A 239,042-nucleotide genomic window follows, 5' to 3' on the forward strand; every position below is an offset into this window, starting at 1 on the left:
CTCAATTAAACACTGGCTGTAATGTGACAGAGCCCGTCTCAATGTGTTGATTCAATACGAGTGAGTGTGTGTGTGTGTGTGGGTACAGTGTTTGTGTGTGTGTGTGTGTGTGTGCACTGTGTACATGCAGGCTTGTCTCTCTGACCACTTCCTGTCAGAAATGAGTCATCACAGGCTCACCGCAGAGAGCACAATGAATAAAGTCAATGTGGGAGTCTACTCTCATCTTCTTAGCCTAAAAACATCAAAAGGTCACGTTATTATCACATTCTGTTGAATTCTTTTCTTTTTTTCCCCTTTTTCTGGTAACAATAAGTGGTTTTGGTTAGACACACAAACAGTATGTCACTATTTTAGTCTGTTAGTTGACTTCTATCTAAATAGTGTGTCCTCTTTGAGTAACAGATACATGAGTGTGAATGTTTACCAGACACCTAAACACTGCGTTTCATTAATAATACTACCACAGTGTTACAACTCTGTAGAGTCACCATAGTAACGATCATCATCCTCCATTAAAACAGTTGCAGATTAACAGTAGATTAAACTGCACTGAGCCACCACATCAGCCTCATTGAAATGAATGAGGAGCTGCAGTGTGAACGTGGCTTTACAACAGCATGAATTCAGCCTGTAAAGGATTCTATGAGACGATAAAGCAGCCAGGTCAGATGTTCTTCAACAGGTTTTAGGCCAAGAAAACACTTGACACACTATCACACTGCTGCTATCAGTCTATACACAGTAAAGATCCAAGCTCCATCTAATCATGTGATTTAAGCATCATGTAAAATATTCAGATGTCCAGTTTTAAGCTCCTGTGCTAAATTAAGACACAAAAGCAGCCAAAAAATCTTTAACAACTCTGATGATCTACTGATTTTCTACATAGCGCCACCAGCAGGTCAAAGCTTTCATTTGTGAAATATGTCAACATTTATTAGATGTGCTGGCACAAGATAGTTTTTTTAGACAAGGATGGATCCCAGAAGATGATTCCTGTTAACTTTGGTGATTTAAGATCAAATCCATGTAAAGTTAATGACATTACTCTGCTGTATGTGCTCGATCAACTTTTATCCACCTTGTAGTTTCTTTTTGTGAAGCATTAAACTTCACAGAGCTGCTCACTAAATTCAGCTAATTCCAATACAGTAGTGCATTAAACACCTGCTGCTTTCAATTGTTCATTAAATGTTATTTAACTCTTATCCACACTTTCTTTTCATACACACATTTTATTTTTATTTTTGCTCTGTAATATATGTGTGTGTGTGTGTGTGTGTGTATGTGTATGTGTATGTGTGTGTGTGTGTGTGTATGTGTGTGTGTGTGTGTGTGTGTGTGTGTGTGTGTGTGTGTGTGTGTGTGAAGCCTGATACAACAGCTGTTCACACATCCAGTCAGCCAGGTCACGCTCCAACGCCTCTGCTGCTTATGCTCACACACACACACACACACACACACACACACTTAACTCAACAGAACAATATAAATGTGTTGTGATGTGTTTCATAGAAATATCACATCAGAAGAGATACCAAAAAAAAGGCTTTAATTAAACCTCACATCCTTACATAGGCTCAGATTTAAAAGCATAAATGACATTCATAAGACCTGAAATTTGATAGAATATTCCTTTATTAGTCCAACAGTGGGCCCACAATTTTTTTTTAAATGGAAATATATTCAAGATGATTTATTTTTGTGCAGCTGATTGATGGTTTTAATGGTTATAATGAAAGCTGCCATTCAAATGTTCCTAATTCCTTCACTTTCAATAAAACTCATAGGAGTAATTAAGGCCGTAATGTTCTCTTGTATTAGATAACATGACATCATAATATAGTGATTCTCAATATATTCCCTCTATAAACCTTTCTCTGCTCTCTGAAACATTAATAAAGGATCAATCCCCTATTTATTCCTGACTGATAAGAGATCTATGAATGCATTCAGTATGTAAGGGTTAATGATTTAATATGTGTTTTAAATAACCTTCCCTCAGTCATATTGATGGATAGTGTGATGATAGAGATTCACCACACATTCACACATGTCAATGTATTTGCTGATTCTCTGATGTGCATATTCTCTGCACAATTCCAGAACTCCCAAAAGCTATTATTTATGATCTAGTTTTGCTTCAGATAATAACCCTGCATGCACAAGAACACAATATTATCTCACATCTCTTCCACATAAGATCATAAATGATTATCTCCTGCTGACATAAGACATTAGATCATATCTGACTCATGCAAGACTTTTTTTTAATATCTGCTGTTCTAGCTTATATCTTCTTTACTTATAAGATATTAGGTCATATCTATTCACACACATTTGCACAAGTAATCATGTGGTGTGAAGGAGACATTGGATCTTGTGAGCAGAAGATATTATACAGAGATATGATGGGTGCAAACTTATGTGAGTGAGATTATCATCTGACATTTGGCTCATACAAGATAATCACTTTTGCACACACTGGCAGAAGTTCTTCCTTTGTGCAAACAAGATCCACAAGTTAATAGAGCAGTTATTAAATCATATCTCATTGTTAATAATAATTTGTGCATTTGTCGATATTCTTTTCTGAGCACAGGTGTATTATTGTATTATCTTGTGCTCATAAAGATATCATATAACCTGTGAACAGAAGCTCTTTCTCAAACAAGATATTAGTTCATATCCTGCACACACCACAGGATAACTTGTGCATTCATGTTTATATTTTGTTCCCACAAAATCATTTGTGCACACTGGGGTTTTTTAATCTTGTTTGATCAAGATTTGAGATATCGTCTGAGCGTGAGTTTGCACAACGTATCTGGTTCTCATAAAGATATTAATGATAAGTTGTGAGGAGGAGTTCTTGCATGAATAAGACGTCAGATCATCTGTACGCATGAGATAAGAAGTGGTGCTATCAAGTTATTATCTCAAAATGATTGTGCACATTTTTATGCTTTTAACAACCCCAAAAAGAAAAGAATTGAACTAGCTGGATAACTAGTAGATGAATCGTGGGATGTGTAATGTGTGTGTGTGTGTGTGTGTGTGTGTGTGTGTGTGTGTGTGTGTGTGTGTGTGTGTTGAAAGCTGAATGAAATCATGAAGACGTCTACAGGCGGGAGGTGGATGAGTCAGTCAGTCAGCTGGTGAAGGGTCTTGAAATGATCATCGACTTCAGAACAAAACAATCAATGAAAGCACCTGTCCTCATCGACAGCCCGACCAATTACAATAAGTGAGTGCTTCAGCTTCCAGAGGCGAACACATCAGTAATAACCTGAAATCCTAACCGTCAAATGTAAACTCCACTTCCTGAGAACACTCAAAAAAAGAGTGAGGAGAGGTCTACAAGTCCAATTTTATACAACTATAATCCACAACATCCTGTTATTATTGATTTGTGTCTGCTACAGAGACACATGGAAGCACACAGTAAAGGAAAAGGACAGAAACTCCACAGTGTACCATCTCATGAGCTATCAAGATCTTGGAGGAGAATTTGAAGCCCCTCTCTCCAGATTGACGTAGGTGAACGAAATTTGGTATGCATATATATCATGACCAGATGCATAAAAAAGTCTCTTGGAGGCAAACTCTAAGTCCAACAGGAAGTCAGCAATTTAGATTCAAATTTGCGATTTTGGCGCCATTTTTTGCTATTTCTACGCCTCCTGCTTTACCAAACTCCTCCTGCAGATTTAATCCTACCGACTTCAAACTTGCTGAGCATCATCTTAAGACCTCAACAATGTCAAACTATCAAACTCTTGACTGCTCATTATACGTGGTGGGCGTGGCGTTGCAGTGAATTTCCATGTGCTAGCCATTCAACTGAGCTGCGGTGGAACGTGCTAGCAGGTGCCAGGGCCCGTTCAATGCTGCTTCCTGCTTTTATTCTATTTATTTGATGTTTTAAATGTTAATTCTAGTTTATTTTATGTTGTTTTATTATCATTACTATCATTCCACATTTTTATCTTCTTATACATTTTATTCACATCTTTCTTTTTGTCTTTCTTTCTACTTTTGTCCTTTTAATCGACTTTAATCCAGTTTTTACTAAACTATTTTTTTTTTTTAAATGTTGTTTTATTTTGTTCATTTATTTTAGATGCAGGATATTATAGATCCTAATTTCTTTCTTTTTAAAAATGTTTTACATTTTTTTATCATTCTTATTTTCTCTCATTTGCATTGGTCTCAAATTGTTCTTAGTTTGTGTTCCTTTTCTTTATGTCTATATTGGTTCTAATTATCAGCTTGTCAATCAACTGTGAAGCACTTTGAACTACATGAACCTGTATGAAAGCTGCTATATAGAGTCAGTTATGACTGATTGATTGATTGATTGATTGATTGATCAGCTACAGGTAAACAGCAGACAGGACAGAGCTTCTTCCCTACAGCTTTACATTGTCTGCTGTGTGGATCTTTATACTTACACATGTACTGTAAGTGATGTGTTGTCACAGCTCTTCCAGCAGCCTGGCTGTGTTGTAATAAAGGAAACTTGTGGACGGGCCTCTGTGTACATGGCTTTGTGAGCGGGAGGCCACGCTTTGCTGTGGTTTTTAGTCCCTGACTGTGTTGCAAAACCAGCAAAGTGGAGCAACAGTGACAGAGTTAATTACGGTTGACACATCAGAAGCAGAGAGGGGAGAGAGAAGGAGAGGGGTAGAGAAGAAAGGGGGGGGCGGGGGGGGGGGGGGTAGCAGCTCTTGTCCTCTTTCCCTTCGCCCTCCTCCCTTCCTCCTTCACACGCTGCGGGAGGAAGAGTCTCGACAGAAAAGGAGTCGCTGATGCACGGATGATAATAATGTAACATTTGCAGTGAGAGGTAAGTGATCAATAGGAGTGAAAAGGCCAGAGTTTGTCTGTGGATAAATGAGAGCCTGCTGTGCATTATGATGCATATTATAATGCAGATGTAATAACAATAACACCCACACCAGACAGGAAGTGATAGAATGGAGACAGCCTTTGTTTGCAGTTAGTATAAACATAATCTTATTCCTGCTGGTAAAATGCCATACAGGTTATAATGTCAAACAACATATAAACGCACAGTGTGTAGCAAACAGCCAAACAGCATGCACCTACAGGCTCATTTTATATACTCTATAATAACATTTTTATTTTTCATATTTACTGTTGCTTATAAATCAGCTCCACATCAGCTTTTAAATGTATTTTTGCACCACATGTGGATTTTGATTTCATCATAACGCCTGACTGTGTGGAAAAACTGTGAACTGGTCCTTTAAATATGTCACCTCTGTGGGGAAGTGGCAAGATTACACAGTGTTTCTCACACATTCTCTCACATCAAGAAATGAAAGTAACATTCAACTCTGGTCAAGTTCCGAAATGTCTCTCATGGAGAAGCTGAGCGTGACTCCCTAGAGAGTTCAGATCAAATTCTATATATATATATAAGTCAGCTCTTCATCGTTATGCTCCACTCACAGCAGCCGCTTTAAAGTTTTAATGTTTATTTAAACCCTGCGACACATTTCACATGTCAGGAGGTTTTATCGAGAGGTGTAACAGCCTTTTAAAAGTGTCACTCAACTCTTTGCTGGCTGTGTTTTAGTGGTGGGTAGTAACTCAAGCTAATGGCTTAACTGTAGCCTCCTTTTATGACCTCCATGCAATGAGAAGCTTTAGTTAGAACTAACACAAGAGACACGAGTGACATCATGACACACCTTACAGAAAAAGGAATGGGTGATAGCTGATAAATGGAGTGTAATTCTATAATATATGAGGATAACAGACAGTCCAAAGAGGTAAAAAAAAAAGTGAATACACACTTTGTGGTAAAAGCATGCAACATTTTTTTGAATGAAATTGTTGTTTTAATGCAATTGTGCTTTAATGTTATATTGTTATAGTGTGCAGATGTGTGGGATAGGTGTTGTTTTAACAGCTGTGGGGCCTGAACAATACCATTTTATTACTGAAATCCAACACAGAATAATATTAAAAACTTTCCTTATTCATCACAAGAAGACTATTAAATGTCATACACAAAGCTGCAGGGACCCCGAGGCACTGAAGTTAATGGCCCCCAAACAACTTTTATTTTATTCTCATTGGATGATTGACACAGAAGTACAGTGGAAAAAAATAGCAGTGTATGGGTGAAAGTGATCAATAAAAATAAAATAAAATACTACATACAATAAACAAACTGTGTAAAATAAATCTTCAATGTATAAATGTGCCATGCAGAAATTCCTGAGATTATATATATATGTGCAATGTTCCTGAGATTAAACAGTAAGGACAGTCTCAGTCTTATTAGTGGGAGTGGGAGGTACTGGGAGCTGTGGTGTTGTACAGGCTGGTGGCTGATGGTATGAAAGAGCCCCCCTCCCAAGTGCTTTGAGGCAAGTGGGTGTATGTGTGCATACTAGATTTCTGACAGTGACCAAAATGATCAACATCAAGAGAACGGGTCAAGCCTTATATTGTATTTCTGTAGAGCCTGACAAAAAGGAGAACGAAAAAAAAGCACCCACCTCCCGTTGCTGCACCAACAGTGTATGAATGAGAATGATTGGTTAGTTTCCTCCTGTGTGGTAGTTCCTGTCATCAGTGTATGAATGTGTGTGAATGGGTGAATGTGACATGTAGTGTAAAAGCACTTTGAGTGGTCATAACGACTAGAAAAGTACTATATAAGTACAGTCCATTTACCATTGACCATTGAGGGCCCCTTTCTGCTCAAGGGCCCTTAAGCACTTGCCCAAACTGGCTATATGGTAGATCCAGCCATGGTCATACATTAACCAAAAAATGGCCCAATCACTTACACAAGGAGGGGCATCCATGGGCGGATCTACCATATAGGCAATCTGGGCACCAGTGGGCCCTCGAGCAGAAAGGGGCCCTCAATCAAGTGGGGGCCCCATCATTTTCTTTTTGTCCAGCTCTACAGAAAAAGGGCATAAGACGTGACCCATTCTCTTGATGTTGATCATTATAGTCACTGTCAGAAACCTGGTAGGCTCCAAAACAACATATGGAGTTACGAGTTTTCCACCTGACAGCAGTGTTATCCAATCAGATTACAATAAAAGCTGTTTGGGGGAGTGTTTGAAACATTGCTTGTATTTAAGAGTTCTAGCCAATTATATGAGGATGAGGAGTTTCCACCAGTTAACATGAAGCTGTTAATTAATAAGAAGTAAATGAAGTATGAGCCACACTTCAGAGAGGTCAGTAAGTTAGCCATTCATTCATTTCATTGATTGATTTGGAGTAATGGAGTCATTCATTGGACATCACTGAGCTCTTCTCTCTGTTGTTTCATCACACATCTGTCAATCTCTGACGTCACTCTGTCACAGTGACGCTATGACTTGATAAAGTGATGAATATAGATGTTAGGATGTCTGTCTGCTGCTGGACCAACACTTCCGGCGAGAAGAGGCACGCGTCCAGCGGCAGCGTCAAGCTCACGTGAGTCGTTTACTAGGATACCGGATGGTAAAGTGTTTAACCCTACAAAATAAAAGCGTGGTTAAATCTCAACGTTGATTATAAATGATGAACCATGAGAGATTGAAGCAGGGCTGGATTACCAACCAGACAAAGTGAATCCCTTAAGGTTTTAACAAGGGGCCCTACATCCAAATCTAGCTTTAAGACATTCGTTGTTTTAATTTATATTGAGCTCATATGTGGTAAAGTTGTGTTTTTATCAGACTGTGCACAGAAAAACTGAAGGCAGGTTGTATTATTTCACCACAGGAACACAACTGTTTTTATGATCAATAGTTCTGACTGTTATTTTCTTTGATGACTGATTGATTGATTAGTATTCATTATTCCCTGAAGCCCAAGTTAACTGTTGTGTCTTAACCAACAGTCACAAACTCAACGATAATGAGTATCTCATTATGGGAAACTGGAAAATGACCAAATATTCACATTGGACAAGTTGGTACCAGTACAAGTTAAGCATATTTTGCTTTTTTAATGACTTGAACAATATATCAGTTGTCAAAATGGATAGTAGTACTTTTCTGTCAATCAACTAATCAATGAATCAACAAATCATTCTAACTTTAAAGTGCTATCATGTGATGTGGAGGTCAACAGTGGCCAAACCACAAACCTTTCCCGTCAGGCCCCACAGCAGGTTAATCAGGTCCTGGATCAGAGCTGTGGTTCTCTATCTCTTTATCATGCTGATATTCAAACCTGCAGTGACTGCACTGATTGTAGGTTTTTATGGCCTGCAGCATGGTTTGTAAAGAGGAGATTTACAATTACAATGTATTTTTCGTAATCTTTGCAGGGTACAAAAACGTCTTGAGCAACATTTATATTATATTGTTATTATATTATTTAACAATTAATAATAATCTTACTATTAATATTGATAATACTAATAATACTACTAATAATAATAACAATAATAACAATAGCAATGAACACAGCATCTGATTACAACATTGACTAAAAAATAAAATAAAATAAAATGCTCATTTTATTTCCGTTCAATCAACAGCCTGATCATATCAGACGTGAACGATAATCAATGGATCAATAAACAAACTTTCAAAATAAATTAAAAAAGTAGGAAATAAATGTTTACGTTTTCAGTTTTTTATGAGACCGTTTAATCCTCTGCGCTTTTATTTTTAAAAATGTTGACCGGAAGTGTTTTTCCTCCTTAGTGTGGCTGTCTTGACACGGTGCGTCCTGGCGGCTGAGGCACACACACACAGGCTGTGCACACACACAAAGAAAGGTAGAAATCCTCTATATTTGTGTTCCAGCGCGTGCTGTTGTGTCGGCGCGTGTGGTGTGTGTGTAGTGTGTGTGTTGTGGAGGATGCTGGGACAGTGTGTGTGTGTCTGTGTGACGGTCAGAGAGGAGCTGAGGAGTCGGTCCATCCTGTGACTGAGATCAGCTGCATGTCGACGGATACAGCTTTAAAAAAAAAGAAAAGAAAAGAAACGCGAGCAGGAGCTTTAAGTGGACCCAGTGTGGTGTTGGTGCTGAATGGCGGCGCGAGGTACGGCGTGACAGCGCTGCGGCACGCGCTGACTTGTTCGGGGGAAAGTTTGATTGGGCCTGCTGATTGTTGCTTAGTGTCGGAGGACCTCTCTGCCCGACTGCAGCGACAGCGCCCCGTCGATGTTCCATTGCTTTTCCATTTCGACCTGAGCTCTGGTGTGTGTGTGTGTGTGTGTGTGTGATATGTGTGTCTTATGTGTGTGTCAGGCAGAGGCCTTCACACGAACTATTTCACCAAATGATTTCCTTTGTCGCAGCCCGACCAAGCTGAAGAATATGAGCAGAGCTGTGAGCCTGAGCAGAGGTCAGAAGTGAGCGTTATGAAAGAGGAGGAAAAAAACCCTCCTCAACAACATCCACACAGCCGTCATTCTTCTGCTGCTGCTGGATCCAGTTAGTCCGGGCCTGCTAGTTAAAATGACGGAAACGTGTATGGAGTCTGGTTGCACCGTGGGATTCATGGATGTGGTTAACATCGTCTATATGCAAATGCGCGGAGGTGTAAACGACTCGCAAGATTGCGTTGAAAAAACAGACGATTTAAAGTTCGCACACGTATCGCGCCGCGTTTCTATTCGATACAACATGATGTGAGACCTTTAAAGGAATTTGGAGGGTCTTCTGATCAATTCGGCGTACATGTGGACCACCAGAGAGTTGCACATGTGAATAAAATCAACACTTAAATTGGTTCACACACAACTCACTGCCACCCACGGGCATGTTTGGTGGAAAAAGACAGTTGGGAGTATATTACAGTGTATTGGATGCATGCCGAATTTAAGAGTGCAACCTGAAGATTTATCTTAAGTGTCAAATGTTGCAGCTGCTCTTCTCATTTGCCCTACAGCAAGACTCTGCACTTAAATGTCAGATTTCTTTTGAGTTATTTAGCTGTGGAGTTGAGATGTATAAGAGTTTATGTGCAAAACAAAAAAAAACAAATCTAAAATAAAATCTCACTACCTTTTTGTTCCCCAGGCTCGGTATGTCGGATGAAGATTCCCGTGCCAGCACCAGCTCTTCCTCCTCTTCATCCTCAACTCATCATCATCATCAGCAGCAGCAGGAGCCGAACTCCCAGAAGAAACGAGAAAGCAAAGCCAGCATGAGCAAGACGTCCAAACTCCTCTCTACGAGTGCGAAAAGGTGAGACCCCCCCCCCCCCCCCCCATGTGATGGAGGGGAAAGGTCAGTGATGTCCACGACTCAAGGATGTAGTTATCCCTCCTTTTTTCATTTTTTATTTAACGCTGACTACAGTGAGTGGTTTAAAGGCTTAGCTGAGGTATGCTGCCGTTTATTCCCAGGCCTGCTGTTCAGTCTCTTTAGGGAGAATTTATCACCCCAACAGCTGAAAACAAGTCAGGAGTTGATCCAATGTATTGGCAGCGAGTCCAGCTGAAGACAGAACGAATTGAAGAAAACAGACACAAGATCATCTAACCAAACCCGGACTAGTCTCGGTTTTGTAGTTCTTTAAAGTTACATTCATGTCAACAAAAGCTGGTCCTGACTTTGAGGTTTTTAGTTTATAACAGAAGAATTTGCAAAGCAGCTTTTTCTCATTTCCATCAGGCGTCCTGCTTTCCATCCAGGCTTTGAGTTTGGATTTGCAGTATTTGATCAGAGCTTAGCTTGTTGATGCGTGGCTTCTGTTTGCTCCTGCAGAATTCAGAAGGAGCTGGCTGACATTACGTTGGATCCGCCACCAAACTGCAGGTAAGCAAACGAGTGCATGGCATCTTTATAAAGACCATTTTCATTGTGTTATGGATATGTGTGTGTGTGTGTGTGTGTGTGTTTCAGCTGCCTGTTTTGTAGTCTGTTGTGAGAATCTCCTCTAAATAATCCTTTATACATGCTCATGTACTGTAGGTATATTTTTTTCCCAAAGTTAAAAAGCCCCTCTTTGTCTATTTGCCAGATTGGAAAAAGATGCTTTTGCTTCACTGCCTTGAATGTCGAGTCAATCAAAAGCCTCAAACATATCAAAGCAATGAGAGATGGATACTCTTCTCTTCCTCCTCTTTAGACTCAGTAAATGACAGAAGCGGTAGATGCTGTACTGTGCGCTGCTTATTTATAGAAACCTGACTTAAGGTTACCTCTTTGTTAAATATTGCTCTTTTCACATAGCGGTGGAATATTATTATTATTATCATGAAAGCTGAGGACTGAATCTCACTGGAACGTATCCTTGATACCAGTCATTGAAAGCTGGTATCGTGTGTGTGTGTGTGTGTGTGTGTGTGTGTGTGTGTGTGTGTGTGTGTGTGTGTGTGTGTGTGTGTGTGTGTGTGTGTAGTTAGAAAGAAGAGCGCTTACCTGCATAACACTCCACAATCTGTGCAATCGAGTGAGTCAAGTTGCACTGTGGGTAATGTAGGCAGCATGTTTTGACAAATAAAAAAGACAATGTCCTCTAATTGTCTTAGAAAACTAGTCCAGTATACTTGAGTGGACTTTTCTCTGACTGACTGGCTTGAACCTCAATAACTTCACCACTGAATCAGATAGTTTCCATAAATGAAGAAGCCACAAACACACATATCCAGAGTACATGCAGTAATACCTCAAATCTATTTTATTTTATTCATGTAGCACCAAATCACATCAACAGTTATTTCAAGGCACTTTCCACATAGAGCAGGTCTAGACTGTAGTCTTTAATTTAATTTACAGAGACCCAACATTCCCCCGTGAACGAGCACTTGGCAACAACGGCAAGGAAAAACTCCCCTTCAAGAAGAACCGGGCTCTAGGTGGGCGTCATCTGCCTAGACCGGTTGGGGTTGAGAGAGAGAGACAGAGACAGAGAGAAAGAGAGAGTGAGAGAGGGAGGCACAGTAACAACGTTGCTAGTAGTAAGTGAAGTATGACTAATATGTGAAGCAGGTGTTCAGGGTCTTTATCTGTACAGGACAGCCCTCTACAAGACCCTGTAGTAAAAAGAGGAAAAGACAAGTCATTATAGTTAGTTACCAGTTCTAACTACTGTCGAGGTCTAAGGTCTGCACCTTTGCCTGACCCCAAAGGAACCTGATGGTATTGATACATCCAGGTCCAGGTTAGCATGTGTAGTACAAGCTCAGATCTAATCCAGTCCCTGCCTATGAACCCATGAAACTGCATTTTTTTTGTTTGCCAAATTGAGTGTGTTTAACCTGTCCTTCAAACAAGCCAGGCAGGTTTAGACACGCATCACGAAAATGGATTTGTACCATGTGGTGGAGCTACTGTCAGTCTCCTGCTAATACTGAACACACTGTGTACTGTGAAGATGTCTTACATAACATGATCCTGGTCACTATTCTTAAACCTTTTTTATTATTATTATTATTATTATTATTTTATTTTATTTTGTTGTGAGAGTATAACAAAGAGCTTTATTAATCCAGAAGGAAACTCTCAATGCAACAGAAACACAGGCTAGAAAAACATCCTTCAGTCAAATCTAGATACTTTGTACCATGAATAAAAGTAACAAGACAAAAGGATGAAGTCAAAATAGAATAAAATATTTACACAGTGCAGCCACAGACATGGATAGTGGATGGATAGTGCAAAATAGAACAATGTAGTTGTCAGTGGCGGGTTGAAAGTGACAATTCATATTAATATTGAATGATAGAATGATGGCCACAGTACTGATAGCAGAAGCAGAACCAGATGGGGTGAAGACACTGCTGCCTCCACAGATACTGCGCTCGATGTAATACGATGTAATGCAATAAATTACTTAGTGCACACATTGGATTTAAGCCTGTAGAGTGTTAGATGACGAAATGTTGTGTTGTTGTCTTTACTGAAAGAGTATGTAGGTGTTAATTAGAGTCTGATGGCCTTCAGTTGACAGGATCTACAGTTCAGTCTTGCACTGGTGGCGACATGTCTCCTACTGTTCTGAAAGTCCTTCTACAGAGGCATGCAAGGGTTGAGAGGGGTTGTCCATGATTTTGAGAAGTTTCTACAACATCCTACTTACGGACATATCTGCCAGAGTCTTTAGTTTGATTCCAAGAACAGAACGAATCTTCTTAATGAGCACATCTGCGTAGAAGATGTTCTACCATTGAGTCTGTCTCTTCTAGAACAGTCCAGTTTATTGTCAAGGTATACTCCCAGGTTTTTTGTAGTCATCAATCACCTCAACGTCAGTTCAACTGCTTGTGGCAGGGGTCGGGGGTCGTCCTCCACCGCCTTGAAGTCCACGACAAGCCCTTTAGTCTTTGTGATGTGAAGCAGTAGGGGGCTGAGCTCACAGTACTCCACAAAGCTATCCACCACTTCCACCCAAAGGGCCCACAATAGCCGAGGTATCCGAGAATGTCTGCAGGTGATGACTTTGATCTATACCTGAAGTCAGAGGTACAGAGGCCGCAGACAGAACCCTGCTGCGCTCTAGTGCTGCCCACTAATGTGTCAGATGAGAACATACTGTGGTCAAGCGTGAGGTAGTTGGATATCCAGGCAACGAGTGGTATGTCCACCCACATGTCAATTAGCTTATCCCTCCCCGGTAATGATGGTGTGACGGTGTTCAAAGCACAGGAGATTTCAACCCTCACAGTGTTTCCAACAGTGTCTAGGTGGAAATAGACCTGTTGCAGTAGGTATATGATGGCAATATAGCCCTGATAAGCAAATGCCTTCAGTGTACATTATTACACATACCTGTTTTAAATGTATTGCATTGTGCCACTGAGGTGAAGCTGTTGCAATCAAATGCTTGTCACACCTTTTTTACTACAGAGCTACAGAGAAGTGTCAGAAAGACGTGATGTCTCTCTCGAAGCAACAGTTTAGGTATCTTGAGATGATGACAGGTCTCTTTGCTGGCAGTAAAGCCTGTGTGGTGTGTGCGTGTGTGATGAAGGCAGGTGGGAGCTGCAGGTCACAATGTCTAGACCTGATTGCACGGCATCGAGCTTAAAAAAAACCCACGAGTTACGCACAGCCCAGACCCAAAACAAGTATTTAGAAGCTGAACCCTGACCACAGAGGAGCTTTTAGGCTTCACCAGGAGCTGTTTTCACCCAACACTCCTCGACTTCAGCGTGTGCGAGTGTGTCAGAGTCATAAATCCCCAACTTTAGGAGAGTGCACGCAGTAGCTGAATCCCCCAGACCTCCCCCCCGCGGCGTCAAGGATTACCTCCTCACACCAGGGCTGCCTAGAACCTGCGACGGCTTAGAGAGAAGGAGATTTGATGAATGCAGGATTGTTGACATGAGATTTAGTTTTGAGGCGACGTTCAGCTCTTTCTGTGGCAGCGAAACGGTTTCACTTGATGATCAGATTCAGATTTATGTTGAAACACTTTCACTTTCGAGGCTGTTAATAGTGTTTTTCACATGGCTGAGTTTCAGGTCAGTTAAGTCCAAGTCAAGTTGTGAGTCAGCTGAAACAACTTCAAATGACCAATATTTCACCACAATCCAGCCTACAAATCAAACAGTCAGACAACATGAAGACACAAAGACTCACTGGACGGTGAACCAAACACTGGTGTTGAGTAAAGTTTTAATGAAAAGCAGCAATTTTTTCTTTGGCCAAGGTTAGGTAGGGTTTTTTTTTGTTTCAGTTTCAGCAGGTTGATGACAAGTGTCTGTTTGCATTCCTATCGTATTTACACTGTAAATCACACAATGTGAAATACCTCAAATCCTCCAATCATCCACACCAACATACTGCAAACAAGATACTATTAGACTGGGCACACGCTAGTCTACAACTAACAATTCTCTTCTTTATCGATTAAAGTGACGATTTTCTTTAATTTGTTGGATTCATCATTAATAGTCAATTCCTCACATTGCAATTTTCTAAAGCTCAAAGTGATTTCATTTATAAACAGCTTGTTTTGTCGAATCAATAGTCCAAAACCCAAAGAGAGTTTAATATCACAAAGTAAATACAATTAGTAACGACTCACAATTGAGAAAATCTGACTGTTTGGCATTTTTGCCTGCAAAAATTACTTTGAATGATTATTAGATTATGAAAATAGCTGCCTATTAACTTCAGCTTTACATCTCACACAGTGTCGCCTGCAACCAACCTGCAAGAAGACAGCTTTTACTGTACAGTGAGGGTCTCCAGGCTTTATTGGAGGAGGTCAGATATATTAGATTGGAGATGTTTGACACTGATGCATCACTCAGATAAATCACCCCGAGTGATTTATCTATCTAATTTGAGGAACACATGAAGAGTAAATGTAATTTCAGAAATGCCTGGCAGATATCAACATCTGTCATTTTGCATTTTTAGATTGCTTTTTGCTAATTGGCGCAATTCCCGAGAGAGCTGTGCTGTAGTTTCTTAAATATCAGTGTTTATTTTTTGATTTCCCGCTATTAGAGGAGAGCATAAGACCACCACAGACTCAGCTGATTCGGAGGTGCATTCTTGGACGTTCTGTTCAGCGACGCCCGCGTTCAGGAGACGTATTCTCACCTTTTTCTAAATGAAATAAGGGAGGATATGCTTGAGAGCTGAGATAAAAACAAACCGGCGTGGTGCGACCACACCCTGAGTGATTTATCTTTCTCTGTCACCACCAGCATGAAGAAAGGCCTCATCTCTTCATATTGTTTAGTTCCACTCTGTAGAAAACCCTCTATTCAGCACCACGTGCAGAGAGGGGATTTTTTTTTTTTGGTCCTTTCTGCTTCATTTAACACAGAATCTGCTCATTAGAGTATGAATGGAGCCGGCCAGCTCGGCCCTGCAGATGCTGTTTAATGGATTACACATCGATGAGTCAGTCGCTCGTCGTCTCATTTCTCTCAAGGTTGTTTCGCCTCTTTCTTTTTTTTTCCTGACTAGTTTCCATTATTATCATCAGCAGCGCGTCTCTAGTTGCAAACTTTGTCTTCCGAGCTCTCCACGGAGGAGTCTTTCATCTGTCATTTATCAAAATCTAATTATACTCCACACAGGGAATGCCACGCAGGGCCTCTTTTTATTTTTATTTTTTTATAGCCTCGTTGCCACTGAAGTGCAAACTGCCGACATCACAGGCCTGCTGCAACCCCCCACCCCCCCACTCTCCCTCCCTCCCACTCGTCCTGTGTTGCTTTTCATTCAACATGTTTTATTCCTTTTTCCTCTCCACCAGCTATTTTATTTATTGCCGGCTTCCTGACGCTCCTGCTTTATCCTCTCTTGTCTTTCTCCCTGCCTCTTGTCCTCCATATCTCCTCTTAAGATGTTTCCCCCCGGGTGTCAGATTCCTGACATTCTCGGGTCGGGGCTCATGACGGCTAAAGAAAGACATGTACACTGAGGTAATTGGTGTTAAGTGAGGTGGATACATGTGGTGTAAGTGTTATTTTTAGCTTGAAAATTTTGGAAATTGGATGATTTCTTTTGTATATTTTGTACTTGTTTTGGATCGTATATAACAAAAGAAGTGGCCTGTGTGTGTGTGTGTGTGTGTGTGTGTGTGTGTGTGTGTTGAGCAAGAGGCCTGCATGTGATTCCTCCTCTTGGTGTCTCTCCGCACACACACACCTCTGCAGCAGCGTTACCGTCTTGCGTGTTTTGCGACTGCTGAGGTTTTTTTGTCTCAACAGCTTCTTCACATCTATAAAAAGCCTCCTCCCTGGAGAGGAAGTGGCTGGCCTGTACGCCGCTTGTTACTTGCCCTGAAAGCTGCGCCGAGCCCTGAGCTGCTGCACAGATGGAAGTTTTAAGAAGTTTCCCTTCTGCATGCCAGGCTTTAGTTGGGCAGCGAGAGGGAGGGGGGGGTTTCATTTTATCTCCCGACAGCGTCAGGCAGGTAGAGCGCTGAATGTCTGTACTGTGTCGGTGCAGACTGAAATATTTCCATTACACTTGGCAGTCTTGAAAGCTGGCAGTAAATGTCAGGACATAATCTTATTGACTGGTTTTTTGATCAGATACTTCCAAATTTTGCAGGCGTCACATTTTTTATGTAGGTACAATTTTGTGTAGCTGCGTGTGTTATAAACTTTCTTCTTTTCTTAACGAGGTATGGGTGACTGCTTATTGTATGCCTCTGTCATTTCCTTTTTAGTTTCCAGGACCCAAACAGCTTACCACAAGTTACAGGCAAAACTGACGGTGTTCAGTTGGTACACTTTAAACTCATTAATTACAATGAATTGCTACATTTGAGTATAACACAAATCAAGAATAAAGTTTTCAACTAGGGCCCAAGTGATACTAGATTTTTTTGGGGCTGATGCCAACACCGATATTAGGGATTAAAAAATTCTGATTGATATCTTGGCCAAAAAATCTACATACATTTTATATATATATATATACACACATTTCCCCCCCCCAAATGTGGTTACTAAACACTTGGGACAAAGATATATAATGGAGGTTGTGATACTTAACCGTTTAGGATTAAATAAGAATTTAATAAAATGACATCAGTGCACTGAAACAGTAAACTTCACTGGGAGTTTAATATGTATGTAGTAGACTTGAATTAGGAAATTAAATGTACATAAAATACTGCCTATATATATCAGACACATATGGGACAGTATAAACTCCCAATCCATCTGTGATAGGCCAATATCAGTTGGGCTGTATTTTCAACAGTAAGTGAATGATGAATACGTTTGAATGGAGTGGTTCTTTTTATACTCTCACCACAACTAAACTAATTAATTAAACAGTATTGTAAAATAGTATAGAAAAGAATGAGGAACTGACAAAGCTCTAATATAAAACCTGTCTGAGTTTTGCATACCACACTTATGTTTCTTAAAGTAAGCTAATATAGAAGTATCACGTGAGTATTGTATCAGCACTAGTAGTGACAGCAGCCTGACAATGGCACTGTTTGTCTGCTCTTGTTTTTTTGTTTTTTTCTCCTCTGTATAACTCCTGACCTCTCCGCCAGCTCCACCACCAGGCCGCAGTTTCCAGCTGTACACTATCACGCTATAAACGGGGAAATTATTGTGACATTTGGTGTGTGCATATGTGGCTCCGAAGGGATAAAGCATGTGATTTAATGACCTCATGACGTTTTGCTCTTGCGCCACCCCCAGGACAAAATTCCCAATAGAATCTCATCATTGTGAAAAGCTCCTAAAAATAGATTTTAAAAAATCAGTGTGGTGTTCCTTCAGCCTGCACTGTTTTAAAGGCTGGTGTATACTTTACATAATCTTCATATTTAAACAATATTGCTGATGTGGCGCTTACCAAAAATTGTGAACACATCACATTTCTACTGAAGTCGACATTCTTTGTTCTTTACAGTCTCCAGCTGCTTCTAAATCAGCTGTAAAATAATCAATTCATGGTCATTTTGTGAGTTTGGCTGGTCCATAAAATTAATACCATCATTAATCAACTGGCAGTAGAATCATACAGTAATTACTGTGATCATACTGTCATACAAAGGAATGATTCCAGGCCAAAGAGCGATTTGTAGTAGTTATATTTGTGTGAATTGTCTGATGTAATTCAGTGGAACACATTTTAATTGTGGTGATATCAGATTTATTGTTATATTTGGGATTGCGTGTCAAGGAATATGTTTCTTATCGGTATCATTGATTTCACTCATTGTAATAACAACAACAACCTACTTTGAGAGAGGACTCATCAGTCTGCGATGTGACACTTTTGTTCCAGAGGAGCATTATGAACGCTAACATGTGAAACTCACCCTGCACTGTCCTCATGAAGCACTGAGGAAAATTTACAGGCTGATTGCCATTGTATTAAATTGGCGGGGAAGGAAGGGGCGGGTGTGTGCGGGTAGCGCCACTTTTGCTGCTTCTGCTGCTGCTGCATGGAGTCTTCTCTGCATTCAAGTGAAGTAGAGTCATTATATTGTCTCAGTCAGGCAGCTTATTACAGTGTTTCTCCTTGTCATCACAATACCATTGCAGGCAGATAGCGGTGATTGAAAATGAGCCCAGTGTGTGCTGATGGCAGCGTGGATATTAAAGGTCTACAGAGACGAGACTCGCACAGCAGTGGTTTGAGCGAGAAAGCCTCACGGAACAAAACAAACTGCGGAGATGGAGAAAAATAGCTTCATTTAAACATGAGCGATAACAAGAGAAGAATATGAAGAGAGAACAGACTGTCTCATTATCATTTGTAAGGCTTGTACGCTAAAAGTCAAACAGAAATTAAAACTAGATTTTGCTCAGAAATGAAAATAAATCTTGATGTATATATATTTTTTTTTACGTGTTTACAAATTCAATCAGAATTTTGATTATGAAAAAGAAGAATGGCAATTTTTATTCTCTAGCAGGGCTGTCGCTTTTTCTACGAGGTCAATTTTGAAACAATTCAATCACGTAACTCACGTAGCATAATACTAGGCCTGCATTGGATTAATATTGTTTTGTTCATTTTCTCTGCCTCCTTTCAGTCTTAGCTGACCTTACTGAGAGGCGCATGTACTGTCGTCACCTTTAGCCGCAAATTTTCCATCTATGTATTGTATCGAATCCCAAATGCGCGCGGTTTGCTGTCAGGATTATTAGTTCAGCGCTGCTCTCTGGTTTACCTCATTTTGCGTTAGCAAGAAGAGCAATAGCTTCACTTACTGAGGTCAGCAGGGCATGTGTGGGTGTATTTTTAAGATTGGCTCAGGCTGGAGAACAAGGCACAGTCTGCTGTACTGATACACTGAGATTTAAATTGGAGCAGATGGTTACAGAGCAAACTTTTCTTTTCTTTTTCTTTTTGGTTACCTGTTGTTTCGTCCCAGCCGTGATGGCAGCTCTTGCTACATTATTGCGCGTCATGATTTGAGTCACATACTGTAAAGGGGTTACTGTTACAGGACCACCAGTTTTAGGTTTGCCAATGACTCAGCAGGTGGTGAAATAACAGGCATGAAAAGTAACATTGAGGGTGGAATCTGTAGTGATGTTAGCAAGCGAGGCCAAGTAGCTTCCACTTTACAATGTGGAATAAAAACCCAATAAGACAGTGATTCTCCCACATTTAAATGTTGTAAAGGGAAAGATAGCTTTAAATTGCTAAAAGTTATTTGCTAACATTATGTGTGTTTGAAAAGTAGCCTCCACTTTACTGCCCAGAAATAGTGGAAGTGGAATTAAAATCAAACTATATAGTGATTCTCCCACATTTTAAATGTTGTAAAGCGAAAGATAGCTTTAAAATAGCTTTTTAATCTTCTGGAACTCACTGTTGTCATTTAACCCATGCTATTGAAAACAGTAAATATATACATTATATTAAAATGTTTTATCCCCTTTTGATAACTGGATATTAATTTAAAGAGATTTTAAGTTTCAGTTTGAATTTAAATATTACAGTACTTTTTTCCTCAGCTCAGTTATTAAGTCAGCATGAATTCATACAGCTTTTTTTTTAATTGAATACCAGTGTTAAACATTATTTAGTAAAGTGAAAACATGGTGTATGTATGTGTCAGAGCTCATTGTAGTAGTGGGAGATGATTCCTTTCAGATAACATGTTCTGCTTCTGAGTCAGTTTTGGGTAAACTACCATGTGTCTGTTTGAAAGGTTAAAGGCTTAAAAAAAAAAACAGTCGAAATGTCAGCACTCTTCTTTCCAGCGTGTGTGTGTGTGTGTGTGTGTGTGTGTACACAGAGGTCGCACAAGAGGCTCCCCTGATATCGAAATGAATGACAACAGTGATAGCATGGCATATTACCGGCTCACACAAAAGCACTGGGTGGCCTTTGTGTGAGTCGGGGGCAGGCAGGGAGGAAGCCCAGGCTCTTTCTGCGGCTCGCCTCTGAATGTGAGACGCCTCTGTTGTCAGGCATAAGAAACCTCAGTCTGGTTGATTCAGTGGGAAATGATACAATATCTATTCTTGGCACAGCGGCGGGTCCTGGCTGAGGTCTTGTGGTGTGACCAGTAACATGTATATTAGCAGTCCTGTCGTAAGTCGGGGCCTCGCTGCAGGAGAGCCGCTAACACACTGTTCACGAGCTGCATTCCTCGAGGGGACATGTGGTATTTTTTCATACCACAGGGGGGCTTTCTCCTGTTGTTTTCACATCTGGATAGCACACTGTGGTTGTTAAGTTAAATCTGAATATTTCAATCTTGTTTTGTTCTCCGTGTTTTTGGGCGCTATTTAAAGAATTATACCACAACACAAGACATCATCCATGTGTCACTGCTCCATCATTGACTTCATGCTGACACTTAAGTAGACTCACACACTATTAGTCACATATTCACACACTCACAGTGGTCCAAATGATTTTCTTCTGTAATTAGCATTTTTCAGTTTGACAGATTGAGTCAGTGGTCTGTTTCTGCAGTAAAGATGTCACAAGATGTTTTGGTCTCGTTCTCACTCATGAATCTATTTCCTTCATAGCAGGAAACCAACTTCTCAAGGTTAAACTGAGCTAATCACACACTTTTAGTGCTGACTGATTTTAAGACATTCACTGTAAATAGAAGAAACTGGCTAGCCTAGCAACATTAAGGCTACAAACAACCCTTAATACAACACTATGTATAGACTTGGTCCATTCAAGAAAGATAAACGTGTAATTATCTATTCCTTGAATATACCCCCCCCCCCCCACACACACACACACTTTTTCTGGTGTGACTGTCAGAATAAAATATTATATTTGGGCAAAAGCATTATCAGCTTTATTAAGATAAAGCTGGAAAAATACACTTTTGCTACACATCTTTTATTTTTGTATGTCCCAGTTAGTTTTTTGTAAAACCATTAATGCAATATAATTAAACAGACTGTGACAGGGGTAAAAACAATAGACTTTTCTTAGCTATAAGGTTGGAACCAGGTGGTGTATTTGATCTGCCAGATTTATTTTTGGAAAAGTTTCAGATCTTTCATCCACCAGGTTCACTTCCTGTGACAAAGAACAATGTGGTCTGTTTGTACAAAAATGGCACTTGGCCTCACAATTGCTCCAAGTTCTAAATGATGTAAATATCATTTCAGATTGACAAGTCAATTCTTTTTCTTTTTATGTCTTGGCACCAGTGACCACTGTGGGCAGAGGCATTATGTAAGAAACACCTTGAGGGATGTTCTTCAGATTTGGCACAAATGTCCACTTGGACTGAAGGATGAACTGATAAGATTTTGGTGGTCAAAGGTCAGCTTCACTGTGACCTCGTAATGTTCTGCAAACAGATTGTTCTGACCATAACTCAGTGACAGAAGGTCGGAATGTGACCATTTTTCACATTTGGTCAGATAATGAATTGGTGACATTGATCTAGGTGTCCACTTTGTAACTATGGTGATTGTTTAGATGTTCTGTGCTGCTGGGGTCCAATGAAAATACATTTAATACCTTCTTATTAAATGAATTCTCGTCTTCACTACGTATGTAACATAGTCTAGACAGATGTGGATGTAAACTGCAACTTGACAGGTTGGTGGAGGCATAGAACTATTTAGTGGTATTTCTAGTTGTGATTATGCAAAGTTGTACTCACTCACTTTCTACTCATGTGTTTGCATGGAGCATGAGCTTACACTAGAGCTGCATTATATGTTGATAACATGCAACATGTGTTACATTTGTTCAAGTCTGGTACAGCATAGACTGTGAAAATGAAAAACATGTGTAGGGTGTCATGAAATTATTCAATGAATCTCATAATATTCTACATTATGTATTTAATGTTTATGTATTTAGTATTACTATTCTAATTCACCAAACACACACAAATGTACAAATCTACTACTAAACCGACTTTTATCAAGCAATGATCACTTTACATAAAGCCTTCTTTCACCAGGCTGAATTACCATCTGCACCTGGGCCCCCTAACTGTCAAGGGGCCTCCGAATGCTCCTCCTGTTCACTGTGCTGCAATTTGTCTAATTGGAATTTGGTGTAGTAAAGCACAGCATAAAGTGAAATGAGGTGTGATGGCTACATTATTACTTTGTTTCAAGGCCACCTGTTGTAGAGAGGCCTATATTAAAATCTCATTTTAAAGCCTTTATTATTTTACTTTATATTGTGCTTACACGATGCATATTTCCAAGTTACCACAAACTAACTTCTAAGTAATGCAAACACTGTGCACAGAGATGTGGAGAAACAAGGGCCCACAGTTTTAGCCTGCATGGAGCCCCATATTGTATTATCTGAAGGAATCAGGAGTGAATAGAAATGTTGGTGGTAGCTGCAGCTCATTTAGATACTTTATTATCGTTATCAGGAAATTACTTATTAATCATTGACATGCACAGTCAAAACAACCACACAACATAAAACACATCTGTATCTATTCACAGGACCTAATAATAAAACTATATGTAATAAATAATAATAAAGTGTGGAAGTGTTCTGCAGTTTCTAAAAATATCTAACATATAAAGACACCATACAAAATATTTCATTGAATTGTATAAATGTACATGTTTCTGTTTCATAACCATACATGAGCAGATTCCAAAACTATAGCAATATGGTCTGTATGGAAAGTCCAAATTAACCACTGAACACTTATGTGACTTTACTATGACTTTATTTTGAGCAAACAGTGGTTTCGTCTACAGCTTCCTCAGGTTCACTCAGCAAAATTGCACAATATCAATATCATTTGACGGCAACACTAAAAATTCAGCTATAGATGTTGGTGATTTTTGCCTGTTGAAGCTATAAGAAGAATCTATAAAACTGCAGTGTGCACAGTGTTCTGTCAGTCACTAGTATGAGGGTCAGGATCCTGGCTGGTATTTCCATCATGTCCTGATAAAGAGCAGCAGAGTGGAGCGTCTGCTTCAGAAAGTGAGATTACTGTCTGACATTTACCTCTCCTGTCGTCGCTCAGAACAGGCAGCGAAACAGGAGCTACTTATTCCACAAGCACCGTGCCGAGTAACTACGCTCGACAGCACATTTATTTACTGAATCATACTCGCGCTGAATAATGGATCATTTTGTCAGCCTGTTTATTATAAGGATTATCTCCTCCTTCCCTGTAGTGTGTAGTGTGCATGTACAGTTCTCTCACTGAAAACAAGTCTTTAGATTTTTATTCCACAAACACGCTTTAAGAGCCCCTACTTATCATTTAAAAATGGCAAAGTGTATTCCGGAGCACGTCATCAAGCAGTCAATTATGTGAAAACATCTCCCGACATTAAAAACACCAACAGAAGCTGCTGTTGACTTTACTGCGTCGCCGCCGTTGAATCAAGGCTCTGCTGGAGCGGCAGCTAGTCGTCAGCCCCGCTCCTCTTCAAGCTTTATCTCCACAGGCAAATGAAGTTGTGTTGATCTTTCTCTTTTTATCGCTTCCCACTCTGTTGGCACGGAGACTGGCGCGGGGCGATTGTGCTCGATTTTGTTTTAATGAATTACCAATAAGATGACACAGAATGGATGTTTGGGAGGTTTTTTCTGGCAGCGCAACGTTCGGAGAAAGATGGTAATTATACAGACGTGGTAGGCATTTAGCAGATGTTGAGGGAGAGAGAGAGAGTTAGAATAAACCTCATTACAAAGAAGATGAAGAGTCAAAGAAAAGCAGAATACAGATGTTTAAGGGAAGTCAAAGGCAAGGGTTGCAGTCTGAGACAAAAGAATAGATCCGGAGTTGACAATAAAGGAGCTGATTTTCATTATCAATTACTCTACTAATTACTTTTTTGATTTATCAATTCATTGTTTGGTTCATACGTGTCCGATAATGTTGATCACTGTCTTTCAAAGCTGTTACAATTCAATATATTCAGTTTACTGTCGTAGAGGACTAAAGAAGCCAGAAAATATTCACATTTGAGAAGCTGGAATCAGAGAATTTTGACTTTATGACATTTTTTTCCCTTTTTTAAGAAAGGACTCAAAATAGTTGTCAATGAAACAGTTGGCAACTAAACCATTAAATTGATTAATCATTGTAGATTTATAATAAAGAGTAATAAAGTAATAAAAAGTAAGATACAGCTGTAAATCAGTAGAATATGTTGGCACAATTGTCACTCTGTACAATAAAATATAATTACTCTCTTTTATTATTTTATGAATAAGATAAATAACTAACTGACAGCCTGAGCCTTACTTTAGTGTGTGTAAATTATTCTTACAGTTTCTTCTAGTGTAGAGTTGTAGTTATATTTATATTTAGATATCTTGCTCAGATCAGAACCATAACTCTCACTACAGAGCGTATCCAGTTAGGAGGTATAAAGTGCACCAAGCTGTAGAAATCACTTCCTGACATAGACCACAAGAGGGACACCATAAACACACACATACACATACACACACACACACACACACACACACACACACACACACACACACACACACACACACACGCTGTAGCTATAAGCATTTAAACATGAGTCCTCCTTGTGTACCAACAGCGCCGGGCCTAAAGGAGACAACATCTATGAGTGGAGGTCGACCATCCTGGGCCCTCCAGGCTCCGTGTATGAGGGAGGAGTGTTTTTCCTGGACATCGCCTTCACACCAGACTACCCCTTCAAACCACCCAAGGTGAAATTCTTCTGTGAATAGTTTCTCACCAGGCGGTAAAAGCCTGTGTTTCTGCACCGACGGCTTCAGTTAGGAGTTTGGTGTCATTCTCATATCTTCCACTAGACGGCAGCGTTGCACTTTGGAATGCAGCTAAATGAAATCAGCAGCTCATGCTTCTCATCCTCATTCCCAGGCCTTTGATATATGGGATCACTCAGTCCTAATTCTATCCTTTTAAGGAGGAGCTGGTTTACCCAAACTGCTTTTGAAATATGACCTGAGAAAATGTTGTGAATCATCAGGCTGTCTGTCTATCAACTAGCAGGTTTAAAGCTGGTGATGTTTGCCTAATTGAAGTGATGATACTGATATTCAGATAGTGTGAAAAGATACTGTATATATCTGTTGATAAGAGTCAATATAAAATTATTAGTTTTTTCTATGGACTTTGGCACAGAGAAAGAAAATGTTTTAAAGCTGTAGGTTACACACTCATCTTGTTAATCGCGTGGGTGTGTGCAGGTGACGTTCCGTACGAGGATCTACCACTGTAACATCAACAGTCAGGGAGTGATCTGTCTGGACATCCTGAAGGACAACTGGAGTCCTGCCCTCACCATCTCCAAGGTCCTACTGTCCATCTGCTCCCTGCTCACTGACTGCAACCCTGGTGAGAACTGCAGCACACACACACACACACACACACACACACACATATCTAATCATGGTCATACTTGGGGGAAGTTAGATTATTAGACTTACCCTTACCTTAACCAATAACCTAAACTACTGACCCAAAAATCAGCTTTTTTCCAATGAAGGATACAGCTTCTGTCCCCATTTGAACAAGCCATTCACAATTAACTGGTCCTGACATGTCCCCAAAAGTAGTTTATGACAGACCACACGCACACACACATAAGGTCAGAAAAACACTTGGTCACCTGGTTAAACCTGTCCAATCTGCTGACATACTTTGATATTTTAAAATATGTTTTCAAATCAAAGTCTATTTTCGATGGCGATATTTCTCATCCCTTTTTATTTTCTTTGCTTTTGAGAGGTATTCACGGTAACTCAATATTCCTGCTTAAAACACAAAGGCATTATCAGCAGCCTTTGATATTGGATGTTTAGAGGCAAGATCATAAAACTCCTTATTCGGGGGACACTTACTCGCTTTAAAGGATTTTTTAAGGTTTAAATGCATTACCTTTCAATCTCCTCTCTGACTCCAGCTCACATTACAGAGCCTTAAAGCCCCTTTTCTTAGATCTCTATTAAGTTAAAGTAGTTTTTTATTGTTTTTGAAGATTTACCACAGACTTATGACTCTCTGCGTGTAAGCAGCATACTGTAGTTTTTATGTTTACGAGCGAGCTTTACCTCAACTCTAAAAGTAACAGCACATGTCATCCTTTGATTTTTAGTCGATGCTACCTTTCATGTTGTATCACTTCTTCGCTTGAATATAAATGCTGTGTGCTTGTGTAGTTATGGATATAGACCTTTTTGATAGATCAAACCATAATGAGCCCTGTGAGGTAATACACAGTGAATCAAGAGATGCTACCATACTGTTTATACCATGTAGCTTGTTTGGGTTGCAAATGAAGAAGGCTGTTTAATTTGCGGGATGGTTTTTACTATAAAAATGGGTCAACATAGTTTATTGTTATTGTGATGTAAAACAGGACATTATCCATATCTCCTGCCTTTACAGAGAGGAATTTGTGTTGCAGCAGCAGATAATAATGACAAAAGCCTTAATATAACATTCACATTAGAATATTAACTGTATATCATAATTAGGATTATTACTGTGTATATGGGAGACAGTAGAGTATCTGCACTTCTGGTGTCCATATGAGCTGTCTCATCTTAAAACTCATATTTCATCAGTTATTTGCAGATTGGTAACACATGTACAGAATGTGTACACGTGTGTGTGAACATTATTAGATGCTCATACTGGTAAAACTACAAAATGGTATGAAAACACATGTGAATCAGGAGGTCAGTTTGCAAATTAGAATAAAATCTGTGTAGTAGAGAACCTTCATTTTGCAAAACTTGTGTTGTGCCTTGACCCCATTGGACACTAAAATTTGTATCTAAAATGAGTCCTTGGGGGCTTCGTTATGGTTGTCACCTGTGGAGCAGTTGCCTCTGAAGCCCACCCGTCAGTAGATGCTTCAGCTGGGTTTAAAATAACTCCTTGAACACTGACGTTAACTTAACATGGCCCTTTTTTCGTCAATAAAAGCAGATTATCCGAAGAAAATCCCAGTTTTCTTGGAAAGTGTGTAAAAATAGTAACCATGAGTACATGGGGGAGGGGTCATGCTAGTAGCCCCTCTGTCATTGATATCCACCATTTCAGGGTTATCCAAAGAATTCAGAAAATAAAATAGTGAGCTTTAGAGGTGCTAATAAGCTTTTTTTTACTCAGCTTTGAACAGTCAGTGCTAGCAGTTTCCTCATTATCAGCCTCTATGCTAAGCTAACGGACTGCTGGCTCCATTTTTAAGCTTCAAATTGTTCAGACAGACATGAGAATAATGCTGATTTTGTCATATTTTCGGCATGGGGGCAAATAAGTTTATTTCTGCAAATGTTAATCTATTTCTTTGCACATAGTACCAGTGAAAAGTTGATGAAACTGGTGGATATTTAGTGATTTGTACAGTCAAAAGACGTCCACATTTTGTGACTGCTACTGCATACATTTTTTGCAGATGGTACTATATATATTCATGTCATGTTGTATTTGTGTGTTTTTACAGCTGACCCGCTGGTTGGAAGCATCGCCACACAGTACACAACAAACAGACCAGAACACGACAGGATAGCCAAACAGTGGACCAAACGCTACGCCACATAATCATCAGGAGGAGCTGCTGGCTGATTGGACGACTTGGGGATATGTGGGGGCGTCGGCTCTGTGGGGCGGGGGAGGGTATGTGTGCGTGGCTCCCAGTTAGAGGAGCGAGGCAGGACAGGTAGAGAGGCGAATTTTTATCAGAATTGAAGTCTTTAACTCCTGACATTTTGTTGTTTTATTGTGTTTTTTCTTCTTCTTTTTTTTTAAGTTATCTCCGGCCCAACTCTAATCAAATCTGGCAATAACGTATCCTGTGTTTCTCTTTTCAATTTTTTTTTTAGTTCATGCTTGAAGATGGAAATTAAAACTGCTAGATAAAATGTGTCACAGCATGAATCCCTGTCGATCTGTAAATTCTCACGTTAAAAAAAAAAAAAGAAAAAAAAAACTCCAGTTGGTGTTTGCTTCCCCCCTCTTTGAAAAGCTGTTTTACACATGTAGACATGTTTAGCCATGGATGGACAATGGTTGTGATTTGTGTTCTGTACTGATAAAAAGCTGTTTTGTTTCTCCCTTAAAGAATTAAACATGACCAACTGAAGCATTGTGGTTTGTCCGATCATTTTCAAGAAGGGTCTTTTTAATATGAAGAAGCTACATTTTATTCAGTGGATCTTAAGACAAGAGTTACAGAGCAGAAAATACTTAAAGGTTAGCATGATTCCTCTGTTCTATTAGCAGCACATTAAACATTTATTACTCTTGAAATATAAGGACAGAAACCTTCGAATCGTCAATCCTCCTTCTTCACATTGTTCTACCATTTTCAAAAGTCAAGGAATGTGTGGCTCATTAAAGTGACGAAAATAAATTAGTTTAAAAAATAAATATTTCCTCTCGACACTGACGTTTCTACTGTTAAAAAGGCATACACACACACACACGCTGCTTCAACTAGTAGCCCTATTTGGATTATATACAGGCTGGACGACACACACAGGAGTGCAACTAATGTCAAGACAGACATCATGAAATCATACATCACAAGTAAAGGCAGTACCATGAACGTTATTGCTGCCAGGCCATACTTGATATATGAGATGGACCGGACAAAAGGCTAGCCGAATCCTGCCACAGGACAAAGAAGAAATGCTGCATTCACGTCAGCTGGGAAATAAATGCAGGGCTTTAAAAGCTATCAGAAAATACTGTGAGTGAAGTCAAAGGTTTTAGGAATGAAGTGAAAAGCGTGAGTGAATGTAGATCTGCGCGTGGGTAGTCTCAAATCTTTGGTACTAAAGCTCTCGGCCATGCTACACGCTAAACAGCATTAAGAAAACATTTTCATTGGCTAGCTAGAGACTGAAGTTTTGCTTTGTTTGCTGCGACAAAATAACAATGTATTTTTGTTAAACAGGAAAATGTCAGATTAGCATTTTTTGGTTTGCGGATGACACTGTAGTGTTAAGCTAATACAAGCATCCTTAGTGGAGTAGTTCAACATTTTGGGTATTCCTCTTAGAAATCCTAAAATGAGCATCATCAATATGTTGGTGTTAAGAACAGTTGGAGTCAGGATGTGGTTAGCCTAGCTTAGCATAAAGACATGCTAGCATGGCTCTGTACAAAATGAACAAATACGAATAACAAACACCTCTCAAGCTTGTTGAGTAACACCCTGTATCTAATTTCTTTAACTTTCACAAACAAATGTAAAAATGTGTAGTTTTAGAGGCAGTTATGTGTTGGAACTATTTTATGACTTACAACACTTACTCCGCCCACCATTTGTTTGTGGCTAAAGCACATGTTGTCAGATATGGTTCGTGTAAAGGTAAGCTGGTACCAAACTTGGCAATATCACTATGACAACAGGCTTTGAGTGGCTGTGTACATTCACTTCTGCTGGATGTTTTTCACCAATAAAAAGTTACAACTTGTAACTCCCTCAAGGGCAATACATTTTCATTCCCAACCAAACTACAACGAGAGCAACTTTCTGAGATCTTATCTTATCATCAGCTGGAGACTGTATACACTGCATTCAACTCCCCCCATAACCACACATTTTCACATTCCTATGTATACTGGTTAAACATTGGACATACAATGTGTTAAGTTAGCTTTAGAGGTGTTGGTAGGTGCAGTTTTGAACTTTGGACGGAGCCAAACAAGCTGTTACCCTTTGCTTCGAGTCTTTATGCTAAGCTAAGATAAGCTAAGATAACCACATCCTGACTCCAGCTGTGTACTAAACACACAGCTGGAGTGTTGGTATCAATATCATCTTGCTGAAAGAAAACAAATAAAGGATCATTTTCCCCAATGGTGAACTAACCTTTAAAATGAAGTAAACACTGGGAATGATGTAAGTGTTGTGGTAATAATCTACATAGAAACAACCAAACTGTGGATAATGGACGGTTGTAAACCTAAAGTCTAGGTCTCAACTGTCCTGCTGGTTATTCCCACATGAGGTGAATGCAGACTTATTGTTAAGAGGAGCGGGAGGTGAGTGAGTGTATCTTCAGGAGTTTCACATGTCGTTGGACGGGGTGCCTTTGCTCTTGCGTCCCGGGAGGGGGAAGGAAGACTTGCTCTGAGGCTGCGTGAGGCGGCTGGTCAGCTGGGTGAAGGGTTCGATGAGGGTGTTGCGCTCGGACACGCTCACCTCCCACAGCTTCACCTTCTCGCCTCGCGCCCACTGCTGCGCCACCTCCTGGTCTACCTGACGCCGCTCCCGCAAGTCCGTCTTGTTCCCCAGGACTATGACGGTCACCTGTTGATACCACAGACACATCTGAGCTCATATATACATGTAAAGTGTCACTCATGTATGAGAGATATGACACAGAAACACAACATGCATTCAACGTTTTGATTAAATGTCTTGATCTTCTATATCTGAAAACTTGTTCTTCTAGGATTAAGCACATTTATAGAGCTGGAGCCAAATGCGATGAATACTTTAATTATTTAAGTCCATATTTAAGAAAAAATACTGAATTAATTCCCTTCTCAAATGTTAAAAAAGTAATAAATTACTGTTTTGGGGGGGATTACATTACGATGAACATTTTCACTATTTTCTCACATTTTAAGAGGATACAGGAGCAGTTGAACTATCAATCAAGAAATCGTTCACCCAAAATGGAAAGCCAATCAAATCTTGATGAATCTCATCTGATGATCAGCCATAGTCATTAAATGCACAGTATGGAACTTGCTGTGTGATATAGCTCTCTGCTCTCTTCCCCAAAATGTTCAGAAAAGTGTAACATTAACTTAAACGATGCTAGAGGAGGCAGTCTTTGTTTCAGGTGAGGTAGCTCCTATAAATCACTTTAAATACTTGGCTGTGAAAGACTGTGGGGAACACTGAATTGATCAATAATGAAAATAGCTGCAGCCCGAGAAGCATATATTTCTTTTACTAACATAATAAATGAAAAAAACAAAACAAAGATATTTTCTAGTGCTACCTAGCAACCTACGTCTTGGCTGTATTTGTGTTTAGATATCTGTTTCTGAAATCTCTTCCTCCATACAAATGTTTTCAAGGTGGATGGATTTCAACATGAATTTGAACTGATTTATCAATTGTTACTCTAGAAACTTCACAGAATACATTGTCAACAGTTTGCAAAGGGATTATTTCTTTGCTAGAAATGAGTTCCTATTAAAACACCTGATTGTGAGCTCTTCATTATCAAGAGTTTCTGGAAGATGATGATAGACATTTTTAACTGTGACTGTTAGTAATGTAACAGATCTTTGTTTTTACCCCTGAGCAAATAAAACCAATACTATCTGCATGGCTACATATTATTAGAGGTGAGAGAGAAATATTTGGGTACACTCTTCCATTTAGTGAAACTGTTGGAGCCTAATATGTCAAATAAAACATGTTTTCTTATGTTTGATTTGGATGTTGTTTAGACACTTTTTGAGCAAAAACTTCAACTTAATTAAAAGAAAAAAACACAAACTGATTTGGTGCCTCTTGAACTAGTGTCCCATATAATTAGTGTGCATGTATATAAACGCAAACTGGCCCACATAAATCAAAGTAAGTCTTAACTTCTTCAAACATTCCCTACACTCTTAGATTGAATTCAGATGGAGGAAAGGAGAAACTAAAATGAAAATGAATTCAATCTGAAAGCTGTTATCCAACTGGAGGTTTCAAATGTCTTAAATACTGTTCTTTTTGATGTGGAGCTGAATAAGACATTCTCTACACACAATAGTACACTTTGAACAAGCCGCACCTCTTTTTTATCTCGGGACTTGTCTATTTCCTTCTTCAGGACGTCCACCCTCTTGAAAGACTCCAAGCTGTCCACGCTGTAGACTAGCACGAAGCCGTCTGCCACAGAGTAGTAGTGCTTGGGGAGGTCTTGTCCATCGTGCAGTCCTTTGGTATCGTATAGTCTCAGCTGTTCCTTCACGCCGCGGTCAGTTTCCACCGAGGCCACGTACACGTCCTCCTGGGTCTCACTGGACTCAGAGCCTAGAAAACACACACACACACACACACACACACACACACACATACACACACACACACACACACACACACACACACACTCAGCAAATACACTGCAGCCAATCCTCAGTATGGAAATGCTATTATAAATCAAAGTCTAATCTAATTTAGAAGCTGACAACAATGAGTGAATCTATGAATCCAAATGTAACCTGTGTGTAAATACAACACTGCTAATTAACTAGTAATGATGTCATTCCAGGTGTGATACTTACCTACAGTGTGATTTCCGTATAGCAATTGTTCCAGTATTGCAGTTTTTCCTACAGCTGCCTGGCCACACACCACAACTTTACAACCCTTTCCCATCTCTAGCCTGCAATGCATGAACACAACATGTCACATGGTTCATCATATGATCTGGTACAGGTAAGACAAGCTTTAATAACACAACTATCAATTTTAAACTGTTATACGTAGCTAACGTTAGCTAATAGGTTAACAGTAATGGAGCAGTTTATTCTGCGTCATGTAAACGTAACAATAACAGTCATGCTGCGAACACACTCTATGTTAATTCATGGTCCATGTATGATGAACACCTGTCTCATACGTACCGATAACTTGCCGTCTATCAAGTGTTTAAATGAAAAGTGACAACAGGAGCTCCCATTCTGCTCTGCTACCGCTGGACATCACTTATCCTCTCAGTGCGCATGCGCGATGGACAGAGTCACCACCATAAACAAAAACGTAATAATAAGTACATAATTTATTTTTCTCTCCATCTGTGTATTATTTTGGGGGTTTTCTGCAAAAATAATGTGGCCAAATATTTTTATTATGTCCTAATTTAATTCCCTGGCACTTTGTTCACACTTGTTTGAAAATTAATATATTTAAAACAAATAAAATAAAATAAAAATGTTGGGTTTTTTCCCCAAACCTATTGATTTCATGATGTCTGTTTTATTTTTGCTGCCTTTGTGAACCATGTTGTGACGTGGTCTACTCTTGAAAGGTAATAATAATACAAATAATGATAATAATAATACATTTTATTTGTAACGCACTTTACATTTGAAGCAAATCTTAAAATACTACAAATTCAAAGCATCAATATTAAGAGACAGATAACATACTATATAATATTAATATTAATATTAATAATAATAATAATAATAATAATAATAATAATAATAATAATATGTCTGTGTTTTATTTGACGCTTACAATACATGTGTAAATGATAATAATAACAAATATTAATAATAATATGGGTATGTGTTAATTTATTAAATTAATATTATTTATTTTGTAATTGTTTTTGTTTTACTATATAATATGCTGATCCACAATGTGTGTAATCGCATTGGACAGATGAGTAAGCACACCATATTTTACACTAATAATATACCTCACAGTAATAGTAGGCTACATCCATTACGGTGACAAGAGACACTATGGCAGCGCTAGCTCGAGTTACTGTAAGATACTGTAATCATCACTTTATTTAAAGAAATCGTCTCACAGCTGTAATAATAACGCAATATCAGAAAAAATATAAATTATAATGAAATCAAAATAACAAATGCCATGACTTCACTTTCATTTTGTTAATATAGTCAAAAGGTAGGCAAATAAATTAAGATTTATTTATTATTTTTGAAATCTTGTAGCATACTACTTGCAGCAAATCGACTACATTTCCCATGAGCACAACAAAGGAAATGCGTCACCGGCGTTTCCATAAGGCACGCCGGGAAACGTACGCTCTCTCTTTCCGGCTGGTACGCCATCATGTAAGCGAGTTTTTCTGTGCTTTTCTACCAAACCAAATCCATTAAAATCGTCTTTTATTTGCATCCATCCGCTTGTTTGACACAGCACGATGTTTAACTACTTAATAATTACGTATACGCTGTTATGATTTTTTGACTAACACTGTTATAAATACTTATTAAAGAGCATTTTATGTGGTGATGGGATGCTGTCTATCCGGTGGCCGCAATTCTATAAAACAAACGTGTTACTGTGCAGAGTGTACGCTTTTATCAATATTAATTATATTAACTACTTACCTGTTGTATAACGTAAATGTGTGAAACCGCGTTAATGTAATAATTTTGTCTTTATAATTATGCTATATACCGAGTAAGTTGCTATGCTAGTGTTAGCATGCTAGCCTTAAAGCCCGTTAGTATGCCGGCGGTGTAACTTAAACATTTTCACGGTAAACTCATTACACCCAAGTGGCTGGATTATGTCATATTCGTATTAAAACACATTTCCATTGTTAATGAATGCATGTGAAGCCGTAGCTACCTGTATAGATAGAGAATGGCCTCTAAGATCAATCCACTGTATTGTAGTGCTTTGAGCCATGTGTTGCTGTTAGCCAGCATGCAGCCTTCTATTCATTTACAACTATATGACTCTGTTATAATTTGAATATGGGCTATGCTGTAATGTATTATGGTTGTGTTTCATAAATGCCTGCTGATTGTAAGTTGATTATGACTGAGATCAAGCGTAATGTGCTCAGACACCATTATTGATTTCAGTTATATAGCAGCAATTAAACAATACTTAATTCAATATATGGTACACATTTACTCCTGGACAGCTTTTCATGCTTTGACATCTTTCCTTGCTGAAACTCACTGCTTTGAAACTTGTCACTCAGCTGAATAGTTTTGATTTTAATTCAGATAGAAACACAAATGCTGGCTGCATGTCATTCTAAATCAAAACCCTCATGTTTACATCATGTCAGATCTGGAGCTGTGAAATGTGTTGGGTTTTTTATGATGCACTCACTCACATGTCAATTGTTTATCCTCTTCCTCAGATAAGTCAACATGGGAGCATATAGGTATATGCAGGAGTTATGGCGCAAGAAGCAGTCCGATGTGATGCGCTTCCTGCTCCGCGTGCGTTGCTGGCAGTACCGTCAGCTGTCCAACCTCCACCGTGCTCCTAGACCCACCAGACCCGACAAGGCCCGTAGGCTGGGCTACAAGGCCAAGCAGGGTGAGTGCACAGCCAGTCTCCACCTGCACACATATGATCTCACTGTATTTGTCCACTGTGCAAATTGTCTTATACAGCTGCACTGTTTATGCCATGTGCTGGTGTTATAACAGGATAACTCAGTGTGGATGATGCATAGTAGTTTTGTATTTGTATTCTATATCTAACAGTGTCTTTTATTCAAACAGGGTACGTGATCTACCGCATCCGTGTGCGTCGTGGTGGTCGCAAACGCCCCGTGCCCAAGGGTGCTACCTATGGCAAGCCTGTGCATCATGGCGTCAACCAGATTAAGTTTGCCCGCAGCCTGCAGTCCACCGCTGAGGTATGTGTACCCTCACTAATTAGACTGTGACTTGAAGGCCAGAATGTACAATGTTCTGTTTCCCTTCTGTAGAGTTGGTTAAGATTGGAAAGAGCAGCTGGTGGTCTTCATTAAAAAGATGTTCATTCTGATTGCAAATGGTTACAGAATGATCAGCGATGTTAAAGTTAGAGCTGATTAAAAGCTGCAGGTGGTGGATAATGAGGAAGTCACACTGATTTGCATATATTTATCAGAATAATGATACAAATGCTTCCAGATGAACTTCAGATTTTAAAGTAATGCCCTTCCTGAAATCAGATTTTATATGTGAAACTCACACCTCCTGTTCTGTTTGGGTCCTTCATGGTGGATTGTGGTTGTAATCATTTTGGATTAATGCTGATTACGGTAAACGTTGTGGCGAATGTTCAGCCTTTTCCCCATATTCATCCAATTACAAGTTCTGCTGCTAAAATTTCACACTATCATTAATATCAGTGGGCTGCTACTGTGTAGTTTTCCTTAGAGAAAAATCAGAAGTTTTGAGGTGTCTTTTAAAAAGGTTGAAATATAAAAATAGCGGCTTAGATTTGCCGATGAGAATGGAGGTGGAGTCACAATCGTAAACCAAAATTGCAGTGAGCCTCTGGACTGAAATCACTACACCCTGAGCTGTGCCAATCCTCCACCTGTGGTGCACAGCAAATCAAAAAGATTCCAAATCGGCATGGCATTGATGATATAACCTCAATCTGTCGAGGGGAAAATAGCATCTCAACGTTGTGCTTTGTAGCAGCACAGAGAAGAGGTCCAGAGACTTGAGATGCTGAATTGTTGCTCTGAATTGCCTCCAACAGTTCGTTTATAACCATGTTGCATAAAAATCTGACATGACTCAATCCACACAGGAGTTGGTTTGATCAGCAGCGCTATGACTCCGTTTGATTGGATAGTGAGGTTTTAACTTTGACCTCTGAGCCATATTTGCCTCAGTTACAGGTTAGTTGATATCAAACTTTAAAGTATTGCAGCTTTAACACAACACTGCAAATTTCATTCAGAACTGCTCTGTATATCTCTGTTAACTAACCTCATAGCTAGTATTATACATAGTGCAGCATACTCATGAGAAGAGATGAAACTGGAGGTGAAATCACTGCAGGAATTTGGACACCTAAACTAATTTGAACTGAGTTTCTGGAACATGTTGGAGAGACTTAACTTCATCTCCACATGGAGCTGTCGGTTCAGTCTGAAGTCTTTCTGACTTGACATTTTATTGAAAACCTCAGGGGGCACAACATTTGTTACAGGTGTAATGTGTCAAAATAATACGTTAAATTAAATATCATGCTGCAAAGATGCTCTGGCCTACACATCCTATTTTACAGCCTTCAGAAAATGTCTGTTTGGTGCAGATCTGTTATTATCACATCATCATTTTAATATTAATCGCATTATTTTAGATATTTTTTCAAAATCATTCAGCTCTAAATGAAGTGGATTCATTGCATATATTAGTGACTGTTCAGAGATATCTGGTGTTGCACTTGCTGGCTCACTGACAGGAATTAATAGAACGTTTTGATAGGAAATAATACCCCTATATCACCTGTTTCCTGTTGTGACGAGCCCAAAATATCCACTCAGAACAATGTCACTCACACCAGCATTGATGAAAGTGCTCATTTAAGTCATCTGTTTTTATGCCTGTAACTCAGTGTTGTGCTTGTAGTCATGCAGCTGTAATAGTCCACTTCAGCCATACAAACAAACGAACACAATATCTTCCAACTATGAATATCGGACAATCCAAGAAGACCTGATTACATAATCACCTTGTATGACTTAGTTATGTTAGCAGGCTGTTTTTAAGCTCATGTCCTTGTAAGGTTTTGTTTGTAGTCCACAGCTTGATATTAGAGAGTTAAATGGCAGGACTTCCCTGCAGCAATGTTTCAGCAGCTCAGTTTGTTGTTTGACACATATCTGCAACAGCACTGGCACTGACTGTAATACTGTGTACTGAGTGTATAAATACTTTATATTTCCAGTTGTATTTACAAGTGTTAAGTCACTGTGGATTGGGAAATTTTCATTTTCCCAAATAATTGAGTTATACTTCACTGTAGCTGCTGGTGTTAATTTGAAAGCATCCATGTTATTGATCACTGTAACTGAAATGATTCTTCTTCCTAACAAAGAACTTAATTTACCAGTGTTCATTTTTGCTTCTTAATGTAATATGATGACAGAGCAGCAGTGTTGGTAAATAGGAGCTTGTCTAGTATTACAGTTGAAACACGTTGCTGCCACTTGGAGTCGCCAAAGCACAGTTACCTACAGCTTTAAGATGTGAGATAATGTAGTCATGTCAGAATCATTCACTCACTGTCTCTCATTGAATGTGTTTTGTAGGAGCGTGCTGGCCGTCACTGCGGCGCCCTGAGAGTGCTGAACTCCTACTGGGTGGGTGAGGACTCCACCTACAAGTTCTTCGAGGTGATTCTGGTCGACATCTTCCACAAGGCCGTCAGACGCAACCCAGACACCCAATGGATCACAAAGGCTGTGCACAAGCACAGAGAGATGCGTGGCCTGACATCTGCAGGAAAGAAGAGCCGCGGCCTGGGCAAGGGCCACAAGTTCCACCTGACCATCGGAGGCTCCCGTCGCGCTGCCTGGAAGAGGCGCAACACCCTGCAGCTGCACCGCTATCGTTAGAGCGAGCCACACATGCCTGTACATTCAAACAAATAAAATCCCTTTTTATGGTGAAAAACCCCTGTCTGCTGTTTGTTTCATTCACTTGATTTCAGTCTAACAGTTTTTTGGGATAGAAAGATGTAAACATGCCTTTTAAAAATCAATTCCTTTTTAATTCTGTTTAATAGAGTATAGAAATGCTAGACCACTCTCCTGTCTCCTTCTATTAAGTTTTAATCAGTGAAGTGGTGTTGCATGAATATAGCACGACAAACAAAAAAATCCATTGTATGGTTAAACAGTTTCTGAACGCCTCATTAAGCTTTCATACTAATGAAATCATAATGCTGAAACGGAAATGGTTAACAGATGGAAGTATTTAAATTGACCCATTGTGTTTAGAGTGATGAGGTCCAGTAAGAAATAATCTACACAAAATGGTCCTCAAATTAGAGCCCAACGCTTATCTTTTTCCATTCTTCACCTGCAGTCTCTATATTAATGTGTATTTAGAATTTAGCAAAGATAACTGCACGCAACACCACTGTTCCAGGCTCTACTCTGTAGAACCACCTCCTCTTATAATAAACACAACTTGTTTGTTTAATATTCAGGTTAAGTAAATATTTGATCTCTATTCAGGATTCCAGTAGCAGCTGTGCTTCTGCAAACATGACCACAGATACATTTGAAATCACGTGGCGTTTTCATCTCATGAGACTCTTAGTGTTTTATTTACTCTTTTTAACTCTTCATTGTATTCTGGTATAACTACAACTATAATTTAAGTTACTCATTTTCCCAATTCCCTAGTTGGTTGCTATGGCTGATTATTGACTGATCATTTTTATAGCACGACATTTGGCTGCAATAAATAGCCTGTTGAATACATCCAGTCCATTATAAGACAGTTGTTGTTTGCACTCTCGAGTGTAACCTCACAATCTACAGCCTAACTCAAAAAGAGAATAAATTAAACAAGTACATCAAACTCTAAATCTAAGCTGCTGCCTGTAACCTTCAATACTGAGCTACTTCCAGCCAGTTACAGACTTTTAGAGCAATATTCCTCACATGAAATCCTCATGGTGTGCTCTTGGACTTATTCCCCACTCATCTCCTGGTTCTCCCCCCTCCAGGCATAATCATGTCATAGCTCAACCACTTAAAGAAACCCAATCTGGACCCTTTTGTTCTCCATCATTACTGACCTATTTTCAAACTGCCTCTGTAACCTGTTTTTAAAAAGCAGTCTGAAATATAGTCATGTATAATAACTGTTAATTGCACGGCAAGGTCATTCCACATTGCAAACAATAATGACTATTAATTATACTGATTTTAGCACAGACCTTTAATTCCATATAGGCCTGTGAAAGAGCATTATATAGAAAACAAAGCTGACCTCTGTGCTGTGGAACAAGTTGCCTGAGGACATTACATTTGCTATCCTATTTTAAAGTCACACTGGCTTGTGAGAGTGTATTATGAAGCTGTTGTGTCGGCCATTGACTCAACTATAAGGAACCATTGCCAACATACAATGGCTGTTGAGGGTGTCTGAGTGTTTAGTGTAGGTGATAGCAGTTGCTGGGGGAGGGGGCTGTTAGTTTATGTGAAGTCTGAGAAAGGTGAAATCCAAGACGTATTTGGTTGGGAAGTGTTCTAGTCTTATATTTGTATCACTGAAGCTACTATCAGCATAAAACACAAGGCAGATATTTTCTATTTTTTGCCTGCAAATAGCCCAAACTTAACTCCAAAGACCATTCCTTCCAATTAATAATGTCAATCTTTAAAAGTAGGTCACAAATATGTTTTTAATTCAAAAAAGGAAGGTTCAGTAATTTCCAAAAACAGCTGATCACTATTGTTTTTAGCTCAGGTTCCTCAAACAGGAGGTAATACTGCATTTGCTGGGGACTATTTTCAGCGGTGGATGAATACACATTCTGGTCTCAACTGAATATATTTTAATTTATATGGAATGCAGTCAAATGAATCAATGTGTTCATGGCAATGGAAGAACATGTCACCCACTAGTTAGCAATTTAGTCTCGTTCTTAGCACATTTTTAGCAACATTGCTCAAACAGGAGTAAATAATGCATTAGTTGGGGACATTTCAGGGACTTAGCCTAGCTAAGAGTTAGACAAGAAGATTGATACCACTCAAATGTGTGTTCACTACTTACACTATTACTAGCTACTGCCAGCAGTTGCTTAGCTTAGCATAAAGACTATAGGGAAACAGCTAGCCTTGCTACTTGTATGTCCAGAGTCTAGAGCTACGTCCTCTAAAGCTTGCAGAGCCTAGGATAACCTATGGAGAGAAAACATAACTAATTTGTCCATTTGATTGAATAATTTGTGTTCTCGTTACAGTAATTATGTTCACAATTTAATAATTTGTGCTCTCAATACAATTATTTGTGCCCTTGATATAATAATATGTGCTCTTGATTTAATCATTTGTGCTCACAATGTAATATTTGTGCTCTACAAGAATTCGTCCCCAGATTCATCATTTGTGCTCTCAGTTTAATCATGTTTTGCTTTTGAGGGGCGGCTCGATTCCCGGCGCCTCCAGTCTACATGTTGATGTGTCCTTGAGCAAGATACTTAACCCCAAATTGCTCCCGTTGCTGTGCCAATGGTTTATAAATGTGTATGAATAGTTAGTCTCTTCCTGATGAGCATGTTGGCATCCTGTGTGGTAGCTCCTGTCATCAGTGTATGAATGTGTGTAAATGAGAATGTAAATGAGACATGTAGTGTAAAAGCATTTTGAGTGATCAAAAAGACTAGAAAAGCTCTATATAAGTACAGTCTATTTACCATTTGTTATTTTGAACAGAATCACCCTCATGTCTCATCTGGCATACACATTATTAGTATGGATTGCCTGAAGGTTTTATTTTGATATGGGCACCAAAATGTGTTATCTCTGAGTTCACTTAAATATATATATATACATATGTTTATAAAAGTATTTTAGCTATAAACACTTTCATACTACTGCAGATGTCATGAAATAAAAAAAACACTAAGCTTCAGAGTTGCTTCATGGATAAACTGCAGGTAGATGCAGCATAAAGGCCTTCTTGTGAGAAAAGAGGAATCTAAAGATCAGTTTTAAAATGTTCTTCCACAAGATATTATAAGCAGCAGTATAGTGCTGCCTTCCATGTTTAATATTAGTAACATTTAACTCTTTTGAAGGCACACCTCTGCAGAGACAGGAAGCAAAAATCAATCAATATTGATACATTATGTACCCACGTGGGGGATAGGACAGGTTGCTCTTGAGCTCAAATAACACACACCATTATAACATATGATGAAATAAGTAATGCAGCCATTCTGATTTCTACTTTAAATTGCAGATTAAATATATAATCCTCTGTAACTAGATCTGTTTAATAGTTGCTGTTCCTCAGAGAATGCAAACACAGACCTATAAACCCTTCAGTATAAAGAACTGTCATCTACTTCAATTGATCAACATTTTACTGTACATGTATTATTCTAGCAGCTTGTAATGCCATGAATAGAAACTTATCAGAAGAAGAGCATGTGAGTGCTGCTATGCTGCCAAACAGGGTGGATGGCTAATATACTATTTCTAATTGACTTGTGATCTTTACTTGTATGACAACATTGATTAAAGTTTTAAAAATTGCTGCAAATTTGAACATTTACAATTCCATGACATCTGCTGATGAAAATGTGTTATCACTGAAAGATCCAGAACAGCTATTAAATAGACCTTGAGGTGAGATGTTTAAAGAAATTAGCTTTTAGATATTATTTTTCTTTTTTATTACTGTTTTGTGGTCATCACATTTATGTAAAAAAGTATGATACTAAAACGAGATATACCTGAATTAGCTTAGTTTGTGTTTATTTACGAGTTCATTCTTTCTTTTTTAGGTTTCAGTAAATAAAAGTTAATTATGGAGCCACTGCCAGTAAACATGTCACTGTAAAATAAATAGATCCTACAAAGTTCATAGTTCCCTATAAACAGTTTCATTTGCCACTAAAGCTACCACTCTCCCTGATGTACACTGGCTCTGTTTCTGTGGAAAATGTGGTCCACTAAGTTCCTACTACGCCACTTATTCATGTTCCTCAGGTTTGGCCAGTGTTAGCGAACACTGAAGCCGTCATGTTCACTGTCATTATGACAATTTACGGCTAACTGCTCGTTTGGCATTTTGGCATTTTTTTTTCACTCTACTGGAGAATTTCATTATCCTATAAAACTGAACAAAAGAAGCACTTTTCCAAGTCCTGGATTGTGAAAATTTGACTGAGAGCACAAACACACGCACACATTAAGCTTCTGGTATTCTGGAGGTTTTATTTGGTTAACAGAATCAATGTGTGTGCTTAATGGAAACTTTTATCAGCCAGAATCATTCAATTGCCAACATATATTCTACTCTGCAATGTTCATTCTTAGTTAAAACTTCTGGTCAATCAGTATAGCAAATAACTCAATCATGAAAACTACTGTGCATTCCTGCTGTCCCTCTCCTCTTGACCTTTGACATCTGGTTAGTGTTTTGAATGTCCTTATCTCAGAAGGAGAGTTTGAGGTGGTCCAGCAAACAAATCTAACCGACAGCTGATTTATGTTAGTATGGTAGTCCACATAATTAAAACAACAATCATTGGGGACTGAGTAAAAGCTGGGAAGGCTTGTCTGATCATATGTAATTTAATCAGGAACTGATCTAATGGACTGAGAGTGTTCTTGTCACTTCCTGATTGGAAAGTCTGCTGGAAACTACCCGTAGCTTCTTGTCATTTCATCCCACTGCAAGTAGTAAGGTCTGGTCCACTGTCCAGGCGAGACGAGGTTGGGCCGGGTATCGTAAAAAATGACAATACCATTATCAATCCAAGTACCCTTAAAGTGATACCGACACCAACTGAGTACTTCATTCAATACCTATCATGATTTGCATAAAATGTCACTTCTCCACATCTACATGATTAGATTTTTACACAAATGCATTTAGAAAGTCTTCAAATGATTGATTGGCTGTGAGCAAGTCCATACAAATAGTCACATATTCTAGTTCTGGGTGCAAAAAGGATTGATTGCAGGTATCATTTGACGGGAGACGGTTCGATACTACTTGGTTGAAATCATTTTAATTTCAGTCGATACCTTAAAGGTATGGAGTACCGATACCCAGCACTACAAAACATGCCATGTTTGTGCACAAGAGCACCAGCAGTTCGATCACAGTACGAGCTAGCATTGAGGCTTTTTCACACCAGGTGTAAAAGAATACTATTGTAGGTTTAGGTCTGATCTGCTGCTGCGTTATGAACCATCCAGACCTCTCAGGTGGTCTGGGTAGGGACAGGTCTGCTTTCTGTCCCCCAGAGTCCAAACTAAACATGGAAAAGCAGCATTCAGGTTTTTATGCTCCACATATCTGCAACAAACTCCCAGAAGAATGCAAAATTCTTTTAAATCTGAATCTTTTTGTGATAGTTTGCATCTGCTTTTTATCAAATCCTAATTTTACGCTTAATATCTTATACTACGCTGTAACTTTTTATTCTCCTGTTTTTATCAGTCTTATTGTACTTGCTTGTACTTATTTCCAATTTAACACTTTTGAATTGTATTTAAATGTCTTTTTATTTTGCCATGTGTTGCTTTTATATCCTTGTTGATGCATTTTATGTTTTACGGTAAATGGACTGTACTTATATAGCACTTTTCTAGTCTTTTGACCACTCAGCACTTTTTGCACTACATGTCACATTAATCCATTAACACACATTCATACACTGATGACAGGGACTAGCACACAGGGTTCCAAACTGCTCATCAGGAGGGAGACTAACATTCACACACATTCACACACTGCTGGCGTAGCCATCGGGAACAATTTTGGGTTCAGTATCTTTCCCAAGGACACATCAACATGTGGACTGGAGGAGCCAGGAATCGACTCTCCAATCTTCCAATTGGTGGACAATCCGCTCTAGCTCCTGAACCACAGCCGCCTGTTAGTGCTTATGTAAAGCACTTTGAATTGCCTTGTTGTTGAAATGTGCTATACAAATAAATGTGCCTTTCCTTGCGAAAGACCCGAGGATTGGATGTCATTATCCAGATACAGATCACATGTTAAACGTAAATGTGGCTTTGGTGCTTAAAGGGCAGATTTGGCAGGAAATCTGCAGGTTTTGGCACTGCATGGGAAGAGGGAGCTGTTTTTCCAAAAAAAAAAAATACATGTGGCTAAAGCTTTTGGAAATTGGGTCAAAGGAGATGAAGGATGGAGTAAATGTTTGATGGAAAAATATACCGCTGAGATGTTATTCAACTCTTTAGCTAAGCCAACAGCACCAGAGAGAGATCAGACAAGATATATTTTAAGATTTGACTTAAAACACATACAATAGACAGACAGCTTTGAATATTTATGTTTTCAGACTATGTCCTGTTAGTATCATTATGTATTTTCCTGTAGGAGGATGGGACTCACAGTGTTCCCACAGGGATCTTTTAAGTGTTTAAAGCCTCTTGGGTTATGTTAACTAAGAATTAATGAATCCTGCAGGTCATCATGACATCATATTCCAATGAAAGAGGGTCAACCCGAGAACATGGAAGGGCGGAGTGAGAACAACGGTCATCTCTCACATTACTCCCACTCCATTGTGTGTCAGTGCATTAGTCTGTGGGGCAGCGGTAACCCCTGACCTGATTTGCCAAATTTCCAAAAAAAGAAAGTAGGGAACGGGATGGCAAAGGCGTGGGATCGTTTTACTCGCTAAAAAGGGTTTCATTGTGTTAACCGAGGAAACATTAGCTGGGATTGAGTGAGATCGCCTTGGGGGAACCGCCTGGTGCTGTATCTCTCCGTCTCCGTGCAGAACTCCGGCCAGCTCTTGTCTGCTATTTTGGAGATGGGGAGGAGGGAAAGTGTTTCTATGTCACGTTAACCCAGGAAGAATTCCACGTGGGGGGAGAGCAGCTCTAAAAACACACATGGGATCAAGTCATAGAACTGGATCTGCTTGTCGAGCTGTGTGTCCTATTTTAATAGTATCAGTGCCAAACGCTCGTGTGCTGGCAAAGTTGACTCACATGACACACATAATAAAAAATGATTGAAGCATTTGGCAGTAAGCACTACTCAGTGGTTTTAATGCTTCAATTAGGAAGTTAAAAGAAATAATTGTGGTCTTTTTAGGGTTAAAGGAATGTAATGTTAGGCAGCATTGTGCTCAATCATGTTTCAAATGCTTTTTAACATTTCTAAGGATAAAATTCAAAAATCAAGTATTTTAAAGTTGCATTAATGCATATTTTCTATACTTTGAATAGATAAAATAACCATGTATAATGTGGCAGATGTTGCTCATAGTGACAAATCTACTTTCTTATTTACTTTTAGCTCATTGGCTAATGCATCCAGCTGTTATACAATACAATGAAATGATCACAATGTTCTTAGGGTCACCTTGTTGTCAGTTGGTTGCTACTGGTGATAATAATGATGATGAGTGGATGATGACGCAGGTTAAAAGATGGTTAATGAAATAAACGGTGAAATCAGGATAAGCTAAGAACAGTCTGTAACATACCATCAAGACAGATTTTAGAGGTAAGCGCCCTCATTTTGTGTTGGTGTCTAGAAACACTCCATTTTTCCAACATTTCATCCACAGAGTTCACAGCCAGGCACTTTAACAACTCTGTTAAAAGGAAAGAATCTGAAAAAGCTGGAGACAGCAGACCGAGACAAGCAGTAAGGGCAGATTTGAAATAATTGCGGCTCTGTTGAAGACATACCAGCGGCTCTGTGAGCTTTAAAGGAGCAGTCTGAAGATTCAGTGGAGTCTAGTAGAACAGACTTAGCAGAAATGGAATATAGTCAGTGTGTGAAATATATCATGGCCTTTGGGGGAGCTCACATTTTTCAAATGGGGTGGTGGACATACCTCAGAGAGATGACGGACATTGTGTATATGATAATGAGAAAATGACCACACTGGTGTCAAAAACAAATATTATTATATGAAACAATACAGCCAAGCAGGACATAGTACTATATTCTATAGTTTATCAGCACAAATAAGACAGAGAGGTCGAGCTGTTGAGCTGTTACCTCCAGCTCCAGCTTCTTCTGTTGTCTTGTCCTGCATTGTCACTCCAGGTGTTAGCAGGTTTGTGCTGACAGCAGTCCTGGGAGCAGGTGTAGCATCAGTTTCGGTTGTCGTCAAGCTAAGATTTACGGTAGAAGACGCCGATGGCTTGGGTTGCTAATCAGATTCAATTGACTCAGATTTTTTGGCACCACTGTATGCTGACTATCACATAAAAGAGAAATGAATAATGTCGATTCAGCGATTCAGACTGAGGGAACGAGAACGGCAAGAATAGCATGCATGCAAGTCTCTTTATTAAAGTGAATTAGTGATGACTAACTGTTCTGCGTGAATCATACATCCATAATGGACTGATTTTATGTATGATTCATGATGCGGAAAGAGAAATGCAAGGTAAAAATAGCATGATGTTGGTATTTTAGAGACCTCCCCAAAATTTTACAAATGATGGGCGGGGGGGGGGGGGGGCGTCCAATAACAATCCAATAATTGTTCAGCTGGTGCACTTAAAAAATCAGCTGATGGCTGAGGGGCAGCTCCCTATTAAGCTCTTATAATACATCCATGCTACATAGGAAGCAGGTCCTCTTCCACAGAGGCTACCATGTTGCACCACCATGTTTCTATTGTAGCCCATCCACACACTGGCTGTAGAGAGGACCTTTCATGTTTTTTGCAGGTTTCGTGGTCATGTGAGGGGAAGGTTTAGGGGAGGGTGGGTATTCAGTTGGTTGCAATCTGCTAACTCACAACTAGATGCCTTAATACCTCACACAGGTCATTTAAGTACATGCCATGTTCCTGTAGCTAAAAACCTGAATAGACCTTTTGAGGCGTTACTTCGATACATGCTAACAGATTGCTATCTATGTGCATATCATGGAAACCCATCTATAGTTGTTGAGAACTGGATAAGTGAGAAATGTGACCTGCTGATCATGGGATCACCAAAGTGCTTTAAGATTCCTCATTTGGGCACCATGTATATATATGTAGCAGATTTCATCCAGAAATCCATCCAATAGTCATCCTGACATTTCAGTCTGAACCAAAGGGGTGGACCAACCATCTGAGACTGACACAGAAAATATAGATAACATTACCACCTGGTACAGGAATCCATTACAGACTTTATTTTTGGCCTCTTGTGAATTCCACTCATATTTCCTAGTGGTACACAACTAGTTGGAAATGCTACCTACAGTCAACATCATAAATGTTGTGTGATGTATGAATTTGCAGTCATGACTTACATTCAGGTTTTCCTCCCAAACTGATATGATATGAAAACATCTTCAAATTATGATATTAATGTTGTAGAAAACATGACTGTGTTTAGTGCAAATTTAACAGACTCAAAGCAACATTCATTGAAGGCTCTCAATATTTGATGCTACTCATTTTAAGTGTCTGCTTCATTCATATGCAGTTCAGCTTGACACTGAAAGGTAGCTATACTGCACAAAAGACACAACTTACTAGTGATGAAAATGAAAGCAAATGGCTCCTTATCAATTTTATGTTAACCATTCCATGACAGATGCTTTATCATTCATAGTTCCTGCTTCAAAATTGAGGTCAACTGTCTGCAGGCTCGGTGCATTCCTCAGGGAACAAACAACAAGTCATGTTTTGACAAAGTGGTCACACCTTAAAATGTACCAAGAGAGCTATTTACTATGTTTCATGGCCACACTAGAATTTTTGGCAAGTCTGCAAAGAACACAATCAACTTTAAAGTTTAAACCTCAGTGAAGCTATGATCAATTCTTGAGCCTTTATATGTGAAGATCACTCAGTTTTAGTTTAAAAAGTAGTCATTCCTTCCATATTCTATACCTTTTATCTTTAAAAAATGAATGCTGGCATGTTTTGGAAAAATGAAAATAATGCATTATTACTTATTAAGTAAGACAACATGCTCACATACTTCTTCCTTACATTAGTCACAAAAGAAATACTGCAAACATCCACATTCTTCAGGGTTAATTGGTGGTTATATACAGAGTGCCAAACCTGTCATTAAACTGTGTTCAAAACTTCAAATAATGACCACTACTAACAATGAGAAAAGTAAACACAATACTACAAAGGATAAAGGGTATTTGAGGATGACGTCTGCTGTGTTTAGGGGGAAGAATGGCTTAATGGTTTTTGCAAGCTTTTAGCTTATGAGGCAGCTGGAGATCACACGATGATGCAAAAATCCATCTTGTAAACCTTCAAGTTAGGAGCTTGTGGCTGAAACAGAAGTGGTTTGGACCAATCAGTCTCCTAGAACTACTGGCAGCTACAGGCATGGTTCTGGTGTGACGACAGTGAGAAGTGATATGCCTGTCACGATAACTACTTTTATTGGATGATATATTGTCTCAAAAATAATCGTGATAAACAATATTATTGTCATTGTCACTGATAATAGCATAATAATGCAAGGGGGGTGGGGGATGTAAAAACACAGACTGTCATTATGGTTGAGGACAGAGTTATTTACCTTTAATTCTTCTACAGTCTCCACTCAGGACGTACACAGTGAGGAATGGAGGACACTACTTGTTTAGCCAATGTGACATGAATAGCCTCTTAGCTGCTAATGTGAAGTGTGGTAACACTGAGGTCAAAAAATGATCTAGGTCATATCCATGTATCATATGATAAGTCCATAAAAAGGCATGACGATGTGGATAATTACTTTATTGTATGATAAGTCGATAACGTCATGATAGTGACAGGCCTAAGAAGCGATACCCTGTGATTGATGTTGATGGAAAAATGGTTCAGCCAATCAGCTGCCAAGTATTTTTTTTAAAGTGCCTGACCTTTTCCACAGTTTCCAAAGCAAACCTCTCAGATGGTTCACCAGATGGTGTAACAAGCCATCTGGTGCGTCAGGTTAGTAGAATTTACATTTTGCAAAGTTAATGCAGGGTGGATATTTTATAAGTTGAATCCAGTATTTTTATACTGTGTGTGTGTGTGTGTGTGTTCCAGATGTCCTGAAGAAAACATGTGTACACTATAACGATTGCTATAGCATCTGGCAACATGCAATGCCTAATTTTGATGATACATTTAACCTTACTGCACTTCTGCTTTGTGTTATGAGGAACTAGGGAACGTGAAGCACTGATCTAAAGGTAACGTGCAGTCAGTTAATAAGCTCTGCATGTGTCTCTCAAAATGAACAATAGCCATTTGTTGTGAAGGAAATAAAGTGCTTCAGATATATGACTGTTGTCCTGAATATGGAAAAAACACATCTTTATGACAGCCAATTTCTTAGTGACGTATAATGTAATAAAACACAGAATTGTGAAGTAAAAAAAAAAAAAGACCCCCTCCACTCTCCCAAAAAAGTCCAATCTTTTGAACTGGGTCTGATGATGATTTAGCCTCTGGTGGCAACAGCCAATATTTTGGGGCTTCCTACACCGGAGCCAGCAGATATCTAGGTAAAAGGTATCCAGGCCAAGACTTTCTCTTCCATTCACCGGTTGTTGTTTACAGTCTGATTAGCAACTTGAGACGGTCCAGAAGACATACATGCATATGAATGAATGCATATCATTTTTTTTTAAACTAGAAAAAAGTTAAATTGTCAGCACAGTAGCCAATGGGTTTCAAGATTGCATTTCAGCCCATGCGTTCTGCCTCTTTTGATCTCCACATGGACTGTTTCTGTTTCATGCAACCAAAGCAACCAAACACTTTCGGTTCAATAATCTTGTCCTGCTGCCTACAGATTCTGCATTCATATTTAGATATCTGTTTATAAAAATTCAAAAAGTCACACTACCTTCTGTTCAGCAATAATGCAAATTAGAATAGCAGCGCCATTCAAACCCCCTCCCACCCCCCCACCCCAATCCTAATCATTTTCGTACAGTCCCTTAGTCTTTGTGGTTTTCAGACAATACTGCAGGGAGGACTTGACTGGAATATTTGTAAAATCCTGAATACAACCTTGATTAAAGGAGAGAAAACTGAGATAATTAAACTTGTCACACTAAAACCATGATTTACAATATTTCTAAAATACTGCCTGAAAATAATCTAATCCATGATGCCTGCCAAGATTTCATCAGGCATGTTTCAGAGTACCTTTGCCCTCCATTCAGCATAGCACTGTGACAAATTTGGATTCAGACCAAAGTATTATAACTATCATAAATATAGAGATGGGTTTTTTTTTTTTAATATACAGGATGCACTTTGCTACCTGTCTTTGTTCAATCTGACTGGTGAAAGTGTGTCAGTGGGTTACATTGACACCAATGCAGGGCTGTGGAAGAAGGAGGAGCCGATGAACTGGGTCACATGGTCGCTACACTGATCGCTACTCGAAACAGTCACTGCAAAAAAAAAAAGCCAGTCGTTCACAACGCCACCTTCCACTGTGCTATCTCCGACTGGAAAGCGCTTAGAGTACTGGATGTGGCTCAATTACTGTGAAGGTAGACGAGCTTCGTTTTTTTTCCTCGTTTGACAGAAAGAAGCGACGAACACCTCCGAGGACGAAAAAAAACAGCCCGTTCAACTGAAGCTTTGAAAACTTAACCGCGTCGGTTTGATATGTTACATTTCCTCCTGTGAAATACTATCCTACTCTCTCTTCGTCTGTCGCTGTCAACCGACCGTCTGTGGTCCTAATATCAGTTAAGCTGTCGTGAATTTTAAATGTTGTAGCTTTACGGTCAGTTTCTCTATCGGGAGCACTCAGCGACTTTTCAGTTGCTGAACACTAAAAACAGAAAAACGGCTTCAGCACTGAGGTAGCAGAGGAGGAGGAAAACCCCCCGAAACACATTTGGAAATGGAGTCGACCAAAGCTGGTAAGTGTGCTTTAACGTTTGTATAGCTGCAGCTTGTTGAATGTGCTAATATCTTGTAGTCACATCCTGCCATTAGCTTCAGTGAAATGTCGCGTTGTGAAAGTGGCACGACTCGTCTCGCAGCAACGACGAGGCTTTGTTTTATAGTTTAAACACTCTTCACTTTCTGAAGAAGCACTTTAAATGTTTAAAGGTGGTGGCGTTTACTGGTGTGTTAACATTAAACTGGGTTAGGAGTGCCAGGGGGCTGTTGTTGTTACTCAAGTATTTGGCTCGGGCAGCACTGCAGTCGTCTCTCCTCACATGGACCCGTCAGCCTAGCCATGTGCACCTGTGTTTACGTTACCCGTGCGTCGCCGCTCATTGGTCGAGCGGTGCCTTGACGTCGCCATTGCATAATTTGCCCCAGCAAACTGGCGTGGGGTCGCATCCGGATACACGTGAGGCTTCTCGCAGCGGCGCGTGGTGACCCAGTTTTCCCCGGGAAAAACATGCTGGCTCCACGTGGGGGCGTGTTTAAAAAAAAATCATGTTATGTTGCGTTCAGGGCCCGTGGGTCAACCAATGCTCCATGTATTTAATGCCGTGCTAGCCAGGGCATTTCATTGTTAAAAGCAGTTAGAAATGCCATCCAACTCCATTTGATATTTAATATAAATGTAAACTCTGGGTTTTGTATTGACATTGTTTTTGAATATTAGAATAAAAATAAAAGTTTATTGGTGTTGAATGGGACATACTATTTGAAAGGCTGAAATTATTGTTAATTAACTGCATGATCACAGCTTCTATAATAAAATGTCAAGAACCAATTGGCTTTACTTCTCTCACGTATTTACTTTAACTAGACTAATAGGTTTTCCACTGACTCTAAAGGGTTAAATCCACCATTTCCTATGGACCCTGAATGCAGCACCCATTTCTGTGCTATTTTCCAGCTTTAAGTTGGATAAAATTAGCCAAAAGACAAAAAACAGCCTCAAGTATGGCTGCTTTTACCCTTAAAATTAAACCTTACATTCTTTAACTTTTAATTTTGCACTTAAACACTAGCCTGTAAAACATTAAGCAAGAATGACAAATAAGACAAATAGTTCAATATGTGGAATAAAAAACAGCTTTGATGATATTTTTATATTGCAAAATGATTTGTGGTATTTTGACAAAGGTGTTACTCTGTAAAATATCTTCGTCTGTTTGACACAAGAATGTTCAGTGTTATCTAACACACAGATATGAAATGACAAGGAGTCCAAAATCATGAACAATTATACAGTTTAATAGTATATGTCACATTTGCTGTGAAAAATAATTAGAACAAATGTTCCCAGTTCATCATTAATTTGGTACCATTTTGTATGAATGCCTATCGCACAATTACAATGTATAGAATGCATTCTGTGCTGACTGAAATGTGTAGTATCGGTATGAGCTGTTAGTTGACTAAAATCATCCCATTAAAGAACATCATTTGGCACTAGAATTTTTTTTTATGACGACTGTGTACGTGAATGGTTGCAGGGATGGGCCAGACTACCTACTACACACCCTTGTGAAGCTGACATTATGTAAGGGCTGTTACCTAATCATTGAGAATGGCAGGGGGAAGAAATCAGGTCAGCCTATGTTGAGGGGAAAAAACGGCTCAGCAGCAGTCTGTCTGCTCGCCTCTCACTGGCTGAGGACGCCGTTGTCCTCTTTACGTTAAGCCTGTTGGTTCCACAGTAGAAGAAAAAAACCCCGTCTGGAGCCGGTGATGACTAGAGTTTCATTTCACTGAAGGGAGAGAAGACGACAGGGAGTTAGCACGAAGTGCTGAGAGTCACCATGACTGAGCAGACAAAGAGAAGAGCTCCACCTACAGAAACCTGAGAGTGTGTTTAACATATAGCTGAAGAGTAAAGCCATCATAGTACAAAAAATGTATAAAGAGAGGATGATTACTGCATTAAAGAATGAGCGTACATGCAGCACCTTTTTTTAAAAAGAAAAAAATAAGCAAATTGTTATACAAATGATGCATTTGAGGAAACAAAGATGAATAAAATTTAAGGATAGACTGCATTCATCTGTCTCAATACTTAGCTTCTTTTGCACTCAGCTCATTGGTTCTTGTAGAGGAGATAAATCTGCACACAAAAAAACAGGTCATAAAAATTTAGTTGAATTTCCTAAATCAGTCACTGTACTTTGGTTTAATGATGCTCAGACAAGAGGAAATAGCTTTTGTCAGGGACTATTTTCAGCTGTGGATTAATCTACATTTGGCGCTCCAGTCAGTATTTACCGCAGTAGGACAGTGTGTGCGTGTGTGTGGCTGAGTCAAAGTAAACCACAGTGTGTGTTCATGGTAAAGAAAGGAACATGTGGTGGTTTTCATAGCATGTGATAACAGAAGTAAAAAATACATAATATCCATGTAGAAAAATTAAAGCTGCATTAAAACACTGCACTCTCTAACATCATGGCCCTATTTTTTTCTCTTGTCATCGTTGTACACCAGGAGGCGTAATAGCCTACATCAGCTCATCCAGCTCTTCCTCCAGCCCCGAGTCCTGCCACAGCGACTCCTCCAATGGCAGCTACCAGTCATCCTCCCCGCCCCACGGCTCCTCATCCACCCGCCGTCAGCTGGGTCAGCCGGCTGACCCCACACTGCCCGGCGGGGGCCAAAACCTGCCCGGGACTCAGAAAAATGGACGCTCATCCTCCACTGCAAAATGTGGTATCACAAGTAAGTAGGCTAAACTGTAGGAAGCTTACACATTGTTTCAAATAGGGGGAAGATGTGCATGCAGTGTGAGGCATGTGAGCTGTGGAAGTAGGGCAGCGGATGTAGTGTTATTAATACTGTGGTGATGAGTCCATGTCCCTCCAATGCACCTAAACCCCTCTCCAAATTTCTGTTAATGATTTGGATTTTTAATTTTGTCTTATACAAATTGAATTCATACACATTTCTAAAATCAGTTTTTTTCTAAATTGCTATAAATAAAAATCTGGTGCTGAAACACTAATTCTGCACATGTGAAATTGATATTTTCATATGTGATATTTTGCATATTTCACATGAGAAATATCTTAAAATCACATGTACCTGTTTATGAATTTATCAATATGTGAAATGCATGTGTATGTGAATAATCTCTGTACTTGCAACACAGTTTGGAAAATGTTTAGAAGTGTTGTACAATCTGAGCGGTCAGCAGGCAATCTACTAAAACATGCAGAAGTGTAAAGAATGTGTTTTTGTTTTCACCCTCAGAAATCAACGGCCTGGTGCTGCTGTGTAAGGTGTGCGGCGACGTGGCCTCTGGCTTCCACTACGGCGTCCACGCCTGTGAGGGCTGCAAGGTGAGGCCAGCTCTCTGAACCCCCCCCCCCCCAAACTAACCCCCTACACACACACACACACACACACACACACACACACACACACACACACACACACACACACACACACACACACACACACAACTACCTGGCAAACACGCTGCTGCGACACAGTGTCGGGCAGAGCAGCACTGACTTGGGCTGAAGTCGAAGTGGGTCACCTCCCAGCGTCGCCATCTGTACAGCTACAGCTAGAGACTCAGAGAACTAGTTCACTCCCCCCGTATTTATATCAGTTGCCCCTCATACTTCACGTTGCTGTGTGGCCTAGTTAACCGTGGGGAGCAGGTCACAGTGACAGACACACCACAGTGCGCCTCAGAGGAGGAACACACACACACACACACACACACAAAAGACCAATATGTTGGTTGGCTAGAGTTTTGCTATTTCATTCAAGCCTTTGTTTTTTATTACCATTTATTTAATCTGCAGCAGCCTTGTAGCAATAAATTAGTACATAATAGATAAAATCTGAGTTTAATCAGACATAAAAATGCTCAAATGTAAAGGTGAAAACTTGGGCAAAATGTCAGAATTCCCTTTAAATGAATCCAATACTGAGACTTGTATCCACAGAGCTATTAGTGATGTGTGTGACTTGTTCTCACATGTGCTCTTTGTGTTTGTGAACACACACACAGGGCTTCTTCAGGAGGAGTATCCAGCAGAACATCCAGTACAAGAAGTGCCTTAAGAACGAGAGCTGCCCCATCATGAGGATCAACAGGAACCGCTGCCAGCAGTGCCGCTTTAAGAAATGCCTGATGGTGGGGATGTCTAGAGACTGTGAGTGTCCTGCTGTGTCCTGCACCTGCACTCATTACTGTCACACTCATTAAACCGCCACTCATTGATTCAGCCTGTGTACACACACACAGATGTCTTGATTGTGAGCTGTGTGAATTAACAGAGGCACTTATGTTATCCTCACTAAGATCAACATAGTCACCCAGCATCACATGTGCTGTAGACATGTAGAATCCTGGGTAACTTGCTTTATAGTGCAGTCAGTCTCGGGTTTGACGTGTCATGAAGAATACTGCTGATCTGTTATAATATGCAAGTATAGCTCATAATATTTCATAACCATGAGATGAGTCAATATTTATTTTGTAATGTATGTTTTATTGATGTAATATTGAACACTCTTTAGGTGTTTAAAATAATACAAAAGATTCACGTTGAAGAAGGGAACATATTTAGATTTTAAATCCTACAGTTCCAATGATTCAGCTTGAAAGCATATTTTGGTTACATTCCTGCTTGGTAAACACCGAAGTCTTTCATTATTTGGTAGTTTCCAAATCCAAGCTGAGATAACCGCTAATCGCTGTGACATCATCAGGGTTATTCCCCAACCACAGACGACATTTTGTCTTAACTGTTTTTCACAAGTTCTACATGCTTCCTGTGACCAGTGAATTTAACTCCACGTGTAACATTGGTGGATTGCTTCTTTAAACATGTGCATATGATGCTTGAGATACTGTACATGCATCACTTGAAATAAACGAGGCCAGTCAGTGTGTGAGGAGGGATTTCTAACATATTGCTGATGAATAAAAATGATTATTTATAACTGCTATTAAGACTCAGAAGTGTAAAATGATAGAAGTGAATAGTGCTGACGTGTTTGTCTCCTCTCTGTTCAGCTGTGCGTTTTGGCCGCATCCCCAAGCGTGAGAAACAGCGCATGCTGCTGGAGATGCAGAGTGCCATGAACAACATGATGAACAACAGCCAGTTGCACAGCAGCCAGGAGCTGCCCATTGCCAAACCGCTGCCAGCCTGCGCCACCCAACCTACCTCGGGGGACACCGGCCCCACCCCCTCCTCTTCTCCATCGTCCTCACCACGCTCCAGCCAATCAGACTCCAGCTCTGACCCTGAACCGACTGTGGCCATGGACACCAGCCCCAGCTCATCCTCGCCCAGCGCTTCAGACAGTGGGGAGGAGGAGGTGATCGGCTCGGTAACAAGAGCCCACCAGGAGACCTTCATGTATAACCAGGAGCAGAGCAGCCTGACAAGTGAGGCCCCGCCCCCCTCAGGCCTGCAGAACAGTGGTGCCGCCAAAAACACCACCAGCCACCGGATAGAGGAGCGACAGGATTCCTGGAACCACCACAACAACCTGGTCACCATGACAACCCAAGACCCCCCCTCCAGCCTGGGCCCTCAGGGTCCAGAGGTCAGCAGCAGCAGCAGCCACTGCCCCTTCAGATTGTCCAGGAGCGCTGCCAGCAGCCACTGTCCCGCCTACGCACACGGAGCCTTCAGAGCTCCGTCCACAGAGGGCCCCACCAATGGAGCTTACAGCGGGCCCCTGTGGAGAGGAGGCAACAGGATGCATCTGGTAAGACTAAACAAGGAGAGGAGAGTTTATTAGTATAACACTGAGCCAGTTTGAAATGCTTTACACAAGGAATGACAGAGTATTTAAATAAAAGACAAGGGAAAGGGAAAAGTAAAAATGACTGAATTAAAATAAAGTAGCAGTAGATAAAAATTAAAACTGCATAGAATCTAAAAACGACTTAAAAAGGTTTTTTCTAAATTTTAAATATATAAATAAAGCTGTTTCAGTTAATTGATTTTTGGCCACTTGGGGGCAGCAAAAGAGCTGAAAAATCATCTTACTATTTGGAAAAATGGACCAAATGGCTTAATTGACCTGGGGGGAAACTTGCACATACTCCCTGTGTCCATTGTTAATATAAAAATATTGATATATTAATATTGCTACATTATTTACATTTACAACTCAGTTAAATGAGTTTAGAGGTGACTTTTGAAAGCCAAATGCTGACACTGACACAATTTGATAGTTTTACCCTCAAATATAATGTATTTTTATTGGGGCAGATAACAGAAATTCTCTGCAGCTGGTTTGATGTGTCAGCCTTACATTCCTCTGTCCTGCCCTCAGGTTTGTCCCATGAACACATCTCCTCAAGTGGACCCTCAGAAGTCTGGCCACGAGGTTTGGGAGGAGTTCTCCCACAGCTTCACCCCTGCTGTCAGGGAGGTGGTGGAGTTTGCCAAGAAGATCCCAGGCTTCAGAGACCTGTCCCAGCCAGACCAGGTCAGCCTGCTGAAGGCTGGCACCTTTGAGGTACACTAAGTTTGCCACGCGCCACACACGGCCAATGATGTCAACAGCACGTATCACATCAGATGTTCTCTGACAGAGCAGTGTTTGTGCAGGTGCTGGTGGTTCGTTTCGCCTCGCTGTTTGACGTGAAAGACCGCACTGTCACGTTCCTGGGCGGGAAGAAGTACAGCGTGGACACCCTGAGGGCCATGGGTGCCGGGGACCTCCTCAACTCCATGTTTGACTTCAGCGAGAAGCTCATCAATCTGGGCCTCAGCGAGGAGGAGATGAGCCTCTTCACTGCAGTGGTGCTGGTGTCTGCAGGTTGGTTTTATTGAAGATTCTAGTTTCTTAACAGAATGATCTCAAAATTGGCAAAAGAAAAATGCTTGCTAACTGTAAATCACACCTCCAAAAGATGTGAAGCATCTCTCAGCCTGACACTAACTTGCCGCCATCCGTTTTTTTCCAGATCGTTCCGGCATCGAGAACGTGAACTCGGTGGAGGCCCTGCAGGAGACGCTGATCCGCGCCCTGCGAAGCCTCATCACCAAGAACCACCCCAACGAGTCAGCCATCTTCACCAAACTGCTGCTCAAACTGCCCGACCTGCGCTCCCTCAACAACATGCACTCTGAGGAGCTGCTGGCCTTCAAGGTCCATTCCTGAAGTCATACTTGACCCCACCCACACCCCCGCCCCCCAAACACAAACTGAAACGCCAGTAAGCGGACGTGGACCACTGTCTCCCCTCACCTCCTACTCAACCACAACCACACCTACACCTCCACAATTCTCCCACGAGGCTTTGGGCCTCCCAACGGTTCTTTTCCTTCCGTCTATAACTTGAACTGAAAGCTCAAAGCTGTCATTGGAAAAGGGGGAAGACGACCATAAAAATGTCCTTGTACTGTACTGTACTGTACTGTAGGGCGTAACAGCCTGTGTGATGGTAATGCATACATACAGACACACTGAGTGATGTATATGTTTCTTGTGTTTGTGTGTAGCAGACTGTACCTTAGCAACTGTACAAATGTTAGAAGCACTTTTCTGTATAGTGTAGACTGGTATTTTTGCATTCATAGTGCAATATGTGACTGCTTTTTGATTTGAGCTGTATAGTGAGGAGTCAAGAAACTTATGGCAGACATCTAATCATTTTGAATAGGTGCTGTGTTCACGTGATGAGGGGGAGTTGTAAACCTGAAACCCCGCGGACACCGAATGAGTGATGAGGAGAATCCTCTTTTAAAAACTTTTAAAAAGTGCAGACGACAATGAGAGGAATGTGGATGAGTTCCAGCTTCCCAGCGTGGTCGGAAAAATCACGAGAATGTTTGTGTGTTTGAATGAATCCAGAGAGCAAAAGAAGGCGATCTTCTTATTTCAGGCTTTACATGCCGTTGTGTACGTGCTATGCTGTGGGGTTTTTTTCTTTTTCTTTTTTTGTCAATTTCGTGTCGTTTTTTTTCTAAATTATTCGGGCATTGTGACAAATCAAATGTATTCAGTGTCACTGTTGCTTGCTATATCTGATTTCCACACATGGATCAGTGGAAACGGAGAAAACACTGAACCAATGAAGTTTTGGACTTGTTTCAACATCTTGAAGATGCATTGTCACTCTCATATTTTACTTAAAGAAGAAAAAAAAAAAGGTCTTCTGTCCCGCCTGTCCCAGGTCGCGTCGAGACACTTGATGTTGCTGTTGGACGCCGAATGGCAGAGAAATGTTGCTCCCGGTGTCGCCTCGCAGTCACCAGCAACTCCCACCTGCTTCTATAGACTTTTTTTTTTTTTCCATTTCTGTTTTACAAACTGTACAGACTTTAGTTGACTATAGTTAAACTGAATAGTTAGGATTACCACATAAAAGATATGATTGTATTATTACTGAAGCGATTGTAATTTAAAGAATAAGCTGAGTCAAGGTGACAGCTGAGTTGCTGACGTTCAGATATTTTTGCGACGCCATCTTTTTGTTCCATTCTTTCCCCGTCAATGAATTCAGAATGTCTGGCCTTGAATATCCAGAGCTTCTGTCATTGTGTTAACATTGCTGACATGTGGTTCTGTTCTCCTCTGTGAAAGGATTGCAGTATGCATAGATTTCTATATAAATATATACATACTATCATACATACATAACTGTATAGATGAATATATCTATATAAATACATTTTATAAATGCAGTTCTCTTGCTGATGTGGTTATTTCATGTGTCTGGTTGTCTTTGAATTAAGCAAAATCAACGGTTAGTTTTTGTATGGGAACATTTTGAAGGCACGTAATATGAAAATCAAAGAACATATAAGAAAAGTTAAAGTATAATTGAGTATTAAAGGATAAAGATTTATCTCTGAAGTCTACGCTGACTTAGTTTTTAAATGCTGTCTCTTATGTTGAAAGAATCAATGCTCTAAACATAAAACTGCTCTGAAACTACAGCTGTTTCTACAATGTCATAACATGATAGCATAATTCATTACGTTTGCTATGAAAATAAAGCATTACATTTACTGCTGCCCTAAAGCTTTACTGCTTATTGTGCTCATTATCCATCTGGGCTTTGTTTTCATCCATCATTAAAAACTATAATAATGATGATGAAGCATTTCAGTTTAATTCTTGAAATGGCTGATGAAACATTTAACATTTAAAAAACTATTTAACATTTAAATGACATTTGGTGGAAAGGGTGAAGTGTTAGGCATTTTTGGTCTAGATGTGTTTGTAATATTTCATGTCAATTCATTCATTTACTTATAAGGACAACACATATTAATCAACATAAGTCAAATGTGCCAGTGTTAGCCAGCTGACTCATTTTCAACTGCTGTCCTTTAGCGAGATGTTATAAAAATCTGTTTGTGATCAAATTTACATAACAAAGACAAGAGGACGTCATAAAGGCGGCAAAAACAACGAAACAAAAAAAAATCTCAATACAGAACACAAGCCATGCAGATGAACAGGAAACTGCAAGATGTCGATACAGCAACCACAAACATTATTTTGGCACGTAGCCGTTCAAACAACACGAAGCAACAAAACACAGCCGAGCAGTACTGACCACAAACATCTTTCCATACGTGAAGACATGCAGGGCAGCAATATAAAATATAATAATCATGTTGATTTTGTTAAATGTTATAAGATGCAGTCACAGGTCATTTACGGTAAATTGGTCATGAGAACTGAGTTTTGAGACGCAACTACAGGAAAACATACTTGATTATTAATGAAACACCAGCAGATATTCCATGCATTGCATACACAAGCCATGCAAAGCTGGCCGCCTAGTAACGGGCAAAGGACAGTGGGTCAAGTTAGCAGCAGGTTAGCCAATAATGACAAACTATGTAGATTAGAAATGTTGTTGACAGGATGCCAGACGCCAGGCCTTGAGACTTGGTGTGAAGGTGTGGTTCTTATTTCAGTTGGTGTGCCATAATGGAGAAGTCCTTACAGAAAGGCATGATTAGCTGAAGGAGTTTGTAACCCAGTAAAATCTGAATAAATACAAACAATTCATTAAAATGCATAAATACGTTGAAACAGTTAAAATGTCACATTTGATTAAATAAGAGTCATTAAAAAACTGTGATCATAATTTCATGGGAATGTTTAAAAATAGGCCTATATAAAATGCTTTAACGGTACTGTCCCTTTAAGAGACTCATGGTCCTTTGACCTATGATCCTGGTATGACATAGCTAGCATATATGCAGAACTGACCTGAGAGCAGATGAGAAGAGCACAGAAACAAACGAATTAATATTTTTCCAGAGAGTGATTTAAGACCTGAAAAATAATAACTACGTGGTTGGTGATTCACAAGAGCCATATCTAATCAAACCACAACGGTTTTGGTGAGTTTCAACGTATTTTATTGTAATACCGTTTGTAATGTTTACACTTGTGGATGCTAGCTCAATGCTAATGTTGCAACTGTGATGAGAAAGCTATTAACACAAGCTGCTAATATTTTCGGTTTATTAAGGGAACCAATTGAGAGTGCGTGTTGTTAATTGAAAAGAGGGTTATATTGTGTTAGGAGGAGAAGTTAAGTTTTATTATGTGTAAAAGATGGAGATGCCAGATGAAAGATATCGCCATTTTCTGTCTGGTTAAACAACTAGCAGTAATGTTACAATGCACAGTAATTGCAAAACTTTATTGATTTGAATTATATTGACAAAATTGATTTATTTTTCTTATGACCTGTCCTACAGGTCAGGTTTTGTGTGTGTGTTGTTCTGGTTTGAAGTGTGAACTTGAAGAGGAGTTACTTCTGTGGAGTGTGTGTGCGCTGAGCTACACACACACGCCAAGGACACAAGGTGGCGCCAGACCCGCGGACTTCGTTTCTAAAGACAAGAGTTCATGTTCATCGTGCTAGTGAGAGGATCCACTGCGCGAGGATGGACTGTTGGTGAACTCTCTGCCAGAGAGGTAGGAGTATTGGATTATATTTCTTCTTTTTAAACTGAACTGATCTGGAGTACATAGAAACTGAACTTTGAACTCTGGGTTGAAGTGTTACAATTTGTATTTTGTTCTTCATAATTGTCATTGTAGTGATTAGAGGTTTGTGTTACACTTCATTTAGATTTAGAAAGGTGTAATTATTCTCTTACCTGTGAGAAGAGAAACAATTAGTTAACTCAGGAAGATAATTGAACCAAAATAAATTAACCTCAAATACGATAGTTACAGACTGGTCTAACATAACTATCTAAACTAAATAAACTATCTAACTAGGGTGGATTGCCTGAACTAAAGTGTCTGTAACCTAGGACACAACTGAGGTGAGAAAAAAGAGGTGAAAGTGAAAGAAACTTATTTTTGGTACCTGCAGGTTATTGACTGATTATTGACTGTTATGTGTGTTATTTTTATTTACTTCCAGTAAAGTGCCGGCTTTTGCATTTAAACCACCTGGTCTCTGGCTCAATTGTATTTGTTACCCCACTCCATTAGAACCTAGAACTGGTCCAGTAGTGTAAATAGTGTATATTGGTGATACATACTGTATGCTACAAGTTGAACCTGAAAGGGTCTCTTGAAACAGTCTCCTCTCAGATTTTGTAGACCTGTGTGAAATGTTCTGCTTTATAACAGTAGTAACTGGTGGAGGAGTCTTCCCATTTAGGATCTTTAGCATCAGAGAGGTGTTAGTCATGGTAAGCAATGGGGTTCTGTCCAACTATTTGAGAGCCTGCTTGTACAGAGAGAATGAGCTTCAGTGTTGCAACTTTTGCTTGAGTCAAGTTTGTCATACAGTATGTTAAGTGGCGGATGATCACTGTATTCATGTATAGTTTTGCTGCTGTAGTTGTTGAGCAGTTTCCTACCATGACATCATTAAGAGACCACTTGGATGATCTCTCCAGATACATGTACTTTAGGATCAAACAGTCTTCTTACCAAACAGGTGTGAATCATCAAGTCTTTTGTTGCACTGACTTAAGAAGCTAGCTGTTGTTTGTTTTTTACATGGACAGAAATTATGGTATCATCTGCATACATCTGGACTTTGCACTCTATGCACCCTATGCGTAAATGATTTATATTTGAGTTGAACTGGAGAAGTCCCAGAATAGATCCCTGGGGCTCACCCATTCATTGCTTGGGAAGGGTGTTATTCACCCACCCTTATACACTGAGCTCTGCCTTCATTCAATTCAGGCCAAATAAGCAAATTGGGTGCAGTATGTAAGGTATACTGTTAAGATGAGTGGTCAGCTGTTCAGCAATACATTTCTCTACGATTTTGGAGATAATGGATTGGATGCTTATAGGCCTGTAATTGCGCATATCAGTCATTCATAAATAAGCGAATCACGATTTATGGACTGGCATTAATTATTTTTGTCGTTGCCTCAGGGAATGAATCTGTATGGCTGCCTAGCACCACCATATAGCCCATGTGTGATACTCTTTTTGTAATCAATCAATCAGTCTTTATTTGTATAGCACCAAATCACAACAAAGTCATCTCAAGGCACTTTATAGAGCAGGTCTAAACCGTACTCTTAAGGTTTAATTAAAAGTAGAATTTAAGTAAAAATTGACTTTGTCCTTGTTCCATACTACACACTTATTGTATACACTGTGTATGTAATATATATATATATATATAATGTTTTTAATAATATGCTGTTTTTGCAATTGACATACAATATTTTATATGTTTTACTAACTGGGGATCATGCAATACATACACCATGACCAATAGTAATATGAATTCAAACAGATTTGGTGTGTATACAAATCTACACACCTGATATCATGTTTGGATGTTGTATAGCTACTCTATTTTGAGGCAGTGATACATTTAATGTTGTCACACCTCCTGTTTCAAAACCTGCTTTGAATTTGAGTGAATTTGGACTCTTGGCTCTGTAAGGTGTAAGTTCTCGTTTTGTTAAATTACCTGTTAGCGTAAGCCAACACATGTTCTGCTTCTTTTCTCACCACTCATTCTTAATTTATTAATGCTACGAAGCATTTTCCTGAAGTTACTTCAGAAAGTCGTGTATACATGAACTATTAGACAGAGACTGCCACATAGACATTGCTACAGCAACATTATTAATTGAAGTGACTATAACTCAGTGGTCATTAGTCACTTATTATAAAGGGATTGTAAAGGTATTGCATAGCCCTGCAAAGGAATGTGCAGAGAATGAGTGTTTTATAGTTACATTGTGCCGTTGAGAAATAGTAGTATGATCTCAATACACTGTATACATTTTATGCCCCACCATGTAAACTGACATTTTGTAAAATAAACTCTGAGTTGCATGAAGGAAGAAAAACATACATGCTAGGATGAATCCCATCTTTTTCTTTCTTTCTATTTTCTTTTTTTGGGTGCAAAATATCAATGAACTTTGGTCAGAGAAATACAGTATGTCAAAGATACAAGTTACAAACCTGTGATAGAGGCATCAGGTACAATACTATGATACTTTTAAAGATGATGTGCAGTGGCTTTAGTTCATCTCAAGCTGAGCAGAGTCAAAGCTCATCAGCAGTGTGCCTGTGGTAGTGTCACTATCCATCAGCAGATGGCAACAGCGCAGCTTCCTCTCTGTCCACGCTCTGCCACTCCCTGCAGCCAGGACTGAAATGCCATCTGCAGCATGCTTATGTTTGCTCTGGAAAACAGAGAAGAAATCATTTCAGTTCTACATGCACAAATCATACTTCACACAGTCAGACAAGGCTTGATATTTTAGTTTAGAATTAAACACAACTCTTAAACCCAACATTAATATTAGACCTCTTTCAGCATTAACTATTTGATGAAAATCCTGGACTAGGGGTTCTTGGATATTCAACAACTAAAATCCACCATTGTACACACACACTGTCAGGATCTGTTGGTGATGTAATCTAATATGTTTGGTAGAAACTTTAATGGGGAGAGGGTATTACATAATACTGCCATATTATAGGAATTCAACTGGTGGAAGCATTATTCAGATCATTTACTTAAGTAAAAGTACCAATAAAACAATGTAAACTTACTCCATTACAAGTAAAAGATCTGCATGAAAAATCCTACTGAGTATTATGAGTGATATAGTTAAAGTATTATAGTAAAAGTACTGCAGTATTATGAGTGATATAGTTAAAGTATTATAGTAAAAGTACTGCAGTATTATGAGTGATATAGTTAAAGTATTATAGTAAAAGTACTGCAGTATTATGAGTGATATAGTTAAAGTATTATAGTAAAAGTACTGCAGTATTATGAGTGATGTAGTATGCAGTATTATAGTAAAAGTACTGCAGTATTATGAGTGATGTAGTATGCAGTATTACAGTAAAAGTACTGCAGTATTATGAGTGATGTAGTATGCAGTATTACAGTAAAAGTACTGCAGTATTATAGTGATGTAGTATGCAGTATTACAGTAAAAGTACTGCAGTATTATGAGTGATGTAGTATGCAGTATTACAGTAAAAATACTGCAGTATTATGAGTGATGTAGTATGCAGTATTACAGTAAAAGTACTGCAGTATTATAGTGATGTAGTATGCAGTACTACAGTAAAAGTACTGCAGTATTATGAGTGATGTAGTATGCAGTATTACAGTAAAAGTACTGCAGTATTATGAGTGATGTAGTATGCAGTACTACAGTAAAAGTACTGCAGTATTATGAGTGATGTAGTATGCAGTATTACAGTAAAAGTACTGCAGTATTATGAGTGATGTAGTATGCAGTATTACAGTAAAAGTACTGCAGTATTATGAATGATGTAGTATGCAGTATTACAGTAAAAGTACTGCAGTATTATGAGTGATGTAGTATGCAGTATTACAGTAAAAGTACTGCAGTATTATGAGTGATGTAGTATGCAGTATTACAGTAAAAGTACTGCAGTATTATGAGTGATGTAGTATGCAGTACTACAGTAAAAGTACTACAGTATTATGAGTGATGTAGTATGCAGTATTAAAGTAAAAGTACTGCAGTATTATGAGTGATGTAGTATGCAGTATTACAGTAAAAGTACTGCAGTATTATGAGTGATGTAGTATGCAGTATTACAGTAAAAGTACTGCAGTATTATAGTGATGTAGTATGCAGTATTACAGTAAAAGTACTGCAGTATTATAGTGATGTAGTATGCAGTATTACAGTAAAAGTACTGCAGTATTATAGTGATGTAGTATGCAGTATTACAGTAAAAGTACTGCAGTATTATGAGTGATGTAGTATGCAGTATCACAGTAAAAGTACTGCAGTATTATAGTGATGTAGTATGCAGTATTACAGTAAAAGTACTGCAGTATTATGAATGATGTAGTATGCAGTATTACAGTAAAAGTACTGCAGTATTATGAATGATGTAGTATGCAGTACTACAGTAAAAGTACTGCAGTATTATGAGTGATGTAGTATGCAGTACTACAGTAAAAGTACTGCAGTATTATGAGTGATGTAGTATGCAGTACTACAGTAAAAGTACTGCAGTATTATGAGTGATGTAGTATGCAGTATTACAGTGAAAGTACTGCAGTATTATGAGTGATGTAGTATGCAGTATTACAGTAAAAGTACTGCAGTATTATGAGTGATGTAGTATGCAGTATTACAGTAAAAGTACTGCAGTATTATGAATGATGTAGTATGCAGTATTACAGTAAAAGTACTGCAGTATTATGAATGATGTAGTATGCAGTACTACAGTAAAAGTAGTGATATATTATTATATATGACATCATTAGATTATTAATAGTGAAGCATCAGTGTTAGAGCAGCATGTTACTGTTACTGAAAAATAAAGTATGGGAAAATATTTATGTTTCTAGACTATTACCACTGTTCTAAAATACTGTTTTCTAAAATAGAAAATGAGGTATTTCCAAAAAATAATTGAATCAATCCAGGTCGTGTTTTATGCCGGGACAAGCACAGTTTGTGTGAGAGCAAACATCTCAGAAAACATACCGCCCCTTTTACCTGATTGACAAGTGGTATGTCCAGGAAATGTCCGCGTGCAGTACTTATGTCTGACAGCACGGTGCAGCAACGTGGTGAAACAGTTTCAACCAATTATTGTACAGTAGCGGAGAATAACGAGTCTGCCCAACCTATAGTGTAACATCCCCGCTCCCCTTCCTCCCTGCCTCCTGCCCTCTGCCTCCCTCCCCGTTCAGCTACTCACTGCAGCTGGCGGTTAAAAAGGTAGACTGTGTGTGTGTGTGTGTGTGTGTGTGTGTGTGTGTGTGTGTGTCTGCAGACCTGCCAGCTTTTGGTAAATGTGAACCGTTAATAACGTTCCTTTCACTGTGAAAACATTTGAGCGAAGTCTACGTGAAAAAAACTCATAGATTTGATTGTTTTTTTTTCTAGCAAATCTATCGATCATGTTCCCCTAATGACCCCAATGCGGTGTTGAAGAAAAAAGAGAAGAGAAATTAGTGGGAGCAGTGCATCTGTGTGTGTGTGTGTGTGTGTGTGTGTGCGCGTGTGTGTATTTTAGCCTTTATATATATCCATTGCAGATAGAGTAGACCTGTATATAAGGAGGGATTTGATTATTTATACAGTTTAAACATGTAGCCAACAAATCTTTTACAGCAACTTTACCACTCTGCCTCTATCATGGCAGATGAGGAAGAAAAAGACAGGGAGGGACAGGGCAGCAGACCTGCCAAAAAGAAGAGGGTCCATGTCCCCCAGAAGTTTTTGATGAAATATCAAGAACAGTGGCCATGCTTCCGAACCTCTAAAGTGGACATAAGCCACCAAGGAGCTGCAGCTAATATATAAATTAGTCCCTGGTGCTGTAAGCCAATTTAATTATTACATTCTTGAAAATAAAAACACCTTATTGCAATATACAAAATAAATTCTTACCATTTTAATTAAATGCATATTAAAATAATTTTAATTAAATAAGTATTGAAATAATGCAATGCAGTTTACTTGTGGCTCTCAGCACAGCTAAGGCACTGTGTGCAAAGCAATGGAGTTGCAAAAGTCTGCGAAAAAGAGCCGCATGACACAAGTGGTACTCAAAATATTTTGCCAAGGTTGGCAGGTCTGTAATTCACAAACAGAGCTAGATGCAAACTTTGCATGAAGTCATTTGATATCGCCAACATGAGGGAGAAGGTGATTCTGAGCCACATTAATGTAAAAAAAACACTGACATCTCGTTACTGCATTGTGTGTGTGTGTGTGTGTGTGTGTGTGTGTGTGTGTGTGAGAGAGAGAGAGAGAGACAGAGTGAGTGAGTGAAACAGTATTTACAGTTTTATTTTCAGAAACTTGAAGAAACAAAAAAAATTGTAAGCATTGAACTGTTAAAATAAAATTCAATGCATTGAACTCACCTGAGTTTTTATTTGCATGCCATTATGGTACTTGGCTACAATCCCCTATTAAGAATAATTAAATATGATGTGAAATATGATACACTGATATATTTACTCAGATGTCGCATATTCCCTGAAAGAAAAAAAAACTGCTGAGAAGTCTGGAAATTAGGGTATGGAGTATGGAAGTATGGAATTTTGTAATTCCAAATGTGTAGGAACCCTGTAAGCCCATCACAAGGAAAGAAACATGCACTTGTTATGGTAGATATGTGGTCAAAATGGGTGGAGGCGTTCCCAACAAACAGACAAAATGCTAGTGCAGTCACAAAAGCTTTGTTGACAGAAATCATCCCTAGATAGGGAATCCCAAAAAGACTGTCCAGTGATAATGGATCACATTTTGTGAACCAAGCAATTCACCAACTAAGTAACTGTCTTGGTATAGATTTGAGAAATCACTGGGCTTATCATCCAGCAAGTGGGGGCACAGTGGAAAGAGTAAATGGCACACTAAAAAACAAATTGGCAAAGATTTGTGCAGGTACCAAATTAACTTGGACACAGGCTCTCCCACTCGCACTGATGTACATGAGAATGAGGAAATGAACGAGAACCGGACTCAGTCCCTTTGAAATCCTGTTTGCAGTTCCTCCTCCTTTAGGAATCTCTCCTCCAAGGCAGCCACTTCAATCCACAGACCTTTGTGAGAATGCTATTTTGAGATATTGTGTTAACCTGTCCTCTAACCTTTCCAAAATCAGAAACACCATAGCAGCAGCTCTTCCCAAGCCTGCCACAGGACCACTATACCAACTGAGACCAGGGGACTTCATGGCAGTCAAGGACCTCCGAAGGAAGTCTTGGCACGCTCCCAGGTGGCTGTGCCCGTTCCAGGTGTTGCTTGATGTACCTGTGAACACTGGTTCAGACACACAACTGAAATCAGGCAGCGTTGACTCAACACAACCTTAGGCCGGTTAAGGTTGCTCTGGTGAAATACACAATCCACATACATGCTCAACGAGTAGAAAAACACTGCACAGGCTGTGTAGACCTCCAGGTTACTTTTTTATCATAACAGGGGATTTTAACATTCATGTAGACAATAACATGGACAGTAATGCCAAAGAACTCTCTGCTCTACTTGACACTTTTGGCCTCTTGCAACATGTGAAAGGACCCACACACACTCGAGGCCACACTCTGGATCTGGTTATCTCTAAAGGTGTTGATATTTCTTCTGTTGATGTTAAGGACTTGGCTCTTTCTGATCATTTCTGTGTGTTCTTTGACTTACAGATCATTCCAAATGTTCAATTAACCTCTGTGTCTGTTAGGAGAAGGTACATAAATGAGAATACCAGTGCAAAGTTTATGGAGGCTATAGCTATGTCACCAACTGTGAGTGCAGAGTCAGTTGATGAACTCCTGGATGAATTTAACTGGAAAATTTCAAATGTCATGGATGCTGTTGCACCTATTACAACTAAGATGACCTTGATCAGAAAAAAACACCATGGAGGAACACTAGGATGGTAAAGGCTTTAAAAACAGAATGCAGGAAAGCAGAGCGTAAGTGGAGAAAAACTAAACTTCAAATTCACCTTGACCTCTACAAACAAAGTCCTTGTAATTCTAACTATGAGTTACTCAAAGCTAGACAGCGACACTTTTCTGAAATTATTAATAAGAACATCAACAACACTCGCACTCTGTTTGCTACGGTTGATAAGCTTACAAACCGTCCTAAACAGATAGCTCCAGAACTTCTTTCCACAGAAAAATGCAATGAATTTGCTTTTTTAGTGAAAAAATCCAGTCCATAAGGTTACATATCAACACAAATCAACAAAACAATAAAATGTTTTTTTGTTTTTTTAATTTAATTTAATTTTTTTTATTTCCTATTCTTACTGTTAAATGTTTGTTTTATGTAAAGCACATTGAGTTGCCATTGTGTATGAAATGCGCTATATAAATAAAACTGCCTTGCCTTGCCTTTATGCAGCTGAAGTTCATGCAAGTTGGAAGACGTCCAAACTACAGACCAAGAAGAAAGAATTGGTAAAAGTGAAAAGGTCCACACACTTGAAGGTTTTGTATTGTTTGTGTTGTATTGTGTTCGACCGTTATGTTGATAGCTGTGTACAATTGACTTTGTAATTGTAGAATTAATTTAATTCGTCAGACTCCAAGGTTTTACCAAATTAGCAGTTTTAATCTCTTTGCTAATCTATTAGTAAGTCTTATTGTTACACAACTTTTGAAAAATGGAGCGCTACCATCCGTTTAGACTCCCAGGCTTGTGCGGTATTAGAGGTACCACATGTTGTTTAATGTTAATAATAATCATAATCGTAGGTCCAATCCTATGGTGGGAAGCTAAAATCAACAAACAGCATGATGACAACAATAATACCCTGACGCATGAATCCTGTTCCATCTCACACCAAAACAGCTTATGAAACAACTTTATGGTATCAAACGGTCCAATTCTTTGTGAAAAAAGCAGGAATTAACACCAGTTGTTATGTATGTGCCTATGCTCCCCACTCCTCTGAAGGTGTTGTACCCATAGTTCCATGGCCTTTAAACACTTCAGAGGTGTTAGGTGTTGGTGGTGATGGTAGCCGTGACACTGACATTTGTTGATAACTTCCGTGTTACTGAAGAGGATAACCCAAAACAGATGGCCACTGTATTAGTCCCCAACATATCAGATGAACTTGATTCCTCAGTGTTAAATATAACTCTGCCAAACTTTAGTGGGGCTAAAGTTTGTTTCTGTAATTCCACAAAATGGAATATAAAAGTTGCTGAACCAGTGATGAAAATTAGCCCAACATGGCACCCTGTGGGTAGAGTGTGTTTCGAGAGACAATGCATAAATTACTCTTTTCCTTTAGGTCACAGTGGATTCAGCCACACAACCCCTGGAACTGCTTGCCTGATGGACTCACCGTACATGGCAAGATTAACAGAAGGCTTAACCTATACCAAATGTAGCACAAAGAACTGTACTGACAACCCTCTGTTGTTTATTCCAAATGATGATGGATATGGCAGCCTAACTCAACGTGTGTGGGTCTGTGGAAAACATGTCTATCAAATGCTTAGGCCAGGATGGTGTGGAAAGTGTTATTTGGCTAAATTGGTTCCTTACATTAGCATACACAATTCTCTTTCGTACTACCACACCCACTACGACCATTATTATGATCCCAATCTCAACAGAGAATGCAGAAATACTGAAACAATGCGCATCACTCCAGAAACTAAGTTTTTAAGTGGTCTCCTCCCGTGGTGGGGTGCCGTACATAATGCTCACCAATTAGATGACTTAGCTTTGGACCTGGAAAACTTAACAGCTGTCACAGAGGACAGCTTCGCAGACATGACCATTGAAATGAAGGCCCTTAGAAATTTTGCCTTGCAAAATAGAGTGGCCCTTGATTATCTCCTAGCAGCAAGTGGAGGTGTGTGCCACATAATTGGAAATGAATGCTGTACGTTCATACCCGACTGTTCTGATAATATGATGCACGTGGTAGCCTATATGAATAACGAGAGACAAAAGTCTAAAAACTCGCAATCTTCTGATGACTTCAATCTCTGGTTGTGGCTTTCTAGCTGGTGCTGGAAATCATGGCTTATAAAATTAGGAATGCCCCTTTTTTCTCTGTTTCTGATATTGGCATTTTGCTCATGTTGCGCCATTCCTGTTCTAAAGCAATGTATCACTTCCATGATATCAACTTAATTCGTACAATACACTCAATTGTATCAGCGAGAATAGCAGGAAACTTTCAGACTTAGGCGTGTATACTGACAACTCTGATTCTGATTCAGACGATGAAACAGCTGTGTAAAACAGAGATTATAGACAGAGACAGAGATTATAATTTTGGGCTTTTTAGTTAGACAGTCGTTACAAGATCAATGTGTGGATCACAACAACTGATGAGTCTACATCTAAGTAAGGCTACAGCCTTGCTACAGTCCCTACATCTAAGTAAGGCTATATAGCCTTACTTAGATGAGATCAAAGTGTGGATGATTCATAAAATCACAACTGATTAGCCTACATCTAAGTAAGGCTACAGCCTTACTACAGTCCCTACATTAAGTAAGGCTATAGCCTTACCTTGATGAGATCAATGTGTGCATGACTCATAAAATCACAACTGATTAACCTACATCTAAGTAAGGCTATAGCCTTAACTTGATGAGATCAATGTGTGCATGACTCATAAAATCACAACAACTGATGAACCTACATCTAAGTAAGGCTATAGCCTTACCTTGATGAGATCAATGTGTGGATGCTGACCCTCTAAAGGGTCAGCAGATAAATGTGAGGGGTGCTGAGATGATTAATGAGAGAGAAAAGAAGAAAAAACTAAGTTCTGATACACAAATGTGTTTTCAGTTTTTGGACTTTTTCTCTAATCTTAGATTTTTGCTGAAATATTGGATCATTTTAACATTTATTGAAATGAAAGCATGTGAGAAGTTTAGACGGAAAAATCACTATTTGGTGGAGCTGTTAACAACTCATAGACATCTGAAATGTGAGGCTGACTACACACTGCTTTTTGTAAGACGTCAAAAGACAAAACGGTTGGAAACCACTGGTTTCATCTTTAACAATGTGTTGTATTTTAAAAGCTTGTTATATTATCCATTGTGTCAAATCTTTATCTGAAAAGTAACTAAAGCTGTCAAATAAATGTAGTGGAGTAGAAACTACAATATTTTCCTCTGACATGTAGTGGAGTGGAGGTATGAAGTAGCATCACATGGAAATACTCAAGTAATGTACAAATAGGTCAAATCTGTCCTTAAGTACAGTATTTGAGTAAATGTAGTTGCCACTATTCACTCATAAATAGTTATAGATGTTTAATCAAGACATATATTCAGTTTTGCTTAAAATTTAACACCGAGTGGAGAAAGGATCCAAAGTTAAAGGTACTTTGTGGAATTTTTGTCCAGTAGATATTTCAATATGTAGGTCTCAGTTATGTCACGCATCACACATGTAGCAGTGTGATACACATTCTTACCAAAGGTTTCCTGCTGTTCCATTCATTGACATCTGGTGGAGGTAAAAGCAAGAAAATGATCAGAGTTCTAAATTTGAACAGAAATAAAAGCACAACTCAAAAAGTCTCTCAAAACCATCTTTATTCTCAAGAGCCAATTCACATTAGCTGCAATCATAGTCAATCGTGAGCATCAAAAATATTTCCTCTGAAAGTCCTCAACGCTCATGTCAAAGTACTGTCCTGCTGGACGAGGAATCCTGGACAATGTTTCCAGTAAAATGCCGAGTGCAAGACAGCAAATTTTGGAACAGAACTTCATTGGTCTTCTGTTTGGCTGCCACAGATTCACTCCAACACCTACACACACTTTGTCTCACTCCCTTTCTCTCCGTGACGGTTTTACCAGTACGTGTTGAACACATGAGTAGAACAAGAAGACACTCAAACACACAAGGAGAGAAATCTGTGTTAACTGTGGATGAGTTTTTCTCTGATGTTGTTTATACCATAAATTGTCCTTAAATGTGTTGATGTGTAGCTGTGCTGCATTGCACATTGACAGTGAAAGTCCAGCTACAGTAATTATTCATTTTTTTCTTTAAAAACGAATGTAGCACTAATTTAAGTGTTTATGATTTGTAATATCTTGCTCATAGTTCTTTTGTGCTGACGGCGATTTGAGAGCAAGATACTGTATCTTTTTTTTTAACGCTATGCAAAACAATACCATGTTCATATAATGCTAACAACATCTGTAAAAAAAATCTGCAGTCTGAAAATATACATCCTTTTTCCTTTGTACTGTAAAATAGCTTTTCTGTGGTGCAACTCTTGTTATTGGTTTGTAACTGAGTAACATTAAGAGTAACAACTCGTGGGAGAGATAACAGCGTAGCCTACTGGCACCTCTTCGGGAACAGTAAACATTTTTCGAACCGGCAGTCAGCATTGACTATGTTTACATGCACCATCAGCTCTTTACATTATGATAATTCAAGTAATCGTGTGTGTGTGTGACGCGTAAATGTCCAACATATTCTTACAGCCATTAACTCGTTTGCACACGTCCCACAAAAAACACAAACATTCGTATTCAACGTAGCCTGTTAGCGCCTTTCAGCCCGTTGTTTTGGTGTTACGACACACAACTCTTTACTGTTTTGGTTCCGTCTAGCGTTCCCGACAACTTCCTTACCAGGCGGCTGTTTTCAGTGAAAAATGTGAGCTAGCTAACTCCACTGCACGATACCTGCTCAGTAACAAATAGCAGACAGATAAGGTAGCAACAAGCTGATGAGCATAGCGGACCATTTAGCAGTAAATATTGTTTTTCTCAGGAATTTGTGGAGACTGAATCAAAGTTAGAGAGTGAATTACTATTCATCAGGTCACCAGAAACACAACTCCAATGCTAATGTTGCTTAGCGTCTGTTACAGGTAGCCTACAGTGGCTATTGTGCAGTATTATAGGCTGTTAACATGATAGTCAATTGACTTCAGAATGCTGTAATTTTGTACTTTAGTAGTCACCAAGTGGCCAAATAAAATGATCAATGCAGCTCTGAGGTTACTGTAAATGACTTTGGTTAACGTTGGGGTGAGGTTTTGGTCACTTCCTTTGCTTTTAAAAAACACTTAAGTTTACAGTTCTTTTTATTTATTTAAATAAAAAATCTAATTTTCGAAGTGAGTTGTGGCCATTTTGAATGCCAATTATGTGAACCAGCCAGGCCAGTAAAGTTGACCTCAGTGGAGAAACATTTCCACTGACATGTCATGTAGAGTATCTTGAGAAAACTCTTTTTTAAATATGTTTCTACTTACACAGAAGATTCCTCTGCAAGACCAGTAATCTTACAAGTTCATACTTTGATTATGAGAAAGCTGAGGCAGGAAAGGTTGCGCAGACAGTCAGTTTTGTGGAACTGATTAACTCATTTTTTGTTCGAGTCTGTATGGATTTTACTCTCATTGCCTATTAACAGGAAGAAACGTTTTTAGCTGCAGTAATATACTGGCCTTACAGTGTCAGCTCTTTACTGGAAGTCCACTGTAAGAAACAGGTGAAAAAAAAATCCACACTCCTGCTTGTTTGTAGTGTTTAGGATAGTTTATATTGGGCGGAGTGATACGCTGCATTGTGAAGTGATGTATTAAGTTTGTTTTTGGTGTTCTGGGGGCCCTACTTTTTTCCTTTTGAACAGACATTAAAACACACGTTCTGATGAAGCTGTACCCAGGCTGTTTCTTCCCCACTACCAAAAATGGATTTAATTAGGTTAATGCTAACATACTCCAGTGTTGCAATAGTAACAGTACATTCAATGACTGTGCAAAGTGAACAGAATTGATACCTGATAATTATCACCCAAATCTATAGCTCTACAGATTTATTTTTAACTAAATGTTTTAGTTGTTCACTGTCTCACTGTCTGACCACTATTATCAATCCTGTTTCTGCACCCATCGTCAAACTAGTGCTAACGTAACGTAAGTAAAACATGTGGCTGCTAAGAAGAACACAAATGTTCTCAGAAGTTGTGGAAATCAAACCAGAGCTAAAAGGGGAGTAAGTAATGGACATATAAAACAAATATGCAACTGTTTCCTAACAAGTGACCCATAACAACATTATAAGGCCACAATATGTCAGAGCTGTGTATCTGCCAGCTTGCTGTGGAGTACTTCTGCCCCCTAGAGGCCAAAATCACCCCTGAAAAACAATTAATGCAGCTTTAGAATTGAGGAGTCTTTATTTTTAGTCTAACTGATGGTTAGTTTTACCACTGCAGTGACTCAGGAACGTAGTTCCATCTTGGTCCCTGGGTTTTTGAAGTACTTACTCCTGAGGTAGTACATACTGATGGCCGAGCAGCTATCAGGGTGGAGTTAACAGTACTGGTGTATCTGACTGAATTTATTTTAATGTTGTTGTTGTTTAAAGTCCCCATCCACCTAAAAAAAGTGTTTTGTTTATTATTCCACTTGGATGTTAGAGCTTCTTTGTGCTGAATGGTGTACGTTAAGAGTTTAACAATAGAAGTTTGACAGTAGGGCTGTGTGATATGACAAAACTCATATCCTGATATAGGTAATATATATTTCTTCTACAGGTACTAATGCATATCATGATATAGCACATTTTGAGTGAATTCAATGTAATAGTTTCTGGTCAGTGTCAGACTTTTCATACCCAAACCACATCCATGCCACAGAAGTAGCCCCTATTTTAGGTATTAGTTCCATCTTTTGTGGTATTTCATAAATAAATTACCCTTTGTGTCTTTCTACAAATGAAGCTTTTATTGTAGTTTCAATTTGAGTATTTCCCTGTTATATGGATGACGCATCTCTGCTTCCTACCACTATACAAAAGTGAAGCCAAAATATCTCCTTTACAGGAAGTTTAGTGATTTAACCGTCACGATTTTGGATTTGACCGCCACCATTTTTGGAGCCAGAAGTGACCATATATGGATGAGAGGGTGGAGCTGATCCCAGTACTAGCTGCTAGCTTAGTTAGCATGGTGCATTTACAGTCTACTGTTAACTGTGGTAATGCTAATTTTTAATAGCGAAAAACAGGCCTAAAAACTGAACAGTTGACTCCTTAGAGGGTCTTTTAGTACAGCCAAATGCGGAACAAGACTTTTTTAGGTGACTAAAATGTTACAATAAACTTAGATGAACTGAAAACCATGGATGTATTATAAAAGCTGGATACCGGACCAAAAATGGAGCCCATTCAAACTTGAGTCTAGCGAATTAGACCATAAACCCACTAGGAAACTGTTAACTGAGGTAATAATTCAAGTGAGGAGTAGGGTCATTTTCTCATAGACTTCCATATAATTGGATCTCTTTATACAACTAGTGGCGTCGCCCCCTGATGGCCATTAGAAAGAATACAGGTTTAAGGCACTTCCGCAGTAGCTTATTTTTTTTTACACAGAACTACCCGCATGCGCCTGACAGAAGTTTGAGAGCTGCTGTCATACCTGTCAATCATGGTGATGATCAAATAATGAATTGAAAACAAACTTATCAGAAAAATGAGCACTTAGACAAACTACCTAAATTGACATAAACCTCTTTAGGAAAAATGTTTTAGACATGCACTTTGACTTTTTAGTTTGGCCCATTGACTAACATGGAAGGGGCGGGATTCATGAGCTGTACTGCAGCCAGCCACTAGGGCGATAGAGATGTATTGGCTTCACCTTTGGGGAACTGTCATGACGTCCATATTTACATACAACCAACGGCTGAACCACAGAGAGCAGAGGAGAATAGCATGACCATAAAAGACAGCAAAACACAGTGGAGACTATTTTTCTTCATGTTATTTACCTAATGTATGTGCACTCAGTTCAGTGTGAGAGTGGTCACTCTACTCTCCTCTGCTCTTTGTGTTGCACAGGTACGAGTGGGGCTCAGCCCTTCATATGTGTGCTGCACACACAGCACAGCAGAAGAGAGACAGTGAAGCAGGTGAAGTACTCAAGTTGACAATAACTACACTCGTTACATTAATGTTAATAAAAATAATTAAAAAAAAAGAATGTTTGTGAATTCAAGAGTAAAAAGCCAAGAAGAGTAATTTATTAATGTAATCGATTGACAGACTCCAAATGATGAAAAATACTGTTGTAAAGAGCGTGATTTGAGACACAACTAATTAAACGATACGGAATAATGTGACATGACTATCAACATATCACACAGCCCCAGAAGTTTCTTTATGTGCTCATTAAGGTTTAAGGCATGTACCTACGAGCACGATTGGTGACAAGTGTGATGTGCACTGAGACACTGAGAATGGACTTCACAGTGGAGAAGGAGACAGCTTGTGTCCAGCAGGAAAACTTTAGAAATCAACAATATTAATAATATATGAGGGAGCGGGAGTAGTTGTTATTTTAAGAATTTTTAACAGGCAATTAAACTTTTTGGGGGTTTTCTGTTTTGTTCTGTTTTTGTGAAAAAACATATCAGACACAAATTATTATCCAAAGCTGAGTATTTTTATATATCCCAAAACATGTCTGGAGGGGATCTTTAAACAAAGTTACGTAGCCAAATTCCTGAGATTAGCTAAAAGATCTCAAACGTTTAAAAAAAAGAGGTACAGTAAGAGACAGCAGGCTGACAAGAGATGCTTGTTTCAATGTGGGTACATACTTAAGTAGAACATCACATCGTCATGCAACAATAAATTACAAAAGACCACCTGATGGCTGAGTTGTCATCTCATTGCATTAAAAAAAAAAAAAATCAAGTCTCAAACAGAATGTCACTTTTGAACATTTTAGTCTAATTTGCTGACATCATGGTTTTTCAGATGCAGTGGAAATGCAAACATAATTGCACCGAAGGGGCTTTTAGGTCCTGATTTAGTTCCTGAGTTCAGTTCCTGTGACTGTTTGGTTGAAAAGGGTTTTACACTAGTTTAAGAGGAAAATGAGGACTGGCCTAACTCTATAGAGCAGTCCCCACGTTTGTGCAACCAGACCCTAGTTGTGATAGCTCGCCCAATTTCTTTTCACATCTCTTGACTTTTTAAAAGAATTTGTCATGTCTGTGAGACATTTTGATGTTTTCTACTGGGACTATTCTGTTGACTGTTTAATTAATGGCAACAGGCAGGCTCAGTCACAGGATATCAATGGCTCCTGCTAACAACTTAACATGAAGGTGACCGCTACAGGACTGTGGACAGCAGAGGTGCATGTAAACATAGCCAATGTCACTTTTTTTCCAAAGAGCTCTGACTCAACATGGCTCAGGAACCCAACACGTGAACCAGGCGGTTGAGCCCAGCTGCCTATTCCGCCTATCCATCTCTCTCCCTCTGATTGTCTGTGCATTTATTTGAGTCTGTACAATTTTGCGAGGTGTGTGTGTGAGGTCCGGGTCATTCAAACACTGCAGCAAGTCTATTGCTTTGATAAAAGGCATCACTTCACAGAAAGAGAAAAAAATAAAATAAAATCACAAGCTGCTTTGAGGAGTAGTGTGAAGCTTGAAAAAGCGAGATATACAAAGCAAATGTTTGTCACATTGCAAACAACAATACCATAGAGAGGCTTTGAGAACAACAACAAAAAAACATGAACATACCGGCTAAAATAAGAGAAAGGAAAGAGCACTACGTTTTCACAATCTCACCAGCTTTCTCAGTGTACCTTGCTGATGATGAATTATACTGTCTGTTACACTGTTGTTGGGCCAGCCAAGCTTCACCTGGCTTCCACATCCCACTGATTGGTCACAGTGGTGGGGTCTGACCCATATGTTTTCGAGGCACACGCATATGTGCATGTGTATAGGATGTATGTGCATACTGTATGTGCTGCATATGTGCATGTTTGTGTGTTAGTGTATATGCATGCCATCATAAGAGGGTGGTGGGCTGTTGTACAAACGTAATGTTCATTTAAGCATGTAAATAACAATACAGTCCAATCGGCTATTTCCCCAACCCACCATAGCACCAAGACGTCACTGATTTAACATACAGTCTCCTCTTTTCAGGGAGTTTAACAAAAAAACAACAACCAAAAAACAAAAAAAAAAACCCAAAACAGCGATTGAAATGATTTTATATGGGATGAGTGAGGCAACATGGCTGAGATTAAACACTTAAAACTGATACTGGTTGATGAGTAGAAGCTGCTAACATAAAACATGAGTCAGAGTGCTGGCTCATGGCATGCACTAACTAGCGTAATCAGTCAAGTCTTGATATCGCTATGAGAGCCCAGCAGGGGGACTCAATAAGGAGGGCATCATTCACTTGGATTTGGCACAGCATGTGGCATTGTTACACACACACACACATACACACACACCCACACAAAACAAAAACAAAAAACGAGTACTATATGATTGTCTTTTCCTGACATCAGTGTCATTATGTGCTTTTTAGTTAGTCCTGACCAGTCTCTGGCAATGATGAACAGGCTCATTTTAATGCTACTGTAGCGTTCCCTTCCATAACGTCTGAATCACCAGCTGCTAAGTTGCAATTACCTGTTTGTGTTGTCATGGTCTGGTTTGTAAAAAAGGCAATAAATGTGGACAAAAAGCAGCTATGACAGCATATTAAGGTCATGGAAGACGAGAAACTGAGCAATTCTTCTGCCAATCAGCTTATAAATTATGATTTTATGATATAAAAAGATCCAAACAGTCATTAAGGGTTGCAAGAGCTCAAAAAGCAAAGAATCTTGGGTGTAAGTGAATATCAATGAATTTGTGCTTAAATGACCATATTTCAGAATGGAGTTTGGTGTGAATTTCTCTACATACAAGCAGAGAAGCAAAGCAAAGTGGTTTCCTTTCATACATTCAGAAATGTTTTAAAATATTTTTTCTTTGCCTCAATTTGCTGATGTATTTTGTCCAAAATCGACTGAAAACAACTTCCAAAAATTAGATTTTTTGATTTAAAAAATCTCTATCTTTCATTTTGGTGGTAAAAAAGATCATTTCTTTTCTTCTGAAATGGCCCTAACATGCTGCCATAACACAACAGCTAATCTTGTCCATCATAATTAGCACTGCTTGTGAGTATTTTAGTATTGCAACCTTTAAACTACTTACTACAAAGGTAAGAACTGGGCAGATTTATACTCAGACTTTACTGAAAGTAGAAACTAGGTGTGTTTATAGGATTAAAAACAAGTTTAACAGTATATTTGTGCACTTTTTAAAGTGTCTGCTGCCATGTGGATGTGATGGTAAACTAAAAAAAAAAAAAAATTAGAAACGTTCATTCAGCAACAATCTTACCCAGGTTTCTCTCTTTCAAGGTGCTCTTCAGTTGCAAACTTCAGATTTTTACGACATCTCTGAAATGCAGCATTGTGACTAAATGTTGTGACGTGTAGCTACCAAGAGACTTACAAAGACCTGTGAGTTGTTGTCTATTAGAGTGTGTGTTGCTGTCTCAGGTCACAGTATGATGGCGAGGCACTGAACAGCTCAGAGACTCCTCACCAGATGGATGACTGACTATATGACAGTTAATATAATAACCAACAAATGGGTCCGATAAAGTCGAGCAGGTCAGGGGAAAGGCTAACCGATCACTAAAAAATGTCTTCTTTTGTGTCAGGTGAGCAGCCATTTTTGAGTTTTTCAACATAAAATGAAGGAAAATACATTTGCATGGTTTCTAATGAGCAAGTGTCAATAAGATCACCATTATGCCAACTGTACAATCATCAACACAAAATATAATCTATAGTAAAATCCGAGGTGAGAGGTTATATCCACAACAACAACAACAACAACAACAAAACAAAGTCCAAAAAAAAAAAAAAAAAAAGAGCAAATTGCTATTCACATGTACCCGCACTGTAAGGAATGGTTCCATCCAAAACTAGACCAGAGAGCTACTCCTAAACTATGGAATGAAGTGACACTCAGTAGTGCTAATGGAAAGTTCATTGTGACGGGCCTTCTGCTGGTTCCACCCCTGAGACCACCAGGGTGCCCAGGTGCTGACGTATGCACACAGACACACGTACACACACATACATGCACACACACACGCAACAAAAAAAAAATCCATTGGTCAGTCCTCGAAGACCTCCAGGAAGAGAGGAGGGAATAGCTCATTGGGACACTCCACTTTCATGTGAAGGAATCGGCTGGCGTGGCAGGCGCCAATCATCCGCAGGTCCGTCACCTTCATTAGCAGCTTAGGCCAGAAATGCGCCAATTTGTGTTTGCGGTAGTTGATGTAATGTTCAAAGGCCATCAGGAACTCCTCTTGGCAGCGTTCGATTCGCTCCACGCTACTCAGGCCCGGACGATCTGATGAGACAAACACCAACCAGAACCAAACAGTCAGACAGAGGACTACATGGGGTTTATGGGATGAACTGTGTGTGCTGTATGTGAGTGGAAGAAGTCTGTCATTCAAAATCATGTCTACTGATTGGGTTTACTTTTCATACTGCGGCTAAAACCATTAGTTGGATTGAAATGGTGTCACCTGATTCCCAGATGTGCTGCAGCCACCTACTGGCTGGTTTAATTAATGCACCTACAGCAGTGGGTAGGCTTTAAAGATTAAATACATGATGTGTGCTGTGTTTCTGACATAATGTAAGTAGTTTATAGTTTGTTCTTATTTGGAGTGTTAGTGCTAGTAATAAGTACTAGTAACATTCAGACACACAGACAAAAAAGAGTTAAACTTGAATGTTTTTCAACATAAAATTGCATGAATTTTAAGTTGGTGAGGCAAGTGAATATGTTCCATAAGCAAAATAAATTGTATTCAAATTTTTAACATGAATTCTTTTTTCACTCCTTACCACTATGGTATTATTTTATTTTAAGGTAACATATCCTAAAGTGTACTTCAAAATAAGTATTTCTTGAAAATGTCTAAATTAGGTTTATTTAGATTATTTTATGACAAAACACATTACAAACTGGCATCATAATGTGTACTATAGAGGGTAAAGGTTCACAATTTTTCAAGTGACTTAATACAATATGTCCATATGAACATTTTCTGTTTTTCTTGCTGTAATGATTCCTCCTGTTCATACTGACCATTAGAAGATCCCTTCATAATGTTCTTACAATGGAAGTGATGGAGGACTAAATCCACAGTCCTCCTCCTGTGCAAAAATGTATTTAAAAGTTGATCTGAAGTTAATATGAGGCTACAGAGAGAGGATTTGATGCTAAAAAGACTGTAAATGTGTCAGATATCCACTTGACATGACTGACTCAGACTGCTGAAGATGAATAGAAGCTGATTTAAATGCTTTTTTTGCACAAAATCACTGTGTGGACACACTGTGGATTTTAGCTGCCATCACTTACATTGAAAGCATTTGAAGGGGATCTATGAAGTGTCAACGAGAGGAATGATTATAGCGGGGAAAAAACGACAGACTTGGAAAAAGTGTGAACCTATGATAATAGCTAGATAGAAAATGACTGAGGTTGAATCTGATGCCAATTGTGTATTTAAGTATACATCAATAAAATCTCATTTCAGAAGATTTTCTGACACAAATATATTTTTTTCTTACATTTCCACAAAAGACTGTCAAATGTAAAGATAAAGAATCAACTAAAAATATTGATTTCAGCCTCTCATTGATCAAACCCTAGTGGCTACAGTTAGTGTGTCAGAGGACACAGACAGATGGGCTGGTTAACCCCATGTCATGCACTACATGTACAGCACACAGCAGAACAGTATTGATCTTGACTGAGATGCTCAGTGTTGCTCAGAAAAATGGTGGTGGAGCGAAAACCAAGCTAGCTGAACAAAGCTCCTCAGAATAATTATAGCGATTAATTGATTGAATTGTAGTTTGATATGGATTTAATGTCAGAAACACAATCTGTGCAGGGGAGAACAAAGCTATGAAGAAATAACACTGCTTGTGAGACAGCAGGAGGAGTGATCCCTGATCCTTTTATTTCTTTTTTATACTGTTCTATAAAGAAATCTATCTAATAGCTTAATTAACCTCTTGTTTACTGCTCTCTAAACCCATGATATATACATTCTTCAATACTCATCTGACTGTGTTGTGTTATCTTTTTAGTGTAACTTTATTACAGCACAGTCAGTAGTAATGTGAAGAACCTACCTAGTTTATTGGCTAAAATGAATACAACTACCAGTATGGTCCTTTAAAAGTTGATTATTTCTGGATTAATTGATAAGCTGTTTGCTATTAAATGTCACTGTTTAATCACTGTTTCCTAAATACCAAGATGATGTCCTCAATTGTCTTCTTTTGTCTTGACCACAACCCAAAGATAACAAAGGACTAAAGAAACCAGAAAATATTCACATTTGAGAAGCTGGAATCAAGGAATTTGGACATTTATGTTCTTCAATAATGACTCCAGGCAATTATTCCATTATCAAAATAATTGGTGCTCAATTTAATAGTCGACAACTAATTGATTGCCTGTTGGTGAATGTTATATTTAATATTGAATAAACAATCATATTCATAGACTCAAGAGGGGGACGTGTTCTTTAAAAACAGTCAATTGTGGGCCCATACATCATCAAACTAATGTATTTATATGTGCTTACTTTATTCCTTCTGTGTGAGGCAGATGCATGACAGCAGGTGCTTACCAGATGAAAGCAGGATGACAGCCTGTAGAAGAGCCACCTCAGAGTCATCCAAGTTAAAGGAGGACAGCGACACGCCAAGGTCAAAGATGGCATCTGACACTACGCCCAGGCCCCCGTTCTTAAGCTGACCGCGTGTGACCGCCATCTCCCCGTTGAGCGTGAGGGTCTCGCTCTCTGGGTCGTAGCGAACAGCAGCTCGCAGTGACATGATCTCCATGCAGCAGCCTTTCAACAGGATGATCTGGTCTTCACAAGGCAGCTGGTTATAAGGAGAGAGAGAGATGCAGCATTAGAAACTTAACCAGCTGAACGTGGACTGCAATCACCAGAGGTAAAAGCTCTGTTCTTGTTAAAGTTCTCTATTCTGCACTTACCTCACAAAACATAGGCAGTTTTTTGGCAAAGTCCACCACTCGGGTTATGGCAGGGGTGATAATTTTTGTAAACTGACTGAAGGCTTCTATATCCACTTTGTTTCCATCTGGTGTATTGACCATGGACGCTTGACCAATATCCTCAGGCTGAAAGACGAGAGGAGTTTAAAGGTGAGTTGAGGTGTGTAAAGCATTCACAGTCACAGTAGAAGCAGAAAAACAAGGTGCTATACACAAATACAAGCTGACTCAAGTGGTTTCATTTTGATTCAGCTCACAAGACTTTGACTGTACAATGTGAAGTACTGATGGAAATGAAGACTTTACTACATTTAACACTCGTGTTTCTAAAGCACTTAATACATATGCATGTGAATGACTGCAAATAAATATATTCACAACATACAGACCTCATCACTCATTTGATCACATTCAATAAATATTATTATCCACTGTGTCTTACCTTAGTTTCCTTCACCCCCGCTGCACTCTGGTCAGAAGTATAGAATAAATTACATGTTATTTCATTAAGAAGCATAGCTTCCTCGACCTGTTGGATAATCAACAGGAATTGTGAAGTTTCAATGAAGAACCCGTGTCAAGCCAACTAAAAAGAAAACAAGTTAAAACTGAAGACAGATGAAAGAGTGTACAGATAGAAAACAGGCGAAGACAGAAATCCAAGATAAGTGTCTGTGGTGAGATTCAGGCCCAGGACCAGTTCAAACAGGTCCTGAGAAACACTCCAACGACTATCCAACAGATTAGAAGTTATTATTTTAAAGCGAAAATGTGACTATTGAAACCAAGCTCCATGACCATGTTGGGAGACTTATGACTTTAAAATACATTTTTCAAATAAAAAAAAAACAGTTTATAGAAAAAATGCAAACACTACTTAATCACTCGCTGACTACAATGCAGTCTTGCCCAAAAAGTAGTGAAATACACTACACATTTGTAAAATCTTTAGGTATTCCTGGACTCTCCCGGAACAATAAACAAATTTGTCTTCCGCAGATAATACTCTGTAAATTCCACAATGATCAGGAATCTTCAGTAGAAATGATTCCCTTTTATAAAGTGTCCTGATCGTACCACAGACACTGATAAACTTCAACAGTAGAGACAGACTTGCAATCTGGACAAAGCAATTAGAGTTCACAGAAAAGAAAACGAAATTAGTCAAATAAACCCAAAATAAAACAAAATAACCAAAGGTGAATTGTGAAATTTAAAGCTACAAACAGAAAGACAGAAACAAGAAAACAGCACAAAAAAGCAAGTTATTAGTATTAGCGATTAAGGATCATTGCTTTGTAAGACATAAAAAAGACAAGAATAAGATGTTCCATTATTAATTAGTGCTGCTGCGTTGAGGAACACACTTTTCTCCATCGTCCAGCTAATTCTCCCCACTCTACAAGGAGATACAAAAAAACACATGGACATATTAACACAGGAAACAGCGGAACAGTGGTTGTGGTGGAGGTGGAGAAGACAGGGGCATGATGTGGAAAGGGTATGGGGAGAGGGTGGGGTTGGAGGAGGAGGAGGAGAAGGAGGAGGAGGAGGAGGAGGAGGAGGAGGAGGAGGAGGAGGAGGAGGAGGAGGAAGATTGGATAAGGCAGGGTAAACAATACAATGAAGGCTGTGGTGGTGAGAAAGGAAGGAGGGAGAGAGAGGGAGGGAAGAGGATGTCTCACCAGGAATTTCCGCTTCTGCTTCCAGTGGTTGCCCTGGGCGTTCGTGGCCATATGGGCCTCAGTAACCATACGGATGAGGTCCCACTCCTCCTGGGTGGGCTCCAGTCGGTCCCATGCTGTCTTCTGCAGTTCCTCCTTCCGACGGCGCTCCCGGTTCTCCTCGATTAGCTTCCGCTTGGCCAGCCGCTTGCTGTCGTCCAACACCACTTGGGGGCAGAAGGGGGGGTTAAGAAGAGAGGATGAAAAAGGGAGACAATGAGAGTGGAGGGAGGAGGAGGAGGAGGAGGAGGAGGAGGAGGGAAAGGCATGTAACGATGAATTAGTGATGTACAGTAGTTGAAAATACTGGGGAATGCTGCCTACTAGAACTAGATGAACTGAACTGGTCAAACATAGTAAAATACTCTAAGTACACTGTACATGCATGAGAGTTATAACAATACATTACTACAACATTAGCAGCTCTTTAATAGAACTTTGGGTTGCTGTGTTGTTCAGTCACTTTACCAACAATACTTCTCTGTGTTGCCTCAGTTTACTCCACAACCATAATACAATTACAGGAGGTGTAAACACAGCCGTTACTCTACTTGAATACTTGAAGTGCTACTTCACCTAGAGTCTATGAATGGACTATCAAAAACTCCCTGCTATCAAATACAACAAAGACAAATCATCAAATGGTCTCATTTAGCAACCTGGAAAAGATGAATATTTGGTGTTTGGCTTGAAAAATGACTGAAATTATTAAGAAGCAGACTAAAAAAACATCTAACATCTTATCCTCTGCTCACATTCCCACCTACAGGTAATTTAGAGTGACTAATTAACCACACAGGTACAAGGAGAACATGCAAACTCAACAGAGAAAGGCCCTCTGTAGGAAAATGAATGAGTGAATGAACGGCCAAAAAAACATGAAGCAGACGAATATCATCATCTTGGCTGGAGTATCTTTGCCTTTAATACTTACAGTCGGTCGCCATTCCCACAGCGATGCACTTCTTGAAGCGACATTCCTGGCACTGGTTTCTGGTCACTTTGTCGATGATGCATTTCCCTTCGTACTTACAAGCGTAGGTTGGGTTGAGGTTCTTCTGGATGGTTCTCCTGAAGAAACCCTAGAGAGCAGACGGAGACAGGCTCAGAAGTGCTTTCAAATGATGACGACTGAATGAATTTGCTGCTAGACTCTGTGGTTGTTTACCTTGCAACCTTCACAGGTAATGCAGCGATAGTGATAGCCTGTAGCTTTGTCCCCGCATACTACACATAGCTCATCCTTGTCCAGGTAACTTGGTATGTACCCTGGGGAGAAGAACACACGTTTTATACATCTTATTTTAAAAAAATCACTATATTATTGTAACTACTTTTCATGACAGCTGCTGGGGTTGAGCGTGGTTTTTACACATTTTCAACAATATTTTAGTTGGTGTTAGAAATGAACCTAAATACATTTAGAGGTAATTTAAACAATGATATTAGACTTATATTTTTTATAATTCTATGTATTATTTAAAATGTATTTTTTGCTTATTTTGCATTTCAAGTAGGAAAAAGTGAAACTGAAATAGCACAGATTGATGTTACCTACTTTTATAGAAGAACTGTGCCTTTGTGTTAGTTTCTAACATCCAGTTGTGAGTGTAAATGCTGTGTCATCACAAAGTCAAACAGGGAGGTTTAAAAAGGTTCTATATGTCCTAACATTCAATTAGCACCGACTTCCACAGATAACAGCATTGCCACGAGTAAACTAACCAGTTAGTAACCGACACCTGGCCAAATTTGGTGGTTTGGCTTAATGAGTTGTGTGCAGTGACCTTTGGCAGACTCCAGGGACTGGAGGTTAACAAACTGATCAATACTTTTTTAGGGTTTTGTGAAGAAAGCAATAATTCATCTTGCATCAGCCTTCTGTTGCCTCACCATCAATCAATAAGAAACCCCCGCCCGCCTTAGTCAATCACCCGGAGCATCAGATGCAGCAAGTCCTGCTTCCAGACCTGCCACTGCATGACGCCTTAAATCTTGGATTTACGCTTATCAGACTTAATTCGAAAATCCCAGACATCATTGATTCATTGATCAAGGAGGAGGCATCACTAATTAACAAAAAAAAAATACGAGGATGTTGTTCACACACGGTCCAGAGACCACAAAACGATGGTAACAGTTTCAGTTCTGCCTTCTCTAAAACCCCTTTTCACCAAGAAGATGTAAAGAATCACAATCAGGAAGTCATACCTTTCTTGTGTGCGTCCTGCATCCACTGCAGGTGTGAGAAGTCTGGTTTGATCTCAGGGAAATATTCAGGTTGATATTGGTAATGACTAAGAGGGATCTCCATGCTGCAGAACTCACTCTTAAAAACAGGAGGGCCACCAGCATACGAGCAAGAGTAGCGCTGACTGGTTGGCCAAACCTCCTCCATGCACGGTGGATGGTGGAGCGGCTGGGGCTCATAGTGTCCGTACCCAGGTCCCTCACCTGGGTACATGCAGTGTTCCCCACCACCTTGCACCGCGCAGCATCCCACCCCAGTATGAGGCATCTCATACATGTCTGATATGCAGTAGTTCATCATGGAGATCCACAGCAGAGCACCATAAAAAAAGTTCTAGGTCAAAGAAAAATCCTGGAAAAGGTTCTAAAAAAAGTCTTGGAGCCACATGGATGTGACAATCACAAGAAGAAAACAACACTAAGTGGTTAACCCCTCGTACACGTATGTAGGTTTTATCCACCGGAGCCACAGACCACAGACTACACCTAACAAGTGCCCCACCCGCTACCACCCGGCCAAATTGGCAAGCGGAGATTTATGACGACGTAGAGCTCTAATCTTACACTCCACAAATCCTCAAAGTGCCACAGACAGTGGAGATGTCACAGATTAAGAGCGTGCATGCTGCACCTGTGGTAAATACCATCTAATAACACCAAGCAAGTGGAAACAATACTAAAGAAAACAGAGAAAAGTTACAAGAAACTTTACAAAAGACTTTAAAGCCATGTTCAGAGGGTTCTCATATCATGGAAGAATTAGTATTCGTGGTAACCCTAATACCTCTCCTAACCCTCTAACCTCTAACCTCTAACCTCTCTCTATTAAAGCCTTTGCTTATCCTGTGGATATTTTAAACACAATCTGTAAACAAGCTTTCTTAGGTCGGTAACACATAATTATTCCTGCCAACTATTTAGTGAATGTTATGACACTAAGAAGATTTGAAGAGTTTTACAGACTTTACATTAACTTCTCACTATTAAGACTTGAACATGTATCTGACTGCTACAGGAAAGCTAAATGTCAGAATAACAAGAAGAAAAGAATGAACACCTTTTAAAAGAAGAAGAACTATTTAGATTACTGGAAATATACAAATCTAATAATTAACTTTCTGTACTGTTAGTAAGATGCTTCTAAATCGCCTGTTTGTAAGCTGCCAACATTAAAATGAATTCAAAGTTGTTGTTTTTTTCTTTATCATTAAAATGAAATGATGATGAAAAAAAGGGAATTCATGCCTTCACTTTATTTCTAAATGATACTTCCTCTCACACACACACTCCATACTTAAGATGTATAAAATAAAACACATTTTCTTTCCCAATATTTTGGATGACTTTTCAGCCTTAAATAATGACTGAATCTAACTTGTAAAATCAATATTGTTTCCCCTCAGTGTAAGACACGCGAGCGGCACGCTGAGCGACACGCTGAGCGACACATTGCGTGATCTGTGTCAGATAATTCACCTATTATCCTGCACACCAGCTATACTCAGCCATATTGATTAGGCTTCCTGTTCAATGAAGATGAGATAAGCCTTATGGCACTGATGTGTATCTGTTGGGATTTTTTAATGCCTTTTTCAATAATGTAACATTTCTTCATAATTCACAATAACAGCTTGATCTATAAAGTGTTTTTTAAAACATGCTAACTATTTATTCTATGTTAATTAAACAAAAGCAAACTCAATGACAATCAAAAATGAAGAGCCTGCTGATTGCTTGGTCTGGCTTATAAATAAAACAGCAGAAATAAGTTAGTAATAAATCTAACTATTTTATGTAGAGTATTATTTGAACTAGAATTTACTTTCACTTTTTACTCCTACAATTACACTCTGCTACTTTAAATATTTATTTTTCAAGTTCTAATTAATGTATGAGAATGACTTTAAAAAGCAATGCGTTTCAAAATTCTAACAAACAATCGATGCTAATTACACTATATTATGATACTGAAATGATGTAGAATCCTATTCAGTCATTGGCACTTTTGAGGGACATTTACAAAATACAATTCAAAGTTAGATAGCCTGTTGTCAAAGCTGGTATATTAGTTCCCTTTGAATGACAGGAGTCACAGCAGCATAAATACATTCATACATGCCTTTACTTGTCATCATGTCATGTGCAATACTACTAACCCATATGATTATCTTGGTTAAAATGAATAATTAAGGCAGTTTCTCAACCTGTAAAGCTCTTTTTAGGTCCCTAATGAACCGGCCAGCTCAATATGACACACTTTAATTTTCTGCTTTTGAGAACATTGAATTATTCCTTGAAGAAAAAAGAAATAATGATATGCCTGTGTTGGATTCTGTCTTTACACTAAAACTAACAGATACATAGAATATCATTTCCTGCAGAAATCAGCCATGACATCAGCAAGAGTTCCAAGGATGAGAAACTCTGAATTAAACAGTCAATAAAGACTTAATGTACTCTTTCATCACAATCACAACATGAACCGTTGTCTGTTTGTTCCTGCTTTTTTACACAGTTGAGTTTAGATTTGATCACGCAGACGTTTTTTATCTTCTTAAGATTATCAAGTACCAGAACACGCAACATGTTGTGAGTAGCGTGGCTAAAAACACGTAGACATGGGAATTCGTGACCACATGGCAAAGTCTGAAAAAAACATGCGTGCAGTTTTGGCTTTAAAATCCCTGCTGCTTGTACTTATGTGAACCCTGAATCGCAGCCAGTCTGCACGCTTGCCATCACCTCTTTAAAAAAAGAGACGATCAATACTGTTGCTATACGGGATTATCAAGAAATACGGATAATCAGGGTTCCAATGCACGTATGACTACTAAAGGCCAGACTATTTTGAAGATCTTTAAAGATGGGGGCATTCAGTTTCTGTTTAATATGATATCTGTATAATACTAATATTATCCTGCTCCACTGCTATAACCAAAACCTCTAAAGGAGTCCTTAGCACCCTTCAGTTATAGCCTGAAGCCACTAAGCTTTACAATCAGCAAAAAGTCTCTTTTTTCTCTTTTAAGATTTATTCTCAACAGCAGATAGTTCGTAACGTAGCTATTCAAATATTCTAGTTACTCAGAGAAAGATTTCCACATTTTGAACAAAGTCAATCAACTGTATGAATGTACTGTATGTCTCTATTATAAACTGAGAATATAAATGATTTGGATTGTAGTGCACTACATTTTTACAGTCAGAGTGTGAAATTAGCATGCACTAAAAACACATGAATAGAAGGGCTCTCCCTACTATTAAAGAAATAACATAATAATAATTCTGGATGTTTTCACACTTCCCCTTGTGTGACAATATCAAATAAAAAGGTAAAGATGTTACAGTTTCATTTCATAATGCTATCAGGCACTTTGTGTATCTTACATGTCATATCCAGCACAGGGTGTTGATAATCCCGTGGTGCATTAGGAAACCCTGAGACTAGACACCTGGCAGAGTGATTATGCATCCAGATATGACACTTAAAGAGACTTAAACGTGTCATCCCACTCATGTTGCTGTGACAAGTGTGACTGTGGAGTGTTTGCTGTTTAATCTCATTAGGTGTGGAGCGCACCATGATCTGAATGACTGTAATGCTTTTGTGTTGTGTGTGTGGATCACGCACTACACTGCAGGCTGAAATGAAGCGGATACTACTGTGATAGATGAAGGGAGACTGGCAGACAACTGAACAAATAACACCTCTATGACATTCTTACACATGTCCTTTAAACAGCAGCATTATTATTACTAGTCATCTTTAATACCATACACATCCATGACTGATACATTCACTGCTAAATTAGAGTCTCTTTCATGTGCTTTCTGTTCAGTTTACAGGCTGATGTGAACATATATCACACTATGTAAAGCATCTATATAGAACAAAAGAGCTGGAACTATTGAATTATTCCATTGTTCCATTTATGGATTCGGGGGCAAACAGCAGACTATGGTAATGATCACAATTTTCTCCTCAGACGCACAACAAAGTTTTAAGGTAATGGAGCGCACTATAATCCACTTCATTACTGAAGCTAATGAAAAATCTATTTTTAATTTGTTTACAAAAAACAAAACATAATCACATTCATCATTTAGAAGAGACATCTTTATGTTGTTGTGTTTGGTCAGAAAATAAATGCCTATTATTATTTCATAAACATTCAACATAGTAAAGGTAGTATAAATGCATTTTTACTAATGTAAGTAGCTCATTTGTAATTAATTTAGGATGCAGGAGTGCATATCAACAACTATGTACATACAGCTCTGACATCTCAAAGGTTATTTGGGGGATTCAAGAATAATTGATCATAATTAAAAGCAGGTTTACATACAATGTATCAAACTGGCATGCCATCACTTCTACAGAAATGCATTGATAATTCAAACTAAATAAAAATATACTTAATTGTTGTAATTTTCAATCCAGAAAAAGTAAAGTGTGCAGGTTTGAACCTACATTCATTTACAATTCTAAATGTTAATGAACAAGTTACAGATGTTTTGAACTGAACTTATGTGTAATCACACAGATCACTCTTTTCTACCATTCACATTATTAATATTTACAAATTCATCATAATGTAAATATGGATGGATATTTTCATCATAATGTAAATATGGATGGATATTTGCATATCAAGCATTTGCAGTTACGAGGAATACGTATGTTGAACTAATGTGTTTCTGTGCATATAGCTGCTTTACATGACAGTGTAATGTATACAACAGGTGAAGGGTTCAATGTAAATGTTATGTAGACTAATTAAAATGACATACTGTATATCTTTAATGCAAAGCTACAATGAAAGCAAATATAAATAGAATAAAATAAACTTAAAGATTGTCTAGTGTGTGATGACTGAAATTACAGTATGCACTTTTTTATGTTACACTACACTGTTTTGTTCCTTCTATTATTGTGATTTCACTGAAAGACAAAACTGGTCTTTATTTTGCCTCCTGTTGACCACTGAGAGGCAGCTGATGTTCCACCAAACACCTAAACTCTGATAATGTGTGTTTATTTGGACTCTTTCTTTGGCAAGCTTAAGTAGTACTTCATTAAACACAGGTGCAATGGAAAGGTCTCCCAGATAAGCCTCTACTTGGTAAACACATTTAGACAAACAGGTTTTACTATGTGGCTGTTTGTAGTGATTAAGAGTGATTTACAACTAAAAATTACTTTTAGGGCGCTCCATTTAAATTGATCCAAAATGCTAAAATATGGGATTGTTCAACTATTTGAAATTCCCACTGTATTATGTGTATGATTGTTTTTTACTGGTAATAGCAATATAACAGAATTATGCACACACTGTATAGATCTAAATGAATGTTAGGAACTGGAACACATCCTTAATCTTTATTGTCCTAAATGAAGAATTCCATGCAGACACAACTGAATGATCAATGCTTAATTCTTATTATCTGGCTGGATGAACAGTTAAAATGGCTTAATGTAGGATTACTAACCCCATTAATGTAGTAAGTGTGAGTGTGTGACAAGTAGATGTGATCAACATGCAGCAGCTGGTAAGAAGCAGCAGGCCCTATGAAGCAAATCTTCTTGATACCAGTTTAACTTTTTGATGAGGTGATGTCCTCACCATGGACTAATCTTGTTGGGAGTTTGTTACACGACAGTCGACTAACTGTCAGACACAGTTGTCTGTCTATGTGAAACAATCTGCCGTCTGAGCAGACTGCATTAATGCCTAGCTTTTTTTGCTTTTTTTACTCACGTGAGTTTTATATATTTTTAAAGATCACTTTGTAAGTTTTAATCATTTATTTTCAATGTATTGTTTTACTTTTATTATTTTTTTAATTAAAATAAAATGTAGTTTTGTAGAAAAGGATTATGGAAACTACAACATTACATTTATCTGTATTTATTTAGCAAATGTAAATGAATATAAAATATGCATTAATTCATGTAAAAATACAGATTCTAGATAAATTCAGGTATTTAAAAATATATGAATTAGATACAAGTTTAAAAAAGATTGCACTTAGGTGAAAGATGTATATTTTAAACGTGTCCTATGTAAATGAGTTGCTTTTATTTGCATTAAATGTGCATTATGTCAACATTGAAACCTTAATATTTATACAGAAATAATACATAATAAATATATTTAAAGTACCGGGAAAATATAACTAATTGGGCTTTGAGTTAAGATTATTAGTTTGTCATTCTTTTTGTATGACAGGCAGAAATAGACAGAATTTTCAATTTAAAATAATCAATAATAATTAATAATCAATACAGAGTTTTGATCACATTGCCAACACATGTGTATGTATATATTTGTATAACATTTAATCGGTGGTTTATAATTAGTAATGTCATATATGAGGACATATTTTATATTACTGTATCCAGATATGATTTATATTTATTGACAAATATATGATTAGACATTTATATCTGTTTAAATTATAGTATATTACAAACCAAGTATTACATGTTTCTATCCTTCTATAAACACTGAATTAAAGTGCTACTACTACTGTAGAGGAATACTATCACAAGCACCTTCTAATACTGCACATTTTTGTAAAACAAAATGTAGGTGTTTAAAAGAGCATAGTCTAAAATTGACTTTTTAAACTATTTCAATATTTCTCTACTTACCCAGATTGTCTTTAGTCTCAGTTGCATCTTTTTTCTTTACTCTAACTAATAATATGTCCAGCAGATATTTCACATGTCCTGTGTGAAGTGAGTAAATACTCCATGGAATAGCTTCCAGCAGCCGAGCCACTGTCTCAATGTGTTCCTCATAAACTTTTCTATTTCAGATAACAACAGACTTCTTAACATTGATCTAACGTTGCGAACAGGAACATGGTTTCTCTGTGGATGCCACCTCACCACAGTGGCCCTGCACCAGGCTTTGAGACAGATATATTCCCTCCCTGATTGATTACTTTTGGCCTTTGGGGTTCAAAGCCGGTCATGAACAATTGCTGGATGTGAGGAATCTCTTCTATCCTGGGCCTCAGTTGATGTGAAGCTCTGAGCCAGATGTCCCCTGCTACTCTTATGCTACCTGAGGAGGGCACATGAGTTGGTGAACTTTTCTCCTTAAAGTTCAGGGTAAGCTCAGGGGAACAGCAGAAGGCTCCCATCTTTAAAGGTTAAAGTTTGAGAGGATTATCCACCACTTTAGACTGAAGTGCAGGAATCTATTTAGGATACTTTCTCTACAAAGGGATGTTACAACTGTACATACTCACTAGCCTCTACTATGAATCCTTACACACAGTACAACTGCACTATTTCCTCATTAGCCTGAGTGTGTGACCTGTGTTGATATGACTCATGTTGGCATATCCACACTATGAGTATGATGCTCATATAATAGTGCTCTCACTATGCGATGCATTCACAAGCACTTAAAAACCCTGGCCAGACCCACCAGAGGGGGTTTAACTGATCAAGGTCAAGTGAATAAGGTTCAAGTGCAGCTCAACCAGTCACTGTTTATCTACAGCAAGATAAAAGCTCCTCATCCTCACATATTTGTCACAGTAAAGGTTATTCTACATATTAAGTAAGCAAGTTTGATTTATTTGGTAGTAAAATAATGACGACCAGTGAAATGTGTTGATGTGAAGATTTCCCACAGTTATGTATTTACACTGTAAAATGTTTAAAACTGAATTATTGGTATTTTTCAGTGATTGACAAGCTTTCAATGAAAAAGGCACACAATTAGTTGGGATAAAATCACTTTACATGTATAGAAACTGTGTTACAGCGTTATTTCTTACATTCTTCCTACTGTAATGGTGTCATTTTACAACATTAAACTGTCTTAAAATGTATTTGATTATTTGTACATTTTTATATGAGCTTGTGTCATTTTGTTGTAATTTGGGTTCTTGATAGCTTCATACTTTCCTCAATTGACAAAGCTTGTGCTGGACTAACAAAAAATAATCCCATGCATGTGGGGTGAGGACAGTCTAAAAAGTGCTCAACAAAGAAAAAATGAATATACATAAAGTCAGCAAAAATTCACAAATTCAACTTTTGAGGTTTTTCATAGTTGACATATGTACCATGCATGTTATTGTCATTTTCTGTACTATATCTTTCCTAATGAGTAAAGGTCAATATCCGGAACGTAACATATAAATGGAATGAAATTGGTATTATTGCTATTTATTGTAATTTTCTGTTTTTTATTGTAACTGTGTATTTATTATAGATTTGTAGGTGTCAGACTATATGCATAATGTATACATAAAGAGAATGAACATAGAGGTAATTATTTAAATGTAATTAATTGAATTGTATTTGGTAGGAACATATGTATTTTATCTTCCTACTCGTTGCTGTTTATTGAGAATTTGTTGTATATGTTTATTGTTAATTTTATTGCTTAGTGTTGTTTCATTTTCTTATATATTTTCTTTTTTAACAAAAGAAATCTAATCTCTTCTGCTCTATAACATGACAGGAAGTCTGTTTCACTGCATAATGATGTATTTGTGTGTGGATCACATGGGTCATCTGTCATGCAGAAATATAAATAAGCTTCTAAGTTGATGCGTTTTTGGTGTGGAAAGTCATCATCTGAGGAAATATTGAGATATTTGGTTTGAGTTAAAGAAGTTGCTTTGAAAAGTTTTCAACTCATGAATTAAAAGTTTTCAGCTCCTGACTCATTCTTCATCAAGTCACTGTGGTCAGTGTCACTATCATGAGCAATTCATCAGAGCTGCTTTTGTTCCCCTCACTGACCTCATTAAGAAGTCTGCAAACAAGCCAGTGCAGAGACAGACATGTAATGAGTGAATCACCACAGCAGAGACTTCTAGAGGCCAAACGTTATTGAATAAGATTTCTCCCGAGACACAGAATTCAATTTCACTTCAAACGTAGACACCGAAACAAAACGGAGAGAAACAGACGGCTTCTGTTAGGAAGATAGCGTGGAAAAAGTTGGAAGACATGGCGGGCTTTAAAACGGACAACAGAAACTCAAATGTTGAAGGAAAAATCAGTAAGAACAACAACAAACAAACAAGAAAATGTCAATTCACACAGCACAGTTCATTCCCATGAAGAAACAATATGCTTCAACACTGTTATTTTAAGATCAACGGATATCTCCAAAGAGAGTCACCTCATATCAACATATTATCTTGCAATAAAAACAATATGTGCATGTGTTATCTTTTATTGGAAAGAATGGGGCTCCATCCTATTCACTTATCTAAAGCTCATTACATAGCTTAAAAATTATGATTATTTTAATTTACTTACAGTATAATATTTAAATACAACCCTGAGTGTGCAATTTGTTACCAAATCATTACAGACTGCCAAATGAACCCAATAAACCTACTGATGGCTTATATGTAACAGTATAGTGGTGCTTAGTGCTAAAAAACACATGTATAATTTACATTTGTAGAATTCATTTATGCACTCAAAAAATTAAGTGTAAGTACAGAAGAAGAGATTTGAGACACAGCACGGGACTTTGACTAAGTATGATAGCAATATTCAGCGCTAACGTTGAGCTAACATATGTTGGAACCCTACAGTGACTATAACCCCTCAATGTACAAGCAGTATTACAAGACAAAATGGGTTGGGGCTAGCTGGATAGCATGCTAATTCAGTAGATATCTGCAAAACAATACATAGACGTCTTATGTCAAACCTGTTATTTCTTCACAGTCTGTTGATACTATTGGTTCATTTTATTTAACTAATTTTAAACTATAATTCAAACATAATTGTTGCATATATTGCACCTTTATATAATCTTTTATACTGTCAGCACTACATAAGAAATGACCTCTCTGAGCAGACATCATTAGTCTTCAAAGAGCTTTATTATGTATTGTAATTAATCCACTTTTCTGTCTGATAATCAGAGTGAGGTCATGAAGACAACTTGATAAGATTTTCACATGGATATATTTAACTTTGGCAATGACGCACTAGTCTGAAGTTGTGTGTTGTTTTAGCAAGTCTCCAATTTACTAATGTATTTAAGGGAAGGTGCCAAAGCTTTTGTGCTTCTGTACTGTGACGTATTCTCCAGTGAAACAGAATATGTGAGTTACAAGAGGGATTTACATCAAATCCTTCACGTTTGATTGGACTGCTAGGAAGTGGATGTGGTGTTGAGATACACTGTGATACGAACCCGGGAGAAAAAGTAAGCTGCAAAGGACTGTTGGCTTCTACACACTACTCCCTCACCCGTTATTAGATAAGGAGAACATGAAAATAAAGTTTTTGTTCACTGATATAACACACACTTCTTTCTATGATGATGCTCTGAGAGCTACAACAGCTCACAGGTGGTGAGGGGGGGGGGGGGGGGGGGGGTTTACACACATTTTAATTGGATTTAAAGGTGCAGTGTGTAGACTTTAGTGGCATCTAGCAGGACGGCCTTTGCAGAAATGGAATATAATACTCAAGTATGTTTTAGCTAGTGTACAATCACCTGAAAATAAGAATTGTTGTGTTTCGTCACCTTAGAATGAGCCCTTTATATCTACACAGAGAGTGGGTCCTTTTCAATGGGGGCTGACATTTCTACAGTATCTCAGAATGGACAAACCAAACACTGACTCTAGAGAGGGCTGTCATGTTTGTCATGTGTTGTTTCATAGCCTCTGTGACTGTTTTCAGTTTGTTGCAATGTACAACCTTACCACTAGATGTCACTAAATCCTACACACTGCACCGTTAATATCAAGCATTTGAAAACTATTACAGGAAATACTCAAAAATGATTTACTTGTTTATTTGTATATATAATTGGCATATAACAAGAGATAAATGAACAATTAACTGTGAATGTTTTTTCTACTTCACTGTGTCTTTGACAAAGACTAATTATATTTTCTGGATTTACAAAGGTTGCACCATCTGCATTTATCTTGCAAGAAAGGTGGAAATAAATATAAAAATGTGTCTTTATATAAGTGCAAACTGGCAATAATTATCATATTATTGTTTTGTAACTTAGCAAATGAACAGCTGGAGAGGTGTTGTTGATTGTGTTCTTTAAACTTGATTTGATCTGTGAAACAACCGCACACTTCTTCCTTCTGATAAGACCTTCACACAGTGTGCTTGGTTGCATTCACTTCTATTTCAGTGAGATATCAGCCATATCAACACCAACTCCACCTCCGCCTAATGCACTCTGAGCTGCCTGACCTGAGCTGCTTGTGCACATTTGCATCACGCCACAGTAAATCTGTCCCTCTGTGTCTGGTAGATCTTTCCCAGCAAAAGATTATCACTATGTTACTGGATTAATTTCTGAGAGAAACTTCACCAGCCGAAAATCCAAAAGAAAGACATAAAACATTGATTCATTCCATCCTCTCAGAATGTGCCCCCAGCATGACTTTATATAAATAAATACTTGTCACATCCCTCTAAAAAACCCCCAAATGTGAGCAGGAAAAGATAGAAATATGAATTGAGGCAATCTCAGCTGTTCTGGGACCATTTTAAAAGTCATCCTTTCATGCGGACAGTCATCAGACGACTAGAAAATGAGTGTAGTCCGTTCACAGCAGGGCCGCGCCTCAATGAAAAGGTCATATGAAGCTTCAACAACACTGACTGAAGTGTCCTTGAATGCACCAGTGATCGGCAGAGAGGATAAAACAGCTGACTGTCATGAGGGAAATGTTGTTTGAGAGACTCTGTGTGCTGAATTGTCTTTGAAATGTCTCAAACGGTCCTGCAGTCATACACAAGCTCTGTTGGAACATTTAGTGATGGTCAGAGAGAAGAAGAAAAGAGATACAGGAGAAAATAGAGCTTCTCCACTGCATGCTTACAGAGATGTGAGTGAGTAGTTAGTTGATTAATTGAGCGGTCAAACATATGGTGAATCACATCAGGTAGTTAGTAATAGTTACTGATTAAAAGCAAAGCAGCTTCATACTCTGGCTGCTACATGCATTAATCATTTACTGATATTTTTCTATTTATCTTATCATATGTGACATTAAAATGCATCTGTGGCCAACATTTTATACTGAGGTTTCTTACTTATTCATCTATGATTTAGATCATTTAGTGGTTAAAATATTGCACTTATTTCTGCTGTAGCTCCTACAGTACATGTATGATTTCTGCAAATGAATGAGATGATTGTTCTTATTGCAGTCCTTTAAATTTAAGTCTTTAGTTGTGTTGAAATTTAAAAGGAATTGATGCTTTCTAGAAGATAGTTTATGATAGACCTGCTCTATTTAACTCCATATTCTGTAAATATGAATTCATTATTAATTTATTATTGGAAACATATATATATATGTTAAACTGTAGGTTTTTCTCAAGGCAAATTTTTACATTTGATTTTTACAGATGACCTGCTATGCAGTGACTAAAATACTTAATATAATTTGATATAGAAACATCTAAATACTGACTCTTTTTACTGATAATTAGTGCCAAATTATGTACATGTTTCTGACCAGAATTGTTTTTGTACATATTAAATCTCAATGTGGACAAGCTAGTCTTAGCTCTATTTCTTAGCTCAAATCAATATGATGACATGTCTGTCTACAGCTACTCTGCCACATAGATACACTAAAAAGACTCTCCATAAGTTTATTTTATTTTTTGGCTTTTGGTTTATGAAGAGAAAGCCCTGAAAACTTTGTTTTTCTATGTAAATGTGCTCTAATGTCAACAGTTTAGTGAAAAGCTTGTGAAATGATTTCTCATGAGTGGTCCAGAGTCCAGACAGACAGGAGGAAAAGCAGTGCTGAGAGGGAGGATAAATATTACCATTTTGAATGGCCTCATCTTTCCAGTGGGGGGAGCAATTTTCTGCTGGCTCTAAAATAGATGGAGAGGCACTTTAAAAGAAAAGGCTGCTTCAGTGTAACAGGTGAGAGAGAGGCAGAGTGGTGCTCCTCTGCTTTTCACATCACAATGAAAGGAATCAACAGTAGGATTCTAATAAACACAGCAGTTTCATGTGAATCATAAACAGCAGCATCAAAAACATCACAGTGTGTTGTTCTCATGGTAATACAGTGAGTGAGGGGTATTAGGTTCATTTCCTCATGGGATACAAATAAGTGTGTATGTTTGTGTATTCGTGTGTGTGTGTGTGTGTGTGTGTGTGTTCACTATGCTGAGATTGATAGCATATGTACTGGGTCAGTGAGGTTACTAGGACCGGTTAAACCCACACATGACACTGTACACTATCTCTGCTCAGTAAACAAACACATGTACACTTTGCTAGTTTGTACATATACACAGTAATGAATGAGTAAAGGAGGGTCATTCAGTGCTCAGTGGCCATTTTCTAAGCTTTCAAATGAACGAATGATGCATTTGATACCTGAGTTGGACTGTAACTCAAGGAGTGCACTTAACTCTGGCTGAAAAATACTTAGGGAGATTGATGTACCTGGATTTTCTGTTCCCTCGCTTCTAAAAGTTATTGTTTCCTCTTTCAGGTTCAAATTGAGTTTACGGTAAACAAGCTCCTCAGGTGGAGAGGTTAGAGAATCAGTTCACCAACTTGTCAAATAAGACACTTTCTTTTTATTTTTATATTTATTTCTTACTTGTTTGTTCTGGAGCTTTTGAATGTAGCAAATGGTCATCAGCACACTGAGTCTGATGTTTAAATGTCAATGATTCTAAGCATCTCGTCCACTTTGGCTTGACAGGGCACTCCAGTGATTTTGTGTTGCACTTCCAGAAAGATTGGCTCAAAATTGAAGCGTCAGAGTCCAAGATATCCTTAACTCTCCAGTATAGGTCTGGACAACTCCCATAATGCAACTGCTGAATTAGACTTTCCATGGCCGTCAAATCCCCTCAAATTTCTAATTCTACAACCCTGGTTTGTAACACAGGATTTCTGTCAAAAAGTCTCAAACAAACCCTGAGATAATAAAAATAAGCCTAATGATGTCATCAGGAGGTTGAAAGCTCTCTCCAGAGGGAGGAGAATATTTAAAGTTAGACTTCCACAGGATGTACAACTTCCCATGAAGAGCAAACTGACCTTTGTGCATAAAATCAGTGGAGTGACCCTTTAAAAGTTGAACTTGATAGATTTGGTTTCCCGGTGCTCTCTACAAAAAAACAGTGGATCATGTGCAGAGGGTCTCACTCTTTTTAATATTCACATTTTATACAGAGCAGTACTCAGATTTTATGATTAAAACTAAAAAACAGGAAATAACGAGTTTTATATGATTGAACTAAAGGATGGCTCACTCTGCCTTAAAGTAGTAATAACACTAAATGTTTGTATTCAATGAAGAGATGTTGTGTCTTGTGATGATCTACATGTTGGTTTGAGTCACTGAGAGCTGATTGATTTTGGTAGTTCGTGAATGTCGCCTTAAATATCAACAATTACACGAACTTCAAATTACAGTAGTACTGAGATATAAGTCGTATACTGTCAATTGTATTAGGAATAAGCCTGAGGGTGTGAGACTGTGTGTGTGTGTGTGTGTGTTTGTGTGTGTGTGTGTGTGTGTGTGTTGGGGTGCTGAGGCCACACATCTTACCTGACATACTGGTGGGGTTCAAGGCCAAGACGTCATCCTCAGAGCCTCCTCAGACATCTGGGTATCTACCTATGAAAACACACAGCCAAAAAGATCATCAGCCACTGAGAGCATTGATAACACAAACATCTTACAATGAGTTATTTTGTGCTCACAGCTTTGTTCATCCCTACTGTGCCAGTTTCAAAAAACTTCAGAGAGGAAGTAGTGTTGTTAATTGGATGCAATCAGCTTCTTCAGCCTTGATACAACAGTTTGAAAGAGATGTTTGATGTCTCTGTTTGTATCTCAGGGGATGTAACGTGGATGCAGCCGGTCTATCAAAGAGAATGTGTTCGGTGTCTCGTGACATTTTGCTCCTGTGTAGGGTGACATCTAGTGGTGAGACGTGGAAACTCAAATAACACAACCACTCGACACTTATTAGTAAGGACAAGTGTGAGGTGTTGATTCTTTCTTTGCAGCATGTCGTTATCCAGACAGGTGAGTTGAGGTAAAGCTGAGGGGAGTACAAAGGTCTTGCAGAGATACACACACACACACACACACACACACACACACACACACACACACACACACACACAGGGGCAAGCTGTACAAACACACATAACAGTGAGGTTGCATATATGGTGTCCAGCAGCCAGACTGATTAATGTGTGCAACGTAGATAATCTTCAGTCTCCCATAAAAGTCTATAATAAACCCTATTTACATATATGAGGGTCATTTCATATACTGCACATCTTATATTATTACATTTACACTGTAGCTGTAATATTTCATTTTAATGGATTAGCCCATTGATAGACAATTTATTTGCAACACTTTCAATGACTGAGTAGTTGTTTTTAAAGCAAAAATCTCAACATTTCACATGTTCCAGCTTCCCAGATGTGAATATCTTCTGGTTTTCATACTTCTCTATGACAACAAAATGATGAATGTTTGGTTTTGGACTGTTTGTTGACCAAAACAAGCCAGTTTGAAAAGTAATTTTAAGTACTGGGAACATTGTCCACAATTTACTGAAATTCCACAAACCACATGCATTCTATTAATATGGAAAATAAAAGTATTTTATGTAGCAGATAAATTGATAGTGAAAATAACTTTTAGTTGCAGCTATTTAGATTTTTGTGTTTTTTAACCGGCAGTGATTTGGTACAAGAACGTCATTGTGTGAGTTATTTATAGATGATCATAAGCATCAACTTAAACTTCTAGTTTTTCTGATTGTCTGTATTGGTCAACTCAAATTCAAACAAGCTTTATTGGCATCACAGGTCAGAAACGCCACAGCAGTACATCAGACATTACTAACATTGACAGATGGTTACTAATAAATAAACAAAATACAAATATCAACCAACATATCAAATACAATATAGTAAAAGTATTGGTCACTGTCATCCTTAAGACCACTGTCTGGCATTCATGTCCAGAGTTAGAGAGAGTTTCCTCCACTGTTAACTTGCATCAATGCATTGATGGATTTGATTTCCACATCATACAAGTAACGGAAGACACGAGCAACAATACAACAATATAAGGTCAAAAGTTGAAGTTTTAAGCCAGTGTGAATGAGAAGTCCTCAAAGTGCTGAGAAATAAAAAGGGACATTTAAACAGCTGCATCTCTATGACAACTAGGCATGTAACATTTGCTGATGAAGATCATGTTAAGTGACTGAAATCTCCAGAGGAGCTCCTAAATGGACCTTGATGTGAGAGTATTGTGTCAGCTGATGTATCCAAACTTACATCATATTTTTAGTTTCACAGACTAACTACTTTATAACTCTGGTTAGAATTTTCATTACTCTAAAAATTGGAATAAGGGCTGATCTCAGTATCTGAAACACACACACACACACACACACACACACACACACACACACACACACACACACACACACACACACAGTAACTACTCATGTGCATGAACACACTCATTAACAGCAAGGCTGTCACAGTTGCATGGTTGTGATACACAAGTCAACAGATTTCCCATCACAATTAATGCCTTGGAAGGAGCGCTGAGCGGCTGAGATGTGTCATATTTCATTAACTTATTTTCATGATTTTACAGACTATTAAATTCCCTTCTGCTTACTTCAAGTTTATCAAGAATTAAAGAGGGCTTTCTACTGCAGGTGACTGGCTGTGAGTGAATTATACAAGTTATTCATTCAACTAAAAAAACTAAAAACTCCAAATGGATGAAAACACTGAGCCTCATTCATGAATGTTTTCCTATTTTTTTTTCTTTGTTGGCAAAAGTTGAAGAGAAAATGAGAAAAGTCAGATTCATAAAACATGCTTGCTGCTCTGCTCTGCTCTGCTGTGCTGTGCTGTTGTCACCACGACCCAGATCAGTACAAAGTATATATATCAACTGATTTATGAGTGATGGAGCAGTAGGGTGACAGGCCTAGAGAAACAGAGTGCTAGGCGACCGGTGAGTACTATACATCACACATGTGATAGTGAAAATACAAGCAGTCTAAGATTAGTAACCAAAAAACATCTGTCAGCTGTCAGATGTAGTATTAGGTTCACAGGAGGAAGACCTCGGGGCAAAACAATCCCTGAAAGCCTGCGACGGATGTGTGCAGTGGATGCAGAGCTGATAGAGATGTGTGTGTGCTGCTCTGTACAGAAGTGTGACAGACACTAGAGATGTTCTACTATTATTGACTATTAGATATCACTTATTCAAAACTGGCGAAAATACTGATGGAAAAGTGGAAAAGAAACAATGTTGCAAATGTCAGCGATGTTTTATTTGCTGTTTCATGACTGAACACTCACCACAGAACACAATAACACTCACATGTTAGTTCATGGCTGTTTACAACCCCACTTAAACATGCAGTAAATATTGTTTGGGCCACTTTGGTGCAGCGGATGGAAGTTGTAAACACAACATTAACATATCATCACATTTTAAGTTGATGTGTTGCTTATTTCCACATCCAGCAGTTACACAGAGCAACATTGTCATTCATTAGGAGTCGCGTTTCTGTCCACCTGCTGAATGAAAGTCCAATATTCACTCTCTACCAACTCCTGAGGGAAATATCTAAATGCTCCACTATGTTCACCAGCTAGTCTACAGCTAACTGTGTGTGTTGGCAGTTTGGAGCTGAGCAGGTACAGTGTTTTTAGAGCTTTCTCTCTGAAAGCAAGGCTATGAGAGTGCTACAGTATAAAGCTCCATAAAGCTGATGGGAGCCGCAGTGTCAATGATCATTTCCAATAGCATCATCATAATAAGTGAGATTTCTCACATTATACATTTCAGAAAATGTTATTATAAAAAACATTTGGAAAATAAGAAAACATTGTTTAGTCCAACAAAATCTGTCATTGTCAATTCTGAATGCACTGTTGTGTACAGATGCTTTTCCTGGTTCGACGATGCTGTCAGAGTTCCAACCAGTGCAGCAGTCAGGAGAATCTATCATAAATAATGAATTAACAGTGGGAGGGCAACCAAGGCCACATGAGCGGATACACAGTCCATTTAGCAGTCTCTATCACAGGATGGAACTGAACAGGGCTGCTGCAACATCTCTTCCTCCGTCTGTCTGTCTGACTGACTGTAGCTGTGTGTGACACAGCAGCAGCAGCAGCAGCAGTGTTCATCTCCACAGAGAGTCACTGTGTGCATCTGTCTGTATCATAAGCTGTGGGAAGCTGAGAAACCAGGAAGCAAAATGTCCTTGACTGGCTGTCCCTGTGAGTCCGCCTCCACACACACACACACACACACACACACACACACACACACACACTGCACTTCCTGTAGCTGAAGCCACAACAAGAGGACTCTTTCTGATTGTGATGATAAGCTGGAGGAAGTAGGAGTTGTGCATGTGTTCACAGAGGCATGTGTCTTTTCACTGTGAGCCAATCAAGACTCAGGTTTAGATGACTCACTTATTTGTGCTGGTGATTCTTTAAATCTACCAGCAGCACTTCCACACGTGCAACATTTCAAAAGATATAGAACATATTAGTAATACTCATGAGAATGGGCATAATATTTATAAATGTATATGTTTAAATATATATTAGTATATGTAAGTATAGTATTAGTATATATTAGTAGAAGTGTATATAGTATCATTCTGAGTCATACAACCAGGTACAGGTTAAAATGAAAACAGAACTAAAATTGGGAAATTAACAATGTTGGACAACCAGAAGAATGAATATGAGAGGATTGACTTAGCAACAAAACAGCATTAATTAGGGTGGATTAGGGTAATATGGGACATTGACTAATGTGGGCCAACTAAGATCCAGTGCATTTATCTCTTTTTCTATTAGATTATTTTAAGCTAACTAGTATATGTATACTGTGTAAGTGATATTGTTTAAAATTACACATGTGAACATACAGGCTACTAGTTTTTGAACCTAAAAACTACTGTATGTGTACACACATTTCAGGAAGTTGTGGCAGATATAAGGCTGCTTAGTATAAATCTGAGTATTTCTAAGCTTAAAAACTAGTGTCCCACATTACAAAATCTACAAATTCTGAAACAATTTGGCATAAGGAATATAAATATAAGTGCCATGTCTTCTAATTTAACAAGGACACATCCCAGGGTTTTCATAATGATATAAGGTGTTTATATAATGTATTGGATTCATATGTAAATACAGTAAACGAGTCAGAATTGCAAAAAGTGTCCCACATTACCCTGATCTATCCTACTGAATTTAAACTCACTGATATTTTGGGAAATGCTAGCACTGCTTATCAATATATATGGCACTACTGTTGCATATAGCCTCGGAGTAAACCCACTGCTCCTCCGCGTTGAGAGGAGCCAGATGAGGTGGAAGAAGACGGTACGGTACTGTTGCATTCCAATATCTATATATAATTTATTTATCTGTAATATATACAGATTTTTTATAAAGATAATTTATATGTATTTTCTTGTATGCTGCTGAGATGGGAATGCTAAATGAAATTTCTCTGTATCTTATGTGTAATGACAATAAAGTATCTATCCATCCATCCATCCATCCATCCAGTATCCAGAGATAATTACAGGTTCTAGCCTAGCCCTAGCCTAACCTAGCCTGTGCTACATTTACAGTCTTGCCAGTTCATTTAAAATGCTGATAAAGCTACTGTATGTTAGCTGGATGCTTCACATCCTAATGCTAAGCTAAGCTGAATATGTGCCAGACTTAGACTCACAAGTTTGATACCAATGTTCTCTTTAAGACTCTCCTTCCCACAATATCAGACTGCTCAGTACAGAGATAAGCCCAGGCCCTGTTTAGCTTAGCGTAGCCTAGCCTAACAACTGAAGACAGGGGAAACGACTAGTGTAGCCTGCCTTATTTCTTTCTTTTTTATGTCAGAATATTTATAAGTGTGCCTTGATAGCAGGCTGCATTGACAAGCTTGACTTTTAATTTAAAATGTTAATAAAGCTACTGTATGTTAGCTGTTTCCATCCTTATGCTAAGCTTGCCTAAATACGTGCCAGACCAATGTTCTCATTAAGACTCTCATCTCCACGATGTCAGCCTGTTCCTTTCAAAATCCCACTTGTAGAGTAAATATTCTAGTCTGTGCGATAACCCTGCTGTGTCTTCTTGTGTTCACCCTGCAGGTGGATGGTAACTGTAACCTGGAACAAATGAGGGCTCTGGTGTGTTCCTGGGTTATTTAAGCCTGACTGCAGTGCAGCTCTGCCAAGATGCTGCTGCAGCTCTCTCTCCCTCTCACCTTCAGGCACCCGTTCTGTTGGTTTAATATGTTTCTGTAATTTGGTTTCATTTGGGTTAATAAATATCAACTGAACGTTTCTTTAGGTTAGCTCCAAAGCTTTTCCTTGAACTATGCAGCTGCCATTATAATCCACACCGTCTGCAAGTTAGTTTTATTATGCTGAATATAGTTAATTGGCCAAAGAACCATTTCATAACTGCCTACCATCATATTGTAGTTCTGTGTGACTGTGCTGATCCCTCAAAGCAGCATTTTCAATATTTTTAATGCCCATTAACTGCATTTTAGAGATTTCCTTTTAACAATTTTCAGGGTCAACACACACACAATCGTTCATTCAAAGCTTTTCGTACAAGAAATGCAGCTCGGAGTAGCTCAAATAAATGTGCTCTGTACCTCTGTGCTAGTCAGACACAAAACAATCATCTTGGAAGACATCAAATAACCTGCATGTACCCTGAAGAGTCATATTGAGGTCACTATTATATAACATGTCCTCAGCTGACTGAGCCTCTACCTGCTCTGACCGTGGCACAAACAATACATATCACAACATATCACAACCAAACACTAAGATTTCAATTTCAGCCAACATGCTGATTCAAAAACTCACTCTTTAACAAGCTCGGGGGAGAAAAAAAAAGCTTTCATAACTCCTTTCTACAGGAAGAACAGCTGGCTTGAAAAGCATTATGGGAAAAACTGTGCTTCGGTTTGCTGCTTTTTACCCTAGAGAGCATTTAACATCCAGACAACAGCTGGGGAAGACCCGAAAGCTGCTTCATCCATACAGCAGGTCTCCGAGGCTCTAATGAGGACACAAACAGACAGATTGATGCCCAAATAGTTTCTGGCTGGAGAGAATGTGAAGATTGGGTGGTAATGTACACATGTAGAGGGAAGTGATATATGTTTGCAGGTGATTACTGTAGGACATTTACAACACAGATTGAACACTGAACTCCTCATTGAGACATTCTGAATAACCTTCTATATCACATTATGACGGAGCCTATATTGACTGAACAAGTAGCCTGGGTGAAAAAAGTTGGCTCAAAGTTACACCAGATGTTGAGAAAAATTGTGAGTCCCCTGGTTGCATTTTGGATGTGGTTTCAAGCTGGTAAATTACCTATGTTCATTAGGCTTGGGGAATTAAAAAAAAAAAAAACGTATCAAATTTTAAATAGTTTCTCACTCATTTTTAATAGAGCTGCTATGTGTGGGTGCTTTAGATCACTCACTACTGTTGTGCTACTGTTTGTGTTATGACCATCAGTTCTAATAATTAAAACATAATTATTTTCTTCAAGTTTAATATGGCAAAACCCTACAGCAAGACAAGAACATCAATACTGTACTGTTCTGCAACCTTTATTTTTTACGTCCGTTGTATTGATTTCAAAATGACAGGATTACGCAAAACTTGGTCAAGGTTACAGGCTCAGCATGGTTCATGGCTCAGTGTGGTGAACCTGTTATCTACACAGTTAATGTGTAGATTAGTAACCTGAGCTCTATTCCATGTAGGAGTTGTCCTTGATCTCCAGCGTTGATTATTAAAACCTGAATGTTTAGTTTCACAGTGGCTGTACAGTATGTGTTCTCCCTGCTTTTTCTTTTTTTCTGTCTTTATAGACAACGTGGTTATTACTACTACTAATCATCTCCTTTTTGGAATTTGGGAGAGGAAGTGATTGGGTCAGAGGTCCCACATACCAATGAGCCAATTGTCAACATCGTCAGCGCAGCTACAAACCACAGTGTTTCAAATTTTAAGATGCACGTGTCAGGTCTGCACACTGGCCGCAATGACATAACTGCAGAGATTTGCATTGAAGTGTGTGTCTTGCAATAAGCATGCAACATGGTTATGGTTAATACAAACGTACGAGTTAAATTGGACAAACTCTGGTGTGCTGCATGAAAGGTACCCCCATCCACCACCACAACTTCCACATACTTAAAGCCCCTTCATTTTCAGTTTTTGTTAACATTGTCAAAAAAGTGATAATTCTACTTAATGTTTATTACTGAGGTCGTACTAAGTGGTGGTGGTGTACTGGAGTGCATTCTATTAACTGGTGTTCCTATTATTTTGCCCCCGTCATGTATGTTAATGGAGTGGACGAAATATTAGAAACACCATTCAGTATAATGCACCATAATACACCACCATCACCTACTATGACCTCAATAATAAACATAAAGTAGAATTATCACTTCTTGACAATGTTAACAAAAACGAAAAATATATAAGTTAAGCCCAGGAATGCACAGGTGTACCTAATAAAGAGGCCAGTGAGTGTATAGTGCCACTTATACTGTAGTGTTACATTACTGCAATGCTACTTCCTCCATTGGCAAACCACATTGGCATTGGGTGCAAATTGTGGTGTGTGTAATTATTCACACAGAATATAAAGGTATTACTATTACAACAGTTGCCAGTCAGAGGAATAATTTAAAGCTGTAGTTTTATTTGTTGCCATTGGGGATGTAATACAACACCACAGCTGCCAAATGTATCTAGAAGTCAGAAGATTTTAACTATTGAATGTTTTATCATGTTTCAACAAAGCTAAATGACTGTAAGTGACTTATGAAATTGAGCTGGGTTTCAAGCTGCTTGGGAGTCACAGTCGACTTCTCTACTTTACATGTCTATGTACACAGGATTGAACCACTCATCAGGAGATTGAGTTTCTCACCTAACCAAGCCTTGGCAATGCTAAATGGTAATACTGCCAATCATCTAGCAGTGACTACGCAGAAAATGAATGTAATTTTTACCTCTTGAACCCTGGATGCCTTGAATAGTGTTTGCCTCAAATGTGTTGAATGTAATAAATGACACCTAGACTAATGCATATGTAGAACAAAAAGCTAATTTCATCCAACATTCAGCAGCTACACCTAAACTGCAGGTGCTCAAAGTGAAGGCATTTCAGGACAAACCAATTCCATCAGATAGGAGGTCCACAGATGGCAATTTATTTTGGAGGGGGAAGAAATCATACGACTGAGTGCTTTTTGTGGCTCTCGTGTTGCCATTTCTGCACATTAGTGTCCCAAATAAACAAAAGCAACTATAATGGACCTCCAGGCATAAATTAGCTGCGGTGGCAGAGAGCAGGGTTGTCCCAGTCCACCCATTCTCTGCTCATACAGCTTTGGCTTTTTCTACTTTACTGCATCTGATTCTTTGGATTTTAAAACAGAAGAACTAGGTTGAACTCTTTGCGGCTTCGACTAGGCAAGTAGATTATATCACAGTTTAAACTCTGACCTTGTGCTGTCTTTGCAAGGAATGTCCTTCTAAAATGCTGATTCACACTTTGAAAACTCTGGCTGATTATTAACACTGATAATCACTGGTTTCTTTATAATCCCTCATGACAGCATTTTAACACAGCATCTGCGCAACTACATACTTCCAAAATAAATAGATATCAATTAAGCTGTTCATTTTGTATCAGGGCCTGGTGTAATTCAACTCATAGTAGCAACAACATCCAACATTTGTATGCTTATAGCAAAGAGGAAGTTTCATCAAGGTTACAGCAGAGCAGAAACTCATTTGTTGTTTGCATATTGATTTTTATCTTTGGCTTTCCTGGAACAAGCCAGGAGCTCCACATGGACTCATAAGAAGATCCACATATTTACTTGATGACAAAGTGCTGAGCTGTGGTGTGGAGCAGATTAGACTGCAGCCTGGTGTTTACTCTGGAACTGGTGAAGTTGTCGGTCTGCATGCTTGTGTCTGCTTGCATGTAGTACATGAGCTAACATGTTGCAGCCTTCATGCTGACCTCCATACAAACTGCTACAGCCACACTGCTGCCTTTCTTTATACAAACATCTGCAGTGTTTCAGCAGCTTTGTCTACAGTACACATGAGCTACAAAATCACATTTAGTCTTTATTGAAGGTTTAAAAAAAGTACCTGATTATATATACTGTATATTTTTTCTATGTATTTTTCAGAGAGTCAATAAAAATGTATAGGAGTATAAGAGGCACTTAGACCAGGAACTAGTGATAGTATCTGATAGAATCACACTAAATTGTCACATTTACATTGGTAGAATGAATGAAACAATATCTTTTAAAATACTCCAGTAAACAAGAGGACCTCTTCACACACTACATAGATTCAAAAATATTCAAAAATAAGATGATTAACAAATATAAAACTTAGGAATAAATATTAAGGTGTATATGAGTTTTGCAATGGATTTTGTTATGTATTTTGGTACTTTTGGGGATATATAACCATGCATATATACTGTATATAAGGAAATGTGTATCCATGTGTATATTTTCAGTGTATTATTATGTGTGTGTGTTTCTAAAGTACATTGGGATCTATTCAAAGATGAATGTAAGAAGCGTTGGCGTTATAAGCAAAAGCTTGAGCCTACACCTTGGTTTGTCACTGTTTCTAAGGGAGATGAAGAAATATGATTATTTACTTTTGTGTATTTGAGTTTAATGACTAAACTAAACTAAACTTTTAGAATTATTTGTACTGAAGAGGAATGATGAATTCAGCAGTTAAAAACCCATTTAGACATTTATCAGCCAAAATAAAGAAGTTAAAATGGGCTGTTAGAGTTAGATATAAATAACATATGTATGGGTATTTTAGGGTATGACGTGACAACAAACATAGGTGTAACACACAGCAGTGTCTGAAATGTGTGTGACTTTCTACAGTTACTTTTGACTTCTTGTTTCAGGTGTTGGAACCCCTGCTGGAATCTGTTGCCTTTCTTTTCTTTCCAACAGTTTTAGCTTATTATCTACAACCTATTAGCTTTGTTTTCATCTACTTGATGTTTACTGAGGTGAGCATCCACTTCTCTAATATGTTATCTATTTTCTGTACCGTCCCTTCTTCATCTGCCTCCAACACTACAATTGTTTTCTCTGTCTGACTGACTCTAATGTCTATGGACTGAGCATTTACGCTTAATTACATCATTTAAAACTGTTAGGTGGAACAATGCCGACTCGCCTTTCTCCGTATTGAATGAACCGTGGAGTAATTATAAGAACCGGGTAACGAATTTTAAGACGGCACCTATTTCATGGAAATTGCTCGTCTCCCTCACTTGTAAACGTAACCTTCATGCTTTAAAAATTCATAATACAGACGCTAATAATGGACCTTGTTTACCATTCAAGGCGTCCTGCCAACACTTTTACAGCCTCCTCTTTTATAATGGCAGTCTATGGACCACAGGGGATTTTCTTAGTTGCATGAGCCTCCAGTTAAACCCTCGGGTGTAATCCCCCTCCAACCACAGCGTCTTCCAGTGGCAGAGCGGTGCTGTCTGTGTTTCCGCTCGCCGACTCCACGGTTAGTGAAGACAGCAGAAGCAGTGATTTAACGTTTATGACTATGAATCACTTCACTGTAAACTTGAACCTAAATATGAGATATTCCTGTCTTTTTATGTTTGTGGTAAATGAAACTCGTAAGACTTTTGTTTGTTCAAGCTGATATTCATCTGCTGGCCTTCTGTAAGTTTCTGACATTTATTCAGCTGTTTCTCTGCTGTGGAACTGGAGGAACGGTAAGAGACAATGTTGTTTTAGCTCTAATTTTTGTCATATTCTTGATGTATTATTCATTTCTCCATTAACATTGGTAATATTTTTGGTAATAACAATGGGCTGCTGTCTCCTATATTAGAGTCAATGAGTTTTTTTTGTGTCCATGTGGTTTAGTCAGATTTAAAAGGGTTCAAATGTGAAAACAAATGTACGAATAACTTGCACACCAATATATTAGAGGATTATGGCAAAAACGTATACAAACTTTGTACTAAATAATTCAACTTATTTAAAAACAGTAAATAGTCAATAAAACACCATATCAACTAGTTTGGCATGATCTTACATTATAACTTTTATATTAAATAAAGCTAATGGAATACTATTGTTCTAAATATTACATTTCATCTGGAGAATCATGGAGATCAGGAAACATTTACATTTTTAAAAAATGAAGTCATTAGTATCAGTGTAAGTCCACTAAAATACACTGTAGGTCTATTTAATATTTATCATTCTTTTGTGGTTACACCATTTGACATTTTCAGGAGCATTCAGTCTTACTTTTGGTAAAAAATGGTGCAAATGTCATTTCAAATTATACAAAACCAACAAAAATACTAAATGTACATTTGAACAAACCTGATGCTGCTTTTAAACTATTTATTATCATATTTTGTCAAACCTTATTTGTTACTGAGCCTTTAGTGACTGATAGTAAAGCACTGCAGCATTATTGTCTTTGATATCATCAGACAGATAAACTGATTCAGATAAACAAAACCACACCAGTCTTTGTCAGATAAACAGTAGACATGGGTGTGCACTATGTAACTCAGTGAATAAATGGTCATGTAACTCTCAGTCATATTACAGTGTGAGTTATATAACTGACTTGTATGAGAATTCTGCACTTTGTTGTCTGAACTGTGAGAAACTGATTTGTTATCTTTTCTGAGACTGACACAAGACAGAAGAGTTAGTTTGTTCTTCCTTTTTCTCGAAAGTTGTTGACCTTTTGCACTGTAATGTGTTATTTTCATTTCATTTCTTCCATGTTCACACCATAACCCCTAACCCTGTCTGCTTCCTGTCTTCTGATAACAGCTGCAGCTTCACTAAATCCTTTTTCCTTGACTTCTGCCTTTTTCTGAGAGTATGATACCAGTGCAGTTCCATTCAGCAGCTGAAGAACCATGAGGCAGTGTGAGGAGCAGCAAGGACTGAATGAAATGTTTGTCAACTGATATATTGTATATCTGTGATTATCTTTCTTCTGGTAAAGGCAGAGTCACAGACCGTAGGAGGAAGTAACTACAGCTGATCAGCCTCCTCCTCATCACCTCTGACCCGGAGCAGTTGCCTTCACTTGGCCTCTAATCCTCCAGGTGAGTCTCCAGGACCACACTGGGTTAGTACATAGTTTCAGTTCAGCATCATACAGATTCCACAGCTGATCTGTACTGAGTAGTGCCAGTAATCTCACTGGGTTGCACATATTTACTTACGGTCACTAGAGAGCCAGCCTGATCTGGACCGGAAGGTTCTCTGTGATGTGTCAGCAAATAGATACATGATATCATCAGGAGATCTGAATCAATGGACCTGATGCTGCTTGTCAAGTAAATATGCACTTGTGTTTATTTCATAGAGCGACATGATTTTGTTATTTGTTAAGTAATTTCTAGTTAAGTAATGTTTATTTTGTTTGCCTGTGTTTTCTATTCAGCCTGGTAAAAGCTCTTGTGTCTCCTTGAACAGGTCTAATCTTCAGTCCTTCAGTCCATGTGTGCAACATGGTGAGGAATGACACTTTAACTGCTGTTGGTTGTGTTATCTCATTCACAGTTACGTTATCACATCCAGTCATACTGACTTCTGTCCCTGCAGTGTCTGTGCAGCCTCAGCACGGCTCTGATAGGACTACAACCAGCCACACTCTTTATTTGCCATGTCTCTATTTATTTTGTGTATTCATCGTCATCAACATGTGCATAAGTCAATCATGTTGACAGTGTTATGTATGAACACTATTGAATTATAAGCCACATAAATGTTTTCTATCTATTGCCTGCCTTGAATAGTTGTATGGATAATATTCAGCTATTTTTACAATATGTGTATTCTTTTATGTATGGAAATAAGAGAAACTTAGTTAGAAAAAAAAGTTAATAATGATCATTAGTCAACAGTACTATACACAATAATAATAATTTCTTTAAAGAGTAAATATCATAACTGTTTCATAATCAGACAGCTTTTTATTGAAGTCAGGGCAGCCCTTTACATTTTGAGGAACCTAATATTAGTGTGTGAGTGTTAAAACACTGGAAATGATCTGACAAAGACTAATTTGGACAATTACTTCATTGATTTCTTTCCAGTGTTATGAGAATGATATCAACACAGAATGCAGTGATAATGGTAAATGAAAATATTTGCATATTTACTATAGGATGGTGCATGGTAGCTATATATATAAAAAAAACATACCTGTGCTTGCATAAGAAGACAGTGAGATGTTACTTCCAGTCATGAAAGCCCTCTACACCTATCCATGGCTGTCCAAACCCCAGCTTAACAATGGAAACCCTCCTCACTCCTTTCACATCCTACAACTGCAAACACTCAAGACAATCAGTCAGGTTCACTCGTTGGTTTACACTGTGTTGTTGGTGTGTTTTCTGCTTCTGTTTGGAGACGGAGCACCGCTCTGAAAGCCGTGGGTGAGCACTTCCTCCTCTACAATGGGACACATAATTTCCCCACCACACCAGCTACCACATCCTGCATGACAAGAGGTGCAAGAACACAATGTACTGCATGTCACTATAAACAAACATGACAGTATGATAAAGAATTGTAAACTCACCACCTGCCCTGATCACATTCATCACTGTGCCTAGGTCTGAAACCACTTGAAAAGTATGATGCAACTGTAGTAACTGACGCACTTGCCGCGGTAATACCATAGTGATGCTGCGCCGGTAGTAAAGGGGTGTGTGAAATAATTTCTCCAGGAGTCGCTGCAGTGCACACCAACAACCACCAGGTGGTACACGTGAGCATTCCAGATACAGTTTCTCTACCGAAGGTTAATCAATACAAATTGGCAGCAATGAAAGAACAGAGAGAATGAAGAGAAGTGTCTGAAATCACTCCCTCATTCAGTCCTCCCTTTGTAATAAACACACTTAATAGTTCAGTCAATTGTGAGCAGCGAATCAAGATTTCAGACACTAACTAACCATCATCATTTTGTATCGTCACCATCATCTGTAGAGTCACGTGTTGGTAGTTTTCACATCTTTAAAATATGTAGCATGCACTGTGGGATTGTTAGTAGAAAGTAGTGTGCATGACATGAACACTACTTTTTTGGTTCCATGGTGGAACATTTGAAGGCTCTATATGGACATATTTACACATTATATAGTAAAGGCTGGGTATCGTTTTAAGAATAACAATACCAATATCAATCCAAGCACCCTTAAAGTGATACTGATACCAACTGAGTATTTCATTTAATACCCATTCCACATTTAGTGTACTTGCTTTCATCTGGTGTAACAGGCGTGTAGTGTAGTGTAGACACACTTTAGAGTGTTTAGGCAGCATCTTGGCTGCTGAACTCATTGAATTCATGACTTTACCACCACAGACGGGTTGTAGCTGCAGTGGCAGTGGGTCAATCACATGATAAATTGAAGAAGGCTTGTGTTGATTGGCTGTGAGCAAGTTCATACAAATAGTCAATCGAATGGAAGACGTTTTGATACTACTTGGTATTGAGTTATTTTGGTTGATACCTTAAAGGTATGGAGTACCGATACCCAGACATAGTAAATTGGGAGTGATTTCGGACACAGCACATTTGACTCCTATCAAACCTTGTTAAGGGGTTCATGCATTATTCAACAGGACTGATTATTGTCTAAATTGAACAACTGTGAGAAGCTGGAACAAGTGTTGATGTCTAGAACAAGAAGTGTCTCTTTCCCTTGCTGTTTAATATACTGTATACACAGTGTTTGAACAAACAGACATGGATGGAATATATAGTTCACTTTTAACTGAAATATGTCTGTAGAAGGAGCTCATGCACCTGGCAGAGAAACAAGCTCAACCAGGGCATAACATAACATGGCCAACGCAAGATAAACTCTAAACACCACTTCATTAATGTCGAATGGTAACTAATGTTACATTTCTGCTTTTAGTTTATCCAACTCCTTCAACTTCCAACATCTTTCTTAAGGAGTCATACAACATACTTACATCTGCTTCTGCATCTCAACTTATCATGGAGTCTACCAACGGAAATATGGACATGGCCACTCTGCTGTTTCTGACTCAAGCAGTCTGCTGTGTGTGGATTCATCCCACACAGCTCAACAGAAGGAGTCCCACTGATGACCTCACTACAGTAAACTTTGAACAAGAACTTGAGTGATTTCATTCAACAGCTGCCACCAAAAATCTACAGTTATCGAATGCAGCCCCCACTTTACTGCAGAGACAGCACTGTAGTAAAACAGCTGTAAACCAGACAAATGGACACTGATATTAAATACCCACAATGACACTGTGTACTGTGTACATATTTCATACCTCTTGCCTTCAGTTAAATGGGTTTTATTACAATTTTACTCACCAATTCCACTGTTCAACATTTGGAGGTCTGTGCACTTAAGACTATTTTCAATGAAACTGAAATTGGCTTTTTTTTTTTTTGCTTAAAGAGACACTCCAGCATTATTATGCATCAAGTTGAGTTGACTCAGCTAGTGAAAGCAGTTGTATAACCCCCCGATGATGTCATTTGGGTTTGGCTATGACAATTTTATCTAATGTCAGCTTCATTTCTGGCAGTGTCAGACAGCTGTTTTCAAGAAGAAGCTCAGATAAACTGATTCTGCACTACCTGCTCAGCACCAAACGTTAAAGAGACATTAAAGTTTGCTGCTAGCTGACAAGGAAATTCAACTATCTTCGTCTGCTGGTGTATACTGGAAACTGCTTGCTTGCACATTTGCTATTTAAGATGATAGTATGCCAATATTTACTTGAAAGGAACGTCTGTCTTCTTTGTAAGAGACAGAACATTTTACAAAGAGATACTATTTATGGTATTATGGGAATTGTATGATTCAGCATTTAAGGAAGTTGACCCACACTAAAGAACTGAAAAGAAAAATATCTCAGCCTCTGCTGCATTGATTTTGACCGTTCTTTTAAAAATCAGTTTCTTCTGAGATTCATGACATTATGGAAGTCCAATAAAAAATTGTTTTGAGTTCCCCTTTAATTTCTTTGCTAAAGCTGTATCTGCTATGATAGGAAAACTTTGGATCCTTGAAATAACCCACAATATTGCTTATTCCTTCTTTTAAAATATTTCCACCACATGGCTTGGGTAAATTTGACAGTTGTGTTTTTCAAATGAAAACTTGAGATAAGAACGGGGGAAATTATTTTTCTCATGATGCTTTTTTATGCAAAAGTGGGAAGTTCCAGTCTCAGATCCTCTCTTGCAAGTTATTTAGTGGTCAAGTGTTGTAATAGGTACAGCCCTTCCTTCATCTACCTCATTCAGCTATTTCCTGTGTTTCCCCAAATTTCAACTTTACTATAGATGGAGATAGTGATAGATGTGATAACAACATGAGAGCAAACTGACATAGTATGACTGCTTAGTTGTCTTTATCTTTTACTGGGAAGCTCCAAAACCTTCACTTTGTAGTTTAAATTAAGATTATCTAAACAGTGGCTTCTTAGCAAGAACACTTCATCATCACAGTACTCCAAGCTCAACATGGAAACACATTTGATGCACCAGCACACACAGACAGCAGCTAATACAAAGAAAGCATTATGAAATAACCCACAAGTGTGCACTCAAGAGGCCCAGGGTAAGGCAGGAAACAGGAAATAGGCTCCTAATGGCGTACATGCTGTACTTTTCCTCATTGCTAGCATCCAAAGAAGAGATAAACTAGTTCTTGATACCTACAGGAAAATAAGACCAGCTGCATCCAACAAAGTCTAAATGTTTTTTTTATCTTTTAGGGTTTTTTTCCCCACATAAAACTATAGTTGATCTGAAGTGAAAGACAAGGATTCCCTAAACTGCCATGCTGACTTTGCATTCAACTTACAGCAGATACTCCTTGCTACAAGAGTGTAAACATACAGATGAAGACCTCAGCTGACTCTCAGCTGGACATATTCTAATTTCCATCTGTTATTTTACATGCTTTATTCAAATGTCATCATTGCCCTGTAAAAGCTTTTTGCCAGCATTAATGAGGGCAACGCATCTTTGAGAAGACAGGCACAGGAGCAACAAGTCATCAAAATAGGGCAGAAGCTTGAAGCATGAAAGGAGTCGAGATTCTTTACGTCTGACATTAAGAGAGCAAAAAACACTAGGCTAGATCTATAAAAGGATTGCATGGTGTTCACGGTTGCTAAACTGGTGCAAATGAGACAAAAAGATAGTATCATAGTGTTAAAAGACTAAAATGCACCACAATCTGCTGCGAAGCAAATAGTTCCAAGGTGCCTGTTCCATTTACATGGTGTAAATGAGGTAGTATTCATATTCAGTGCAAATTTGGCCCCGTTCTATGTAAATAAGTCTTGTTGCAAAAACAGTCTTATACACAAAGATCAGTGCTAATTGCCACACTCCATTAAGGTGTTATTAGCATCTTCACATATTTGGTGTTAACTATGCACACACTCACTCTGCACCCTCTCTCTCTTCAAATCTGCAAGCTTAAAAGGCTTGACTGATATTGAATTGATATTGACTGACATCAAGGGTGAAACCTACAGTGAGAAATGGAAGAGATCAAGTGGGGTTGTGGGCTTATCTCAGATTTAATAATAAAAATAACAGTGCTGACGGAGGTCAGGATTCATCCATACAGTAAGAGGTTGCTTTATTACAAACTATTCCACCATATAAACCTGGAGTGTGTGTGTAACAGCTCACCTGTAGATGTAAAGTAAACATTAATTACTATCAGATCCTCACCATATGTCACACATCTGTCTGTGGTGGATTTTCAACATGCATCCAAAACCACTTGTTGATATTTGAATTATTTATTACATCAAAAAAAGGGTTACAAAAATGAAGCCATAATTCCTTTTAAACTCAAAAGATAATGAAAAAACAACTAAAAGTTCAAGCTAATAGAGATAAGGTGGTAAAACTGGCTTGATGTGCAGCCTTATACACCGAGGTGTCCTGGCATGGGACAAGTGAACAAGAACATTTGTCCAGCACACTGAGCAATGCAGACTGATCTTTAGCAAGTTCAATCAACATTAAAGTAAATCAATTTTTTACATAACCATCATATTACTGTCATAGTCATTTTCTATGGTGTGACTATTGTGTTGGTTCCTTTTAATTTCATTGCGCTTGTCTGAAGTGTGTGGGTGTGCGCACGGCTCTGAACACCCCCGCCTGTCTCTGTGTGTAGATATCTATCCTCTGAGTGCTGACTTGTGATGATAATGAACATGATGTTGATTTGGACTTGCAGCAGGATGTGTTTTGTGTTTCTAGAGTGGGTGTCTGTTGTTCGTTAGTGTTTCATCTGTACATTTATGTGCATATAGGCTCGGCCTGTTGTGTGTGAACGTTAGTGTTGGATCGGGGGAGTTCATCTAAATGTGTGTGTTTGGTAATGTTTCTCAATACATTAGTAAATATGACCCTCCATTGTTCAGAAGCAGTTGGATTACATGTTTCAGCCCTGCCTGAGTCACATCACACCTCTGTAGATTGTGTTATAGATGTGAAATACTAGAGAAGTACAAATAAATGCACCTCTGTTAATTAACACAGACAGAATCTGAGGCTTTTGTGCTCTCTGTAGTTTTCATTGTGGATCAATCTGTGTGCTGAAGTGTGAAGAAAAGTCTGAAACAGTGGAAACAGCTCCGCTTAATCAGTCTGATGCAAAACAAGGGTAAATTACACTCAGCTGCAAAACTTTTACGGGCATGTTTGCGTCGGTAAATCATTAACGTAAGATCTTGAATTAGACCTTCAAACAGGGCAGATTGCAAATGCCGCCTAATTTACTGTGCTAATAGCGGGCGCAATCCGTTCTTTGTGGGTTTGGTCCTTTGTATCCACATCCTGCGCTTTCAAACTCAAAGAGCATTTTTCTGACTGTGATGTATTGCTTAGCTGTCACCAGAGAACATGGTGGAAAGCAGAGACAGTCCCACTGACAGAGACAATTGATGTGAATGAGTGGATCCACCGTGTTCATGCTCCCACATCTGCAAACAGTTTCTCAGTGAGCCCATTTCTGGTAAATGCTCTGACACACATACAGAGTTTTCCCCACACGTAAGTCCCATTGAAATGAAAGTCAGAGCGTCTTTAGCTTCTGTGCTGTGACATATTTCCCAGTGAAACTGAATATTTAAGCAGTGTACAGTTGTTAGATCAGGAGGATGATGATGGAGAGATGAATGAATCAGACCTCAGCCACGTGCTTCTGGAAATGAAAACACTGATATCCAAACACACATCTCTTCCTATCTTTCTCCATATTCATCTGTTAGGTACTACAGACCGGTTAAGTATGATTTTCTATGACCGGTGTGGCTATCTACTCCCCACAAAGTCACATTTGATTGGATGAACTTTTGTAAATGCCCCCAAGTGCAGGATGAGTCATCAAACATTGGAAACCATTTTACTAGAATAGAAGAGAAAGATTTGATGTGAAAACAACAACAACAACAAAACAAACAAAAAACTGATACTGATTTTTCAACATAAAGTTGGAATGTAATGAGAAAAACATGAACACTTAGCACAGAGACACAGGATTAAAACTGGGAAATGTATTTTTCATTTCTGGATAATTCCAGAACATTTCCATAATTTCATCTTTTACAGATGCTATGAAACTGAAAACATGCATAACTCCCTCTTATGTAGACAGGACAAGGGATACATCTTAATGCAACAGCAGACAATGCTGGTTTAGACAACAGTGAACGTTTGTGGTTGAAATTTGGAAAGGCCCCTTGTTTCAACATGACATCGTGCACCAAAAATGAGACAAAGTGAGGCCCATGAAGAAGTGTGAGATAAAATATTCTAAAGTCAAGGTTCACTAACTAGCTTTTTTCTTTGAAATGTATACCATGACCTTCTTTCACCAAACTGAACTTTGCAGAAACAGGATGGAGGTTTCTGGCACAACTTCACCTACTTCCAAGGTGCACAGAGAAGAATCAAGTATCAAAGATGTGTTTTACCAAAGTCAAAAAGGATTCACTTTCATAAGAAGCATTTTCTTTGAGTTTGAAGTGGAATAACTAGATAAACCTGCATAGAGTTCTGATCTCAACCCCATCCCACACCTTTTAGGATGAACTAGAACAACTATTGCAACATCAGTGTTGGATTTCAATTCTCTTCAAGCTGGAATGGAAGAAAATCTCTGCAGCCAAGTTGGAAACCTGCTACAACATGATCATGTGACTAGAGTTTCTTGCTCTGTATAAACACGATTTAGTGATGTCGCATCTTTCAGAGATGTCTTTGCTTAATCATAACTGATACGACCAGAGCTACAAACCCTGATAAGAAAACAGTTCTTTTAAAGCGCATGGAGATATTACTGCAAATAATGACATGGTTGTAATGTCCAGGTGTCTATATACAATTGGCCTCATAGTATAACTCTGTGGGCTTCTGGGAGGCAAGTTTACTGCCTATGGGATACTTCTTTATCAATGACACCTCGGTGCCACCAGAATTTAGCAAACAATGCAGTAGAAAGTTCAACACGTCAATATTGGTAACATGAATACCTCTTGGAAAGTATGCGTTCACCAGAAAAGTTCTAGCTGTGGTTGTTTTGATACCTGAACAAAGGGCATCAGTGCCTCATCTAAGTCTAAATGTCAGCCCTCCTCACAGTCCTCAGTGGTAATCTCATTGTGCCTGCATCATGAATCAACACGGACGACCGGCGGTAAACAACAGTCACAGCCTCGACCGATACGCATCTTATTTGAGGTGGCATTCAGATAAGAGTCGGTCTTGATCCGCCGGCCATCGTGCCTCAAGCTTTCTAATACTTAATTTACGAAGCCGCATCACGCCGTGATATGTGATCCAGGCTCATCATCATGGCAACTCGTATCACAAAAAAGGACAGCAGATGGTGTTTTCATTAAAGAATTCAAGCTGATAGAAGAATCAACCGAATGACTTTGTTTGGGAGTCTCCAGAGCACTGATCGTATTACATTAAGTTCTCTATGCTGATGGGGGAAAAAAACAGCCAGGCACCCAACCTAAAAAAAGGCTCAGTGATACATGGGCTATCTGCAAGAAGCACTGGTACAAACTGATCTGTTCTTAAAATGCATGTCAGAGTGGCATTAATCAGTTTCCTCGTACTTAGAATTTTCTCTTATGTACGAATGAAATCTCCAAGTGGTCCAGACCTGTCACATCTGTCAGGAGTAGTTCATCTCTGCCTTTCTTCACTGGGGGGAAACCCCTGCTGGATTTACAATTATAATGTCCTGATCTGAATTCATTTTGAGTTTTAATAGGGTACCATAATTAACAAAAAAAAGCCTACTATACAGGTAAAACAAACTTCGTGCAAAATTAATATTCTCATCAGGACTGCCAATTTCTTTAACAGGGTTTTCAGATTTTAGGGTTTAATGGTTCATATTTGTAGAATATAATATTCTCCTGTAATACCTCTGTGTCGGTCACATGGCCGCCTGCTTTAGAAAGATGTTTTTCATCTAACTTCCTGTCAAATCATCATGTCTTTATCACTGTAACATTGCGGAACTGCTCTGATGACGTTAATGTGGTGAAACCGTGAAAGTTGTCAGCCCGTTAATGATCTAATACATGTAAGCAACAATCAGAACATAGACACTAAAATGTGCAAGGAGTTATGTTAGTGCATCTACTGCTATCTATGTAAGGTCACACTTTGTAGCAATAACAGCAGCTACAGTATCAGCTCCAGTGTGTTTACAAGTGAAATGTCTCTGACTCTAACTATTATTCACGCTACTATTTGGCTTTGAGCTGCTTGTAGTTTGGATTTAGTCCAGTGATTGTGTTTCTGATAACAGCGGAAGCCAGAGCCATCAGATAGCCAATCAGAACTTAGAAGTGTAGTAAAATATAGAGCTGGAAATGAACATAATATGTCCCCTTAGGTTTTATATTATGACATTACTGTTTATCAGAAGAATCATATTGATTTATAATTCTTATAGTGTCCTCACTTCTAAATTTTGTCTGAATTGTGAAATCAGGACATAAATGTAGTGTTTTTACTCTTTGGTAACTTTCTGTGAATGAAACTCACCCATAAATGCAGCACGAACAGATGACATTCATCAGACTGAAACAAGCTATTTTTACGACAAGTTCAGGCAGTTAAGAGAGTTTGTATTTTTCTCCTCGTGCTTTTTGTAAGAACGAATATAAAAGAAAAGGCTCTGTTTCTGTTCAGCTGAGAGCATGAGTCCTCGCTGGAGACAGAGCGGCTCCAAATAATGCTCTGTGAGTATTACCACCGATAATCCACTGGCTGCCAGAAGGACCAGCGGAGAGAACACAGTCGTGGCGTTTGACAAATGTTCTGACAGCTGGAGCTAACAATCACCTGCAAACCCATGAATGATGTTGGCATCTAAGTCGTCACCATTAAATTTTTAGCTCAAACACATTTTCTCATTTTATGTGTGCAGACGGAAGCCTTTTCTGAGCAACACGGCCGGTCTGTTAGCCTTCATTTTTAATAAGCTGTCATATAAGGCATATATTCCTTTTTGCAGTAGACTGTCCACAATGCTGCCTCTGTCAAGAGTTGAATTTATTCTGTTCCACCAGCCTTTTGCAGTGGGGTAGATGAAGCTGATGCACTGATTTTAGGATACTGTGCTACAAATAAAACTGACTTTATTTAGCGGTCAAAACTATTTGGTTGTAACTTCTTGTTTCTTTTTAATTGGTGAGGTTTTGCTGTATCAACTGTTGCATTAAAATGTGATAGCTGATGCTGGCTGCTGATAATTAGCGGCAGAATGCGCCTGCAGGTGGGGTATTTGCATTTTAGGCTTTTTATAGCCGACACACTGCTCTAATACACCCATGTGACAGACAAAATGTTAGATAGATAGATGTTTGATTGAAGTCTGGAGAACCAGTCCGACCACATTTTAGAACCCAGTGTTTCTTTGCTGGTTACTGTGAGCAAGCATGAATTCAGAAAAATATATATGGACAAAACATACAGATAAATGCTATAGTTACAGAAGACACACCCTAAACCCTAACCCTAACCCACAATCATACACAACTTCTGTGTGATTGTAATTATATTTCATTTCAATGGAAGTTCATTGTAGCTTTGCAGCTCCATTATCACAATGACAGACCCTGTAGCAGTTACTGTAGTTACTTTTATGTAGGTGTGTTACAGATGGATCATACTCCATTAACCTTTATTTTACCTTTCCCAGGGTAACATCACTGTTACTCCGCTCATCCCTTATTATTTTATATCAGGGACATAACAAGGTGTCTTGAAGAAACCTTTCAACATCCAGCTAGACTACATCTAAAACTGTTTACAGCAACTTTGAATGCTTCTTGGACGATTAATGGACACCTGTTAGCTACCCAATTAGCCATCTGACCGGCATAACAACAGCAGCCTGTAACTCCCATTCCTATTTTTGTGACAGCACAGTGTGACAACACTGGCAAACTGCTTAACTGATCATTTCTTTGCTTGGTATGTTAGAGACTTGCTGTAGGAGGAGAGGCACAGTAGAGGATGTGGTGATGCCAAAATCACACTGCAATCTGTTCACTGTTTGCCTGCTCAGATAAGGTCGAAAGCTCTGCACGCTTATGTTCTGGATTATTTTGTCACTTTATTTGATGAAGGCGCACCCCATATAACCCTCTCTGAAAACACAAACCTCTTTTTTTGTGTTTTGCTCATCTGGTAATGGCATAAATCCCTGCAAGACTGACTAAAGATTAATGAGGGATTCTTACCAGCATATCTGCATCCACAACAGATAGAAACAGCCTTTACTTTACCCTGGTGACTGTCTATAAAACCATCTGAAGGTGGAAGCTATCTAATCCATCTGCATTCTAATTGGAATGATGTTATGTGCTGTCAATACACAATTATGCTGTGTGGAACCACAGAAACCTCTGTTCTTATCTGCACATCAAACATTAACTCTTGGTTGACTTACATAATGTCCAAATCTGAGTTTTAATATGATAACGAAAGTAACAGACACATGAAAAAGCCTACTATACAAGTAAAACAAATAATGCAAATGAATATTCTGTTCACCATAGCTTCATCATCAGGACTGCCAATTTCTTTAAAAGGGTTTTTAGATTTTAGGTTTTCATATTTTGGTGCAGCAACCAATACCTCTGTGACTGTCACATGACCGCCTGCTTTAGAAAAAAGTTTTTTAGCATCTACTGTAACTTCCTGTCAAATCATCATGTCTTTATCACTGTAACATTGCAGAACTGCTCTGATGACGTCAATGTGGTGAAACACACACATTGAGCTAACACGTGTAAGCAACAATGAGAACATAGACACTAAAACCCTCCATACTGTACATCACTGCCATACTGCATCTACTGCTATCTATGTAAGGTCACACTTTGTAGCAATAACAGCAGCTACAGTATCAGCTCCAGTGTGTTTACAAGTGAAATGTCTCTGACTCTAACTATTATTCACGCTACTATTTGGCTTTGAGCTGCTTGTAGTTTGGATTTAGTCCAGTGATTGTGTTTCTGATAACAGCGGAAGCCAGAGCCATCAGATAGCCAATCAGAACTGAGGGCATGCATAGAGTTTTTTTTAACAGTGAGTCTCAGAATAAAGACATAAAGCTGGAAATGAGCATCATAGCATAACTGTTACACCCCTAACCTTATGTTATGACACTGCAGGGCTGGCCATTAATGCAACATCACTGTTCATATTGTAATGATATGATCATACTGTGCTGTGTTGTTGATTTATCACATGCTGTCCCAATGAATGTGGATTAAAACAATTACGCTTTGTTTGATCTACTTAACATCAATTTAATTTATTTACATGTCATCTCGCACTAATTTGTCATATTGGAAAATACATTTGGGAAATTATTCTCAGCATATCATGATATTGATTTGAACCAGCACTGTGAAGCTCCTCACACACACACACACACACACACACACTAACACTCACACTCACACACGCACACGCACACACACTCACACACACACACACACACTCACACTCACACACACACACACACACACACACACACACACACTCACACACATAAACATACACAGCCGGCAGCTTTCAAACCCAAAGGCAAGCCACAGAATAAACAGACAGATCATCAGTCTGGCACATCGTGATTCATCCAGGAACAGAATCACGATCTGAGCTTCATTACATTTACATCACGACTCGCATCTGCTTGAGACAATGATTATCTGTGTGTGTGTGTGTGTGTGTGTGTGTGTGTGTGTGTCATGTCCACAGCAGGGAGGTGTAGTGGAGAGACAACACTGCGTATGTTTGCGTGGCGTTCTACAAGCTGCCGGACTCTGGCTATGAGGAATTGATCAACATGAAGGTCTTACCAGAGGAAGTGGTGAAGTCTGACTCCAGGCAGCACTGAGGAGCTGCTGAGCTCCCCGAGAGAAACACCTAAACACACACACACACACACACAGATAGAGAGAGAGAGAGAGAGAGAGAGAGAGAGAGAGAGCAAGGTCAGACTAATGAGCAACCAAGATGAAAGTGGCAGTCCAGCTATGAAAAGCAGTAGTTCCTCAGGAAGGGTAGAAACCATCACAACCTTGTTGCCATGGCATAAAACATTTAACCCAGGCACTGAGTGGATTTTAAAGTTTAAAAGCTTCTCAGTGGTGCTGGCGCAGACATTAAAAAGCACACCTACAATCCATATATCTTTCTATGTATTCATCACTGCTTTGAAATCACGAGTCACTCAGTTCAATTAAAGGAAATAGAAAAAGTCACAGAGAAGCCGCAACATCACCTTTTGTGCTATGTCTGTGTTGCAGGATGCAGTCACAAGACTACATCCGGCCAAGATGACCTATATGCAACAGTACTCTCAACAAAGAAACTCCCACAGCGGCTTTAAAAAATGCACTTAACCTCTGGTGGTTGCCACATGTGGTTATGACCGCGAATGCTTCCCCCCGCCATGCTTTCATGCTGTAGTAAAGAAAAAAGAAAAAAAACTCCCAGTATACATTTCTTTTCCCCTTTTTGGACGGGCGGCTCTCAAAACGAGTCAATATATCTTTGTGTGTGTGTCGGCTCCAGGAGCAAGAAGACGCCGTTTTTTTAAAGAGGAAAAGGGCCATAAATAAAACAAGTGACACAAACAACATGTGCAAGGAGGCAGAAAGCAACGCTCGGCCTCGGCTGGGGCTTTGCCAAAAAATCATTAGAAGTCATGTGAAGTTCATGGTGAGATCTCAAGGGAAGAAAGAAAACAAGAGCGAAAGAGAGAAAGAAAGGAGGAAGAAGAAAAAAAACAAAACAGGATTTGGTTTGATTATCATGAGAGCAAGAAAGGAAAGCATTTTGTTTATGTCATTAATTCAGTGGCAGGACAGGGCCGGTCATCTCTCTCCGACAGACGCTAATCACTTGTAATAAGACTTAATGGCTGCTCTAATGGGAATGCTTTTCCTCCCTCCGTGTTCTGTCTGCAGCACTTCTTTTTTTTAATGTTTTTTTTTATTAACACACTTGTTCACGCTCAAACGCACTGCACACACGCACTTTCAAAACTCGTATTCGGCGCAAAATGTTAAACCACGCTTCAGTCTGAAAAGAGAATAATTGTTTTAATAATAGCGTCTATCCACAACAATGCAACGTAATCAAGTCCTGTTTGTCTGTAATGCTAATTGGCATGTTTGCTCGCTTCATATTCTCTTCAGATCTCATTTGCGCTCATTCATTGTGTGGATAGAGGCTCAGCTGGTTCAATCTGTAGCTCATCACCACTTAGAATATGTTCCAACCAAGCCAAACACACAGTTTACATTCCTCTTTAAAGACCTAAGCCTAGTTTGTTACAACTTGGCTTTTATTTTAGTAGTTTTGACTGTTATTTCTGTTTGGTTGCAAGGCCGTAATTTCCACTAGGGATGGAAACTGCAAAATCCTATTTTAGTTTGTTTCATTTACTAAAATGCCTCTGACCAACCTACAAAATCCATGTGGGAGAAAAAGTATGACTTGATCAAAATATTGTGTTTTGGAGTGTTTTTTAGCCGCTAAGGGAAAATATCCTTCCTTATCCTCTTGGTGGAAGTTGCTGGAGCTGTGAGGAAGCTTGCAAACACTATTGATCCATATGAGCCATAAATGTGACTTTACATACTTAAACAGCTTGAATTTATGTTTAATTATTGTGTTAAATGCACCTTTTAAAGGGTGTGGTTTTATATTGTGTATCAGTTCCGGCAGCAAGGCAACAACAACTAGCTACATTATTTTAATTTTTTACTAAATATGTCACGTTGATGTCATGAATTCATATCTTCTCCTTTTCTTTGCTGTGTCATGATGTGTTTTTTCCCAAAGGAGGAAAAATTCTATAAATATCATCCACCAACAAGTGCTTTTTTGGACTGTGATGCTATTGCCCTGATAGGAATGTGTGTGTGTGTGTGTGTGTGTGTGTGTGTGTGTGTGTGTGTGTGTGTGTGTGAAGACAGACACAAGGAGAGAGAGAGAGACAGATGAAAAGAAAGTGTTTGTGTGTTTAAGTGCGTGCGTGTGTGTGAGTCTGTGTGAGAGAGTTGTGAAAAAAAACACCCACTCAGTTTCCATGGTGATTTGAGTTATATTTGACAATGTGACGCACATTTTCAGCATCTTCATCTCTTCCAGTGCACTGAGCTAAATGTATGAATGGCTTGTGCTGAATAAAAAAAAGAAAAAGAAGTGATATCAAAATGACATTGAGGCACTTGTGCTGTGACTGCAGAGAGGCTGCAACACACGGAATATGAGTGTCCACTGGCTTGGACCGAGTGTGACGGCTGGAAATGGTGACGTAAAGGCAGGGCTGAGGGCTGGAGGCTGGGGGCTGGGGATTGTAAGTTGGGGGCTGGATAGCACAGAGCTCCTCCTCAGTATTTTCCTCCAGGGGTGTGTCAAGTGGTCTGCGGGAAAACTTAATGAATGTGAAGCTTTCTTGAGCGTGTCATCCCAACTCCCTACTTCATGTTTCCAGTGTAATTAGTCCTGTGTGTTTAGCCTCTAATTACTTTGCTATTAACTCTAAGAAATAAACACTGAGCCTTCACGGTGCTCAAACAAACTGTGTGAATCTCATACGTGCTTGTACAGCTCACACACATGAACACAAACAACAGTACGTGCTTCTGCTTCTCTGCTCACATGAGTGAAAGTAGATGAGGAGTATCACCCTTCACACCTCCTCTGCAGCTCAGGCGTCACTATCTACTTTACAACTGGAACTTTTTGCACACTTGTGTTGCAGTTGTGCTTCAGGGGCCTCGTGTGCTTTCTGTGGTTTTGTAGAGAAAAGGCCTGAGCGCCGCAGGATGCTAAATGTTCAGCATGACTCAGCTTTTCATGTCTGTACTATCAGGTACAAACATGCAGAATGTGTGTGTCTGTTTGAGAGGAACAGGAGAAAATCACAGGATGTTTATAATACTTTGTTTCTGAATTGTTGGCTTGTGGTTAAACTTCAGTTCAATAAAACTTCTATAACAATAAAATAATAAAATAAACCCCTTTCAGTACAGATACACACCCTGGGACTATGTGCTACAGTATAAATCTGCTACTACTGCTGCACTTTACTATTTATCTGCAATATACTGTATACATACATATATATTTATATACATATATATGTATTTCTATGTATGCTGCTGGGATGAGAATATGAAATGTTTTATTTGTATTTTATGTACAATGACAAAGTATCTATCTATCTATCTATCTATCCATCCATCCATCTACCGCATACCTCCCTATCTATCTATACTGTATATAATTATAATAATATACAATAATAATACTGTATACATATTAGAATATCAGTAAATAATAATGTGCAATGATAATAGACTATCTATCTACCTATCTATCTATACTGTATGCAATAATAATACTGTATACAAAATAATGTAGACATACAGCAACAGTAAATAAATAAATAAAAAACTAAAATCTATACATTTGCACCAACAGCCATTGGTGGATGTTTGTTGTCAGACTGGATTGGTTGTACCTTTGCTGATGTAACAAGACTGTTTTGTCAGAGTTGTATGAGTCAGTGGAGTAATCTGAGGCTGTACAGGTGAGTCATGTGGATGTTGTAACTGTTTATTAGTTGATGTTGACTGTACCTGCTGCTGTGATGTTGAAATGTTTTTTATCAAAAGTGTGAGAAACTGCTCTAAAGTCATTCAGCTGTTATTTTACAAAGGGAGCTACAGTACAGTAGCTTGGGTACTCTCAGGTCATGGATCTTGTCTCAAATATGTGTTGTGATGTCACACAGTTGGCTGGCACAGATTGTCGATATTACGTAAAATGGTTCATTAGGAAAGTGATTGGCAGCAGCTGACTTTGTTGTGACAGTGTTTGTCATTTCATCACAATAGACATGATTATATAACTGTGCTCTGTGCCAATATCTCATACTAACTATTCCATCACTTTTGGATACTTTGTATCATAATTATTACAACTGTATTTTAATATATTGTCATTTATTATCCATTTATACAGTAGGCTCCACTTATAGAGACACATATATCTGCTTATAACTACATTATAATGCAGTATAACCTAGTTATTACCTGTTTACACACTGCTTATAAATAGTTAATAGTGGGACTTAAAATAAAGTGTATTTTTTATTCATTTTTGACAAGCGAAGTCCTTTTTAAAGGGGGGATTCTCTCTTTTTTTAAAAAGACATAAAAAGGAAATAAATCGAAAGCTTCTTGTTTCTGATGGAGCAAAAAAGAGAACACTTAATCCTCCTTCCAGACCCGAGGCCAGTGTCTTGGTCAGGGACAGGGGGGCGGAAGGGGGGGGGTGTTTGGTGTGGGAGGAGAGCGGAGCACTTAAGGGAAACCAATGTGAGCATGCAGAGAACATCACTCAATACACACAAACATCCCACTCAGGATTAAAGCGAGGGGCCTTACATGGCGTGGCGTGGCTATGGGGTCAGATGGGGACTTTCTTTTTGGGGAAAATGCAAACACTGTGTGTATATGGTCAACAAGTACAAGACTTTGATGTGTTAGCCTGCAGCTTCTTATCCAACCATCACTCTGCAGCTGCGTCTTCCATTTCTCACTTATAATGTTTAAATCTGATGCGCAGGGAAAGAAATGTTCAAAGGCGACGATTACAATAAAAGCAAATAAAGTGGTGATTACAGAATATAAAGGCAAACTCAGAGGGTTGAAATTCAAAAGCACATTAGAGCACAACAGGGAGAGTCCTGGAGTGAACCTCACCAGCATCACCACGGTCATTTCAGTTCACTCTGTTTGCATGTTAGTGCTGCTTCTTTCTGTCCTTAACATTTACTGTCATTCCAGCTATTCTTCTCCTGCCCTGTAGCTGACCTCACTATGTCACACACCTGTACACCTGCTGCCCCCCCCCTCACACACCTTTATCCTCCTACTGTTCTGTCTGAGTCCAACTTCACTTACAATCCCTTCTCTGAATAGTCTTCTGAATAGCACTTCTAATGAAGGTTGCAACCAGGGGTTCAACTGGAGGCTCGTGCTATTTCTGAGAATGTCCATGAAGAGAAGTTCAGTTTTATAAAACAGAGACAGAAATAAAACAACAGGTATCTGCCTGCTGTGTTCACTGAGATTACTGTCTGTTTTCTTTGAATGCAACACAGCCCAGCTTCAGTTTAAACTATCAAGCAAGAACAAGTCTGAAAATGTTCTATTCAAAATAAAAATATAAAACATATTTAGAGCATAATGTGTATATGTTCATCCAATCCTGACTCTGATTCCATAAAGGGTTGTGTGCCTGTACGTTTTTTTTCCAACCAATCAAGAGCCCATGATTTGACCAATCAGCTATCTGAAGATTGAGATCAGTTGATGAAATGAGTGAAGCCTGGTGTGCTCCTGATTGGTTGGAATGAAGACCTGCAGCTACATAAACCTGAGACACCTCTGATGTAGAATGACTTTGATAAGCATTACTTTGTCTTACCTACTTATCTTTGTCAGTTGGTTTCAATCACATTTTGTAGTTTATGCACACAAATGAATGAATGAATTATTTAGTCAATGAAATATCAGAACATAGTGATACATGCTCATTAGAACAGTCTAATGTAACGTTTTCAAATGTCTTCTTTTGTCCAATTAACAGTAATAAATCAACTCCTTTATATGGATCATAAAGCTTGGGACAGAATCATTCCTGTGCATATGCTGTTGAAATAGTTTGCTTATAGTAATCAAGTCATCTGTTACACTGGTTATTTTGGGTCTCCACTTCTAGCAGGTAGGAGTGTAGTTTAAATAGTTAGTAGTGGTTAGGGTCTCTGTCCTGAGCATGGACAGCTCAGGATCTTTCACCACATCTGCAGAAAAGGCAGCTTTTTAAGTAGATAACCCCACGACTGGGTTTCAAACACACTGCCTGGGATTTCTGACAACCAGCAGCTGTAATCCAGAAATTACAGGAGGTAAGCCGTTAACTCCGTTTAACCGCTAACTCTGCTAGCTGTCAGAGCGCCGGATAAATAGAGAGAGAGAGGTGGGGGCTGTGCTGTGGCATTTTTATAACTTTTCTAAACGGACATGCTGACATTCTCACCAAATTCATGTAGTGATGGGTCAGCTGTATGGGCCAGGGTAGACTTTCTGTAAATATACACTGATATCCTTGTGTTTAAAGGATACCACCTCTCCTCCCTCCTCTCTCCTTGTGATAACCGGTTTTCACTTTGCCTTTGAGTGTCGCTGGTCAGAAACAAGTATAAACACATTTGATTTGTGACGTGGTTGGACAGCGTGTCCTAAGAACCGCCTCTGAGCTACTATATAAAAAAAAGAAGCTTCATCCTGGTTTTAGAACATATCGCCAAAAGGACTGCTGGAGAAAACGAGCCTGGCTGGATAACACTGACACATTCACACAAATGTTCATTTATGCCTTTATGCCATGAGGAGTCTGGTAAAGATCACTATTAAGCCTTTACAGTGAGGAGAGATCCTTCACTGACTGACTGAATAAATACAGTGGACATCACAATGAACAACAAGCAGATTATAGGTCAGTCTCTTGGCAACCCCCCCAAATCCACACACTAAACAAATCCTTCTGGATGGACACCCGTCAATAAGCAACTTGCTGTCCTCATTCTGTTTGCGCTGAAAAGGCAGAGAGAGAGAGAGGAAAAAAAACTGACTATGAACTCTGCACAGTAGAAGGTGAGTGAACTTCAACTGTACCCGATGATGATAAAAACCAGGAACAACTTTATAAGCTTATCAGAAAGACGACATGCTTTGTTTGTTCAGGTCGCCCCTTCGAGCAAGCTTCAACTTCAAGACGCAGCAGAGCTAACACTGGTGAAGATAGCTGCTGTAATGAGTGTGAGTGGAGCAGCGATCTGAAGACACAGTCAGTCAAAACTGGAGTGTCTGCCAGTGGTGCTTCTTACAAAGTGCTGAATCAACAGTCTGTAAATCCAGTATGTGCTTTCTTCTTTTCTCTTGATGCTAAACTTTCTAAAGGCACGCTGTGATTATCTGATGTTGATCATATCGTGCTGCATTCAAAGACAAAGTGGAAACGGTTTATTGAAACTATCTCAGCTCAACGTCCACTTACTAGTGTTTTCCAGAGCTCTCCACCACGTAACAATCTTGCCCCTTCACTTGGTGATGAAGACCATGTGATATAGGCTGTAAGAACCAGGGAAAAAGATAGTAAGTGGGCCTTGAGTTGGATTGTTTTGTCATGTTTTACACTTGTCTAAATGTTATTTGTGTATCTTGTTTTCACATTATTATGACTGATAGCATTAAAGCACACTAAATGAGAACACTGAACCTAAGGCTGCAACTTACAATTATTTGCATCATTGATTACTGTTGATTCATCTTTTGATTCATCAATTCATTGTCAATAAAGAATCAGAAAATAGTGCAGAAATGAGTCTGAGGTGACATGACGGCTTGTTTTGTCTGATCAACACTAAAATATGTTGAATTTAGACCTGAAACATTGAGTCAATTCAACAATTAGTTGACTCACACAAATGTAATCACAAACTATTTTGATGATCAATGATTTGATTCATTGATTATCAAACAACAGCAAGCGTTTTCTGTGTCCAGACTCTCAAATTAATGTATGACTGCTTCTTTTCTCTCTTCTAAATCAATCTATCTATTTATATTTCAGACTGGCTGTTACACCACATGATGAATCATTCAATCCAATAAATAATCAATAGATTAATTGATAATAAAAATGTCAAAAGGAGAAAGCAGGAAATCCTCATACTTCAGAAGCTGGAAACCAGATGTTTGGCAATTAGGCTTCATAAATGACTGTGTGTGTGTGTGTGTGTGGCAGAGAGAAGAGAGAGAGAGAGAGAGAGAGAGAGAGAGAGAGAGAGAGAGAGAGAGAGAGAGAGAGAGAGAGAGAGAGAGGGAGAGAGACAGAGAGAGAGAGAGAGAGAGTGCGTGTTTGTATGTAGGTAAAGATTATAAATATCCTCTATATGAAGAATAATGTGCAACATTAAGATGCTGCAGATAAACAAAAATATCACAATTTCATGCATCTCTTCCCTTCCTAGCATCACCACTTTACACACACACCCACACGTGCACAGACAGACACACACACACACACACACACACACACTTCCCTTCCAGCCTGATAGTTGCTGCTTTCGCCTGTATGAGTGAGTGTGGGTCAGATCAGGACAATGCGCCGGCTCACAGACTGTGTTTGCACCAAGTTTTTTCCCTTTTTTTCAGCCTCATGGACACTATTTCAGAGCCAGAGTGGAAAAAAAGCATGAAAAAAAAGAAAAAAAAAGAAAGGTGAAAAAAAATCTCTTTTCAAATTGATGACAGCAGTGTGTGCTGAGGGAAACCATTGAAAGAAGGAGTATATAAAGCAGCATCATAGCGTCTGTCTGCCCCCCCCCCTCCTTTCTCCTCTCTCCCGACATCAAAAGTGTGCGCCCATCCTGAGCAGAGCTCCAGATCGCTGCGGTGCATGCTGGGTAAGAGAGGACAACTCAGGACACATGCAGGGACTTTAAGGATACTGCAGTAAGCTGTTCACAATGAAAAAAAAAAAGAGAGGGGGGGTGCAGAGGGAGGGCGGGAGGCGAAGGGAGGGGAGTGAGACAAAAATACTGGCAGGATCAGTGAAGGATGGAGGAATTCAACATTTCATTCTGACAAACACTCAGTGATTCTGTTTTAACTGTTTCTGTGCTTCTATGTGCATCACATACTGATAGCAGCACGCTGTTTATCACACTGAGACACACTGAGACACACAGATCTATATGAAGGTCAACATTTTACATGTTGTTTATTGTGATCTTCCACTTGGTTTGTCATATCTGACTGATGTTTGGACACATGACACACTACATGAAAAAGCAGTTTGACACTTTTTAAATGGTTCATTAATGCTGCAAAGCTTCATTATCAATAAACTATTTTTATTTGATGTATTGATTTTTCATTGAACTGATTCATCATGATGTCTAAATAGTGGCACACAGAGCCCCTTTTTATATTTAATATTTTAAAGATGTTAAATTTACAAACAGATCATTTTAATAGCGGAAATGCTCATTTGTTCTTCAAAAATGGTTACATAATAAATCAATTATCAAAATGGTTTTAAGGTATATTTTTCTAATATATTAATTTATATAACAGGAGTCATTAACATGTGCAAAACAATGTGCAAAATGTGTTTTTCATCTATAGTCCCAGTACAGATGACTAACTATAAAAAATAAATGTATACTTCTAAACTAAACAGTTACTGAAGCATAAAAGCCTACAGAGCAATAATAATAATTCTATATTATCAGGTACTAAAACATGAAGCATAAAATCAGAATAAACTGCCTATATGTTAATACTACTATACATAATACATACTATACAGGACAACGGTATCAGGAAGTCATTAAAACATAAATATATATAAATATAGTAAAAAGAAATGTAAATATGTAAAAAAGAATAATACTATATAGGACGTAACAGTTGGATGGGTATGTATTATATTGTATCGATATATATTTTATTGCAGCATAATGTCACTTAACTGGTACTCTTCATATACATAATGAAGTGTGTGTTGGCCAGATAGTAAAGTGCTGATACCTACATATCTGCAATCATTTTCCTACACCATCCTCCTGGCAGCTCCAGCGTGATCATGTTTCTATGGTTATGTTTGGGGAAACTCACAGTACTTGGATTAAGTTAGATTGTGGTGTGGTGGTTTTGGAAACATCAATACTGGCACGAGATACAATATATTCTATTCTTTTTTTTAATTTTTATGTTTGACCACAGTTAAAATCTACCCCCGCTGCTCACCCTGACCTACTGCTTAGAAATTCAGAGCAGCACACGAACACAGCATTTTATGGATTTAAAAGAAATGCTGCCAGTGATGTTGCCTCGCTGAAAATGAAGTCGCTTCTAAAACAATTCTGATAAAACTATTAAAAAACACATAAACATACAGAGACAGAGTTGACTCAACAGTGCTCTGTGGGGCTGTGGGTGGTGTACGGACGGTGAAGGGGCTGGACAGCAGTGGCGGTTGGGGGGGGGGGGGGGGGGGGTGACTGGAGGGGTATGTTGTTGGACTGAAACTCAACCCAGACACAGTGAGAGCAGGACACACTTAAAATTAAAAAAAACCAAACTGAAATGGCATTGTGCCAAAGATTGTAATGAAAGACAAGCAGGTATGAGGGTTTAAAAAGAGAAGCAGTTAACAGTACACAGATAACAGATGAAGAGTGGACTTTAAACTCACATCTGAAAGAACATCAAGTACAAAGAAATAAAGATAATAACTAGGAGATTCAAAGTTTTGGTAGCCCTTTTTGTCTTAACATCTCAATATCATCTAACCTGGGTCACATAGTTTTAGCCTTGCAGCGTTGTTAACACTGACCTTGCATGTTGTGCCCCCCCCCCCCCCCCCCCCCCCCCCCGCTTTCAACTGTTGAGCACCGCCACAGCAGTGATATAGAAACGTCTGCAGGATGGCAGTGTATGAATCCCTGACCCCAGCACGACCCCCATGTGTGTGCCATGGCATTTGAAGTGTGTTAGTGTGTGAATTCGTTTCACCCAGAGTGCTGAGAGTGTACGCTAGCAGCAGACAGGGAGCGCTACGGGGAGAATACGTGTTCGCGTAAGCCTGTGTCACCACTGATCAGTAGCCGCTGCTTCCTGCCAGATGTGACAGGGAGGCTGCCAGCTTCCAGGCTGAGACCAGGCCCGTGGGGGGGTCCCCATGCAACAGACCCACAGGACTGCAGCTACCTGCTGTGCACCGAGCGCAGTCACGCCATTAAAAGGTGTTTTTACACATCATCATATCAGTGTCAAATGAACTGTGAGATATTATTATCATTACCAACAACAACTGAGGTTACGTGCTTAAGCTTGTATCTAACACTTAGATAAAATAACAATAATATGATTCTCTATCTAGCAGAGCCTGAGGTCGTCTTACTTTATCTGACAAACAGTCTGAAGGCCAAAGATAATCCTTTAACAATCATATAGAACAAAGAAAACAAGAAAATCCACACATTTGATATGAAACCACTGATATGTTTTGCATTATACTGTTGACACATTATCTGCAGACATAAAGTTCCAGCACTAATAGATTGTTTGCAGTAGACATTTCAACTGGTCATGGCAGGAAAATCACAGGTGTTACTAATGACATGAATGATGGCTCTGTTCTGAACAAGCGTCCCAGTAAACCATGAGAGTAAGAAATTAGGCTAGCATGTGTAATACCAGGACCCTGAATGTAACACACCTAAATCATTCATTTTATTATTTAAACCTGTGCTTTTCATAGCTACTTTAAAAACCCTTATTATATGATGGTAAATAATGTCTCAGCAACAGTTTCTCCAGCAGGCTGTCCTCACATAAACAGACCAGTGTTGTTGTTTTTTTGTAGCTATTTGTTCAATCTGAATTTGAAGAGCAGTGGGTTAGGGTTAGGGTTAGGGTTAGGGTCTTTCTGCAATGTGCAATACAGCACATGTGGCAATTATTTATTGATCTTAAATCGCAATCAGAGCTCATTTTTCTTTCAATACAGTATATCAGAAATTCATTTAATGTGCTAATATGTTAACCATTAATGCTACTCTGTCACAATCTCATTCATTTGACACCTCAAAAATTGTTGACTAAACAGTTATGAAGCTGTATCTGTCTGTTAGATAATCATGTGGTGACGTTTGCTGCCAAAGCAAATCCACCTCAACCACCCACAAACCTTATTGTTCTAAATGCATAATAAAGCCTCTTTGTGGTCGCATGAAAATGAGTTGGCACATTAGAAAATATAATTGTCATTGTTCCACTCTCAGAAACACTGTTAGGTCACTTTAACCCTTGCTGATGGAAACATATTCATTTGCATTTATTTTTGTGGAGCATGTGAAAACCAAGGCTGGAATGAATCAGACAGAAGAGCACTTGTTTATGAGTACAACTTCTGTTCAAGCAACATTTAACTCATGTTGGTTGCTTCCTGTTCCTGTTCCAGCATCTGTTTGCATTACATGGTGAATGGTTTATAATTGGCTTGTTAATTAGGTTGTGAACCCTTTCTAAATCATTAATAAGCTGTTAGAACTCATTGGCAAAAAAAGGGTAACAATGACCAGGGCCTTGCCAAATAGTGATCCCATATTTATCTGTATTGCTAAATCTCAGATTTATTTTCATCAGGCCTTGGTTTCAACTGCTTGTTGAGTGGATTCTCTTCATGTTTCTTAGCATCCAAATATGAGCATTTATTTATGAGTTACAAATTATTTTAAGACTATAATGAGCCTCATTGTGTATTTACATATATAACGCCAAAAGGAAAACACATCACCATTTACTAATCTGCTGCCTCACAAAGTGACAAAATAGCTAGATGTGATAGCCTATTTAACCTAGATGGATAAAAATGCAGTAGTATAGTATACCTTCATCTTGCCAAATAGTGACCCCGAATGGATGTATGGGAAATTAGGTTGTAACTCATGTACAACTTTTAATTAATGGTTTATGAAGGTTTACAATCTAATTAATAACTCACAACCATTTATAAATCCTTTATAATAGTAATCTTATTGTAAAGTGGTGCCATATTTCTTATTTCATTTATTCTTATTCTCATGCATAATGTCACAAGAGAGACAGAATCAAGTCTTCAGCATCATAACAAATAAAGGAGTGGTATGAACAACATAGTGCAGAGCAGTACACAAAAACAAGCACAAAACCACAGGTTCAATAAACCGCTCATGCCTAAAAACTTACTAAGCCTGCCAGAGGATTGTTCACTATAACTACCCTTCCCAAAAGATACCAATTTCATGTTTTATAACATTTTATAGTGAGTTATATAAAGAGTGAGCCTTGTTCAGTTTTGACTTCATGGACCTCTGCTCTAGTGATTTAACAGTGGTGTGGAGGAGATATTGCTGACAGATAGAGCGATTGGACACCCAGAATGCCTGCATACAAAATGACTGCATTCCTGAATTGCATACAAAGATGCATTTCAACAGCTTATCCCAGAAAAGACCTTAAGTGTGCTATTATCACTTATTCAGAACAGTATGTAAACACAATCCCTGAAAGCACAATGACTATTATACTCTCTCTGAGCAATAGCACAATGTAGTCTAGCAATATTATGGAGCTTTGTTGAACATGAAATTGGAAAGCTGTATTATAATTCAGCAGCATTATGTGGCTGTTTGTGTGCAGTCTGTGATGTTGAAGTAACAGACTGCTGTTTCATGGGAACAAATCTAGTTTCAACAAATGGCCTTTTGACCTTTGCCATATTCGGTCCCTGCTAACCTACGTTTGAGCTGTAATTATTCTTTCACAAGTGCACATAGACACATTTAAACTGTTGTTAAAACTAGACACTAAGTCCTCACCATGCATGTTGTAAAGTCTTCCATATAGTACTCTTCCAGTGTTATTCCATGGCCCATCATAAAGACAATACAGTATAAAACAAAAGGAGTGAGGATCTAAATTAAGACAGCTATAAACCAGTTAAGTCTGGGTCTGCAAGGCTTTTTCTTTCCACTGGTTTTGCAGCACTGTCCAGTTCTCTACAGTAAACACTAGGTTTACCCAGACAGGCGGGCAGGCAGGCAAGGCTGGGCTGGGAAGGGAAGAGAAGAGAAAGAAAGGATAGAGGCGAGATGGGTGCCAGGCTTCCAGAACCATGGCAAGGTACTGGATGAACAAGATGTTTTTTGGCAGACTTGCAGGAAGCTGTTTGCCGCAGCACTCTCAGCAGTAAAATAGCAGAGACATACAAGAAAACAAAGAAAAAGAAGGAACAAATAAGGAATTAGAAACTCATGTGGAGATCAAGAAAAGTAGAGCGTCTAAATGGAACTTAATAAATCAATACAAACCCTCCTAATAAGGCTGTGCTGATAGTTACAGGGCTTGCAAAGAGTGTAAAGTCTGCCTAACTGCAAATAGGTCAGTAATGGGCACCCTAGGATTGTCTCCAAAACTCCCCCTCTGATTGGTTAGCTTCCACGTCTCTGGGGCAGAAACCTGGATACCACACTGGCTCAACCCTCGCTAGCTAGGAACCCTGCCAGGTTTTAGGAGAACCCCCCCCGCCCCCCTCCACCTAAACCTCCCACCACACCCTCCAACCCCACAGCCTCCCACCTTCCCAAACATTCCTGCATGCGTAGCATACAGGCGAGCATGAAAACACAGTGATGTCACATCAGGCCGAAACCAGAGGCTGAATTCCTTGAATTCTGGAGGCATAAAGATTTGGCGGGTGGTCAGCTTTTTTCTGTGTACACACAGGCTCTTCTCCACCCAACAGCTGGGGCCACGAGGCTCAAGGCTCTGGAAGATTGATTTCACTGACCCTGAACAGTATACACAGCTTTTCCTAACAGCTGGACTGAGACGAGCACGGCTCTAGACAGTTCTAGCTGTTCACACTGTTCTCTGTGGAAACCTATTAAAGGACGATTCCAGTTTACTGCTATTTATTATTATAGTTGTGGACATTTTTTTTCTACCACTACCAACAGGTTTGAGTCCACCAAGGTAATAACGGAGACCTGGAAACAATCACACAACGTCACTAAAAAGAAACTCAACAAGGCAAGAGGCATAAACAGTCAGATGGTACACAAACCACCAAATTAGCAAACTTTATTTGGAGGAGAAAGACAAAGGTGAAAGGTGAAATAATAACCCAAACTGTCTATAAACATCCATCAACACCTATTGATTCTAATGCTGCGGTTTTCAATGAGGGATTATTACCAACATTACAGGTGTGCTCAGGTTTTGTGTTGTTCTGCTCACATTAGCATTTAACAATTCAACTTTGGTGAAGCTGACAAGTCATGCTGTTGATCAATAAGAAAGCATTTTAATGGTTGTGACCTCAGCTTTGTTACACTATTCCCTTTAAGAGAACCCTGCTTTGCCAGCCACACATAAGGAAAAGGGTCCAACTGAAAAGCTCATATGTGAGGACTGCAGGTCTGCAAGCCAATAGAAGGAGAGAAACCACAGACATGAAGTGTGTCACTTCCATTAGCCACCTTTTGATAAAATCATGTGAAAATGGTCACATTTCTGTCCTTGCTTAAGAGAGTTTGTGTTATTCATTTGTCAGGATAAACAATAGCTAAGCATTTGTGTTTCTTTTGTGTTAGGTGTGAAATACTAAAGTACTTATTAAATTAATAAAATACAACCTGGTTGACATTACATCAAGTTCAGGTGAAGTTAGTCTGTTGGAGAAGCTCAAACATTGATGTCATCCCTATAAAACCATGTGAAAGAAATACAGGAATCAAAACTGTAAACATCAATCTCCAAACACCTACACAATATAGAAATTATAAGTATTTATAACGACTTCTCAATCAGGATAAATAATCTAAGAGTGCCTTTACTTCACTGACTAAGACTAAATCTACATATATAACAAGCTCCATCTTAACATCAAATGTACAGTTTATTGTTAACACTGGATCCTACAGCATTTTTTCCCACACCTTGCTAACGTTAAAAAGCTAGATATTTTCCTTTCTGACCACATGTATCTGGCTCGCAGACCTGGAGCCCTTTACTGATAAGAGGTCCAGAGACAGGTATGAGACAAGCCTCAAATGGACAAATACAAATTTGAATAAACTGTTAGCTCATTGTCCACTTACTGTCCGCTTATATCAACTGAGCGAGAGTGATTTCCAAGTAAAAGATGTCTAGAATATTCATTTAGATGAAAAATGACATATTAAATGGGTTCATTTCCCTTAAATATTGAAATGCTGTTGAAACATCAGTTGCAGGTTACTCAGGATTCTAAAAAAGTATGTTTTAATCAAATACGGCCTCGTTTTAACCGTATCCTAATCTATCAAATCAATGCATGCTTAGAAAGCTTAAAGCGGGGCAGACTTGAACATAGGAAAAAAGTACACCTGGACTCAAATAGACACTGTCAAATAAAAAGCATACCAATGGTGGAGTCAAATAAGCTGAACTAATGCTTTTCTGTCTTTGCATTCAAGGTTATAGGAAAATATCAGAGTGAAGTTGTACAGGAGTTGGAGAATGTCAGGATCTTAATCATAAATGTTTAGGGAGAAAAGAGGTAAAGCTCTTGGTTTACCAAACGATTTTCATTCCAACTCTTGAAATATGATCATAAGCTTTGGACACTGACCAAAAGAATGAGCTCTCTGATCCAAGCAGCCAAACTGAGGTTCCTCTGCAACGCTTCATTTCAGAGTGAGAGTTCAGAAGCTGAGCAAAAATACCTGCTGAGGCTCTGACCACTCCTGCCAGGGACTTTTGCTATGACACTATTCATTTGTTAAATAACCACCTTTAACCAATTGTAACAAAAGAAACAGACTTACAGCCTAGAGGTGGTATGTTCTCTTCATCAGTGTGTGGGGCTCTACAAGCAGTCTGAGCTTATTTGCATATAATAGAGACTATAGTCTAGTTCCAGTCATAATTATTCATGACATGTTATTTTTCTTGGTTTTCTTGCCTTTATTGGACAGGATGCAGCTGTTTTCTTAAAGATAAGGCTGCTGATATTCTGTATTATTCTTCATGTTAAAAGCTATTACTTTACAGGATTTTCCTAAAAAGCTGTGTATACTGTATATGTCTCATACAAAATGAATCCCTCTCAATGGTCACTTATGACCCACTAGAAGTACATGACAGTGTATGGAAGCTTCTGGGCATCAACCTTTGGGCAGTGCTGTATGCAGAGGAGAGTGTGACAGCAGACGTAACCGCTTTAGAATGGAACCACTCTAAAACAATCAGAAAATGTTTTATTACGCTGTACCGCTCACTCTCTTCATTCACTCCCTCGCTCGCTCAACCACTCTCTCTCTTACTCTCTCTGGTTGGTGTGTTTACAAACACCAACTGACAATTCCTGCATAGTGCACCTTTAACAAATCCCACCAAAAAACCAACAATGAACTGTCTATTTAGTAATGTGTGTATCCCAAGCCTGACATCCAGTACCAGTACAATGTTTGGACACATTTCTCATAGAGCTCCTTTGTTGTCCAAAAACTATTAAATAGGCTTCAGTGAGCCACACTGCTGCACTGGGTGACATGTTTCTTCATTACCATTGACTCCATCTTACATACTGCTGTAAATACTAACCAAATGTGTATTAATACACAGCATAAAGTAGTCCCCAATAAATACACTGTTTCCTAATGTTTACATTTGCTAAGAAAATACAGTGCTCAGCTGTTTTAGGAAATTAGTAAACCTCTTTAAAAATGAAACTATATATGTGAGATGTGTTTTAAGACTTATGTCTTCTACAGATAGGGAATGAGACTGATTTTTCATCAGGTTTGTTGGCAGTAGCAAAAATGACTAAGACAAACCTTCTCCTCTAACTGAGTTTTTGGGGAAAAGCAACCATTTTTAGATCATGTTATCCAGAGCTTAAAAGTCAAACAGCTGCCAGGCAGACACAAAGCACCCATGTCTTAAGAACTTGTTGCCTCTGGTTTCATTTTTGACCTTGTAGAGACCACATGACCATCTGTCCTAAGTCAATATGAGTGAAAATGCACTAAATAAAGACATCTACATAATTCTGTAAATTACCATCAGACAATCATTTCATTTCACCTCATTTAGATTGCAAAAATGTTTTCCTCTTTACGCCATAGATGCAGATAGTGGCAGCAACAGCACCCTGTCTCTATGGAAACAAAGTGCACATTGCACAAACTGCTTTTGATTATCAACCTGAAAATAGTAGATATGTAGAATATACAGTAAACAGAAAGTTTATACTTTCCTGAAAGAAAAAAGAGAGGAATAACATTATGAATATTATCCCTCATTATTTACACATTAACTAAAGGATGGACGTCAGCAGTAAATGTACCTAACAGCTGAAGAGAAGGTTCAGACATGCCAGCAGCAGAAACTGTCAGATGAGGATAACACCAGCCAGAGAAACCTTCCAGTGTCACTGTGCAGCTGTGCTGATTGAAAGCAGATATTTCCATACCAATGAAATGTATTATTTATTATATGATCTAATTTCTATGAGCAAACACTATTAATTAAAGCGAAGAGAAAGCAGTCATGGAGAATTACACCAGCTCTATCAACTAACAGTATTAAAAAAATGTGTCCCTCAGGTGCAAAGTGATCAGGACTTCATGCACATTTTCCACTACATCACCCTGGAAATGTATAAAAGCTGCACACAATTCTTCTTCACAAGACTCTGCACAAGTGCATAATGTGGATTACAAGAGGAAGACAAAGACAATAGATCAAAAAAAGGAAAGAAGAAAAGAATTGTAAATTCTATTTGTTCTGAGCAGATACTGGCCTTGGCTAGTTGGTGTATTTGTTTCTTGAGGTAGATTATGAAAAGCCTCAAATCAAAGCTACATACCAGTGAGAAGGGATTTCATTTGTTTCATCCCAGAAAAAAAAACAGGTGCAATATTAAAGGTACCCTCTGGAGGTTTCTTTGTAAACAAAAAACATTTAACATTTCTCACCAAGACACACCATGTGTGTCCTTAAGGCTTTACAATGTTGAAGTAATTTGTGAAAAAAGTCATTACCAGAAAGCTGGGTTCTTTTTCTCCTCTCTTAACTGCTACATTTAACAGAATATTAATGTCACCAACTTTTGACATGCATCACTACAGTCTAAGGAATTGACCTTTCACTAAACCCCTCCCACGATCAAAACAACTGTACTTAGTAACTGTAAGTCGGTATGGCAGGCCTGTCAAGCTTTGGATTAGTTGCCATGTTAAAGTGGTGAGCATGGAGGTGTAGAAAGAGAGATACTCTGGATTTAAAGAGTTATGTATTTTGTTAGCCTCTCCTAACCAAAAACAAGACTAATAGTTTTAAAACAAATCATCACATGATGAAGCCAGCCAGAGACATTTTCAACCAACTTGTGACGTTAATGTTAGCTTAATTGTCTAGCTAACCACAGGTGATGAAATCCGCTAGTAAGAGAAACAAAAATAATTGTTGCTGGCTAGAAATGACAAGCCTGCTTTGTTCACTTCTCTCTGAAATGAGAAGACCCATTCTTTCATGCTAGTAGCTCTGTGAGGCTAAACTGCACTTAGCCATTTAAAAATATATATTTTTGCTAATAGCACAAAGTACATCTGAGGCTGATGGAAATGTGAGTAGTTTTGTAGTTAATACAATTTATCCTGAAGGGGACATACTGTATGTGTACCAAATTTAATGGCAATTCATCCAATAGATGTCAAGAAAATGTCTCTGAAAGCACAAAGTGTGTGCTCCACAGTGGTGCTAGAGGAAAAGTCATATCATAGGTGATGTGATACATATGTGCCTATGCTGGTAGAACATGTTATACAAAAACATCAAACATTGTTTAACAGTGCTACTAAGAGTCAAAAGCTCCACAACATCCCTTTAAATTTAATCAGGGGTTAACTCACAGTAGAGGAGACACACACTGTGATTTGGCACCATTACTATATGACTGTGAAAACATTCAGAACACAGCCGTTGTATTTACTGAGCTACACACACAAATCTACTTTTGACAACAAATGTGTGTGTTCTCACATATGCAAGCAACTTTAAAAAGGTGAAACACTAATCTGAGTTCACAGTTTGATCCACATCTGGCAAAAACATCTGCACAACTCCTGAGCATTCAACCTCAGGCGAAGTACAGAAATAGACCATGATACACAGGCTGCCCCTATCTGTGTTAGTATTACCAACTTTTACCACTTAAGAGCCTTTAGCCACCCCACACATAGGACAAAAAAGGATCTAACTATATAGCAAGGACACTCTATGTCTGTATGTATATCTGTATGTATGTCTGTATGTATGTCTTTCATGTTTCTCGAGTACAGTTCATCCAATCTACTTCACACTTGGCGGGTTTATGGCTGAGGACCCAAGGACATGCAGTGTTGAATTTTGTGCAATTTGGACATACAATACATTCAATATAAATACATTTTATATAGCCAAGCAAACAGTGCTCTGTGTAGCAGGGGTCAGGTCTTCAGAGCTATATGAGTGTATAGCTTAGAGAAACTCTTCCACTGTGCCATTAATGCAACTCAAATTGTGTAAGCTTGCCATCCTAACTTAAAATATTAATAACGTTAATACTGGCAAAACACCTCCACTGATTAAATCCATGCTTCACTATATAACCGCTGTCAAAGCAGGTGACTAATACACCCAATGAACCAGAGTGTACCCTATTTCATCAGTGTACTGCTAGTAGCTGCATTACATCTCACCCTTTCTCTAACTAGGAATGTTGGTATTGGCAGTGGTAGAAAAAATAGTTTTAGTTAGAAATATTAAGTGGACAGATGCTTCCGCTACTTCTCATGGGCAGTTCAAAAACAGTATGCCTAATTTAATAAGGCTGGGTATTGGTAAATGATACCTTTAAGGTATTGACCGAAATAAATTGATACCAAGTAGTATCGAAACATCTCCCGTCAAATGATACCTGCAATCAATCTTTTTCACACCCAGAGCTAGAAAATATGACTATTTGTATGGACTTGCTCACAGCCAATCAACGCAAACGTTCCTTGACTTAAAGCAACATGTGATTGGCCCACTGCCACAGTAGCTACAATCTGTCTGTGGTGGTGAAGTCATGGTGAATTTGAGTTAGCGCACTTAGCAGTTCAGCAGCAGCCAAGATGCCACTAAATGCTCTAAAGTGTGTCTACACTACACGCCTGTTACACCAGATAAAAGCAAATGCACAAAATGTGTAATGGGTATCGAAAGAAGTACTCATCAGTATAACTTTAAGGGTACTGGTATAGTAATTTTTTAAATGATATCCAGCCCTACTCATTCAAGCACAAATCTTTTGAGCAAATGATCTAAACTCAAGTAGTACAGTACTTAACATCTGTGTACAATACAATGTTAGTATCTTTCATGTTGTTGATAGTACTCACATCAACAGTATTGCAATACCAGAGACCTGTTCCGAACAAGGTCTCTGGTTTTGAATGGACGCTGTACTAGTAACACAAATAATAAATAAATACATACATTTAGAGACAGACAGACACGTCCAAGGCACTATATGTAGGATTAAGCTGAAATGTACACCATACATTTCAAGTAAAAAGCTTCCAGAGGCAATGAAAGGATAAAGAAGAGGTTATACTGTGTGAAATCCCATAATCCAGTCAAGGGAGCAACAGGCTTTAAATCACTGCAACAAACAGCTACATTAACAGAATGAGTAATGTGGATATATGTGCAAGTCTGTGACATATTTACAAGGGGAAAAAAAGAACCACAGTTGTCTTACCGTCACCTATATATTGAGTCAACTTCCTGTGTCATATGTATGTATGATGGCAAAATGTTGTCACATGCAATAACTGCCGATACATACCAGTGACTGGAAATGAAGAGTGAAGGACAGGTTCAGAGGATGTGGTTTTTTGAAAGCACATATAGTACATATGCTTTTGGATGGCACAGAATATGTATAGAAACCAATTGTGCTGAGTATTGTTTGAAATGTATTTGAGTTTTCGTACCAAACACTGAACCATCCATTTTTGATATTTTACTTTAAGGACTGATCATGTTTTTCTACCAATGTCTTTCATTTGATTTAATTTATCTTCCATTTAGGTAAGTTATAAGTTCTTTAATGTTCCATGTGGTTTAAACACAAGCAGCCAACATCTTTATCTCAATAAAACTACAGTCTAAAACTCATTTAAATCAGGAACTATCTGATCCAAGACAACATTATGACTCTGCCCAGACATCTGATGCCACCTTTTGGTACTTAACAGCTTTCAAGGCTTGATGGCCCAGACACACGATTCAATCAGTAAAAGATACACACAAAGGTCCTAGTGACTGTCATCATATGTATACGCTGACAGGTGTCCATATCACTCAATGTCATTAATTCTTGTCTAAACCCACTGAAATATAACAATGTACACCAATTAGGGCCTATAAGGGATTTTTGAGGTCGATGCCAATACCGAGGAAGGAGTAAAAAAATGACGTCGATATATCAGTCCATAATCTAATACATACACTTGATAAGTGACAAGACAAAGTTCTAAAAATCCAGTTTCATGTGCTGTCAACACTTATAGTAAATGTATTATATAGCTATGCAACAGAAAAGAAGGTTGCTCTATCAAAAAGCTATTCAAGACATTTAACAAGTACTGTTGACAGAACTACTTTGTAGTAATTTCATGGAAAATATAGTTGGTGTGGAATTGGTCCACTTCCAAATAACTATTTCAGATTTACTTGTGTCATACAGAGAGTCTTTTAGTTAGTGCACAGGAGGTCAACTGAATATGCAAAGAGTCTACAGCTGAATACTAAATAGTAACACTGGCATGATGCTGCTCATTTGAGATGTGAGCTTCTTGTTTTTACATAGCAGATTCTTTTTGAAGATATAAATGACAACTTTTAAATATACACACTAATAATCCGATAATGATCAATACGATGATCAAGGCAATAATGTGATTCAGATTGGCATGGATTGCCAACGAACCGTAATACATCACATGAAACAGAGCATAGTCCGATTACATCCATGAGTTGTGCTGCTATCTATCACCTACATTAGGCTGTAATATCCGACCTAAACAGATCAATTGTTAAGGTCTCTACCTCACACCGAAAATGTTCTCCTATCTGCTATTCCCTCCATGCACCCCCCCCCCCCCCCTTTATGCCTGTGTAGTCTCATTTTAGTTTTGTTGCTGGGGCTTTTGACCGTTCAACAGCTGTTAAGCAATGTATGTGTCTCGAACTGTCGATAAAGTGCTTTAATCTCCAGTGTCCAATGTTTACAAGCTGAAAGAAAAGATGCTGCAAAGTGCTGCATGTCTTATCCCTGAAGTCTTTCTGTGTGGCTTTAAAAAAGCCATGTCTTAAAGAAGTCTGTGTAAGTAAATAAAAAAAATAAAGATTTCTTTTTTCCCTTTCAGCAGGACGTGACTGAAGCCAACATGTGCCATGTGTGGGAACAACCAGGGGATTGATGTCACCAGAGGGACTCCCAGCAGTCACTATTTTGATGTGGGAGTAAAGCTCGAGCCTGTGCTGGCGCTTTCATGATCTGGAAAATGTGACCCTTGCATCTGCCATGCTGTTTTGGCACCTTTGAATATGAGGTACCAGCAGAACCTCTGCTACACCTTCAAAGATATTCAATATAATAAATAATACTAAGATATACGTAATATTGTAGTAAGATGCAGCTGAACAATCAAGAAAGGCCCAAAGCTTAAAACTTAACTACACAAGAGCTCACATTCTTGTTCTTGGCTCACTGATCCTGGAACAGACATGTATAAGAAACATATAGCTCTAATCAGTGAAAGGGAAAGGAAAGAGAAAGCAGATTGAGGAAGGGTTAAAATGAAGGAGGGGATAGGAGAAACAACAAGATAAACGGGTTGGGGTACAGCTGCAAGAGAAATGCAGCTTAAAACACTTGGGAGGAGTGTTTAAAGAAGCAGGCTCAGCTGAATAACTCAAAGCACAAACTATTATTCTTTCTGTGACAGCATTGGTTGATGCGGCTGCAAGATAAGAGATGCAATGCTGTTTGGTAGTGTAACAAATTGGTGTCACCAGGCAGAAACACTGCTCTCTGCTGTGTAGTGATTTTTCTTGTTTAAAGTATCTGACATTTCACATGTGACATTTTAACTTGGTACATATTGAGGACACCTGCTGTTCTCCCTGATGCTGGAATAAAGGCAAAGCAAGGAGTCAAAATTGCCTTCAATATAAAACTAAGTGGGTAATGGTAAGAATGATGAAAGAAAATACGGAAATAATTGCTGAAATGTTAATTGTAATTTATTCCATGTATACAATTAAATCTGTTTTATATTGATATTGAATTATATCTGTAATTTATACAATCTCTAAATGTAATAAAGTTTTCCATTATGAAACATGTCATTGGCTTTGGAATATTAGAATGAAAAATATTGCTAGTTAAATGATCTAATAGTGTTGGAATAGAAAGGGTTGAATTTTGTTGGAATAAAGTGATCAAAAGGTTTAATTTACCTTATTGAATCAAATATTAAAAGCTGTGTATCAACACAAAGTAGCTGTGTTGATTAAACATAAAAAGTTTGTGTCAATTTCACATAATTCTGTGATTTGCTGCCAAAACAGACCAGTGCAAAACTGAAAAAACTAACAGAAAAATCCCTGGAAAAATGCAAAAAAAACATGAGCCACTGTTATGTTTGTCCATTCTGGGCTAATGTAGAAACATGGTAGTGCAATGTGGCGGACTCCATGTAAGAGGACCCGCTCCCTAAAGAGCTCATTCTAAGCTAAAGAAAACACAACAAGTCTTATTTTATACTCTGGTCTTTTAAAAGAAAAGACCATACTGAGCACATATGTCTACCCTAATCAATAATCTTTTCTTTTGTCAGCTCCCACCTGTGGCCAATTTTTCTATCCCTCTTTCCAACCTCCCACTTTCTTTATATCAGGAATGCAAAACAACACGAGTCAGATTGGCTGGTTCTGTGGCTAAAAAAAGGCAGAGTTTGCAATGCGGAGCATGAACACAAATCACCTCATATTTACGACCAGTTCACTGAACAACCACACACAAACTGGAAAAGAGAGCACAAGGGTGATTACAGCGCCAGAACACGCTCGGCCCCCGAATTAAAACCATCACACAGAAATATAAAAAGACACATGTTGAAATCAATGAGCTCTAACATGTTGTTAGAAAGCTTCCTCTCCTCTGCTACTCGCAGTATCATTTAAAGGGAATGACAACAAACACTTCTATTCCCTGTGTGCTGCCTACAGGCCTACACAACATGTGCATACTTGGTTTGATTATGATGCTGTAGCCTCTGGGATCCTAACATTTGGAAAATAGTTTCACAATATGTCTCAGCCTTATTCATCTGTTACTTCCTTCATTCCCTAAGCCTCCCCCTCTCCTTCTTTCACTGCTTTAAGCTATCCAGCTCGAAAGCAGGCGCCTTCCGAAAGCAGGCGCCTTCCGAAAGCAGGCGCCTTCCGAAAGCAGGCGCCGCGCTTTGTTTTTTTTTTTACCCCCAAGTACTCTATCCACGTGTTGCTTTTTTTTTTTGCTGCTTTTGTTTTCGAGACAACCTCTTGGAATTAGCAGACAGGCTAAAGGAGGTGGGAGGTAGGAGGAGGGGGGGCTGACTGAGCTTTTGTGCAGCTATTTTGCTTAGTTGTCAGATCTGTGACTGTGCCAGACAAGCACATAAGGAGAGACATTTGGCCGAGATGAAGAGGAACAGGTCCCAAGTCTGATTCTTCCTCTCACATGCGACACAGATCTTCTATTTTCGAATGTGTGTTTGGCAAAGAGTTAAACCCATCTGCTTCACATACTGTAGTGATGTGCTACAAAATCCCAATACATGCAGTCTACAAGTGACTGTAATTAAGTAAATCTTACACCAATGGCTTATGTTCGTCACACCGTTGGATGAACCAACATTCACCATGAAATGACACACACACAATTTCTAACTTTATCAGTGCAGCCAATCATAGCACACCCTGACCACAGTAGAAAGTGTGTGTGTAACCACGATAGAGAGGAGGCACGCCGTCCACACTTCTGGCAGTAAGAGACGCCTTTGTTTAATTGTTTTCAATTGGTTTAAATGGCTTTATTCACTTCTTGTGAAAGCTTTTAAGTGAGTTCAGAGAAACAGTCAGAGCGCCTACGTCATCCCCGAGCACAAACATTCTCTAGATGGTTACAACCTTTTCTCTGCTGTCCAGTCACATAAAAAACACAGAGGAAGGCCTGTCTTTCATTAAGGCTGCTTTAAATAAGTACAGGAAAAGCTGATGGTGGTGGTTCTTGTGCATCCTGTTGTCAGATAGTATCAATAAGCAGCATCAGGCTCTGTGTGGCCCATGTGTAGATTCATACTGGGCCTCCATGTGTTTAATGACATCACACGAATAATCATCCCAACCCTACTGGCCAACACATCTATGATAAAAACTAACTCAAACGTATTAGAATTGCCCCAATCACAGCCATGTATAAGTATGTGATGGAAAGATGGACATCCACTTATATCTACTAGATGGAGTAATGAATTACCATCATGGATACTTAATGAGAAGATAATGTATAACCAGCGCGAATGTCTGCAGAGCTTCAAAAGATTAAGGCTGCTTTTCTAACATTTCTGGAGACAGAGTCCAAACATAGAATTTTTTATATATTGAAGAAGTATTGCATCTAACAGTCATGTGTAAGTTAGACTTTTAATACTTTGTACTGTTTTTATTTATTGCCTTCTCTTTAAATAGGTACATTTTAGAAGAACTTAAGAAATCAGACCTGGAGGGATGAGTGGGTGGATGTGATGTTTGTGTTTGTGTGTGTGTGTGTGTGTGTGTGTGTGTGTGTGTGTGTGTGTTTGTGTGTGTGTGTGTGTGTGTGTAGGATGGAGACAAGGACAGGCTAATCCTGACATCTATTTCAGATCATATTATCGTACATTGCTGCATTATTCAGCTTAAGGGGTTGTTGTTTTTTCTAAAAACCGATAAAGATAACATCGAATAAAATATTGGCACACGGCGCCAAAAATTCCACATTTCGATGCAAAATGCTTCCAAAAATATGCTTGACTCAAGCAAGATGAAACTTGCCAGCAGAAGTTGGTGAAACAGCTGGGCAGCAAAGAGGCTTCCAGATGAAACACTAGATTGCTGACTTAGGTAGAATTCCTCATCTGCTTTAAAAAGGACCAGTTAATGTTCTGAAGCTACTCTGAAGCTTTCATCCAAAACTAGTAAAATGATTTACTGTCATCAGATCCCTTCAAAGGTTATGAGTGACTTCAGCCTCTGTATATACTGAGCTTTTAATAAACTCTGAACAACCTAATTGCCAGACAACAATGCTGCAAAACCTGACATGAGGTTAACTTAAACTTCTTTTAACATTCAATATCCAACTCTTCCTTCATCAGTATCTGCCCATCTAAATACAGTATAATCAAGGATAGGGAAAGATTGTGGTCAATAAAAGTAGGGGGTTTCATACAACATCAACGGCATCTAACCATTTTTGAAGACAAAAGTGTTTGTAACTGTTCCAAATGGCAACACTCAAAAGCGAGGGAACATCATGCCATCATAGAAAGGTGGGGAGGAGAAATAATTGTTCAGATGGTGATAATGTTGTACACTTTCAATCTTCCCTCAAAGGAATTCATGGAGGATCACTTGTTTGTACATGAAGAGCAACTGAAGTAATTACCAAAGAGGTTAAACCTTGCATAACCTTCACACACCTGCCTGAAGTCGGCATGATTGTCTGTTTCATAAAGTTGCAGAAATGGTCAGACATGATTCCCCAATTTTAAAGTGTTTGGGGGGGGGGGGTTCAGACTTTCAGACTGCACTAGCTGGATGGTTTCAACCTCCCCACAAGTTGTTTACGTGTAAGGTGCTGAATCATCCAATATGAATGTAATACCTCAGGATAGTGGGCTGTGTAACTATTTAATTGTTACTTGGAGTCATGCTGTAGCTTGTGCTTTTATTTTAGTCGTGCATAAATCATAACTTTGGAATAATTGATGTTATAACCAGGGCTAAGTTTGAACTGACACACAGCTGGAGCATCAGACTGCAGCAGTTGTTTGTCCTACTCTGCAGCTACACGTTTGTGCTTGTAACAGGCTAATATCTACTGTCTAACTATCCAGATACACTCAGGAGATGTTTGATGCTTGAGAAGAGACGTCTGATTCATCTACATCACTCTATGAAGCTGGTTGTGTGTAATACACTGATAGAATGTTACTCACAGGTAAAGGTAGTTGTGAACAATGTATTCACTCTTTGATATGCGATTCTGAATTTTAATTTATCATTGTGGTGTTGGAAAGGTGGTGTGGTAGACGTGCACATCTGGAATTAGGAAGAAAGTGCTGGGGGGGGGGGGGGGCACTAAATCCTTATCTTGCCTAGGGGACCAAAATGTCTAGGACCGGCCCTGGTTGACGTTAAGGTCAGTTTGATCACAGTGAGTTTTACCATCTATTTGCTACTGCTGTATCCATGTCCCACACCAAGAACCTTCTGTTATCAGCTTGACATGGAAATATACCAGGTAGGGCCCTCTAAAATACCTAACTTTTCATTTTTCCCACATTCCAGATTTTTCCCCCCAAATTCCAGATTTTCCATTTTAATTCTCCAGAATTGTGTTTAACCAATTTAACCACGTTTTGTCATCAGAAGGAGTGTTTAACCATGCGGTGGATGAATACAATTCCAACAATTTAATAAAGTAATCATGAATAGAACGCACTCATGCGCTTTACTATATAATATGCACTTTACACATAATCAATCATGGACTGCTTATGAACTTAAATACTGCAGCCTATGTGGGGCAGGAAGGGGGGGTTTGGGTGTACTTAGTTGCTTTTAAATGTCTTGTTTTACCTTTTATTATTGTCTCTTTCTAAAGTGCACAGTCTGTATTGTCCTGCCTTGATGACGCTGCTGATTTCATTGTACGATGCTGTGCTTTGTACAATCTCTGAGAATCTCTGCTCTGACAAAAAACTGAAATTGAAATTTAATTTGTAATGATGCAACACAACGCTGTACCATGTTCTCATTTTAAAAGTGCTTCAATATACAGAACACTCAGACATCAGCATGAAGAAGTGAAACAGTCATTTAAGCGCTGTGGCCTGAAGTAATCCTTCACATTTTTCTGAGCGATCTCACCGTGAGCCATAAAAAATAATGATCACAAAATACCATTGCTAAAACTGGTTTATAGTGAAAGGATTTTGAAGAGCAATTTGTTCATCCCCCCAAAGTCAGGATGAATCCACTAACCAGCTGTAGGAGCAGAGTCCTGTCCTCAGTCAACACTGACACACAGCACAGAAGCTGCGCCCGTAAATAACACCCAAACTTATTCTGTTTATTCAGCTTAGGTGCTGTAAAAAAAAACTTTTGTAATGGGAAGGAAATTACATCCACATTTTGGCAAACCCCACAATATTCCACATTTTATGTTAACTCCATTTTAATTACAAAATTCTGTGATTCCCTCCATGCTTCCATGAAATCATAGTGTTGTAATTTCATGCCATCAGGTCTGGTGTGAAACTTTATCCCTGTTTTTCCTAGCGCATACCCATGATCAAATTATGATGATGAAATTATAAAAGCAGTGGAACTACTTTAATGTTTAGAGCTGCCTTCTAAGAATATTCTCCTCGCTCTTGACTGACGGTCTTGGCACTGGGACATACGAGGACCAGCGAAAACAAAAGCCATATTATACGTAAAAGACATTCCTAATTTTCTTCCCTAACCACATCCTCCTGCAAGTGACTACTGTGTGTGTGTGTGTGTGTGTGTGTGTGTGTGTGTGTGTGTGTGTGTGTGTGTGTGTGTGCGTGCGTGCGTGTGTGTGTATGTATGTGTGTGTGCACGCAATCACTCAGGCTAAACCTAACCAATGCTACAAATCATTGAGTGCTGACAGAGCCACACATACTTCCATTGAGTAGCCTCTCTGTACTATTATATGCTACTTTTAGCCACAGCAGCCAGTTTGGAGAATGGGGGCGACATCGTAACAAGGAACAACACAAAGTGGCACAAACAGGACGGACAGGGGTCTCTTTCATATGGTCTAACAGTCTTATACCACATATTGTTTTGCCTTCCATGTCCCATGTACTCTGACTGCTCTGTCTCTGTCTGATCACCCTGTGCTGACTTTATATGTGGGTGTGTGTGTGGGTGTGTGTGTGTGTGTGTGTGTGTGTGTGTGTGTGTATGTCTGTCAATACACAGCCAAACTAGGGCAGAGAGTCCAGCTGAAGCCTCATGCACAGCTGTGAGTCTAGAAGAGACCCTTTGTGTCCCGGTTGGAACATAAAATTCTAAGTAACTGCATGAGAAAAAAAGGCCTCACTATAGTTAACAGTAATGGATGCATTTTGGGCGTTGAAAGCAAAGCGAAGAGTTCCTCGCTGCTGCTTCACTCTGACAAATCTTCCTGTGGTCGTCAGCTTCTTCATTATCTCATTCTACGTCCATTAGAGCCGGGTTGCGTTTCTGCGTCCAGTAATTCACCATATTCCCCCCTGACTCCCAGCGAAGGACGGGGGGAGGGGGTCACTCACACTTACGCTATCAACATCAACATCAACTCATCAGAGTCCATTAACTTGTGTTAAAGTGCAGCTAAGCGACAGAGAAGAGTCAACTGGCGTGTGGACGCTGAGCGGGTTTGTTGACGGAGGAAAACCTGACAGTGGCTGATGTTTTCATGCTCCTCAGCTATGGACAGCGGCTCACATTTGCATTGATCTCGGCCTGCTGGTGTCACCACTGTTCTGCTTTTATGTAAATTAGAATTTGCATCTAATAGAGGCTGAGCCAAAACAAGGGTTTGGTGTGGTGTTAAAGACAGTAGTGATAAAGTGAAGATGCAGTAAAAGTGAAAAAATGCACCATTTTCCAGAGCTTTCAAGACAGTTGAGATTTTTTTGGAGGGGCAAATTGCTGATTTTCAAGGTTGGGTGAACTTGCTCTACATGCTCAAATCATGTAAACTAGTCAAAAAAAGAGGAACCTGTGTTGGTTTCTTTTCAGCGACAATCCATATAAATAGACATAACTGCAAATGAGCTAAACAAAAAGCTGTTTTTGATGCCTCTACTAAATTGAGTTGGCTTTTTTTTAAATTGTTGTTGTAATAGTTTTTTATTAAATGTCATGCCATCCAACACAAGGTTTTAACTATAGTCTCTAACTAACTTACTACAGTCTATTTTACTATTTAAAGAAAGCAGTTCCATCATGCCTTTAAATGTTAGCTAATACACACCTACATACATAGTCTGATCTCTAGCAAACACACACACACACACACACACACACACACACACACACACACACACACACACACCCGTATTCCATTCTTATCTTACCATCACATTTACTCACTTCCACCCCTCCATTCTCTACAAACATACACTCAACAGCCACTTCATTAGGTACACCTGTGCAATCTAACTCACTCCAATACACCAGCTCTGCTATGAATTCTAGAGCTTCACAGATTTCTTCCAGACTTCAATGAAATGCTTTGCTTTGTTGTTATATTCAGTTATTGTCTTTTCTGTGGTCAAATAGTCAGGCCTGGGGTGTAACAGGATACATGGAGCGCTGCAACATATTAGGATACAAAAAAAGTACAATGGGCACACACACATGCACACACACACAGACACACACTGAACACACATTGAATTCATGATGGGAGAGAAGCAGGGACGGTCGTACTGCTGCCGTACCAAACACTTGTAATGATGAGTTAAAACACAGCTTGAGTGTATGACAGCTTGTAGTTCACATAATGGCTCTGCTCTGAGATGACTGTGTGTGTGTGTGTGTGTGTGTGTGTGTGTGTGTGTGTGTGAGACAGCGTTTCACTGGTCGTCCAGCACGTTCAATACTGAATGAGTCAGAGATAAAAAAGTCAGACGTATCACGCAGACAGAACTGAATAAAAAGAAAGGGTGAAGCCTGTGATGCTGCTGCACATACGTCTGCCACCGCCATTACTCTGACAAGAGCTGTGGAGGAAGACAAAGCTCTCATAGCTACAATACCCAGCTGGGGGGGGGTCCGCCCTGCTGCGACATACAGGATGTCTGTGCGATAGCTTCACACAGCCAGTGGGCCAAACCCTTTTTAAAATAACCTTTCCGACCCTGCAAATACTATATATATCATCATTTATATGCTTGTCTGTAAAGTTTTTCCACATAACCTTCCATTCCCCAGTATATCTGATTTTTTCAGCACAGCTCAGTGAGAATGTATTTTATCTTTTAGAAGTAGTAATTATATGGATTTCAGTCCATATTTTGTTCATTTTTATACAGAGTCAGAATGAGTGCATAAGGGATAATTAGAGGAACTTGAAACATACTTCTGGATACTTGTTTCTTCTACTCCAGTATAATATATACTTTTCCCCGGTTTCCATGGTAATGCTGTTTATGAGATATAATGTTGGGTTAGGGTCTTTACAGTCTTTACTCATATGATCATACAACTTCTGCAGTGAATCTTGAAGGTAACGGTCTAAACATGTTTCATACTAAATAGTTGATGTGACATTTCAAGTGTTTAGACCTGTTATGAAAGTCCACACTAAAAGCTTTGCTAGACAGCCTGCAATCATATTGAGATGTGAAATGGGGATGGTGGTGGACGCTTTGAGGCACATGGTTGTAAACAGGAACAATGATGAAAGCTGCATAATAAATGCATAGAGAGAGCTTGAGAGAGGAGCTCTGCACACCTGGATAATTGCTGGATACAGTTGATTCAAGCACTGGATATTTGACAATTCAGAAATCTCCCTTTACCTTGTGATCACCTTAAGATCACAACATCACAAGAGATTCCATCTTGTCAGGCTTCAAGGTATGGACCAATCATCATGCTATGAAGATTCTCAAATGATCTCATAACCTCATGATCTCATGAATCCAGCTGCCTTGCAAGGTAAAGGTAATTCATTTGTCACACATATAATTGTACAGTGAAATTCAGTCTTTGCATTTAACCCAGCCGTACTAGCAGCAGTGGGCAGTCACTATGTAACGCACAGAGACAGACTCCAGTACCTTGGTCACAGGTACTAACAGGAGAATGAACCTAACATCCCGTACATGTTTACAATGGGAGGAATCCCACGCAAGCACAGGGAGAACAAGCTAACTCCACACAGAAAGGCCCTGCCCCAGCTAGGGCTGGGCAATATATTGATATTATATTGATATCATGATATGAGACTAGATATCATCTTACAATTTGGATATCATAATATGGTGTAAGTGTTTGCTGCTTTTAAAGGCTGCATTACAGTAAAATCATCATTTTCTGAACCTACCACACTGTTCTAGCTGTTCTATTATTTGTCTTTACCCACTTTGTCATTATATCCACATTACTGAAAGTTATTTACCAAAAATCTCATTGTGTAAATATTTCGTGAAAGCACTGATAGTCATCCCTACAATATTGTTGGGATATTGAGGTATTTGGTTAAATATATCATGATATTTGATTCTGTCCGTATCACCCAGCTCTAGCCCCAGCCAGGTATCCAATCCAAGACCTTCTTGCTGTGAGGCAACAGTGCTAACCAGCGAGCCAACGTCCTGCCCCAGGTAAGACGGTGATAGATGATGATAGACAGATGGTTCATTCTATCATCTCTGCCAAAGTATTTTTTGAACACTTTCCAAGGAGGACCTCTCAGATGGTTCTGTATAACAAACCATCTGGCTCATCAGGTTAAAACCTCCCCAGATACCTTTCAAAAAGATCTGTACTTACCAATAACTTTATAGTTAAGATTAAGGAAAGCTTGTGATTGCAGTGAATACAATGCCTGGTTTTAACTGCTGCTCTGTGACGGGGGGAAAACTCCAGTCTCCTGCACAAATGTCACGCATGCAACATTCCACACAACTCTTCTCTATATAAAAAGCACAAGACTTCCTGCGTTAGCACGGAGAACTGGCACTGAACATAAATTGTGTGGTGTGAAATCATCCCATATGGACATCATTTCTAGAGGGAACTCTGCTGCACTGTTAGACAATCTGACACTTTGTTTGAAGCATACTGAGGCCTTTAATGCCACATTGGAAAGAAGCAGAAATAAAATGCCATGATTTGTCAGACTTACTGACTGCTGCTGAACCCTCTGGAAAATACTCACATTAAAAAAAAAAAAAAAAAAAAAAAAATTGGATTTGACTGGAAACTCATCTAATATGATTTTAATAAGTGATTGATTTCAGTCGCACAAAGTTCCCCGATCATTCAGAATTTTTTGTGTGAAGGATTACACATGTAAACAGTTAAACAGTTTAGAACAGTTCACTTCAGTCATTTACAAGTTCTTCAGTTTATATTCTCCTAATGCCAGCGAAGGGTTGATTCATCAAAATGATGTAATGTTATGAAAGGCCTCAAACAAAGCAGAACAGATACTTGATTTAACACTCAGCATTTAGTAGCTGCATGAAACCGCTGCACAGATACAATCAGAGCCTTTTACAACACCCATAACCAATTAGAATAGAGGCGCCACGCGTGGGCAGGGGAAGATAGTTCTCACTGATCTGCTCCAGCCTCCACAGTAAAAGCACAATCAGCCATTATGAAACACACACACACACACACACACACACACACACATTTCCTCGCAGTGCTAACTTGTGAGGTGACAAATTCAAAGACAAATGTCAGCCGGTGAAATCTTGAGCTGAATCCAAATTTTAAAATCACCGTGTGAAATCATGTTAAAGAGGCCTGAATGCTTTCTCACCCCTCCACCCACCCACAGCGATGTTTCCACACACACACACACACACACACACACACACACACACACACATACAGAGCACTGTTTTTTCCCTTTCATCCACCTACTTTGTATTACTTATGTTTTTAAGACAAAATGACTTAGGGCCTGATCAAACAGCATGCATTTTTTGGCAGTGTGAGCCTCTGTTTTCTATTATTTTATTTTCAGCATGGAGTGTTTTGTGTGTGAGCCTCACATTTAATCCACTCATTGTATCCTCTTTTTCCTTTTCTTTTTTCAAAGAAATGCTCACAGGCAGCACACAGAAAAACACATAGTATTGAGCGCTGAGCGGAAAGGCCTTAACACAGAGCACATAACTGCTGTCCAATCAGTCTTAAACAGACACATCCTTCTCTCTATTAAGTTGGTGGTTGTCTCTAAAAACCTTGATTTACTGAGAATGAAGCATTAGGCTTGCATTGATAAGATTGATTTTCTTCCAGACAGTTAACAACATGATCTAATGTCGTTAGATACACTTAAGTGACGGATAGCAGCTGTCTTTAAGCAGCCAATTGCTGCACCTTGTGTTTACAGGCCTACAACAAGCACACTCTGTGTGATGTGGCATTTAAAACATCTCTCTCCACCACTGCTAAAGGATGATTCTATCTCATCAAGTCCTAATACCTAAACAAGAAAATAGGTCAACAGTCTGTGCCTTCCACAATGAACTGTAATGAACTGTAGAGTGCTGCCTCTGTGGTTTAGGGTTGAGTAAAAAAGTGTTTGGCAAAGTTTAATGTTAAAGGAAACAAACACAGAGAGTTGTAAGAGCGGGGTGTGAATGCAGTCTATGTTGTTGAAGTCACATGCTTTGTACAAACTGTGTTGAATACCGTCTAATCATTTGGAGGGAGTCCCTGCACCATGTAGTACACTTCCAGACCAGAGTAGGTCTACACCAGCCACAGATTTCAAGTACTAACAGCTGTTAGGACAAACATTTTAAAACATAGGGTTAGTACCCACAAAGCTCAGTACCAGAACCAAACAAACAAACTGTTCTGTACAGTGTTTCTGTATCTACATCAATTATGGACCCAACCTGACCTGATCCATTAATACACAGCCTGAGTTTGCCCATGATCAAATATAGGTACAGATAGATTCGCCAGCGTACTGTAGGGGTGCACAATAACATAAATCATAAATAAAGATGATTTCATAATAAGACACCTGACATCTCTGAAGAAGAGCTTTCAAGACCTGGTCAATCAGAACAGAGTGGGCTCTGGAAGATTCACTATAAGATCAATCAGGAGTTTTTTGAACTGTAAGTTATGGAAAGATATTCCAATAAATCCCCAGATTTAAAAACAATCCACCTGCAATTTGCAAATGTCCCCTTGAATATGTGTAGTGAGATTATGAGTCAACAACAACACAGTATGACACTTCTTAGTGAGTCATCTTCAGTGACGTATCACAACCTCTCTATGCACAAAGGTGCAATCATTGAGGACTTCCCATGTTCACAGATGCTTCATACCTTTCCAGTAGAGCTCTGTTCAACAAATGAGAGTATTGTTACACGCAATTTGTTGCACTTTATGTGTGATTGTTGGTGATGTTGTGGTGGGGCCTAATATTGCCTGATATGATAGAGCACATTGCTGTTGGATGTCTGTCTTTAATTGTAATGTCCTTTGCTGTCATTTTGTTTGTCTCACCAAGGACACACAAGGGATTTCTTAAAGGATAATAAACTAGACTGACTCATTGTTTAAGGACTGATATTTTTCCTTTCAGATGAAGAAGGACGTTTATTGGACTTTAAAGACGTAAATTAGACTGTTAAAATAAGTAAAGTAGTATTCATACTGCTTTGTTTAAATGTATTAATTGGAATGGGCGCGCAGGTGGTCGAGTGGTTAGAGCGCATACCATATACGCAGCCGACCCCGGTTCGAATCCCGATCGGAGGTCCTTTGCTGCATGTCACACCCCCCTCTCTCTCCCATGTTTCCTGTCTATCTACTGATAAATAAAGGCGTCTATGCCAACAAAATCTTTAAAAAAAAAATGTATTAATTGGAAGTTAGTTTACACTACTATAAGTGGTAGTACCGGTATGCCTGCAGCTGTGGTATCAATATACTATACAAACCTGCCATCTGGATGTATCAAACTAAAAGATACCAATTTACCCTTTAAACCAAGAGGACACAGAGTGGAAACCAACAGAACTGCACAACGCTTAATTAGTTATTTCAAAATGTTTCCATCTGCATATGGCTCTACATCACAATACACACAGAGATAGACGATTAAGAGACAGGTTTTTGTTTAATTTAATAACTATGAGTAAATAGAAAAAATGTTCAAGAATACGCTATCACTCAATCATTCATGATCTAAATTCCTTTCCCAAAATTTCCGGGTTTCAAGTATAAATAAATTAGATTTCAGTCAAGACCACTTTAGTCAAAAAGAAAACATTTATAGCCATTTGCAGTAGTTATATTTGGGAGTATGGCTCTGTTCTGGGAGCTCCTTGCCTTTTCATGTGCTTACAGGCAGAGCAAAGACCACAGACCAGAACTGAGCAGGCAACAATGACATCAGCATGACATACTTTAAATCAGACACTGAATGTGGTGGAGGTGGGTTGCAAAATGTACAGAGGAAGCAGCAAGGGTAGGTAGACTGAATCTAAATAAGGCGCTGTGTATGAGATTTGCCAATTGAAAGCATAGAAGGGAATCAGCTGAGCTATCAGCTGACGTGGGCCGGCTTTGAGGTTTCACCAATTGAATGCATAGAATGAATCAGCTGAGCCATCAGCTGACGTAGGCTGGCTTGAGATCAGCTGCCGTGAGCTGATGTAGCTGGGTTTGTGAGCTGAGCTTCACTGTGGCTTGTCTGAACTAACGCTTTGCTCAATTCAATGACTGAATGGAACTGCTAACTGTTTGATGATGTCTGGCCTCAACGGCTTCAGGTCCTCCACTCCCTGTCCTTCATGCCTGCATCCAAAGCTTCACTGGGCCACTTTCAGATCAGAAACTATAGGTTGAAAATAAAAATTAGACATCGCATTAAAAAAAGAACTAAACTAAACTACAAACATCAGGCCTTCTTTTTACCAACATGCCAGGCAAGAAATGGTTTGTTCCTTCTGGGAGATGACCTCATAGACACCACCACTCATTACTGCAGCATCTCCCAAAACTTTATATCACAGCTACATAACACCACTTGAGACTGAAAATGACAGTTGACCAAACAGAAAGTCACCAAGCTATGTAACCACACACCAGGATCCTAACGTTTACCAAACAGGATGTTAACAATGCTTACGTCAGCTAATGTTGGCATTATCCATCATCATCAACTGGTGGTTTCAAAAGGTTAATTACACAGCCTAGCAACAATAAACACACATCAGATGTTACTTCTCTATTCAAGCCACCATGCTGTCTGATTTGGAAGTTAGAAATAAGAATTTACCAGAATAGATCATTTCTACATGGATGTCTGATCTGCAGTTGACGTAGCAGTGGTGCTGAAGGTGATGTACACCAGCTATCTGCCTTACACATTCCACCCTGAACTTCATCATATAAAGCTTGTCTGAATTGCTGCCTTTGTGTCTCGTTAAACTAATATCATCAAACATTAACATTTTCATCATTTTCATGATCCATAAACTGTAAATCCAGTTGAAAAATTCAACCTGTAAGCATCTCTTTAGCTGTGGATTCATACACATTCACAGTCAGGCATAAAACTGAAGGACATATCTAGCCAAAACTGAATAAAAGGAATGATCTACTCTAATCTGATTAGTTTAATTTTTGAGTAACTTTGGTTTCATGCACCTGAACTCTCTTTTTTGTCTTTGGTTAACCATGTTTTTCATTTTACAAACATCTCATTTTTTAAAGCCCCCAAATGAGTGATTTGAAGGTTTACATGCAATCATCCATCAGAGTAGGTTTTTGGCAGTATAACCGCCTCTGCTCTTGCCATTAAGAGACCATTGTTGTTTTAAGCATTTGCTCAAACCAGCGGTGTTATTATTCTGGTGAGGTCCCTCTCTTTCATACCCACCACTTTTACATTTTCCACTGCTTTTACTTTTTACACTCAGCTGGTAGAATTGTTTGTTTGCGTCTCTCCAGTCTACCAGCTTGGTGGTCACTGTAAAAACATTCACTGTGGCTGCACTGCTGGAAACTATTTAGCAAGCAATTTATTTAGTATCATTTTTTCACTTAAGACTTACATTTTAATTTCCTCTGCAATTATTCTTCTTTTCAAAGTTGACATAAAGGGAGCCAAGCTACGATTTAGAATCATAAACCAGAAAATTGAGTAGTATCCACTGACACACTTCAGGGTGACCTACTGGCAGAAATGAAATGTAATATTATATAAACATACAAGTATGTTTTCATTAGTGTATAATCCCCTGAAAATAATAATCATTGTGCTTTTGTTAACTTTGAATGAGCCCTTTATATCTACATAAAGAGTGGGTCCACTTTTATAGAAAGCCGCCATGTTTCTACAGTAGCCCTGAATGGACAAACCAAACACAGGGGATATTTCATGTTTTTTGCGGGCACCATGGGTTCTCCTTCACGTTTGGAAGGGGAAAGTGAGGGTAGGGGTATTAAGGCGGTTCCAATGTGCAACCTCATCATGGAACTAAATCCCACACACTGCACCTTTAAGGTGTTGTTTTTCCCTCATTTTACAGATTGTTCAGTCAGCAACACTTTGCCAAAAATACAAACAATTCAACAAACTATTATCGGATAAACGTTGTTTCCATTACTCTTTTGATGCTGTTAATTATACATTTGCTCCCTAAATTATTAAGCACATATTTTTACTTGTTACTATGTAATATTTAACATTATTTTTCATAATGCCCTTTATATGACCATTTGAGCATCTAACAATGTAATTCTAATAAAAATATTTCATGTATCAATTAAAATGTCAGTTACATCAATGTCAGATAATGTCCATGCATCATAACACAAAAACTCCCTTACTGTTTTATTCTCCTCTGTGTGTAAAACTAAATGATGTATTTTTGCACAAACAAAACTAGAAGAAAACACCCAGTGGGAGTAAGTCCTCCTCGCCTGATCCTTATTCATAGCTTCTTGTTAGACACTGTCTCGGTAGAAAAGGGATTCACAGAAAAGAAGCACATATGAAAACCAAAACTGTGCAATACCACCATCGGAGAGAGTCAGCTATTTCAGTGCATTATAATTTCAGAGAGTGGAATGAGTCAGCAAAAGAGGGGAGCGGATGAGAAAAAAAGACAGAGGCTTTAAAAGATGAGGACTATCGGGGAGGACAACAGATGGTAAGTGTAAAGCAGAGATAAAGGGGAAAATGAATTAGGCAAACTACAGAGCAGCACTAAACAATATCCCAGAGTCCAGAGGGTCCTTTGAAACAGCGGGGTGATGAAACCTCCTGTGCTTGTTGGCACAGGGACACTGCAGGGGCCACGCAGCTCTGAGCTCCACAGCCAAGGCCTTACATAACACGCCACACTGCTAAAGGCTCCTATTCCAGCACCCCTTAAAAAGGTAAAATGGTAAATGGGCTGCATTTATGTAGCGCCTTTCCAGTCTTCTTAACACTCATCACGCTTTACATTACATGCCAACATTCACCCATTCACACACTGATGGCAAAGGCTGCCGTGCAAAGTGCCAACCTGATCATCATGAGGAGCTTCTAATGCTCATTCACACACACACACACACACACACACACACACACACACCCCAACGGCACAGCCTTTGGGAGCAATTTGAGGTTCAGTATCTTGCCCAAGGATACGACATGCAGACTGTAGGAGCCGGTTATCGAACCACCGACCTTCCAATTAGTGGACAAACCACTCTATGTCTGAGCCACAGCCCCCCCAAAAGCACACTAACCAGCATGAAGACAGAACATGTTGAGGTTGAAATGCCTCTTATACCTCATCATGAGAATATTATAAAACTAAATTGTGAGTCTGTGAAAAGAAAGCATTTGTGGTTGTACAGTCACCAATTGTGAACCAATGAAAAATAATGTATCTCAATATGTTAACCAAATATGTAAATAACACAGTTTTTACTAATACTACTATTTTTAAACTATTTAGAAATGTGTGAATGTGTCCAACAAGATGTCCCCTGAATAAATGATTTAGAGATGTGGAGAAAGGTTTGCAGTTGTAGGTTATTAAATCACATCTGTGTGAAAATCTGTTGTCAAAAGTTCAAGTCTGTGTGAGTGACACTGACAAGGATGAATTATAACTCACTTATAACTCAAAAGCTGAATCCAATGAACCACTGAGAAAATGATCTAATGACCACTCAATCATTACATGAATTTCAGTCAGAAAGGAGGTTCATCTAGAATATAAACAGAGGAATAATAGTTCTTCTGACTGGCTGCTTGGATGTACATTTTAAACCTCATTAGGCCAGCTCAGGATGGTTTTTGATATGATATTTCATTCTTTTTTGATCTTATTAATTCCCACGTCATTAAATGACTATGTATGATGTGAAAGAGGACACACTTAGTGACAAAGTCAGACGGAATCACCCAATTATGTGACGCTTTTGCTTCTTCTAAACTTCTAATACATCCACTAAGCACTGTCTGCCCAGAACTAAACAACATACAGACAGTGTGAGAAACTTACTCATACAGATATGTTTCTCAAGGATTGGTGGAGTTTATAATGGACAAAGACAAGAAGGACAATGTATTGACAGGAAACCGTTGGCCAACATGTTAGCCACAACAACTTCAACTTTTTGTCCACCAGTTGGCCACAACAATCACTTTCTATAGCTGGATCATGGATGTATTATGAAACACACTTTTTTAAGGTGATCCTAGAAGAAAAGCTGCAGGGCTTATCCCCTCTGTAGTATGGATGTACATCAGCAAAGTTTTTGATTGACAGACTAACCAACCAAACATCACCATCCTTTTAGCCACTAGCTGCCTGGTCTTAAACACCAACCTTGCAATTCTCTTTTTTTATTACAATATTTGCTTCTTTTCATTAGTCAATTTGTTCTAGCTGCCTTAGTGTATCCACTTTTTTTCAAACTACATCATCCACTACTTTACAAATACCTACTTTTAAAGAATGGCTGTAAAAAGCCCAGGAGGGCAGGAATGTAGTTTTTCTTCAGTTGGTGTGTGGACCTGAGAAGCAAGCTAAATAATGACTTAAACACTGCTGCAGTGTATCTGTGAACAGCTTCATTTCACTCTTGTCTACCTGGTTGCTGGGGGACTGGTATTTCTGGGTCTTACAATGGATCCCTCCAACAAAGTATTGGAGTAGTATTGGATTTTTATTTTTTATATTTTTTATTTGTATGTATTATTTGAAAGGGCTCAGATTAAATCCTGGTATTTTCAAAATTCCACTCATGTCACCTATGTTTAGCCAGTTCCCCACAGAAATAACCCAAACACCACAGCGATGAAAGTGGAGATGTTTGGTGAGCCAGCAACATTCTGCGGTTCTCTAAACTAATGATACACTTTGTATTATCTACTAACTTTGCTTCTTGTTACAATCTATTACTGCCTCTAGTCTTACCCTTTCCTGGTCTTTCTCAAGATGAATGAAGGCCAGTAACAGCACATGAAAGCAACACTCTTAGCAGGCAAACCTCAAGTTCCACCCACAACTCTACTGAGAATAAAGACAGATGAAAAAAATCTGTTATTGCTAGACATTAAGCCAATGTTTCTAGAAGATCTACAGTGAAAATGTGGGATTTCATATATTTGGTGTTTTTAAATGAAATGTAAATGTGAGAGTGTAAATAAAACTTTTATCATGAGCTGCTGGCAAAAGTTAAATAGCAGTCCCCAGTTCCATGTCATGTTTGCCACTTTGTTGATAAAGTAGAAAGTAAAGAAATACGCTTTAAGCAATGTTCCAGTCCAGTTACCGTTTTCATATCTGATGACAAACAAAGCCAACACCAGATGAAACCCATGCTAAGGTTTAGAGAATCTGCTCTTTGCTATTTGGATCTGTAAACACACAAATGTCAAACAAACAAACTGTCCTATCCTTGTGGATGATGTAATGCGAGGTTCAGACCAATCTTATTAAAGGATAAGGCTCGCATTATTCTGTTTTTCTTTTTGTCAACAAATCCCAACAATGTGTTCGTTTCTCAATGCTTGCCGGTTCCACTAACCTGTCTGTGGCTCTCAGCCCAAACCTCATTTATTCCTACTGAAGAAGAAAATCTTTAAAAACAGGACACACTATAGTTTCATTTTAAACAGCTGGGCACTGTTGTTTGCAGAAAACATTACTCCAACAGGAGTAAATAGTTCATTTCTTGGACCTATTTTCAGCTGTGGATTAATACACATTTAGCACTCTAGGGCAATAGTTTCCCAACCTTTTTTGACTTGTGACACCTTACAATGAAGCACTGTTTACTTGTGACCCCTTCAAATGACAGGATGTGGGAAAAGTTAGTTGGATTTATCTTATTTGAAAGATATTAAGAGGGCTGAGTAAGCACAAATGAGAGAGTTAATCATTTGGTGATTCCCTTAAATGTACCTTGGAACTTGAGGGTTAACTACCAGGTTAGAAAAACGCTGCTCCAGTGAGTATTTCAGGGACAGGGTGGCGTGCGTGTGTGTGTGTGTGTGTGTGTGTGTGTGTGTGTGTATGTGTGTGTGTGTGACTGAGTGAAAACAGTGTGTGTGTGTGTGTGTGTGTGTTCATGGTTACGAAAGAACATGTCACCCAGTGCAACAGTGTGACTCACTGGTGTGTTTTTAATCATTTTTGGACAACACAGGGCTCTGTTGGGGAGATGCAGGATTTATATGTACTGAGCAGTTTTGTCACAGTTCCAATGACAGTTAAATTTATTCATCCATATAACCAAATACTGCTGACCCCGCTACAGTTAGCCTCTATGCCTGCTAGTATTTCAGGGTGAAAATGTCTTATTTTACAAGCTGCTGACACCTGAGACAGCTTCAGTTCGTACAGAATGTTAACATGAGTATTAGCATGATGAGGAACCGTGATAAAAAACAGATGATTGGATATGGATTACTGAAACACCCCAAAAATTAGCGGTTTGAAGTCTACAAGGAAAAGGCAATCTGTATTTGGTTTTGGCATAGCCCCTTACACAATCTTACCCTGCCAGCCCATGCAGTATTGATACAATAATATAAAATCAGCAGCCTTTTTTTACCCCAACTCACCCCATCGCTCAGAGTGCACCATGGAGCGGCACTGCCAGGGGCAAAAAAGTGAAGATGAAGGCTTTTACAGCTCATCTCCTTCTATCTCCATGAATAATTCATCCCAGTCCAAGCCTTTTTTTAACTTCAAAGAGGTCAAAACCCGAGCCACACTTGTACCTTATACTGTAGAAAAACTTTATTGTTAATTGTAGAGATAAAGTTGTTCTATACACTACAAATGTTACTGCAGTTTGTACCTCTTTAGAATTTTTTTCCTCCTCCATGCACCTTGGAAGTAGGTGAAGTTGTGCCAGAAACCCCTCCTCTGCCTCCAGTGTTTTTTTAACTTTCCCCGAAGCATGAAAACACAATGCAGCTCCACACTGACTGCCAGGTGGTTCATAAGCTTCTCATACCTAACAGAAATCCACTCCCGATTATAACGGGATCACATAAGGCCACATAACCAGCAGTTTTTACTGACGAGACTGGCAAAGGTAGTGTGTTAACCCACACAGGGTGTTATCCGTTTTGTCTGAATCATGCATTGAATGTGAAAATCTGGATTTAGAAGCAGATGAAAAACAGAAACAGGAGGTTTTTTTTCGCAAATGTGCTTTGGGAATAGTTTCAGTGAAAGAAGACAAAAACAACTGTGTTTCATAATAATTGGAACATGTGATGAGAGCAGAGATGTATTTGTGGTTATTTAGTGGCAGATCACCAAATAATGAAGTATTCTTGTATTCTAAAGTGGGTACCATTTCAGGCTTTTTAGTGCTGAATCACACCTTTCATCATTTGCAGTACCTGACACGGGAAACAGTGGATTCATACACTGTTTAAAACATATTTTTTTATCATACTGTATATCAAGTCACTCCAAGTCAAGAAGCTAAAGTCCAAGAGAAGTGTGTACAGTAAATTGTTGGGTATTAAGTCAAAGTTCAGTTCAGTCAAATTCCCTGAGATTCAGTCTGCTTTTTTCAATATGCTACTATGAGAAATGCAACAAAAGAGGCCATCCTTCTCAAACGTCATCAAACATAAGTAGCCAAAAAAGAAGTTCCAGCTAAAAATCGATGAGGAACTATCTGATCTGAGAATTAGAACACAAATCTGACCAGATATTCAGAGCCAGCTTTTAGTGATTGACAGTTTTCAATATTCTATGTGACATTTTGGTCCTAACCACAAACATCCTGGCATTTAAAGTAGTAATTAAACAGTTAAAATAGCAACATGCATATACATAGTGAGGACTTTCTGTCACCACATGTAACACTTCAATACAACAACAAATGTGTGATCTGTACATGTTTGATGAGAATAAAAGGAGATCACGACCTACCTGTATTGGTGTCAACACGGATTTATCATGATCCAGGCACATAGAAGAGAAAGAATGAGTACAATGTGAGTTTATGTCATTGAACATAAGTGCACGGTGAATTCAGTCAATCTGTGTCAGAAGCATAACCCTATTCACTGCAAGTCACATGAAAAGTTTGGAGGCACAAGTTATTTATTTCTGAGGATGGTAAACTGAGGCAAATGAGGCCAGGCCACTCTGTCTGATCTAGTTCAAGTGGTCAAAGCACATTTCAACCTCGGCTAAGCTTAACTTTCAGGCCTTCCTTCAGGGATGCCTTTTAACTATTTGTTAAAAGACAACCACACGCTGAATAGATGATATATCTGTGTTGAAATGTTGCTGCCAATGACCTTTTGTTTGCTCAGTGAAGGAAGTGTGTTAGCATAAAGATGGCACACACGATTATCTGCTGTCAGCGTCTGACTACAGTTCAAACGCGCAGTCTGAACCATATGGGAAATGACACATCAGTGAGATCTTCCTGTTCTTCGCTTATTTATGATTCTGTACCACCACTGCAGATTATCCATACGGGAGTTTTCTTCACAGATCACATTTTCAAAACATCAGCATGTGTCGGTGTTGATCTCTACATCTACAGACATTTTGAATCATATTATAAAGGAACACGGACTTTGAAAATAATAGAAACACAATAACAAAAGGCACCCAGAAGGTCCACCGGGACTATTATACTATTATCAGAAAGTGAAGTAAAACCAGATCATCAGGAACATGTTCAAAGCAGGACAGATGAATGATGCAAATGAAGCTACGTGTGATGTCCAAACAAATGTGGCTCTATTTAATTACAGTTATCTTAAATACAAAGGGGAAGGTGCATGACAGTAGTTGCCAAGAGCAACAATAATTTCACTAAAGCTTTTGTCCTGGAGATGAACTGTCAGTGATGAACTGCAGAGATTGGCAGTGATTTTAATCATGAGGAAATTCCCTGCTTGCACACCACTATTATAAGCTGGGGTCCTTCTGTAATTTGTAGCCATCGCAGAGGTCATTTTTGATCCTAAGCCAAGTTGGTAACGTATAGTTTCCACCTCCCATGGCTGTGCATACAATATTTTGTCAAACAAAGAGGTCCACCGAAAAATGATACTTCAGCCATGTGCAAATGATTTGGATTTGGATGTTTTTTATTCCAAGAATTCCAGTTTTTTCCTACTTTGGTTGATGCGCCATTAAAGAGGCTACAGTGGATACTACTAATAAAAACCCTCACCATTCATCAAATAAGTAGAATCTCTAAAGATAGTGAGACGTGTTGTACAATCTCTCAAAGGAATTGTTCAACTTTTTTAGAAACACATTTTCCTTGAGTACGATGAGAAGATCAATACCAATTTCATGTCTGTATGATAAGTACTGTTAGTAGTTAGTTTGGAGGGACAGTGAAAGAGCTAGCCTACCCCTGTCCAATGTTCAAAAATATGCCTATCAAGACATATAGAACTCACTAATTAACACATTTTATCACATTTTTTAAATCCATACATAACCAGAAGTTTGTGTGTGGACAAGTTGTAGTTTCAGGGGGTATTGTAACGAATTTATTTCTTGGCAAACACCAGTCAGCCACAGTGATGTCCCAATATTCTGGGTGTTGTCACAATAATGAGGTTGCCAGGAAGTTGCCAGCAGTGCCATAGCTGTTTCTAGGCATATTTTAGGACTTTGGAGAGAGGCTGGCTGGCTATTTCCCCATACTTCTAATGATCTTCTTACCTCATCAACTCTTTGGTGAAAACACATCTTAGCTTATTCTCCCAAAAATGTCCTTTCAACAGGCTCTGAAACAAGCCTTGTGGGGCTGCTGCTATGTCTCAGTTTCAACGTTGGATTGGGTCAGTAATTCTGAGGAAAAATGCAAACTTTGACTTTGGCTTGTGAATGCACCACACTAAACACAGATACAGATTAAATACCAAAATGACATGGTACTGTAGTAATCCTTGTCCAGTGTGAAAGTCTGTCATTTGAAAAAGGGGAAATGTTTTCACAAACCTCCTCTCATTTTGGTTATGACTAATGTTCCCAGTTTAGTAATGTGACTCAGTGATTTCTGATTAGTCTTTTCAAGTGTTATTTGTTTTTGGCGTATAAGTTCTTTAAATTCCTAGCTGGAAGAACGTGTGTCTGTCTGCTGCAGACCACTGCGTCAGAATTTTCCTCTCCACAGCAATTCCCTTTTGCATAATACTGGCTCATTTATCACGGCATGCCAGCAGTCATTCATTCACTCAAACAGCACTGTCACAGCTGGAGTTTCATTGTGATGTGTTCTGACCCATTCATTTGACTTTGGTGAGTCAGTAGATATGGTCAGCTTGATAGTAAATCAGCATTTTTTTTTATGTGTTTCACAATAAATGGGGTTTAATGTGACAGCAGTGGTAGGTCATTAATGTGAAACCAGCTTTGGAAGTGTTGATTTCTGTGCTCCAGTGTATAATAGATGTTACCACAGCATGACATGGGAGAACAACTGGGAAACAATAAATGGCATTCCATATCACGAATGAAAACTAACTTTTAGAAACTTGACTGCCACACTACTACTACTAGATTGGCCTACAGATTAAAATAGTATTTTGTAGAAGCTACGTAGTTCAGTTTTACACCGTCAGCAAAAATAAGAGAAAGATCACTTATATAGCTGAAAGCAACACCAATACAAGTCTAATGGAAAGAGTCTTAACCTTTTACCACTCATTCTTAAAACACATCAGCAAATGAGTGAGTCCTGGGATCGACATTAGTGCTGATCAAGATCATTTTTTGAGTGATGTTTACTATAGAAAGCAAAACTGAACTGTAGGTGCTGACACATGCAATTATATATTTTTTTCAAATTAGCTTCAGGAACATTTTGCAAGTAAATGACATTTTCATAGTGTTGCTTGTGATGAAAACGAGCAGCGCCTGTTTAAATCCTGTCAAAACCTGCCCACAACAACTATAGACACTTAACTCACTACAGATATTACAACAAAACACTATCCAAAGGCAACATTTTCTTAACGCAGAGCTTTTCAGGCTGTCAAATTGTAATTTTAGGCCTACTTTTAGCTAGGTGTGCACTATGCAGCTGTATTATCTAGAATAAGAGAGCAGATATGAACTGCAAATAATATGCTGCAAGCCGAGCACATACAATGAAAATGAAGTGGGGCCCAAGATTGAATGAGGCACCCCACCCCACTACATGTCTGTTCTAACAAAGGCTGTACTATTGCAACTGAAATAAGATCACATTCTTGATTCAGACTTTTTACAATCTGATGTTTATCTGACAATGATTCAGCTCTGTTTGTACCAGCAGGAGATCTGCTGCATCACAACAAACACTTCAAATTTCTCCCTAAGTTCAACACAAACATGATGTGTGTGTCCATGTGACAAACCGCACAGGGTGGGTAGAGCAGGACATAGCTGTAAATAACTCTGACATGTGTGACATATAGCAGCAGTAAAAATGTGGCGAAACGGAAAAAGCTTCTTTGAAACAAACAAAAAAATGTGTCAGAGTTGCAGAAATCCAACACTGGTGAAAGAGAAACAAATAAATCCATTCTGACAAACCGCTGTGCTTGTTCTGTTAAAAGGTTGCACAATTTGCTGAGAAGAAACTCAACAGAAGCACATTTGACACTACAAATGGGTATAACTGATTGAAACGTCACAGAAAGGCCAAGAAACCCTCAGCGGAAAATCCCCTAGTCTTGAACATTCACACACCACAGCTGGAGCCTTAAACACACTACAGAAGCTACTACTTATTACACACGTGAGGCAAAGATACTCCTCTGGTCACTACTGCAAAACAACAGATTTATGCCTTGCTTGACAAATGCTACTCAGTGGTTTCCCTACAACTGTTCTTCATCTTGTGATTCCTGCCCTAATGAGGCCACAGATATATAGTTAAGCTGAACTATCCATAATGACTTCATCATAAACGATCACAAAGGATTTAAGTATGCTCTTCATGACTGCTGGATTTTGGAGGTGGAACAGATGGTTTCCATAACAAAAAGATCTAACATTGTGAGAACAGCCTAGCTTCATAAGTCGACCAGACCTCAGTGTTTTGGGGGCTTAGGCTACATCTGGGTACAGGTGAGCTGTATATTAACTACAAAGTGTTAGTATTTCTCACAGTTGCATATGAACTGTGTTGAAATAAAAGCAGTGTTTCCTTTACTAGAAGCTCTTTAATTATTCAATATTCTTTCAGTAAATGGTAAATGGACAGTACTTGCATAGCACTTCCACTCAAAGTGCTTTTACACTACATGTCACATTCACCCATCCACACACATTCATACACTGATGACAGGAACTACCACACAGGATGCCAACCTGCTCATCAGGAGGAGACTAACATTCATACACCATTGGAGCAATTTGGGGCTAAGTATCTTGCCTGAGGACAAATGGACATGTGGACTGGAGGAGCCAGGAATCGACCCGTCAATCTTCCCATTAGCGGACGACTACTCTACCTGAACCACAGCTGCCCCCAATACTCAGGGGAGTACAATAAAAAAAAGAAATCATTCATTACCATGATGGACCAAGTTGGAGAACAGAGCCATGTCAACAGTGTGTAAATGTGAATGAGGTCCAGTTTAGAGCTAACTTTTAGCTACCCCTAAAAAATGCATGAGTAACTATCTCAGAGTGTCAAAGGCTGCACCTATTGTAAATATAACAGCACAAAAAGTATGTATGGTACTGAATATAGTCATATCTAGTAGTATGGCTTGTAAATACAGTATAGCTATATTGGCCCAATATTGTTGACACCACCTCAGACTGTAAAAAATAGATATTACAATTAATGGATTACTTACATTTCTGTTCTTTCGGACAATAATAATGAATAAGCATTATAAAAAAAATTTAAAAAGTACAGTGAAAAGTAACACAGTTCTTTCTTCCAAGGCTAGAGAGGATTAAGTTCCAAAGGAAGATTAGAGATAGTGTCCTTTTTGCTTTGTGATTTCATATGTACATTTTGAAATGAATGTCTAGTAGTTTGGCATTACAGAGCCACCACAGCTTAGTGAAGTGCTAAGGTCAAGAACATGTTTAGAAAAGAAATAGTCATACACAAGAGAAGAAGTACAAATAACAGACGAAAAAAGTAAAAGGTCAACATTGTGTAAGACAAGACTACAGCTTTTACTTTAACATTTTGTAGACCGGCACCATGCCTGTTTCTTACATTGGGGAAAAACACCAAATCTGGCTGTCACAGTTTTATTTGTGTGTGTGTGTGTGTGTGTGTGTGTGTATGTGTGTGTGTGTGTGTGTGTGTGTGTGTGTGTGTGTGTGTGTGTGTGTGTGTGTGTGTGTTTTTCTGAGAATGGCTGCACAGTTTGCTCTCCACACTGAACTCTACATTTGTATGCTGCACAGGGGTTCGTCTTTGAGAAATGTCAAAGAACTTTTTCTTTTCAACTAAAATACAAAATGCATTAGTTCCAGGCTGTTTTGCTGAAATGCCAATTAAAGCGGTCAAGTAGGCTCAGAGTGCACTGTTGAACTTTTCAAAAAAGACTCAGGCCACAGTGACACTTGATGGATTGAATCCAGTGTTTCCCCTATAATTGTACAAGGCTGGCGGGCCGCCAGACCAACGAGAACCCCCGCCAGGCCAAAAAAATCTGTTTTTGTTTTTCTTAAATGAAGACGTAATGCCAGATATCCATTCATTTGGATCAATAGCATTTAGGAGCCTCTGTACAGATCTGTTATAAAACGTAAGTCTACCTCTTTGTCATTGCCTGGGAAACTGGGTAACGTAGCTGCTGCAAGGAATAGGACAATGTGTAAAAGTGATGGAGCAGAGGAAAACATAGCATTAAATGTACAGTATAGACTGCAGTGTGTCAGGTAATCAATGCAGCAGCTTCTCAACACAAAAGGAAAGACTCATGTTGTTTCCACAAATGCTGGAAAACTGAAGGCAGTTAGCTCCAAAGTTAGCCTAACCTGACCAGGCTCACTTAAGATGGACTGACCTTTAAGGTGGACCAGCTACTCTCATTTTTGGAGGTCAATCTCAGCTGCTCCTACACAGAGAATGGAGAAATGTCTGGCTCCCAAGTTCTGCTCAGCGTGCACAATGGATGGAACAGAGGCTGCTCCTGTAAATAAACATATTGCACACACACACACAGTAACTAATCTCTCCTTTTATTTAACTCAACAAGGCTGCACATGCTACATATACCAGCTTGTTCTTCTGACTTATTACGTCTATTCAATGTAAAAATGTGACATAAAATGCTAAAAGTATTTTAAAATACAGATTTCTAAGTTTATTTATTCATCATTCCAACCATACTGTATCTATTAAATACATACAGTGGAATGAAATTGTTTATCAGAAGCAAAGTGCAAGAGAAATAAATAACTAACCATAGCTAAAACACATGAGAACAAATACGACAATAAAGCAGTAGCAGCAGTTAAATAAAGACCAGTGCTTTACTAAAATAAAGTCAATCAAGTGCCTTAAATATTAAAATAAGAATAATGAACATTTAATAATCAGTTGTACTATTTGTATAAATTATTGCACTATTTTTTGGTACATTGATTTACTTTACATGATTTATTTACATTATGTACGTTAGGCTCCCATACTGCAGATGGGTGTAGTGCATTGCTATTATTTTTCAGTTCAGAAGTAACACTGCATGTATTACTGCGCTGTTTCATGTTATAAAATCTGAATCAAAGCCTTAAGTAAATACCACATCTACCTCACACCATCATCTCTTAATACACTGAAGCCTGTACAGAACAGAATACAACATAAAAGGTATTAATGAAACACTTTGATACACATTGCAGACTAAACTTAAAAACCACTTGCATCTTAGCGTTGAGCCAATCACACCACAAGCAAGCAAACAAACGTTTCAAAAGCGGCAACACATTCCAAGAAAACCAATAAATACTTCCTGAAGTTCCAAATGTTTGAAAGTACAAACACTATTTCAAACCATCAACACATTCCCAGAAAACTAATAAATCTTTACTGAAGTTCCAAATGTTTGAAACTTAAAGCCAAAGATTTTTTTTCTACTAAGGCTCCAATTTTCATTTTTGACACCAGAGAAGCAGATCCTGATTCAGGGTTTAGTTAACTTGAAATCTACAGTACGCTTAGAACTTAGGGGGGGAGGCGGGCGGCGCTAATGTACCAGACAAAATCTGCTTTTGTCGCAATCCAACATTAAGAGCTGAGGGAGGACTGTGGTAGAAACACCAAAGCCTGTTTACTTCTCATCCATTTCCTCCAAAGCAGAGGGGGTGGGTCATCTGATTACTTAGATATCTGTAAATCTAATTAGCCTAATGTGTTTTCTCTGAATATCCCACCGCAAAGGCACAAAACTGGGATTTTTCTGTGAAAACCTTTCAACAATCAGACCAGTCTTACAGTCCTCTAAATGAATGTGTTTGTCTTTTGAATCAATTTTGAATAAGTTTTGAAGAATTGCAGCTTTAAATGCATATTTCCTCTGCAGCACTGCTGAAAGAAATAGCCTGTAATCTCTAATCTCTCCAAAATTTCTTTTTAGATCTTGAAAAATCTTCGTTTCCTCTTCGATTCATTCATTCTTTGCTCTTTGAGTGATTTGAAGACATAAAAGGCACCCACAGGAACACAAGCTCACACACTAGAGACTGACATACGATATAGGGAACAAAGGGTAAAAAAGAAGTGACAGAGGAAGAGAAAGCAGAATCAAAGGGATGAGTCAAGTGCACCTCATGGCAAAAAAGACAGAGTATGCAAGAAAGCATTGGTCAACCTTTTTGTTCACTGCACAATCATACTGCACAGTCCAGAGGGTCTCCACATAACGCTTAACTCACTAACAAACAACAGTGTGTGTAGCATCCAGAGCACAGCCTAACAGCTTCTTCTCTTACTATCCTGTAAGTGCCTGGCTGATATGCTGAGAGGAGGGTAAACATGTTATTATCCACTGAAAACAACATGACTGCATAGAATGGCTTGTTTGCTGGTTACTAAATCTATTAAGCATTTAAATTGGAGGCAAAGTCATTTCTGCTCCTCTCTACGATTACCCTCTCAACCTTTGAACTAGGTTGCTTCTGCTCTGTTGTGGCTCTACGTGGCATAATACTCACTGCATGTTTTATATAAAATAAAATGATATTTTTAGAATATGATATTTGGCTATTTAGAAATGTCATCAATGCTATGTCAGTAGTACAGTTCATGGTCTGGGACTGAAAAAAAAATGTATTTGGGTCTTGCATGTCAGCAGATTTTCAACACACAAAACACCTCATTATGTTGTCATTATTTTAGTACAAATAAAGACATTTACATGTGTGAAATTACACACATTTGAAAGCCATACTTGAGTTAATGTATTTTGTATTACTGTATTGTATTCGTATTAACCCTTAACATTCTGTTTGGGTCAAATTTGACCCGTTATGACATGTGACCGCTGTAAAAACACCTCAAATGTCTTTTACTCTACTTTGTCTTACTTTGTATAGGTGTTACAAATTTTTATCCATTGAGTGTGTTCTGGGTCAAATTTGAGCCCCATCTATTGACATGTGTTTATGTTAAATGAATAGTTCATAGTTTGAATCATTCTTTTTATGATGTAGCAGTGAAGACTGATGGCTCTAATGGTTATACAATAAACCCCACAGTTCATTTTCACTTTACATTAAATACATTTCCATCATTATTGCTATGTTATATTTTCATGTCTTAGGTCAAATAGAAGATGATATTGTGTGATAGATGTTTTTTCTCCAAAAATGGATACACTCTGTGCTGTCTGAAATATTAATAAAGATCGACTATTGATGCTTTCTAAATAGATCTGTGGTTCAAAATGTGGTATAGACACTTTTATGAGGGGATTCTAAGACCGGGTCAAAATTGACCCAGAACATACTGCAAGTGTGTAGAATATTGAACAATATGTAAGGGTTAAATCCATTTGTTTTCATTATATTCAATATCAGATGTTTGTTACCATGCTTTGCATACATGTTACCTCCAGGTTATGGTCCAGTGTGTCAAACTGGAAGTGGAAGCATCCAATGGACTTTATAGTGAGGAGAACTCTGACTGCAGCTTGTATGGTTTAATTAACCCTAATTTTGGTTTGTCACTCGGGGGGGGGGGGGGGGGGGGGGGGGCTGTTTAAAAGTCAGGGCTAGAGTCTCCTCAGTTCAGTTACTTCAGTTCATCTGCAATCTGCAATCTTGCTGATGGCAGCGTGTGCTAGATGCCCAATAGTCATGGGCCAAGCCTCAAAGGCCCAAACACAGTGAAAGCGTGTGACGCATGCGCTTTGAAGTAGACCTGCTGTTTTAAATGGCCAAACGCACACCAAGAGGCACATCAAACTGCCTTGATGCCCCTTATCTGACCTTGCCTCAATTTTGAAGCATCAAATGAGGTGTTTTTTCTTCAGCCAAAAAAGAGAGATAGCACAAGCAAGCTGAGAGAGAGACTGCAGTGGTGGTCGAGTGAGGTGAGGGAGCTGCAGTAGGGAGAACAAAGCAGTGAATGAGAGAAGCACGTTATTTTCTGATTGTTTCATGGCAGTTACGTTCTGAAGCACAAAAAAATAAACATCAAACACGCGACAGATGATTTACTGTGGAAACAGATGCTCTTAGGTCAATTTTCCCCCTCTCTTCATTAATTCATTATATCCAACTCACGCAGCAGTAAAAACAGAAAACAGCAATACAAATCTGTGTTGGTTCTGTGGTGTTTGCATTTAAAATCTGATGCCTGTGGTGTGCCATAAGAGGATCAAATGAGGTGCATCAATTATTACTTTCAGTGCATGGAGCTTCTGTTTTTCCTTGATTAATTGCTGAGTTTCCACATGTTCTTTTGACAAGTTTTGACAGGGTTTCTTTTCATTTGTGTTCATAGTTTTTTTCCAACCTCACCCCTCTCAAAACCAGCTTGAACACTTTTTTTTCTCCTTTCTGTTTAGGAAAAAAAAAGAGCAAACAATCCAAACAGCAGGTGACAATATTACTGCCTGCGTGTGTCCTTCCCTCACCACTTGGAACCTTAATGCTCAGTTTTTGTGTCTTAACTTAATTTGAAAGATGTGATGTTTGACAATTTGGAAAGTGGTCCACAAGAATGCAACACAAAGTTAAAAACATTTTTTAGTTAATAAAACATGACAAATCGGTTGAGTACAGAAGTTCAGAAACAGGGAGGTGAACCATGTTTTAACTGCAACTAATGCAGCAAATTTCAACTGTTGATGAAGACCAAGAGTTGAAAACTCTGAAAAAGGTAACAAGTAGACCTTGAGTTATGATTTTTTCTGTCAAACTTCTGGTGTGGTCTGCATGTGCAGAAAGACTACTGCTTTGATTACACAATACCCTTTGGCCTAAATACCAACCACTACAGCTGGGAAACACCAGGAACCACTCATCTGGATAACACCTTTTTCAGCATCACGCTTATGGGGATCGCTCTTATTGGTGCTAACAAGTTTTTACGAGGTAGTCAGACTGAGAGCACAATGAATTGAGCCAAATGCAGAGAGATCCTAACAGAAAAACGGCTGCAGAGGCCCGTATAGCCACAGACAGGAAAAAAGCACGAGAGGCCAAGGCACTGAGCCAAGGAAAATCTGGAGCGGCTTCAAGTCTCTGAGTGTCCTTAAATGACCCAGCCGAAATTTGAACTCTACCAAAACAAACTGTAAGAAGAGCCTGACAAAACTTTAGAGAATCAACAAAGAAAAATGTGCTTAAATCAAAGCATCTGACACTGAAGATTTGAAGCTTGAATCTGCTGAAAACATCTACTGTTTTAAGGGTCTGTGTTGGTACTGTGAGTAAGATTTCACTATTGAAATGTTATAGCTTCACTTTATAAACCTGCTTTTTCATTTTAGGCTAGTGTGTGTCCATTGATGGCAAAAAAGCGTTGCCTATTGAATTATAAATGATCAATTAAATTATCACTAGGGCTGGGTATCAGTACTTGATACCTTTAAGGTATCGACTGAAATAAATCGATACCAAGTAGTATGGAAATGTCTCCCGTCAAACGATACCTGCGATCAATCCTTTTTGCACTCAGAACTTGAACATATGACTATTTGTATGGACTTGCTCATGGTCAGTCAACACAAACATTCTTCGATAAAATAAATATTAATAACTTGAAGACTTTCAAAATGCATTTCTGTAAAAATCAAATCATTTAGATGTTGAGGTGTGGTGGCATTTTATGCAATTTAATGCTGAATTGGTATCACTATCACTTTTGGGTACTTGAGTTGGTACTGGCTTTTTTAAACAATACCCAGGCCTAATTATCACCCAATTCTGTGTTGGACCCTTTAAACCAACATTATTCCAAGTTATTAGCACAGGCTTCACACACTATGGTCAATGGGCCTTACTTAAAGGCTTTTTTGAGTTAACACCTGTTCTCCTCCTGAGTCAAAATTGACCTGAGGACAACAGGACGGCTAAAGGGTTGCTGAAACCTTCCAAAACCAATACAGGAAGCGTAGTTGTTCTTGGCGTCTAGCTGAGGTCCTTATCATTGGAGAGAAGTTGAGTAACCAGCTCAAGGACACAGCAGCAGCATTCACTCTGACTGTTGCAGGGGTAAACAGGTTACTGACAAACGTTATTCTGGTTGATAGCATGACCAATAACACTTCACTGGCATCGTGATTTCTATTAAAATAACAGTTTTCCATGTATTAACCCCTGCTGTACACTGTCATCCTTTGATGTGCATCCCTGCAGGCTTTAAGGACAGCAACTCTGAGATGAAGGCCAAAATTGTATCAAAAGACTGACCACTAACTGATTCCAACCAAATGAAATCTGCTATTCAAAGCCCTGTAACACAAAATGACCGTAGTTGATGTGTTTACATGGGCATTAGTGTCCATACTGCCAGCTGCTGGAGAATTGTGTTATCTTGATTTTGATAGAGCCATAACGCTAGCTGGAGATCTCTCTGATAAAAAGCAGCCAAGAATTGTCGATGTCACAGATGATGAGAAGCTCAAAGAGATTGTCTGCAAAATGTTAACTGTCAGAGAAAATCATTTAGACTATTTCCAAGAGCCAGGAGAGTGTGTGAGTATAGACAAGCTACACAAATATGGACTTTTTTCATAATTTACTTTGACGTCTTATTATGAGGGTTGTCTAATATTTAGGGTCCAGTATTACATAATGTTTTTGTTCTATTCTTATTTTGCATATTGACTTTGTTTTCTTGTGATGTATCACAGTGGCTATTGAATGAAACAAGCCAGGTATATTATAGTTTCTTAAGGTTAGTATAAAAAATCTTTAAAGCTATTGCCACCAGTTTATTTCACAGCTTAAGCCATGCAGTGTGTAAGTGTCCACCTTTTTGACCCACAGGTGCATGCAGAATTTGCAGACACTTGTATATACGCCATGTGAGCAGTTGTTTCTAACAGCTGCAAAGTATGTGCAGCCAGCCACACATACACCACCCGCCACAGTTTGTCAAGAGGTCTGCCTCATCTTCACTATCACAGTTTTCCACATGGTAGTAAAGGGGTGAAAAATGAATGCTCCATGGCTGTCTTGTTGACATATTTATGGCTCGGATGGGGCATAAAAAGCATCTGTAATCTGTAATTATAATAGGAAAAAAAGTGTAAGTGTGTGTTTTTATTAGCATGAGCAGTTGTCATGCAGCCAAAAAGTTGGAGATACTGAGGTTTCTGGTGACTGACTAAAGGCAACAGTTAAATTCATATAGCTCCAGATGTCCCTATGATTCATGATGTTTGAAACTCACTGATACTGCACTTCAATATATTATTCATATTTTCTGCATTTTCCATAGAGAGGTCATCATTGTCTTATAATGACAATCCCTTGAAAAGTCTCTTGACTGAATATTCTATGGGCTAATAATAACATATCATACATACTCAGCTTATAATATATTTTGACAGCAAGTCAATAAGCAGTGCAGTATCACATTGGTTGGAGTAATGTCTCGAAATAAGACGCAGAGTTAATTTTGTATCCAACAAACATTCGGTTGTCAGATCACACATATCACAAGCTAATGGAATTCTTTGTGTTGCTTAAAGCCCCTAACTTTGGTAAGGATCTTGAGATAATCCCACAGAGTCTGTAAAACTAGAGAATTAAATTGGAGTATTGTGGCTAAATATGAATCCATTATTTAGTTTGTGTTTACTAGTTAGTTTTATTAAGATTTACACAATCAGGTTATAGCATTAAAACCTAAAGATCCGCTCCAGACATGTTTTAATACAATACAATGGACACCACTTATGGTGATTAAGGTTACATTGATCAAGTGGTTATATGGATCAAAAAGGTGAAGAGAGAATCATCTGCATACAAATACTGTTGAAATCATTCACTTATAGTTATCCACAATGTTCATTTTGAGGTCTTTCGTACATATAACTCATCTGCTTCTGGCTGGCTACCTGAGGCTGGTGCTCTGTGCATATTAGAATCATGACAGGAAAAAGAGACTCATTTTCTCTTGATGAAAAACATATTCTCCTCGGAGCTTACATAACGAACTGCCAAAAACAAGCCAACGAGATGAGTGTGTTCCTCAGGCTACTCAAGCAAGTCTACTCAAGTGACGAGAAACAGTCATGGTTGCTAGTGATGGAGATAAATATACATGGGGAAAGCACCTGTGGTTGAAGCTGCCCTCATCAAGTGGATTGATATAATGCCCGGTCACATAATACCCCATTGAGGAGGCCTTTGGTGAGCGAAAAGGCAGAAGAATTGGCAGCAGGCCTGGATTAAGACAATTTCAACGTTTCCATAGTTATGAGTGATTTACATAGAGAGAAAACAGTGTGTTTCAGAAACAGCACAGGGAGGCGGCTGAGGCTGACATGGTGTCATTCGATAAAGGGCTTGTGGAACAGTGGAGACAGATGAGACAAGAATACACGGAGGAAAACATTTGGAATGCCGACGAGAGCAGAATTTATTTTCGAGCACTATCTGATGGCAACCTGACCTTTAAATCTGACAATAAAAGGGAGGGAAAGAAATCTAAGAAAAGGATCACCGCTCTCTTTGACTGTTCTGCTGCTGGGGAAAAGACGGAATTTTTTATCTTTGGCAAAAGTAATAAGCCACGCTGCTTCAGAAATGTGCGCACACTGCCTGTCCGTTACGCAGCCAGGAGTAGAGTGGTTGAAGGAGTGGGATGTCAAATTAAGCCAAGAGAGGAAGAATATTCTGCTGCTTGTGGACAACTGTACAGGCTGTGATGTGAAAAACACAACACTGAGAAACATCTGAGTTGAGTTCCTGCCAAAGAACACAATCTCCATTCTCCAGCAAAACTCAGGAGAGACTCAGCAGCCAGATATTTCTCCATTCTCTGTGTGTGACACTAAAAACAAGAATAGATGGTCCACCATAAAGGGCAGTTCATCATAATTAAGCCTGGTCAGGTTAGGCTAATCTATTGTCGCTAACCCCCTTCAATGTTCCAGCAGTTGGGAAAACGACAAGACTTTTCTTGGTCTTGAGAAGCTGCAGCATTTATTAGCTGACTCACCTTAGCCTGTACTGTACATTTACTGTAAACTGTACTCTACATTTGATCCAGACTGTACTGTACATTTACTGTAAGCTAACATTACACGCTGCCCTATTCCTTTTAAGGAGCTATGCTTCCAAGAGTTCCCCAGGCACAAATTGATTCTTGATTTCCAAATGAATGGAAATAAATGCTGATTTGGTGTTATTTTTGGCATTAAAAACATTTTTTTTGGACTAGCAGGGGTTGTTGGCCTGACAACTTGCCAGGCATGTACAATTATAAGGGAAACATTGACATCGCCAAAAACAAAACAAAAAAAATCAGCCTCCTGAATGCTATTCTCATGACATGAGACGCCTGGGCTGACAGGGGGGCCTCCACAATAAGAAATTGCTGGAGGAAAAGAGGTAAGATGTTTTTCTCCCACCAAAAGAAAAAAGATTACCTTGTTAAAATCCTTAAAATGAATCTATGAATATGCAAACATTTTTAATTTCATAAGATGAACTCCTAATTCACTCCATTGTAGAATGGACAGTAAAGAAAACAAAAGAAATGGGATGCAATGTCACATCACTAATTTCACAACGCTTCTAATGTGTCAAAAATATTATCCAGCATTGACTGTTAAATTAAAGAAAGTTGGTGCAGGTGGCATCTTTGAAACAAGAAACATAATATGAGTTCCTTATTTTGCCTCTACAAAATGACACGATACCACTGGAACCCTTGTAAATGTACTAGACACCTTGGAGAGTCACAGTGACAGGCAGACTGTCAGTAAATAAAAACCCATAATTGCTTGTTAGGAACAGAGAACACATTGTTCTTTGTCAAGTGAAGGTTCTGAGTCACACCTTGATTCAACACCTTGATTGTTGATGAGGCGTTGAGCTTCCTGTCAACAAACACTACATACAGTACACCATGTGACAGCCGCAAAGTGCTTGGCTTCAGGTTTCATCATCACACTTTTAAGTTGAATTCTGGACCATGATAAATTCCAAACAAGTTGTGATCACTCTCATTCTGTACAGAGAAGATCTAACATTCATGTGCAGGAACGATTTCCAAGTGAAGAGGGACTTTTAAGCAGTGTCAGTAGTAAAAATGTAAGTAAGGATCTTAGTAATGTATAACTCAGTTGCTAGGAAACATCTGTAACACTCTCCAATCCAAAGTAGGCATCAACATACAGAGAAAGTCACTGTAGCGTCACCATTTCCTGTCTGCTACTCTACCGTGATTTTGCAGTATCTAACAAAGCCAAAATGCCACACAATAATAGAAACCATACTGATAACTTCAAAAGATAAAATTTAAAATGAGAAGGAAATATGCAATTATGCAACTGACTGCAACTATTCTTATTGCGCATAATTTAATCAGTATTATTTTAAAAAATGATCAGGTCAGCCATATTCCATATTACCCATTTTATTATTTAATATAACAAAGGGTAATAAAGTGTAATATTAGCAACCTAGTTTTGATTGTTTCAGTTGAGTGTGCTATGCAGTTCAGTCTGTGGTAGTTAGTGGGTGGAAATATTTAGCCATAACTTTCCACCACTTACATTATGACTAGTCTATGTTTGAAATGACTAATAACTGTTATAACCTTTTCTGATTGTAGCAGCACACATTGGCATTTACAGTAAATGAAAGCTATCAAATTCAAATGTATCCAGTCATTCAGTAAAAAAAAGTCATCTGTGAACTGTGTGGACCCAAATTACTGCACTGCTTACATTTCTAGTAACTGTAGAAGGTTCAATCAAATTACAACAGCACTACTATAATCAGATTCATGACAGGTTATCAGTTTAATGTGCATTCACAGGGATGAGGACCTGTTTCGTTTTGAAGATAAGATGTGCAAATCATACACTGGTGCCCACACTATGATAATATGTCATCTAAAGTGTCTTCACGTGTAATAAAAATGTCCTCTGCAGTGTCCTCACACTGTGATTAAATGTCCTCTAAGGTGTCCTAACATGTAATAAAATGTCCTCTGCAGTGTCCTCACACTGTGATTAAATGTCCTCTAAGGTGTCCTAACATGTAATAAAATGTCCTCTGCAGTGTCCTCACACTGTGATTAAATGTCCTCTAAGGTGTCCTAACATGTAATAAAATGTCCTCTACGGAGTCCTCACAGGATGATAAAATGTCCTTTAAGGAGTTCACACTATGATTAAATGTCCTCTAAGGTGTCCTCACACACAAAGTGTTTATGATAGAGCTGACCATTATGGTAAAAATGAATCATTATTCATTAGTTTGCTCAGTCACACCCCCTTATGACTGTTTGGGTCAGTGCAGTCTAAGCAGTAACCTTGATAATACTACAATTTGTGACGTAGCAGGGCTTTTTTGTATTTGATATAAGTGTATGAATTCAATTTTATTAAAGATGCATGTAGACTGTATTGTTTAAGTTGGTTTAGGTCTGGCCAAAACTTTAAACATCCTAAACAAAGCACTAGATGGATAGTAGCTAGCCAGTTGTGTACTTAGCCATACCTATAGTCAATATTTTGTACTAACCAGAAATCAACGTTGTGGTAAAATCTTTAAGGAAATCATTATCTCAGTAGTTCTAAAATGTGTTTACAAATCTTAATGTTGGATTAACTTGTACAGAGGGAGATTCCCCTACAATTACAGAATGTCAAGAAGATCCAGAAAATTGTAGACAATACAAATGGATCTGCAGAATGCAACTAGAGGCAGCAAGGGAGCAGAGGAGAGAGATAAAAGTATGTTTGCATTAGCCATTAGCAATTAGATGGGAAGCCCAGTAGAACTTAAACCTCTACCTAGGCATGTTAAAAGGTTTAAGAAATGTATCCGGTCATGAAAGTTTTATGACATCTGGAAGATAGTAGCCCTGCTAACAGAGAAACAAATAAAGAGGAGTAAGAACATCTTCCTTAGGGGGAAAAACATAAATGATAAAGGCAAGATGTCAGTGCATCACAACCCCAAGGAACTGGAAATGCATGAGAGCTGCACACGCTGTCGAGGTTGTTTGCCAATTCTATAACATGGAAGAAGACAGTACTGCCACTGAACGGAACATGTTCCATTCTTCCTTTGTTCTCCCTACCAGCAACATCCAAGCTATGCATATGACAATAACAAGGTCATTAACATTTCCAAACTCATGGCCAATCAGTTTGTGATGTATGTCACCAATCTAGCTTCTCACTTCCCTAACAAGACTGCTCAAAACAGCTAATAGAAGTGTGAATCTTTGGGAGAATCTCCCTATAAAATGTTCATCTTAATTGGGCGTGTAGCCTTTATACCAAACATACGTCATTGTTCTCAGCTGATGGGGGCTCATTGAGTGTGCCAGGTGCCCTTCAGAATTTTTTCGCACCTGAACCTCAGACAGCTTGAGTATGCCACTTAAATCATCCATCCTCAGGGCATGAATCTGAGCTCAAACGTTTAGCCTGCAATGGAGTGAAAAACAGCAGAGGTTTGTCTTTCAAATAAAAATATTGTGAGGTCGCCTGCATTTCAAATGAGATCAAATGCATCAAGGTCCAATGAATGACATAAATTCCTAATAACTTAATAATAACTTAATAATAATTCCTTAATAACTAGATACAAATTAAAGTAAAAAGCAGAGATAGTTCGATGTCTAGACTTTACACATGGGTAAGTATTATTGGGTGAGTATTATTTAGCATTAAATCTACATTAAACACTTTTTCTTAGTAACTATTGTAAAAGTGCAGAAGCTCATTTTTATAAACTTTACAGTATTCAATAACTAAAAGTTTGCCAAATGTATATGAACACTTTAACTGTATGTGTAGTTAGAGCTTCATGTCTACCTTTCATAGATACGTACAGATTCTAACATATCATGATCATTTTATGAGTTAGTACAGTAAATATATTACTAGGGTTTGGTATACTTTTAAGGTATCAACCGAAATAAATCGATACCTAGGTATTATCGAAACGTCTCCTGTCAATGATCCTTTTTGCACCCGGAGCTAGAAAATACGTTTGTATGGACTTGCTCACAGCCAATCAACGCAAGCGTTTTTCGATTTAATGAAACATGTGATTGGCCCACTGCCACAGCAGCTACAACCCGTCTGTGGTGGTGAAGTCATAATTCAATGCTTCTATTCACATGATGTTATTTAGAGTTTCTGTTGTTTTTTTATTGTTCAAAGTCGTCATTTAGACCGTGTTTACACCTGGTGTTCACATGTAATCTGGCCACAAGTGGACAGCGCTAAATAAATTTGAACCAAGACGCATCATGATCTGATCACTCAAAACCACTTGCCAAGGTAGTCTGGGACGCATTTGACCACAGACATCTGGACACAAGTGGTCAACTTGAGACACATAATGAGACAGGTGTAAAAACCAGCGATGTGTCTCGGCTGTCCACACAGTGTCAACCAAGGGTGGAGCATAACGGTCTTGCTTTTTCATGCTTTATAGAAAAAATTTATTTTTAAATTAAAAATTGATTTTGTTTTAGTGATGCTCAATTGAATGCTTCTATTCACATGATGGGTATCAAATGAAGTACTGGTTGGTATCAGTATCACGTTAAGGGTACTTGGATTGGTACTGATGTTACATATTGCTCCTTAAATGTGTAAAATCATTAGAGTTCTTATGGAGTGTTTGAGCCTTGCCTTCCTGTTCATCGGATTCAGTCCACCGCTTGCCAAACTGTAATCCAGCCTCAGTGACCGATTGAACTGCCTTAAACCCGACCTGTGTTACCATTCGGATCCCGTTACCTGTGCTGTCACCGGAACCCTCCGAGCCGATGTGATTTAATTTCATGAACAACGGCTCGACCTAATGTGTGCACAATGCATGAGACGTTGATTACAACCACTCAAAGCTCCAGGTAGGGCGAAATAATTAACTCGAGACCATAAGTGAATATTGTCAAGTGCAAGATAAATGAATGTAATTGCTGTTGTTGGCCCTCTAATTTCTTTTGGGGAAAGAGCATTTCAGGTAAATTTTGCATAATTGCAAGTATACAATCATAAATTTCATTGTTCTGTAATGGTCTATGGTTAAGGATGTATGACACATGTACATGACACTGATAGTCTTTAAGCCTCAGAACCTCATTCTGCTTTAGAAACGTGAATTCATACCAGGCAACACTAACTTTAGAATGCAAAAAAGATTCTCCAATTAAACTAATAACTGTGTCCTACACAACTACCAGCACGTCCGCCTGTGCTTGCATGCTAACACACACTTGCCTACTTATAGCCAGCGGCTTCATCAGCGGCTGCATCAAGCAAAGCAGCACTGCAGTGTGGGCCTTGTCCATGCTTGTATCATAACACAGTATGGTATCTGAAAGAGTCTGCTGTATGTCAGTCATCACACTGAGGTGCCCAACTTCAGAAGTGCTTTTCAGTCTACTGCTTGATCACTTCTTACAAAGAATGAAAGAGCAGTTACAAAGAGCTGCAAGGGTAAATCTATTAATATCTTATTCAAGTAGCTGCAGATTAATTTTCAGTAAATCATTTCATCATTTCGGTTGTTTTTTAAGCAAACATATGACAACTATTTTCTATAAAGTCTCTTCTACATGGATGATACACTGTAAGGTGCATCAAAAGTACATTTTCTTTCATAAAAGTCACTAAAATAAATTTTAATGAATCTAACATACATGTAAATTGTAGTTATTACAGTTTTGGAACCTTCTTGATTAGTTTTATGTTCTTTTTGTTTCTAGCTTGACAGTTTACTCATTTACTTTTGTTATTTTGTTACAGCTGTATGTGCTGACTGCACTTTGTGTCCTTTTCCTCTCCTGTCTATTGTTCCACAGGTCATCTACACCTAATTAATCCACAATGAGGTGCTCCTGGACCAGGGAGGAAGAGGTTAAATGCTCTAAGTTCCTGTGTCAAAGGAGAGGTGTCTTGTTTGTGGACTGCTGGTTTTGCCTCTCAGCCTATGATTCTATGTTATTTAGAGTTTCTGTTGTTTTTTTATTGTTCAAAGTTGTCATTTAGACCGTGTTTACACCTGTTGTTCACATGCAATCTGGCCACAAGTGGACAGCGCTAAATAAATTTGAACGACCACCAAGACGCATCATGATCTGATCACTCAAAACCACTTGCCAAGGTAGTCTGGGACGCATTTGACCACAGACATCTAGACACAAGTGGTCAACTTAAGACACATAATGAGACAGGTGTAAAAACCAGCGATGTGTCTCGGCTGTCCACACAGTGTCAACCAAGGGTGGAGCATAACGGTCTTGCTTTTTCATGTTTTATAGAAAACATTTATTTTTAAATAGTTTGTTTTAGTACTGCTGTTTTTGATTATGGATTATGAATCAAGGTTTAGGCTGTTAATCAGACGACAAAACAAACAAACTGAAGACATCATCATGGCCTGTGAGAAGTTGTTCATGCCTTTTTTTTAACTTTGCATGAAATAAACCATTAAGTCATTAATTAAGCAGACAAATGAATAGAGAACATAATCGTTAGCTGCAGCCATACTGTTATATTTTCTGAATCTGAGTATTGAGAGTATTGTATACCATGAATCATGATATACAATCATATGTAGTGATTGTCTTTTATCATAACTTACATTATCCAGCAGTGTGGATTTTTAGAACAAATGAGCCTGTGAACTAATCTTCATGCAAATTAAAAAGTGTTACTTATACTGATGAATCCACACAGAATTATCACTCATCTTTGCAGTTTTACTGAGTTTTTTTTAGCTTAATCTTTTTTAACTCATTGTTTCAGTTTTATAACATACAAACTTAACTCTCATTATCCTGTCTTCCAGCAGTAGCTGGCAGCTGTTTCCAGCAAATAAGCCCTGATAAAGCCCACTGTACACCACCTGCCCAGCACCACACAGCAGACACACACAGTTAGCTATTAGCTGGTGAGGACAGTGGAACCTCGCACAAGGCTGTGTGTCTGTCAGCCTGTTTTACCTTTCTTCTGCCCCCTAGTGGCAATAAAAATATCAAAGAATGCAGTTATCAGCTGTAAACAAATCTACAAATCAAGTGCCAAAATAACCACACACATAATTTGAATAAGCACTGATTCAGCTCCATAAAGACACTACTACACACGAATGGGAACACAAAGATCTGCGGCTCAGCTTGACCTCGGTTAAGGCCGGCCAGCATGTATACACTGACAGGAAGTCAGTAAGACTATGAAATTACAAGTCTAAATAAAGTCGGCATGTCGATACAGAATGTTAAATGAATGTACTTCTAACTTGTTATAAAATGATGTCTTGTACTGAATCATTCTGGTGACTACAGTCAGTTCCAGCTAAACTCTGAATGATGAATGATAAGCTGGATCTTAAACTGAGAACATTTAAAATCACTGAGTCATGAGTACAATTATCATAATGAGTATAATACCACTAGTTACGAGTGCAATGGTAGTGGTTGCACATTTATTCATTATATTGTTATTATTATTATTAGATATTTCTGATACTGCTGCCTAAATTGCATTATACATTTCCAGCTATATGTATTAGTAAAAGCAAATGTCTCAGTTCACACAGACAGAATAAACTTACTAACTTTATTTACTGGTCAGTTCCTCCCCCCTCCTCACAGTATTAGAAGATACTATATCTGCCATTTTTAAATTTCATTCACACTATCTTCTCCCACACAGCTGCACAGTGCCAACAGTGGGGCCACATTAACATTAGTAAAGCAGTAAAGGTATGTTTGACAGCTGAGTCTAAGTCTGCTTTGAGATAACTCAGCTTTCATCACAGCCACCACTGATGGCTTCCAATCATATTTTCTATAATATCATATCTGCAGAGAGAGAGAGAGTGAGAGAGAGAGAGAGAGAGAGAGAGAGAGGTGTCGCAGCAGAGCTGTTGTGGCAGCAGGCTTTGGACAATCTGTTAGAGGTGAATGTGGCTGAAATAGATCCCGATTCATTTGCTGCATCCATGCTTTAGATTATGTTGAATGCATCATAACGCTCTAATCGCTTTTTCTTTTTTCACCTCAAATATGGACATTCTTTTTACATGATTGCATATTTACTTGTTGAACATCCAGTTTTGGCTGACTTGCTGAATCAAATCTTCCAAAAATCGCTCTTAAATCAAATCAACAAGTTGAGGAATTAAATGGAAAACATAACAGATTGTCCAGTAGTGACAGGGCTGCATGACAGCAGCTTTAAGGCGTGACTGTGTAGAGGAAATGCGACGAGTTTAGTCATCAGATGAAAAACACCTTGAGCAAAGCAGGAGCAGACGTCCTCACTAAAGCGTTCAATGCTCTGATGCCGTGGCCCTCTCTTTATTAGCAGTCGAGACTTGTTGAGCAAAACTGACAACTGTCATCGGCAGAGACAGGGTTTCCATCTGGGCAAAAAAAGCAGCCTAAACAAGTTTCAACAAACACATCAAAGGAGTAATTGTATCGAGCGTGTAATAGTGATGCTTTCCAGTGGATTTTCAGCTCGGTGCCATTGTTTCCACTGCGTGTAGACAAATGACATTATTCTAACACCTGCTGTATGGATTTAATGAATGCTGCATGCTCTCTAACATGAGCCCTGCCCTGGGAGCTGAGGAGGTTTACACAAGCTCCCACAAAACAGCAGCCAGCAGGCAGAAGGAAAAACCTTAAATACCCTCAGCTGAGAGCCGATGCTGCCTTCAGTAGCTCCTTGGAAACTCCCTTTTTTGCCTGGAACAAATGTGACATGTCATGCATACCACTGCTTATTGCTGCTGAATAAAAATGCCATTATCAGCTATGTAACTTAACTATTATTTGTGTATTTATGTTATAGTTTTAATCAATAAATAAAGCATGCACACACATAAAGAGTTTAAATGTCAAAATATGGCTTGAAAAAATATTAATAGCCACATTATTCAACATATTTATACTTTAATATGTTTTTGGCTTTAAGGATGTTTTTATGAATGTGGTGAACATGCAGATGCTTGTGCTCTCAACCTCACATCTGGACTAAATAAGGAAGAGAAAGTCACCTTGCTTAATCGTTCACGTGTGTTTCCTGACAGCCCCTGAAAGCATCATCTCATGCTCTTCTGGCAACATGTTACCTCTCACACAGCAAACTACAACGAGGCAAAATAAAATAAAATAAATACTTATGCAAGATTGTCATTATTCTTCTATACAGGCGCAGCGAACTTTAACCAACAACTCACAGACAGACGCTTTGCAGGGGACGTTTGCAAATGCAGCATTTTAACAAAGAGCTCAGGCTTGAGTTTGTGCAGTGATACACTGAACTGTAATGTTCAGAAGTCCAACCTTTAAGGTCACTAATGCACTGTGAAGGGCCACGCTTATTTTGCAAGCCAGATGTTCATTGAGCGCTTCAGTGAAGTTCGCGTTGCCGAAACGAAAGCAAAGGTTACGTCAGTAACGACAGTAAGTTTAAATATATATGTGACATATATTTCAAGGCCACGGCAAGAGAGTGAAAGTGAAGCAGTGTGATCATGAAGTGAAAGGATGCCCTGAGCTATCAAAGGGATAACGATAACTTGGGCCCCATGAAGCAACTCCCTTCAACTCTCCATAAAAGCTAACACGAGTGGCGCTTCAGTCTCCTGCACTGACCGAACCTCCAGTCAAATATCTGCTCATTTAACGCGCTTTCGCTTTTTGTTGCGATAACCACACATTGCAAATGACAAACAATGTAGTTTCTGATTTACTACGAGCCGGTGTTCAATTCGGCGTGGGTAAAATACATCAGAAATGGATAACAATGGGAACTTTCTTGATACATGTTCCTTTTTCCTGCTATCTCATTCCGACGGACGCAGGGCGCAGTAGCCCCGCTATAAAGTTGACATATGACAGTCATGTTGAACTGCTTGGTGGATAAATTGTACTGTGTATTGTCAGAAACACTCATAATTCTGGAAAGGTCTAACGTTCAACCAGGTGTGAACCGACAGCCTATTAGCAAGGCAGCACTGAATTGCAAAAAAATTGAATGTAGTTTGGTAAAAACTCCTCACTCCCATATGGCTTAAAAACACATATAGCTGCGTTAAAAGCGCGAAAATGAGTGTGAATGTTTAGCTTCGGAAGCGCTTTATACGACACCTCGCTGCTGTACTGTCCGTGTTTAGAGCTGTCATTGGCTAGACTGCTGTCAAAAAATACCCCCCCCCCCCTTCCACCCCACCAAAAACGAAACATACCGCATATGCAAGACGAAGCTCGTATCCAAATATTATATGGAGTTCCAGTGGCTGTGTATTCCTCCTCAACTGGAAGCAGTGTAGGTCTCCGTCGGCTGGACTGGACGGGACACAGCGGGGTTTAACCTGAAGTGACCCGCGCTGGTGCAGATCAGGCGAGGTCTGTGCGCGTGAGTCTGCGTGCGTCCTGTGTGAGTGTGGACACAGTGTGCTGCGGCTGTGAGTCCCCTGCTTCCAAAAACTTCAACATGGAGCCGAAAACAAAAACGTTTTTAAAAAAAATAGGGACACACGAAACTGACAATTGTAGCGCTCCGACTGCTCGCGAAGGGGAAGCAGACAGCAGAATCACGGACAGGAACAGAACAAAACAAGCCTCGCCCTCATTACTAACTCCCAACTTTAGTTTTTTTTTTTCCCTCTCTCTCGGCTGGCTGTTTTTACAGTAGGCCTGCTTTATGCACACAGAGCACGAAACATACCGCTCAAACTTACCGCGTGTTCACGGACACCAGGGGGAGGCTTTTAATCTATAATAATTAAAATTAATTATACAAATTAATTTAAAAAAATAATTATAAGCCTATAGTTATGTATAGTAGTGTTTATGTATCTATCTATATGTATATCTGTATACATTGATATATAGACATACATAGATATAAGCACATACATATAGATACAGACACATAGATATAGGGACACATATAGATACATATATAAAGCTATAGACACATATATAGATATAGGCACATATATCTATAGATACAGACACATATATAGATAGACATATTTAGATACAGACATAGATATAGACATATATAGATATAAACATATTTAGATACAGATACAGTACACATATATAGACACACATATACACACATACATATGTGTCTGTATTTTATATGTCTATATCTATATATTTGTCTGAATCTATATCTAGGTATAGAAATGTAGATATAGATACAGGCACATAGATTACACATACTGAATTGTAACTAACTGATTTGGTTACTTTACCCAAATTTTGGTCTGCAACATTAATCTAATGCTGGTATGATAATAAAAACTGCAGCATCATTGTTGTTTTAGCTGGTGTATACACCAGAAAGCTGATGGTTCCAGTTTCTTACTGGCATTAGGGTTAAATTAGCTTTAAACTCATGGCAGAATCGAAGCTTGCAGGTAAATTATTAGTGGAAGGTTTCAAAGTCTTCTGCCTTGGAGGTGAATAGTGTCTCTGTCATGCATAAAACGCCTTGGCTGCTGTTGGTCTGTTTATATAAGGATGTCCTCATTACAGAACATAGGCCTATAAAAACAGTCCAAGTTACAGCATGCATGAACAAAACATAAGAATAAAACTTACTTTACATCACAAGTGCTTTTCTGTAGGCTACTGTCTGTTTGACTTGGAAGTTCTCCAAGTGTGTGAAAGGTTAGTGACTCGACTGTTTTTTACAGCCAGTTTGTGCTTAAATACCAAATGATGTCTGATAAGAATATAACAGAGAAAACTACTGTACAGATTATCTACCACTTCAAGATATTTTAGCTACAGCAGACGCTCTCTGTGACATCTATGAATAACATTTATTTTGTTTCAATTCCAACAAAGGCAGAAGCTTCCAATCTCATGATATTGATACATTATCAATGTTATTTCATGGTAGTCTACCATGTCTACTTAATTTAGCAGTTTCCTTGAATTCTTGCAATTTTGTTCGGCAGCTTGCAGAAAATGTGTATTAATATCATGTATTCAAATAAAGATGTCATATGAGAGAGACAAAAACATTACTAAGAGAAGAAATTAAGAGAGTGCTGAGGTCACTGTTGGTGAGAGATAACCATTTTCTCTATCTCGCCCTCGCTCTTTGACTGTGATGAACTGACACCAAAGCCTAACTTTACTGTTGATGTTGTCTGGTAGCTGACATATGTTCTGCCATCTAAATAAAAACATGTCAACGTTATGCTACAATGTCTTTGCAGAAAGAGGAACAACACACCAAGAACAACAAGACAGTCTCAGAAATACAAGATGCCACACAGCACCAACTGCCATTTCAAATGAATGCTCATGCTATACATTTTAAAAGGTGGATTTGTGGGTTTTGGGAAGATGTGTTCAACTGAAAATTCAAGGTGAACCCCCCTCCTCACATACACACCAACACACACACACCTTCGGTATAAGGTATGTGAAGCGGAACACAAACACTTCAGGAAGATCGCTGCGGTATGCCAAACCACAGCTGCATATATAAACCACATGACCTGTTGTTGTATGCGGGCTGATGAAAAATGCACAATGTTTGTGTCAAGTATGCTGGTTCCTGGGAAGAACATAGTGTTACTGTTCTAGTGATCACAGCGCTGTCAAGTCACACGACTGTAACAGGGTGAATGAGTGCACAGTGAGGGACTTGCATGCTGTTCACATGCAGGTTGACAGATTTTCTAGAAACTAAGAGAATTTACTCAGCTTCCCTTTTTGTAATATTGCAAACTCCAATAAAACTGCTGTACCTTAATCATTAGTTTTATATTATCATTTGATGTAAAGACTTTAATGTGTGGTTCAGTCTCATACCTCTCCTTAAAAACTATTTCCAGCAGCAGCAGGCACCTGTTTTTTCAGCAGAAACATCAGATAAACCTCCACACTTTATACAAGCTGAGCTGACACAAACCACACACAGAACTGTGCAAACGTTTTAGGCACTTAAAATGTTTGGATTCTTATCCTTCATGCAAGACCACCAGAAAGTCCCAAATGTATTCTGTAGCAATGACAATGACCCCAAACATCCAGCCAGAGTCATAAAGAACTATCCTCAGCAACAAGAACAAGGAGTCCTGCAGCAGATGGTTTGGCTCCACAGAGCTCTGATCTCAACATCATGGAGTCAGTCTGGGATTACATGAAGAGACAGAAGCAGCTGAGTCGCCGAAATCCACAGATAAAGAATTGTGGTCTCCAAAATGCAGAACAACCGACCTGCAGAGTAACTGAAAAACTGTGTGCAGGTTTTTTTCTGTTTACTGCACTTTATATGAACTTAACTGATACATAAAACTATTCATTGCATTATTTTTTATTCTGATTAGATCCGCACTTTAGTGCCTAAAACTTTTGCACAATATTGTTTTCCACATACATGATGTGTATGTTGCTTGCTAGCTCACACCTTAAGTCAGTACGATGTCTGTTTGGGGTGAGTAAACAGAGACTGCCCATGCAATGCAATCATGACTGCATCCTCAAGTGCTCCTGTTTCCTGTTATTTTACTGTCTGTTATCTATGGAATATGTGGTAAAGCACTGCTAAGCAAATCCTCCAATACCTTTTAAAGGTTTCAGATAGGAACATGGAAGAAGGAAGGGAAGTGGAAGTGTTTCCAGGACTGTGGACACCTTTTACTTGCTGTTTAAGTCAGTAGTGTTTGATATTCTTGATCTGTCACTCTTTTCTTAGTCTGTGCAGTTATTATCAGTTTTTCTGTTGATTCCAGGAAATGAAACAAAATGAATCACTTACCATGCACCACACGTTTGTTTTTTTTTTGTTGTTATTTTTCTAGGAAAGCACCATCAGCAAAGTGGTAATTAAAAGAATATTTAATTGCCAGATTGCAAGTTGAATTAAAACTGTCTTATAACAGCATTTATGAAAATATAATTGATTACACTTTAATGTTCAACAGTTTTTATATGGGGTTGTTCTCCAGCACCTGAGACCTGCACTGAAGGATTCTGTCTATGTTTGTATCGAGGCCAACATAAGCATTCATATAGTTTACCTGCCCACTTCAATTTATTTCCACTTCACACCCCTTGCAGAATGGTGAATGGTGGCTTTTTCTAACAGTTGTATTTAAACTCATCCAATCACTCTTAATCACTGACATTCTTCATCTTGGAAGGTCAGTTAACTAGCTGTAATTAGCTTCAAAATCTAGATAGATTTAAAATGGCAAAACATTTTCTACAGTCTGTTTTTTTTTCATAGGCTAAAGCCAGAACCTGACAAAAACGACTGAATCAACTCAATTCAACAGCACAAACATGTTCAACTACAACTTCTAGAGCATCATCCACACACATCCAGAAGAACTTTGATTGTGGGGTTTGTCAGAGAGAGTCACAAAGAGTCTCATCAAGTGGTCCAAGAAGAACCAGATCAGGATCAGCAAAATGATGGGGGCGGGAACTGATTTTTTGCTGATACCTGTTGTCATCCAGGGAGAGGATGTGGAAATGAGTCAGTGATAAATGTTTCCCAAAACCACTTTGGAACAGACAATTTCTCCAGTGATTGAAAGCAGACTCTTGTTCTTGTCTCTTCTTGCTGCTTTCTTGTTAGTAATTTAGCTCACTAACTGGCTAATGCCTGCCACCTTCTTAGTTTGGAACAGTCAGCAATTACTATTAGTATTTCCACCCACGTAATGCTTGTATGTGGACTAATAACTATGTACAGCTGTTAATGTTAATGGTGGTAATCGAGTTGCTACACCTGTTGTGGCTACTCAAAATTTAGACTGAGTTGCAATGCTCAAAGTTTAAAGTTTTCACACACAGACAGACACTAGACCAGGAGTCCTGAACTCAAATTTTGTAGAAGATGCTGGCCAAGTTATTCTTTCCAAGCAGGCTTTCCTGAACACAAGGCCCCTTGGGGAAACAAAACCAGCTGAAAACACATTACTATACTGTATGCACTTAATAAAGTTGTTATGGCAAATTATGTAAAGTAGTTTATTCCATTGAATTTAACTTCAGTGAACTTTGACCTGCGAATTTTCACCATTGCAAACAAGCTAACCCTAACCCCCAACTCTAACAAACAGTTTATTGTTTTGTTTTTTAATTACTTTTTTCACTTGGGGGAAGCAAAACTAACTGAAAACACACCACTGTATGTTATCACCTTATAAAGCTGTTATGGAAAATATGGTTGTGTAGTTCAGTACACATGGTATCTGGGCTGGGCTGTTATTATTGGGGAATGTAGGGTAGGGATCACCCCACCTCCCCCAAAGTTCCAAATGACTAAATCTGTTGGACTAATGCTAGTTAATGGGTATATAATGACATCACAATAGTGTTTTCTGAAGTCTGATGTTAAAGCTATATACCCCCTTTGTGGGGGTACTCTGCATTATTCAAAACCATCCATTCATATTTTTAGGAGTCATTAAAAGCTTGTGGCCTCTAATGGCTGAGTGCAGCATTTAAGCTTTTAACCACACAATGTAGCCACCAGTTTTCTGTAGTACATAAATGCACTTTGCATGTTGTTGACTGGGAATGTTTTCATGTTGAACTGGAATTACGTTAGTTGACTTCATCTTCTTCTTCTTTTTGTTGCTCTTTTACCAGAAAATACATGACTCCCTGAACCAGGCAAAATAACAACATCACGTGTGTCTACATTGAAATTACATGAAAGCTAGGTTGCAAAGTTCACACTGTGTTATTATATCTTCTGAAAATATAATACAATTCACCAGTATTCAATTTCAATGATGTTGGACTTCATTAAGCTCAGGAAATACTTTCCCAAGTTTTAAATAGGTTGCAGGATCAATATGACCTACATGTGACTCTGACTCTGGAAGATTTTGACTTATGACACTCCCACTTAGTTCTGATGCCATGTTTCTCTCTATCACAATGTTACTTTTTGAGCAAGGATCTGTTGGAAACTTGAGGCACAGCCATATTTATAAACAGGTGAACACTGGCTGCAAGTTCAGTTACTTAAATGAGCTTCTGATGAGTAAATCTAATTACTTATGATTAATTAGAACATCCAAATTCATCATAATTATGTAATGTAATCATAATTGGATGAGACTCAAGCTGCTGCAAAGAGGGGAGAAGGAAACTCATATTTTGAAGGTTGGACAGCAGGGTGCCTTGGTAGCCAAGTGGTTACAGCACATGATACATAATGGCAGCGTCCCTGGTTCAATTCTGGCATGGGACCTATGTTGCAGGTCATTCCCCAGTCTCTCTCTCTCCCTGTTTCCTGTCGGCCTCTCTGCCACCTACTATCAAAATAACGGCAAAAAGCTCCCAAAAGAAAAATCTCTGACGGTGGCAAAAAAAAATAATTGACAGAGCGCAGTAACCAATCAGGATCAAGTCAGCCCACAGGTGGAATAAGTTGATTTTTTATCATTTTGCAGTTTTTTAATGTGGTTTTTGTGGTAATGTGGTTTCTAATGAGTTCTTGACTAGGGAAATTCATATGAACTCAGGTCAGAACAACAACTCAGAAAGTTAGTGAACGTTTTGGTACACGGCTTGCCGACTTTGACATCATATACAGAATGGACGAAAGTAATCCTGCAATCACATGCTTTTCGAATGGTACCATTTCCCAAGTTGGGAAGTCATTTTTACGACTTTGGTGTGTTCATGAGCTTTTAAGTCGTAATGCAGAAACAACATGGACATTCCAAAGATGTGTTGTATTTTGTCCTGGTATTGTTTCTCTCGCAGTATATTCTAAGATAATGCTTTACCTGACTTGTTATCAGGGTCAGTGCAATAAGGAACTAATGTAGATCACTCTATGGACAGCAATCAACAGTAGGCCTGACACACTAATAATGTTATCAACTTATTGTACAATAAAATAATTGTTGACATGATCATGTCTACATATGCACTTATCACGCATATAACTGACTTTGATCATTTTTTGACCTCAGTATTGCCACACTTCACATTAGCAGCTAAGATGCTATTCATGTCACATTGGCTAAGTAAGTAGGGTCCTCCATTCCTCACTGTGTAAATAACTGTCCTTGTCCAAAATGGCAGTCAGACAGCTGGATTTGCAAGATCATGACAGCAAAAGATCACGCAGTAATCCATCTTGTCAGGCTTCAAGTTATGTACTTGTAGCCAATCAGCATCCTATGAGGTAGTGAATCAAGCTGTCTTGCAAGTGTGATAGACAATGATAGAAAGACGATGGCGATGGTTTTGTACCTATTAACAAGACAAGGAGAATTCAAACACAGTTTTCTAAGTAATTGTCCTCCAAAAGTATTTTCCATTTCCATTCTCCTGTCCTGTGGTTCTTTGGTCTCAATCATCTTTAACTATCTTTATTTTTCACTATCTCTATCATTCACTGTCTCTGTCTCTCACTATTACAGTACTATATATCTCTGTCTCTATCGCTCACTGTCACTGTCTTTCACCATCTCTATCTTTCACTTTCTCTATCTGGCACTGTCTCAACCCTTATACATGGTGAACTCAACCAGTCAACAAGGTATATGGCTGGTTCTGAGTTGGGAGTGATCAGTCTTTAAACAGAACACTTGTAACTGTAATCTATGCAGCCAGTAATGCTTTATGATGAGATACATGCTACTCATAAATTCTGTCAGCTGTATGTAAATGCAAACATCTGCCAAACCTCAAAATCTATTAGTAGCAGTCAGTAATGTATTATAAGGATGGAGACGCTGGATCTTTATTTATTTAGTGACAATATTATACAAACTGTGTTCATCTTTATATTAGATTTTTTTACCTTCTGTACTCTCTATTTTCTATTCTTTTCTATGTTTTTTGCTTCCTGCAGTGACCCAGTTTCTGTACAAGAATCATTAAAGTTTCATTTGATCCAATGGTAATCTGATCTAATATTACTCCATCTTTGGCTTTGATGTTTGTATGGCCTATATGGGATGTTTTCAGTGGATCTTAATGGGTTTTAAGCTGTGGGAGATTTAAGCTTAACAGTACTAGACTGCTGATGTCTTATCTTAATGACTGTCCTGAGGTATTGAGGAGAATGACTTTCTTACTTTCTCTTTTCTGTTTTGGGTTGTGGCTTCAGAATGTGTTTTGATAGGACCTCTTTCTCTAGAGTTTGACAAGAAAATTGATATTGCAGAATGGTCACAATGAGTTTTCCACTAACAACAGCTTGGGGCTTAACAGTAAGTCAGTGACTCGGACTTCTGAGGAATCCCTTAGTTGGAAACTTGTCAATATCCATATCAGATCCAGTGTAAAGTATGGGAAATTGACAACCATAATATGATTACGCTGCAGAGCTGCTTTACATTTTCCAAAACAATGGCATTAGGAGGAATATGAACCATGTGGCAACTACCACTGCTTGGGTCTACAGCCAATGTAGAAGTATTTTGGAAATGATAAGATTTGAAGACTTATGGGATGTTCACACGAAGAGTGTGCCACAGTGTGGCCAGCTACATCATCTCTGAGTCGTCGTTGAAGTGTTGCTCAAGCACTCGTTGATGTGGTTATGTCGTAGATAGCACAGCTAGCCTACTGTACATACATACACTCCAAACATTAGCTGCCACCCTCTGCTAAACTGCATTTTTTGAGTTAGTGTCATGTTAAATGACAAGGGCAGGGTAAAATAGTTCCATTTTTTTTAGATGGAACAGAACAGGAACTGTGTGGAAAGAGAAGGGGAGTGGGAGTGGTGAAACAAAAACATATGATTGGTTGACACTCCACAGTATCATTGGAGTACTGAAAAAAGCTGCGGCCAGATTAATTTTGATACGCAGTATGTTGTGAACATCAGTTTGTAGCTTTGCAGTCATAGTAGCTTTGATGTCGCCCACGTGGGCATTGATTGACAGCTTAAATTGACAGTTGGCTAACCTGCAGCTCTCACACTGAGTCTGGCTATTGCAATATTTCGGTAAGTTTAATGATTCCAATACCTGCCCTATTGGCACAATTTACCTCAAGTAGCAGAAATGCTGCTTGGTGTTCCAAGTAAGCTAGTGTTAGTTTGGGTCTCAGGTAGCATGGTGTGTTTCCAGACCATGAAATGAAACACCCCACATTTGGAAGGTCCTAGCTCCAAATGGAGAAAATGGCTCGATACTGTAAGGTGCAACTCAAAGGCTTCAAACCAGCTTCAATGCAAACCAATGGGTGACACCTCGATACATCTATCTTAATACAGTCTGTGATTTGAACTCGTTATTCTATTAATATCTTGACAACTGTCCCAAAGACCTAATACTGGCATCATCTAAAGATTTAGCTGCATGCTCATATATTTTTATGGACAGCTGATAGACAACCACATCTTACTGTCTCCAGTCTAGAAGTGGCTGAGGTCATCATGTTAACTTACTTTGATAATAAGTAGTCTCATACTGTTATGGGATAGATCGTAAACCCTATCTTGGTTCAACACTCGCCTTTGGCAACAGATGTGAACAGTGTCCTTGATCTTCTTCCATCTCTCCATATGAGGCCATTCACATTCAACGCCAAAAGCCAGCTTTGAACCAAGGCGGAGGTTATATAGTAAACTCCCCATCAATTGCAAACTACTTCTTTTAATAATGATGATGCTGATAATAATTAGAACTTTATTTACACATCACTCATTTTTTAAACAAAGTTAAAAAAGTGCTACAGAAATCAGAATGTGAATTAGATCAAATGTGGTGAATGTGTTTTGGTAAAAGTATGTTTTTTAGCTCAGATTTAAAAGAAGCTACTGACTCAGCCTGCCTTTTTTCCCTGGGCGGGGTGATCCAGAGCCTCGGGGGTCTTGTCTCAAAAGCTCTGTCCCCCATAGCCTTTGGCTGAGAGTCTGGAACAGATAGAAGGCCTCTGCCAGAGGATCTCACAGTGCTAGCAGGTTTATACAGGGATAAAAGATCTTACATATACTGAGGAGTCAGACCATTTAGTGCCTTGTAAGTAATTAAACGCACCTTGAAATCAAGTCTAAAACCAATAGCATGGGACTAAGGAACATAATGCAATCTAAATAAAACCCTGGAGATGTAGCTAAATGCTCAGATACTAACAATTGGTAACCTTTGTCTCTTCGGCAGCTACTGTTCCAACAGGTCAACATGTCATGCTTAAATAAACAGCATTTTTTTTCCTAGTCTTTCAACCTATTATTTTATTCCTCACACACCTATTGCTGTTTCCTGTATTTCTATGGGTACTAAACTATCTCTTTAACCACTATTGGTAAACTAACTTGTGTAATTTAAGTTTACTTAATTTAAGTAAAGATAAGTCAAAGTAAGTATGTCAGTTGGGCCAATAAACATGAGCAGTTTGTAAACAAACAGCTATACCATTTGGAAGGTGGAAATGATTAGAATTACTGTCCATTGATTCAAGGCTGAGTTAACATACTAGAGTCTCAAATCAATATTATTGTCTGTTTCTTGCCAGCTTGAACTTTGCTGTAGCGATGTCACCACATTGCTCTCAATCGCAATCATGAGTACAATGTTATCATAAAAGATAACAATTTATCAATCTATATGACGATAAGAACAATGATATAAGACCCAAGTCGTTAAAAAACAAAACAGTGATTAGTAACTGTCACACAATTCTTTGTTAGACAATAATTACACAGTTACAGTTTTGTGTTTTCATTGGTTTACACCACATCCTATGCTATAAGCATATAAAATCTGAAATGTGACACAGGGTTTTTTTGTGACGGGCCTCACACAGGCCAGCAACTGACTAATAGTAGTGTCCTATAGGTAACAGATTGTTAAAAGTTGAGAAATACTGTAATAATCACTGTAATCATGTCTTATTATAAGCCATTTATTGACAATAATTAAGCACCAACTATAGTCTCACAAATCGCCACTCTTGAAGTACTGTTCAACACCAATGTTTTAATACAAAAAATACAATTAAAATAAATACATGTTTGCTCTTAATAACTTAAAGTAAAATCCTGATGGCCTTGTAATGCTGGTCACATTGTAAGATAAATAACAATAAATGAAAAAAAACCCTAAAAAATCAGAGATTCAGATTCAGACTGATCACTCTAAAGCCAAGGGGGCAGAGGCTCATTGATATTAAGAGGTATGTATCATTTGGCCTCTCCTACTTTTTGTGGCACATTGCATGGATCACTACATGTCATCTTTCTGGGTCTCTCAAAGAAGACTTCCAGGGCTTTCTGGTAGTCCATCTCAGCTACGGGGGTCCATTTATTTTGTTCCTCAGGCAGGCAACAAGGCTTTTCCCTTGCAGCCTGTTTCTTGATCTATTGAAAAATAATCACATATCTGATATGAGGAAAATGTATACCTACATAAACTGCTAGCAGAGAAGTGAAAACAAAATAATCACAGTGTATTATCCTCTTCTTTGTCTATTAAAACAGGTAGACAGCCGGCACAGAGAAGTCTGCTCTGCCGCTGCAGCGGACGACGAGCTCAGCCAACGTCACGCAGCATCACTCCTGGTCAACAGGTGATCCAGCGGCTTCACCGTCTCCACCCTTGTTAGTCCGACTTAGGAAGAAAAAGCAAGAGGCCTAGTTTGCGTGTAGTGACAGTCAGTGGTTTGTGGGGTGTTAGGTGAAGTTGTCGCCATTGCATCAACTTTGTTACTGGTGTATAAAAACCTATTTTGAATAAATAAATAAATGATGCTTAGTCCGGCAGCAGGAAATGTAAGCCTGGTGGGCCACAAGGCTTATTATACACTGGGGGAAACCCTGGTGACATGTCAGCTGTTGATAAGGTAGTACTGTATGTTTATATGTAAACATTTTCATGCAATTAATACTGCTTTAAAGGATACAATCACAGCTTTTCAGGTTTATCTTAAGGTAAAAGTCAAGTCCCAATATAATATTGTAAGAGGTTTCCTTAAAAGCTCATGACTATTCCTCCTGTTCAAACTTGCCATTAAAATATATATTCTCAATGTGTTTTCAAAAGAAGTGAAGGGGGACAAAGTCCACTGTAATTGAAAATAATTATTTCATTGGCAAGAATGAGCAGGAAGGAAACCTCTTACAATGTCAATTTTGGGGTTTGACCTTTATTTTAAGATAAACCTGCAAAACGACTAACCAAGCAGGTAACTGCCAACTAATCTTTTCATGTTTCTAGAGAATAAAGGAGAACATTACATGTGGCCATACTCATTCAAATTATTTTCCCTGTATTTCTCATGATGATGTAAGGTTCCTAGGACATAAGGGTTGGCCCTGAAAGGTAGCCAAGGGTTGGCCAGGAGCCCTGAAACATCTATTAGTAAAAGAGTATAGTATAAGTATTAAGTATTGTATCAAAATTCAGTGTCAGCGCTTGTGTTGAAATGTTTTCAGGATTATTGAATCAAAAAGATTATTAACGGCACATCTGCCAAGACTGAAGAAAAAAAACTAGTTAAAATGACTTGCGGCATATGAACAGGTCCAAGCAGACTCTGTAATGACTGATGTCATCACTTTAACACATACAAGTGAATTTAGGTTTCAAACCCCTAGAGGGATATGTGTATGTGCTTCACATGAACTCTGAGTCTCATTGGCCACATTATGGTGCTGTAATTAAGGCCCAAAAAAGTCAGTTTTGAAAGGTCACACCCTTCACACAGTGACTCTGATTGCATTTAAATTTGACACACATGTCCAGCTCAATGTGCTCTACCAAAAAACTCTTGGACATAATAGACTATGGGTTTTTGTTTCTTTATTTTTTTGCTAATTTGTATCACTGAAAGACAGTGTTTTGAACAGAATTCATACAACTTTGCGTGACTGAGATAACCATACAATTCTATAATACATTTGCCAAATCTGGCAAAAAAGCATGGCCACTATTAACCAAAATATCTTAGCAAAGGCCTTGTCCTAGGGGACAGAATTTCACCAACATTGGTGTGCATGCTCTGAGGCAAGTATTGACCAAAATATGAAGCACCATAGCACCATATTGATTGGTGCAAGTGGGTGGTCTTTAATATATTTGCTCATAACTCAAGATGCCTTTGAGCAATCCTGATTAAACTCACTGAAGACATCCTGTGCTACCTCCTGAACATACACCATTGCGTTACCTTCACAGCCAATGAAGGTGGTATGAATGGTAGAACTTTGAGTGGTCTCAGTACTGTTCTGCTACAGCCAAAACAAGCCCACAATCAGAACTTATTACTGCGTAGTACAACGTGACAAGAACAAGTAAAGAGAAGGAAGAGGAAAACACAGAGCTGATATAAAACCAGAGGTGAGTAAACTGATAGCTATGCTTATGTTACCTCCAGGACCCCCACAACGATGTCTCCTCTCGATGGCCCAAAGTTCTGCCAGCCCCATCACTGTAGATATTGTTCAAGTTTTGTTGGTGCAGTGGAGAGAGAGAGAGAGAGAGAGAGAGAGAGAGAGAGAGAGAGAGAGAGAGAGAGAGAGAGAGAGAGAGAGAGAGAGAGAGAGAGAGAGAGAGAGAGAGAGAGAGAGAGAGGTTTGTGGTTGGATGGAGTCAGCTGTTTCAGGAGTCCCTGAGTTTGAGTTCTATCAATCTGAACCCTTTTCTGGAAAACAGGGATACATAATCACACAAGTAATGCAGTGTTTTCTCAACCAGAGCTTTAATGAAGTGGGTTCAAATCATATTTTACAACAATACTTTTGTTGAAACAGAGTACATCTGCACAAACATACATCTGCATATACTGTGCAAGTATGTTTACAGCTCAAATAATGCTCAAACTTGTCTTTAAACTGCACATTTAACAATCTAAACCTGCAGTCTTTTTAATATATAAATTGCATTTTACAACTGAATCTAAATTATTAGTAACATAAAATACATTTCTCACATATAATTCACAGTTTCCTCATCAGCTCAGTATCATCAGTAAATCTTATGAAAAGTAGCTCAGTGAACTCACACCCTTTTCTTATACATATGTTGCTAATTAAACAATTATCCACCACATACCTGGAAAACAGGGATAAATAATCACACAAGTGATGCAGTGTTTCCTCAACCAGAAGTGAGGAAAACATTGCGCGGGACATCCCCCGTATGTGGGCCCAGACCAAAATAATCGATCCCTGATTCTGACAGATTTTTTTTTTTTTTTAACTTTATTAAGTAATACAATGCAGAATAGTACAATACAATTCAGTGTAACGACAACCACCACGGGGCTACAAATATTCAGAGGCAATATTTCAGATTATCATATTACAATTACACAAATACATTAAAGAGAGCACATAAATCAAAAGCCTTAATGGCTTTCATATTAGTGGAATGTTTAATAGTTTTAATATATTGTTTGGCTTCATTTTCAAAGATGGAACAGAGAGGTTTCTGATTAGTGTATCGACATTTGTGGATATGCCATTTGGCTAAATGTATAATAAGATAAATGATATAAAATTGTTTGGTTTTTTTGCAGATTGATAATCAATGAAGCCCAAGGACGGAATTTTGATTTCAGACGTGAAACGAGTACTGAGGGAGCGGGGGCTATCAGTGTTGCCAATTTGGACCAAAACTGCCTTTTTAAAAAGTGCAGGGGACATGTCCCCCCTGTCCCCCCGGCCCCAAAATTACGTCCATGATGAAGCCTAACAATATATGTTCAAAACAAAAGGAAAAATGTGGTTCAATACAAGAAGAAATCAAGTAGCAAATATCTTCTCATAATTTGGTAGAGGAGGGGCAAGACCAAAACAAATGAAACGATTCTGACAGATCTAGACGTGCAAGACAGAGATTATTATAGTTTAGTTTTCAATTGTAACAAATAAAACCACCAATGAAATGAATAAGAGATTATGTAACATTTTAACCCCTTCTTAGACATCTGATGAGTTTAGAGTTTTAAGCCTTTTTTTAACTCTTCACATTTACTGTTTTTTAACCCATATCTATAGTGACATTATGGTCTTTTTAATGAAATGTTTCTTTTATGAGCATTTTAATATATTACCTTTTTGTTTTACTATTACAAAGCAACACTTTAGCCGACAGACAGAAGAACATGCCAGCCAGCTGTGTCAGATGTATCGATCAGCCACTCACGCTAAATAAATTGGCAGGTTGTGACATCACTCAGCATACAACCAATAATGACAAGCATAGCTGCAGCCTCTCAGGTAGAACAGAAGAATGATAGAACAGAAGGGAAAGCAAGATCTTCAAAATATATCCCTAGTATTACTTTAAAAAGAATTAAACTAAGTGAAGTGACTTTGCTTAGCTTTGTCAAACCTGGAACCCACTCATTGATGCTTACGGCTTTCATTTTGGCCAATTGAGATGTTCCTTCTGCTGAGCACAAAAAAAGGTTTGAACCCATCAACTGCCACCTGCTGCTACATTTATTCAAACGATCGCTCTTTACCTCCCCCCAAAAGTCAGTCAGTATGAAACTTGGTAAACTCAGTTCTCCAGACTGTTCACAAATGATGATACTTCTGCTGGACTGAAGTAATAATTGATCACTATAATGAAAAGATGGACTTGGATGAAAATTGCATCAATCTGCTCCACATTCCCCAGACGCTTCATGATGCTTCAAAGAGCATTCTTCACTTTTTTCTGAAGTGCCAACCAGCAGTGTAAAAAACAAACAGTGATGTGTTGGCAGCTGACCTTGTGAACCCGTCCTCCCTCTGATCTCCTCCACCTATAAATAAAGTATCTGTGTGCAGTTGAGTGCCTGCTCCCTCTGGCAACTGGGGCATTTTGTTCTGGGAGCTGTCAAGTAGCGTTACAATCAACATCAGCACGGAGCCCTCCAGACCAGTTCACACACACACACACACACACACACACACACACACACACACACACACACACACACACACACACACACACAAACACACTCACTCACTCACTCACTCACTCACTCACTCATAACCAGTTGGTTCACAGGTCACCATGCAGGTGAACTGATATTAACCAGAGTGAAACCAGCTCTAGGCATGGCCCCTGGTAATTTGGTATAAACCTGATTATTGCAGAGATCAGATGTTTTGTGGACTAATGCTTCAAGTAAACGCTGCATCATACATGAGGTCATACATTAACTGTCTGATACAAACCATTAGAGGGATCAACCACGTGTCTATAGTGATGTTTATAAAGTTCATTCTTATTATTTCGTAATGAGTTCACTTTTTTCACTGCAGATTAATTGTTAAACAACATTTCTAGAAATACCTCTTGCTTTCTGGTTTAGAAAGACAATATTCTTGACACAAACTGATTTATATCACTGCATAACCAATCTCACCCTATGAGATTGTTTTTGTTGCTGTAAAGAAGTTTTAATGACTAAATATGCTAAAATATTGTGCAATAAATCATCAAAGTCATATCAAAATATAGTACGTATAGTACGTATAAATATAGTACGTATACTAAGTATTAGTGTATCACATTGTGTTGGGTTTACATACATACACACGTTTTTTGGGGGGTCGGCATTCTGGCTATTCTCTGCTCCTTTGGGGGCCAGCCATGAAGAGCCTTTTGAATCTTCGTTACAAGCCTCCAGGACTAGTCTGCCCTCACAGCGCTGAAAATGCACATATACCTGCCTCCACTTCTACTAGGGTTAGCACCTTGGCTAAAAGGGCAAGACTCCAACCACACGCCAAGCATCAGATGAGACTCCGTTCTCAGCACTCTACACAACATCACCTATGCGAGGTGGATGTCTTCTAAAATCCCACCCCGACTGTCTTCTCCAAACTTCAACTTCAGTGCCACTGCTGGCTCCACATAAATCCTCTTGGGATTGCAACTCACAAATATCCATGGAACGTGTCTGATAATAGACCTGTTGGCCTCATTATGACATTGTTGCAAGTATATCTCTCACGCCGTTTTCTCTGTTCAATGCTACTGTTGATAATGCAATTCAGTTCATTAAGCCAGCCAGTAAAGGTGCATGGTTAGGTAAAGCAGATACAGTAAGAACACCTTTTGCAGTGGCACCTTTTTGCTGTCAAATGGTGTAATAAAGTGTACTTTTCTGTCTATCATAGTAGCCCCTGCATATTCAATACCCTTTTAGAGCTGTTTTGTTGGATTCTGTTGAATAACTGCAAGTTGCATTTGTTTTGCACATCTTAGTGTTCCTAGTGGTAGATTATCCTCAGTCCAAACCAGATTGATACATTAGAGCACTTTTGAGCAACTGGGTGTCCCTCTTTCTGCAGGGAAAACCCTGGGCCTCTGACGAGGCTTGAATTTTTAGGCATCATATTGAACAGCAACTTCATGCTAGCATTTTTGCCCTCAAAACTGGCCTGCATTCAGGAAGCCATGAAAGGTGCATTAGAAGCAGTGTCTATTACTAAAAGTGACTTGCTGTCTTTATTAGTCCTGCTTAACTTTGCCACGAGAATGATTCCCAGGGCAGATCATTTATATCTAAATGGACCTTTCTACGACTGTAGGTAACAGAAGACCCATAGATGACTGTAGTACCCACAGAAGATCTATAGATGAAGAATATAGATTTGATCTCTAATTTGGTCATTACTGTTCGTCAGTTGGAATGGCACCCATGTAGAAACTTTTGTGCTTTTATTGTACACTGCTTTAAATCCTGTAAAACTCAACCCTCTTCCATCAAAGCGTTTGTAGCAGGTATTCAGTTTCATTTAAGATGTGCAGATCCTTCAGCATGTTGCTGCTTGGAAATCCTTTCATGCGCCTCCTCTTTAACGGCCTTGAATCCAGCCAGCAATGATAAGCGCATCCGTTCTCATTACCTCTAGTGCATAAACTGGTATCTTACTTAAGGCGGGGGTGTTTTGGTTCTTATGTAGATTTATTATTGGAACACTTTCCTTAATGCTTTTTATGGTTTCCTCAGGTGTGGCAAATATACAAATAGCTCAGAGTCTTTTGCCCTACTGCATGATCTCACCATTTCTGATTTATCCATCTACCTTAAACATTCAAAAACAGACAGGAGGTGTAAAAGTTCATCCAGTATCTGTCAAATTAATACTGCTTATGTCCTCTATCCTCTATAACCCGGTATCTGAAGTGATGCCCTCAAGTGAGGTAAGATGAACCTCTGTTCCTGACTGACAAAGGAAGGCTATGTCAAGGTCTTGTTTTACTGCACACCTCCGGCTCCTCTACAAACAATCATCTTGTGATCTTAAATACTGCATTTAAAAGTGGTTGGCTGGGCTTCAATGCTAACAGTTCGTTGAGCAGTTCATACAGCTGAGGTCTGTAGCATGCATGCTGCTAAACACTGATAATTCACGTAACCGTAGAATGGCCTCTTTAGGATGTATGCTTGCATTCTCATTCTTTAATGAATTTCTGAGAATGGCAGCATGCACATGGGCGTTATCTAGGCTTGACATGTTTGTTTTTGGGGGTTTTGCATAGTTTTAACTCAGCATGTTGCTGACTCATCCAGGGAGCCTCTTACAGTTGAGCCTTTAGCACCAAGCAAAACTGTATTTCCATTTGTTGCAATCAATGGTTTGATCTATGACAATATTGTTCCTGACTTAAATGAAGCATCACGTTAGTTCATGCAAGACACGGAAGTCATATGCCCCAGCTGTAATCAGCTGGCAGTTGCTGATTGAATCAGCATATCTTATCAGTCACACACCAATCACAGCCATTCTCACAACAAGGCGGTCCCTTCAAATATGACTCCTACCTACACTGATCTTACTACACCAACACTGTCTCTCATGCTGTAGCTTGCCTCCACCACCTCAGTCTCCACCTTTCTGGTTCAGGGTCCTATCATGGTACAAAGGTCAATCTGCAATTTATGTCTTGCTTTCGGCCCACTCTGCATGGGTGTTTTGCATTACACTCCCTCGATTGGCCAGCATGCTGCTGGCTAATCCAGGGAACATCATAGAGTGGAGCCTCCAATGCCAAGCAAAACTGTATTTCCATTTGTTGCAATATATGGTTTGATCTATGGCAAGAGTGTTCCTGACTGAATTGGTGGTTCTCTAATCTAAAGTTTGATTAGAGTGGTGGCTAATGTTAGCAAGCCAATAATAGATATTGTTCTATTATTGACATAAGTGAGTCAGTTTGTTCAATTTTTGAGTCTTCATTACCCATGGTCCTGCTTTTCAGTTAAACCTTGTCTCTCTCAGAAGTTAATTAATTACAGGGCGAATGTTGAAAACTCTAGGTGATAGGAATCTTCCTAGCTACTTTTAAAATGAACAAAACGACATCATGCAGGTTTAAAGAAACACAAAACATGACTGAATTCCAACAGAAAGAGGTGTTTCCATTAGAGTCAATACAATCATGTATATACATGTATATAATATTGTGCAAAATTTCTTTTACTGTACTGTAACAATACTGAAATACACTCTGCAGTTTGTGAGAAAGAAATCCTGAGCTATAGTTGATTTTACATGGTTTGTATTAACTTAATCTATTTCTGTCAAAATAAATTGATAATTACTCAGTTAATTACACCCACAGGACATTGATTAAACCTTTAAACATTATGTATTTTGAACATTTTGCTTGAGGAACTAAATAGTCTGTGTGATGGTGACCAGCCTCCATTGAGGCCAAAAACTGTGTAATCACAAAAGTAAAACAAGAAGTGAACCACATTTCACCAGGAGGCAGGTTTGTCATTTCCTGCTTGTGGTACCACTCGCTCTCAGTCAGGTCACCTACTCTCAAAATTGCACTTTAATTATTTCCTACAATTATTTGATTGTTTACATAAGAGTGACAATGCACAATATGTTTATTTGACCAGATATAGCTAAAAACTGATTTCAGTATGCAGAAGTTGACAGATTAGGTGGTCATTTAGGTGCTGAGGTCTGACTTCAGTGTTCCACTTGATTGCGCCAGCAACGGACATTATATATTATATACAATTTTATGAAAAAAAAAGTAAACATGGAAGCATTCACTCAGTGGTGACAGTTAATAGAAAGAGGATGAGTGTATGGAAATACAGTGTAACTATGTGCACAGAGGTTTGCTCCCAAGGGTGGGATTTATTTGGTATAATGCTTCTGGTGATGGTCAGACGTTACTTACAAAACCTACAGCTGGGAATGAAGGAACACTCTGTGACCCTCTGGGTCAGCCTAATAGAGCATGCTGTCAAACACAGTTAGAGAGAGGAAAATTATCTTTTTATTTGGACATTATGAGGAAATCCAGATGTTGTGTTGGTTGTCTTCCCAATGCTCCACGTCTGTCGGGTGATATCACATAGTCTGCTCCAGGAATAATCAAAATGCCTTTAAAGCAACTGACTCAGGAGAATCTTGGGAATACTGCATCTATGACTGCTCCATCCTTAATGACTGTTAAGATTATAGTAAAAGAAAATATTAGGACACACTGAAGTGGATGTCAATCTTTATTTTTATATTTTTATGAATAAAATTCATGCATGTTATATACATATATGAAGGCATCAACTATAGGCTAATGTTGTTCAGTTCACACATTTCATGTTCAGTTGGGAAATTTGTAAACTTGGCCTGCCTCCAAACTATGGTCTAGACCTTTGATAAGTTCAAAGTGCAGGCCTTTAAACAGATCCTGACATAAAAGACAGTATATCATTACACAGCTTCATTTAGTAGAAGTTGAATAATACCCAGTCAGTGCTGCTGGGTTTGCTTCAGGCTACAAATTCAATGATGAAGACTTGAGGGTCTGTCGTGTTAGAAACAGGCTGAGATTTCTCTGGACCCCCACTGCTGATCTCTCCAAAGTGTGTAATCCCAACAGCTGGTTAGACAGTTTAAACACACGGTAACCTCAGTCTCTGACAGTGTCATCATGAAGCCTTCCACAGCTGCCAAATTCAAATATTTCACTGGATCCTGGCACTTCTTCCACAACACTGACACTTTGATATGAGCTCTTCTTTGCAGTATCTTTTCTCACTGTGACCATGAACACACACACACACACACACACACACACACACACACACACACACACACACACACACACACACACACACACACACACACACACACACACACACACAATTAATCACATATTTGCAGTAGATGTGTGGCAATTTTGTGGTGTTATCTAGAAAAGCTTTTGGTACTGTGCCAAATTATGTAACATGGGAAGGAAAGTCCACTGCTGCCATCTAGTGGTTAGTTGATATGATTGCACTTCTGCCAAATTCATACTGGGGAATTTGGAAGTAGAGGTCATTGAATGTTTCTTTCTGCATATGTAACACTCTTTTAAATTATGTTTTAACTTCTTTGTGGTAGATTTTAAACTACTTTTTTTAAAACTTAATTTAATAATCCCAATCTTTCATCTCTAGAACAAATAACATGTGATCTTCCAGAATCAGAATCAGAATCAGAATTATTAGCCAAATATGTTAATGATGAACATGCAAGGAATTTGGTTCTGGTCATTGGTGTCTCTCAAGCAATAAACAGTACCTATATGTTTTATCAAAGACAAGCAATATACACAATGTGTATGGTAGTGCAAACAACAATAATGTGCATAATGTATAGGAATGAAATTGTGAACCATGAATTCTATACAGTATTTGTAGATGTGGAGCAGGGTGTAATAATTATCTCAAGAAACAAGAGTAGCTATAGGATAACAGATGATACTGATTATTCATTTATGAGGGTGATGGCATGAGGAAAGAAACTGCTCCTGTGTCTGGTAGTTTTGGTATGCAGGGTTCTGTAGCACCTGCCAGAGGGGAGGAGTTGAAAAAGGTTGTGTTCAGAGTAAAAGGAATCTGTAATGATTTTTCCTGTTCATTTTCTGGTTCTTGAAGAGTACAAGTCCTTGAGGGTGGGCTAGGGAGGACCAACGATTTTTTTTCTGCTGTCCTTACTGTTCACTGCAGTCTGTTCCTGTCCTGTTTTGTGGCTACTCTGAAACCAGACCACGATAGATGTGCACAGGATAGATTCAATGACTGCAGTGTAGAAGTGGCATAATAGCTCCTGTGGCAGACCATACTTCTTAGTTAGTTCTTAGTACATCCTCTGCTGGGCCTTTTTGATGATGGAGTTGATGTCAATGTTCCACTTCAGGTCTTGGGAAATGGTAGTTCTTGAGTTCTTCCGTTTAACAGCTGGAACCCTGGGGAGCACCAATGCTGTCTTTCCTTATACCAGAAGTTCATCCTCATACTGTATGCTGTTTCCTGCTTGGAGAGGAGTTCTGGAATGACGGTATTGAACACTGAGCTGAAGTCCACAAACATATGTCCCTGGGCAGTCACAGGATGTACAGCAGTCCCACGTTGACTGCGTCATCCATTGACCTGATTGCCCAGTAGGCAAACTACAGGGGCTCCAGCAGGTGTCCTGTAACGTTCGTCAGGATGGATGGAGGTTTCCTAGGGACCAGAATGATGGAGGTGCGTTTAAAGTAGGGGGGGACTTCACACAGCTCCAGTGATCTGCTGAAGATCTGTGTAAAGATTGGAGGCAGTTGGACAGCACAGGCTTTAACACAGGAGGGAGAGACACCATCTGGACCCAGTGCTTTCCTGGCTTTCTGTCTCTACACATATCTTAAGTGCGGTCTCAGCATCATGGGGAGTGGGGGAGGGAGGGTGTAGGAGGTCTGGAGGCTGGAGTGGATAAGGGGTGTGAGTTTGCCCCTCTCAGACCTGCAGTAGAAGACATTCAGGTGGTCAGCAAGGACATGTACAGGGCTCTATCCCCTCTTGTCTAGGCATCATCTGTCCTTGGCCTGAAAAAAGTTGTCTTAGTCTGTGAATCATGGCTTGTTATATTTGAAGAAGGTCTTCAAAAAAAGTTGTACTTACTGTATGTATATAACATGGCACATTGTCAGTCACTTTGTCAAGATTGTCAGTTGCATCTTCAGTGCAGCCTCGCTGGTCCATTTCTTCACTGTTTTCACCACAGGCTTTGCAGATTTTAATTTCTGCCTGTAGGCTGGAATAAGATGAACCAAGCAGTGATCAGAGTGCCCCAAATCTGCCTGGGGAACAGAGCGATATGCATCTTTATGAACTGTGTAGCAATGGTCCTGTGAGTTATAATCGCTGGTGGGACAATTAATATGTTGTCTATATTTGGGTAGTTCATGCTTTCCTTCTCTTCCCCAAGTCCCCAAAGATTATGAAAAAGGGTCCGTGTGTTTTTGTTCCACACCAGTTATCTGCTCAGCCAGTTTGCAGTGCATCACTAACTGGCCTTTTTATGAAGGATTATATTTAATGCTCAAATCCAATAAATGCAACTAACTACTTTTTGATCAAGGCAAATAGACTAACTGTTGTGTAATCTTGCATTTTTTTCAATACCTATAATAGTACCTTCATTAAAAATACCAAATGTCTGACTTTGCCATCATAGCATTATATTTTTTATTATAATGCAATGATTGAAGCTAATCTGAATGTAATTCAGGTCATTCTCTGTTCACCAGACTCCCGTCTGGCAGGCTCAGAGTAATGCAAGCCCGTATAAACAGACTCAAACACAGCTTCTTCCCCATGGCGGTGAAGAGACTGCTGCAGGAACCATGAACATACTGCAATTTTACCTGCACTTTAACCATTAGAAATGTTTGTATCTATTTTTACCAGTTTCATATTCAATAAAGCAGCCTGTTATTAATTAATGCAAACAACAACAACACGAATTACGATTATAAAAGGATAGGAAATAGTTGAATTGCCTAGGAACAGTCAACCTTGTTTTTGATTTGATTTACTAAGCAAGGACACATATAAGGATTATTAATTTAAATTAGTTTCATGTACATTTAAGAGTTTTATGATTGAATAAACTTCATGAACGTATTGTAACATAAACCACATTTTAAATAATCATTTGAACATAAGGTAAAAAAGGAGAATTCTCAGGTATAATTCTCTCATGACACCATGAATAATTTCACAAAGATAAAGAAATAAATGCATATACATATGTCAATAATAAATCAGTTTATAGATTTATACTTAATCTAGCATGTGTGTAATGATTACAGTGCAATATGAGCAGGGCTGCATCTAGGGCTTTAGAACCATTGCGATCATGAGTCCAGAATTCTTCCAAATTTTGGTTGGTTGCTATATTTGGTCACTAAACAAACATAGATAGATTTAAAAAAAAAAAAAAAAAAAAAAAAAAACTTCACATTTTATTCATTTATCTTCATTCATTTATCTTTCTTTATTGTGTTCTATTTTTAAAGCCTTCTCTACACTGTCAGGTATGGACAGTAATTCTGGCTGAGAGCTGAACACACTGCGACTTACTGTGAGAAAACATGAAAACAGACAAAACACAAGCACATGCAAAAAGATCTTCACCACATTAACAACACTCATGTGCCATTTTTTTAAAAGCATTGCAAATATGTAATAATGGGTGCAAGTATACACAAATATGGAACTCAATGACAAAAATAAAGATGTTTCTGTATGGGACACTGAACATATTTGGACTTGGCATTTGGTTTTTGATGTTTGCAGTAGTGTTTATTTTTACAATTTAACACTGTGTTAATCAGTTTTCAGTTAGTATTTACAGTACTTTTCAATTTAGTTTAGAGACTTTAAAGTCCCACTGCACTCAAAGATTTAAATCATTGTTAATTCACTTGGATGTTTGAGCTTCAATGTGCAGAGTGAGTTTGTTTTCACATTGATCTGAAGAAGGAAAGTTTCTTTTAGTTTATATGGGAGTATGATTTGTGACATCACAACTAGTTTGGAGCCAATCGTGGTCCAGTATGCAACTTACACGAGTAATGTGGAAACTCGAAGCCTCCAGTGCACGAACACTGAGAATGGACATTACAGTGAAGAAGGAGACAAACTTTTTTAAAATTTGCATATTCACAGATTCTGGATTTATATCTGAATTTATATTTATTTATCAATGAGGGTGTAATTATTTTTTTTTTAGAAAAGTACATTTGACAAAACATATCTGCTGGGGAGATTTAAGTATATTTTGCTGAAAATAACAACTTTTTGGAAGACCATCAGAGTTATTTTTTTCTTGTGAAGTGTGTAATTTACTGTACTTTTTCTTTGTAATGGAATATTTTTACAACATCTTTTACTTAAGAAGGTCTCTATACTTCTTCCACCTGTCCCAGTCCAAGGTGTCCCCTGAAGGTGGGGGCATATATTTAATAAACACTGTGTGGTTTGTCCTACTTATCATGAACATGTGATTTTATTAAAAATGACCAAACCCGCTGTGTTTCCTCACTAGGGGGAGTACTTGTTTTTCATATAGCTGTCACAATATCCTCCAACATATGATATCCTTGATGATAAGACAGCCATTTTCAGGCGACTGTATTCTATTGTGTCATTATCTGCTCCATGTTATTGTTTCCTGCGCTGCCCTCGGTTTGACCCCTTCAATAGTTCCCCTGAGCTGTGCTGCAAACTCAGATAGATAGTCCTCTAAAGTCTGGTGAGCTTACACCACTGCCTGCTGACAGAGATAAGAAATCATGCACCACAGGGCGAACACGGACTGCCATCCATCTGAAATGAGAGGTGTTGTTCTCAGCAAAAAGCTTTGAACAATATCGTTTAACTACAGAATCAGCGCTCTGCTGGAAGGTCTGCGTGGAGCTTGTGAAAATCCACGAGGTGCTCAGGAATGAAGACGGATGCAGGTGTGCTGTCTCTGAAGTTGAGACTGAATGATGAATGTGTGGTGTTTGGATGAACCTCCACCATCAGTGTTTTCATCTTCTAGTGATAAATTCTTGTTTTTGTGATGATGCATTTGAGGACTGTGGACGGCCGGGTCGAGCCTTCTCTCTTGATTGCTCTTGTGCCTTTCCCCCCCAGAGACTCCGGTGGATCAAATTACATTGGCCAGACCTTGATGAAACCATGGCACAGAGTCATCCATCACAGCCACAAAATTCACATGATTTTCCTCCATCATATCTGATATGATGTGATTAAGGCTGCGTGATCGCTAATGAAAGCGCTTGCCAGGAGCTGACGGCAGGTACTGGAATGAAGAGTTTGAAATGAGTTTTTAAAGGCTGACGGTGATGCTGGAGCCCCTGACAGCTGATCTATAATATATTCAATATCTTTTAATGTGACCCTTTAATGCTGGTCAGACAGACATGCAGAATAAATCTTACAAAACAAACAAAAATACAACAATTATGGATAAATAAACACATACAGGCTAAAGATAAAAACACTAACACACAAATAGACTAAAGAGAAACAATAAAGCAATTAATGAAACAATAACAATTTAAAAAACAAACAAGAAAAAAACATGTGGCCTACACAATCAAAAATAAATGATTAGTCAATAAACAAAAACAAATACATGTATAGAAAAACTAATATTAACCATGTAATCAATGAAACAATAACAAACTTATTAAAAAAACACAAACATGACATCTCGAAACAATAACAAAACAAGGAAAATTAAAAAACAAAACATACAGCCCGCATTATTAAAAACATAAATAAATAATCAAGCAATAAAAAAACAAAAACATATAGCTAGAAAAACAAATAAAAACATGCAATCAATAAAACAATGAAAAATAGGCCTACATGAAAGAAAAAACAAAACATTTCACCTACACATAAAAACAAACACACATTAAAGAGTTAATAAATCAAACAAATATATAAATGAAAACAACTATAGCATCACTTCAGACTATTAACTGACCAGCTGTTTTCAGTATGCTTTATAGCCATTGGCTCATTCACAGCTGATGCCAGTGACAGCCTATCATATTCATTTCGGACATTATCCTGACACTATGACTGTTTGCTGCCACAGCTGACCTGATGCATGTATGCTTCTAATTTTTGGAAGCTGTTAAACAGCTGGAGGCTCAAGGCTGATTTATACTTCTGTGTCGGAGTGACGCCGTTGCTACGCTGTTGGAGCGACGTGTGTGGTTTCAGAGGAGTCTCTATCTGTATCCTTGTTTATCTTCCGGTCACAGTAGCATGTAGCATTGAGCTATGTGCTCTAACAATAGAAAACACATACCTTTTGTTCATTTTTAATAAATAAAGCAACTGCCGGAGGAACTGACGCTTTGACCGGACCAATCACCACGTTGCCGTGACGCGTAGTTAGGATTTTTTGGAGGTGCACGTCAGGCTACGGCGTAGGGGTCTGCGTCGACGCAGAGAGCTCTGCATAGGTACGCCGTAGGTACGCCGTAGGTATGCCGTCGTTCCGACGCAGAAGTATAAATCAGCCTTCAGATGGGAAGAGCAAGCCAAGATTTCTACTTGCCATTCATACAGGTTATGTAAGCTATGAGCCTACATGGCTGTTGTTGTCTTTGTGATGAGTGTGAGCATGTTTGCAGATGATGTTCTGCCATCTGCTCAGTTTGATATCATGCTGCTGAGTATCTGTGTTTTAATTGCAGTATGTTGATTAATTAGCATCAGTATTGTTGAAAAAAATCTAAAGTTCAATCAATGAAAATGTAGCAGCTGAGCTCATTTCTGTGTGAGCCATGAATTTGAATCCACCTGTTTGAGCTTTTGTCATAATTTCCTCAGGATGGTCACTAGAGATACTACTCAACTTGCTTTATGGTTGTTCATATCATATTAGAACCTATAGCTGAACTCCTGCTCATTGATCATTTGGTTCGCTTAAGCCAGACATGCCCATGATTTGACCAATCAACTGTCTGAAGACTGAGATCAGTTGATTAAATGAGTCAAACCTGGTGTGCTCCTGCTTGGCTGGAATGAAAACCTGAAGCCACATGAACCTTTGTGGAATACTGGCTTAAGAGAGGAGAGTCTGACTTGTCTAGTTGCATTTTAGTGGTTGCATGATATCAAACAGGACTGTCAACTCATTACACTTCATGGTGTTTGGTTTGGCATGTCTGTTTTCAACATGTTGGCCGGGTGTGGACTCAGGTGATTTTATGCTTGGATCAGACTAAACCAATTTAGCATGATTTTGACACAATTTTGCCATTGTCGTTTCAGCATTTGGCCCAATTATGATCTTCAGGAATTACCTTATAATATGACATAATCAAAAAAACAGCTGTGTAGTGTCTGGAACACCCCACAGCACCCTGACAAAAAGTCTAGGAAGTCAGAATATTTTGTATTTTCCTGCCTAGTTTGACATCTTCAACAATGTGTTCCTTGACATTGACCAGTAGGATGACAGAGTGCTCTCTGGCTCACATGTTGAATCCCAGACACAGAAAGTTAAAGCTGTCCAGCGGCTGTCTGCCTGAGCTGAGCTGCATTTAGTGTGTCAGACAGCGGCTCATCTCCACCTCCACAAGCTGATTCAGTCATCAGTGGCTGATTTCTTGATCAGGTTTTCCTGTCTGAATCAGCCTGTGGAGGAGAAGGAGATGAGACTCTGCTGTCCCTGCTGTCTGGCACAATAGACACAGCTCGGCTCAGCCAAAAGGCCTCTGGATAGCTTTGACTGTCTCTGTTGGTGACTTATGAACTTGTGCATGATCATTAATGATGATTGGTCAGGGTCATATTTGTAGTGTTGCCAGTCTTCTGACCAAAAACACAGCAAGAATCTATCACTATAATCACCTAATCTGACATGGAGACCATTGTGAAAGACAAAAATATTGTGTAGTCTGATGCCAGTATTCATGATACTTCCCTTGTATTATTATTATTTTTTATTGTACTATGTCTATGTAGTTTTGATGCAAGTTGAGGCTCACGTACTCTGTATTTAGACAGAACACAAAGCAACGTTTTAATGCTAAACGGTTACATATAAATACATTCACTTGGGAGCGGTGCAATTTACAGAAATATATGTTGGCACGAGTTGAAAATGTCTCAGCTTGAGCGAAAATTCATGTGGATCCTGGAGCTTTATAAATGTACTTCATAAACTAGAGAGACGAGAGACTGAAGAGACATAACACAAAGAACCAGAGTTCCTGGTGAGAGTTCTGAGTTCAGTCTGAGGCTGAACTGCACACACACATACACACACACCCAGAAACTCCCATACACACTCCATCACTAGCTAGCGTACCACTAATGTACAGTAATGTATTTTGTTGTTCGGGGTAAATAAACCCAAATGGTCCAGCAGTCAAACTCGAGCAAGTTATGCGAGGTGAACGCACCCGTACATCTCGCCCTCAGCGCCGCCCTCAGGAGGTGTGCCTCACCATTCAAAAACCTCAGATAAAAATGGTTTATTTACCCAAGTATCTCTGACTGAAACAAAATCCCACTCAAAATAAACACACAAACGACTGCACACCTAAATATAAACGCACATCATCAACAATTAAGCACAAAATTCAAAGACATATAACACACAAAGAAACTCAAGCAACCCTGCTACAAAGAAACACACATTACAAAAACACACTCAGTTACAAAGCGCACACACAGACACAGTCCTCAAACATCCGGACCGAAAACTTGAAAACTGTGAAATCTGACCAGATTAACTAATTTTAATGAGTTCAGGCTGGAGAGCATCCACTAATGTAGTATTGATCAGTAGCATTGACACTATAATCATGTAAATCATTGGCAGTCATCTTATTCACTGGATCTGACATGTTTTTTTTAAAGTTGTGATTGTGTTGTTGCTGCTACAAAGCAGAGAGCTCTGTAAGTCCTTTGAAAGACAGGATTTACTGTAAAACTAAAGGAATAAAAGAGAAAGAAAAGGCTATTCCGCCTCCAGTCCAACAGCTCCTGTCATCTGCACAGCTCAGTGTCTCTGCAGCATCTCTCCTCTACTGTATAGATGTTAACTAAGCCGAGATGAGCCACAGTTTATCCTCTCACATCAGCTCAATAATTATTTCTCTCTGCGGCACAAGCCTGGCAGCTCTTCTCCCTCCGTCAATCAATGGCAAATAAGAGCCCTCAGAGCGTCGGGACAAAGTGGACATCGATCTGAGTGGAGCGTGTGTGTGAGTTAAACATGTTAATAACACGCCAGTCCCTCTGTGCGGTCTCAGCGATAAAGAAGCAGCAGGTTCTGGAGTATCACTCACAACAGGGACTAAAAGAAGGAGCCTCCAGCTGCTTAGTGTTCTTCTTCATGTGGTTGTTTTGTGACACCTCATTAAATACAGGATGACATCACTTTCATCCACCTTTTTGATATGAAAAAGGTGTAAGGAGTTATATTAGAGTATCAGTATCCGGAAACACCAATGGTCTTTTGTGTAATGAGCTTGTTTTCAATTAAACCTACAGTTAGATGAGAGGATCAATAACAGTTTTGTCCCCTATATGTCCACATCAAAAAATTCACAAAGACTGGAGGCAATTATTGGCAAAGAAAGGAAATTAATAACTCCAAATCTGTTTTATTTACATGCTGCATCTTGTCTAACATGCTTAATCTCTGATGCAAAGTGACCTGTCCTTTTTAAATGGATAGTTGACATAAGCCTGACTTTATTGTTGATGATTTGGCAAAAGTCTGTACTTTTTTAGGACTTCAAAGATGAAACAAGTCCTCCAAATTAAATGACCAAATATGCTGTATATAGACAATGTATGCTCCAGAATGACAGAGCGTTTTCCCTATCAACAGTAATCAGCTAGTCTATGCGTTCCAAAACTTGACAATTTACAAATTTACTGCTCTTTTTTGATCCAACAATGCTGTGGTTAAGATTGAGTTAGATTTAGGGGTTGGTCAAGGTTTAAGTTAAAATGATCACTTTGGTAAGGTTAGAGAAACATGAAGTGTGGGTTCATTACTTCCTTAACGTTAGGCCACTTTCATCATTGTGGCTACAATAATAATAATGTCTTCACCCCCCTTCTTCCTCTGAATGACGGAAAAATGCCAACTTTTATATATGACATCTGATCTGCACCCCTGCTCCAGGTCATAATTACTATGGCCACTAGATGGTACCTGTCACTCAAATGTAACTATATATTGTTTTTGGTGGACTGATATTAAGGCCTATTGTGTTGTTTTTCTTGAGGACAGTCTACTGGAGCTGTTGTCATAGTAACAAGTCCCCAAACCCAAGCCGTCCAAGCTAAGCTGGTTCATTAACATGAACGCCCATGTATGAACTCATTTTCAGAAGCAAATTAATCACTATATCAAAGATATGGTGAGAAATGTTGATATAATTATGATATAGTGATATTATGATTTTACATGAGAACTTACAGGGTATAGAGAAATCAGTAAGATCGGTTGGTGTAATCACACAATATCAATTTGAAGAAGAAAGACAAAAAATAACAAAACCAACATACAAACAAACAAAAAACAACAAATCAATAAGTAATGAACCTTGAAGTCAGTCCAAATACTGGAGATATTCTGAGCTGATCCTAACGATTGGTGTCAGGGCATATTTTAATGACTCGCTATCAAAATCACATTCTTTGATCATTTTTATCCATTGTGTCTTGTCACCTCGGTCTGCTAGTCTTGGGTTCTGCAGTGCAGCATTCTGCAGCATATACAAGTGAAAATGAGTCAACATGAAAAATTATTTGCGTGCAGCATGAGTGAGTTCAGAGTCTGAGGTTGGCAAAATGCACAGATTTGCTAAAGAATGTCTGTTTACTGTAGACAGGACACAGTGTAAAATTATAAATATCAAAATACTTGACTTGCAGTGTTGAGCAGTAATGTATTGCTGAGTATGGAATTACAGTAATGAGATTACTTCTTCTTGTACATAATAAGTAGAGTAAGTGATTACAGTGTAGAAGTGCATTATAGCAGCGTTATCACAGCTACTTTTTAGAAGGGTAGACTTTTTTTATGTCTTAAACTTTGGTACTTTTCAACCTGAACCCTATTTTTCTATCATATTGTGTCTATGTGACTAATGGAGACAACAGTTCTTGAAATTGGTCCAGTACTGAGAGAGAGTGCTTCAGTTGTCAGCTACAAAACAGGTTGCAATGTAATCCAATGGTGCAAGAAGTTGCTGTCAAAATCAGCTAAATATAAAGCCATTACTTTGAAAATCTTTTAGATAACACTAAGCTACTCTTGCTGTACTCCAACACAACAAACTCCTCTCAGCACTCCTTCTCCAATAACTCTGTCATGGCATAATTTAGCTGATTTCATTAACAACTCAACTCTCACAAGATTTCACAACCAAATTTGTCATTGAGAGAGACTTGGCTAGACACAATAACACAGAGATAAAGAAAAATGAGTCTGCATGATCCTTTCATAATGTTGTCAGACACAATATGTATACATCAGTAATAGTAATGCACTACTGCCATGTTGGATTAAATTGCAGCCAATTTTGCTGCTGTTGGCTGCAGCACTCCTCAATACTGGACCAATTTCAAAATGTCTTGTCCCCTTTAGTCACTTAGACACACAATAGGAAAATAGGGTCCAAGTTGAAAAAATACAAACTTTTCCCTTTAAGGACAATTCATGAGTGATCCACACAGGTAGGCTTTGCACTCCACCTTTAAATGAAACCATTCAGAAGAACTACAAAGACATTGCACATCACATGTAAGAACCAGAACCTCAAATTGAACGTAAGTATACATTCATATATGGAGTTTGGGGGGAAAGATGAACAGTTCTGAAGTTCTACATTCATTCACTGTGACTAAACTAACTGTTAATGATCAATAAAGATCTTAGTTAAACCATGTTGTCTTTGTTGTTTTTGTAGTTTTACACATGTAATTATGTGAGGTACTCATTCAGTGTTATGACCAGTTATCCTGTGGTGAAGTACCACTGTTGCCACCTGATTCTATTCATTAAACAAGGTTCCAGGATACAGTCAAAAGCTCCAGATAAAGCTAGCGAAATGTGTTTCCGATTCAGAGGTCAAGAATGACTCACTATGCTGAAATGCCACATGAATTGTTCCTGCCTGCAAGGACGTATATGTCAAATATAAACACAGTATATATCCACTAAGGTCAATTTCTTAAGACACTTCAATGAATGTACTAATAAGACAGGATGGGGGGGGGGGGGGTCTTGAGGAAGTATCTCCTCTAGGTGTAGACTCCTGTCAACATCGCTGTGTCTGCAGGAACTGAGCTGACTGCAATAATCAAAAACTCTTTGAGAGGAGTGTGCTGTACCATCGATGCCCATCACGCTGAAATATGAAAGACATTAGGCCCCGCTTGCTGACTTCACATTCTTTTAAAAAAAAAAGAAGATGCAATCCTGTAAATATGTGCTGTGTGAAGAAAAAAAACAGGACAGAGGAATTTAACAGTGAGAAACAGATGAGCTGACAGTGACAGGTAAGTGTTTCAAACTGGTATTTGCCAAACAGGGAGGGGGCTGGGGGGGGTCTTCATGCATGGACATTGATCAAAAGCAGAGCTGTAGCGAATCCTCCCCAGCAAATAGACTTTGTGTAATTATGTTGGTGATTGGAGCAGCGCTACACCCGGGGAAGGAACATTTATCGTCTCCGCTCCTGGGAAACACACCAAAGTTGTCTTCTCCACTTTCAGTGAGAGTCAGCAGACGGACAAATGACAGCATTTCCTGTCAAACGTTTCACATTAACAGTAACTTGGAACTACAAGAGCACATTTCTTACAGTACAAGCTGAATTGAACCTAGGATCACTGATAACCTGCCACAGTGGTAAAGATTGAGATCTTGATTCTTTATCAGAGTAGGTCAGCTAAGGATTTTTTTTTTTGTCGCAGATCTAGACGTGACACAAATGTAATTTGATTTTTAGAGTGATTGTCAGGCAGGAATGAAGGTGCAGGACTTTCAAACCCCTGGCATTTACAGATGTTTCAATTTTCCTCCTGTAAAGAACTTAACAGTGATTACCAGGTAAGTGGCAGGAGAATCTGTCTTCTTTGTATCTAACATGAATCTCATTATAATGACTCAGATAATGTTGAAATGCTACCGCTGTTACCTCTTTAATGAAATCCACAGGGAAACCTGTCTAGAGATTATGTTTCTTTACTATATAGTATTTTCCACAGCAGACATATTCTGGAGGAAACATAATGCTGTATTGCTGTATATGTTATTATCTATCTGGCAAGTTGCAAAAATATTGATAGTGAACACATCAGTAAAATGTTCAGTGAGACTATATTTCATGGTTTTCCCAAAATGTTCAATTTTGTAGTAAAACATCTGCTCTTAGTGACTACAATATTACTCTTTTATGGTTGTTTAGATTAGGGAAAGATTATGGTTTTGGTTAAACATAAATAGAAAGTCTGTAGTCTCATAAAACACAACACATGACATGTTAACCTTTTACTCCATACCACTGTCTTTAACCAACCTTAACTGAGGGCTTTTGTTGCCTTAATGTAACCTCATACATTACTCATGGTGCAAACTTCTCTCTCTCATTTGGGAAAACAATTTAGTATATAAATGTCCTTCTCAGGAGAGTAGGTTGAAGGAGTTGTGACAATAGGTAGGGTTTGAAATTCTTTCTCAAGCTCTCATTTTTCATTCTTAACATAAGTACTTTCATCCCTTTTCATGTGTGTAACATGAATGAATGAAAGCTTTTGTTGAGACACTGCCTGAAAGCCTTCTCCATTACACTCATTTATATGATTAAGACTACAAAGACATGCAAAAACCTCAGACAGATCAGGGGGATGCAGCTAGGAGGATGCCAAGACAGCAATTTTCTTTCCGCTCTGTACTCTTCTGTGGCCATTGAGAATAGCACAAACAGTTTTGCCTTCAGACGTATTTAGAACAATTGTATAAACTAGTTTGAGCATATTGAACCCTTTCAGGCTGAGGTTCATTTTTACCCCACAATAACATTTGAGCCAACCACAGGGGCATCTCAACTAACCACACTAGTGGCCATCTGGTGTGACATTTGGATAAAAAAATATGAATTTGAGAATGATGAGTCATGTGTGAAACACATCATGATTGAGGTCCTCATTGAAATTCACATTAAATCATGCACTGACATGCTTTGATGAGCATCAGTCATTGCTGTCCCCAGTCTGATTCTGCTGTAAATGAACATATCTATAATTCATTACCCAGAGTGATGGACTATCTGAAAATCTTTCCACATTATTATTTAGCATTGACAGACTCTTCATAGTTACATAGAACATAATATTAAACATGTAAAGGAACAGCAGGGAATTATTGTAAAAGTTGACACCAAGACCAGTAACACAAACATCTATATGATTAGAAACAAAACATGTTATGTTTCCAGTAGCCTTAGCATCAGGAAAACCTCATCAGAGTCATCTTTCCCCCAATTTGTGCTTCTCATACTATCATCACTTTTAACATTTGAGACTATTGTTGATTACATGACAGCACAGATACAGGCCACTGGTGTCTCCAAAAAATAAGATAAGATAAAATAAGATAAACTTTATTAGTCCCCTAAGAGAAATTTGTTATGGACACATAGTGCTACATGGTTGCATAGCAATATATACAATTACAGTTACACAGATATTTGACTTTTGTTGGACTTTTCCCCATTTTTTTCATTACAGTCAAAGAAATATGCAGATTTAAGAGAGATTGTATTTATTTTCCATGGATGGAACTAAGTAGCTAGCTATGTAGGAAGATTGCATAACAGTTTTCAGTCAAAGCCTTAGCTGGTAGTCACAGGTGTGGTGTGTGGCACATTATCAAAAAGGAAAGTTTAATCATCAGTTTAATTTATCTACAGGTATATATTATCATAATTACAGTCATATTTTTATTGCACTGTACAAAATGAGCAAGGAGACATCTCCAGCTGCTGCTTTGTTCATTGACATCTGCATTCATTCATAGAGTCCAACTTCAGATTAACCAAAAGCACAAAACACTGGAGCACTCAGAAACAATATTTTCTTTCCTTTCACACCACACAAGAAATCGTTATGCAAGACACAGGGTCAGGAGTGGATTTTCTTAAAACACAGAGAGCTTCGATCTGTTGATACGGGTCAACTCATCTGCATTTCCTTTGCTCTTGTGTCTGCTGCTGTGGGTCCCCGACACTGAGCACTAACAGAGCGAGTGGGTGTGGGAGACTAATTGAGTGTCGGGGCTGTGTGAATAAAGCCACTCTGGTAATCGTCTGGCTCAGCAGCAAATGGGAGTGATAAGGAGCACTGAGTTGATATGGTGTCAAAAAGAGGAGTTTCCCGCCCCTGTGCCGCCATCACTCTTTCCTTTCTCTGGCTGTCTACAGAGGAGGGGAGAGATAATATCTTCAGGAAGAGGAATGCACACTCAGCCCTTAGTGCTGATAACAACATCATCTTTTGCCACTGAATGGGCTACAGAAGGGGAAGGAGGGGACATGAGGTACATTAAGAAGTCAATGGCAAACACTACGATATCTGAGATGCTCTATACAGCTGGAGAAGCAGCATAAGACTCAGTGAAGGCCTAGGACTGCAGCTACATACTGTGACTCTATTGTGTGTTTCTATATCAATCTAATATTAAATTAACCGCTGACTGTATACATGGCAAAGTTCATTTATGAAAAGGTTAGCACGTTAATACTATTTTGTCTTATTAGTATGCTGTCTCTAGGCAACCTAGCTCATTCTTACCATATACATCATATTGACAGAATATATAGTGATTAAGTGGGCTGGGAAAAGAAGCAGAATAACAGGTTGAAAGGTATTCAGCCAAAGCAGAAATATGCAGCATTCAATTTTGAAAATAAATAGGTATTATTATTATTATCAGAAGAGCCATGGTGGAGTATGCACTGGAGAGAAGAGAAATGAAGGTCATGTTTATGAATAAGAGAGAAGACAACGGAATGGTGAGGATGCGAGGAGTAAAGGTGGAATAAAGCTGGATGAGTTTAAATACTTGGAGTCATCGGTTCAAGGGAGTGTGGAAGAGAGTGCAGGCAGGGTGGAGTGGGTGGAGAAGAGTGTGCAACAGAAGGGCACCAGCAAGAGTGAAAGGAAAGGTTTACAAGATGGTAGATGGACTTGCTATGTTGTATGGTTTGGAGGCGTTGGTACTGATGAAAAAAGACAGGAGGTGGAATTGGAAGTGGCAGAGTTGAAGATGGTAAGATGTTTGTAGACAGGATTAGGAATGAGTATGTATATATACTGTATATATATAAATATATATACAGTATATAAATATATATACAGTATCTCACAAAAGTGAGTACACCCCTCACTTTTTTGCAAATATTTTATTATATCTTTTCATGGGACAACATTATAGAAATGAAACTTTGATACAACTTAAAGTAGTGAGAAGAATGTCCAAATTGTGCCTAATTATGTCATTGTCCCTCCCTGGTGTCATGTGACTTGTTAGTGTTGCAAGGTTTCAGGTGTGAATGGGGAGAGGGGCTGTTAAATGTGGTGTTTTATCTCTCATACTCTCATACTGGTCATTGGATATTCAACATGGCGCCTCATGGCAAAGAACTCTCTGAGGCTCTGAAAAATGGAATTGTTGCTCTTCATAAAGAAGGCCTAGTCTATAAGAAGATTGCTAACACCCTGAAACAGAGCTACAGCACAGTGGCCAAGATCATACAGCGGTTTTCTAGGACAGGTTCCACTCTGAACAGGCCTCGCCAGGGTCGACCAAAGAAGTTGAGTCCATGTGTTCAGCGCCATATCCAGAGGTTGGCTTAAAAAAATAGACGAATGAGTGCTACCTGCATTGCTGCAGAGGTTGAAGAGGTGGAGGGTCAGCCTGTCAGTGCTCAGACCATACAACGCGAACTGCATCAAATTGGTCTGCATGGCCGTCGTCCCAGAAGGAAGCCTCTTCTGAAGCTGATGCACAAGAAATCCCGCAAACAGTTTGCTGAAGACAAGCAGTCCAAGAACATGGATTACTAGAACCAAGTCCTGTGGTCTGATGAGACCAAGATAAACTTGTTTGGCTCAGATGGTGTCAAGCATGTGTGGGAGCACCCTGGTGAGGAGTACAACGACAACTGTGTCTTGCCTACAGCCAAGCATGGTAGTGGTAGCGTCATGGTCTGGGGCTGCATGAGTGCTGCATGAGTGCTGCCGGCACAGTACAAACATGTACTGTGACATTCTGAAGCAGAGCATGATCCCCTCCCTTCAGAAACTGGGCCGCAGGGCAGTTTTCCAACACGATAATGAACCCAAACACACCTCCAACATGACAACTGCCTTGCTGAGGAAGCTGAAGGTGAAGGTGATGGACTGGCCAAGTATGTCTCCAGACCTAAACCCAATTGAGCACCTGTGGGGCATCCTCAAGGGGAAGGTGGAGGAGCGCAAGGTGTCTCACATCCACCAGCTCCATGATGTCATGATGGAGGAGTGGAAGAGGATTCCAGTAGCAACCTGTGCAGCTCTGGTGAATTCCATGCACAAGAGGGTTAAGGCAGTGCTAGATAATAATGGTGGTCACACAAAATATTGACAGTTTGGGCACAATTTGGACATGTTCACTGTGAGGTGTACTCACTTGTGTTGCCAGCTGTTTAGACATTAATGGATGTGTGTTGAGTTATTTTCAGAGGACAGTAAATCTATACTGCTATACAAGCTGTACACTCACTACTTTAAGTTGTATCAAAGTTTCATTTCT

The 239,042-nt window shown here is 38.8% G+C and overlaps 5 protein-coding genes across 11 annotated transcripts; 3 read left to right on the top strand and 2 right to left on the bottom strand.

Annotated features, from left to right (window-relative positions):
* Positions 1-8,693: 8,693 nt before the first annotated feature.
* On the top strand, positions 8,694-28,925 carry ube2e1 (ubiquitin-conjugating enzyme E2E 1). 2 transcript variants are annotated; one of them, XM_053334134.1, is made up of 6 exons: positions 8,694-8,779; positions 10,030-10,197; positions 10,720-10,770; positions 25,392-25,524; positions 26,029-26,176; positions 28,293-28,925. In XM_053334134.1, the coding sequence occupies exons 2-6, from the start codon at positions 10,037-10,039 to the stop codon at positions 28,388-28,390; spliced, it is 591 nt and encodes a 196-aa protein (XP_053190109.1). In that variant the 5' UTR covers positions 8,694-8,779; positions 10,030-10,036; the 3' UTR covers positions 28,391-28,925. The 2 variants fall into 2 exon arrangements, with proteins under 2 accessions (XP_053190109.1, XP_053190107.1); XM_053334132.1 differs by lacking the exon at positions 8,694-8,779 and adding an exon at positions 8,892-9,204.
* Positions 28,926-30,058: 1,133 nt separating this feature from the next.
* nkiras1 (NFKB inhibitor interacting Ras-like 1) lies at positions 30,059-33,512 on the bottom strand. The gene is made up of 4 exons (XM_053334135.1): positions 33,437-33,512; positions 33,095-33,195; positions 32,602-32,843; positions 30,059-31,109 (listed from the first exon to the last, which is right to left on the bottom strand). The coding sequence occupies exons 2-4, from the start codon at positions 33,186-33,188 to the stop codon at positions 30,867-30,869; spliced, it is 579 nt and encodes a 192-aa protein (XP_053190110.1). The 5' UTR covers positions 33,189-33,195; positions 33,437-33,512; the 3' UTR covers positions 30,059-30,866.
* Positions 33,513-34,557: 1,045 nt separating this feature from the next.
* On the top strand, positions 34,558-38,941 carry rpl15 (ribosomal protein L15). The gene is made up of 4 exons (XM_053334131.1): positions 34,558-34,621; positions 35,671-35,852; positions 36,041-36,177; positions 38,578-38,941. Exons 2-4 carry the CDS (start codon positions 35,681-35,683, stop codon positions 38,881-38,883), a joined length of 615 nt encoding a protein of 204 aa, XP_053190106.1. The 5' UTR covers positions 34,558-34,621; positions 35,671-35,680; the 3' UTR covers positions 38,884-38,941.
* Positions 38,942-51,360: 12,419 nt separating this feature from the next.
* nr1d2b (nuclear receptor subfamily 1, group D, member 2b) lies at positions 51,361-60,696 on the top strand. Its single transcript, XM_053334114.1, has 8 exons — positions 51,361-51,847; positions 54,351-54,581; positions 55,113-55,201; positions 55,885-56,029; positions 56,896-57,599; positions 58,173-58,358; positions 58,451-58,661; positions 58,810-60,696. Exons 1-8 carry the CDS (start codon positions 51,829-51,831, stop codon positions 59,004-59,006), a joined length of 1,782 nt encoding a protein of 593 aa, XP_053190089.1. The 5' UTR covers positions 51,361-51,828; the 3' UTR covers positions 59,007-60,696.
* Positions 60,697-74,358: 13,662 nt separating this feature from the next.
* On the bottom strand, positions 74,359-201,043 carry thrb (thyroid hormone receptor beta). 6 transcript variants are annotated; one of them, XR_008322961.1, is made up of 13 exons: positions 200,680-201,043; positions 181,821-181,946; positions 130,367-130,433; positions 104,312-104,380; positions 102,558-102,608; positions 88,659-88,759; positions 88,425-88,572; positions 87,452-87,657; positions 86,209-86,295; positions 85,746-85,892; positions 85,372-85,630; positions 75,809-83,060; positions 74,359-75,754 (listed from the first exon to the last, which is right to left on the bottom strand). XR_008322961.1 is itself a non-coding variant. In XM_053334118.1 (12 exons), the coding sequence occupies exons 4-12, from the start codon at positions 104,316-104,318 to the stop codon at positions 82,819-82,821; spliced, it is 1,248 nt and encodes a 415-aa protein (XP_053190093.1). In that variant the 5' UTR covers positions 104,319-104,380; positions 130,367-130,433; positions 181,821-181,946; positions 200,680-201,043; the 3' UTR covers positions 74,359-82,818. The 6 variants fall into 6 exon arrangements, 5 of the variants coding, with proteins under 5 accessions (XP_053190093.1, XP_053190096.1, XP_053190094.1 ...); XM_053334118.1 differs by having other exon boundaries at positions 74,359-83,060; XM_053334121.1 differs by having other exon boundaries at positions 74,359-83,060; positions 86,209-86,235; positions 200,680-201,041.
* Between the last annotated feature and the right edge of the window lie 37,999 nt (positions 201,044-239,042).

Source organism: Scomber japonicus, chromosome 15 (genome assembly GCF_027409825.1).
Source record: "Scomber japonicus isolate fScoJap1 chromosome 15, fScoJap1.pri, whole genome shotgun sequence".
NCBI classification, from domain to species: domain Eukaryota; kingdom Metazoa; phylum Chordata; class Actinopteri; order Scombriformes; family Scombridae; genus Scomber; species Scomber japonicus.

Bases quoted from the DNA above. Each gene is read 5' to 3' on its own strand.
- nr1d2b (XM_053334114.1), top strand. The intron at 58,359-58,450 runs GTACACTAAGTT...GTGTTTGTGCAG, and splicing joins TGAAGGCTGGCACCTTTGAG to GTGCTGGTGGTTCGTTTCGC. The intron at 58,662-58,809 runs GTTGGTTTTATT...GTTTTTTTCCAG, and splicing joins AGTGGTGCTGGTGTCTGCAG to ATCGTTCCGGCATCGAGAAC.
- nkiras1 (XM_053334135.1), bottom strand. From the start codon at position 33,188: ATGGGAAAGGGTTGTAAAGTTGTGGTGTGTGGCCAGGCAGCTGTAGGA. The intron at 32,844-33,094 runs GTAAGTATCACA...TGTGTTTTCTAG, and splicing joins ATACGGAAATCACACTGTAG to GCTCTGAGTCCAGTGAGACC. The intron at 31,110-32,601 runs GTGCGGCTTGTT...TGGTATCAACAG, and splicing joins AGTCCCGAGATAAAAAAGAG to GTGACCGTCATAGTCCTGGG.
- thrb (XM_053334122.1), bottom strand. From the start codon at position 90,041: ATGATGAACTACTGCATATCAGACATGTATGAGATGCCTCATACTGGG. The intron at 88,573-88,658 runs GTAAACAACCAC...TCTGCTCTCTAG, and splicing joins TTACCTGTGAAGGTTGCAAG to GGTTTCTTCAGGAGAACCAT. The intron at 85,893-86,208 runs GTAAGACACAGT...CTCGTCTTTCAG, and splicing joins CGGGGGTGAAGGAAACTAAG to CCTGAGGATATTGGTCAAGC.
- rpl15 (XM_053334131.1), top strand. From the start codon at position 35,681: ATGGGAGCATATAGGTATATGCAGGAGTTATGGCGCAAGAAGCAGTCC. The intron at 35,853-36,040 runs GTGAGTGCACAG...TTATTCAAACAG, and splicing joins GGGCTACAAGGCCAAGCAGG to GGTACGTGATCTACCGCATC. The intron at 36,178-38,577 runs GTATGTGTACCC...TGTGTTTTGTAG, and splicing joins GCCTGCAGTCCACCGCTGAG to GAGCGTGCTGGCCGTCACTG.
- ube2e1 (XM_053334134.1), top strand. From the start codon at position 10,037: ATGTCGGATGAAGATTCCCGTGCCAGCACCAGCTCTTCCTCCTCTTCA. The intron at 10,771-25,391 runs GTAAGCAAACGA...GTGTACCAACAG, and splicing joins GATCCGCCACCAAACTGCAG to CGCCGGGCCTAAAGGAGACA. The intron at 26,177-28,292 runs GTGAGAACTGCA...GTGTTTTTACAG, and splicing joins GCTCACTGACTGCAACCCTG to CTGACCCGCTGGTTGGAAGC.